This window comes from Lissotriton vulgaris, chromosome 5, assembly GCF_964263255.1.
Source record: "Lissotriton vulgaris chromosome 5, aLisVul1.2, whole genome shotgun sequence".
Classification (NCBI taxonomy): domain Eukaryota; kingdom Metazoa; phylum Chordata; class Amphibia; order Caudata; family Salamandridae; genus Lissotriton; species Lissotriton vulgaris.
The window spans coordinates 1,078,780,447-1,079,068,804 of record NC_141693.1 but is presented as its reverse complement, the minus strand read 5'-3'; positions in this window follow the sequence as shown (position 1 = coordinate 1,079,068,804).

The following is a 288,358-nucleotide window of genomic DNA, read 5'->3' as shown; positions in this document are numbered from 1 at the left end:
GCTCGCATTTCAGGAACTGGGCTCGTTGGGGGACCCTGAGGGGCGCTATGTGCTACTGTGGGGGCGGCTGGGGCAGATCACTGTGCTGTTTGTTAATTGCTATGCTCCCAATGTTGATACGCCAACCTTTTTTGTTACATTGTGGGGTCATGTGCTTGCTGTTGATGCCACTTACATTGTGTGGGGGGGGGGATTTCAATTTTGCATTTCATGCTCATTTGGACAGGTCGGACGGAAGTCCTCAGTATAATGTGCACGCTAGGGAAGTACTGCGGGGGATTGTAGAGGAGGCTGGTTTGATCGACAGCTGGAGGTACTCTCACCCTACCACTAAGGAGGGCACTCATTACACTACACATGTGCGCTCATGGGCGAGGCTGGACTATGTGTTTCTATCTAGAGGATTGGTGGCTGGCCTGCGGGAGGCCGTGCATCTTGCTTGTACGTATTCTGATCACTGCCCGGTGAAGGTTGTTTTATTTGTCCCCGGTCTGCACAGGCCGCGCCCGCCTTGGCGCCTTTTTCCGACTGCCTTGCTTGACCCTGTGTTCAGGGAGGAGCTTGGCGAGGAGGTGGAGGCTTTTTTCCCCAGAAACAAGGGTTCTGTCGACAGTGTCGAGGTTATATGGGAGGCGTTCAAGGTTACGATCCGGGGAGTCACTATTTCTAAAAGTTGTGGAGTGCTTAAACTGATTGTTCGGACCCTAGAGGGCTTGGAGGGTGACTTGCATGACTTAGAACGCAGAATGCAGGCTGACTCGGATCCCGATCTTTCGAGCCAGTTCCGTACCAAGCTCTCCGAGTACGAAGAAGAAGCCGCCAGGGAGGCTAAAAATAGAGGAAAGTATTGGACAGCGAGGAGGTACTGTGAGGGGGAGCGGCCCGGTAAGGTCCTGGCTGCCCTTACTAGACGCCCAAGGCATGGGTCAGATGTGCTGGAATTGGTTCTTCCGGATGGTACTCGCTGTCGGGACACTGCGGAGATTCAGCGTGCCTTTATTGACCATTACGCACACCTTTACACGATGCAACATACTGACGAGACACGATATGGCGGTTTTCTTGATGAGTTGGCACTTTGTTGGTTGTCGGATGATCATCGGGCGTTCTTGGGTAGGCCCCTGGAGGTGGAGGAGGTCAGGAATGCCATCATGTCTTTGAATAATGGGAAGGCCACCGGTCTGGATGGCCTTCCTGCTGAATTCTACAAGTGTTATGTAGACATTATGGCCCCCGTCTTACGCGAGGTTTTTGAGGAGTCACTGGAGGAGGGGCGACTGCCGTGCTCCATGCGGGAGGTCGCTATTACGTCGCTGCTCAAGCCGGGAAAAGATCCATTGGATGTGGGTTCCTATAGGCCCCTCTCATTGCTCAACTGCGATGTCAAAATACTTGCCAAGGTCCTGGCGGTGAGACTCGCTGAGCTCATGCCTGTTATTGTTCTGCCCGATCAGTCGGGGTTTGTGCCTGGTCGCGCTACCTCCCACAATCTCCGCACCTTGTTTTCCCTTATTTCAACCATCGTTCCGGATATCCCGGTTGCCGCCATCTTCCTTGATGCCACTAAGGCGTTCGATTCCGTTGAGTGGGGCTATCTTATTGATGTACTTTGTCGGATGGGCTTTCCCCGGATCTTTATTTCGTGGGTTAAGCTGTTATATACTGATCCGATGGCGAGGGTGGTGGTGAATGGGGTGCTGTCCCCCCCGTTCCCTCTCACAAGGGGGACTCGTCAGGGGTGCCCCCTCTCGCCCCTTCTATTTGCCATTGCCATTGAATCGTCAGCTACACCAGCAAAGCGCCTTTAAATGTCTTCAGCGTCAGGTCGGGATCTCTCTGTACGCTGACGATGTCACGCTTTATGTGAAAGATCCTGAGAACAACCTTAATGCGCTCTTGCAAGAGCTGGTTGCTTTTGGAGGTGTTTCCGGGGTCCATATCAACTGGCGGAAATCCCAACTCTTCCCCCTTACTGCGGCTGTGACTAGGTTTCCTCTTGATTACCCTTTGGAATGGTGCGATTCGGAGCTGCGGTATCTCTGCATTATTGTGTCATTGGATAGAGAAGAAACAATCAGGCTTAATTATGGTGTGGCTATCACTAAATTGGTGGACGACGTCACCAGATGGATGTCCCTGCCTCTCTCCATGGCCGGTCGGGCGTCACTTATCAAGATGGTAGTTTTGCCCCGTTTTTTGTACCTCTTTCAAAACCTCCCATACTATCTTGGTGCTTATTTTTTTCGCAACGCAGGCTTCGCTCTGAGCTCATACGATTGTTCTGGGGGGGCAAACAGCCGCGGGTGGCTTGGTCTACCCTTACACTGCCCTATTCTGATGGGGGATTCGACGTCCCTGAATTTGAGCTTTATTATCTTAGCGCTCAAACGCATTACGCCTATCACTGGATGCGCCCCACGCCGTTTATGCCCCAAATAGCGGCTGAACATTGGGTTGCCCATCCGCTCCCATTGGAGGGATTAGTATTAGGCAATGTGTCAGATGTGGACACGCCTCGGACGACGGTGACATGCATGGTGGATGCTTGGAAACGGGTAGCACGACTGCTGGGCGTCTCCTTTCTTTACTCGCCGGCCTTGCCTCTGTCCTATCATCCTGAGTTGTCTCTGTTGTTGGAAACGGGGTTTCAACGAATGTGTAGGCGGCTCGGTATTCTCACGTGGGGTGACGTGTTTCACGAAGGTGCCTTCTGTACCCAGGCTCATTTCTTTGGAGTTACTGCCTGCTCTCCTTTGGAGCTGTTTTATTATGTTCGTCTGCGGCAGGGCATGCGCGCATTGTTGCCGGATTTCCCTTCGGAGCCGGAGGTCACCCTCCCCCTTCATGTGCTTTTGGTTTCAGATGGGCGTCACCTGGTGTTGAAATTATACAGTGCTATTCGCCGGCAGCGCTCTGTCCCGTCCAATCGGGTGCGTGAGCAGTGGGGTGCTGAGCTGGGAGCCCCTATTACTGACGAGCAATGGAAGTATTGCTGCGAACTCACGGACAAAGTTTCTTCCAGCTGTCGCTTGAAAATCATTCATTATAAATTTGTCCAGAGGTACTATTACACCCCGGCGAGGAAACTTCGGTTTCATTTAGCGGAGGATGACAGATGCGCTAGGTGTAGAGCGGAAGGTGCTGACTTTCTGCATCTGGCTTGGAATTGTGCGGGGGTACTCGAATATTGGTCTCAGGTCCATGTGGCCCTGCAGGTTATGGCGGAAGATGGGGTACCGTTTGATCCCGTAGTGATGGTGCTGGGTTATTCTAAGGACGTACCTGCCTCTCATCGCAGATTTGTTGACGTGGCCCTACTTCTGGCTAAGCGTAGGGTTGCTTGCTGCTGGGGTCGTGGCAGGGTGCAGCGCTTCCAGGATTGGTTGAATGACCTCATATACTGTCAGGACCAACAAAATGTATATTCTGAATTAATGCCTGTGAGCTGCAAACCCAGGGACTTCTGGAGCCCGCTTCAGGTGTACCTCCTAACTAGAGCTGTGCAGGACTCTGATTCTGAACACGAGGACCGAGTAGGGGTTGGCTGACGGCAACACGGTGTGCTGGTACTTCATTTTACATCTGCTGGTCCTTGGGTATTGGGGGGAGGGCTGCATTGCATCCTCTTTCTGCGAACCTAGGGGGGATATGCCTCTTTGTGTGTCATTCGGATTGTGGCAATAGAGATCGTGCCCCAGTCAGGCCTCGGCCCTTATTTCTGTTCTTCCTTTGTTTCTTTTTTCGCCAACAGAACATGCCCACACTGTATCGTCTCATCACTCTGACTGTGCGACCTGGATCATCATTCCCCTATATACTATGTGAATGTAAATGTTGCTATCTGCGCTATTTGCTTTGTCACTCTGTACACGGGACTTTTATTGAATATGTCGTACCACTGTGATGGCCATTTATGACTGTATGTATCGTGTATGCACTTCCTTTTTCCTTGCTTATCTCTAAATAAAGGTTTAAAAAAAAAAAAACTATGTTGCCATGCTCTAACAACTGTGTAACCTTTATAATGATGTAACCAGCAACTATGGTCTGATACACATGTAAAGCGCTCTGATACCTCCGGGTCTAGCCAGGGCTATATACCATCTTTTTAAATAAATAAATAAATAAATAAATTGTCAATAACATTTTAGTTCAGTTCCTTAATTAGTTCTCTGTTAAGAGTGGTTGGATTGCAATGGTTGAAGGACTAACATATAGATTCATCAAAGCAACATTCTGCGAATTCCAAATTGCGATTTTTACCAAATCGCAATTTAGAAATCGCAGAATGGCATTCATGAAGAAATGCGCGAAAAAATGCGATTCGCACTCGATCACAATTGCCAATTGTGACTTGGCTCCAATCGCATAATAATCGCAGATTTGGCCAATTTGTTGATTGAAATTGCGATTTCGCTATTACTGAAATTGCTATTTGCGATCTCGCTAACTGCGAGATCACAAAAACAGGAAGTCGCATTTCGAGCCCAATGATGACATCACAACCAGGAAGTAGGCTGTTCCCTCCCTCATTCAGACCACTGAGCCTGAAAGTGGAAGCAGGACTGGGAAGAGCTCCACAACAGTGAACTTGCAGCACCACAGCAGGACATCCACAACCTCCAAAATGTCACAGGAGGCAGCAGGGAGCAGTGCCCCAGGAAGGAAGAGGAAGATTAAGTTCTCCGAGCAAGAATTTCAGTATCTAATTGAGGGGGTCTGCAAGGACCATGCACGCCTGTTTGGCAAGGACTCCAGGAGGGCGCCAGAGGATGACAAGCGCTGCATCTGGCTGCGGATCCGAGCAAAGGTAAATTCTGTCAGGGTGACCCAGAGGTCTTTAGAGGAATTGAAAAAGAGGTGGTACGACCTCAGAGGGCGTGCCAAAGAGAGAGTTGTGGAGAGGCTGGGTGAGCGACTTGCCACCGGTGGAGGAGACCCCACTGCCACACCCAACACCCCACTAGAAGACCTCATGGAGGACACTCTGACTCCTGAAGCCTGCGTGGGGGTCATCCAGCTGGACTTGTCCCGACCCACCCAACAATCCCAAGGTAAGTGCCATGCGACTGCGAGCCCGTCCCCTAACAATACCCATGACCCCTGAGCTAGCAATTTGTCAACCCCAGTAATGCAGGCCATGCACACCTGAAATGCCTTATTGCATTGTGGGAGTTGCAGTGTAATAAACAATCCGAGATAGCCCAACACAGGCAGACCTGTCAATTCAAAGTAATTCCAAAAGCCAGTCATGGAAAGCAGGCCTGCATGCATGTAGCAACATCTCATGTGCAAGCTACATATCATTAATCATGCACCCATTTACATCACAGGTGCAGCAGAGGAGCCCAGCACCAACAGCGAGGCCCTACATATAGATGAGTACCCGGAGGACACCGAGGGTGAGGGCCAACCTGAACCAGGACCATCTCATCCTCCTGCAGCAGTGCCACCACCACCCCCCCCATATGGGCAGGGCCACTCCTGCAGCCACAGGTGCCCAGCAACCACCCCAACCGACACCCACGGCAGTGGTACAGGCCACACCACCAGCAGCCAGGAGGCAGACGAGGCGCACAGCCGCAGTCAGGTGGCAGTCCCACGGACTGACTCGCCAGCTGCGTGACACCGCCACACGCGCGGGCAGGGCTGTCCTTGCACGGGATCCTGACCTGGCCATTGAACACCGCATGCTTGTGGTACATCTTACGCAGGCGCGTCACCTGGCTGCCATACATCTGCAGCTCACCAATACAACGCAGCATATTGGACAGCTGACCGCAGCTGTGCTAGAGAACAACCAGATCCTGGTCCCCCAGCAGAACATCAGCCGCCGGCGCCACTGTCAGTTACTGACCCGCCTGACCGCCTACACCAGGTCTAATCATATTTTTGGCAATGCAACATCTCAACTTGCCCGCCGGTCATTCGCAATGCAGGTGCAAATGGTCCAGTGTTGCCAGGACGTTGCCAGGTCACTGGATCAGGTGACAGCAGCAGTGCTCAGAATGCAGCCAACTGGCCAGGGTGAACCAGGGGGTGGTAATGATGCCAGCGATGGCACGTCAAGCCACAGCAGCATGTCCTTGCCGCCGGCACCTGAACGCCGCTGCAGCAGCAGGCCCACTGCAGCATCAAGGGCCAACACTGCAATTGAGAACAGCGAGAGGCGACTAGGTGCCTCTGGACAGAGGCGCCACTGACACTTTTCACTCTGCCTGCAGGGCCATACAGTATCTGCAAGCAAGCCCTCTACCCCTGCATGGGGACGTATGACGCAATACTGTTCCCATGTGCACTCATGGACAAAAAAGCCACATTATTGTGATTGAAAAATAAGAATTTATGGTTTAACGTGAATACGACTCAGTTCAATATTACATTTGTTATGCATGAGTGCAGTGTTGTGTGAGGGGAATGTGCGCACTAGAAACAGTTAATAGTGATGTGATTGCGGCGCCTGTGTCCTTCTGCAGGATTCTCCCCGCGTGCGTGACGCACATGCGCAGGTGGGTGGTTGTCCTCTTCTGACTCACTGCCAGAGATCTCGACAGGTATCCTGCGCTTGGTAGCAATGTTGTGGAGTATTGCACACACGGCCACGATGCGGCAGCGGACCTCAGGCTCGTATTAGATGGCCCCACCAGTCTTGTGAAGTATGCAGAATCTGCTCTTCAAAAGGTCAAATGTCCTCTCAATGCAATTTCTTTTGCTTATGTGTGCAGCATTGTATCGCCGTTGCTGTGGTGTTGTAGGGTTGAGGTATGGGGTGAGGAGGTACTCACGGAGATCATAGGCGCTGTCACCTAAATGAAAGGAGCAGAGGGTGAGTGCCTGTTCTGTTATGTTATGTTATGTTATTTTGTGTCTTTTATAGCGCTCGGCTACTCAAAAGTGTGTCTCGGCGCTTTATTGACAACCTGAAAAAGACAAACACAACACACAGAATAAAAGAAACAGGGTCAGCAGAATACGGAGATCTAGGAAGCAAAAAGTTTTCAGGCCCTTTCTGAAAGTCAACAGATTTGAGGTGCTACGTAATGCCAGTGGCAGGGAGTTCCAAAGCTGTGGGGCCCGGAGCATAAAGGAACGACCTCCCATACGTGCCTTCCTCACACGAGGAACGATGGCGAGGAACAGCGACTCTGACCTCAAGGAACGGGAAGGACGATAGGAGACGAGCCTCTTCTGAAGGTATTTAGCACCTGTGGCATAAAAGGCCTTGTGTGCAAGAGTTGAGGCTTTGAAAACTATCCGCTGTCGGATAGGCAGCCAATGAAGCGACTGCAGCAAGCTAGAGACTCTGACTCGCCTATGCAGGCCAAAAATGGCACGCGCTGCCGCGTTCTGGACCACCTGCATCCGTTGCAGGAGGTATTCCGGCAGGCCAAGATATAGGACGTTGGAGTAGTCCAGTCTTGAACCGATCAAGACCTGTACCGTAGTCCTCCTGTGGTCCTCAGAAAGCAAAGGGAAAAACTTCCGAAGCATACGGAGAAGACCAAAGCAGGTGCCAGTGAGGGCAAGGATCTGAGATCTTAAGGTCAGGCCATTGTCAATTTTGATCCCCAAATTCTTAGCTGACTGAGACGACCGCCCCGGAGGAGACATGTCAGCAGGCCACCATACCTGCCAGTCCAGATCGGATTGACAACCGAAGAAGAGCACCTCCGATTTATCTGAGTTGCACTTGAGGCTGTTCAGTTGGAGCCAATTAAAAACAGCCCCAAGGCACTCACGGATACTCTCTCCATCAAAATCCTCACCTTTCCGACAGGTAAAGAGCAGCTGGGTGTCATCTGCGTAGGATACGATCTGGGCCCCGAAGGACTCAGCCAGAGCCGCCAGAGGGGTCATAAAGATGTTAAAAAGAGTCGGGCTCAGTACCAAGCCCTGCGGGACTCCGACTCCCAATGGCGGCATCTCAGCAGAGCAAGAGGAGGCCCAGACCGTTTGTCGGCGGCCGGCCAGAAAAGATGTAAACCAGCTGAGCACCGTCCCCCTCAGACCGATCTCAAGAAGTCTGATGAGCAGATCCTCATGGGGGACGGTGTCGAAGGCCGCCGACAAGTCGAGCATGATCAGCATGGCTCTGCCACCCGAGTCCAGCATCTCCTTGATGGCCTCAGACACCTCCAGTAGCGCTGTCTCAGTGCTGAGATTAGGACGAAAGCCCGATTGAGTGGAATGAAGCAGATCGTATGATTCCAGAAAATTAGAAAGCACATTATGCACGTGCTTCTCCAGGGTCTTAGCCAATGCAGGGAGGAGAGAAATAGGTCTATAATTGGCCAAGACCTCTGGGTCCAGACCAGGCTTCGTAATAAGGGGAATGACCATAGCCTGTTTCCAAGCCGAAGGGACCACACCCTGGCAAAAAGAAAGATTCAAGAGGGGATTGACCAACGGATTTACCACTACCGCCATCTTCTCCAAAAATTTGGCCGGACATGGGTCAAGGGGCGATCCAGATTTAAGATTGGCCAAAAGTGTCAGTGACGAAGCAATTGAAATAGGCGGAAAGTCTGACAGGACTGGCCCTAGGGGAACCAAAGGCCCTGGACCAACCTCCAAAAAAGGGGAGGCAATGGCCGGCCGTGGTGGAAATGAGTCCTGAATAAGCTTAATCTTTGTGGTGAAAAAGCATGCAAGATCCGATGCCCACGTCTCGGTGGGGGCAGTCTGAGTCACATTCGACCGTGGGGCAACAAATTCCCTAACGATCGTGAAGATCTCTTTGCATGAATTCGAGGCATCCTCAATCCTCCTAGCAAAGTTGCTCTTCTTCTCACGGAGAATGTCTCGGTGAAAGGCTTTGACCATGGTTCTATATTCGAGTCTGGCAACTGGATCGTACTGGGCTCGCCAGGTCCTTTCCGCCACCTTGCACTGCCTGCGAGAGGCAAGCAGCGCTCCTGTAAACCAAGGAGCAGAGACCCATTTAGGCAATGAACGGGGGGCCCTCAAAGGGGCCAGATCATTCAGCCTGTCCACAAACCAGGCCTGCAAGGACTCCAAATCCCTATCCAAAACCCCCGTAAGAGGGCAAGGATGTTCGCACAGTGCCTGTGACAACATTTCTGGAGTCACCCGATGATATGTTCTGCGCAGCTACATGATCACAGTGTACTATATGGGGGCATGTGTACTTACCTAGTAGGTGTCTTTCGCCAAAGTCTCCCCTGGCCAGTCGTGTGTGAATGCTGCTGTGCCGGAATATGAAGGAGTCATGTGTGCTCCCAGGGTATTGTGCCACTATGTCTGTGATGTAAGTCTTAGCGTTGCACACCATCTGGATATTGAGGGAGTGGTAGGACTTGCGGTTGAGGTACATGTATTTCGTTTGTGCTGGTGGGCAGATGTAGATGTGGGTACAGTCAATGCATCTGATTACATGTGGGAAATGCGCAATGTTGTAGAAATGTAGCTTGGTCTCATTCAAGTCCTGTTGGGTGGTGGGGAATGAGATGTAGTGGTGTAGCCGGGTCAGCATAGCCTCCAGGAAACTCCTTAGGCAGTGGGACATGGTGCTCTGGGATATCCCCCCTCCAACAGCGACTATCCCCTGGAAGCTTCCGGAGGCCAGTATGTGCAGGCTGTACAAGACCTGGACATGGGTGGGCACGCATTGGTCCTCCTTGTTGGGTGCTGCATCAGGGGGTCTAGGTCCCAGATCAGCTTTATGATCATCGGCCCATTCAGGCGGTGCTGCAGCCTGGAGCCTACGCCGCCTGACCACCATGTAGAGTCCTGGCATTGTGTGAGTTCTCATGCTACTACTGTGTTTCCTTAAGTGTGTTTGTTCAGCACTGCACCTGTGGCTCGTTATTTATTTATTTATTTATTTATTTTTTCCTTCATGGTTACCACCTGCTTTTGGTTCTCCTTAAATTGCGCTTCGCAAATAGCGATTTTCAGCTTTTTCGCTAATTGCGAGTTTTCATGAATGGCGTTTGAGAATATTTAGCGAAATCGCAATATAAATCGTAGAATCCATGGATTCTCGCTATTTCCAATTCGCTATGGGGGTTCCTCCTAGATTCTGCGATTTATTTTGCGATTTCGCAATTTTATTTTTGCGAATTCGCACATTCTGTGTTTTTGGCATGATGAATTGCTTTTTAGGTAATTGCGATCACAATAGCTAATTCGCAGCTATTGCGATCACAATTTTGCTTCATGAATCTGGCTGTAAGTCACATATAAACAATATACACAAACATCACTACATAAGAGGGAGGGGTTGCCCCTGGGAACTTTGTACCAATTGGTTTGGGAGTGTCAAGGAGTCACCCTTCACACACTGAATAGTGAATCCTACAAAAGTGGCACTTCACCACCAGTTCATCAGGACACTTTTGTGACCTCTGTAGGAACAGAATAGGACAGGACCTGCTGTCTGTGATTGGTGTGGATAACTGAGAGGTTTGACCTGCTCCCTCTTGTATCCAGGACTGAGAAGTGGTCTTTAAGTAGCAGTTGGCTGACCTCCTGAATGGCTACAGGACACAACATTTAAAAATAATTAATTTTCCTGGACTTACCACAGGCCAGTAACACCTAGATCTAGACTGAACTCTGTTGGTGACCTCTGCTGGAGTCAGTTCCAGCTCCTAAGTGCTGTCTTTAAGGTCCTGAAAGCCTCAAATTGACTAAGAGGAGCTGCTCCATAAAATCTGAAAAGTTGTGACTTAGAAAATGTCTGGACTTCCACGCCCTCCAGAGCATCATTTGAAAATCATGGCAAAGCCGTTTGGCTCAGAGAGGACTTTGCAATTTACAGCTTACAGGCTTCCCACAGATGAGGAATTTGAGCCCCAAAAAGTTGAATAAGAGCCTGATTTAGAATTTGCCAGGCAGTTTCCCCCTCTGAATTGTGCCTGATATCTCATCTGCTTTATTACAAATACCATAAGATATGATAAACCTGTAATAAAATGGGTGGGAGATCTGCCATGTTTGTAATTGAGTAACCCATCCGTGAAACTCTGAATCATGTGCAAAGTCTGAAAGTAGAAATCGTGGCTGAACAAAGTTACAAAACTAACTGATGGACAAGAGGTCTTTGGCGGGTACGAAATATGAATTTTCCTGATCAAAGCTTTTCCCTCATAAAGCAAGGACTTCCTCAGGGCATTGTCTTGTGGCTTACCTACTCTGTGAGGACTTCCCTTGCTATCCCTAGTCACCTTGCTCTACACAAGGAGTTTTATTTCCATTTCAGAGACTGAGGGGCCAATTACGATACGGTTGGAGCCTTTGGGGCTGCATTGTAATGGGCCACTCGATTTCCTTTCTGACCACCTCATTATGTTGGAGGCGGTTAAAAAGGAAATCGGCCAGTCATTCTGGCTGACTTACAAGAGGCTCAGAGAGCCTGACCATCAGTCAGAAGCCAGCAAGTAATCTCAAAGGCAGGATTTTCAGCTCTTGAGATTACGATCACAGTTTCGAACATGGGTTCCATGCCAGTCTGTCAGACATAGAAACCATGTTGGAAAGTATGTTTGGGGCCCTTAGCAGGGCCCCCTTTTAGTGCACGTCCTCCTGTTGGAGGCTGTGGGGGCACCATCCCTGCACCTTGTGGCAGCCACCTTGAGGTGCCTGCCACTAGGTGCAGGGATGAACTGCACCTCCCTTTCCTCAATGGGAGCTTGTGTCACGAGCTTCCATTGAGGAAAGGGACTATGCAACAGAACTGTGTTTGGTCGCTTTGAAATCAGTCAGTCGGTCCCATGACTGAGTCGGTGTTGCCAACATCATAATAAGCACCTTAGTCATAAGGTATACTAAATAAATATACAAATAAGTACTCCCGCCTAACACAACACTACAATAAAAGAATTATTTACCTCGCACAAAAATAGAATTTACTAATAGAACTACAACAAATATATAATTAATTAAAATATTACTTCGGAAAATACTACAATTTACTATTCCCGTGCAATTAGCACAACAATAAATATTATAATTAACAACAAAATAATAATATTCCCACTCCAGTCAGTGCAACAGTAGGTAAGGTGTTGGATGCAGAGTGGTAAAATGTACTATTCCCTCTCCAGTCAGTACAACTTTAGGGAAAGTGTTGGATTGCGGATGGGAAAAATTTTATATTCCCACTCCAGTCAGTGTAATTGTAGGGAAAGTGTTCAATTGCCGACTGTGAAAATTTAGTATTCCCACTCCAGTCAGTGCAACATTAGGGAAAGTGGGTGTATTGCAGAGGGGAAACATTTACTATTCCCACTCCAGTCAGTGCAACTGTAGGGAAAGTGTTGGATTGCAGAGTGAAAAAGTGCTATATTCCCACTCCAGCCAGTGCAACAGTAGGGAAGGTGTTGGATTGCCGAGGGGTAAAATGTACAATTCCCACTCCAGTCAGTGCAACTGTATGAAAAGTGTGTGGATTGCAGAGGTGAAAATTTATTATTCCCACTCCAGTCAGTGCAACTGTATGGAAAGTGTTGAATTGCGGAGGGATAGCATTTACTATTCTCGCTCCAGAAAGTTCAACAGTAAGGAAAGTGTTAGATTGCTGAGGGGAAAAACTTAATATTCCCACTCCAGTCAGTGCAACTGTAGGTAAAACGTTGGATTGCGGAGGGGAAAAATATAATATTCCCACTCCAGTCAGTGCAACTATAGGGAAACTGTTGAATTGCGGAGGGGTAACATTTACTCTTCCCACTCCAGCCAGTGCAACAGTAGGGAGAGTGTTGGATTGAGGAGGGGACAAATGTAACATTACCACTCTAGTCAGTACAACTGTAGGAAAAGTGTTGGATTGTGGCGGAGTAAAATGTACACTCCCACTCCAGTCAGTGCAACAATAAAAACAAGTAAGATATCTTAAACAAAATAAAAATAATAAATAAATCAAATGTATGTTGTATACAAAATATGAATATATTTATTAATAACAATTTTAAATTAATTTACTACCCACCTCCTACCCCAACAGAACCCACAACCCACATCTACATTTACTTGCACAATTTTCATAATTAATTATCAATTAAACAAATATTACTTATAAAAATCTGAACCTAAATTCATTAAAAATCAATTACCTTCCCACCCTTTACCAGTATAAACTCCACATCCCAAACAAAAAAATGTATAACACAATTAAATTAAGTAATTTACAATTTATTTCACAAGTAATTAACAAAGAAAATAGTTTATTTCCCACCGTTTACACCTATAAACTCTACAATTCAAACCTAAAAAACATGTCATTAAATAATTAACAAAAGTAATGCTCAATTAATAAATTAATATAATTTAATAGTTAATTATTAAAAAATAATTACTTCCCACCCTTTACCCCATAGCCCCATAACCTGCACCAATTGTTTTTTGAATTACAGTATTGACATTTAATTAACAATCAATTAAATAATATAAATTTACAACTCATTTTTAATTTATTAAAGATACATTACTTTCCACTCTTTACCCCTATAAACTCCAAAACCAGTAGAAAACATTTACATAAAAAAACATTAACACAATTAAGAAATTTAAATATCAATTAAATAAATATCAATACAAAATAATAATTACGTTATTATTAACAAATTCCTTCCTATTCTATACCCCTATAAACCCACAATCCCCTACAGAACTAAACATTTCATAACTTCTAAAATTGTAACTGATAAAGTAAGAAACATAAACAATAATTAATCAAAAAAATATTTCATATACATTTAAAATATATAGTAAAAAACATACCAATAATTAAAAAATGATATTGTAAACAACTATATTTTTACAAACAATATTAATGACTACTATATTTTTAAAATTGATATTACTTACCTTCAAATCAATATTCTTGACAACGGTTTTGTTGTATTCCATGATATTTTTCATTGATATTATGGTAGTTTGAAGCTTTTTTCCTTGATAGTCTATCTCATTATCGCTAAACACTTTACACACTGTTCAATAAAGTAAGCATGTCTGCTCTAGTCATAGCTTTTAGGGTTTGTGCCAAGCTTTATTTTATTCAATCTGTGTGTTCGCTTTACCATTAAAATCAGTACCAACACACCAATTTGCCACTCACCATCAATATTAACACAGCCAATGCCAGAACAGCAATACCAATACTGCTAGGAATCCTGCTACACCACAACCAACAACACTATTACCAACACCGCTAACAACATCAATAGAACCAGCAGTACCATGCCATAAACACCACGACCTTGCATTGGCAAAGAAAATACATCTAGCTTTAATGTGAAATTCTGTAATAAGAAGTTATAGTACTTCACATTTATTATACCATTGTTTACATTTTTTATTTCAAATAGTTTGATAGTCTTGACGTGACTGGGTGAATACTTCAAACTTAAATCCAACATTGCAATGTGTAGCAACATTCCTATATATTGAGCTCCTTGGGGTTCTACTCAGTGATAACAGCACCAAATAAAAAAAATCATTATATACACCTTTACTTGAAAGACTCCTATGCTCCATTTGTACAAAGCTAGAAACACTACCAGGACCTATCCAGACCTGGATGTCCAGCACTTACTTGAAACGCATATCCACCAAAACAGATTTCTTCTTAATTTCATATAACAACAAAAAGCAGTTAGTTCAAACCTGACTGCATGACATGAACCTTGATGGCTTCAAATCACAACATGACAGCTTGATACCAGCTCTATCAACTAGTGAATGAGAAATTGCTTCTCCTAGAAAAACTGAAAGATAGTAGCAGTGCCAGCTCCATGGCCTCCCAAACTCCACACTGACCCCGCTTAAGGTAATCAAACATACCATAGCATATCTCATCCATGGACTGATAAAAGTATGACCATATCTTCACCACAGTCTTAATTCAACTCCAGTGGATTCCATTGTGAGCCCACACAATCTTCAAAGTCAGCTGTATGATTTACAAAGGCATTATGAACAGCACCCCTTCCATCACAGCTTATAGGTTTACCATCTCCGGTGACTCTCTGCACACCCCTAGCCATGGATAACTATGAGGAAGGGTTAAAAAAAAAGCCAGCAGCACTATTTCATCTATGCAGCCAGGATCTTGAACAACATCCCTGAATCCAGAAGGATTGTCCCAACCCAGGTCTATTTTAGGGAAGAGTTCAATGTACACCTCTTTTACGACCATTGTATCACAAAGCAGTGAGAGCTCATTTCTGCTGCCACAACCCAGCTAACTCTTTAATCATTTCTTCACTGTATCCTCTACTGTAGCTAAGTTCAGGTCATATAAATACCACACACATAATACATTGCAATAAAGCATAATTTCTTGCATGTCCATGTTTGCATGAATTGTCTTATTAAATTCAGACCAGTTGGCTTTGCCTATTCTTGTTTATTTTGTATGTGTCTTTACAAGAAGGGGCCATCAACATGAAATTTTATCTTATCCCAAAACGAATAGTACACCCAAAACTGGTGAATCCCCCTAGTAGAACGTGTCATGCACAGAAGAGGGTCTCGGCTTCAGCAACCCACAGAATGTAAATTAAGTATCTAGTCTATTTGGGGGCCGATTCCGATTCGATAAAATCTCCTAAGAATAGCTGTACGGAGCACATTTCCCGTACGAATCGTACACCTTAAACGTCCCCGTATGTATGATGAAGTACGATCCGAATGCAAAGCAGATCTCCGTACAAATCATACGAAAGACCGTACGACTTAAAAATCCGTACAAATCGCATTCGGAACACCCAGTACGCGACGTCCGTACGGATTGAAGCAGCTTTTTCCGACCCAGCAAGTACGATTCGTCACGTCAACACTCCGTATGACTCTTTTTCTATGGGAGCTCAAAACATCCGTAAAAGCAGATTTCCACTCAAACCACGTACGAAACAGATCCCCCGGGTACGCGGGTACACCCCATGATTTCAGGGGTATGGTGCGTAGGGGAATGGTGCTTAGGGGTGCTGTGCGTAGGGGTACGGCGCATAGGGGTACTTTGCATAGGTGGACGGTGTATAGGTGTACAGTGCGTAGGGGTACGGCGCATAGGTGTACGGTGCGTACCCCTATGATTGCAGGGGTATGGTGTGTATGTGATTGTGTGGCTCTCCGTACGAATTGCTCATACAATGTTTTCCGTACAAATCGCATTCTCGTTCCCCGGTCCGGATCGTACTTGTTGGGTCGTACAGCATGTTTATGATTCGTACGGTTTACCAAGAGGGTCCGTATCATACGGATTTTCCCTTGCTTTTCGAACGGTTCGCAAAGATTTGGACGTATTTTTTCCTACGGATCGACCTACGCGATTCGGACGGATTTGTATGATTTGTACGGAAAGGGCTGCGAATTCGAATCGTCGTACGGATTAGTTTCCCGAATCAGAATCGGCCCCTTCAAGTTGATGTCTTTTGTGCAGACTTTCAGCTTCTGCTTTAAACTTTCATTGGAAGTTAATTTATAGAATCTATCATTCTTATTGATCAGGCATCGTGGTAGGTCATCATTTTCTTAGTTGGTGTCCCAGGCTAAAAAACATTCTGAATTGGATGGCATTGAAAAGCATACATCACAAAAGTCCACCAAAATGTAGATTCATGGAAGCTTTGTTGCGCAAATGATGCTCTCAACCTTTTCCTCTTGGCCGGATAATGACTGCTGTTCCTCAAAAGCAGCCTTAACTTAAAACTGTAGTACTTTTATATTTCCTTCAGGAAGGCCATTGAGATTGTAGCTATCAATTTCTCACCCAGATGTATGATTTTAACCAGGATAGGAAATATCATCAAATCTTTCATATTTTAGCACTCCTCTTACCTCTCTTTCTTCCTAGATTTTTTATGAGTGGTTAGATATTTACGTGAGTGTAAGCAGAGGACAATTTAATGTTACCCCTCTGTAACCAGCTGCTCAGTCTGCCACAAAATATGAGTCGTCTCTAGTTCCTTCCTAGCTAAGTTAGCAAGATTAGATAATTATTCGCAGAGATGGATTTTCTGTGTTTTGGATCACTCCTCTTATAGGATGGTGCAGTCGATAGCATACACTTTAGGCTTTCTAAACATGCCTAATTCTGCAAGTCAAAACACATTAAACTTGCAATAAGTATAGCCTTCCTCAGGATAGATCTTGTTCAAGCCTTCATAATGTTTTTTCTCCCAATAATATTCATGTCAAGTTCGATCTCCAATTTTTTCCTCCACATATTTGGGAATTTAATGGTACATGTGGTTTTCATAGGGGCTAAAAAGAAACAAAAAGGCGGCAAATGTTAGTGGAATATGGGAAAAAAGTGCTGCGAAGGGGCACCGACAAAGGTTTTTTTGTGCCGAAATTGCATAACCCTATTCCAAATCTACTGGTAACCCTGATCAAAGGTTTCTGACATGCACAAACCCATAGACTTGTTGGGCAGAGTTTCATAAGTGGCCCAGTGCCATTTTCAACATGATATTTCCCCTAACTATGAATCTTGTAATGTTGGGCTCATGAATGAACTAAGCCCATCTCATAACTTACCTCATAAATACCTGGTGTAATTGCCTCTATTTATGACAGTAGCCATCAAAGTCATCAAATTAGTGTGAAAGGTGCTAAATAATGTTTCTTTTCACATGTGGTGGGAGTGAACCACTTATCTCAGAAGCACACATACAATTTTGATGTTCTCTTCCAGGAACACTGGTCCTACCCAATAGATTTGGAGCACACTTGTTATATTCAGATCCACCACCTAATGGCCTCTCTCTCTCACCACTCAACTTCATTACCTCCCGTTCCCACCAGTCCTCATCCCATACCTAACAAAGTGTAGATGACCACAACCTCCCACTGGGAGTACATAAGCTGTACCAACCCAGCATTCCGCCTGTTCTTTTTTTCTGTCTTCCGACAGAATGGGACGTGGATTTTGCTGGTTCTTACTTGTTTACAGTCTTCTTTGGATGTCTTCTTCCGGCTGATGGGCTGTCCTCGATGTCCTGCTGTGCGGTCTCCTGGCCTGCCTGGAGCCGCATTAGTTGGTGACCAGCCCTTTGCAGCTAGCTCACTGTTCCTCCAAGTCAGTTCCACATTGGAGGGCACATCTTCCAGTGGCTTGACCAGTCTGGAAGATCCACTGCTGCTTCGGAGTGTCACTGGGCCGGTCATGGTGGGCACCCTGGGCGTCTTGGATGGCTGATGGGGTCCTGTTTGAGTCCTTTTCCTCCCTGGAAGCCCATTGCAGATCTCCGTTGTGGTGCAGGGGCAGGCTTGGTCTATTGATTGGCTGCCTGACTGCCTGGGAGTTCCGGATATGCAAACTTTAGCCTTCTGCCCGGTGCTGGTTTGGTGGAGGGCACCTGGGATTGCTGGTGAGGGCAGTCCGTATGTGATACTATTTACCTGTCCCAGGGGTGAGTATCGGCTAGCAGTTTCTTTTCCGGTCCTGATTCTGCCTGCAACCATATCACCCTTTCTTCCTGTGTTCTGGTCTGCTCTCTGGTGGGGCCTTGTTGTTGCCTTAACTGGGTGGCCGCCTGGAGGTGCCTGTTGTTGTTGGTTAACTATCCTGCACCCTTACCTCCCTGTTTGTACCTAGTCTAGTCTCCTCTGACACTGAGTGGGGTCGGACCTTGTTGTTTCCTGGAGGGGTGTCCGCTTGGGTGTTTCCTGCTGATGTTGGCTGTTATCCTTTTGTGTCCCCAGCACCCTGTTGATTGGGTGGTGTATGGGTCTCTGTTGTCTCTTTTTCTTACAGGAGCTGTTTCCTGGTGGCTTTCTGCCTGGTGCTGCACTGGTTGTCAGTTTCTGGGCTGGCTGATGAAGGGCAGGCGGAGTGTTGTGCTATCTGCCTGCTTCGGGAGTAAGTACCGCATAGTGATTTGTCTTCAGTTCCAGCTCTTAGGCCCTGTCCTTTGGGGTCCCCGGCCTCCCAGTTTCTGGGGAATATATTTTCTACCAGTTGCCCAGTGCTGCATTCCTCCCTGGAGTTCCGTAACTTTTCTTGCATCCGGAGTCTGGTACTTGGTCTTGCCAGGGGGCGGGTGTTGGTGCTGTGCCCTCTCTCTGGCCTGACATGGCCCTTGGTGCTGGGTTTGGCTGGTACACTGTGCTTCTGCTGCCTCTCGCTAGTCTCCCGCGGCTCTCCCAGGTCATTTGGTAGGCTTCATAACTGCACTGCTGGTGCCCCTGGTGTGCCTTGATATTGGTATTTGTCTATTGCCTGGCACTGGGTTGTGGTTCGTGCCTGGGCTGGCAGGTGGGGGTTTGGTGCCATGTTGCGGTTTCCTTTTCCCCTCTTGAGTTCCCTTTCTGGGGCTTGGGCTGCTTTTGGACGTCCTCTGTTTCTCTGCTGCCAGTTCCTTTGCCGCCAGTTGGGGCTGGGTGTGGCGGGTCTTCATTTACTTCGGCGGCTCCTTTGTTTCTCCACTGTTGCTTCTGCCTCACTTTTGGGAGTATTGGTGGGCAGACGGTATGGTCTGGTGTTTGCCTGCCCTCCGGTGTGTGCTGTTTTGCAGCTTTCCAGTCCACTCCTGCTTTGTGGCCCTGTCATTCCCTGTCTCTGGCTGTGCATTTTCTCTACCCTGGCCTTGCCTCTGCCCTGGGGCCATGACTTCGCAGTTGTTTTTTTGTTTAGGATTTCCCTGTTGTGCCACATTGGCACCCGCCCACTTTGTGGGGTACCTGCGGGTTGGTTTGGTCCGGTTGCTTTCCACTTGGGGCTTGTTGTTTGGTGTGACCTCAGGTCTCCTGGCCTATGGTGGGGCCTTAGCTTTACCCTTGCTGGTCTTGGCTTGCTGTCCCTGTGTTTGGCCTCTTGTTTGTCTTTGTGGAGGGTTGGTAGTGCCTTTCCTACTGGGTTGAGGCCAGCTCTGGCCTTAGGGGCCTTGGTCCTTTGGTGGTCACCTTTGGGTGCCTGCTTGTTTCCTTGTCTGCTTTTTCTTTCTCTGGTTGCTTTGTGCTTTGCTTGGGTGTGAATATTTTGCCCCCTTGGAGGTTGGCGGTCTGGTGCTTGGTGTGCCGGGCTGTGAGCCTCGCTGTTTTCTAACCTGTTTTGCCCTTCTGCCGATCCTCTTGGGGCTCATCTTCGGATTTGGTATCATTCTTTGTTGTTCAGGACGATTGGTCGGCTGTTGGTTTGGTTGGGGGTTCCCACTTGCCTGTTCTGGGTTCTTGTTTGGTGCCTGGTTGCTTCGTCTTCCCCGCTCGGTGTTTCCCCATGTGGTTGGCCCCTGGGTTTTTGATTGGGGCGTCACCCTTGATGGGGGTTGTTTGTGGCGTCTTCTTCCCGGTTGTCCCTGTGTGTTCTTTGGGTTTCCCTGGCCTCGTCGGCCTTCTGGGTTTTGCCTCTCCCCGATCTTGGTGTTGTGCCCTGGTCTGATTCTGGGTCTACTGGGGTCTGTCCCGTGCTTTCGTTGGGCGGGGTGCTGGGTTTGTGTTCAAGTGTCTCCTACTTTCAGGGTGGTTGCATTCGTCCTGGCCTGTTGTGCACCGGGTCCTTCTCTGGGTATGGGGGCCTTACTGCTGCTGTCCAGTATCTGTGCTGGTGTTGGCTGCAGGACATTCCTGCCCCGTGGCCTAGGCCACCTTTGGGAGTTTCTGTGGCAGGTTCCTCTGGGCTCTCTGTTGTTGGTGCTGTCGGGTTGGGGGGGCTTGCTCATGGTCACCCCTCCCTCCCTGGTTTGCACGGTTTGGACCTGCCCTTGGTTGGTCCTCTGGGTCAATGCCTTGGTTCTTTCATCAGGCACCATCCTCTTCTGTCTCTGCTGATCTACTGGGGGCTTCCCCTGGTATGTTGAGGTTTGTCCTGTGGTTGGTTGTGTCGTTCGTTTGTCTCCTGCTTTGGGTGGGACCTGTTTGGCCTCCCCTCAGCTTTTTGTTGAGGTTGTATTGGGTTCATTTGGAAGTGTAAGGTGTTCTTCCCTTATCTGAAGGGGGTTGCTCTCTGTCATTTCTGCAGCAGGGTTCCGGTCGCCAGGTGGTGTTCCTGCACGTGGCAGCCTTCTCACTGGTTGGGTGCCCTTCCTGGCTTTTTTGTGCCTTGTGGGCTCTTCCACTTCTTCTGGGCCCCATTCTGCTGGTTGTTCTGGGGGGACTGGTTGTTTCAGCCCCTCTGGTGGTTCCCTTGGGGATTGGCTCTAGGTGCTTGGCCTCCTTTCTGGCCTTGCCTGGGGGTCTTGTGTCTCTCTCGGTGCGGCCCTGGCTCCATGCTGTGTAGCGTTGCTCTATTTCTTTATTTATTTATTTATTTATTTGCATACTTATAACGCGCTGGGAATCGACTCCCTGAGGAGTATCTCCGCGCCTTTGGTAACATCTGAGAACAAGCAGGCTCTATCTGAAGTTTAGCAAATGCCTAACCAAAACTAATAATTAAACAGAAAAGTTTTTAATTTTTTCCTAAAAGGAAAATGTTCCTTACAGACTCTGATGTCGTAAGGGAGATCGTTCCAGAGCTTAGGGCCTGCTACAGACAGAGCCCTTCCTCCTTGTCTGGTCTTCCAGAACCTAGGGACACATAACAACTCTTGATTTCCAGATCTCAGAGCTCTCGAGGGGATGTAAGGAACACATTTTTTAGTTAGATAATCCGGACCTTTACCGGTGAGGCATTTATGGATGATGCAGCACGTTTTAAACAACACCCTCTGTTTCACTGTGAGCCAATGCAGTTGATTTAGTAGCGGTTTTGAGGGTATGCGTGCTGGGGCATTCAGAACTAAACGTGCCGCCGTGTTCTGCACGACTTGGAGTCTGGTAATGATCCCCTCATTGGCGGCTAACAGCAAACCATTACAATAATCCAGTCTGCTCAACACAAGCGACTGAACTAGGGTTTTCCTGGTGGTATCAGGTAACAGGGGGAATACCCTTCGGAGAAGACCAATAACATGGAAGCAGGAGCCTACCACTTGATTAGTGTGATGTTTAAGGGCGTGCTCATGATCCAGTTTGACTCCTAGGTCTTTCACTACCCCTTTGGGCACAGGGACTGGGCCTAGGTCTTGAGGTCACCAGTCAGGAGTCCATAGTCGTTTGGCTTCTCCAAAAAGCATCACCTCAGTCTTTGAGACGTTACACTGAAGGAAGTTTGCTGCCATCCAGTAGGCCACCTCTTTCATCCCCCGGGCAAAGGAGTTACGCAATTCAGGAGTCATGGTTTTAAAAGGGAAGAGGAGTTGAGTATCGTCTGCATACGATACAGGGATGAACCCGTGGGATCTCATGATGTTAGCTAGGGGCGCCACGTAGATGTTAAAAAGCGTTGGGCTCAAGCAGGAGCCCTGTGGCACCCCCTTTGAGATCTCCACCTCCTCTGACTGGTAAGGACCCAGTATGACTCGCTGAGTGCGCTTGGTGAAAAAACTCCTTAACCAGGCCAGCGCCTTGCCTCCCAGACCGATGTCAATTAGTCTGGAGGTCATGATATCATGTGACACAGTGTCAAACGCCGCTGACAGATCTAAAAGCACCAGGATAACGGAATAACCCCTATCCTGTAGCATATGCAGATCGTCAGCGACGGACAGCAAGGCGGTCTCAGTGCTGTGCCTGGGCCTGAACCCCGATTGGGAAGGATCAAGTCCCCCCGCACTTTCTATGTATTTAGATAAGTGCCGGTTTACAAACTTCTCAGTGAGCTTCCCTAGAAAAGGGAGGAGGGAGATGGGTCTCAAGTTTGTCAGGTCGGTCCAGGGAATGGAATTATTCTTCCGTAGAGGTCTGACCAAAGCATGCTTCCAGCCTTGGGGAACTTCCCCTGTGCTCAGCGAGAGATTGAGTACCTGCTGAATTCCAGCACCCAGCTCGTCGCTAAGAAGAGACATAACCCGTGCTGGAATAATATCTGAAGGGCACCCACTCTTTGTTTGACTCTGGATCTTCTTCTGTGGTGGCCTCATCGCCTTACTTCTTGTGGGGTCAGTCTGTGGTAAATAAAATTACCGGGACTATTTTTCTATACATTAAGTGACAATAAGAATAGCTCAATAAAATGAGAGGCAGAGTCCGTGGTATCTGAGTCATACGGGCTTTATTTAAGTGGCTCGAGACACTGGACATCGGGTTCCATCACCACTAAGGTTCAGGAAGGGATATTCAACATTTTATTAACGTCACACATTATATATAGTAAAACTGTATAATGGAAATGAATACAGTAGGCGTAACAAGTGAAAAAGAGAGAAGATAAGAACACATGTGCGTAAAGAAGGCGTGTACAGGGGCGTACACGGAGGTGTGTGCTGGAAGCGTCACAGAAGTGTCATAGGTGGGTGGATGCATAGAGAAATTCTGCAGGGTCAGCAGAAACCTTTACCCTGGATGCGTGCGCAACTGAGCATGACGTGTAACTGGGGAGAGCTGGGGGGCTTGACTTTAGCACTAGTAGAGGAGTCTGGTGTCTGGGGTGTCAGAACGACCTGCACCTATAGCATATCTGGTATTTTATGTTTGGAGGATGTGTTGTCTGAAGTAAAAGGTCTCTCGAGCAGAGGCCGTTCAATACTGAATGCTAGTGCGTGCATATGGTTCTTCATGCAATGCGCGGGGGCCAGGGGCCTACCATGGTAACGGGTGCAGTAAATTACGTGCAAGGAGACAGGAAGGCTGGGCCCTTTGCTCTGCAGGCTGGAATATGTTTACCTATTTCACTGAACTGGAATGTGTTTTTCGGAGGCTGAGCAGATAACTGTAGGCAAAATACCGTCTTGGCAGGCAGGCCAGGCCGAGCCGGGCACCGCTCGTCTGAGCAGGAAGTAAGGTAGAGGTCAGGGATGCATACCTAAACTGCAGCTTTCAGAGACAGAAGAGACTCGGAGCCTCAATTAAGGGCCTGGCTCGACTGAGCCAGAAAAACGTGTGCTTCGCGTTATTTTAAACGTGTAACATGGAAATGCATTGGAAAAGCAGGCCTTGGTGCAGAATTACCGTTACATTCAGGGAAGGCCTAATAACTGACATGTCAATGTTAGACGGAAATGCAAATGCGTCTTAGTGGCAGGCACGGAAAGGAAATTACATGACATACATGGGGCACGGGTGCATGGTTAGGGTGCGAGTGGGGGGTCACACTGACTACCTAAAAATTTCTATTTCCTCATTCCCTCCTTGTCCCCCCTATTGTGCCCTTCAGGATATATCTATTTTCATGAGACCATCTATCTGTTCATATAACATCATTTGCTCATCTTTCTTCATTCGGGAACGGGAACGTGGACTTGGACGGGGAATACAAGACGTGGCGCACAAGCCGCAAATCGCTGGCCCACATTGCAGACAGAGACAACAACTGAATACTATGAGCAGTATTATTCCTAGGAATGACAGTACTTTCCATCCCCAGGCGGATATCACACTCCAGAGCCAACCGGACCATGCCCAGGAGCCAGGATTCTGGTGCATCTGGAGAGCAATCTTATGGAGTCTTGTTATTGCTTTGTACACTGATGGTGCGTTATTAGGAATAAACACACAACAACTGGATCCGATCACTCTACAAGCCCCGCCCCTATCGACCAGGATGACGTCAAGGACAAGGCGGTTTTGAAGAACAACAAGTCTCATAGCAGACTGTTCTTCCGTTAAGTTACCTAAGGCAAAGGTAGTAAGTCCGAATTAGTCTCGGACTGGACGTTCAGAATCATGAGGTTAAGGGTAAAATTTCCTAATCCATACACTTCATTTTCTAGATCAGTCCCTGTCCTTTGGGGAAAGCCGTCCTTGTCTGGGAAACATGCTTTATTCATAACTGTATTCAGATTTCCCCATATCCAATTGCCTTGGGAAACTTTGGACTTACTGTCTAAGGAGGACATTAAAGTAAACCATGCACCGCACGAACCATTATGGGTAAACGGATAGGGAAAGAGGGGCAGAGCTCCCTTGCATCTCTGATAAGGAGGGAGTCGGCCGCATACCCAGCAATTCGTGGCATTGCTGGTCTGATGAGAATGGTGTAACATACGGATAAAAGTGTTGTTGCGCAGTGCTAGACGATAGGACAATTCGTGTGGTGGCAGGTCACTGAAAGTATGCTCTATGGTGTCATTGAAAGAAGAATGTACATGTGAGCCAAAAGGAGGAAAGAAAACATGTAATGTCCAGCTTATACATATGATCTTAATACTCAGAAAAAACATAAAAAGCAATGAAATGATGCATCTACTACGTAGATTTTTACAGTATTTCATTTTCTTGACTTTCTGTCTATCTCTCTCACTATTTGGGTCTATCTCATACATGTCAGAAACCTGTCTAACCGCTTCACCCGAGGGGGACTTAAACAATTAAACGCTGTCTGACTTACTAGACCTCAACTTCGTTTTATACTCCTGTTGCGGAGTTTTCTCTAACAAGGGGAGTTTAGAGTCTGTATCAGAAACGGGGCAGTCCTTGGGAAAAGTCTCTGGACATAGTCCATGAAAACGCTTGATGTGGCTGGAATGGATCCAGCCTTTCCTTCCCTCGACTTTAACTGCGGTCCTCGTGGTCATCAACACCAGTTTCGGTTCCTTCTACCTGGGCTCCAGAGGGCTTGAACGGTCAAAATGTCTTATATGTACTAGATCTCCCGGAACGATTTCATGCGGTTTCACTTGGGTGTTTTCCGGGAAGGCAGCCGCGACCTGTGAACGACAAGAGAGTAGTGCAGACATCAAGGAAGCCAGGTAATCTGTCAGCATATTACTGTCAACATCTGTGATCTTACGCGGCATAGGCGTCCCCCACATATTCGGTGGTCTGCCAAAGACCACTTCGTACGGGGATAGCCCTGTTCTGGAATGAGCTACCATACGCATGTAAAAGAGGGCAACCGGCAAGGCTACCATCCAATCTACACCTTTTTCTGCACAGACTTTCGCTAACCGTGTTTTCAGGGTCTGATTATGTCTCTCAACGAGACCAGCTGCTTCGGGGTGTCGTACACAGTGAAATTTCCAATGGTATCCTAACAGGAGTGATACCTGTTTCATGAGTTCGGACGAGAATGGCTGTCCATTATCTGAGTACACGACACGGGCAAGCCGTATCGCGGGAAAAATTCACAGACCAACTGCCTGGCAGTGGTTACAGCAGTGTAATCTGGGACTGGGTACGCTTCTGTCCATCTGGAAAGGGCACATACAACTACGAGGACATATTCGGCATCTGTCCATCTGGATATAATCCATCTACAGGACTTCAAAAGGATGGTCAGGAGGATGGAATCCACCTTGTTCCACGGGAATGCCTTTGCCTGGATTGAACTGACAACAGATCATACAGGTACGTACTTTCTGTTTTGCTGCTGCACGTAATTGCTTGTTGAACCAAATATTCTGAATGCTATCTAGCATGGCTTTTTCTCCTAAGTGTGCTGGACTATGTGCTGTATTAATGATAACTTGAACCATGGAGTCGGGGAGAAACCATGTGGCTTTTCCCTTCGTCATCCATCCCTGATCTGTCTGGACTCCTCCTTGTTCAGTCCATTTCTTGATTTCGTCTGGAGTGGCATGTGTCTGTATGTCGAGTACATCTTGTGTGGGATCCCTGACTGTCATGCAATGCGTCAGTGAAGTTACTTCAGTCTTTGTCATGTCAGTCGATATGTCTGTTTGAGTCTGAGCTGTAAGCTTGGCTGTTCGATCTGCCAGGTCGTTACCCTGGGAAATAGTGTCAGTAACTTTAGTATGTGCTTTGCACTTCATGATGGCTATGGCTGCAGGCAAATGTATTGCTTCTAACAGAGCTTGAATGAGGGGACCATGCTGGATCTTGGCTCCGTGGGAGGTCAAAAAACCTCTCTCTTGCCAGAGAACGCCGAAGTCGTGTACGACTCCGAATGCGTACTGTGAATCTGTGTATATGTTTACTTTCAGGTTCTTGGCTCGTATACAGGCTTGGGTCAGAGCAATGAGCTCTGCTGCTTGAGCAGACAGTGTGTCAATACCATGTGTTTCTATGATTTCAGTCTCAGTGGTCACTGCATATGCGGCCACTAACTCTCCTGTGCTTGTTCTCATACATGAACCATCCACATAAAGCGTCAGGTCCGGGTCGGATAATGCAATGTCTGTCAAGTCTTGTCTTGGTTTCGTAATTGTGTTAATGACTTCCGCACAGTCATGTGGTGTAGGGTTTGTTGTGCTCGAAGGTAAAAGTGTAGCAGGGTTTAATGTGTTCCAACGTCTGATCTCTATGTGTGGCTGAAACAGTGTCAATTCATATCCTGTCAGTCTTGCTATGGTCAAGTGCTGAGTCTGTGACCTATTTAGGAGAACTTCCACAGAGTGTGGAACTTGTACTGTCAGGGGATGTCCTAATACTATGGAGTCACTTTGTCTGATTGCTAGAACTGTTGCTGCAACTGATTTTAGGCACGCAGGAAGAGCCTAGGCTACTGGATCCAAAGTACTAGAAAAATAAGCACAAGGCTTGTGTTTTCCTGCTTGATCTTGTGTCAGAACAGATAATGCTGTACCATCGCGTTCAGTGACAAAAAGTGTAAAAGGTTTGCTGTAACATGGTGTCGCTAAAACAGGTGCTTGACATAGGGCTTTCTTCAATTCATCAAAAGCAAGTGTATGTTCCTGAGTCCAAGGGAGGACAGTCGAAGTCGCTGCCTCCTGTGTTGTCAACTGTATGAGTGGCTTTGCTAGATATGCGTACTGAGGAATCCATTGTCTGCAGTAAGAAGTGAGGCCAATGAAGGCCCGTACTTCCTTTTGTGTCTTGGGCTGTGGAAGATGTGCAATTAACTGGATACGGTCAGGTGTCAAGTGCTGAGTCTGTGTCCTATTTAGGAGAACTTCCACAGAGTGTGGAACTTGTACTGTCAGGGGATGTCCTAATACTATGGAGTCACTTTGTCTGATTGCTAGAGCTGTTGCTGCAACTGATTTTAGGTATGCAGGCAGAGCCTGGGCTACTGGATCCAATGTACTAGAAAAATAAGCACAAGGCTTGTGTTTTCCTGCTTGATCTTGTGTCAGAACAGATAATGCTGTACCATTGCGTTCAGTGACAAAAAGTGTAAAAGGTTTGTTGTAACATGGTGTCGCTAAAACAGGTGCTTGACATAGGGCTTTCTTCAATTCATCAAAAGCAAGTGTATGTTCCTGAGTCCAAGGGAGGACAGTCGAAGTCGCTGCCTCCTGTGTTGTCAACTGTATGAGTAGCTTTGCTAGATATGCGTACTGAGGAATCCATTGTCTGCAGTAAGAAGTGAGGCCAATGAAGGCCCGTACTTCCTTTTGTGTCTTGGGCTGTGGAAGATGTGCAATTAACTGGATACGGTCAGGTGTCAACTGTCTACCCCTCTTGGACAGCAAGTGTCCAAGGTATACCACTTGCTGGGCACAGAATTGTAACTTTGAAGGGGACACCTTGTGCCCCTTTTCTGCCAGAAAATATAGGACTGTCAGTGATGCATGTTCACAATCTCGTTCTGTTCGTGCGGTGATCAGCAGATCATCAACATACTGGAGTAGGGCAGTGTCAGTAGGCATGTGAATACTGTCATGTTGTCGTTTTAAAGCTTGGCTGTAGATACTAGGGCTTTCTGTGAATCCTTGAGGAGCACGTGCAAATTTGAAGCTTCGGCCATTTAAACAGAATCCGAAAAGATATTGGCTTTCCGGGTGAATGGGGACACTAAAGAAGGCGTTCTTGAGATCGATTACAGTGAAGAACGCAGCTTCTGAGTCAATAGCAGTCAATAGTGACGAGATGTCTGGGACCACAGGGTACTGCGGTATTATGCATTTGTTTAATTCTCGGAGATCAATCACCAATCTGTAGACCGGTGGTGCATTCGGGTCAGTTCTTTTAAGAATCGGAATGACAGGGGAATTACACACATTGGAGTCAGTTTCTACAACCACTCCTTGTGCAATGAGCTCGTCAACAATTTTCAGTAAGGCCTCTACAGCATCAGGTGGTAACTTGTATTGTCGGATTCGGGGTAGTACAACTCCTTGTTTGAGAGTGACACGGTATGGTGTAATGTGCATACAACCTACATCAGTTGGGCCTTGCGCCCATAAATGCTGTGGAACATTTTGAAGTCTGGGACCAAAATCTCTCAAAACATAATGGCCTTTAAAATCACGTGAAAACAATCTCACTCCTTCCGGAGAACAACAAATCACTGCTCCTAGTGCTTTCAATGTTTTAATACCAAGCAAGTTTTCAGGGCATGATTTCGTAAGCAACAAGTCTGTAGTTCGAGATAACGGACCAACTTCTAGGGGAACTGGTTTTGACACTTCATTAACAATAGGCTTTCCTGAAAATCCCAGGGAAACATTCTGTGAGCCTGAGAGGGGTGCCCCTGGAACCTCATCATGACTGATGGTAGTTCTGCTCGCCCCTGTGTCAATCAAAAATTTTCTGTCTTTCCCTAATACCTGACTATGTACATAGGGACCCTCTTGATCTACAGGAACCTCGATAAGGGGCAAGCCAACCTCCCTCTCTAGGCTGTTTCATGAGTACTGCTGATAATCTGGGTAGTCTGACTGTGCATACTGGTATATTTGTTGCGTGACATGCTGTGTGGCAGCTATGGGTTGGGGCTGGGGTACTGCTACTGTCTGTTGTGGATTCTGTGGAGGTTGCGTGTTCTGCGGAATATTTTGTGGAACATGTTCTTGTCTAGGTGGACGCGGTCTTTCTTTCGTTTTGCCAGTAGCTATATTGTATTTCAGGACAGTACATTCGTTTATATAGTGACCTGGCTGTTTACAGTAGTTGCAGTTCCCTTTAACAGGAGCTGCAGAATGACTGGTCGGTGTCGTACCCCTCTTCTGACCATCAGCTGGGACAGACTGAGCAACTAGTACTTTCATTTTCGTGTCTTTCATGCGTCTCTGTTCGTGTTCGTGTTCTTCTCGAATTCGGTTTTGATGGTACTGTAACATTTGCAACATTTGGGAAGGGGTATTAGCTTGCCAGGTACTCTCTACCTTTAGTACTCTATTTTTAACCTGTGGTAAGGAATTCTCTACTAACTTGGTCAGAAAAAGATGTGGGTACGATTCACTACTTGTTTTCAGGCCGCTATTAATAATGAAACATTTCTCGAATCTGGAATAAAAATCACTAGTGTCTTCATCTTGTTTCTGTTTGCAGGCTGAGATTGCATCCCAGTCTTCCTTTTTAGTTGTAAATAACCTCGGCAAGACCTGTACTAATAATTCTGGTAATGCTTTAGCTTTTTCCCCAAGACCAGTACCAGGGACTCGCGTATTTTCTTCGTGTTCTAATTCTGCCCAATCAATCTTTTTCTCACCCAACTCCCATTCTTTTTCTTTAAGTTTTTCGGAAATCCCTGCAGGCAACAGAACTTTCAACATTTTATTGATATCGGGATACGTATACTCCCCCATGCGGAGCATGCCTTTTAATTCACGGTGAAACCCTGCTGGATCTTTATCGTGACAGGGTACTAATTTTTTCATTTCCAATAATTCCATTTTCGTTAAGGGTGTGTATACGAATACTCGTTCAAGTTCACCATCCGTCTTCCGGACTGGATGAACTTCTCGTAAGGGGTTCTGTCTGTCTATGTAAAATGTTTTCCGTACTGGAGGTGGAACGGGAACAAAATGTGGAGTCAGGAAAGTCCTGTATTTGTGTCGCTGTTCTAGAATGATATTAATTAAATGGGTACCTACGCCTCTCCATCTACCTAGGAGTAACTCTTCCAATATATTATATAGGGGACCTGGATCAGAATGCTGACTTTCATACAATGTAATGAGATGTTGAATCATGTACATACCAGCTAATCGCTGTTCGTCTGGGGAAAGATTAAAAAATGTTTGCGCTACTGAATCATCTTTATATACACTAGTATTGCCAGCCCATTGTACTGCAGACGGGCTAGTTCCTGTTCATGCATGGAGCTAAGTTCACTGTAACCTATTTGTTGTTTCAGTATTTTATCAGTGGCTTGGAATAGATGCTCAAGAGAACATTGTTCTGGTATGGGAGAAAGAAAACTTTTCTTGCATTCTAGACGTATGGGTTTGTCAAAGGGTCTCGCCCTACCCACGTACGCTATTCTATTTGGGGTTTCAGTTTCTATATCATCGTCTTCTGAGACTTCATCTTCCGCTTTATCGGCTTCTCTCGCTGCTCTTTCTCTCTCGTGTATGTCTACAATTACCTTACGAATCTTTCTGTACATGGCTTCTATACAAGCCTGTCTACTATGTTTACCTTCAGCTATGTTATCACTCCATTTTGTCAGGACATTCATCTCTTCTTTATTATAACCGGGCTGGTCTTGTTCCCTTATCAAACAATTTATCAGAAACTGTAAGATCATATTTTGGGTCTCCACCTTCCGGTGTGCCATGGCCTCGTGAATACTTTCTGGTCTCTCCCCCGTTCTAATAAAGTGATATATGTTGTCTAAATGTTCCCGCATATCTGGTAAAATAGCCAAGTAGTTCGTAACACGTCGTAGACGTATTGAATATAGAATCATATGGTCTTCGCCTGGGACTAGATCATATCTGCAATCAGTAAGGTACTGTTTAAGGGCTGCGTATGTAGTTACTTTTGGTGTGTGTTGTAATGCTGCTTCTCTTAGTGTTGTTTGTTTTACTTGAGGCGGGGTGATAGGGATACCTCCTACTGCTCCCCCTGAAGTGTGATCGTCAACTATTACTGGTTGTGCTGTCGCTGGTGGTAGTGTAGCTGGTAAAGTAGGTGTGGTAGAAGTAGGTGTAGGCAATGTAGGTTGGCCCTGGGTTGCTGGTGCATTAAAGGGATTACCAGGACCAGTGGCAGGAGGGACAGTAACAGTGGGGGAAGACGTGGAGGATACATGGTGCTGAGGAGGATTATTAACAGGTGGTACATTTCCATTTACATACTCCGGAGTAGTGTCATCTAAATAGGAAGAAAGGAAAATGTCAGCTGCGGTCTGTTTATGACGGAGTTTAGTTGGGACCAGTGGTGGCGGTAAATTACTGGGTACTTCCGAGGTGGCCTTAGGTAGGCCCTCGGCGAGAAGGGGGTACATGCCTTTCATAAGGGCATTTCTTTGTCGGTCAAATTGCTCTGCTCTAACTCGTTCACCTTCTTCTAGTAGTTCTTTTTCTTGGGCTTTTTCTGATGATTTTCTACTTTTCTCTGCTTTCCTAAGTTCTTTCTCTGTTCTTCTATGCGCTTCTTTACGCCACAATTCTATGGCATCTTTCTGGGATTAAAAAGAAAACACACAGAAGAGCAGACAAGGTCAGGGAACAGTGTGTAACTGCAATGGCGGCCGTGAGGCACGGGTGATGAGTGCATGAGACAATGGTTTGTAAAATTTGAGACTATTAGTCACAAAAAGGCTAATGTGATTCTCATCAGACCACCCATGTGGTGGATTTTACGTCATCTGGGAATCACTGATCTTCCCATCCCAAGAACGACCATATAGTGTCGATATGGGAAGAGTTGACAAGGACATAGTCTCTGTTGTGACATCCTGAAGTAATGTGAATGAAAGAAGTGCAGTGCTCAAAGAATATATAAAGAGTAAAATTGACTACCAGGACTCAGAAAAATGTACTACTAGAAGTCAAAGTGTCAAAGATTAAAACCACGCCGAGTAGTAAGTCTACTCAATGGCGCTATTGCAGTACGGTCGACATGTTTCAGCTTTGAGAGCATTTAGCCCAGCTTTCTTCAGGACCTTTAACCAAAAATAGCTACTGCAACTACATATGATATGTTATGAGTGAAGGATTAATCAAAATATACTAATGTAAAGTTACATAGATACCAGGACCATATATACTTAGACGTCCACTGGAGGAAAAGAAGAGTATCTTCTTCCTATAGACAGAAAAAACATTATGTCAGACAACACGAAGTCTCAAGCACACACTCACCGCACACACACATAGACCATGCAGACACACCTACAGTAATGGTTTACATTCTGCATTACAAAAAAACATATTAGGTTTCTGGGATTGTCTGGCTTTCTTTTTCCACAATGCTTCTTCTACTCTCATGATGCAGTCAGCATCCCATGTCCCTGAGACAGGCCATCTATATTTCTCTTCCAGATCTTTGGTATAGTCAACCCATGAGTCTAAGTACAGTATGGCATCTAAGCCATGTTTATGGTACATAAAATGTCCGGGAGTGTCCATAGGCGGGACGGGAACTGCTTCTTCGAGTATCCCTTTCCTGGTTCCTATCTGACGTAATTTCGAAAACAGCGGCATATTTGAACTTTACTTGAGCGTTAACACAATGAACACAGTAATGAATAGCAAACAATCATTCATACCACAACATTAAACACATTAAAACATTTTAGACTGATACTACCTGATACATAGAAAAACATAAATTCTGAAAATCTCGAGAAACAATACTAGAATACTAGATTACTGGAATACTGGATTACTAGATGCACTTCTAAAACAGTACAGACATACCGTTCCCATAAAGAGACACGTCATACCGTATCCACCTAAGTGAACACGTCTTGACCGGGTCTGTGTACCCAGACCCGTCTTGACCGGGCACTAATTAATGAACCCGTCTAGATGCGCCCCAGCAACGATACTCACCGGGAAGCAGAACTGAAGGCCTCGGAAACTCGATACTGGACTGGACTGCTACGGCGTCTGGCTGCTACTACGCATGCGCTTCGGAACAGGTGGGCCTCCAGATACCTCGGACCTTGCTCTCTCGGCTTGGGCTCTGGTCGGGACTCTCCACATTCCTCACCGCCTCGTCTGGATGCCGGACCGCAGTCTCCGTCTCCTCCGTGGGCCTGAGGGAGATAGCAGGAAAACCCGCAGGTGTGCACAGGAGTCCGTCACGGCTGTAGAAGGGGTCAGGGGCCTGCGTTACATCGCCGGCGCATGGGGAAGGGGAGGGGTTCCTATTCGGGCGCCAGATTATGTGGTAAATAAAATTACCGGGACTATTTTTCTATACATTAAGTGACAATAAAGTCTGTGGTATCTGAGTCATACGGGCTTTATTTAAGTGGCTCGAGACACTGGACATCGGGTTCCATCACCACTAAGGTTCAGAAAGGGATATTCAACATTTTATTAACGCCACACATTATATATAGTAAAACTGTATAATGGAAATGAATACAGTAGGCGTAACAAGTGAAAAAGAGAGAAGATAAGAACACATGTGCGTAAAGAAGGCGTGTACAGGGGCGTACACGGAGGTGTGTGCTGGAAGCGTCACAGAAGTGTCATAGGTGGGTGGATGCATAGAGAAATTCTGCAGGGTCAGCAGAAACCTTTACCCTGGATGCATGCGCAACTGAGCATGACGTGTAACTGGGGAGAGCTGGGGGGCTTGACTTTAGCACTAGTAGAGGAGTCTGGTGTCTGGGGTGTCAGAACGACCTGCACCTATAGCATATCAGGTATCTTATGTTTGGAGGATGTGTTGTCTGAAGTAAAAGGTCTCTCGAGCAGAGGCCGTTCAATACTGAATGCTTGTGCGTGCATATGGTTCTTCATGCAATGCGCGGGTGCCAGGGGCCTACCATGGTAATGGGTGCAGTAAATTACGTGCAAGGAGACAGGAAGGCTGGGCCCTTTGCTCTGCAGGCTGGAATATGTTTACCTATTTCACTGAACTGGAATCTGTTTTTCGGAGGCTGAGCAGATAACTGTAGGCAAAATACCGTCTTGGCAGGCAGGCCAAGCCGAGCCGGGCACCGCTCGGCTGAGCAGGAAGTAAGGTAGAGGTCAGGGATGCGTACCTAAACTGCAGCTTTCAGAGACAGAAGAGACTCGGAGCCTCAATTAAGGGCCTGGCTCGACTGAGCCAGAAAAACGTGTGCTTCGCGTTATTTTAAACGTGTAACATGGAAATGCATTGGAAAAGCAGGCCTTGGTGCAGAATTAACGTTACATTCAGGGAAGGCCTAATAACTGACATGTCAATGTTAGACGGAAATGCAAATGCGTCTTAGTGGCAGGCACAGAAAGGAAATTACATGACATACATGGGGCACGGGTGCATGGTTAGGGTGCGAGTGGGGGGTCACACTGACTACCTATAAATTTTAATTTCCTCAAGTCTCTGGACCTTTCTTGTTGGGTCTTCCTCGTCTGTAATTGGTTCGGAGGTTCCTGGTGTCGGTTTTCTCCCCTTTGACTGGTGGCTCCTTGGCTTGGCTCCTTGTTTTAGCTCTTCCTGGTTGTCCCCTGCTTGTTTTGGGGTTTCTGCCCTGTTGTCCGTTCAGGGGCATTACAGGTTGTGTGCTCTTGCCTGTGTTTTTTCTTGTGGTTCTCCCATTTGCTTCTTTTGGGGTGCTGCTTTCAGTGTGGTGTCCCTGGTGTTGGTGGGAGTTCAGAATGCCGGGTTGTTTGCTTTGGTATTCTCCACTTTGTTAGGATTGGGTCGAGGACTTCAAGGAACAGGAGGTAATGCCTTATTACTTACCGGTAATCTTCATTAGTCCTGGTCCCGTTGTCCTCATCCCATTCCTTACGCCCCTCCCTACCGGCCTTCCGGTTGTTGGCTTGGTAGTTCAAGCGGAATGCTGGGTTGGTACAGCTTATGTACTCCCAGTGGGAGAGGTTGGAGTTAGGTGTCCCAGCATTTACCTGTTCTCTTTTTATGATGTGGAGATGGTCAACTTTGTTAGGAATGGGACCAGGACAAGGGGACCAGGAGTAATGAAGATTACTCGTAAGCAATAGGTCATTTGACGCACGCTGACTTAGTCAGTCTTGGCATAACAGATGTCCCCCATATGGCACACACCTCCTCCCAACACCCCTTCCTGCCCCTGGCTACACTCTTTCACACCTTTCCTCTTTTTTTTCCTACTGGTTAAGAAATGTCCCTGTTTTGAACCAACAAACTCTTCCCGCTGTTTTCATTTGACAGTACTTCTCCTAATATTTACAACCCTTCTTGTTTTCTGATTATTCTAACTATTGGGATAATATATAATTCCCCATTATTTAAGCTATGTTTTTTTCTGTGTATATATTACTATGTTTTATGACGTTTCTATGATATGTTACCCGATATATGCCCTATAATGACTCTTGGTCATTCTCTCGCCTGTATGTCTTGCCACATATCACCAATATCAGATACTGTTCCAGTCACACATGTATTATGTTGGGCATATATTCACTGCTATTCTCTAAAAATTAAGAAAATCTTTGGAACAACAAAAAAGAGTTAAATATTTTTTATTTATTAGTCTTTATTATTAATTTTGTAAAAATTAATTATTAATTGGTTATCAAGATTTATTAATTAATACTGTGATAATTGTGTTAATTTTGTTATTTTTTTAGGAACAGGTTGTGGGTTTATAGGGGAATATGGTGGGAAGTAATTTTATTTGAATAAAGTATTTATTAGTTTTCATTTATTACTATTTATTTCATATTTCCATTTTATAGTGCTGTTTGTGGTAATCATTTATTATTAATTAATTATTAATTGTTTGTTAATTATAATTAATTAATTGGTAAATATTAACCCTGGGCAGTGAACTATGCTCCGCTCGCAAAGTTTGCGAAGTAGCGGCAAATACGAGCTTCGCAGTGAACGCGAAGTTGTCGACTACTTCGCAATCTACAGCGTAGGGTAGTTGTTTTCTTTCCTCGCGCGCTCAATAGTGTTCTCGCGAGCGCGCTAACGACTTACTGTGGTTCTGCGTTCGCCTTCTCGATTTTCTCTCCCGATCGCGTGCGCCATGACGTTTGGAATCTGGCCGTACAATTCCGTGAGACTGTGCGAACGCTATCACATTATTTGGACGCACGATGACATCATTAGGACGCGCAATCTTTCTTCCGGTGCAATGTTGGTAAGATCGCGTTTCCGAACATGCAGAAACTACAATCTAGCACAGAATATCTCTAGAGCATGATAAAACCTTCTCGAAAATGATAATTTTGCTCAGGAAAACCCCCAGATTATGATTTGGCTGTAGTCTTTTTTGCAAGGAGTCCTCTTTTTTTCCACTCTTTTTTTCAAGAGAAATGAAGTGCCCCTGAGTCTCCAACTTCCTGTTCCTGTCCACCAGGCTCCTCCCAGTGCTTTGTCCATGTGCTGCTCACTTTCATTTGGATTTGGCGCTGGAAGGATCACTTTTTGTGTATGTCTGCTGCATCATATCATTTGATTGGATTTATTGAGGACTTTTGGATTTGAAATTTTCTTTTACAAGTAAGTTGGAGAAGTGGTGTACATGTTTGTTTGATCTGGGCTTTTTTTATGCTACAGTTTCCTGGGCTTTTCAATCCTTGTTTAAAATTATTGTTGAGGGAGGCCTGTACTTTCATGAGGGTCCAAGTTGTATTTCTTTGAAATTTCATCCAGTAGGCCTAGAGGTACCCATGTGTCCAACCATGTTTCTGTGGTTTCTGTTGAATTTCAAGTTTTTAAACATCATGGATGGCATTGGATTCAATTGCAAACTGTGTGTTTTTGGAGTGGAATTTCAGTTTTTTTTTGTGTGTGTTAATTAAATATTGACTTTTCAGCCAATAGGTAACCCTACGAGTTCATATAGTTAGTGTAGGCCTGCTTGAGTTCATTGTATGTACTTTCTTTGGGTGGCCTGGCCATGTGGTGGCGGCCATTTAGTGGGACCAACCACTGTGCTTTTGCCATAGGCCTCCAAGCTTGTGGCCTACTCTGCCAGTAGGACCAGAGGTACTACTCGAGTTATCATGGGTGCATGAAAGTTAATCTACTGTTTTTGTGGTGTTTGTTTAATTTGTAACTTCATGTATGGTATGGATGGCTTTGGATTGATTTGCAAAATGTGGTTTTTGGTGTGGAATATCAGGTTTTGGGTGTGTGTTAAATAATATGGCTTTTTCTGCCAGTAGGTAACCCTAGGAATTCAGCTCACATAGTTTTGGTAAATTTGCACAGTGCGACAACACAACCTTACAGTTTTTGTATTCTTCGCGTGCTCAATCTGCGTGCTCGGGCACACGATAACGACATTTTGTACAGTTCGCGCTGCCGAACATGCCGAATTTGCAATCTTGCGAGCAATATGTCTCGAGTTTAATGAAACCTTCTTGAAAATTATGATTTTGTTCATTTTGCTAAAGAAACTCCTCAGGTTGTCATTTGGTTGTAGTTTTTGGAGCATGGAGTCATTTTTCTGTTCATTTTGTTTTTAAAGAGGAAGTTAGTTCCCCAGAGACCTCAACTTCCTGTTCCTGTCCTTTGTATGTACTTTGTTGTTTGAGGGTGGGCTAACCATGTGGGTGGCGTCCATTTTGTGAAGCCAGGCATTGTCCTTTTTCCATAGGCATATATTGTCTGTCTTCTCTACTTCTGTCCGAACCACCAGGGTTTGAGGACGAGCTCCGCTTCCCTGACAACTAGGCTTTCAAATTGTTACTTTCTCCCTTCCTTTATTTGTGTGTATATCTGTCTTTCTGGTTCAAATCAAACCACAACAAATCCATCACCACTGTCTCTTATTTTTATTTACCTATTGGAGTTGCACGTCTGTGCATTTAACTGTCCACTCCACTCCTCAGAGTCCTGCTCCATCTTTCTGACTTGCCTAAATACATTTCCATCTTGCCAGACATTGGATGGAGATGGAGAATAGTACAATAATGTAGCCTCCAACTGTCCCTCCAGAACAAGTGAAACGTACGTGACTATAGTCATCTTCTGCTTTGTTTCCAATCTGAAACTCATCACTGTCTTAAGGCTACCACCTTTGTCTGCTAGCATACACAACTCTTCACAGTCAGAACTTGAGCAGGCATCCAAAACTAAAGTAAACTCGTCATCACTTTCAGAAGGCGCAGCATCTCTGATCTGACAGCCAAAGAGAAGAGCAAGACAGGTATATGAAATTAATGATGCCATGCATTGCACTGGATGCTTGCTTACTCTGAGCAAATGTGCATGAAGTAAAACTATACTAGTAGTTTAAATATTAACAAAGTACTTGTGACTCAAGTGATAGTCAATGTTTCAATGTTGTTTAATAATATTAACCAATTGTACTCCTACCACTGCAGGTGCAGTCTGGACTTACTTAATCGTAGTCACTCACTACAGACTGAGTTGCTGTGGGTCTGTTGGACAAAACGTACACGTACCACACCTGATGATGATTGATGATAATGACCATCATACGATCTTTGCTCGCTGTCAGTCAGTTGGATCTGAGATGATTGATGGAATACATTTCAGGAAGTGGAATATAAGGTAAACACAACCAATCAACAAGAACCACAGCAGACCTAGGCTACATGTCTGTGCAGTGGTGGAGTTGAATAGTGGTATGATGACTGACAGTGGCGCATTGATTTAGTCACTTGATTTGGAAAATGCTAGGTTGCTGTATGTATATGCCTTTTGTCTGGCTCTGTCAAAAATTAAGGTAAATGGAGTTTGGTTCACGTACTCACGGCCCGGTGACGTGGGCCTGTTCTGTGCTGGCTCCTATCTTGTTGTTCTTCTAGAATATTGCTGTGTAACTAGTAGAGTAAACACAATGTATCCAAGCCGCCTCAGTTTGAAAGTCTTCTCGCTCATGAGTCTTGTCTTTTTGCACTACACCGTAATTGATTTTAATTTTTTCATTCATTTATTTTTTAATACTCCTTTTGTTCTTCCATCAATACTTACAGGCCGGTCTTTTACCCAGTGCTATTATACTTGGAGCAACAACTCACACTTACCTTACCAATCCTCATCAGCCAGCCAGTGGCACCCAAGAATGGTGTTCAGAGTGTCCATGGAAGGGAACACCAAGATGAATGACGAGATACAACTACACATTTGGACCTGGATAATACAGTAACTTTAGTATCATTTTCGTATTTTTAATAATTTGATTCCTTTTTATTCTTCATTCATTTTACGACTGTGTGACTTTGCTTGGTAATTCCCTACAACTATTTTTTAATTTTCTTTGCTAGCTTTCAGCCCGGTACAGCAGGTAATTAGGGTTTCTCTGATGGCATACAGGCAAGGCAAATGTCATATTTAAAAATACTTCCTTGTACTGTCGAATTGTGTAGTAGTAGTTAATTACTACTCATTATTAACCATCAAGTTATCTTCATCATGCATGCATTTCCTTGTTCTACCTTTAGTTTATAGATTTATCGGATAGCGGGTAATCAATCATCGTCTTCACTGTTTTGCTTTTGTTGTCTCCATGTGTACTGTTTTTCTTTGTCAAATCTTTCCCTAAACCCCCCTTCTCATCCATTCATCAAACCCTAAGCCTCTTCTCCCGGGCTGTGTGGTTTTATATTGAGGTGTGATGTGACTCCATTAAATCTACACCAACAATTGATCACACGCTTGCTGGGGCAGATGTGGTGAAAGCAACACAAATTAAATGTCAACGAGGCAGGGCGAGGATCTTCTTCTGCTTGACCACCCATGCTCAGTGTATGTACAAGCCAATTAATTTTCCAAAGGGACCCACCGAATACATCTTAATTAATTGCCGGCATTGATTGGATTTACAGCATTAAAGTTTCCAAATTAGGATTGTGTTTAAGTGACTCCTTCAACACAACTACAGTTTATTTATTTATTTATTTTTTAAATTTATTGAGCGCGAACGAATACCCGCAGGTGTCTCGGCGCTAGATTATTCACCTAATTTTCCCAAGATGAAAAGGGCTCCTGAAGGTTAATTGTCGATATTACTGATTAAAAAGCCAGGTCTTCAATCTTTTGCGAAACTGCAAAAGTGAGGGGCTTGTCCTAATGTGCTGCGGCAAGGTATTCCATAATTTGGGTGCCGCGACTAAAAAGCGGCGATCACCCCATGAAACTGTTTTAGACCATGGAACCACTAGTTGGTTAAGAGTAGCAGATCGAAGCTGTCTGGCAGGTTTATAGGGTATCAGCTGGTCCTTAAAATAATGTGGTCCTTGGTCATGAAGTGTCTTGTATACTATGCTAAGTGATTTAAATTTGATCCGATCCCGGATCGTCAACCAATGATGTTTCTTGATTGTGTCTGATATGGCCGAAAACTTGGGTGTTCTAGAAAGCAGACGTACTGCTGCATTCTGTGTTGTCTGAAGCTTATTGGTTACCCTGACCTGGGCATTTAGGAATAGGCCATTGCAATAGTCAAGGGACGATAAAACTAAAGAGCTAACCAATGTTTTAGCAGCTACATCCGGCAAAAATGGGATGATTTTTCTGATCAATCTTAGTTTGTGATGGGCTGTTGCCGCTACTCTGTTCCCATGTGCCACAAAGTTATGATCCACATCAAAAATTACTCCCAGGTTCCTGACCTTGAGGGCCGGGCTAGGAGGGACTCCAAAGGCTGATGGCCACCAGGTTGCTGACCAGTCTGGTAAAAGGGGTCCAAAGATGAGCACCTCAGTTTTTTTGGAGTTGAGTTTAAGGCAGTTGGATGCCATCCACTCTCCGATTGCTAGGATTCCGCGTTGGAAGCGATCTGCCACCTTGTGTCCAACGCCTTTAATGGCCAGAACCAATTGTGTGTCATCAGCGTAGGAGGTTAGGCTCATCCCATATGCTTTGATGACATTAGCAAGGTCCGACACATAGATATTAAATAGTGTCGGACTTAGGGATGAGCCTTGAGAAACCCCACAGGGTAGTGACAGCTTGGCAGATTGGTATGGCCCCAGGGTGACAGCCTGTGTTCTATCGGCCAGGAAGGATGCAAGCAGATCTTTCGCTGTATGGTGAATGCCCATCTTTCCGACACGGTCGACCAAGAACTTATGGTCGACCATGTCGAAGGCCGCCAATAAGTCAAGCAGTACAAGTACTGCTGTCCCTCCCTGGTCTCGAATTGCCCTGATGTCGTCTGCGGCTTTGATTAAGGTGGTTTCAGTATCATGATATATTCGGAAACCGAATTGTGAATCATCTAGTAGAAGATGTTTCTCTACATGCTCGGCTAGTCGTTGATTCATTGCTTTTTCAATCACTTTGGCTAAGAACGGGAGGCTTGCAATAGGCCTATAATTCTTTAATTCGGCCTTATCCAGACTTGCTTTCTTCAACAGGGGTTTCACCAGCGTGAAACTTCTTATGTTCTTGTACTTTGCTCTCCCCGACACCATTGTTTTCTTTTAGTTAAGCAGTTGCAATATTGTTTGTTTATCAGTCTTCTTATGTACTGTACTATTCCCCCAGTCTCTCTCAGGCAAATGACTGTCTCTTTTGTTTTGTTTGCAAATGCTAGTCCAAGTGTCTACTACTACCACCACAACCACGGCATCTTCTCCATTGTCTTGGGAAACCATGCAGCCATTGCTGTGCCGAACTTAATCATCAATCACAGGTAAGATAAGTTTGCTGGGAGGTATAATGGAGTAGGAGGAGCGACTAGTAGTACTAGTAGGACAAATATAACTCAGCGATGGGTACCGCATCTATCTGTTTGCATGTTATAAAATTGTCAGATTATTTAAATCAAACACTGGCTGCTGCCCTGCATCTGCAAGTAAACCTTGGGACCTACATTAATTCATGAAACAGTAACCCCACCATAAAACATTAACATCTTATGTGTAAGTATAAATAAATAACATTTATTTTCATAAAAAATAGCCTATCCCATACCTCAACCACCCCTCTCCCTAACCTCAACCAATGTCCAAGTCCAACGAATGTCCAAGAGAAACCCCAACACCAAATTCCCACCCACAAACAGAATTTTTAAAAAAGGGGCAAATCAACAAGGTCCATCTATAATCGACGGGCTTCAAGGTGTTTTTCCACCAGGATTTTAATTGGTCCTCCAGATGTGCCAACCGGAGGAGAAGTTGCTGGCGAAATGCACAGCACCTACATTTGCATCCATGTGGGGGGGGGCGGCAGATGTTGACAAATGGCGGCGGTTGGGCGGCTGCCTGACCGCTGCGCCGTACTCCAGCAGGCGGGGCCTGGCTGGGGCCCGGGGCATTGGAAGAGGCAGCAGCTGCTGCTGCCGCCTCCTCCTCCTCCACCTCTTCCTGAGCCACCAGCCGGCTGTTTTCCTCCATGATGGTCTGCCGTTTCCGTTGCCGGGCCCTGGCTGCCAACTTCTTCTGTGATGGTTTTAGGGAAGGAGGATCTATAAAGAAAGAAACAGAATTGTAACCGAAACTCTTAGCAAAACATTAACACAAAGCTAATTCAACACATAGTGGCACAGTAGCACTTGCAAGTGCAGTACATAACATTTGTGGTAACTTTAAGTATCTATCGTCCTGCTTCCTTGGCCTCTTAACATTTGTTGGAGTTTTTTTCCGGCATTATACTTGCCTAGTACTATGGATAGACTCCAGTACCAAAAGGACACCAGTCTTTTTCGTATCTCTAGTTTACATAAATTAGATACCCTTGTTGTAGGCTGTAGCCGGCAAGTCAGCTAAGCTTGCGTGCAACACCAACATACGAGGATACGCAGATACCTGTTACTTTTAACTAAGCTGAAGGTGGGGAAGCTCATATATTTTTCAATTACGGGTGGCACTGGCCATACTCTCTCTGTTACATGAAGGGCAATTGCTCAATTTCACTTTCACAGTGCCCTTGCGTCTGGCGACTACAAAAAGGCAGATTCATAATACTATAGTATACTTATGATCCAATGATCATTACTTATATGGAACAACATAACAGTCCAGTAGCGGTCAGAAGTGGGAGTGCTGGCGGGCGGTGACGTGGACAGGGGCAGGGTGGCTGGGAGCAAACTATGGATTGTGGACAATTACTGGTAAGTAAACATATAAATAAAAATCGGGAAAAAAATAACATCGGTAGGAAGTGGCCCTTGGATTCAGAGGAAGGCGCTTGATAATATATATGATGTGCTTGCAAACTACTGAGTCATCAACTGTATTCTGAAATGAAATCCTACTTTTATATAATATATGATGACCCTCTGCTTTGCTACTCTGGCAATGTTTCTTTTACATTATCTTCAAAGTAAGACTCTGCATCCAGTGACAGTCTCCACCTATGATGAATACAATCCATCCAGGGGGCATCCATCCATTAAAAGTAAATGTATATCATTCTTTATTAGGTATCGCTTAACAAAGCTTAGCTGGTTTCACTTTCGCCAACATCCACCCATGCGTCGACTCCTTCCTTCTTTCCTTGCCTTGGCTTTGGGTTTGACACAAACACCACTGATGATTCTTGCTATCCACTATCCACCCATATTGTGTTGCCCACCCAGGCAGGCATCTTCTTTCACCTTCCAACCATCCTTCAACAACCCATGCATCTGATTCCTATCAGCCACCTGCATGCTGCTTCCAAAGTATTCTTCTCCGCTAGTCGTATTACATCTCTTTCGTCCTTCCTCCTTCCACCCTTGTTCTTTCCCTTTTTGTTCAAAACATCCATCAAGGCCATATGATCTGACTTTTAGTCTTCTCCATAACTTTCACAGCTGAGTTGAAGTCTCAAATCACGCTGGTAATACTATTGCTAATGCATTGGTAATGCTAAGTAAAGGGTGTCTTCTTCAACCATTGTATATTGTTCAGTACAACTTAAAGTTCATTTTTACTCAATAAGTCTCACAGTACAGTGAGGGAAGTGTTCCCCTTCCAGCTAGTAATGTCAATAAGTAATGAACATAACTTACCACCGCCCACCGCTGCTGTTTCCTCCCCCACTGGTGCTCCTGCAGGTGCTGCATCTCCTGCCCCCTCCTGAATGGCAGCATTGGCATCACCGCTGGCCCAGTCGGCACTGGTGTTTGGTACTGGTAGTGTACCTATAAAAACAAGTACACCTTTTTATATGCCTGTACACCTCCCCCTATTTTACTAGTTTTTTCACCAGGAAGGAAGATTGAAAAAACAGTTAAAGTACAACATAAATCAATCACTAGTCCAAATTGCGTACTACAGTAGAGTCAGTAGACAGACATTAGTAGTATTAATGTATTATATGGTCCCTAGTGTCATCTAATCTCTACTCCTACTCCAGACTTTAGAAAGTTAGCCTGAGCCATGTAATCATTTTACATTCATGTCTACTGTTTTGTGCATGTTGTTACCCCGCAGCTTGTTGCGCAGTAAGACGCCTTTGAGGTCAGATGAGTGTTGCATACAAGTGAAGAGGTTGAAAAACAATGCACTTTTTATCGAGTTTGGTTAGTTCATATTGCTTAGCCATAATGTTTCACTTTTTTGGCATGACTGCAAAAAGCTTGCATAATTGTATTTCATACTGTCTAACGCGCCCCATTTTTCTCATAATAGGCAGATGAGAAAATTGCCTTCTACGAACCAGAGATTTGCAGAGCTTACGAAAGATGCATGTAATTAGTATACGTTCAATGGTGAGGGGTCTCCCACAATTCCCACAGTTTTCTATCATGCACTAGTTGTACAAAAGTTTAGTTTTAATCTTCCTTATTTTGCATGGTGGCGCTGGATTTATTTCATGGAACAACTTACAAAGCTTGTTATTATAAAAAAAAATAAAGCTTTTGAACTTGCACATAGACTCTATGGTATATTTGGAGTGTCTGTGGTGTTGTGGACTTACACGAGTGAGTGCGCGATAGGGTGTTATGTTTTGGGTTGTGTTATAAAATCATTGGGTATCTTCGTGTGGGGGGTCGGGACAAATGACTAATGACCGAGACACTATAGCTAGTCGGTCAGTGAATTGTGGGTTCTGAGTTCTGTGACTGAGGTGTAGTAAGGTCCAAACTCCCATCACCAACATCCTATTTTCTTGTGCATAGTTCTGTCTGTGGCTGTGCAGAATACCACAACAGTAGTAGTAGCATGTACTACCACCCTAACAAAAAATACTAGACAAAATCTGGTTGCGCATTTTATTGGTGGGAATTGGCAAAGCCTAGAGATTAAAGAGGACAACGCAAAGGACAGGAGTGGACCCAGTGGCTACAGCTATTATAGCACAGCTTTATTCAAAAGAATACATTAACTAAAGAGTGGCCAACAGGGCAAGCTTATCTACAGACAGTCTATTAGTAGTAGTACGGAGAGTCACAGCAGAGGCAGTTTGAAGGTTCTGAAAGGCAGGGATACCCAAAAGTTGGAAAACAGATAATGAAGATCAAAGAAGTTTCTGCTAAAAATTGATTGATTAATTAATAGTTTGGAAAAAATAAGGTGCGTTAAAAGTTAGGGAAATATAATTGTTAATAATGTAGGCACTGTGGGACTTACTGGGGCCAGCAGCAGGATCCTCGGTAGAGAAGAGCTCCTCTGGTGGTGGTTGTTGTCCCACCGACTCGGACCCCGTCTAGTTGCCCCTGGGTGCTGATCATGTAAGAAAAAATTAAGAAAGAGAGAAACATTGAGTGCTTTGAAACACAAAAATCATTAAAAAAAACGCTCAAACAGGAAACAACAATTGCAATAAAATTGACCTATCTAAATGACTACTGGCTTGCAGGAATCACCGACCGTTTACTTATATGAACACTAATCAAATGTTCCATAATCATTCTGATTGCAGAATACTAACTAACAAAGCCAGTACCACCTGATCTACACCACCTATTCCAGACGGGCCAATTGTTCAGTAAGTCGGCATTTCCATTTTATTTTTGCCAGCAAATTTGCATAGATGCGATGGAGGACACATGCATAAATTTGTGCAGACACCAAATTGTTGGTTGGTTGCGTCATATGATGTTATCTACTGACTCAGTGACAATGCTATTGCTAAGCCTACCACTCACTAAACAAACTACAAAAAGGTTCTACGGAGGACTGGGGTCAGAAGCAGCATTCAATGACAGAGGAGGCGTCACGCAGACCGTAAAAAAAATATGAACTAATACTAAGTAAACCTATTATCTATCAACCACTTTTTCACTGAAGGACAATGGAAGGACTAGACTCTAGCAATAACTAACTTCAGTTCTCTAAAGGAAACTCTAACATCAATAATCAGCCCAAGCTAGCGCAAAGTTACAAACAAGTAAGAGAAGTGCCGAGCAGCACCTGTGTCATACAATCACAGAAGATTTTGGAACAGAATTGATCTACAATGTAACTAAGCGCACCAGTAATCGTGTTATTCATCCAAGAATTATACACAATACTTATGCTATAATATATTACTAGCCACTCACCAAGCCCCACGACCTCGATACCTAGCAGGTCCAACAGGTCCTGCTCCCGGTCCAGGATGTCAGACCACCGGTGGGCCAGCTGCTGGTGGGTGCGCCGGATCCCAGAGCAGTGAAACACTGCCCGGCCACCTTCGCCCACCGACAGTGATGCTCCTGGGTAAGGTACCCAGAGCCTGGACTTCCGCCTGCTGCTAAGGTCAAGGGGAGGTGGCGCTTGACGAAGAAAACCAGAGTGGCCACATCTGCCTCCCCGAAAAGTTTTCTGGCCTGCACCCCTGCAGGGCGCATTCTGCTGCAAGACAGCCGTCTCTTGGGTGCAGGCGCCTTGCCCTTGGAGCTGGTACTGCTGCCCTTGGCCATGGTTCTGGGGTGGAGGCAAAAAAGAAAAGAAGGAAAAAAGAAAGTTAGGGGGAAGAAGTAGGAGTTTGAATAAAGAAGTAAAATAAAAGAGTAGAAAAGTAACAAAAAACACAAGGAAAGTAGAAATAAATAACTAAATATAAACTTAGGGACAGAGAGACAAATAAATAAAAGTGAGAAAAACAGTGAAAATGAGTAAATATTGCAAAGATTAAAGCTGGATAGAAAACTAGGCCCAGAACCATAGCATAGAGTGAAAAACAAGATGGCCACGCTCGTCGCAACCACGTTGGTAAGTTTACGTGATATTTCTCACTAACACGCACTTGTCATCGAGAACAAGTAGATAGCGTTCCTGAACATGACGTGCACAACGCGAACACGTTGTACGTGACACGGAACAGGAAATAAGGCAACGCGGGCGGGCGGAACAGTTGAAAAAACAGGATGGCTGCGCCCATAGCCCACCCCATGGGTAAGTTCATGAGCTACGATCCCCCGAGCACGCATACAGCGCCCCAAACACCCACAACACGCTCCCGAGCAAGAAAAACGCCTCGCGAACGGGTCCGACAAGCTACTACGGAGGCTTGCAAAGCTTACGTAGCGCAACTACCCGTACTCGCCCACCCCTAAAATTGCGTCTACTATAAAGGAGTTGTTTGTGCATTTATAGGGAAATATGGTGTGTTGTAATTTATTTAAAAATCAATGATAATTAATTTTTTGATTATAATATATTTATATTGAATATATTTATTTGTTTGTAATAAAATATTTAAGCTTTTGTAACTTAATGTTTGTAGTTAATTGTACTTTTTAACATTACAATATTTTTCAAGCTTTTGTAATTTTTTATATTATTATGTTTTTCATGTTTTTGTTATTAACAATTTTTGTATTGTAGTTGGTATTTTGTTTCTTTTTTATTCTTAGTTACATTTTTGGGCAATATTCATTCTAACCATCTGCTAGCCAACACTTTCCCTACTGTTGCACACTCTGGAGTGGGAATACTATTTTTTTCTCCTCCGCTATCCAACACTTTCCCTACTGTAGATCTCTCTGAAGTGGGAGTAGGAATGTTTTCACCTATTCTATCCAATACTTTCTCTACTGTTGCACTCACTTGAGTGGGAATTGTAATTTGTACCCCTACGCTATCCAACACTTTCCCTACTATTCTCTACTATTGTAATTTATACCCTTAAGCTATTCAACACTTTCCCTACTGTTGCACTCTTTGGAGTGGGAATAGTAATTTTTACCCTTACCTATCCAACACTTTCCCTACTGTTGCAATCACTGGAGTGGGAATAGTAATTTTTTTACCCTTCGCCATCTAAAACGTTCTCTATTGTTGCACTCACTGGAGTGGGAATAGTAATTTTTACCCCTACGCTATCCAACACTTTCCCTGAGTTTGCAATCTATGGAGTAGGAAAAGTCATTTTTACACCTATGCTATCCCACACTTTCCCTACTGTTGCACTCTATCGAGTGGGAATAGTAAGGTTCTGCTATCGAACACTTTCTCTCCTGTTGCACACACTGGAGAGGGAATAGTAATTTTTACCCCTACGCTATCTAACATTTTCCCTGCTATTGCACTCACTGGAGTGGGAATAATAATTTTGACATCTGCACTATCCAGCACTTTCCCTACTGTTGCAGTAATTGCAAAGGGAATAGTCAATTTTTACCATTATGCAATTCAATAATTTACCTACTGTTGCACGCAACTGAGTGCAAAATGTAAGTTTAAAAATGGATAAATATTTTAGTAGTTTATTTTATATTATTTTATATTATAATGTGATTATGATTTTTAATGTTGTAGGTGTATGTGTATATATATTTGTATGGTTAATGTTTATATATTGATAATATTAGAAAATAATTACATTTATTAGTTATTTAATTATTAATTATTTTAAAGTAAGTATACAATTATATATTACATTTTATATCTGTACATGCGGACGTGCGCTACCTTGAGGCTTGTCTCTCAGTATTTTCCCCACTTCCAGGTTTGAGGGTGGAGTCTGGGTTAGCGGGCTTGTGCATTTAAGCACATGATCTTCACGAAGCGCAGCGGACGTGCGCTACCCTGAGGCTGGTCGCGCTAGCTGCTTTGTGTTGTGCTCTGCTTTTAACCGTAAACATTGTGCTCTGCTTTTAACTGTAAACGAATTTCGGTTTGCACTGTTTTATATCGAGCACCAACATATTTGTACATTTTCCTTTGCCTCATCTGTTGTTCCCTCTCGCTTCCCCCTACCCCGGTTCACCGCAGGCTTCGCCTGATTGCTGTGGAGGGTAGTGTGGGCGCTCTCTCAATCTTCTCTCTACTTCCGGGTTTGAGGGTGGAGTCTGGGTTAGCGGGCTAGTGCATTCAAGCACATGATCTTCATGAAGCTCAGCGGACGTGCGCAGCGGGCGCGCAGCGGGCGCGCCGGTGGCGCGCCGAAGTTGCGCCTAAGGCAAGCCCGTCTGCGCACGTCCGCGCCAGTACCGCGCTTAGTGCCAGCCACGCTGCCGGTTTCTTGTCCGTTCCTCAGTGCCACTGGTCCAGGCTGCAATTGTTGAACATGAACACCAGAGCTTGCACTCCTCTAGAACGTTGTAACTTGGCGGAACCTGATGTTCCTTTCTTTAAATGTAAGGGCTGTGCATTTACTTTGTCAGTACCAAAAAAACGCACCACTGCACAGGGTAATCCCCCTATTTTGCTTAATCACACAGGGACTATCACAGCAGGATTGCTCAGCTGTAAGCATGGGCGGAAAATCCGTTACGCTCGCGGATTTTGCGGATTTTCGGTAAATTCGCAATCCGCGAGATTCGCGAATTTCCCGCAAAATCCGCAAATTCGCACGCAGCTGATTTTTTTTCTTTGCGGTGTAAGTTCGCAATTGCGAACATGTAGGTGCGGCGGGCAGCAACAATCTCGCACTCGCGAAATTACAAAAATTGCAATTCCGCACAAGAAATCTACTAGCAAGCAGCATAGACCTTCTGAAAATGATTATTTTTGTCAGAATAACTCCTCAGGTTGACATTTGCCTGCACTTTTTTAGATTTGAGGCCTTTTGTTTTTCTTTGGATAACTTTTGGATTAGAAATCAACTTTCTCATATAAGTTTGGTGGGGCATTAAAGTTGCTGTAATGCTGCTCTGCAGAAAAACGAGTTTTGCAAAAGTGAAAGCAGGTTCAAAAGTTCAAACTCATCATTAGTAACCGTTCCCTGTAGTGCTTCCTGACAAGGGCCCCTCCAAAGTTCAGTTGCTAGTTGCAACAATTGTTCAGTTGCTAGTTTCAACAATTGTATGACCCTGCTCTGACCCTCACAGCAGGCTCATAGAATAGCTACAAGTAGGCCACAAAGGTCCTGGAAAAAAAATTGCACTGCAACAGAAAGCAAATTACAAATAAGGATGCAGGTGCCAGACTGGAATTTTAAAACAGTGACACATTAATAAATCAACCCCAAATTAATTCATGTCAGTTGAAGCAGGCAGGTGTGCTTGCTTTTTCTCCCCATAATCTACAGTGATGATGAACCAGAGGGTGGCATAAGGCATTGATGTACCAGAGGGTGGCATGGGTAAAACAGAGGGTGGCAGGGGTGAAACAGAGGGTGCTGGGAACCTATGATGATGAACCAGACGTAGAAACAACATAATCGTGACCGTTGCGAGCCGAGATGCAAGTTCGCGATTGCAAACTGTTACAAAACCCTCGCGAACTGTCAGAAATCCTTGCGAACTGGCAGAAATCCTTGCGAACACAAAAAAAAATCCGCAAATTCGCGAGAATTCGCGGATTTTGCCGATTGCGAGTTTGCAAATTCGCAAAATTCACGAACGCCAGATTCGCAAAATTCGCCCATGCTTACTCAGCTGTCGTTCCCTTCCTTGCCACTCAAGTGATATTTGGCTATTGCTCTCTACTAATGCATGGGACCTGTTGTTCCTCACAGAGACTTGAATTAAGGAGTCCTCCTGACATCAATCTGGCCATTCCCCCTGGCTATCGCCTAGTGGGCATAAACCGTGAGGGCTCAAAAATGGGTGGAGGAATTGCTGTTATTTTATGATCTCATTTTAACATCACCTCCAGGAAAATCGCTAATATATCCTATTGAAGCGATGTACTTTTCTATTTTGGATGCCTCTTCAGCCATTGCTTCAGGCATCTTGGTTTATAATCCCCCTGGGGTTGTGACATCTCCTCTTGCCGCTCTCTTGGCTACGATAGCGGACCTATCATTAAAGCATCCTTACTTTATAGTATTAGGTGATTTTAATCTTCACGCAGATTTGAGCACATGTTCACAAGCCAGCAATTTTTTAGACTCTATGCTGGGCCTTAATCTTACCCAGCGGGTACAGGGACCCACACATTCTGCTGGCCATACTGTTGATCTCGTCTTTTCAAACTTTCCCGGTCTTACTACACTACCTTCTTTACCCCTTACCTGGTCAGATCATTATTTAATTCCCTTTGAGTTGGTCATACCACGACCTCCTATGGTCTCATCTAAAATCAGAGACCTTGGGAGAAAATGGCAAAAGATTACTTGTGAGGCACTTGAGCTTATCTTTTCTACCCGGATAGGGCCGCCCACTAACGATTTAAACACTGACGTATCCAAATTTAATTCTTGTCATTCCTCAGCGATTGATGTTATTGCCCCTATGTTACCTCTTACTTCCCTAAGATCTAAGCCCTCGGCCCCATGGTTCTCACCGGAACTGCGGGAGGAAAGAAGTAGGTGTAAGAAATTGGAACGCATTTGGCGACGGTCATATGACCTGGCCGCTAAAACTACTTATAGAACTGCCCTCAAGCATTTCCATAAACTCAAACGCACTATCATGAAGGACCATTTTGTAGAGAAAATCAAGGCTGCTGAGAATTCATCCAAGACCCTATTTAACATAATTAAAGAATTCTCTAACCCTCCTGCTGGCTCCCCTGCTGCTTAATCCACTTCTTGAGATTTGGAATCTCTCGCTTCGTTCTGGCCTACTCCCCTCTCTTTGGAAACAGGCTTTGTTGATTCCTATCCTGAAAAAGACTGATGCTGACCCTTCTCTCTTCAGTAACTATCGGTTTATCTCAGTTCTCTCTAAGCCTGCAAAAATCTTGGAGAAAGTGGTGCAGGAGCAACTCACGGAACACCTGGAATCGAATCAACTTCTTCATGATTCCCAGTCGGGCTTTAGGCCTGGCTTTAGTACTGAGTCTGCACTCTTGGAGGTGTCGGAGGCTATTCGGGAGTGCGTGGATGCGGGCGAGGAGGCCATGTTGGTCCTCCTCGACCTATCCGCGGCCTTCGATACTGTCTCACACGACATCCTGCTGGACCACCTTCGTGATATTGGCATTGGGGGGACACCTTTGGCGTGGGTGAGATCCTTTCTAAGAGACAGATCCCAGCTGATATTCCTTCGGCCTTATGCTTCTGCTGAGAAACCTTTGCTATGTGGCGTTCCACAGGGCTCTGCACTCAGCCCCCTGTTTTTCAATGTTTACCTTGCTCCCCTGGCGGAAGTGGTTGAATCCGGCGGGGTCAGAGTGATCTCTTATGCTGACGACACTCAGCTTGTGTTTTCATTTAGAGATCACTCTGAAGGCAATTTGTCCAATTTTCGACAATGCCTGGTTTACATCTCCTCCTGGATGACTACCAACAATCTGAAACTTAATGCGGATAAGACGGAGGTCTTATTTTTTAATAAAAAAACTCCTCCCCTGGCCAAATTGTGGTGGTCTGCTGAATTAGACCCTGCCCCAGTTCCAGTCTCATCCGCACGGAATTTGGGTTGTCAGTTCGATAATGTCTTGTCCTGTAGGACCCAAATTAATAAAGTTTCAGCAGCATGTTTTGATAAATTACACATGATTAAAAAAATCTTTCCTTTTCTTCCGCTTGACTCACGAAGGACTGTGGTTCATTCAAAACCAGCAACACCCGTAGGTTTAAAGTTCTCGCTAGGAGAAATAAAATCAGCTATTCAAGGGCTGTCAAAAAGTAAAGCGCCGGGCCCCGACGGCATTCCCCCCGACCTTTATTTGAGTAACATTGACTTATGGGCACCCGTTCTCACCAGGGTTTTAAACGAGGCAGTAGTGGCAGGACTGCCTCGCTCTTGGTCCTCCGCAACCATTGTCCCAATCTATAAGAAGGGCAGCCGGGACGACCCCCAATGTTATCGTCCTATTTCCCTGATAGATGTTACGGCCAAAGTTCTAGGACGTGTAATTTTAAACCATTTACAAGTCTGGGCAGAGGACAACCATATTTTAACTGACGTACAGTACGGATTCAGAGAAGGGAGATCCACAACAGATCAATATTTAAACCTATATCTCCTTACAGCCAAATACACTATTGCAGCTAAGGGGACTATCCATATGGGGTTTATGGATCTCTCAGCGGCCTTTGATCGCGTTAACAGACAGAAACTATGGGCCCTGATGATCTCTTTGGGGGTGGATTACGAGCTAGTAGATACCCTGAAGGCATTACACTGGGAGACCACAGCTACAGTTCGCTACAATAAAGAAGGGATGAAGACTGAACCATTTCCCTGCACAAGTGGTGTGCGGCAGGGCTGTATCTTAGCACCCTTCCTATTCTCTTTGTATGTAAACAACCTGGATAAAGAACTTATGAAGCTGGGAGTGGATTGCCCTAAGATTGGCCAGCGTCCGGTACCCGTCCTCCTGTATGCGGACGATGCGGTGCTGCTAGCCCGCACCCAACTCGGGCTAAAAAAGCTAATTGATGGGTTTGTAAATTTCATAAACTCATTGGACCTCTCAGCAAATTTGGATAAGTCTTTTGTTATGACCACAGGCTTGAACCCAAAAAATACTTTCTTGTACAGTATAGGTAGACATAAGCCGGGAAGAGTTAAGTCATTCTCCTACCTAGGCGTTCTCTTCTATGAGAAATTGGAATTCAAGAATCTGGCGGACAAACACGCATCCAAATTGGTGGCCTTCAACGGGTGCTATAATGGCATTTGGAAGGAGGCTAGGTAGGTGGTCCCCGGAACAGATATTAAATCTATACAGAGCAGTATCCTGTGCTAAGGTGTCATATGGAGCAGAAGTGTGGGGCTGCAAAACTAACCATGTACAGCAGATACAAGCTGAGGAAAATAAATTCTTTAAAAACCTACTAAAGGTTCCTCAGTGCACCCCCGCACATATAACTCACTTGGAACTGGGCGAGCCCTATATTGAGGACAAAATCACGATCCGACCCATCATGGCCTGGATCAAGATATGGACAAACTCAGAGGCTTGCCTTAGTAGACAGATTATTATGGATTGCCTGAGCCGGGATAAAGGGGACCAGATTCCATGGCTTAAATATGTAAAGGACACCTTGGAATGTATCGGCTGTAAAGACCTGTTCTCTGACCCAGAGCTGATGACCACACAGAATAAAGTACTGGCCAAAAACTCATTCAGTGCATGGGCATCAACAAGGAGTGCCCTCGTTGAAAACAAAAAACCCTCGGTGGTGGCACATGGCTCAGTGGTATCTAGAAATTTTAAAATGGAACCATACCTAGCGGTAATGCACAATGCGCAGGAAAGATTTTATATGATCAAGTTCCGTTTGAATCTACTTCACCATCTATTGGCAGTTCCTGCAGGTTTCACACTCACGGTAGAGTTGAAGGGTACCTGCGGCTGCGACACTAGGTCTCCGCAGGATACCCTTCACTTTGTTTTATTATGCCCTTTCTACTCAGAGCCAAGAAGGAAGTTTTTAGTTAGGATTTTGAAAAATCAAAAACTGAAGCATGCCAAAGCAGCCCTCCTTTTTTTGCAAAAAGCCCCAGATCCATATACCCTGTTAAGTGTCATAAGTTTTATCAAAGTTGCCATAAGACTGAGGAACACCAGAGAAATAACTGTACATTCTGATCCAAATCCAGTCTGAGACCCCCAATGAATGATGTACTGTCCTTATATATGAACTTTTTATCTGAAAATTCTCTTAAAATATCCTTTTAATTGTTTTTAAACACTGTATGTATGTATTTTTCATGCTCTTTAATGGTATCTTTTTAAGTACCGAATAAAGATAATTTGAATTTGAATTTGAATTTGACTGTGGTTCATGCATTAATCACGTCCCATTTGGATTATGCGAACAGTCTGTATGTAGGAGCCCCAGCCTACCTGATTAAACGGTTACAGACCGTACAGAACGCCGCGGCCAGGCTGATCTGTAACATCCTGTATCGCCATTCCATCCCCCGTATTTGGCCAAACTACACTGGCTGCCGGTGTCCTATCGTGTACAATTCAAAGCATTGGTCATTGCGTTCAGGGCACTTAACGGTCTAGGCCCTGCTTATCTGAGACATAGGCTGAAACCTGTTCAGTCGGTTCGTATCCTCAGATCAAATCATCTCTTCCTCCTACACGCCCCCCGTTTTCATTGTTCCAGAACGGGAGGTCGTGCATTTGCTGTGGTCACTGCAAAACTCTGGAACCATCTCCCTTTGGACCTTAGGTTCATTACATCAGAATCACTATTCTGGAGCAGACTTAAGACCTGTTTGTTCACGAATGTCTAGACTCCGCTGTACCCCTTTTGGATGATTGCTGTCCGCAGCGCCGGGACACCCCCGTTGGGGGTAGCCGTGCGCTTTATAAATTTTAAAAATAATAAATAAATACATTTAAATTTAATGTGTTTATGACATTTTTTTAATGTATATTATATTTAAGTAATGAATTTGTAGTTATTTTTATAATATAATTGTTTTAACTTTTTTCATATATATATATAAAAAAAATATTTTGGACATCAATATTTTTTACATCTATATATTTTTTCTATATTTTTGTTATCTACATTTTAAATATAGCCTGTCGATATTTTGAAAATCAATATTTTGACATCAATATTTTTTCTTCGATATTTTTGACTTCGATATTGTGTCAGTGTTTCAGTGAAGACACTACAAATGGGCTCCTCACCAAAGTATAAAAGTAGCCAATATTCATCTGAGTAAAACCAGACCAAAAGGACAAAAATCCAACATACACAAGTGAAGTAATGTGGAGTGGTATTGATGCACCAAAGATTAGGCCACGAGGCTTCAGCTCCGTAGTGTTGATGCAGAAGAGCTGGCATGATTTAGGCCAGGCTGTGGCGCAATTCAGTGATGTGCATCACACTATTTATGAGCGGGGCCCTCGCCTCCTGTTACGGCAGCGGACTCGATGACAATGGCGTAGTCAAATTCAAATTCAAAAAGACTTTATTTAATTGCTTTTTGAGACAATCATAAAAGTACACAAAAAGAATTCATTCATTAAATACAATAACATTTCACATAGTGTACATAGTTAAATGTGAAAGTTTTATCATACAAGAAATCATACTAGTCTCCATAATTACTATGTAATAGATTTTCTGTGGCTAGGTGCTTTTTTTTTAAAACATACCTATCCTCCAGACTCGATGTACTTCATCCAGGAGCTGCAGCACAAGTAGTGCAGGGTGACATTGTCTCAGCCCCAGCTTCTTTAGGATTGGGACAATCCAAGCTTTCCTTAGGTTACTATAAAATCTGCAGAATAGAAGGAGGTGGATTGTCAATTGTTCTGAACAATTATATCACATAGACACAGTCGTAATACTCAGGACCAATCATTCATACCAGGAAAGTTCACAAGCCTTCGGAAAATACTACACCGAAATCTAGTTAGTAAAAACCTGTCATAGCCACCAGGTACAAACTATAAATAAGACTGAATGCTGGACAGTAGGCTTTAAACTCTCTATTGCCAGTCTTATTTAGTCCAGAAGCAAGGGGACCTCTCTTTTTTAATTCCTTTCTACTAATCGATTGCATAGTTATCGGGTTAGTATAATATTCTAAATGACGAGATCGTACATAAAGTTTCTAATGAACTTCAGCCATGGAATCAATAAAGCTCTTCAAGTTTTAGACTATCTGCTAAAATATCCTGATTTCACTTTGTCTCAGGGTTTGTCTAGATCCTATGCCATAGGAGAATGGGATCCATTTTTATTAAATCTGAGATATATGGCATACCTAGCTCCGAGTGGCAGACATACGCATATAGGCAACTGGGAACAGATAAAATGTATCTAAAAAAGAAATTCTCCACTGTTTGCAGTGGGTGTGTATCAGCAAAGCCCCACACACACACTCCAGACATGGCTGCAGAGATGCATTTCGCTTCATAAATCTATATGAACTCCAATGGCGGTCTTCTCCCAAGTTTCCTCGCAAAGTTAGCAAGGGCCATTGTTGATCTAGCAAATGCTATTTTTTTCCCCATAATAGCTCGTGTTCATGAATCACTACGGTCAAAGAGTATTCCCAAGTATGTAAAACCTTTAGTGTGCTCTATTTTCTGTCCTTCCAAAAACATATCCCTGCACTTTTGACTCCCCAATCCACACCTCATTACGTATGTTTTTGAAGTGTTCACCTTAAGATCCAAGTGGATCATAAACTTGGTAAAACTGTCTACAACCTATTGTAAACCTAATTGGGTGCGGGACATTGAAACCCCATCATTTGCGTAGAGAAGTGCAGGAATGGGGCGTGCAGCTATTTGTGGGAAGTCTTGGATATCCTTAAGCAGTGCCTCACATAAACCATTAATGTAAAGGTTAAAAAGAAGGGGACCAGAAAACATCCTTGCCTGACCCCCCCCTCCTGATGGGAAAAGAAGCAGAGCAATCTCTACCGAAGCCAAAACGCACTTTCACCTTGGCGTCTAAGGAAGTGGATCATTTGTATGTCCATCCCTATCTGCGCAAGGGTGGCCCACAGCTCTTCATGTCTCACAGAGTCAAAAGCGTCAGTAAGGTCAAAAACAGCTAAAAACAATCTGCCTTTCTTTACCCGCGTGTACTTCCCAACTAAAATAGCTTCATTTAAACTCTGCTCCACTTTCCCCAATCCCTTGCGGAAGCCATATTGTATATCAGACAGAACATTATTTTCCTAACAATGGTGGAGTCAATAAGTTGATGTAGTCAGCAACTGAGGCTGTGTCGTAAGTCTGGGTGGTGCATTGTGGTCTTCCTGAGCAGTGCCCTATGCTCCGGTGAAGGTAACGGCGCCGATGGCTGTGTCAGGGTTGCTTTACTTGGGTTGCAGCACACCTCTTGACTCCAAAGGCCCAGGAAATTGATTTGGCACCTACCTGCAAAAGAAACTAAGGGGGTGATTACGATGGTGAAACAATCACCACTGGCTTGCCTGTGGTGGCGACCGTCACGCCACTGTAACATGATTTACCCACCGACAGATTACAATGGTGGTGGGTATTGCGGCAGATGGAAAGACCGTCTGCTGCTTTTCTGCCTGTCGGCAATCATTACAGTTGATTTACTTAGGGGGTCCATTGCGGGCCGGGGGGGGGTGCACTTGGGGAATACCCAAGGTACCTCCCTGCATGTCCATGCACCAGGTGGCAGGCACTGCACGGTGCCTGCCATGTTGGGCATGGAAATGCACAACATGGCATTTTATCATTGCGGCGGGTGCTGCAGCCAGCAGCACCCACCGCAATGTTATGATGCCAGATTCGACCGCCGCGGTAATGGTCGCATCATGATCAGGGGTGCGGGATCGCTGCATGCCATGCGGGCAATCCCATTCCCGATTGAATGGCAGGCGGACCAAGGTCCACCCGCCATCTTAATAGGCCCATAAGTGCTGCATAAATATGATGTATTCCTGCCCTTTCCCAGTGACACAGTGCAGCACAGCAAGGCGACTCACTGCACTGCACCATATTGCCATAAATATGGCCCTTAGAGTTTACTCATATTTCTGTAAGAAAAAGTTACAGATTTTGCAAGGATTGATAAAAGTCATACCACTGATTGTCCCCCATTTAAAAAAAAAATTGTTCTTGAATGGCAGCCTATAACTCAGAACAGAAACGGCCAAAAATGCCCTTTCCATTTGTGTAGGAAATTGTTTGGAATGTTCATTACTTTTTGAAATGTGGGTAGTGGCACCATTTGAGTACTTGGTCAACCTTGTGTAATGTCGATCTTTACAAGACATTGTGACTAGGACAAGACTCAAGGGGAGGGGAACATGGCGACCAGTGAGGAGCCGGTCGTGGAGACTCCAGGAGTCAGGAGTTTAAGGCTCTCCAACATGTGTTAAACAAGCAGAGAAGTGTTCCTGATAGTTGTGGTATGTGGCGTTAGGACTTGAGAATAGAATTAAAAAATACACGCAAACGGGGAAAACTTACTACAGGGTTTAAGTGCACCTCTGGATTTTGTTTTCTTCCATTTTTTTCAGCAGCAGTGGCAGGTCTTGCAGGTTTTGCAGGGGCATCTGCTGAGGGTCTAGCTAAGTATTAGAGGTGCATGCACAGGGAGACAAAAGAGATATGCCCTGAGAAGTGCTGTCTCAAACCAGTACAAGAACTCTGTGAATATAGAACCGCAAACATTCAAAAGCTATTGGGATACTGCCCAAAAGCAGGAATCTCAAAGCAGAAAAAAATACAAAACTGCACAACCCTATCAGCTCGTAACAGTGGTGGAGGAGTGGGGCAAACCCAAAAAACTCCTCATCCAAGCCAACACAAAGGTAAACTTACCCCCTCCTACTAAGGAGCATCTTTAAGGTCATTCCCAGGACCCTAATAATAAAACCTATAGATAGCACTATTTCTAACAATGCCCCCAAACACTTGAATATCCGGAGGATATCCTAGGTCCTGACAGATTTCAGGTACTTGCAGGTGACTCAAAGACAACAGAAGAAGAGGGTATAAGGGAAACCTCAACGGCGGATAAAGAAAATAAGGATACGGTTATAAACCCTATGACGAACCTGGGGGAAATGGGGTCCTTGAGAGATAAGCAAATAGGTGAAAACGATCAAGGACCGGTGCTGGATCAGAGAAGAGAACCTCCAGGCCAGGCAGCCTCCCAGTCTGTCTCAGACTCTATGCAATTGCTGACAATTAAAATTGAAAATAGATTCAAAGTGTCGGAAAAAAAACAAACTGAGAATAAGTTGACATTCTAAAACATGGAGAAGAAGATTGATTCATTAGTGGCTAGAATGGCAGCTTTGGAATCACTGTAATGGCATTAGTCACTCAAACAGAAGAAAACACAAAAATTATAATCCGGACAAAAGAAAAAGAAATGGGTTTTCAAGAGAACTTGACTCACTTGAGAGCGCTCAAAGGAGAAACGACATTTGCTTGCTTAAAATCCTCAAGGGGGCCAAAGGAAACAACCTCAAGGAGTTTATAGTCAAAATGATCAGAGAAGCTACTCAAATTGACAGTACAGAGCAATCCCTTATGGTTGATATCCAGAGGGTTCACAGGGATCCTTTTAGGTTAAACCTGAATAAAACAAGACCCAAAAAAATTCTATTCCATTTCCTAATGTAAAAACTAAAGGGGGAGATTTGTATAAAGCTCCTAAGATGAGCTCATTAACAGCAGAAGGAATAATTGTTTTTTTTTTTGTTTTTTTGGTGTAAGATTTTTATTGACAGTTATCATCAAAATAACAATAGTACATTTATGCAGTAATCGTGTCGTATGGCAATGCAGTAATTCGTACTTTCACACAGCTATTCAGCCGACAACCCTCCGGTCCGGCAGCGAATGTTGAAGATGATACGGTATGCTATCAGGATAAAGTATTCGGAGCCATGAAATCTTACGTTTTCAAGTCCATTTTTTCATTTTTGTAAAAGAAAAAACCAAACCAAACTCAATGGCTTATCTGTATTGTATAGTCACAAAGCGGTAAGAAAAAAATGCTGTCAATGAAGTATGCCGATCCCAACCACTCAGGTGATTACCCCTCCCCCCCAATCATCATGCTAAATCGAGATCCCCATCAGCAAAGTTACATTTCCGATCCCTCCCCAAAGCACACTTTCAATTTAATCAATCATTTCTTCCTCATCGTCCGAATCTTCGTCATCATCCTCCGGCAGCGGTTCACACAGGTCCCCTCTGTATCTATTCCACGCCTCCCACACCTTGTTCCATTTCTTTGGGTTCGCTCTCATTTTATATACAGTTCTTTCAGTTAGCATCAATTTGTCCATAGTTCTGCACCAAAACACCAAGGTAGGTACCTCCGCCACCCCCCATCTTTGCGCCACATCGCGCTTGGCCACCATTGTACCAATTGTAACCCACTGCTGTTGTCTAAGATTAAGGTCAGTACCCTCCCATACATTCAAGAGACAGAGGCGTGGCTCCGGCGTAAGGGAGGTATCAAGGGCCTGGGATATTGTGCGCATGACCTGTTGCCAATATCTAACAATAAATGGGCAGTCCCACAGCATATGTAATAACGTGCCATCTTCCCCGCACCCCCTGAGACAGTGAGGGGTTTCAGCCCTATGTATTTTATGTAGGGTGGTCCTTGTGTAATATACTCTGTGCAGTATTTTTAACTGTATAAGCCGGAACCTGGCCGACACCCTTGCCTCCCTTGGAGATGCCATAGCAGCATTCCAATCCGTCTCATCCATAGCTCCTAACTCAGTCTAGAAGGAATAATTTTTGATATATGCTCTGATTTTTCATCAATTACAGCAACCAAGCAATGGCAGCTGGGGAAGCTTCTTGACCCTTTGAGGAAACAAGGCGCCACTGCGCAACTAAAATTCCCATCTACATTAAAAGTAATGTATAATAATAAAATGCAAGTCTTTAGACGTGTGGAAGTTGTGGAATATTTCCTGCAATCCATTTTAGAGGGAGGGATAGACTTGAGGAAGAAAAAGGAAAACATCTCCTTTTTCTTTAATTCTGCTGGCTAAGACAATAAATAGTGATTGGCAGGAGCACAACACATAAAACAGTTTAACATGAACTACATACTCTTCTTACTCTAGGAGGGAGGCCCCATAGGCCGATGTAGGGCCATTACGGAAAGAAGGGGTTCATGATGGGGTAAGGGGGTTTGGGTGGGTGGGGAGCACTGGGTGGGGAGCAGTGGGGAAAAATTTAAAAAATTTGTCCGATTCATTTTGGTATGACCTGTAAAACCTCTGGGTTGAAGCAACTAATAAATGATTCAGATCTACAGTTGAGGGTTCTGTCATGGAACATAAATGGGTTAAGAACGAAGTGTAGGAAGGGAAAGATTCTTTAATACCTAAAAGATGCCCCAGAACAGGTTCTTATACTACAGGAGGCACATCTAACAGACATAGAAATTAAAGACCTACTTAAGTCTTCAAGTTGGGTCCAGAATAAAGGGCCTGATGTAGGTAAAATAGAAATACCCAATTCTAAATACCAGATTTTACAGAATCGGTATTAAGAAATCGGTATTCCCGATATAGATAACAAATCGGAAAAAAACACTGAATCGGTAATAATTGGTAACATTTACTGATTCCTTAATACCGATCGGTATTACCGATTCTTAAATACCGAGTCGGTAAATACTGAATCGGTAATTCGAAAAACACCAATTGAAGATTCAGCCAATCCTGTGCATCCACACCACCTCCCAACCAGGAAGTGACCACACCCATGCAGCTGCACTGAATCAAAATCTGCTGGAGAGGCAGGGAGTGCAGAGGAGAGCACAGGAGCAACTGAAAGAATTTTTCCTGATACAAACTGTAGAATGGCCAACAAGGAGAGTGAAAACGATGGTGCCGAAAGGAAAAGAAAAATCGAATTTAGTGGAAGGGAGCTGGTGGTCCTAATTGGGGAGGTGGCAAGAGAACAGACAAAGCTGTTTGGGAAATAGACGTACTCAAGAAAAGGTGGTATGACGTCAGGAGCCTGCAAAGAAGAAGGTGGCCGAAAGGAAAAAACAAGCCAGTCTGACAGGTGGAGGAAGAAATAGAGCATCTGCACTGACTGCATTGGATCTGCTGGTGAAGTCCACCATTGAGCCTGAGAGTGTCAGCGGGATCGGGGATGCAGGCAGCTCAGCCAGAGCTGGCAACAAACAAGGTAAGATGCATGCACACCAAGCTGCACCCCCCACTCCCTGACCCCATTTCCCAATGAAGCAGTGTGAATCCCACTCCAGTACATGTTTTAGTAAACTCCAGCAATGCATTATGGGAGATGTAGTCAGTGTAACACCTATCATAACAGTCATCCCACTGAACACAAATGCATGTGACACACATCAGTGATAAGCAAGCAGAGGACAGTCAGATAGACTGACAGACATGACATTTTTTTCTCTCGAACTGCTGCCAGACAAGTGAGCTAATGTACAATTTGTCTCCACAGGCGAGACATCGCGCAGGTTTGCACATGTCAAGGCAGGAAAGGCACTCCGGAGGGGGAGAACGGAGGAGGCCATTTCAACTGCAGGTCACACCATACCACCACCACTGGCATCAACACCACCACCGGCATCAACAACACCACCACCTGAAACAACACCACTACCTGCATCACCAGCAGTGCCACTACCAGCATCACCAAGACCCAGGAGGCATGCAACTGCCAGACTCCAAGAGTTGGAGTTGTCCTTGGAAGACTGCAGAGGTGGAGAACAGTCAATGGTGCCAGTAGATGGCAATAATGCAGGATCACAGTCCCCCACAGAGCGATGACACACAGGTGCCAGACGCCGCAGGGCTAGGGAACCCAGTCCACCTTTGAAGGGCAAGGAGCATGGTGTGTTTGCAGGTCTGGAGGTGAACATGTTAAAGGTCCAGCACCTGCAAGGGAAAGCAATCCAATCAGTTCAGCGGCAGATGAGACACAGTCAAGTCAAGTCAAAGATTTATTGCATAATTAATTAAAATGATTACAAATTCACATGATAAAATAACAAAGCAAATTGCTAACATTTCTTAAATTGCTACTTCTCAAGATTAAAATGACCTTAAAAGTGATACAAATTAAAAAGCAATAGGAGGAGCTTCCTCTGACATTAATCAGTCTATCTCCGGGTCTCTTTTTCTTTTCCCAGTATGGGACCCTGGAGTTAAGGTTTCCCGGATAGGCTTTCGTCACAATGTTCCCCCTGCTCACATTCTCTAAAGCGTTTACTAGCCTCCGCCATAAATTTAACTCCCCGGCAAATCAAAATTGAGGAGGAACCTCCCAACCAGCTTGTAACTGCATGTCTGCATGAGCGAATGTTCATCTCTTTAAAAATGGATTTCAAATGTTGTCGTCTCTGTCCTATCAGTGCCGGACATACCCAAAAAAGATGGGCTAAAGTTTCATATTTATACCCACAGAGTCGACATTGCCCCGACTGATAGGCATGTTTCCAAGAGGGTAATAAGTCTTTTGAGACATGCATGCCCATCCTATAGTTTGTGAAAGCTTTTTTTAAATGGCCATTGAAGTGGGATGTAAGATATGCCTGAGGTTTTAGTATTGTGAAAGAGTTGATAATGGTCCAGCCATGACGACGATTTGCGAGGGAATATTTTTCCTCGAAAAAGGATTTATTTTTCACTGCCCCGTTGGCTAGTCTGCTTAGGGTTGATTTGTCTGTCCCAGCTTTCCAGGCTAGTTCCAGGTTCAGCTTTTCTACGCACAGTTTCAGGTACTTCCCCCATGTATTTCCAGAATCGGTCTCCGCCCGTTGTTTGATTTCTTCCCAGCTCAGCCAGTCCATTGTTTCTGGGTCTGCAGATCGAAGTTTGTTACAGATTTTTACGAAGCCGTTCATGCTCCGGAAATACTGATTTTGCAGTCCAAATTCCAGCCTGACTTGAGAAACTGAGGCAGATTTTGGGAGATTGAAAACCGCTTTATAGATTTTAATCTGTAGGTCGTTCAGAAAATCGGCCTCCCTACCACACCAAGTAACTAGGCCATAGGATAAGCTGGGCAAAATTTGAGCTGTCATGACTTTTAATAGGTGCTTGTGGTTTGGGCAGTCCATATTTCCTTTTAAAGATCGGTAGGCAAAGATCAAAGATTGGGATTTTGCTTGAATTGCTGCTTTGTGCTCCTTATGATTTCCACCTTTTGGTATTATTATTCCAAGGTATTTGTATGAATTTTGTTCTTCCCCTATGTCCCCCTTCGCCGTCCATTTGTACTTAAGTTTTTGCGGATCTACTAGGCGTACCACTTTTGTTTTGTCTTTATTTAATTCCAGCCGTTCCCGATCCAAGTAAGATAACAATTTATTAATGGCTCTTTGTACGCCGATAGGTGTTTTACTCAACAGAACTATATCATCTGCATATTGCAAAAAATATATTGGATTGTTAGCCAATAATGGAGGGTGATTTTAAGCCGATTCCAACGCACTTGAGAGGTCAGAGAGAAAAAGGTTAAACAGGGTGGGGGCTAGTACACATCCTTGCTTTAAACCTTGATGCGTAGGAATGCTCATGGTTGTACTGCCCCCATTGCCCAGTTTCACTCTTGCCCAGGTGTTCCGGTATAAGGCTATTATCGCTTGCAAGAGTTGATTTGGCAGGCCCCAGCATTTTAATTTATCCCACAAGTGCTCTCTGTTCACCCTGTCAAAAGCAGACTTGATGTCAAAAAAGCAGGCATACAGCCGGGTTCACTTGGCTACCGCGTTGTCCATTAGGAGTGACAGGCAAGTTAAGTTTGTTATTGTCCCCATTCCTTGCCTGAAGCCAGTTTGATATTTGGGAATTTTCTTGATTACTCCTATCCAGGCCTGTAGCTCAAGTAGTAAGCAGGAGGCGTAGAGCTTAGCCTCCACATCAATTAAAGATATCAGTCTATAATTTGTTGGATTACGATGATCTCCGTGCTTGAATATCGGGTGAATAATATTTCCTTTCCAAGATGTGGGAACGTCTGCTTGTTTGTATATGTAGTTAAATAAACGAGTTAAAGTCTCTAGCCACATATCTGGATCCTGCTTAAAAATAGCATTTGGCAGCCCATTTGGGCGTGCAGCTCCTTCTGACTTCAATTTTGATATAATCGACTTTAATTCTTTTTTGTTGATTAAAATCGGCCAGCTCAATTTCCTCTTTGCAGATTTCCTTGGACTCCGGTCTTTCCTTATAATTAGTTCCATTTTGTTTATCCTCGACTTCCTGTATGGCCCATAAACTTTTCTTGGAGACTTGCTCTGTTTCTTTGTATAAAGATGCACATGACGGATCCAAGTGTCCGCTCCGACTCCTGCTTCCTGATGGAGATTAGTTCTTTGATTTAGATCATTTATGATTCCCCAGAAGTCACGACTATTAGGATGTTTTCCCGCAATTAGGAGTTTGTTCCAAATGTTTTCTTTGTACTCGGCCTTTGCGACCCTCACGGCCTTTCTATAGATGCTCCTGGCTTCCCTTAGTTTAGATTTGTTTGTCGATGTCCCCGATATATTATTTTTTTGACTGGCCAGTACTCGTACCTCCTTTGCAACCTTTCTTTTTTTAGCTCTTAAGTCCATATTAAACCAGGGCTCCTTCTTACACTTTGCATTACTCTGGTTCCCCGTCCTTGCTGGAAACTTTTGCAGTAGATCCCGTATCATATTCTCCCAGTTTGAAACTCAATCTTCCTCATTTTGTATCCCTAGTTTGTCCAGCTGGGCTTTCACGGAGGCCTCAATTCTGCCCAACCCTTCACCACGCCATTTTAGTTTTTTTTAGATTAAACTTAAAAGCATGGTGTAGAAGGGAGGTCATTATTGGCGCATTGGTGGGTGCGATGTTCAAACTTGTTGTTTGGGGAAAGTGATCACTTTCCACTCGAGGTACTATTTTGAATTGATCAATGTCGGGAAGTAGTTCATCGCTTACAATAGTGTAGTCAATTGTGAAGTTAACCCTGCCACTCAAATAAGTGACGCCTGCAGGCATGTCCCCCTTTATGTTGCCGTTCAGGATTGACAGACCAGCTTCTTTTAGACTGGCCGCTAGAATTTTTCCACGGCTAGTTACTGACCTCTTCGCCATCTCCGTATTTTTACCGGTAAGGACACTGTTGAAATCCCCTGAAATAAACAGCTGACAATGTGAATAGGATCTTTGCATTGCTTTAATTAATGCCAGTAAACTTGCATGTTTCTCCTTTTGTGACTTTCTGTCTGGGTGGATATAGACATTAAATATTATGAGTTGCCACAGTTGAGTCCCGGATGGTGAAGAATCTGAAATTCTAGTCACTTGAACCCAATTTAAACCCACATCCAGCTCTTCTGATAACCAATTATATCTTTGGGCTATGTAAGTCGATAAACCACCACGAGGATGTCCAAAAGCTGAGAGGCGTTCCGCAAAAATATGGAGTTCTTTAAAACCAGGGATTGAAGTTGGTATTAGTTTCCATGACTCCTGGATTAAAATTATGTCTTGTTGTTGAAAAAAGCCCAGCGTTACATGATCCTGCGCCATTTCTTGGAAGCCGTGCACGTTCCATGAGCAGACTGAAATGCTTCTCTGCTTTTTTGCGTTCTGAGGGGGCCTCTTATTATACATTCCCGGGTTTGAGTCAGGGTTAGGAAGATTTGTCACTCAGGGCCATAGGTATCCAAGACCAGTCCGTTTTGTCCGAGATGTAATGACCGGGTGCTTGCGGGATGTCTGACGAGGGTGACCTAGAAAATACTGGTGAGGTGGCCCGGGCACCTCTCAGACAGGTGATTGGGCGTCCTGTATTTTCCTTTCCCTTTTTTTTAATGCAGGTACTGTTTTGCAAGGGGTAGGGATACCTTGGGCGCGTATGTTTTATGATAGAAATGCCCCATAGTTCAAACTGAGATCTTGCCGAGTATATCTTTTCCGTTAAGTCTTTTGAGGCCCAGGTAGTAACGGTTTCCTCAATGTCCGAGTTCTTTTTGTTTAGTTGAAATTCAACAGCATGCAGTTCCTGTGAATTTATCTCGTTTAGAGAAGATGTTTCTTTGAATAATTTTAACAGGTTGCCTCGATTGAGGATATCCTGTGGCCCCTTAGTTGGATATTACGGGATAAAGGTTAATTTGAACTCAAACTGATCTAACCGTTGGGCGAGCTTCTTTGCTCTTTGATCCATGTTGAAAAATGACTGGTTATTAGCTTGAATGTTCGTGCCCATCTTGTCAGTCGTTTGTTGTCCATGTGCTTCAGGTGCTCCATCCGCTGAGTTTATTGTTTTGTGTATCGGTCCTGCATTTATTGGCTTTATTATATCCGTATGTGCCGTCCTTTGTCGAAGCGAGCATTTGCGTTCCTTTTCGAGAACTGTAACTTGCAAGGGGGTTATTGCGATTTTGAGACCTGGACCTGCTGATTCCCCGGATGCTTCGTATGGATTTCTTTCGACTGTTGGACTTGTAGCCTGCACTTTTCTGACTGTCGTGACCTGATGAGGGCTCCTCTTAGGTGTACATTTCTTATCCTTACTTTTATTTGTCGGAACTGGTGCAAGATCAAATTGATTGCCACCACCAAATCCCGCCGGTTGTAAGGGTTTTTTAATTTCTCTGTGAGAGTTAAGACATGTGTTTGGAGCTGAGCCCGTCTTTCCTATTGACTGGATGGGAAGATTTTTAATTCCTTGGATGGTGCCACCATTCCTTGGTGAATTTAATGTGATTGATTTGTCAACTGAATTGGTATAACTCTTCTCTCCCTCCAATAAGTCAATCAGAGATTTTGATTTGTTAACCTGGAGACTTTTAGTTTTGAATATGGGAAAGAGGTTACCCAGGTCTGTGTTCGGTTGCCTTTTATACTTAAGCCTGGCCTTTCTTGCTTTTTTCCTTTGCCTATTTGTGGGCTTGTCCTCAATAAAGGATTTTTGGGAGGGCATGGTGTCATCAATGACTAAGACTGTGTTCCCTGAACCCGCTTTCTTTGATGATCGGTCTTGATCTGTTGTTTTTATGGCGCCTTTTACGTGCTTACTCATGACCGTTAATGAGTTGTCCTGGTTAAGATTATTTCCTTTCTCTTGGGTATTGCTGCGGGATTGTTTTACCTCTCCTAGGATATCCATCAGGATGGCCGGCATGCTTGCTAATTTATCAAGTATTGTTCCACATCCACAACTGCATTGTTGTTTACATAGGATGGTGGTAGCCTCTGATTTTCCCCCATTTGTTAGCTGCGAGGTCAGGGAATCCAGTTTTGCGTTTATCCCCGAAATGTAACCTGCCACTAATGAAATAAGGTCAATCTGAACCTCCATTTTATTTGATTGATAATTTAGCACCCTTATGGCTTGGTCTAGAGTGCTCAACAAGGCCATGATGTGGATGCCTGGTCTTTTTCGAACTTGCTTGGGTCCTTAGGTTCTGCATCCAAAGTGCATCCCGATGAAATTGAGAATGGAGGTGCCTGATTGTTGTGGAATTGGTTTGGTGACGTGATGATGCGGTTATCAACAGAGGGTTGTCCATGGTCATTTTTCCCTACATAGCAACGGGGGGTTGACACCATCACCTAGGCTTGTATGGCAATCCTCGAACCCCTGTTCTGATCGTGGGGCTCTCCCTTGAGAGTCAATGTACTTTGTTATTCTCTCAGTAAGTTCCTCGAGTTGGGAATCGTTTGATAAAACAAAGGGTTTTAACCATGGATCCCCTTCTTGACCAGATGAGTTGAAAAAGTTTCCATGACCAGTGATTCTCTCCTGGCAGCCTTTGAGTGTCTTTGTATGGTCATTAGCTTCAACCAACTCCTTGATTGTGGAACATTTGCTCTGAATCAGACGAATGTCCTTTGGAGGGGAGCCATCAATGGAGGCCTTGTTAACTCCGCCTCCCATGTTCTCGTTTATCACTATCGAGGTGGTGGAGTGATGCACTTGGGCAGTTACTAGTTCCTGTTTACCCTTAGCTGGTTGAGCCACACATGCTGTAGGCGACAAAGACCCAGTAGGGTCATTTCTTCCCGTTCTGTGGACTTTTGGCCCGTGGGGAATTGGCGTTCTGAGGCGCAATACGGCTTGGGAGCTTGCAGGCCTCAGCTGTTGGTGCATAAATCTCTGCCATTGGATCCTTTAAGTAAAACAATTTTAAAAGCCCGGTTTTCCATCTGCAGGGTAATATTTGTTCTGGAGTTGGTGCTGAAACCAACCTGTCCCTTGAGTTTTGCCGGATCCCTATTTCCAATTGTGGTGTTACATCCACAATTTGCTTCCTTGATTTTTTCCTTGCTTTTTTATTTTCCACAGGTTGGCGCATTTTCCCTGATCTCATTTTCCCAAAAGACAGCACTTTGCGTTCTTTTTTGTCCTGCTCTGGGGTCTGGCTGGGTGCGTAATGACGGGTATTCCTTGTGGCTCGATTGATGAAATAGAGTCCTGCCCCTTTCAGTGTCCGTGAGCAGGCCTTTCAATGTCTGGAGCTTGTGTTACTACTTGCTGCCAACTTGGTTGAATGTGCGGGTGTGGGAGCCGGATTGAACCACTTCCTCCCTTGTTTGCTGGCTCAAAAAAAGGGGGCAAGAACCCCGGCAACTGCTACTTTTGTTGGATTTTTATGGGGTTTTTGCCTCTTTTAATGTTGTTTTGGCGTTCCCATGGCGGGAAGTCAGTCCGGGGCCCGGATACAGACTGTGGAGTGGTGAAACCCGTGGTTTGCTTGGAGCACTTCAACCACAAGTGTCCCGACACGCCCAGGTGGTACTGATCACAATTTCCAACTTCTGGGGGTCACACTTAGCATAACATGCTCTGAAGCTGGCTGGCTGTCGAGGGCTGTCATGGAATGTGGGGTGGACGTTTAAGTGTAGTGCTGTGCTGTGGGATAGGCAGAAGGAGCTAGAGAAGGCTAGTGTGGGCTGATGTAGCGCCGGAGGTTGCTGGAACAATCACCTAACCTCCACCCTCTCACAACCATCTGCCAATCGACTCACCCTGTCACTTGCTGCTCCGGACTCCAACTGCTACCTTCACCCGCGATATCTGGCTGCCGCGCCGTTTCTCACTAAAGGCTGGGTCTGTGGCACGTCCAGCAGCCGGGGGGGGGCCTGAGGCTCTCCACAAAAGCCCGACGCGATCCGAGCCCGGTGCAGGAGCGGGTGCGGGTGAGGTTGTTGGACACTCGCGGCTCTCTCGGTTTTCTCGCGGCACAGCTCCGTGGTGCTCCGTGGTGCTGCTCCGTGCTGCACTTCCAATTACCGGGTACCGGGGGCCGGAGGCACAGGTCCGGGGACCTGAGGCTCCCCCCGTGAACCCACCGCGAGCCCACCGCAAGCTTGGCCCGGTGCAGGTCACTCGCGGGTCACTTGCTCACTCGTTCACTTGCGGCTTGCGGCTCTCATGCGGCTCGCGACTCTGCTCTGCTTGCTCTGCTGCACAACTCTGTGCTCGATTCAGATGAGACACATGACAGCAAACATGCAGAACATAGAGAAGGGCTCAATTAACACAACACTGGCTGAGGGCTTGAGGGACATGGCTGTGGGCATGAGTGACATGTCCCAGTCAGTGAGGCTGCTGTGCAGCAAGCTTGGTAAGGACAGGATAGCACGGCACAGGGAGATGCAGAAAATGGAGCATCATACCAAGGAGGGGGACCGCCTCTCCACTGCCACTTCTCTGCTCTGCAGGTGCTTTGTGGTCAGGTTGGAAGGAATGGCACACTGCAGCTGTGATGTGTCAAGGATGCTTGTGCTTGTGACAGTGGCCATTGCACTTGAAGTGCTCCTAAATAATCAGGCTGCCAATACTGGTGCAGGTGATTTGGGGGACAGTGAGGAGACAACAAGTCGCAGCAGTGGTGCTGGCACTGCATTGATTGTCTGCAAAGGTAATGCAGCAATGTTGTGCGTGGCCGCAAGAGGTAATGCAAGCCACACTTAGTCTAACTGGGTGACTTAACCCATGACATCTTTGTAGGGTGTTTACAAATAGGACTGCCATGCTGAGCCCTTCATGTGGTGGCGTAGTGCCAATATATTAAACTACGTCATTCAAATACAACAACTGGCTGTGTCTCCTTACTTACTCAAAAATAGTTGCATGTGATCTCAGCCAGTCTTTGTCTCCCATTTGGTGTTTGTGCAACTATTGCTGCGTTGGGCTCTGGCTGTGCAAATGTATCATCATCGTCCTTAGAGTCAGTTAATTCAACTGCTGTACCTTTCTTAGTGACAAGGTTTTGTAGCATAGCACAAGTTGCAATGATCTTGCAGCAGATGATGGGTAGGTACTGATGTGCACCTTCGCTTTTGAGGAGGCAGCGGAACCTGCTTTTCAATAGTCCAAACGTGCGCTCCACAATGTTGCGTGTTGATTTGTGCGCCACATTGTATCGTCTCTCACTTGGGGTTGATGGGTTTAGGTAAGGAGTGAGGATGAATGACCGCACAGCATATGCGCTATCACCTAGGTGGGGAAGACAATGCAATTAATAACACATTCATCTGCAGTAGACATCAGGGTGTGTCACAGTGATTTACCTGGCAGGTATCCTTCTCCAAATTCTCCCACAGACAGGCGTGTCTAGATCCCACTGTTCTGGAAAAAGTCGTGGGTGCTCCCTGGAATTTGGCCACGATGTCGGTGATTAAGTTGGCTGCATCACAGATTACCTGCACATTAATGGAGTGGGTGGATTTTCTGTTTCGGTAGATTGAAATGCGTGTCCCATCAATGCACCCTATAACAAGCGGGAACTGTGCTTTTTAGTAAAAGTGTGTCTTGGTTGTCTGCAGTTCCGCCTGTGTGGTAGTGATGCATTCTCTGCATCATGGCATTTAGGAACTTGTTAAAGAAACAGGACAGGCAACTCTGTGACAAAGCACCTACCACAGCTATCACCCCCTCTGTAACTGCCAGATGCAAGTAGGTGTAGGCTACAGAGCACCTGCACATGTGATGGTTTAGCGTGCGCCCTTGGTGTTGGATGCTCCAGGAGTGGGTGCAGGTCCCTTATCAGGTCCTTGATGGTTTTGAGGTGGAGCCTGTACCTTTCATGGATCTCTGCCTCAATCAGTTGGAAGAGTGTGATGCGCTGTCTGTAAACGCGCTCCTCCTGTCTCCAGATCCTCACTCCTGCTGCCTGTAGCCGTAGCCACCATGCAATAACATTGAGGGCTGCCATAGTGATCACACTGTTGCATTTTGGGGGTGTTTAAATACAGTGCACCGATTACAACCTGCTTTGAGTCAGTGGTAATTACCGACTCTTAAATACCGAATTTGTGGAAATTCAGTATTACAGAATTTTTCCACATTTCTTTTCTCATTTTTACTGTTTCTTATTTACCGATTCGGAATTTGGGGGTTCAGCAACTCCGAATCGGTAAATTACGAATCAGTATTTACTGATTCCTTATTACTGATTCCTTTCCTACATTGGGGATTGCTAAATACCGGTCGGTAATGCTAATATCTACCGATTTTCGGTATTACCTACCGGTATTTAGCTATCTACATCTGGCCCATAGTTTGCAACACACAACAGATAATAACATCAGGTGTAGCAATATTAATTAAAAGAAATCATTCTATTATTGTAGAAAGTAGTAATGTAGATAAAATGGGAAGATGGGCCATAGTCAAGATTAAGGGCCTAATTACGCTGCCGGACAGAAAAGCTGTCTGTCCGCCATGGTGTCGGAAAAAATCCTCCCACATGACCTGCGGCATGTCCGTCGGTCAAATCACAATGCAATGTATGCCAAATCAGACCGCTGCAGCTGGAAGACACAAAATACCATCCGCCCCGGACGGGCAAGCTGCAAATACGACGGCGGTGGTTGGGGAAAGCTGCCCAACGGCCTGGAAAGTCCGCTCCTGCCGCAATATGAATGCACAGAAAATTACAATGAGAAAGCAGGCATTCCAAACCGATCACTGCATCCGACCGCCGTGCACGCACATAGGCCAAATTAATGCCAGATGCAACCAACTCCACAAGAATGCCCCAAATGTGCCTGTACTCCCTGCTGCCCTCAATCACAACACACACACTGTTAAAGATTAGACTGCAAAACGTCAACATTATCGGCGCCATCTTGCCCCTTTTCCAAGCCCAGTCGTGCGCGTAAGCGGCAGCCATTTTGAATGCCATGGCCTCCCTGCCCCTCGCTGATAGCCAGCGCGTCTCTCTCTCTCTCTTAACCTCACAAGCATTCCCCCGCACACTGACAACCCCCGCTCTCTCATGTCTTGGGTCATAAACCCCTCTCCAGCGCAGTTTCACCACTGAATCTCATCCTGTTCCCAGCGCGACACCTCCCCTCATTCCTTTCATGGCCTCAAACCCTTTTGATGCAAACCCCCTTTTCCTGTATCCCCGTTTGTCTTCCCTGTTCCCAGACCGCCACCTGGCTCTGCGGATACTGTTTATTACCCCGTACAGTAGGAAGCCTCCCCTCCCCATCAAAAGACCCCCGAACCGATCAAAGCCCCCACCCCATGAGATCCGATCAACCCCATGCATTCCGTGAATCGGCGGAATGCCCTGCTGTGTGACAACTATCACCTGTTGTGACCGGGGTGGGGAATCCGACTGTAAATGTATGTGGGAACGGGTCTGAAGGGGAGATTCCGAGGATGTTCTTTCTAGTACTAAAGTATTGCGAGAATGTGTTATGTGTAATAAAGGTCGTAAACTCCAGTATAAGAGGCCAGGCCTCAGAGATGTGGTTAGAGCACCTCGTGACGATACTTGCTGTCTGAATTGATGTGTTCTCCTCCGGAGAGAATAAAATCCTCGTTTCCCGCCTTCCAGTCTCCAGCGCCTGCTTCTTCATTGATTAATATTGGTGGGTCATAGAGGCGATACCGCCGGGCAACATAAAGGGGTCTTTGGTTACCGGTTGTCTTTGGAAACCCTTTTAACAATTGGCGTCCCAAACGTGGGGCCCATCAGCGACTCGTGGATCCAGTGGGAGAGGTCCCGACGACAGAGTGAACGACTGCAACGATCGGAAGGTACCCTGTCCGATAGACCCTCGTCTGACAGCCGATCATCCGAACTTCACTGGTTCCGAACAGACCTCTCTCGAGTGATCTGCGGTCCTGACTGGGAACCATCAGGAGTGCCACGAGAAGTACGGAGAGAAGAGGACGATCGGGCGCTGGATTCGGAAGACGAGAAACTGTCCATGCGGTCCGGGTAAGGTCGTGTAAACACGACGAATTGCGAAAGTGATAGATAATTGAAAGTAATTGATAATTGTTGTGAAAATACTAGTATTACTCTTTGTTAATTTATTGGAGATTCTCTGTCTACAAACGGAGAAACAACAGGCTCTCCCTTTATAAACAGCGAAGGATAGGTACGCACCCGTCGGACCTATTTTTCTCCCCCACTGAACAATTGCCCCTTCGCCCCATTGATTAACTGTTATAGATTGTTTTCTGGAGATTCTCTGTCTGAAAACAGGGAAGATTAGGTCCCCTCTTTACAGATAGTGAAAGGGTAGGTGACGCGAACCTTTGCGAGCCTACTTATTCTCCCCATTGACCATATTGATTTTTTATTTTTGACCTAACGTTGATTGATTGCTCAGAATTGGTTCATGAGGTATTCACTACGTGCAAACAACGTAGAATAGAAATATTCTGTCTAGTCTTTGCGCGCAGTGATAAGATAGGTAGTGCTGACTATTATCCCATTGCGATCCGTCATGCCTGTCTTCTCCCCACTGGTTAGTAGCCTGTTTAACCCGGACCGCTTATTAGAGATGAACCATCCGGCTCCGCTGGAAGGCACCCCTAATAAGGACATGTTCACAAAGCATGGATTAGTCGCTATAGCCTATAGCCAGCTGTGGCATAAATATACGAAAAGGGATCGAGAAAGTCAGTGGCCACTGATAGGATCCTTCGAAGACGATAGAATAATCGCACTAGAAACAGCCCTTGGTAAGAACAAGACGACGTCCACTATGCTTGACAGCTTCGGCATGTGGCGAAAGGAAGCCGAACAACGCAAAAAGAGAACCGAGAGTAGGTTGGGAAAAGAGCTGCGGAAAGCAGCCCACCTAGCGGCCCAGAAACTAGAGAAAGAGATAAAAGAAAGAGAGGATACCAAACAGAAGCTAGAAATAGAAACATCAAGCCAGTGCCTGGTTAGAACTCCCTCCACGCTCTACCCTGATTTACACTCAAAACAGCGAACCAACGATGATCTGCTGCTAGGTCCTCCGATCATCCACATGCCCCCTCCATACGCCCCTTCCCAACCCTTAGCCCAACGCCCACTATCCCCAGGTACCACCGAGAGTAGCACCACGGCTTCAGCCCCCATGGCCTCCGTGCCGGCTGAACTCCTTGTATTAGATACTACGCAAACGACAACGCTGAGCGACCCGGAAGCCCGAAGGGGTGGTCCTGCTAGAGCATATAGACTAAACAAACATGAACGAGCAGGGGTCTGAGGTAATATAAATTTTATGGTCATGTTGTGTTCCCTAGCGAGTACCCCACCGACTCCATGTACGAGTTAAAAGTGCATGTAACTTCCCTCCTGTACCAGCTATGAAGACGCAAATACATTTGCGTCCAACGTTAACTTGTCCTCTTTCAGACCCACCATGAATGGGTTTGATGGTCCGTTCCTAAGTATGCTATGCCAACGTCTTTTTGAAGTGTACTCCTACGTTTTTCAGCCTGGCTGAAAGTAGGCCCTGAATCTCTGCCACCGAGCCTCTTTTCTGGCTTCTGACTGCGAGGGCCTCTGCCCCAGCAGCCCCCGTACCCGTGAACTCTGACTTACTTCTAGCGCGGCCCTCCGTGCTCAGCTCAGCCTGCTGCCTGCCAAGATTGACTATAACCTTCGAGTTATCTGTTTTCCTCCCCGAAGATACATTCCAGCCTGCTAGCTTCAGTAAACATCCTTCCTCAGCTACAGGGCTAAAGGGCCGACCTGTCTTTATGCAAGTAATTCATAGCCTCTGTTGCCATGCTTCCATGGAAGGCCCCATGCCCCCACGCTTCTCATACAGACACTCAGGCGCTTATACACGCACTCACAGCAAGTATAGAATAGCTTCTGCTCTAGAGACCTTTCTGCCCAGATAGCTTAGTTCCTAAACATCAGATATCAGATATGATAGAAGTACAAGTTGATCTGACATGCCAGACTTCTGTCTCTTTCCGTCAGTGTAAATGTCAAGTCCCCTGCACCCCGTCTATCACACGTCATGCAGCTGCGCGCGCATCCAAGCTTCCGATTTCTGCTGACATTGCAACATTCTGTTAGCACCACCCCTTGGTGCCACCCACTTGCGTCACCTATCAGTGACGTTTCTAGCACACACGCCTAGTTACGCCTAGTTTACGCCTCTTGATGATGTACTAGCACCACGTGTATACTGTTATCTTGTCTTCTCTCAGCTGTTACGCCTCTTACATTGAACATAATGATGTAAATCAAGTATATAAGCTATGTATTGTCAATAAACGACGGCGCGCTCATCTATCCCTTCTGACATCCTGTGTGGTGGTCAGAACATGATATCCTGATTCCTTTATGAGGAATAAAACCCTTAGAAACTCTTACACCACGGACTCTGTTTTCCTTCTTTCCGATTGAGTTATTATTGATTAAGTACTTACCTGCATAGAAATTAAGAGAGTAAATTAATTATTTACATCAGGTCGACAAGATAGCAAAGATACTGATAGAGAGGAGGGAGGATGAAGAGTCCGTCATGGATGTGTTTAATTCTTATACTGGGAGTCACAGACGACACTTCACTGTACAGCTGTGTTACCATGTCTTAAATGCATACGAGGACCGATATCAAGAAAAGGGTCCACAGAGCCTAACGACTCTGTACCGGAAGGTTGATATCGGGGATGAGAGTGAGAGTGATGTGACGGACCTCCTTACGCGTACGCTTGAGGTTTTCCGCCACCTCACTGAACAAAAGCCAAAAATCGAATCCACTACCTCCGTAGCAACCAACCCGCAAACTGAACGACCTAACACTATGATGCCGATACGAGAGGCTGCCCCTTACTGGGTTCCTCCATGAGGTGAAGGGACTCACGATGATGCAAACCACAAAGATGCAAAGGGAAGGGTAGTGTACAATTGGGTCTACCAACCATGGGACCGGCAAGAGATTCTGACCTTCCGGAAATCTCTGCCAGACCTACGTAAAAACCCCACTGCCTTCTATACTGAGTTGGGTACGGCCCTAGGATCGACGATTATGACTCTAGCTGACATCGACTTGTTTTTCGGGTTATGTCTACCAGCTGATGTGTGGAAGCAAATCCGGAAAGTCGACCACTCTGAGCTGTTTGGACATAACTGGTCACAACTTGATGGCATAGACAGACAACGAGAACCCGGACAAAAGCCTTTAAAAGCCATTTTAGACCTCCCGGATAAAATCGTGCAGAAATTAAAAACCCTGATCCCAGAAAAGAAAGTGGACTGGTCGATAGTAACGGCTTGTCGCCAGAAACCTCAGGAGGATGTATCGGAATACTTCTCCCGGTTTGAAACGGTGTTCTCCGATTACAGCGGCCAGGACCTGACCACTGCAACCGGACACCATCTGTTTGTCCAGAATTACGTTAAGGGCTTATCACCGGAGGTCTCGCAGAAACTGCAGGCCAGTGAAAGTAGTTGGGCAGCCTCCAAACCTACGGCTATCCTCCAGATGGCCCAATATTATGAACATCAGAAAAACGAAAACGATAGAACAACAGAGAGGAAGAAGAAAGAATTAAAGGAGAGGGTGATGATAGCACAACTGCAAGGGGTGACTCTGGGACGAGACCAATACCGGGGAAACCATCAGATGAACGTCCCTAAAACGGCGCCTCCCAAAGACCGTGCTTCAACTCCCCACATTGGACGTACAGACATTAGAGAGGACCAGTGTGCCTTCTGTAAAGGATCGGGCCACTGGAAATCTCAGTGCCCGGTTCTTTTGGAACTCACCAGAAACAGAGATCCTAGAGATTCAGCAAACGAACCAAGAAATAGGGGACCACAGCGAGGGCCCCCAAACAACGCAACTAATGATAGATCCAGTAGACCAAACACATTTGATCGACCCCGACAGAACCAATGCCAGCAATCTGACTACGATGACGTTCATGACTTTGCATAGGACTGCCTAGGGCAAGGGAGGGATCCAGTCGAGCTCCATGTTGACCAGCAAGGCCCTTATGTCACTGCTAAGGTCTTGGGTACAAAGTCACCATTCCTGGTAGACACTGGCGCAACACGTAGTGCATTATCTAAACGACTGATTCCAAGGGCACCCTTGTCTGGCTTACTAATAACATCGACAGGTTTCGATGGGACGCCCTCCACTAACCCTTTGTCCGCCCCAATCCTCTTTGACTTAGAAAACAACACCACTGACACCACGTTTTTACTCTCCTCCAATAGCCCTGACGCAATTATGGGACTCGACTTATTGAAACACTTCCGAGCAACGATTAGATGTTCTCAAGATGGAGTCCGAGTTTTCCTTTACGACAATCCTGTTCTGCTTAGACATTGCCCCCCCAGACACATGTTTTCCATCACCGACGCTGACACTTCCCTACTTGACACTCTGCCTCCGTATCTGTGGGCCAAAACGGATTCGGATGTAGGGCGCATGATGATTGACCCAATACACATCACTGTTCGACCAGATGCAACACTCCCAAAACTTCCACAATATCGAATATCGCCCGAGGGCGAGAAGGCATTGGTAGAAATCATCCAATCACTGATAGACGCAGGAGTGGTAGAGGAAGTAGTTAGCAACGTTTGCAACAGCCCAATCTTGCCCATCATTAAGAAGCAGGGAGAAGGGGATGAGAAAGCATACCGCTTCATCATTGACCTTCGGGAGATCAACAAAGTGGTGGTACCCCAGTACCCTGTGGTCTCGGACATTACCACCATCCTGACTTTGATTCCCTCCACTGCCACAACCTTCACTGTCATTGACCTCAAAAACGCATTCTTTTCTATCCCCATCCACCCAGACAGCCGATATCTCTTCGGTTTCACCCTAAAAGCCCGCTCATATAGGTTCTGCCGAGCACCCCAGGGCTACACAGAAAGCCCTAGCATCTACAGCCAGGCCCTCAAGAGACAACTGGATCAAGTCCAGTTACCCGATGGAGTGGTATTAGTACAATATGTCGATGACATCCTCTTGGCAGCCGACACCACTCCACTAGCTGTCACAGCCACCATTCAACTCCTGCATTTCCTTGCAGAAAATGGCCACAAGGTCTCCAAGAAGAAGTTGCAATTCTGCCAACCCCAGGTCACTTACCTAGGCCACCTTTTGTCCAAAGACGGAAGGAAACTGACTCCTGACCGGATCCAAACCATTCTCGACACCCCCGTCCCTAAGACCCAGAAACAGGTCCGCTCCCTACTAGGCCTCACCTCCTTCTGCCGACAGTGGTTGCCCAACTTTAGCCTTGTAGTAAAACCACTGCTTTCATTGTTAGCAAAGGACATCCCTCTCCCACTCCCTTGGACCCCTGAGTGTCAGGCTTCTTTCGTGCAACTACGAGATGCCCTCTGCTCGGCCCCTGTGTTGGGTACCCCCGATTACACAAAGCCCTTCTCCCTTTACACCCATGAGAGGGAGGGGTGCGCTTTATCTGTCCTGACCCAGTCCATCGGCCCAAAGCAACGACCATGCGCTTACTTCTCAGCCACTCTTGACCCCGTAGCCAGAGCCCTGCCTGCTTGCCTTCGAGCCGTAGCTGCTGCTGCGATCTCTATCCGACAGAGTGAGGGGATCGTGCTCTCGAATTCCCTCACAGTACTGGTACCCCATGCAGTTGACACCCTCCTAAACCAAACCAAAACGCAACACCTGACGAGTGCACGACTGACAGGATACGAACTGACTCTGCTCGCACCCCACATCACACTGAAGAGATGCACCACACTGAACCCAGCAACCCTGCTGCCCTTACCAGAAAACGATCCCAATGTGCACCCTGTACACGACTGTGTGACCCTCACCGACGAACAGACCAGAAGTAGGGTTGACCTCAGAGACACGGCTTTCCCCGACCCCGACGGAGAGCTGTGGGTGGACGGTTCTTGCATCAAGCTCCCCGATGGCACCACTTCAGCTGCCTATGCAGTCACCACGGCTCGAACTGTAGTCGAGACAGCCCGCATAACGCAACGATCTGCCCAGGCAGCGGAACTGATTGCCCTGACACGAGCCTGTATTCTAGCAACAGGAACCACAGCAAACATTTACACCGATAGCCAGTATGCCTTCGGGGTGGTTCACCATTTTGGGCTCCTTTGGAGGGAGAGGGGATTCTTGACCTCACACGGCACCCCCATTTTACACGGGGACCTAGTCTCCGCCTTGATCGAAGCCGTCCTTCTCCCCAAAAGGCTTGCAGTCATCAAATGCCAGGCACACAAAAAGGTGACAGACATTATTGGACAGGGAAATGCACTAGCCGACCTCACTGCCCGAGCGACAGCTGAGAATAGGACGACAACACGCATGTACGTGACCAGGTCACAAGCAGAAAAATGGACTGACGCTAGGGACACTATCAGAGACATTCAAATGGCTAGCACACAACACGAACTGACTGAATGGACACGGGTGGGACTGAAAGATGACGAAGGCTGCTGGCGGACAAAAGACACAAACAAATGGTTGTTACCTGACTCATACCTGATTCCCATATTGACTATGGCACATTCCCCCGCCCACATAGGATCAGCCCCCATGATTGAACTTGTCTCCAGAGTCTGGCACAATGATAAGATCACAGAGTCCGCCAAACGCCTGGTCCAACAATGTCTGATATGCCTGCAACACAATCCCGGGAAAGGAACTGTAGTACCCCGGGGAGGGTTCGGGGTCCCGAATCACCCATTTGAAGTCCTGCAGATGGACTACATCCAACTAGACAGATGTCAAGGCCTGAAATATGTACTTGTGGTAGTATGCGCATTTAGCAAATGGGTGGAAGCATATCCAACCCGTGACAACACTGCTATGGCCACAGCAAAAGTACTGTTAAAGGAGTTTTTCCCCCGTTACGGCCTTTGTCGAATTTTGTGGAGCGACAATGGCCCCCACTTCGTAGCTGAAGTTATCCAACTCATTTTGAAGGGGTTGGGTGTAAAACAAAAGTTCCACGCAGTCTTCCACCCCCAATCTGCTGGGCTAGTGGAACGACATAACGCCACACTGAAACTAAAATTGGCCAAAATAGTAGCTACCACAGGACTGAAATGGCCAGACGCACTCCCCTTGGCGCTGCTTTCAATGCGTTCCACCCCCACCAAACACCACTTGACACCATACGAGGTTGTTTTCGGCCGGCCTATGAATGTCTGGTCTGCACCAAAACCAACTTCCATTCATGACGTCCCGGACGTCCTAATGTCTGATTACTTATGTCAGTTGACTAAAACGCTGTCTGTTATCCATCAACAGGTGCTGCATGCCATCCCTGACACTTCCAGGGGTCCCGGACACACCATTCAGCCTGGGGATTTTGTCCTGATCCGGAACTTCCAGCGTGCCAAGAGTCTGGAACCCCGGTGGACGGGCCCCTGGCAAGTCCTCATCACCACCCGAACAGCACTACGGGTGGAGGGAAAACGCAACTGGCTGCATGCACACCACTGTAAGAAGATCTCCTCGACCCTGACCTCGACTGAAAACATCGACAGCCAAGAAGAGCTCCTGAACAAGGACCGACCGTCACTAACCTGCTATCCTGATACCGACACACTTGAACTTTCAAAATTCTCTGATCCCACAGTGCCATCAAAAGAAGGGTATTTCCTGCGTCGAAAGGAGGGAGTCTCGGCTAAGTAGACCACGGACTGAGTTAAATCTCAGAACGGTGACCTAAACACTACCAAGGGTTACCCGGAGAGAAGCAAAGCAAAGTCTGTGGTTCTGCCCGCTACCGAGCCCCTTGAAGATGATGGAAGCGCCAGATAAGAAGATGATGGAAGCGCCAAATAAGAAGATGATGAAGGAAACAGGAAATACCCACCGCAGAAACCCAAAAGCAGACAAACTCCATAGCCCAAAGACTATTGCGCTCTTCATCACAATCCTCCTCTGCTTTCTCCTCATGACCACACTCTGGATTGTGGAAGAAAATGCACCTGCTCACGAAACATTCCTGACCACTGTCCAGCCTACCACCATGAAGGAACATTATCTGATCTCGCTCTCTCCCCAACTCAGAGAGAGGCGAAAAGAATTTTGGAATAACTCCTTCGTACAACTACTTCACCAGCACAACCTTGCCACCAATGCCACCAACTGTTGGATCTGTGGGTTGCTACCCCACGCCACTGGACACTCGATACCATTCATCCCTTCACCTTTCTCAGTTCACGGTTCCTGTCTTGCCTGGCTGATGCTTCTGCAAGAAAGCTTTAAGGACAATGCCACCTCCAGCAAAACGGTAACGCATTTCTACCACGGGGTCTGGCGGAACAGAACAAAGACACACTTCTGCCCGCAGACCAACAACAACACAATCCACTTGGACATCCCTGCTAAAGAACAAGTTGAAATGCAAGTGTTCAATAATCCAACCAGAACCACCTTCTCCTACCTGCGAAAACGAACGGCTGCCACTCTGACTGTGGCCCTGTCAGTCATCAACGTCACTGGCCACATGTGCATGGAAGGGCTTGGGACTCAGCTGGTAGGCCACAGTGCCTGCCGGTTTTCCAGAACTCTGGACTCCATCGACCCGCCTTCCTTTGTGGCATCTCCAAACACGTATTTCGTCTGCGGCACGAAGGCTTACACCTGGCTCCCCAAAGGCTGGGGGGGCACTTGTTTCATTTCCTTCATCCTTCCTCCGACTTATGTGGCACCAGCAAATCATCACAGACAAAAGCGAGCCAAGGACATCGAACAAGCCGATTCAACAGGAGCGCAATTCATCGATGCTATGAAAGGACTAGTCCCCCTCTGGGGCCCGATGGCAAACAGCCGTGCCATCCGACATCTGACTCAAGCAGTTGAGACAACAATGAACATCACGGCTGGTATCCTTGCTAACAACACCGCTGAACTTCAAGCGGTCCGCTTGGTGGCCCTCCAAAACCGCCTTGTCCTGGATGTGGTTCTTGCGGACCGTGGTGGAGCATGCCGCATCATTGGGTCCAGCTGCTGTACATACATACCGGACAACTCACCCTCAGTGTACAAAGCCATCGAACATCTTCACAGACTCTCTTCAGAAGTACACCAGGAACAAGAAGAATGGTCGCTTGGTGGTTGGTTCTGGAACACCGTTAAGAACTGGGGTTGGAGACTGTTCACCATTATCCTGATTCCTGTAGTTGTGATGTGCGGTCTATGCTTAGGAATTCAATGTCTGCCACCTCTGTGTTCATTATGTGCAAATTGTATTTGCCCTAAGACTGTGGACTTTGAAAACGAACGTATGAGAGCAATATATGATGCCGAGGTTAGGAATTTGATGAAGATTGACATTGAGTAAGCAAGTTGGCTAAGATATGTTGAAAAGGGAGGACTGTTAAAGATTAGACTGCAAAACGTCAACATTATCGGCGCCATCTTGCCCCTTTTCCAAGCCCAGTCGTGCGCGTAAGCGGCAGCCATTTTGAATGCCATGGCCTCCCTGCCCCTCGCTGATAGCCAGCGCGTCTCTCTCTCTCTCTTAACCTCACAAGCATTCCCCCGCACACTGACAACCCCCGCTCTCTCATGTCTTGGGTCATAAACCCCTCTCCAGCGCAGTTTCACCACTGAATCTCATCCTGTTCCCAGCGCGACACCTCCCCTCATTCCTTTCATGGCCTCAAACCCTTTTGATGCAAACCCCCTTTTCCTGTATCCCCGTTTGTCTTCCCTGTTCCCAGACCGCCACCTGGCTCTGCGGATACTGTTCATTACCCCGTACAGTAGGAAGCCTCCCCTCCCCATCAAAAGACCCCCGAACCGATCAAAGCCCCCACCCCATGAGATCCGATCAACCCCATGCATTCCGTGAATCGGCGGAATGCCCTGCTGTGTGACAACTATCACCTGTTGTGACCGGGGTGGGGAATCCGACTGTAAATGTATGTGGGAACGGGCCTGAAGGGGAGATTCCGAGGATGTTCTTTCTAGTACTAAAGTATTGCGAGAATGTGTTATGTGTAATAAAGGTCGTAAACTCCAGTATAAGAGGCCAGGCCTCAGAGATGTGGTTAGAGCACCTCGTGACGATACTTGCTGTCTGAATTGATGTGTTCTCCTCCGGAGAGAATAAAATCCTCGTTTCCCGCCTTCCAGTCTCCAGCGCCTGCTTCTTCATTGATTAATATTGGTGGGTCATAGAGGCGATACCGCCGGGCAACATAAAGGGGTCTTTGGTTACCGGTTGTCTTTGGAAACCCTTTTAACAACACCACAATGATACAACCCAACTTGTTCCTGGTAAGGAAAGACATGCGCAACAAGGAAAAGAGACATCTGGAGGTTACCAAAAATGTAGACACACCCACATACCACAGTACAAAACCAACCCGACCTGGGACCACCATCATTTGCACACCACAAGCCAAAATGGAGCGACAGGACATCATTAACTGACAGAGCACAACATCACACCCATCTGTCTCCACACAACAATAATCTCACTCACACACCTCACATATCTCCACCACCACCTTCCACCCTGCACCCCTCACCCATTTGCACCATGCCCCCCAAGAAAATGCCCAAATCCACAGACTCAGATTGGAAAGTGATGGTAGGCGAGACAAACAGAGGAGAACTACATTTATTTGGGAACCTGGTCAAACACAACCCTCTTCCGTGCAACAATCAGATGTGGGCAAGGATTCAGAGCAAAGTCAATGCCGTATGGACCACCCTATGTACTGTGCAGGACATCAGGGGGAGGTGGCTCGACCTCAAGGGCCGGACCAAGGTCCGGGCCCAGAGGAACCACGCGGCAGCTCAGAAAACTGGTGGTGGCCCTCCCATTACACCACTAACCTTCATTGAGTGGTAGGAGAAGGTGCCTGCAAAAACGCATCCAGAGAGTCTCACAGGAATCGAGGGGGGACCTGAGGCTGGTAAGTACTAACAAAACTAGCACAAATCGTTTTAGTCGCACTATTTTACTTCTTTCATAGCGCTATGTTGTGTCTTTGTGGGGTCATTTGCATTTTGTCTTACTCGGTCAGTCACCCACTTCTTTTTTTTAGGAAATATGCCCTGTAAGTACCTTAGTATATGTCTGTCACATGATAGGTGTCCGCAGTGCTTTTTCTCTGCACGGTCCTGGAGTACTGTCTGAACATTCTGTCCGTGTTAGGAGAACATTGTTCCTTGCCATTTTTTTCTGGTCAGTCCATAGCACCGCGACCCAACAAAGTCTCAAAGCTACAAGAGGATACGTATCCCCTTTGGGTGATATGGGAATGCGGGCTAGATGCCCCACACTTGGAGAGTGATCCATCAACTGATGGGAGAGAAAGAGAAAATTTGATGTAAATTTCACCATATACAGGCTGAGTAATGGGGTCTGCTGACAAAGCCCATAGACCAGGGACATCTCATACAACTCCTTCCTGCAAGGGGATATGGTTCTGGTTCTACGTCCAGAGTGGTCATTGATGCAACATCTTGCTTAATGTTAAATGGATATGTCACTGTTTTTACTGGTTAGGTACTCATGCATTCTCAACCTGTTGTGGCATGTATGTTGCATGCTTTGACACTGTAGTAAAGACTTCACATTTAAAAACGTTTCATGTCTTCAACTTATCTACTTGTGTACAGGTGCTTGGATGCCTATGAGTGAGCAGGAGAGCTAGTAAGGCAGTCTAGCAATTGTGTTCTGTGCATTGAGGTGCTTTGGGGTGCACAGTCCCTGCATGCCCAGGTTCGCTGATCCTGCGCATAGCCCAGTATGTGTGCAAAATCTCAGGAACAATTATCAAAGTCTGTGACACAACGGCAAGGCCCACAGACACATTCATGGTCACTCATTGATAACTCACACTCAACGGAAGTAGTTGACAACAAGCTGTTGATGCTGATTAAGGCCTTCTTCCTCACCACTTTCATCGTCACTGGGCATGTGTGGGTTGGGAGCTGTTCCGCAAGATGTAGCAGTCATGTGCTGAGCCCGGATCGTTTGCACACATGTGTGAGTTGATCTGCTCCACCTGAGATAGCACTTGCAAGTTGAGGAAGCAGTAGTGTTTGCGGTTCCTATAGATGGGTTCACTTGCCTGTCGTGGAACGAGGACAATGTGGGTACCATCAATGTCCCCCATCCACATATTGGATGCCTCCTAGGCAGGCCCTGCTTCAGGTATTTTCTTTTGGGTGGGCCAACGATGCATTTGGGTGGGCCACTGATGCCCGATTTGTCACTTATGTCTTTCGGCAGTCCTGCTTCGGGCCCTCCTTTATCTCTCCTAAGTTTTAAAAGAGCCAGTGAAACACATTCTTTTCTTCCAAAATCTCTTTCTAGATGTTATCACTCTCAGAAAGTGTTTTTTCATATGCTATCCTGCTGATGGGAGTGTGAGGTTTGCTGAGGTGGGAGTATCAGGCAATTGACACTTCTCAGGCTCTCACTCATTCCCTCCTCTTCTGATTACCTCACTGCCACCCTACTCTTCCAGTACTCCTCGCCTTTCCATAGCCACTCTCTCATGTGCATTTAATTTTTGAATTGCGCCAGTGATATCAGTGTTGGGTGTGACGGTACTTTAAATCATGCACACAGTGTACACAGACAATCAATAATGCAAGTATGTAAGTAAATCACTCTACAGGGTCATGAAAGCCAATGAGGATTACAAGGTGTCGGATGACATGTCATCCATACTAGTGTTCAGGATATTTTAAGGGCGTTTGGTCTGGAGAAGCACTAACTCAGGTTTTGATGCACAGCCTAGTGGTTAGCAGTTGGCTTTTCTGATAAAGGTGTATATCTGCACAAACAAACTCTTTATGGCAACATTTGAATGATGAAAGACTAGGGAAGTTATGACTATGTTCCAACCCAGAAATAAAGCTAAGTCCTGACTATTAATTCAGGTTATCCTGTAGTTCTTTGATGACAGTTCCTAGGTCACTGTCCTGTGATAGCTTTGTGACTTCTGTACTGCTACTTACACAGTTTTCTCTGTAAAAAAGTCACTAACCCACTGTGCTATCCACATCAAATTCAGTTTATCAGAATTTTAGAACTACCAACAGACAAAGGATTGGCAGGATCATTATTCACCAGTTATCTATAAATTTTCTTGTTGGCTTACATCCATGGCTGAGACTTGATTAAGAGACAAGTTGTTTAAATGAAGTATACAGGAAATATGTGTCTTGCTGGGCCTTCCCTGATGATTTTAGGAAGACAAAATAGCCACACATGCTCTCGCCTGCTCGGTTCCTACTCACTGCCTGATCTGATAAGCAGCTGCAGTGGACAGGTAAGATGCATCTGGAAGAAACGTTCCTTCTCCCTGTGGAACTGAAAAGGAGCTATCCATGCAGCAGAACGGTTAAGGTAACCCTTCGCCATGCCCATATTTTAGAGCAGCTGAGTAGGTGGGGACACAGCCAAACTTTCTAAGAGGAGATGTATGATTGGGAGTGCCTGTGGGAGGGGGCTCTGGCCCAAATCCACAACTCCAAAAACAGGAAGAAAATCAACGTTCGGAGGAACGTTTTACATGAATTTGGCCATTTACTACTGGTCTTCGTGCCATCACTGCCAGGGCCATGGATCATGTTTGGGTGGGCCTGGCCCACCAGGCCCGCCTGCTAGGACCGCACATGCTCCCAGGTCATGTACTCCCCCTTCACAACTGCCAATGTATCCCTCCTTGGGAAGCGGACATGTTTGTCCTTGTAAAACATCAATGCTGACAGGCCCTCACGCACCACCAGGCTGAACATGAGCTGTGACATTCCACGGATGCTGGCCACAGTGTACTATAAAGACCCAGTAGCAGAGAACTGTAATGCAGCCATAACCTCCGCTGTTGCAGTCAATGCAGCCGGATGTATTCTTTTGGGCTTCACATGGGGCTCCAACTGGGCACATGGGCTCCGTAGTGTGCGGGGATCCAAACTGAATTTCTGATCGATTTCGATGTCCTCCATCATTGCCAGGTCGGGGACAGGTCGAAGGATGAGTGGTCTCCTCTTACGTATGTCAGGGTACACAAGCATGAGCTGAGTTATAGATTAGCCCCTTCCATGCTGGTGACGAACCCCAGCCGTCATGCACTACGGTGCTCGTGTGCTGATGACGGCTGGGGTTCGTCACGGCCCGCCCGTGTTCGTCCGGCGGCCGCACACGGGGAAAATCGCGGCCGCACGGAAGGGGTTAGATAGGAGAACAGCTTACCATTCACAAGTGACCTGCATTCAGACATTGTTTTTTCTATGCTCACTTGCTTACTGACACTACAACATCCAAAGAAGTTGATGTGTATGGCATGGCATGTGTATGGCATACAGTACACAGCTACATCAGGGATGAGCTGCCATGTGGTTTAGATGGTCTAGCACTTGTGTTTCCCAGTTTCAGTGCTGAGTTGCATGTAGCTGCTGTCAATGCACGACCACAAACTTTAGTCCCCCTATTCACAAAAACATTGCAGAATGAAGGCCGAGAGTGTCATATGGACATTGCAACATGGACACAGGGCACAGACACATGTGGACCTCATGGGGTCAGTTCTGCATAAGTGTGTGACAATGCATTGTTCACTGAATGAGAGGCAAATGCACATTGATTGTGTATTCATGTCCACATGGCTGCCAATGTCCGATGATGTGGGTCAGAGCTTTCTTTGTTTGTTCCACATGTGCACTCCTATGACATGGGTGAGGACATTTACAGGCAATGGCTGCTGGGCAGACTGCACACCACACCAGTACATGTGTTGGAAGTGCTAGGGATTACAAGTTTATCTGATTTGCAGACAATGGACACCTTTTATTCTCTGCCTACATCACTGGCCCTTCAGAAGATGACCCCTGGCCAAGAGACACCAGTCAGATGTCAAGGGATATACAAGCGATGTTCACAATTTGGATCTTTCATTGCATAACATTGGTACAGTGCAAGAGACCTTTGTCCTTTTAGTCTCCTTCACCCATTTCGGTACATGTTGGCCAGAATGCAGGGCAATGTATGTAATTTACCAGCCACTCCCAGACGGCTGGCTTACCCCCAGACCACAGCCACCTAGCACAGGTGTCACTTGACCTGTGACCCTGCCAACAAATGGGGCAGGACACATGTGCACTGGGCCAGTTCTCCCATACAAGTACTGTGTCTGAGTGTGTGGTCACTTGATATGCATGGGGGACTCGTGGCTCAAAACATTACACATGGGGTGCACCAATTACTTCAGGCGAATGATCTGTGATGTGTGACCGCACCTGGAGTGGGAAAATGAACGTTTTCCACCACTGCCACCAGCACGGATAGCCTTCCGTCCGGCATCATAATGGGCCCTTAAGTGTTGTTCTCCCAAATGTACAGTGGCAGGATATTATGGGCCAAACATAGATGACCCAGGCCCTTTTAGAGGCCTGCTCACAGAACGATTAAATTTCCCAGACCCTATAATTCTTGTCGGAGACTTCAATGTCGTTTTAGATTTGGTTATGGATCGCTCGCTAAAAAGCAGAGCAACTTTGAATTGCAAGATGAGATCAACAATAAAGGCTTTCTATGAGACAGCTAGATGGGTAGATATATGGAGAGTGAAAATAGGAAATAGAAAAGGATATACTTCTAATAACAAGAAGTATGGACATAAATGCAGACTACACTTCTTTCTAGTCAATCATGATCTGAAAAGATGGGTCAAAGATACAAATCATCTGGTGGGACATCTTTCAGATAACTTGGCAATAACTCTAGTATTAGAACTACCAGTCAGAGCAACACATAGGAGATGGACTCTAGATCATGACATTCTTTTAGAAGAAGAAGTGATTAAGAAGCTGAGTGCAGAAACACAAGAGTTCTTTGCAATGAGGACCTCTGTCTTGTCTGAATTCAGATAAGACGGAGGTCCTCATCCTCGGCTCAGCCCCCTCAGCCTGGGACGACTCCTGGTGGCCAACATCGCTAGGAACAGCCCCAGAACCCACCAACAAAGCACAAACCTAGGGGTCATCCTCGACTCCGCCCTCACCATGACCAAGCAGGTCAACGTGTCTCCGCTGTCTGCTTCAACACCCTCTGAATGCTCCTCAGGATCTTCAAATGGATTCCCTCAGACACAATAAGAACCGTCACCCAGGCTCTCGTCACTAGCAGACTGGACTACGGGAACGCCCCCTACGCAGGAACCTCAACCAAGCTCCTGAGACGGCTGCAACGCATCCAGAACGCCTCGGCACGACTGATCCTCAACGTCCCCCAAAGCAGCCACATCACATCCCACCTGAGAGGCCTGCACTGGCTCCCTGTCAGCAAGAGGATCACCTTCAAACTCCTCATCCACGCACACAAAGCCCTACACAATGCCGGACCAGCATACCTCAACGAACGACTCAGCTTCTACACCCCCGCCCGCAGCCTCCGCTCTGCCAACCTCGCCCTCGCCACAGTTCCACGCATCTGGAAAACCACCGCCAGCGGCAGATCCTTCTCCTATCTCGCCACCAAGACTTGGAACACTCTCCCTACCGGCCTACGACAGACCCAGGACCTGCTGGCCTTCAGAGGACTTCTGAAGACCTGGCTTTTCGATCAGTAGCAGCCCCCCCCAGCGCCATGAGACCCTCACACGTGTGTAGCGAGCTTTACAAATGTAATGATTGATTGATTGATTGAATTTAGACAGTGCCCCAATAGGAATTGTCTGGGAGGCCTATAAAGCATTTTTGAGAGGATGCATAATGTCTCTTCAGATATCGAGACAAAAGAAATATATAGCTGAAGTGGGGGAAACCGAGCCTAACATCCAGCAGCATCAACAACAGCCATCACCCCAGTGGAGTAGTTTGCTGACAGAAGGCACTCTAGCAACGTTGCAATCTCTCAAATTGGAACTTGCTGGGGTGATAGAACAAAGATTAATGAAAAAATGGCAAGCTAGTAAGTTAGTTCACTTCGAATATGGGGAAGGCTGCCGAAAGCCTTTATCCTGGAAAACCAAACAGGACTTAGCTAGAGGTTTCATAAAAGAACTAAGATGTGAATCCTCTGGGAACATGCTCTGGAGCTCTGCAGAGATTGAGGAGGTTTTCCAAAATCACTTCAAAAATGTTTATCAGGAAGATTTGACTGTTCTGGATGAAAATATTAAGGTTTGGTTTGGCCAAAATGTGCCAAACAAAATCAATGTGGAAGAATCTAAAAATCTGAATAGTCCAATTATAAGAAGTGAGGTGAAGAAGGCTATAACAGCAGGGAAATCTGGGAAAGCAGCAGGACCTGATGGGCTACCTGTGGAGCTGTATAAATGTCTGATGGAGGTGCTTATCCCTATAATGGAGAAACTTTTCTCTCAAATTTTTGAAGAGGGCATAAACATGCCGTCATCATGGAATGAAGCCACAGTCGCTTTGATCCTCAACCTGCTTAATATTGACTATAAAATCTTCATTAAGATTTTAACAGAGAGATTAAGTGGAGCAGTAGGAGGTCGGTTAGATGAGGCTTTGTTTGTGGGAGATGAATTCAGGACCTTACTTATAATCTGATGGGGCAATAGACTTGGCTACATTGTATAAAGCAAGCCTGGCCAAAATACCTTAGACACAAAAAAAGCGTTTGATAGGGTTAACTGGCCCTATTTACCTGATTAGTTTTAGTAGATCACGAGGGAACGACACTCATAAATGGTTCACTTCTGACCTAAAGAAACTAAAACTTGAAATCAGCCAAAAAGAAAGAAAGTGGATAGCAAACTATTTACCACTTGATAGGGTAATTTACTGTTCTGCCAGAAAGGCGTACCAAAAGGTTCTGCTCCAACCCAAAACTGAATATTTCTCAGCAAAAATCCTGAATTCAGTGAACAGATCTAAAGAAATATTCTTGTGAATGACTTGTGCAATGACGACAGGACAGCCCCCCCCACAGTCCCCACACAGAAACTCTGCGATTCATTGAACCAATTTTTCAGTGAAAAAATCGCAAAAATAAAACAAAATATAACTAGCTCTCCTACCCCCTACCCCTGTAGATGATATTTTTTACAACCCTTTGATACTATACACTTTTCCTATTATTGATCAAAAAATGTTTGTTGAACTCCTCACACGAGTCAAATCGGGGTCGCCCGACGACATATGTCCGTCTCACATTTTTAAAGAAATAGGACGCACCATTCCCCAGAGCATCCTTCCCTTGCTTAATGAATCTCTTACTCAGGGTAAGGTCCCTAGGAGTTTTAAACATGCACTATTGATCCCGTTGACTAAACAAACGGGCATTGATCCACTGGACCTTACAAACTATCTCCCTTCTACGCAACCTATCGAAAATTTTGGAGGCCCATGTCACCAACTGTCTCTCCAATTTTATTGAAACTACTGAATACCTAGAATTAAATCAAGCAGGGTTTCGTCCCTGCCACTCGACAGAGACAGTCATACTTGCAGTCCAGAATACCTTAAAAACCAATGCTGATAACAACTTGCATCAGGCTCTGGTGCTCCTTGATTTGTAGGCGGCGTTCGACACAGTTGACTATTCCATCTTGGTCGACCGTGTCGAACAGGCCGGCCTCAGGGGCCCTGCCTTGAGCTGGCTGCAGTCCTTCATATCTGAACGCTCTCAATCTGTGAGGTTAGGTATGTTCACAGCCCCCAAAATCAGTACCTCTTGTGGAGTTCCTCAGGGCTCTTTCCTGTCCCCTTTATTATTTAATCTGTATCTGCGCCCCTTGTTGTATTCTTTGAAAAATCATAATGTCACGATATACAACTACGCAGATGATTTACAACTTATTTTTTCCCTGAGCTCTCCTGATGCAGTTGTAGAATTCCAAGCCATTATGACCCACATCCAAAGCTGGATGACTTTGAACCATCTTAAGCTGAACCCGGGCAAGACAGAACTTGTCTTGGCCGGGAAAAGTGAAATCAGCTGGGGCCCCCATTTCTGGCCCTTAGACTTGGAAAATCCCCCCAGCAAATCTCACTCCGTCAAGAGTCTGGGGGTAACCATCAGCGAGGATCTCTCACTGAAAAGCCAGATAGGAACGGTTGTCTCTTCTGGATTCTTCCAGTTGAAAAAGATAAGGAAAATCGCCCATCTTTTAACCCACTCGGCTCTGATTCAGGCAGTCATCGCCTTGGTCTTATCCCGTCTTGATTTTTCGAACAGTCTTTATCTGGGTCTTTCAGTTGGTCAGCTTAAAAGACTGCAGTATCTGCAGAATCGGGCAGCCAGGCTTATTTATAAGCAACCTAAGTGGCAGTCCATCACGCCAGGCTTAGAAGAACTACACTGGCTGCCTGTGGCGCAGAGAGCCGCATTCAAGGCCAGACGTATTATTTTTAAAGCTTTTCAAAATAAGGGTCCGAAATTTATAAGGCAGCTGATATGTAAATATATCCCTTCACGCAGCCTTCAGTCAGCCCATAAAGATTTACTTTTGGTACCCCAGTATAAGAAAAAACGTCAGGGAGGCAGCAGCTTTCACTACCTTGCAGCCCCCCTTTGGAACTCCTTGCCACAATCCTGGCGACAAACTGAACACCTTCTTTCTTTTAGACATGCTTTGAAGACCTGGCTTTTTAAACAGGCATACTCTAAATAGATGACTGCCGAAAATGCCTTGCTGTGTTATGTCTTCAAACCCACTGTTCAATAGCGCCATGAAACCCATGGGCGTACGTGCGCTGAATAAATAAACAATTAACATAACATAACATAACATTTACAAAAAAAACTGAGGCTGTGTAACCTGGGGCAAAACTTCTGTCGGATAGTGGTTTGATATACCAAACCCCAAACCCGAAATTTGAGTGAATGGTAATATGTCCGCCCCCTTTAAAATCCAGAGGAGAACCAGGCAGGGGTTCCCACTATCACCTCTATTGTTTATTTTGTACATGCTGGAATATCTCCCTTTAAGTACAGGAACTGGGAAAAAAGGTGTCCTTATACGCCGATGATCTGATGGGATGTAGGTCATATTTAATTACGGCAATTCCAATCTTGCATAACCTGGCTTCACAGTTTTGTTATGTCTCTGGTTATGAGGTGAACGCATCTAAGACGGAGTGCATGGCGTGGAACCTGGACACGCAGCAATCTACAATGGAAAAGAAGATAAGATATCTGGGCATAATGATCTCACAAAACATTGAGAAAATTCCAGAAACAAACTTTTACAAAGTTAGTAAGGAGATAAGTAAATCACTAACAAGCTGGGCACACTTACCATTGACAATAACTGGCAGAGTAAATCTTATCAAAATGATGGTCCTTCTGAATCTCATTTTCTTATTTCAAAACATCCCTCTAGTTTTCAAAGAAGAGTGGTTGGAGATTCTCCATTCAAAAATAGGTACCTTTAAGTGGGCATCTAAAGGTACACAAATTTTCTGGAATAAACTCCGCAGGTAAAAAAACAAGTGAGGGCTGTGTTTGCCGAATTTAGTCTTCTATGCATGGGTTTTCGTTATGAAGGCAGGGATACTAATGCTCTTGAATGAACCCGAACGTTCAGATATTGGGAAAATGTTAATAGTGAATCTTCTAGATCTGAAGTTAGGGTATCAAGGTTTTATATAGAAATTCGGAGATCCTAAAATGTTTTAAAAGGTACACCTCAAATTTTGTATAGGCTAGCTTCCACATGGTACAACATCAGGAAGGTATTAAAAATCAGCTACTATAGTGCAATGGCTCCTATATGGGATTCTCTTGGCTCCCGAGAATGGACCAAGGACTCATTAGCAATGCCATTAAAAATAGCTGGAGTACTAAACTGGGATCAACTTGTTCAAGACGGCTCTCTGATTTCCTTGACAGACTTATGGAACATCACGGGTAATGAGTTGTCCAAATTTAAGTATTTGCAAATGAAAAGTTTGTATCAAGCAGTCAGAACAACTGTTGGTATACCCAATAAATTGGAATCCGCCTTAAGGAGGAAAGCCGGGGGAAAAAGGAGGTGACAAACTTATACTGGCTCCTGATCGATCTTGCAAAGAGCTGTCAAGGAAATATCATTGGCCATATCTTGACCTAGGCCTTCTGTTAGCAGTAGAAAAATGAAAGCTTTCTAAAAGTGTCATTTTGAAAATATTAATATATTATCTGGCCATGAACTTAGAATTTAAATTACTATTAAGATGAATGTGAGATCCAGTTTTCTTTTTTTTATAATTTTTATTTTCACCATTGCACAGTTAGCACATTTCATTGCACATTCTCCAATAGTACATTTAAATTCTTATAACATATTACATATCAAAACGTTTCCATCATAAACAAAATTCATCAAAGCATCCTACTTATTTCAATAAATTGATATCATCTCGAATTTCTGCAGCAGATGCCACACATTCATCCAAGGCTCTCCTAACTTAATCCCTCAATCCCAGGCCCTCTCTCCATCTTATAATGGGGTCCCATATCCTTAACCCCAATCTCCTCCCTTTTCTACCTTTCTGGGCATATATATTTTTTTCCAGATTATAAGTTGATAAAAGGTTAGACAGCCAGACTTGCATTACTGGTGGTTTTTTATCAAGCCAGGCCCTGGCTATGCAGAGCCTATAAACTGCCATTGCGACAAAAATAAACTCCCTCTGATTAATATTGGTATCTGTGGCTATCCCTAACAATATTTCTGGAGGTTTTAAGGTAATCTGGATATTCAGGGAGGCATCAAGAAACTTCTCTATCTCTTTTATCACTGTTTGTAATTGCGGACATACAGCAAATACATGTATTAGGTCTGCATCAGGGGAGCTACATCTTGGACATGTGATACCTACGCTACCCCCCCATTTTGCTATCTTTGCTGGGGTGAAGTATAGCGAGTAGAGGGTTTTATACTGCTGTGATTGCAGCGGCGCTGTGCAGAGCAGAGTAGAGTATGCCCTAGGTCCAGTGACTCTTTAAACCAACTAACCTCACCTTCCAGCTTGTCTGCCCACTTTTCACTATACTTGTCCATATCATCTGGTTTTTCTGCTAACAGGTTCGCGTAAAAACTCCGAATAGAACAGTCCCCCCCTAACCTTATTTTCTCCAGTATTTCTACCTTACCAAACCCACACTCCCACCCTGCTTATTCCCCAGAAAACTTCTTAACTGCAAAATTTAAAAAAATCCCTCCTGTCTAATCCAAATCTGCTCATTAAATCTGTAAATTGAAACACCCCCTCCGTACTCCTCACATGCCCAATCTGTACTATCCCCTTCTCCATCCAGCCCGCCATTGTGATATCCCCAAAAATCTGCATTGGGAGGGAGACATTTTTAAACAACCTAGAATACCAATTATATCGGCCCAGGCCAATTTTCTTCATCACAGCATTCCAAATCTTAATTGCGGCTTGGACTGTCTTGAATCTGGTTCTTTTGTAATATGCGAAGTCAATACATTTAAGAAAAGAATTCTCCACCTCCGGTCCCAACACTATAGAGTATATCCTAGACGAATCATTTGTTGTTCTAGCGTCCAAACCGCCCCCACCTATCAGCCCCCGCATATATTGCAGTGCAGATGCCCAGTAATATAATCTGAAATCAGGCGCCCCCCAACCTCCTCTCTCTCTAGGCAAAGACATAAAACGATATGCCCTATGGGTGCTTTCCTGTGCTGCTTCTTACACCCTACCTCACCTTTTTTATGTTTTTAACCCTCTTTTTACCCCCTAATCCCCCTAATCCCACCCCGCCCCCTTCTGTCTCCCACCCCCCTCCCCCCCTTTACTGGCAAATAGGTCCATAAGACCTATCAATCAATCAATCAAAGACATTTATAGAGCGCACTACCTACCCGTAGGGTCTCGAGGCGCTTGGGGGAGGGGGGTGCCGCTACTGCTCGAACAGCCAGGTCTTGAGCTTCTTCCTGAAGGAGAGGTGGTCTTGGGTCAGGCGCAGGTCGGCCGGGAGGGAGTTCCAGGTCTTGGCGGCCAGGTAGGAGAAGGACCTTCCTCCTGTAGTGGCTCTGCGGATGCGTGGGACGGCGGCGAGGGCGTGGCTGGCGGATCGGAGGTGGCGTTTGGGAGCGTAGAAGTTGATACGGTTGTTGAGGTAGCTCGGGCCTTGGTCATGGAGAGCTTTGTGTGCGTGGGTAAGGAGGCGGAAGGTGATTCTCTTGTTGACCGGGAGCCAGTGCAGGTCTCTTAGGTGTCCAGAGATGTGGCTGTGTCGTGGGATGTCGAGGATGAGTCTGGCTGAGGCGTTCTGGATGCGCTGGAGTCTCTTCTGGATCTTGGCGGTGGTTCCGGCGTAGAGTGCGTTGCCGTAGTCCAGTCGGCTGGTGACGAGGGCCTGGGTGACGGTCTTCCTGGTCTCTGTGGGGATCCACCAGAAGATCTTCCGAAGCATGCGCAGGATGTTGAAGCACGACGAGGAGACGGCGTTGACTTGCCTGGTCATGGAGAGGGAGGAGTCCAGGATGAAGCCCAGGTTGCGTGCGTGGTCCGTCGGTTTGGGTGCGGTGCAGCACTTTTTCCTGCTAAGCTAGGATTGCTGGCCCCATTGTTTATTTCTTTTTCCCTTTTATTGCTCATCTCAGCTTCCAGTTGAATTAGCGCCTCCATCATGTCTGCGCTTCCAGCTGACCCGGGTCTATATGGCCCCCCGATCGTGTCTGGTATTAAGTTATTACTAGACCCCTTGGCCTCCTTCAGCCCGCTGTTGTTGAGGCATGTAGTCTGCATTACCTTAGGTGCTGTGACTCCTGCGTTACCTCCATCTCCGGTGCCGCTGCAGCTACTGGCGAGTGTTGCTGCCAAGTCTCGGGGTTGCCTAGCGACCGCTGCCTCCACGGCGGGAGCGTCTGCCGTTGCGTCCTCGAGGACGTTTCTGTTTACGATTTGCTCCGTGTCCGGCTGGGAGCTTCTTCTGGATGTAAACGCCTCCATCAAGGTAGGCTGCCTTAGTGCCGCTTCTTTTCCTTTACTTGAGCCTTGCCTTGCAACTGTTGTAGTATCTTCGGTGGGGTGATCCGGGTCCTGCCCGGGCGGGGGTCGATCCATCCTTTCTGCTGTCGCTGTATCTGATTTTAAACGTGCCTCAGCCTTCTCCGCTTTCTCCGCTTTCTCCATTTTCTTCCCCTTTTGAGCCGTGGGTATTATTTTCCATATAGCGCCAGGCCCCCGCTGTTGTTATCCCGGGGGTACATCATTGCTGCTTCTTTTTGCGTTTGCAGGGACGCCTCTACCACCCGTTCCTTGCTGGTTTGTTGGCGTATCCTGTTGCGCTTTTGTCTTCTCCTTGTCCGCTTTAGTTAAGCGTGCCGGCATCCTCGCCAGTTGTGCTCGAATCTCAGCTTTCCACTTAGTTAATTTTAGCAATAACCGGCTGATTTTAACTTTAGTTGCTGGGTATGTTGAACGGACCCTGGTTAGTCCTGCCTGCAACCAGGTAGTCAGATCCATAAGGGGGGTATATTGTCCTTATTCCACAGCCATCAGGGTATCACGGGGCGAGAGGTCTGGAGCGACTTCTCACCACAACCTCACGGCGGCCATCTTGCCCCTCCGAGAGATCCAGTTTTCTACATGTTGCTCCCAAACTTAAAACAAAGCACTATAGTCCGGATTCACAAATGTAAGCTTACACTTAGGACTGCCTATCTTTTTATATTTGTTGTCTCCGCCACAATTGCAGAGACTGGCACATTTAATTTTCTAATATATCCCTAGTATATAGTACTACCTGTACAGAGGGCCTGTATATTAAATGCTACTAGTGGGCTGCAGCACTCATTGTGCATCTCACTAAAATACCACTGTGAAACATGTCTGCATGCCTGGCCCTGCAGCCTCTGTGTGCAATTTTAAAGATGCCATTTAGACCTAGCAAAACAACTTTTTTGCCTAGTCTAAAACATCCTTTTTAATGCTGGTACGTCACTCCTAAGGTAGGAGCTAAATGCCCATAGGGCAGAGTGCATGGCAATTAAAAAGTAGGGCATGTATATTTCATTTTTTACATTCCTTGACAGTAAAAATCCTCCAAAGTTTTTTTTTTTTTTTACTGTAACAAGGCTGGTTCGCCTTTAGGAAAATACTGGGTTACACTAAAAAAGCTTATAGATCCTGATTCACAAAGGTAAACTTATACTTTTGTGTGTTTCCAATTCAAAAATGTATTTTATGAGTAGTATGTTTAGAAATGCGCAGTCTCTGCACTTGTGGCGGAGACAACAAATATAAAAAGATAGGCAGTCCTAAGTGTAAGCTTACATTTGTGAATCTGGATTATAGTGCTTAGTTTTAAGTTTGGGAGCAACATCTAGAAAAATGGATCTCTCATTCATCTTAATAGTAATTTAAATTCTAAGTTCATTATATTAATATTTTCAAAATGACACTTTTAGAAAGCTTTCGTTTTTCTACCTGAGTAAAACGGGTCCTGGGTATAAATGTGTCATCACCAGATTCCTCCTTAGAACCCTCCTGGACCTTTGAAGATCAGAAGAAGCACTGCCCTAATGTCTGATACCTGAATGAAGGCTGGAACTGCTTGCCTTGAACATAGGATTTAAGTAGTGACTCCAAGGCTCCTTTGGCTGCCATTCTTTTTGAGTTACAGGGACATAACAAACTTCCAGACCTTTCCCTGCAACAGCACTGCTGACCAGTACCAAATGGACCTGCCATGGACCCTGTAGCGGGTCTCTGTTGGAGTGAGTCCTAACCCCAAATGGTGCCCCTGAGGTTCTGGGCTCTTGGCTGGTGTTAATGTGTACTCCTCATATCCTCAAACTGCAGGACGTGGGACTTAGGAACTTTTGCAAAATCTCTGCTGAAGAACTGTCAGAGATTGGCACCTCAGTTGAAGCCACAGCCATCGACATTGAATTACCAGTTGGTGTTAGCGTGATGTTTCGCCCATCCGAAGAAGAAGTATCTAAGCCAAACGTAGAGGACTTCATTGGGATTGACGCTGAGTGGCAATCCATAAAGGTGTTCCTGGGCCTAGACTTTAAACTTTGCCAAAGTGAAGTTTTCCGCCTTCATTGACGAATGCACAAGGACTCTACACTTCAGCAACCTGCTGTTGTTAAGCCCACTTTGGATACAGCTTGCAGCTTGCCCTGAAGATGGTTCATCGACAACCACTTTTTCTCCATAAAAGGATGGCCAGGGTGGCGGTCACATCTTAATTGCACAGGAGATAACGCCGCAGCACTTGCGGACGTTCCCTCCTACTCAGGGCTCGCGGACGGACGCAAGTCCGTCCGCGATCGTAATGGGCACCTAAGTGTCTAAAGACAGTTTGAACTAATTGGGAATCACAATAAATCATGGACCTTCCAGATAAGTGCTTTCCATTTGTTATAATTTCTAATAATTTGTTAGAAAAGATGAAACTCAGCTCAAGAATTGACCTTGAAAACTCCTGTGGGGTTTCTGAACAACTCAGTAAAAGGCTCTAGAGAGATCAAGGAGGACTAAGTAAAAAGAGTTACTCTCATCTTGTATGTGGAGCATATACTTAAGTATTTTGTCTATGTCTGTTTCAATGTGATGACCACAGTAGAAACTGGCTTAGTGGCTTGCTAGGGAATTGGTAAGTAAAGAGGTCCAAGTTTGGATATATATTTTTCTAACTTTTCCTTACCAATTGCCGTTTTATTAAGGTCTTAAATTGGAGAGAAGATTTGGATAAAGATAGGAATTTGCCAGAACAGGTAAATTTGACTTTATATACCATATTAGGAATTGTGAGGGTTGCAATTATCAGTATGCACCAAGCTAATCTGAACAAGTTTGAATTACCCTGGATGAAGTTTACTTTGATGAAGCAACGTAGTAATCAGTAGGTTTGAAATACTTTATAATTTTGGATAGGATCTTTTTCTTTATTTGGGCAAACTTGACCCAGGCAATAGTGGTTGTGGGAGGGAGCTTTGCAGTTGGATACAAGTTGGTATTGACATTTCTCTGATTGTTCTGATCTGTGAAGAAAAGTTATTTGCAATTGGTAGCATGCATCAAAACCTATATACGAATTCTACTAAAACTGCTTCATGGTCTACAAAATGTGCAGAATGGTGTAGACAGGCCTCTTTTAAATGCAGAACAAATGACTATTTCACTGATCACGTATACAGACTTCCTGAGTAAAAAATGAGTTATTTTTAAAAATCTTTGTAAAGCACACTGAGTTGACCTACTTCTGAAGGTCAATGTCTGGAATTACCATTAAGCAGACCTTAAAATCAGCCAGGAAAATGTACGTCTTACTCCCTAAAATCAGGTCAAAACCTGGGAATCTAGGATATTCAGACACCAGGAATAGTCTTTTTGGAACATGCTTCCTAAAGCTCAGCAGATTAGTTCTGACATATAGGTCTATTTAATAGACCTACATACCTGACCCAATTTGCTGAGTGTTGGACCTTGCATCCTTGCCATAGTTTCCCCCTAAAGTTTTGCCTTTAGACCTCTTGTTTTGCCAACTTCAATTTGCTGGCCCTATGACTCTGCACATTACCACTGCTAACCGGTTCTAATGTGCCCTCTCCTTAGAACATGATAAGATTGGCTTGTAACCCAATTCTCATATTTAATTTTCTTGTGAATCCCTAGTATGGTGGTACTACCTGTGCCCAGGGCCTCTAAATTACATTCTAGTAATGGGTGTGCACCACAGATTGAGCCACCCACTTCAGTTGCACTTTAAACATGTATCAGGCCTGCCCTTGCAGTCTGTGAGAGCAGTTTTAACTGCCATTTCGACCTGGCACAATACACCTTTTATTAAAGCACACAGAGGATCAAAGGGAAAAGCCCCAAAGAGAGAGCTTACTACTCCCTATCTGAATTTCAACTCACTGAAAGTACATTCTCGAAACTTATTTGAAAGACATCATTTAGTCGCGAAAGGGGAAAACCATAGATGGGAGGTCTCCGAAGAATGATGTGAATACAATAAGAGAGCCAAGAGGTTGTGTGTCCTGTTTATGGTGGGGAGAGACCTTACTTATGAAGAGAGTGCACTCTGCCCCTTTACTCATCATATTTTCATCCCCCTCTCTATAAAACACCTGAGCTCCTCTTCTAGTCCAAAGGAGTTGTAGCCCACACCAGGAACCTTGCGGCCCTGGGGTGAGGAGGGAACCTTATAATGAAGCTTGTTTCCCTTTCGTGAGTGAAAGTTCTTATCCTAAGAAAGGTCTCTCCCTACCATAAACAGGACACACTATCTCTGGGCCCTCTCATTGTATTTACCTTATACTTAGGAGTCCTCCCTTCTATGGTTTCCCCTTTTAGGATTAACTTATTTTTTTTAAACAATTGAGAACGTTCTTTCAGTGAGTTCAAAATAAACATTTTATCCAGACTCAACCCTTTTTTTATACATATAAGTCACCCCTCGGCGATGCACTGGACAGAGCAGAGGGCAAGTTGCAGTGTATTTAAAAAGTTGGACATGTGTTTTTGAGTTGTATATGGCCTGAAAGTTTTTCACCACAGCAAGGCCTACTGCTCCCATAGTTTAGCATTGGTGTTACTTTACTGCAAAAAATCAGTAATTTCCAAATGGGAACAATTACTCAGATCGAGTTTGGTGTCTTTGGAATTATAATGAATAGGTTGTTCGAATTTATATCTTCCATAAGTCTGTGTCATTAACTTGCTGTAAAACATTGAAATATGTCCACAAAGATTGTTTTGCAATTTTCTCTCGACTTTGTCTTTGCATCCTGGAGAACGCTAGTCAGCCATAAGAAATCTAGCAGTGTGCAGGAATAAGTCTGCAATGTTTCTTTGAGTAAGTCACGCTCACTTAGAGTAGAATGTTTGTGAATCGGGCCTAAGTGTTTGGACAAAAAATTGAGTTGTAAATATCCAGAGATGGAAATTTCAAAAGAAAATATCATGATGCAAACATTTTGTGATGTAAAAATATATTGATGTCAAGGATACAATTTGTTTTAGGTAAGAAATATAGTTTTGAAGCATATCATTGCTTTTAATAAAATGTTCAGTAATATAGTTGGAAAGCATTGTAATTTTAAGTAATTGTTAATAGTAATTTATAGTGTTGTAGTGGATTCTTGATTATTAAATGTTGAATAATTTGTATTAATTATGTTATTGATATTAATTTTATAAATTGCGTAATACTGAATTATGTTTAAACAGGGTCGATAGTTTGGTAGGACTCACCCACGTGATGGGAAGGAACAGCACCATCTCACTTTTTTCTAATGCACTGCTATTCAGTTCACCACCAGACACGCTATTCCTTTCACATCAGCATCAACACTGGGTTTTTCCTGTGCATGGTGTATTTACCTACCAGCACAGGTTTTTTACCCCTGATTGTGATTTATATATACATAAGAGATCCCAGATGATGAAGGGCGGTCTCGATGGTGGACTGATGGGAACTCGTTCTAGTTAAAACTACTCCCTTTTTCTTGTATATTTAGGTACATTGTTCATGTTGGACTCTCTGTTAATTTTAGGTTGGTGTTTATATATATATATATACACACATGAACATTCCCAAAGAAGAAGGCACATACTTGAAAGCTGCAGGAATATGGCACCTTTATTAATTTAGGTCTCCCTCGACCTCGGGCTTAAAAGATGCGTTTCGGCTTCACAGAAGCCTTTGTCAATCAAATTCGCACCCCAACCATGTGGAAACTTATAGCCCACCCCTTGCCAGTATGCAATAGAGGTAAACAAAATACTGATGCTTAAACACATTACACCAATATGGAACTATTGAAAAATTTTAAAAATTGTTATGAAACACATGGGAAGTGTTGCTAATACCATTAGAACCAAATCCGATATTTGCCAACCATGCATAATACAAGAAAATAAAAGATGAAATCTACAATTTACGGTATCTATATAACCGGCAATGTAATGCCACTTTCCCATTTTGTGTACATATAAACGTTCATTATTAAACAACATTCATGTCACCTGCATGAACGGTTACATTGGAAGGATGTACAGTGGGGCGCCTATTGCTTAAACATATGTGCCAAAATATAAAAGTAAAATTATAAAATATTTGCTGCAAATTATCACTCCATTCTTATAGCAAATTTCCCCCTAATTAGGCAACTTAAATTGAAATTTGAGTGGCCGGGTCAAAGAAAGCTTTACAATTAGTCTCTTTTACTTGAAGCACCATACTGCTTGATGCCGGAAGTTGTTTCACATTCAATCCGTTTCTTGTGCTGCATACAGCAATCCTGTTTCATGCCCGTGATATCCTCAGCACGTCCTAGTCGACGTCCCTTGGGAGAGAGTGGGTCGTAGTGTTTGTAAGTAACGCCACACGGCCAGAATAAACACGTAATTGTGATTTTTCAACACCAGTGAAAGCCAGCAGGAGCACGCCCAAACCCCAACAAAACTACAACTCCCATAAGGCAACTGAGTGGACCGGTGAATATCAGAAGTCCTTGGGCAGTGACCCCCTAACTGAGTCAATGTTCTTAGTCCATCTCCTCAGGGCTCAAATCAGAATAAAAACAAAGTTAATGTATAAATAGAGCCATTAAAGGGAGAGTTTCAAAATCATGTTCGTTGATCAGCATTATATATAGCACTTCCATCAACCACAAACCCAGGATCGAAGGAGACCAATACACAAAAACTGAATATGTAAAACAGCTCTCAACGCTTCCGCATTGGCGTCTGCAGTGGCCAGTCACCAGAGGGCACCAGACTATCAGGCAAGGCATTTCTAGTTGGGCAAACGCACACCCCGCGCTGGCAGTCACGGAAACCGCCCCGCTGCACGATTCTAGTCTCCCAACTGCTGTCATCCTTAGTCCTCTTCCTGGCATCCACTCTGGGTGCCCCACCTGTATTCTCCTCCAAACAAACACTGTCAGAAGGAAGAGTCACAACCAACTGGTTTTACTCGAACAGAGCTTGAACCGCCTGCGCTGAATTCAATGAACAAACAACCCTGCTCCCAAATAAGAAGGCGCGTACTCGAAAGCGGCAGGAATGTGGCACCTTTATTATTCTAGGTCTCCCTCGACCCCTGGCTTAAGGAGATGCGTGTCAGCTTCGCAGAAGCCTTTGTCAATAAAATTGGCACCCCAACCTATATGTATTGGGCCACTAATCGCTCAAACATAAGTGCCCAAATATAAGACTAAAATCATAAAATAATTGCTGCAAATTATCACCCCATTCTTATAGCAAAGTTTCCCCTAATTAAGCAAATTAAATTGAAACTTGAGCCGGCCAGGTCAAAGAATGCTTTACAAGCAATTAGTCTCTTTTACTTGAAGCACCATACTTCTAGATGCCGGAAGTTCTTTCACATTCAATCCGTTTCTTGTGCTGCAAAAATAAATCCTGTTTCATGCCTGTGATATCCTTAGCACCTCCAAGTTGATGTCCCTTGGGAGACAGTGGGTCATAATGTTTGTAAATAACTCCAGGGCTTTAAGTGGGATAAAAAAAACTGGGGGGTCTCTCGAAGGGGCGTGGCCACTAATTAGGGGCGTGGCTTTTAAACACTTGCGCTAAAAATCTGTGTTTAGAATAGTGTGCCGCCCAACTTGTGTTTTGCTGTTTCTGTCATTGCATCCAGATATGTGATACAACAAGTAACAGCATACCTACAACAAGTAAGGACTATTGGCTTTGTCAATGGTTATTAGTTGCATAAGATTAATAAGCTGCAACTATATCTTGTTACATATAATATTGAAAAAGCTTCCAATTAAAGCCCTGGTGACCCTACCACAATGTTGCTGCTCTTGCGTTTCAGAAAGAGAAGGGAAATCCAGGGAGAAAATGACTCTCTCTAAAGGATTTCCCTTCCCCCACAAAGCTCACCTGGCATGACGTCATGCCATAACTTCTCCATTTGTGAGAAGTGAACAGTGTGGGCAGGGCACATCCATTTGCTTGTTGTCTTGAAACGGGTCTCTATCTGGCTGTTCTGCACACTTTTTTCCGGACTGCAGTGACAGTTAACTGCTGTCTCTGCAGTCTTGAAAAAAACGGACTGCCTGTGCCAGGGCTCAAAACAGAGCCCGATATAGACCCGTTTCGAGGCCTCCTTTAAAAAACTCCCGGTGCTCAGACCCCTTGAGACCCGGCCCACTTAAAGCCCTGAATAACTCCACATGGCCAGAATAAGCACATAATTGTGATTGTTCAACACCAGTGAAAGCCAGCAGGAGCACACTGAAACCCCCACGAAACTACAACTCCCATGCTAATTAATAATGATTTGACCGTGATCAAGGCAAAAGCTGAAACGCGTTGTTGTGTCATTAAAACTTACTTGAAGCACACTGGAGTGTCTGGGTAGTTCCTGCTGATTGGGAGGAAGATTTGCTGTACGATAGGGTTATCCGGTAACCCAAATCCAGACCACCCGTTTTGACAGCCTCATGACTAACCGGAACTGGTGTTTGGGATATATATATACAGCGGCGGTGCGTCCATTGGGGCGTTCGGGCGTTGCCCTACCAACCAATGCGCACCGCCATCAGAAACTTCACCGGTCGCACCAGATAACGGGTTGTTGTGAGCATGCATGCTCACGCTGCTCAGCAGTGCTACTGGCGCCGGCGCACACGTTTGCTTTCAGGCTGGTCATTTTTCTGACCAGCCCAAACATGCGCAGTAGCCTCCCCCTTGGGAGACCGAGGGTTGCCTCATGCCGCAGCCCCCAGGTCTCCGAATGGGGCAGGGAGTTACGGAATAGTCCAGCATGAACGGCCAAGCCAGTTCATACATAAAGACAATTTTTGTAACATCTCAGAATTTCAACGTTTTCTCTACTGTTGCTTAGACTTAAGTGGAAGTAGTAAATTTTACTCCTGAGGAGTTTAATACTTTTCCGATTATTGTGCTGTTTGGAGTTGGAACCCTATCGTAGTCAAACAATTTCCATAGTGTTGCTTAAAGTGGCTTGGGAGGAGCATATCTAATATCTAATATGCCAAGATTCAAATAGGACTCTATAGGAAAAGCATTTTTTGGTTTTCTTATATCTTTAGCACTTTGATGAGTCTTCACAACACTTTCCAAAAATATAAATCATCTCAGCTCTTTCCTGGAAAGTTTTGAGATAATCTGTCAAACAGGGCACAGAAAAAGGGGCCCCAAAATGCCTTTTTCCATTTATTTATTTTTTCATAGGAACTTTAAACACAGCTCCAACTTAAACCACTGAATGGATTTACCCCAAATTTGGCGGAAAACTAGTTTTTGTTCCAGGAAATGTGTTTTTCATTATTTGGTATAGATCCAGTCAGTAGTTTTTGAATAAATAAAGTGCAAATAAATTGCATATTTCACTATGTGGCGTGTCTAAAGGGCAGGTTATGGTTACCCTGACGGGGGAGGGGTCCCAGACAACCAACCCCTGTGGTTATAATAAAAATGGGTATTTTTTGTGTTCCATGGATCTGTGAATCCACTGCGAGATCCAACGCAGCTCCTGTGGGTGTCACTCTCGATCCACGCTCTCAAAGGTGATACCCAGGAGTGTCTGGGTAATTCCTGCTGATTGGGAGTAAGATTTGCTGTACGATAGGGTTATCCGGTAACCCAAATCCAGACCGCCCGTTTTGACAGCCTCATGACTAACCGGAACTGGTGTTTGGGATATATATATACAGCGGCGGTGCGTCCATTGGGGCGTTCGGGCGTTGCCCTACCAACGAATGCGCACCGCCATCAGAAACTTCACTGGCCGCACCAGATAACGGGTTGTTGTGAGCGTGCGTGCTCACGCTGCTCAGCAGTGCTACTGGCGCTGGCCAGCACGTTTGCTTTCGGGCTGGTCATTTTTCTGACCAGCCCAAACATGCGCAGTAGCCTCCCCCTTGGGAGACCGAGGGATGCCTCATGCCGCAGCCCCCGGTCTCCGAATGGGGCAGGGAGTTACGGAATAGTCCAGCATGAATGGCCAAGCCAGTTCATACATAAAGGCAATTTTTGTAACATCTCAGAATTTCAACGTTTTCTCTACTGTTGCTTAGACTTGAGTGGAAGTAGTAAATTTTACTCCTGAGGAGTTTAATACTTTTCCGATTATTGTGCTGTTTGGAGTGGGAACCCTATGGTAGTCAAACAATTTCCATACTGTTGCTTAAAGTGGCGTGGGAGGAGCATATCTAATATCTAATATGCCAAGATTCAAATAGGACTCTATAGGAAAAGCATTTTTTGGTTTTCTTATATCTTTAGCACGTTTGATGAGTCTTCACAACACTTTCCAAAAATATAAATCATCTCAGCTCTTTCCTGGAAAGTTTTGAGATAATCTGTTAAACAGGGCACAGAAAAAGGGGCCCCAAAATGCCTTTTTCCATTTATTTATTTTTCCATAGGAACTTTAAACACAGCTCCAACTGAAACCACTGAATGGATTTACCCCAAATTTGGTGGAAAACTAGTTTTTGTTCCAGGAAATGTGTTATTCATTATTTGGTATAGATCCAGTAAGTAGTTTTTGAATAAATAAAGTGCAAATAAATTGCATATTTCACTATGTGGCGTGTCTAAAGGGCAGGTTATGGTTACCCTGATGGGGAGGGGTCCCAGACAACCAACCCCTGTGGTTATATTAAAAATGGGTATTTTTTGTGTTCCATGGATCTGTGAATCCACTGCGAGATCCAACGCAGCTCCCCTGGGTGTCACTCTCGATCCATGCTCTCAAAGGTGACACCCAGGGGCGTTGTGCTGGGTGTCACAGTGGACCCACGTATCCATGGAACCCTCCTGAAAAATCAATGAAAAAGGGGGTTGAGCGCAACCATTGTGCAGGGCCAAAGGCCATTTGTTGTGGGAGCTGACCACAAGGAGTTGGCTGAAGGACTGCCTGTAGGTCAGGCCATGCAGCTAACCCCATTATGAACACGTCGAAGGCCCTGCACACAGGGGAGTTGCTATCTTGTGGGGCTGAATACATGCCCTGGCTGCAGGCCAATCCCTGAGGCCAACCCCATGCCTCACATGGCCAAGGGCCATGCACAGCGTGGGGTTGGATTTCCGTTAGATAATGAAATATAACTTTACTGTTAAGAAAACCTAGAAACTCACTGAAAAAAACAATGGTTAAAGTGGCATTATAGTTAGAAATTATAATTATATCGTACATTACATTTAAAAAAACCTTCAAAATGTACTAAAAAAAAATCAAAGGTTAATGGGACCTTATAGTGATTTTAAAAAAAAGTCAGTTTAAGCATGCCATTTTAAACAAATTAATCCACTGAAATTCACCAGTTATACTTATCTCAAGCAACTTTATTTCCAGCCCTAAAGTAACTGTAACTCACGCCCTCGCCATGCACTGCTAATTAACCCACATATTACATCACTCATGACACGATCTATGACATCACTGATAAAATGTTTTTGGATGATATTAGTGCTAATTAGTATTTTATTTCTGATACTTTCGAACATAGAATTATAAGGAAAAGGACAGGATATTTTGGTAAATTATATTTTGAGACAATATTTGTCACAAACAAAATTGTTTACCTTGATATTGTGTCAATGATCCTCGAGCCCATTAGGACCAACTGAATGTTAGCTCTAAATAATGAGATAATGAGATAAATAACACTACTTTGTCACACAATGTAAAACAGCCTTATTTAAAAACGGTCACAACTCCCTTGGATGTAACTGTATCTTAACAAAGCAACCTATAAAAATAAATAATCATTGAGTTTCAGTCCTTGTTTCAGGATTTCTGTTTCACAAAATCTACATGTGCACTGTCTCCACCAGGAGGCTTATTTTCTAAGGTGCTCTAACATTTTCCAACATAACTAAGATTGATCAAGAATAAACCAGGCCTAATTATTATTTTCAGAGTCAATAAATCTTATTCTCCAAATCTCAGAGCAGTTATAAATGAAATGGGAAATGTTTTTACTACTCAAGAATTAAAGGTCCGAATTATACAGGACAAAAAGTCAATTTTCATTGACCTTTGCATGCCAAGGGACAATACACCTTAATCCAATAATACTTAATTTTAAGAGGGCTAGAATATAAATATGTTTTATTGCTCTTTAAATGAAGACAATTACTAACCTGTAACATATTGATTGACACACAAAATATATGTACAATTAGAGGTCAGTTTTTAAAAGCGGTGGTAAAAGGCTAGTGGTAAGTGCAGCTTCAGTGCTAATTTGATTCCACATTGTTTCCATTATTGTACTGCAGTGTAAAATGAACTACAAATATATATATAAAATCAGCTGACTAAATAATCGTGAATCCTTGCTTTGTGAGGGAATCGTAAATACTTTAAGGACCGTGCCTGGGTGGTCCAATTATGGTGACGCACCTGCTGTTCAGGTAGTGCGGCGGCTGTACTTAAGCGTGGAGGAAAGATATATATATATATATATATATATATATATATATATATATATATATTCACTGAAAAACCAATAGGTTTCAGGCCTGATATAGTTAGGAATTAGCATTTAAAAAACCTTTGAAATTCACTAAAGAAACCATAGGTTTTAGGGGTGTTATAGTTAGCTGGACATTTCACTCATACAAAACCATTCGAATTCCCCTGATATAGTTAGTTGTACTAACTATATCTAGCGAGCCTGCAATCCACTGCTGATGATGTCACATATTACAACATTCATGACATGGTCAGTGACATCACTGATGACATCTCAAATGACATCACTGATGACATCATCCATGTGTCAATCAGATACACCTCATCATACACTAGTATAACCTTTCATCAATCACTGTAAAATACAGAGCACCCTATTTGAGTCCATTGACACACCAATACAAGTTTCTAAAAACCCAGTCAGTGATTCCTAGATTTATACACACATCTAATCACTTACCTATAGATCCCCAATGTGAGGCCAGGCCCAGGGGGATGGGATCTCTGGGCCCAAAAGTGGCCCAGGAAAGGGAGCCATGCAGACCCCCTCCTGTAATAAAATGTTTAAATATTTTTCATAAAGAGGCAAAGCCCTGGGGGATTTGGCCATTGGGGCAAAAAATGGCACCAGGAGGGGGGCCGCAACCCCCACACTTTTGAAAGAAAAGTTAAAAAATATATATATATATGTGTCCATGCCCTGGGGGATTGTGTCCCCGGGGCCGAAATCTACCTCAGGAGGGGAGCCGCACAAGCCCCTTCAAGTTTTTTAACAAAAATATTATAAAATGACTGAGGCCCTGGAGAATTAATTCCAGTTAAGTGTTCAATTGTGAGTCATAACAGGTACATTTGTAGTAAAAATAAAGGCACACAAACTTAGAGAAACTGCAACAATCACAAGGCCTGACCTATAGATGGAGGGACTGAGGTACACTAGCTGACATAACACCTAGCAATTGCTCACCATGAACACAGGAAAGTGCTAACATTATCAGTGCAAATTCATGTCAAAACATCACCATCTATATTACTTCAAAACACTCACAGGATAGGAACAGTAACAGGACAGGATGCCACTAGGGAAGTTTAGTTCACTTCCTCTACTACAATCTAACAGGAACTGTGCAATGTCTTTGCTAATCATTTGGAGGACAGAATTGAGATTATCTACAGGAACCTCATAAACTGCCCCTTCCTACTGAATCTTTGCTCATCACTCTTTCTACTAACAACCCTTCCACCACACTGTAGCATTTTGAATCCATCACACCAGAATTGGTTTTAGACACAATAAGCCATGTTAAGTCAGGTTCCTCCTTTGATTCATCTCCCCCACACATAATGGTGGCACTTGGAAATCATTTGCTCCATGCTATCACAGCAGGCTTTAACCTTTCTTTTATTAATGCCATTCTATCTCAGTCATGAAAGAAAGCCCAGGTAATGCCCATCTTGAAGAAACCAAATGTGGATCCTCTAAAGCCTGCAAATTATGGGCCCATGTCTCTTCCTTTCCGTAGTAACATACCGGAAAGCCTAGTTAGACAACAACTCACCCACAATCTATAATCCAATACCTTTCACAATCTTGATATAGAGCTTAACATAACACTGAAACAGCACTGATGGGGGTTCTTGATACCATAAGATTTTCCCTTGATGAGGGCTGTCATAATTGGGCAGAGGAGTTACTCAGGGCTCTTCACTGATCCTTGCCCTTATCAACATCTATGTGACACCACTGGCTCAAGTAGTAAGGTCCTGTGGTTTTGGTGTCATCTCATATGCAGATGACACACAACAAATCATCTCCATGAGCACAAACCCAGTTTCAGGAGACTTGCGACATTGTGCCTCGCAACCATGCACACTGACCCATGCCACTGGGACCTTGACCTAGGGTCCCCTTTATCTAAGCCCCCATTCCGTCCTGTAACCTGTTCCATCCCACTCACCTTAATCATCAACATTTGATTGATAACTAGCACTATTCGGACATAAAATTGAAAATCCTTTAATTTCTATAACCACTCTAATCTATCTATTTTTTGGAGCTGCCCAAGTGAAGTAATCGCTTTCACGAAGGTCCACGCATTATGTCTCATAGGCAAACTCCCATAGTTCCCATTCGAGCTTGAGTTCCAAGCCTCCTTCTGAGTCTGCCACAATGATTGGCTAGGGCACTGGCTTGCTTTCCAAGCCTCGTTTTCAGTGCAGCCCACTAATTGGCTGACAAATGTCACGCGTCATCCGGCCCCCACCGGCACTCCACATTAGCGCTCTCGGCGCTCCGGCTCATATCCACGAGGTCCGGTTGCAGGAGAAGCTAGGTGCTGAGCGGGTGCCAGGCGTTGCAGGCGTAAGATTTCTTCGCATCTCATTCACTCAGAGCTGAGTAACCTATGTTTTCGTTACCTTCCTGGCGCGAAATTTTACCAGGCATTCCTTTATCTAATGTCCCCCTACAGGGTGCGCCATTGTTGCCTCCACCCCCTCCCAAGACCTATGGGTGTGGATCTTTTAAACTACAAGTGAGATCAACATGCCTTTTTCATATGTTTAGCGTGTGATTTAGAGACTAGCACCTTTGGCCGTACATTCATGGTTCATTGATCGCTATTCACGTATGTTGCATAACTAGCCACTCTGTCACGTGGCCCCATTACCTTATGCCATAGTGCATGCTCACACGCCTATACAGCGTTTCTTGCACTAACATATAACCTATGGCACTTGGACCACTTCCAGACCAGTATACAGCACTATGTTGCAGAGACTGACCCTGCAGGAAACATTCTTATTCCAAGAGCATAATGTTTATGTTTGTCTTATATGTTTGTACGTCCTTTTGTCGTTCCAGACTACACAGGTTCCTCATAACTGAGGTAATTCCCACAACTTGTGGTTTGTTTTCTTGCACTTATTATTTTCACACCATTATTTCTATTTTAACTTTAACGTCCTCTGGTTAGGGTGGGCCTTAGCGCGCCCATACCGCCGAGGTACACCAACACGGTCCTGAAGAATGCCCAGTAAATCATACACTTAGACGGGCAGAAACATGTAGACCCCACTATAAGTGGAAACTTCCATCATAATTCATGGTAGCTTTCCCACACATATCCTTTAACCATGTCGATCTGACCAATGAATACACATTTTGTTTGGTACAGTTTTAGACATTTTTAAATCACTTTTTCACATCACTGTCACAACAACCAGCTCCGCAGTAACCTGGCGTTGTAGCACACCAGGGAGGCATTCGGCTTCTCCTGGTGGGCCCGATGATGAAGCATGTCACCAACCAGGTTGGTGAGTGAGGGCTTCCAATAAATCCCTAAAAGATTTCCAGTGTGTTCTTAAAAGAGTTTTTCTTACAGTCTTTGACTCAGTGTTCATACACAGATCTTTTTGCGTAGGCCACCTGAATTAGGCACCCCCCTCCACCCAAAAAGTTGGTCAAAATCCTAAGCATTTTAAATGACGAAAGCCTCTCAATGAGAGAACAGGCGAAATGTACATGAGTTACCAGTTTTGGAACAATATGCATGTTGAGAAGAGCATTTAAATGGCTGCAGCACCAGACTGGCTACCGGGCTTCCATTAATAAACAATGCAGCACAAATGTTTTAAAAAGTAAGCTTTAAAGCTATTTGTTTTGCATTGTTCTTTTGGAAGCACCTGCAGCTCCCCAGCAACAAAATTGTCCCCTCTGCAATGCACCTGGGAACCACCCTGCCACCCCAGCAAAAAATGCCTGGTAGCCAGTCCGGCCCTGAATGGCTGCCTCTCCACACAAGACTCTCATGCCAGTGCTTGTGGTTAGCTGGGGCGGACAAGGCCAGCTCACTGATGGATCAAGGTCAATAGGAGTGTAGGACAGGAGTATGAACTGGCACCCACACTTTTCTCCCTTTTTATCAATAGTGTTACAGTCTTTATCCTAGACCCGGCTGATGCCTCTATGTTGGGGGAGTAGGGGGGAATTGTGATGCTTTTGTTTGCCAATGAAACATTGTTAGTATCTAAAACACCATGAGGGCTCCAGTTGCTCCTAAATCATTTTAAGGACTTCTGCGAAATGTGAGGCTTAGAGGTCAACACATCAAAGACAAAGCTTTTAATGATTAATCCTTACAACTCTTATAGAGGGAATCTATCCCTGGGAGAAGTTGCACTGGCATGGGTTAGTACTTTCGACTACCCGGACATTACACTTTCAGAAGTTATGTCTTGGTAGTCCCACATGTCTAAATTGACCCTGAGGCACAGGCAAATAGCTGGGGTCTTGACTAAAGAATATAGCACCTCATTTAGTAAACCTGTGGCAGATGTCCTCCAGATTTATGAGCCAAAAGCAGTAAGCTCAGCCCTTTATTCAGCTGAACTGTGGGGCTTGAAAAGGCTAGATGATCTCTCCAAGTCTGAGAACAAATTTTTGAAGTGCTTGGTCTCGCTACCCCAGAGTTCCCCTCTCCATCTGTTAAGGCTATATCTGGGCAAGGTCTCCTTTGCAGATACGGCTAAGCTACGTCTGTTACTGTTGTGCAGTGTATTAGGTCCACCCTAAGTTGCTTTCATATTCATATATAGAATGCCCTCAGGGAAGTTAGTGGACTACACTTATAACAAGATAGGCTGGATACAAAATGTGAAATGCCTAATGGCGGCAATTGGGTTTGAGGGACAAAGACAGAGACCCGTCATTGCTTCCTAGTAGAGATCACATAAAAATTCACTATTGGGACTGGGTAGCACAGCTCCTCCTTTGAATTCCCCTACTAGTACTTGGCAACACCTCCCTGCTATTTCCCAGTGTTGCCCTAGGTCACCTTAGTGATTGAGTCAACTGGCCATGTATTTTTCTGTCTGCCTCGTGTAGTCATTCCCAAGAGCTAAGTGGCTTAGAACAATATGGAAATAGCTGGGTACTTGTATAAATGGTGAAGGTCTCCGCATTCTCAGATCAAACCCAAGATCAGCGATTGTTGTTAAGTTGCAAAGTTCCTGGGTCACACGTGGGCAATTAGGAGAACATTGAGGAATCTGTGAGGAGGTCCCTCGTTTTAATTGCTTTAGTCTATGAGCTCCCCTTAACTTAATACGATTTTAATTTTGTAGTTCACCTGAGAGCTTTGGCAGCACAGTGGTCTATGCTGTTCTCTTAGGAGCAGGCAGAGGTTTGTCTTGTTTTGGCCTCCCTTGTGCACTCAGTGGCTATTGTGCTGTAGATTATTATTTGACTGGGGTATTATAACATAATTCATGTCTATTTGTAAAGTTTTAATTGTATTTTTATGAGGTGCTTTACATCTTGCACGTTTATGGTTGGACATCCAAAATAAAGTGTTGAAAGCTTTTGGTTAGCTGCCTGGATTATGGAAATGCCTTAATGGCAGAAGCTCATGACTCACTCCTGTCTAGACTACAAGTGGTCAAGAACAAGATAGCTCATCTTGTTCTCAAGATTCCAGCTTGCACCTCTTCTGAACCTGCTCTGAGAACACTGCACAGGTTTCCCAATTAGAAGCGAGCGATCTTCAAGCTTCTGTGCCTCGTTCATTGATCCCTTTCTAGTTAAGGGCCGGCATGTCTACAAAACAAATGTTCAATCTATAAACCAATCAGTTATCTGAGATCCAAGGATCAACTCTTGCTCTGCCAATGATGTATCCATACAGTCAGACATGGTGGTCAGTCCTTCTTATACATGGGCCCTTTCCATTGGAACAGGCATCTGTTTCCTATTCGAGTCTGCTCTGATTTTGTCTGTTTCAAAAAGCTAATTAAAACTTTCCTTTCCTCTCTTTTCTGGAACTGCAATTTTGTCTGTTTTAATAGCTACTTACCTCCTCTCTCTTTTGAATCATATCTCCTCCTGACCTTTCTTTTCTCGAACTGTGCTTAAGTGCCAAGATACACCTGTGGGGGTGATTTGATATGCTATATTACATTCTGATAACATAAAATAACCTTTATACACAAGAGTTGAGTGGAGACTGAGGAAACATAATGCACATAAAATGAGTGATCTCTTAAAAGAACAAAGAAATCTGATGTTCACTCTACAAATACAGTGACAATAACTGTAATTTGATTGGTGTCTATATGTAGTACTCAAACGCTTTAATTGTCTTTTTGTGTCATTGTGTAGATGTATTTTGAACAAAGTATTATAACTCCCACAATGCTGCATAATGGTCATATTTGGCGTCTGTATATAAGTTATAAGGGAGAAGGGACTCACAAACTGTGAAGAAGACTTGGTGTCGAAACGCGTCCGAATGTGGATGCTTGATTAATACATTTTGATAATTTAAGAGGATCATTGACAGAATATCAACATCTAAAATATCCCCTACCATAATATCAAGTGTTAAATATCGATATCGAAAATATTGACATCCTATATTCCTAACGGTAAGTATAAAAATATTGAGGGAAAAAATATTAGTGTAAAAAATATAGCTGTATATTTGGTTCACTCCGATCGGGCGCTAGATCCACGAACAACCACAAAGGGGCAGAGGCAGGGGAGGCAGATGAACGGGGCAAAGGAGACAAACAAGAAGAGGCCAGAGGGGGCAACACAGATCAGAGGGAGGACACATGGTCAAAGAATCGTCTAAGACAACCACGGAAATGAATGGAATAGATGAAACTTTGCCAGAATTAAACATCATCAATCTCTCGAAAAGACAATTAACACAAACGGAAACTACCATTCTTACCAGAGGCCTGGATTTTTGCCCGACCTCACACATAAATACCACGGAGGTAAGAATCCACATATACATATATAGCAGAAAACTGAAATTGTCCAAAATCCACGCAGTAAAAACAAAAAGAGCAACAAAACCCATGAGCATGAATGAAACTGATCAACTACAGGTGGAAGACTTCAGTGGACTCAGTGCCCTAGTGACAATGGAAGTAACGATCTTGTCACAAGAGGAAGAAGCACTAGCAACATTAGAAGAGACACCACTAAATCAGAGAGCCAGTGAGTGTGGCCTAAGAATTAAATCCAGATTCAACCCACAACTTCCTCCTGGAAAAAAAATTGATCTCTTTCAAGAACAGGTAGTGGAAGATCTCTACAAGTTAAAACCAAACAAGAATAAACAAAACTTGACGAAACTACAAGCAGAAACACTGAAAAAATTAGAGGAGGACAAAACGATAGAAATCAAGCCTGCAGATAAAGGCGGAAACATTGTCATTATGGAAAAAACAGACTATGTTGCTGAGGCCCAACGCCAATTAAAGGATAAAGATTGCTACATTGAACTGGAGAAAGATCCCACAAAGGAATTACAACACACACTGCAAACAAAGCTAAAAAATTGGCATGCACAAGGCCTAATAGATGACCAAGAACTCAAATATCTATACAACAAAAACCCCATGTTACCAACCTTCTATCACCTGCCGAAGATGCACAAAGATAAACATAAAGCACCCGGCAGGCCGATAGTTTCTGCTAAATATTCACTAATGGAGCACTTGTCGAACTACATTGACCAGTTTTTTGCCCCACTAGTAAAAAAGTTACCATCTTACTTAAAGGACACGACAGACCTACTAAAAAAACTTGAAACTGTCTCATGGTTGCCAAATTATAAACTGATCACAATGGACGTAGTGTCATTGTACACTAACATAGAACATCATGTAGGGACTCAAGCCTGCAAATTCTATCTTGCCAAATGGAACATCAGATACAGAGATCATAATGAGATGTTAAATGAAATGATCTCCTTATGCTTGAACCAAAACATCTTCCTGTTCAACAAAAAAGTCTACAAACAAATAAAAGGCTGTGCCATAGGCTTCTCTCTTTCGCCAAACTATGCCAACCTGACCATGGGATGGTTTGAGCAACATCTGGCATGGCACACTACCAATTATCGATGGCATGACAAAGTAATTTCATGGCTGTGATTCATCGATGACTTGCTAATAATTTGGGATGGCACTACGAAGGAATTCTCAATGTACTTTGAAAAATTAAACAACACCACCACAAACTTAAAATTTACATGGGAAATATGTTCAGAGAGGGTAACATTTTTGGACACTGAAATCTACATCGCAAATGGTACCATACAAACCACCTTACACCGGAAACAAACGGCTACAAATGCCATTCTTCATGGAGACAGTTTCCATAATAAAAAACTCAAATGGAGCATTCCATATGGAGAATTACTAAGTTTCAGGCGTAACTGTTCGGACAATGATGAATTCCAACGACATAGCAGAAACGCAATCAAGAGATTCCGAGCAGGGGTTACTCAACTAAAGTGGTGGAACAAAGTTTGAGCAGAGTACTCTTGATCACAAGAAAATTCTACACAAAGTAAAAGAACCATAAGGAGACATAGATGTAATCCGATTAATAACGACCCACAGTGCCGAAAACAACAAACTATCCAAAATTATACAGAAGCACTGGCCAATCCTGAAAACAGATCCAACATTGGCGCAAATCATAGGTGAACACCCGAATATCACATACAGAAGGGCAAGAAACCTGGGAGACCAATTAGTAAACAGCCATTACAAGGAGACACCAAAGAATGATTGGCTACAACGAAAAGGTTTCTTCCCGTGTAGACATTGCAAAGTGTGTAAAATTGCCAAAACAACAAAGGAAATAGAAATCAGAAGAGGAACAAAGTGGACAATACATCAGCTCTTAACCTGCAAAAGTTCATACGTGGTGTATTTAATAGAGTGTCCATGCCACAAAAAATACATAGGCAGTACAACCTTTGAGGCAAAAAAGAGCATTCTGGAGCACACAAGGGCAACGACCAACAAAGATCGCTCCAATGCTGTGGCGAAACACATGGAACAATTCCATGAAAGCAACTGGGAATCACTCAAATTTTGCGCCATAGAAAAGATACCACTTACGGAAAGGGGTGGTGACCGCCAGAAAAAGCCTAAGACGAAAAGAGTCAAAACATATCATCAATTTCAGGACTCTCGAACCTAGAGGCCTGAATCTCACGGAAGAACTTTATGTACACCTCTAACAAAGATGTCATAACAACATACAATTGGTACCCTGACATTCTGTAAGACATTTGCCCACTAGGGGGCAATGAACGCATTACAGTAAAAACTGCGAACTGCACTGGATGACGCCATACAACGAAATGACTTATCTCACCAGAGAGACAAATTGTGAATTGAACTCACCAAAGAGCTAAAATATTATCTGCAAATCAACAAAAATGCTCTCTCCTTTCTTTGAAATTTAGAAGGACACATACCACGAGCGTCCGGGTGAAGTTGATGTAGTGGAGGTTACATTAACCAGCATGCACCTAATTGTAACACAGGAAGTCACATGTGTTACAGTGTTAAAAGAAAGACTTAGTAACTGCCTCAACATCCCGTGAACAAGCTTTGTAAGAAGCGAAACGCGTTGGGTTTAGGTTGAGAAATAAACTGCTGTAATCTTTAACAAGACAAGAGAGTGCGTTTTCATTTCCCTGGGGGGAACCTTCAGCATATACAAACGACTGGCCCAGTTGTAGAAAAACACGCAACACGCCAAAAATAGAGCGCCGACACCGCAAATGGGTCGCAACTGCTATATATATATTTTTTTTTTCTTCACTGTCGCTGATTGAACTACATAACCCAGAGTACTGTAGGGTGGGAATTGATGCAATGATCATGTGATACTGACTGTGTGGGGTAGACACATGAATGTCTCCGGGAAAATAAGGAAAACAACAGCAGACTGATTGAACTACATAACCCAGAACTCTAAAGGGTTGTTGCATTGACCTTGTGACACTAGCCACGCCCACTTGGGCGGTAACTTTTGTGTTTCAGGAAATGTGGTTTGTTTATATAACTGTGATAATGCACTTTTCAAACTGACCGTGACCAAGACAGCGGAGGCTGTCGAAACGCGTTGGTTTTTGTCTTGGTTTTGACACCCTATGGATTGAAATAAACAACTTTGAAATCAACCTCCTTGTGATTCATATTGGGTAAATTGCAACTCCAGGATTTCCTTCTGTGGAAGGAATCGTTGTTTGGATAAAGTAGCGGTTGGGCTCAACCGCAGGAGTAACGCGGCCACAACCAGCAGCGCCTACCGGGAAAGAAAGAGAGCCATATGGATTGATATATATATATATATATATATATATATATATATACATACATATATATATATAATAAAATAATAAATAGTAAAATGTATTGAAAAATACATTCGATTTATTATACATTTTAACAAATATAACAAATAAACGTAATTAAAGTTAACACACAATATAATAATTAATATAATAATTAATATGTTATGTGTTTCTGTATATGTACTTTAAAACAATGAATAAACTATTCATTTAAACATATTTTATAATTGTCTGTGTGTTTCTGTAAAGTTTAAATATGTTTTACATATTGAAGAAGGAGTGGATGTATAAGTGTCTGGATGAAGGATTTAGAAGGTGAGTGACTGACTGTATGAGTGAGTGATTAAATGTGTCTTACTGAATGCATGGGTTAGTGACTAAACTGTCTGAATGTGTGCATCATTATGTCTGTTGTTGTGTAAGCTGCTGCATGTGTTGATCAGTAGTTATATGAGTGGCTATATGGGTTATTGATTGGTTGCCCAAGTATTTGTATGTGAGGCTGAGTGTGTGTGTGGGTGCCTGGGAGGTGTGTGACTCTGTGCATAGATGTGTGAGCAGTTGATTCACGGTGTGTTGGTGAGTGAATGGATGTCTCAGTGCTACATGTCCAAGTAAGTACATATGTAAAACATAGTGCTTGGGAGAGTTGGCATATGTAAATGACTATACATGGGAGCATGTGATTGCGTAAGTGGCTGTATGGATCAATGTGTACTTGTATCAGTGAATGTAAAAGACAATAAGTATGTGTTAGTATATGTTTGAATAAATAAGGTTTAGTGTGTATAACCGTGTAGATGTGGAAATGGGAGTGTGATTGATTCTTTGCATAACTGACTAGGTGTGTGAGTAACTCCGAGTATCAGTGTGTGAGTGTCTGTATAGGCATATGAGTGGATATGATAGTGTTCTATTGATGAGTAACTGTATGTATGAGTGATTGTTTGGGTGAATGAGTGGATGTGTGTGTAGACCTCGAAATCTGTGAGTGCGTATGTAGTTACTGGTATTGGTGTGTCAATAATTTCAGGAATGGTAGTTTGTATTTAACACTGGGTGTATCAAAGGTTAGATTAGAGTGTGAGGAGGTGCATCGTATTATCACATGGATGATGTCTTCAGTGATGTCATCAGGGATGTCATTTGAGATGTCATCAGTGATGTCATCAGTGATGTCACTGACCATGCCATGAATGATGTAATATGTGATATCATCAGCAGTGGATTGCGGGTGCGCAAGTTATAGTGAGTCCAACTAAGTATAACGTGGGAATTTCAGTGGTTTTGTGTGAGTAAAATGTTCAGCTAACTATAACTGGTGTGAAACCTATGGTTTTTTCTGTGAATTTCAAAGTTTTTTTAAATGCTAATTCCTAAGTATAAAGATTGTGAAACCTATGGGTTTTTTTCTGTGAATTTCAATGGTTTTTTAAAAGCTAATTCCTAACTATACCATGTGTGAGGGAAGGAGTGAGGATGTGAAAGGACAGACGGAGTAAGAGAAGGAGTGAGTGAAGCGGAGTAAGGTGAGTGAGAGAAAGGCAAAGAATGAGGGAGCGAAGAAAGGGAACAGAGGGGAACAGGACTGAAGCAGAGGTACTAAGAGAAGGTGACTGGGGGATGAAAGTAAGGGGAAGGGGAATAAAGGATAGAGAATGAAGGGTAGTGAGGGAACCGGAGTAAGGGAACAGCACTCTAAACACTCTAAATTATTTTTTTCACTCTAATTTATTACACTGTTTTTCCCCATGGTACGCTCAGGGTACACATACCCGTAAGCGCCCATGTGCGCGCACCCAGAGCTTACTCCGCACATTTAAAAAAAAAAACGAAAACTTTTTTTGCTCTTCGGAGTCAACCTAGGCCCCCCTGATAAAACATAAGGGGGGCAGGGTGTCTCTACCCTGCCCCCTATCAACGTTTTCCAATTTTATTTTTCACCTATTGTGTCTCTGTTCTTCAGAGTCACAAGATGGCGGACTATGCAGACCATTTACAATGTTTACAGACACCCAGGAGCCAATTAGCTTTTGAAATTTAGAACCAATTAAAATGTTTCTTTGGTTTTGAATTTGTGTGTGATGAAGTTTCATTGGTTTTCTACATGAATATACATGAAAAATGAGAGGGAAACACAGCCATTTTGTGATAGTACTCTTTGAGGTACATTTGTTAGGAATTTTTGGTGTTCTATTTCTGGTGTGAAATTTACACAGTACTAACTCTTCCACTGCTTTCTAATAGGTGAGTTACTAATTTGTAAGGGGAATTTATTACTTGATAAAGCTAGTTTAATATTATCTATTACTAAAAACGATCAATTAAAGTGATTTTTTTTCTGCAATTTACAGCAAGAAATTTGTAAAGAATATGGATCTGAATGAGGACACCGTTGATAATAATTTAGAAATTTCTGCGACTTTTGTTGAGGCGAGTTTTATTGAGGTCTTGAATGATCCTGTTGATAACACTCCATGAAGAAGAACTTTTTTTGACAGGAGATGGTGGATTTTAATGATGAGATTTTGGATGCCGAATTAATCGAATGTTTGGACTATATTGAGTTCCAGGACTCATGTATGAAGACTTTTGATGAGGAATTTCCTGATCAGTTAATGTTAGAAGTTCTTTTAAATTATGAAAATTCTGAAGAATAAATTTATATTTAGAAATTATAAATTGTTTGAGACTTTTTTATTATTCTATTTGTAATTTATGAGATAGTAGCGAAATGATTGTGGTATAAAGTGAGACTTATAGTATAGAGTGCAACATTTACTTCCCTTCTCCCAAAACGAGTGAAATGTAATACTTCAAACCTTGAAAAAGGAGCAGGGTAGAGTGCCCCTTACGCCCTAGACCTTCTCAGGAGGTCCCAAAGGATCTGTTTCTGCTTTCCTGAGAGACTATGGTTTGATTTGAATATACCACAATAACTTGCATTACAACATGCAAGATATCTACAGAGGAAACTATATACATTTCTCATATGAGGAAAACAGAGTTTTGCTCTTCAATTTTAGACTCTGCATCAGTACCTACTTATAGGTACTGAAATCACCCACATAATACAACAGCTCTTTTTAGAGCTACCCTACCTCTAAGCAATCCAAATTATTATTAAAAAATATTTTCTTTCACTGTTTTTCCCCGTGGTGCACTCAGGGTGCGCGTACCAGAGAGCGTACCAGGAAACGCACCCAGCGCTTACCCCGCGAAAATTTCAGGGGGTGTCTACTCTGCCCCCTTTAAATTATTTCCCCCTTTCTTTTTTACCTATTGTGTCTCGATTCTACCGATACACAAGATGGCGGACTCTCCGGACTGTTTAGAATGTTGACAGACACCGGACCGCCAATCAGCTTTCCGCTCTCGCACTCCCATAGCGCGCCGGGTGCGCTCCCCGGTACGCGTGCCTGTAAGCGCTCGAAGCACGCATATAGATATATATGTGTTTTTGAAGTTAATTTAAAAAAAAACCACTGGAGCAATTTTCCGCAAATATAGCAAAGGCACATCTGCGTACCAGTCCCTACAATTTTGCAAAGTCTGGCGTAATTCCGTTCAGCGGTTCGGTCTGTAGACTTGTCAGACCGTCCTATGGAAATTAACATGGGGAAAACACGTTTTGGGACCCCCCTTTTTTCTCAGCCCCCACTTCACGAATCCCCCCGAAACTTCCTAGGAAGGAGCGCAGCAGAGCTGGCCTAAATTTTGAAAAATTACACGCAAATTCCTCAACCGGCGCCAGATTTATTCCCAATACAATGTTGCAGATTTCCTATGGTAGCCAATCCTAACTATAACTACCTACTGGCGACCGATATTTATATATATCACAGCAATTCTGTTTCCACGAAAGAAGGTGAGTCGCACTCCTGAGGTGATTTCGAGAATCTTTTATTTCGCTGCAGGTTCCTAGCCGTTATATGTCCCAATGCATTTCAGTCTAATCCTAGACCTTTCTCAAGGGAGCTAGTGGCATCGTCAAAGGGAGGGGAGGTTAAATGTCGTTGGCCTCAGATTTTGCATGTTTTAACCCCTCGGTGGGCGTCACTCTAGAGACTAAATGATGTAATTGCCCCCTATATATATGTTAAATACATACCTACAAATAAATATTATATTAAATAAACTAAAAATTATTTTAAAATAAATACATATTTTTAATTCTACATTATTTAGAAACAAAAACATTAATTATTACATGTATTTAGATGTTTTATGTCCTATTTCCTACCCTATAACGCCACTCAATTCACAACCCACATATAAATGAACAAAATGTGCTTCCATATTTAACATAATTAATTATCAATTAAAGAAATTTAGGTTAACATCTACCTGCACCCAAAAGGCAAAAAAAGTGGGGCTAAACACCTGGTGACAGAATTGACTAAATTAATAACAGAAGCGGAAAACTCAAACCTTTTTGTCTCAGGAGACTTTAATATGTTCCTTTCGAAGTCATCCGGTAAGAATCCGCCAATGGAAGACCATCTGCTGACCAGGGGAATTCATACACTGGAAGTGTGTCCATGGGGCAGTTTGACAAATCTATCAAAAAGATTAATGGAAGACTTATGAAACCTGGGCCTGATTTTGATAAACGGCCGATCGCCGGGGGACAGACCCCAAGCGCCAACTTTTCACAACGCTTCCGCCAGCTCGGCGATCGATTACACCTTCCTATCTTTTTCAATGTTCACATTAGTTCAAGCCTTTAAAATAGGCACACTCGACTGCAGCGACCATCTCCCGCAAGAACTGACACTGAGGGCACAAGGGTCAGCTCTAACATTTCCCACCAATGGCCCAAAGCTATTGACCACAACAAAATGCAAAAGAATCAAGTGCAATATCAATGACCCGGAGCGACTAGCGTAAGAAGCTAAGCTGTGCTGGGAAAGTGTTTGACTGTTGGTAACATTACTGCCTGGGAGTCCTTCTTAAAAACCTTCGGCCTTTTGAATGCCAAGTCCAACTTCTCTCAAGAAAATGATGTTTGGACAGGCCAAAAAACATCCGCCTGGACCAGTAGCGACTTAAAAATACAACCTCAGACTCTTCTATCCTCCAGTTTAAGGGCAATAAAAACGGCCATAAACAGAACACTCCACAAGCTGTGGAAAGCTAGGAGTGATACCAACCTGGTGACCAAACTGAGATCATTAAAGTGTCAAAAGAACAAAATCCTGTGGCGAATCAAGCAGGAGTCTACTGAACAAACTTGGGCCAAACTGCTGTATGATTAAAAAAATAACAGCGCAAGATTCTGGAAAACTATCAAAAAAATAGAGAATCCGAACGCCCACGGCGTGAACTCCTATATCACTGAGGACACGTGGGTAGATTTTCTGTTTAAACACTTCAACGACGAAGGCCAATGCAAAAATCAACAAAGCCCTAAATTTTGCCAAGCGAACCTGATGGCGCCAAAGCCTCTAGTCGAAGAGTCCAACTTCCCAGGCTCAACTGCCCAGTTGAAGGGTCGAATCGCGAAAGGTCGGAAGGAGGGAGCACCAGGCCCAATTGGAATTCCTCCCATCCTCTCTAAGCAAGATCCAACTTACTGGGCTGAACAATTGCTGCCCTTTTTGTGGAAACCTGGAGGACCAAACAACTCCCATCCTCCTGGAGGGGTTCAATAATGGCCCCAATCTACAAAAAGGGCAACAAGAACGAGGCAAAAAATTATAGGCTCATAGCCCTTATAGATATAGACGCTAAATACTTCTTGGGGCCTCTCTTGGAAAAACTAACAGCATGGGCGTCACGCAAAAAATTGATCCCCATCAATCAGACCGGATTTCAAAAAAATCTAGGGACTACGACAAACATCTTAGCCCTTTCCCTGCTGACAGATGCCACAATCAAACAGAAAAAAACAATATATGTGTGTTACATCGATTTTTCAGCTGCATTTGACAGCATTGACAGAGGAAAACTATGGGCAAAACTCTCAAGGTGGGGAGTGGACCCCAAATTGCTGAAACTACTGATGTTACTACATACAGATACCTGGATCCAAGTAAAACTGGGGGCCGGCAACCGTCTGTCAAAAGAAATACCAACTACAAAAGGCTTGAAATAGGGGTGCGTTCTGGCACCGACCCTGTTCAACCTTTTTATGTCCGACCTCTCCAAAGATCTGGATATCTGCAACCACCATGCCCCAAAGTTAGGGGGTTTTACGCTGTCCAACCTGCTATACGCAGATGACTTGAAACTAATCAGTCAAACACCAGTAGGCCTGCAACACCTCATCAACACCACAAGCAAATTTGCCGGGAAGAACGGATTACGTGTAAACACAGAAAAATCGAAGGTGATGGCGCTAAATCAAAAATCAAAAAAGCAAGTATTCCAATGGTCTCTTCAGGACAACAAAATGAAAATAGTTCAAGAATACAAGTATTTGGGCATAATTTTTGATTCAAACTGCTCCTTCAAGCGACAAGAAACAGCAATAAGGAACTGAGGGATTTCACTGGCCATTGCAATAAAACGCATCACAAACAAAATAATGGGCCCAAATGTAACCCACTTGCTAGACATATTTAATGCGAAATTGCTACCGTCGATAACATATGGCAGTGTATGTATGAGAGGGAAGGATGAGATCATCTTAAACAATGTGGTCAGCAAAACATTGCGAATACTATTCACGCTCCCTCCATACACCTCCCCAGCACAGCTAAGCCTCGAGTTTGGCCTACAGAAGCAGCAAATTGCACGCAAAGGCGAAAACTTAAAATGCTGGTACGAAGTAAAGAACGCTGAAACAGACTCCTTGAATGCTCATCTCTGGAAAGAGATGGAAACAAACAAGGACTCCCCCGCAATGGTGTACCTCCAAGCAGCCATTAACTCCCTTGTGCTAAAAGATCTCTGGGTCACGAGTTATACACACAATTGCTTTAAGCGCCTTGTCAACAAATCTGTGAAAACAATCTTGTTGGAAGAGGACAAAGCAGCACTAGCCAAGAGGTCCCATGGGTGGTTTGTGATCCATGGCTATACCAGCTCTTCACCACAGCCATATCTCAGCACTGGCTTTTCAAGGAAGGCGAAGGAAGACGTTTTACGAGGAGGGGGGCAATACCATCCAAAGTACATCTCCCCCCTTGGATGAGACTTGACTGCAATCCTAAGTGTAAGCTCTGTGATAACGCAAAGGAGGACCTCCTGCACCTGCTGTGTAGCTGTAAAGCTCTAGATAGTGCCCAAAAAAATCTACTAACACAGCTCTGGAATCAAAGACGTGTGCGCACTTGCAGACAAGCTCTGCTGATGAGCTTCAAGGGAGAAGACATTCAACTAGCCTGCAGGCTAGTGTGCTTCATGAAAATAGTCAACACTGCCCTTAACCTAGAGGCCAGCAACTAAACTTGAATTATTGTGATTTGTTTTTGTATTCTAAGACCATTTTCTTTTGATAACTAAAGACATGACTGATCGCGAAGGTCCTTTTTTACTAAACGCACAGTACTGTACCAGCTGCACGGCTTCTTTTTTTAAACTTTTCTAAATGTGTTTTTTAATTGCTTTGCAAAATTGTTACATTTATACACCAGCATCCTTCCTGCTTTTATTGAGTAATTGCAAAGATTTTAATTAATCACGCAATAAAGATTATTATTATTATTATTATCAATTAAAGAAATGTTAATTAAAAAAACAGATTAAAATACATACAAAATAATTACCTTCCCACACTTAACCTCTATAATCCCCACAACCCATAACTAAAATTAAACTGTAAAAAGAGTGAATTGCACAATTAAAATGTGTTTACAATTAAAAACACCAATAGTGTTTAACAAATAATTATAAAGTAAGTAAAATTAATTTACTCCCCACTCTTTACCCCTATAAAACCAAAACAAAAAATAAACAATCACCTTGAATATTTATCAATCAATTAATTAACATTAATTATCAACTAATTAATAAGTAATCAAACATAAATGACTTCCCATACTTTACCCCTATAAACTCTACAACCCACACCTAAAATTAATTACACAATTTCCATATTTAATTTGTAATTAAATATTATTAATGAGCAACTAATTATTAATTACTTAAACATAAATTACTTCCCACCCTTTACCCTTATAAATCCCACAACCTGCACCTAAAATTAATTAGGCAATTTCCATATTTAATTTTCAATTAAGTAATTAATGTTTATTAAGATATAAAGTCCCGATTACGATAAAGCTTCCTGAACGAATCACAATCCATGAGTCTGAACGACCAATTTCAATATGTAAGTATAGGGATGGACTTGGTTTGGTTGTCCTCCTATTGAACTCAATGAGAGCCTGTGTACTGAACGCATACACAGGCTCTCATTGCAAAAAGGTGTGGGTGGTGAAAGCGTGCACCCTGAGGCGGGCACCAAATGGTGCCTACCACACTGTGCATGCATGGAAAGAAGGAACTCATGGGTACCACCTGCGAACGAATTGGAGGACCCCGGTTGAAGGGGGCTAATACACGCCCCCGAAGTCTGATTCCTGCAGCTGTTTTGTCTAGTTAAAACCGAATTGGTACAACTGTCAGTATCGAGCATCGTACTCTCTTGTACGGAAGCCGGCCCCATGAAGCTGAACGAATTAGCTTCGAAAGAGTCTGACAATCTGATTCAGGTTCAGAAACAATTCAGTTGGCGCGGAGGGGTTCCTCGCATCATACTTGGTCATTCAGAATGGCAGACGATTCGGTCGGAAACATACGATCAAAATCGGACTTGCTTTTTCCGAAACCCTTTTGGAGCCCTTCCGAACGACATTGTAATCGACCTCTAAATATTAATTAATTTAAAAATAAATTACTTCCCACCCTTTATCCCTATAAACGCTACAACCCACACCTAAAATTAATTACACAAATTCAAATTTTAATTTTCAATTAATTAATATTAATTAACAACTAATTATTAATTAATTGGAAAGAAATTACTTCCTACCATTTATCCCTATAAACCCTACAACCTGCTCCCAAAAAAGTTACACAATTACCATAATTATTTACCAATTAATAAAAAATTATTAATTAACAACCAATTCATCATTATTAATAATTTACTTCCCACAATTAACACTATAATCTCTCTAATACATAATAATAAACTAAAAAATAATAATAATTAATATTATAGTTAAATGACTTCCCACCCTGATCCCCTATAAACTCACAACCCGCTACTGAACAAAAAAATGCTAAATTTAATAAAAAATCTAAGTGAGAACTATTATAAATGTAACACATAAGCAATACATGCAATCATGCAATATACTAAAATACATAACACTAATTCCAAAATTTATATTTTAAATAACTATATTTTTATAAACAGCATTTCTTACCTTAAAATCAATATTCTTGACCACAGAATTCTAGTTGCAGATATTTCAGTGTCATGATGTTTACAACTCGATATTTTTGCAAGTCAACATTTCTAACTCAATATTTTGTCTAAATACCAATTCAAGACCCCCGGAGTGCAGCATTCTTCTTTTGGCTACAATATGTATGACCTACTGGCGGTCGCTAGCAGGTAGTTACAGTTAGGACATAGTTTCCATAGGAACACATTGTTTTGACTTGCCTATATCTTTGTTGCTGGTCGGCGAATCTTCACGAAATGTTTCCCCAAAATGTGTGGCAGTGGTTCTTAGCGCGTAAGGAATTTTTTTTGCTGATTGGTCAAGTAGGGGACAAGAAATAGGGGGGGGGTTAAAAAATAGCATTTCCCATGTTGATTTCCGTAGAGATTTTAGACACGACTACAGCCCGAGTGGCTGGACTGAATTACACCAAATTTGGCAGAAAGGTAGCTCTTGGTTCAGAAAGCGGTCTTTTTGTTATTTTGAGAAAATTCATTCAGTAGTTTGTGAGATATTAAAGGAAAAATAAAGTTGTATTTCTAAAAGTTGGTGTTCAGATATGCTCTGATTGGCCAATTTAAAGGAGACTAGTCAATCCTGATTGGTTGGTGATAACCTGAACAATATGTTATGGCAACCATTACAAGACTCAGGGACTTGGTCCTTGTGTCCCAAAATGAATTGAAATAAAATTGTAAGTAATCAGGGCACCCTTAAAGGGACTCTTTATCGGAGATCTTTTGTTCCTTGCCTAACCTATTTTAAACCACCTTACACACATCTACATCTGACTAGGCACTCTCACCCTCACTGCACCCTTATGGCAAGGAACAAAAATGCCCTTTTAAGGGTGCCCGTTGATCATTGCAGCGTCGGCCCAACGAGGAGGAGGCTCATATGATGAATCATGACACCTAGCTTGCTGGGTGTGTGAGAGCCCTAGTTCCGAGAGGAGGAAACCTCCTCCTCCTTTATTTTTAAACGCCTGTTTTATACACTCTAGCCCTCTAGCCCTAAGGTGCAAGCAGGATCTCATGTCCTTTAGGAAGGACCTAAAAACCTATCTTTTTCCGAAGGCAGTGTAACTGACATCGGTAGGAATGCTCTGTGGTCAAAGAGCCAGGATACCCTTGGGTGACAGCTGCGCTATACAAGTATGCCTACATACATACATACATACATACATACATACATACATACACTCAACCAGACATACTTGTCTTGGTTGTGTTCGGTGAACAATATTTCACCCAGGAACTGCGTACTTTTTCTTTGTTTCATTGCAGTTAGGGCAGGTACGGTTGATGACAACTGATGCAATGTATCCCACAGCGTTCCAAAGCCTCTTGCATAGACATGATATAAGGGGCACATTATGTGGTGAACCTTCACTCCAGCAATGTATAATGCAGCCAAACCGAGCTCAATACTGCTCCAGCTTTTATGAATAACAGCTGTTGCGCTGCACAATAAATAACACATAGAGATGCACTCCCTAGCTCGTAGTTAGACTAAGGAGAGCTTAATAACCTTTCATGTGCTGAAGGAAACATCAACTATAAATGTTGCATTGAGATGGACCCCCTATGTACATTGTTCATACATCTAATGCTGGACTATACAGTCTATTTACAAACAACAATTTGCTGTACATTCATTTAGTATACATAATTATATTGCACTATGTAGTCCTTAAATTCATACAATGATCATCCTCTAATATCGCAATAATTCATAGAAATCCCAAGTGGGTGAATCACATTATGGTAAAAAAAAGCAATATGTGATCTGCTGTATCAATGGGGTAATCTTTCACAAGGGTCCCAGTAAGCACAGATGAGCTGAGAGAACAGATTAAGCAGTGTCTATCTGCAAGACTCAATTTCTCAATTAGCCCCAGTGGGCATGCATTCCATCTTCTCTCAGTGAACTACCTACTCTATCCAGAAAATAGCTTCACCTACACAGAAAAATAAAAATAAGAGGGGCGATTAGGTAAATCAAAAAATGGACTTAAGGCCAAAGACAGACTCGGAACATTGAGGTAGGTTAAGTGTGTGTGAATTTTAAAACAAAAACTTTAAAAATTACAGAGTTACAGCACAGGAGACTTCTAAAGAAATCACTATATGTTAGATCCTAAAACAGCTAAGAACATAGCCTAAACTTAAAATCATGACCAGCAGCAGTGTTACTCAAGGTATGTCTACAGTCTATACGTAAAGCATTAAACAATGAGGAAAGTGGGTCTATTCCCCTTAGTGCCACAACAGTTCCTCTTCGGAATTGAGACCCCCGGAATCTTGGTGTCTAAGTGTAGAATATACTGAGAAGAAGTTCCCTTGAATGAATATCTCATTCAAGGGAACTTCTTCTCAGTATTGGTTGTTTAACCCTACTTCCCTTGAATTTTTTAAGGGGTACCTCTCACTTTGTTTCATGAGTGTAGAATATACCTAGACTCAAGTTGCCTCAATTTGCGTATCCTTTCACCTCCCCTACTCATACTGATAACTCTGTCAATCACAAATAATCGCAGTAAATTACAGTTGCTTTTGTGCAATTCTTCAAAGTGTCTTGCCACGGGAGATAGTTTGTCCTTTTTCTGAATGGCCCTCATGTGTTCGAGAATATGTTTTGTTGCTTGAAACATAGTGCTGCCTCCCTATTTTTTGAACATTCTTCACATTCGAGCTGAATTTGCATGCTTTGCATGACATGCAAGTGACGAATCCTTGAACACCAGAGGAACTGGTATTATCCCCAGGCACCTCATTGTTACACAACTTGTCTCTCAAAGAATCAGCCTTTTCATAGGTGAAATTGGGAGCAAGACCTATGTCATCCTCTAAGGTAGGTTCAGTTCTTAACACATTCCAATGCTTGTTGAGGCACTTACAAACCTGCCAAGAACCTGAATGATAAGTAGTGACGAATCTGATAGTTTGGTCATTTTCCTCAGCTTTTTCTTTCGATGTCAATAATTCAGTCTGAGTAAATTTGCTTGCCTTAATAAATGCATTCCTAATCACCTGCAGGTTGTATCCCATCTCCAGAAATAGTTCTGTCATACAGGCCCCTTCTAGATTGAAATCCCTTTCTGTACTGAGGAACTCATTAAAGGGTATGCTGCAAATTAGAGTCTTGGGATGCCCACTATCTGCATGAAGCGGAGTGTTACTGTTAGTGGTTTTACGAAAAAGTTTAGAGACAAGTTTGCGATCTACTATTTCTATGTTCAAATCCAAAAATTCAATGCTCTCGACACTCATCTTGCCCTCAAAAGTCAAGTTCACCTCATTCTCATTTAGAATGGAGATTAAATCATTAGCTTGTTCCTGAGACACTCCTCAGATGATAAACAAATCATCAATGTATTGCAGCCATAATTTCACATGGCTGCGATATAGTTATTGTGTCCCGGACACCTGCTGCTCCCAGCTGCCCATAAAAAGGTTGGCAAAGTTGAGAGCAAAACAGGTGCCCACAGCAGTACCCTGCTTTTTTCTGTATAAAGTTTCATTGAAAATAAAAAAGTTGTTCTCCAGACAGAGCTTCATCATCTGTAACACCATCTCAGTATGTTTTAAATACGAGATGGAGCGGGAGCTGAGATACTGTCGGCAGGCTTGAATGCCGTCTGAATGCTTGATTGAAGTTTAAAGGCTACAGACATCTAGGGTAATCAGAATGAATCCTTCCTTCCAATCAAAATCTTTGATTTTAGTCAAAAAATCTCTATTGTCCTTGAGGTATGATGGTAACATCTCTACATCAGGACGTAAGAAATAATCAATGTATTTGGACGTTCTTTCCAACAGGGAGCCCATTGAAGACACAATGGGTCTCCCCAGAGGTTTGGCAGGATCTTTATGTCATTTTAGTAAAAGATAAAGAATTGCAATTTTGGGATTATGGTTTAGAAGAAATTAATATTCATCCCATTCTAGAATGCCAACTGAATGCCATTCCTTTAACATAGTGTAGTAAACAGAATTTGAATCTTCCACAACATTCTTAGTGACTTGTTCATAACAGTCCTGACATCCAAAGCGCCTTAACCCTTCCTGTATGTAATCCACCATATTAAGCACAACAACGTTCCCTCCTTTATCCGATTTGACGGATAACAATGTTAGCATCTGATTGTAGGGATTTCACTGCCAATCGTTGTTGCTTGGTTAAATTGTCATGAACCCATCTTTTCTTTTTAGACAAATCCTTTAGGTCATTGATGACCAGAGTCTCAAAGATATCAATGGCACACAGAGGTATAGTAGGGTTAAACACAGATTTGGGCTTAAAATTGTTCGAGCTGCTTAGATTCACTGGAAAACCCAACGACTGAGCATCAATGGAACCCGGGTTCTCAATATCCCACTCTAATTCCTTGAGTGCAATAAGGGTGCCACCTCATTTATAGTTTCAGGCACTAGAATGGGCATATTATTTTCTTTAGGCATAGTGGTATTCTTCACTTTCAATTCATGCCATTTGCGTAACCGAAGTTTCCTTGTAAAATAAAACAAATCAATTTGTTCCCGGGGATAGGGGAGAGTGGTAGTTGGGCAAAACGAGAGACCATATAGTAAAACATCATGCTCAACACTGATAAGAATATGTAACGAAAGATTTACCACATTTCTGCTGTTCATTTTTCTCATTTTTTGGCCCCTTGTTTCTACTCCCACTGGGGCTGCTGCCGCTCTTCCACCATCAGCCCCTCCTGGTTTGTTTGTGGATGATGTTCCTTTTCCTTTGGCTTTGCCTCTGCCTCTGCCTCGTCCTGCAAAGCCCCTTCCTCTCCCTCTTCCTCCCATCCTCAGAGACGTCACTCTCACTGACATCTCTGTTGGTACCCCAGTTGGTATCCACTTGGTAGTTGAGTTTATCACATAAAAATGTATGTTATTTCTTTGCAACAATTTCCTCCTCATGTTTGTCAATTTTCTTCTTAATCTCATCCATCTGGCGGGTGAACCCTACCGCTGTTTCCTCTTTTTGAATCTCATCTCTGAGTTCCGCGATGGATTTCAACAGCACAGCCCCCTCCTTCCAGGGGAATTTAATTAAATGTAAATGTAAATGTAAATGTCAAGGTATTTGTAGAGCGCACTGTCACCAAGCGGTTTCCTGGCGCTATTACTCATACCGCTGTGGAACCCCTCCTGGCTTTCCCTGTGAAGTGTCCCCTCCTGGGCCTCCCCCAGGGTGAAGCCAGGCATCCACAGCGCTGTTGGGGCCGGTGTGGAGGTTAAGCAAGCTATTGCCCAGAGTTGCAGCGTGGGACCCATGATTAGAATAGGCACCGAGGCGAGAAATCAGGTCCGAGGAATTATGAGCCCAAGACCCGCCGAGGCGGGAATTGAACCCTGGTCCCGGACCAGAACTCTGCATCAGGGTCTGCCGCTCTAACCATTGAGCCACACTCCTCCAATTAGTATGGATAACATGCGGTTGGAGCAGTCATTCAAGTTTTCCGCCCATTCCTCCACTAATTCAGGATCAAGATCTTCGTAGGAAGGAGCAATGAGGATGCATAATCCTCTACGGACTCTCTTTTCTTTTTGGTATTTCTCCAATGAAATAGCCTCCCACCACTTTGATATTTCCTTCCTCATATGTTTTTTCGGCTTCCGATACTTCTGGTGCAAAGAGGTGGGGGCAACTAGATGTTCTTTAGCTTGTAATTGTTCGCCTTTTTTAACAAACATAGTCTTTGCTCTGAGTCTCCTGCGTGACTCTGTATCTGAATCCATGTTCTTGGATTACCACAATGATACTTATTTTAATGGACACTTGTCAATAAGTCCCTTAATCCTTAAATTCAACTGTTGCAAATTGTGTGTGATTAGTCTTTCAGCTGAACATTACTTTCATGTTGCACTCTGGAAGCCCCGCTCTCCTCAATGTCTTGTACTGACAGACGAAAGCCGGGAAATGTTGTAATACACTTGCAGGCTAAAAAATACTGTTATAAATACCGATCACCAACCAGCCGATTTTGAAAAATTATGGGGCACCGAACATCTTTAGCAGAGTTAACTCACACAGCAAGCATTGAAGAAATATTCCAATCATCCGCGACTTCGGTCTGCTTAACTTCTAAGCGCCCGCAAGTAATACAGTCTGCTCGATGATGGTCACCACCTTTCAAAACTCACGGTTCGTTCTGGGGTTTTTTACCCTCAGTATCCCGGTCCACCGAATACAAAACCAGAAACTGTTCACTTCCTCAGAAGCGTCGGGACACTTCAACACTGGTGCACTGTAGTGTCAGAGGTCACCCTGCAACTTCATACTATTGCTCACCCAGTGCACAAAATGCGCGAGGGCACTCCATCCAGAGAAAAGACGTTAATCCAAAATCATGATGAAATAAGTATTTTATTAATAATAGCATATATATATTCACTGAAAAAAAACAATGTACTAACTTTGGTGTTGTTTAACAGATCTTCACAAAACTTTCCCAAAAATCTCCATGTATTTTCCATAGACCAGCAGAACCACAAAAACTGCTGAATGTACTTACGCCACATTTGTCATGAAGTTATAGCCCTTATTATGACTTTGGTGGACCTCCAGAGGTGCCGCCACTGCATCATCTGCTGAATGACCGCCAAAGTTGTTGTGCGCCACCACACTGGATTAGGAGTTTAATCCTGGTTGGGCGGTCTCCAGGCGGTGTGCTGTTAGGCTCTTAGTAGAGCTTAGCATTGAGCCCACCACTGTGAGAGCAACTGCAGCACGTTCCTGCACAGTGTGGCATGAATTGCAGTGCAATTACAGAGGGGCAACATGTCCTGGATTCCTGGCAGACGCAGCAGTCCCGTGGCGGTCCAAAAGCTACACTCATAATACAGTAGGTAGGCCCGCCGTGTGGTGGTGGTTGGACCACTGCAAGAAATACAGCGGTCCTATGGACGACCATACCCGTAATAAGGCCTTACGTATTGATCCAGAAAGAATGCTTTTTTTGATATGGTGTAAGTTCATTCAATAGTTTTTGCTAAATTAAGAATACCAAATCTTTTTAAATCTGAACAGGTAAATTTGAGAGATTCTCTTGAGGGTTCCTCGAACCCAATTTTAAAAAATAAAGCATTCTTATTGGTGTAGGGGGCTTTTTTTTCTTGGACCTCCTTCCTCCCATATGAGTGCACTCCTGCAGGAGCAGGCACTCTAATTGGCTGGCTGCAACATGAAGAAAAATATTGTGGCAGACATTACAGGACTCGAGGACATAGTCCCTTTTCCTTAGATTGTGTTATTAAAAATATATAAATGGGTAGGGCAGGGATACCCTACCTCCCTAGGCATTGTGCGACGCAGGGACAAAATACAGTCTCCCAGCATTCCACTGGGACCCCAGTCAACCCAAAACATTTTGGTTGCCATTTTTATTTTAGAAATGGCTGCTAGATTGGCCCAAGTTAAAGCCAGCTTTGTTTTATTAGATAAAATGGGGAGGGGACATACGAGGTGCCCGCTCCATATGGCGATATCAACCCTGGGGGACCCATATCCGGGTTTCATTGCAAATATTAAAGGGGACGGGGCATGGGTATCCCCTCACTAGGCTGATATCAGCCCCAGGGCTGCATCCCCCAGTGCCTGCTACAATTGTAGAAGAGCAGGGGACATGAGGATACCCTCATCAAGCTGCTTTCAGGCTTGGGGACCACACCTGCTGGGGTCCTTATGAAGCTGTGTCATGGGGACTCCAAGCCCTTGGACACTGTTAGCTTCCTTCCCACTAGAGCGCGGAAAGGTGACTTGACTGATCTGACTGGTGGGAGGAGAAAATATCTCGCTATGTAGGATCAGAGATTTTTTTTTCTCTGCCCAGTCTCTGGCAGGTAGTGAAAGGGGGCTTACTTCCCCAGCAGGAGCAGCTTTTTTTCCAGGGGAGCAAACAAGAGAAGTCAGCTCACCTAGCACCAAGATGCTGGGTGCTGGGGTAACTGGTAGGTCTGCAGGGCCATGGGTCTCCCCTCTGTGCCTACATGGCAGAGTTAATACAAAAAGGCTTCGGGTCCAACCAGACAGGCCAGCCTGGACCTCAATTAATTGTAAAACAGAAAACAATGGCCAGCCTGGGTATTTTGATTGTGAATTAAGACTCACACAGTCCGAAAAGTACTGCCTGACCGCGCCATTTACTTAGCAACACATTTATTTAAATTCTTAAAACAGGTTTAAAGCTCATATAAGCATGACATCAAAAGAAAGCCCGCAGTGCAGGTAATTCGCCCCTGATTGATACTTATGGAAACACAGAGAGGTATCCCTACATTGTGACACTTTTATTTTGACACCTTCCTTTTATAATTTTTTCACAGTAAAGACTGTACCCAGTCCCCGTCCTGAGGAGAACCTATTATTGTTTCAAGTTCGAAACGCGTTGACTCCCAGCCTGTGACAACAAAGAAGAGTGCAGCCAGGGATTAACTGATCCCACTTGTGTGGGCCCTTTCGTGCAACCAGATTGAACATTTAGTCACAGGTTTCGTGTGACAGGCAGGCAATTGTTCTCCATCTCTGATTCCGCCTGTCCCCTGGTATCTTAGTTTAAGGACTGGTCTCTTTTTTCATTTATGCTGTATATATATGTCTTTTGAATGGAATTAATTTAGGCTGTATGTATCACATTCTAAAATGTATTTGGTGTCATGTGACTGTTCTGAATATTCAGTATTCATGTTTGTATATAGTGTATTGATTGTGCACACAACTGTCTGTTTTTGTTTGTGATCCGATTGCTTTTGACAGTGGCTTTCTTTTGATGTCATGCTTATATGAGCTTTAAACCTGTTTTAAGAATTTAAATAAATGTGTTGCTAAGTAAATGGCGCGGTCACGCAGTACTTTTCGGGCTGTGTGAGTCTTAATTCACAATCAAAATACCCAGGCTGGCCATTGTTTTCTATTTTACAATTACATGGCAGAGTTGGCAGGGCTCCATGCACTGCCTATAAGTGTGGCCATGCACTGCTAAATATCTCACATATTACATCACTTATGACATGTTCTACGACGTTATTGATAACATCCTTGCAACATCTAAATAACATCAACGATGACAACATTGTGCCTGCTAGGGCACAAGTTATAGTTACTTTAATACATTAGTTATGGTTACAAGGAATCACTATAACTAATGAATTTCACTTTTTGTTTTTAGTTGAAAATGTTATGTTGTACTGAAATTTGTACCTACATATAACATTACACTAACCTTTGTTTTGTAAGTGAATATAAATAGGACTAGAGTAATACTGAACAATATGAAATCACTGAAAAAGGTCAACAGGAGCATTGCTAGACACAAACAGAAACAGTTTATTGAAAAGCTTGTTGAAGCGCAATTTGCTTTGAAAAAGAAGTTGTTCATTCTCATTATGAATAGAATCAAAAATTTAGATAGGCCGGTGAGTTCCAAAAAAATGCTAGCAAAAGTAGTATACAAACAAGACAATCTTTTGTGCCATGATTTTTTCAAACAAATTTTATTTGGTTAACCCGGATACAAATTGGTGCTAAGTCCTACAAATACCTGTATGAAATCCACTAGGACAGGAAGACTAATATTACAAAACCTTAGCAATACCTGCGAACATGCAGGGAAATACAAACAAAACAATATGCAGAGAATTCCAGACACGCGTTTCTATGTCTAAGATATGGTCACAGAATGACAAACAATTGCGTTGCGTGGAGTGAATATATTCAGAGGAAAATATGTGATAATTAGTTTCAGGGGTCTGAAGATGGTAAAGGGAGAGAGCTCGATCCCACAATACTCTGCCCAGCGGGTCCAGATCTTACGGTGCTTCTGAGGGCAATCCTGTGCAGAAAAACACTGCAATCTCCACATCCATACATTTATCTAGCTCTTCCTTCCACTTGCCTAAAGTCGGGGTGAAGTCCCTTTCCATACCTGTGTGATCGTAAGTCCCAAAAGAGTAAATACTGTTTATATTTATTACCCCCTATCCCACCTGTACTATGCAAGTGGAAGAGTCGAGGGTCATATGGGATTTCTCATGATAATACCTCACTGAGGTAAGAGGATACCCTGTGCCAGAAGGGTTGCAATGCAGAGCAGCCCTATACTGTATGGAGAAATGTCCCTTCTTCTCTGTTGCATCGTAAGCATGCAGGGGATTGGATGGCGCCCATCTTCCAGAGCCTGTTTCGAGTATAGCATGCGCAGTGTATGTACTTGAATTGAATGAGACTGTACCCTGTGGAAATTGCTGCGCCCGAGGGTAGCAATGGCCTCTGTCCAGTCGTCGTTGGTCAGGTCGGGAATGTCCTCTTGCCACACCTGTCTGGTCTTTTCTAGGGTAGTCTGGGTGTGAGTGGTCAGTGTTTCATAGATTTGCCTGATTTTGTGTAGGCCTAAATCTCCCATTACAAGGCGCCCTTCAAAAGGATGGAATTCTGTAGAGACTCCACAGTCTGGATCAGAGGGGTCAGAGCATGGCAGAGTTGGAGGTATTTATAGAACTGAGTCTTAAGCAGTTGAAAATCGACTTGGAGTTGCTGGAAGGATTTCAATGTAGTACCCCACATCACATCGCCCAGGGTAGAGATCCTGACCAAGTCCCACCCATGGAAACCCCGCAAGGCTGCCACCAGACGGAGGTATGTACCGTGCCACAGGGGAGTCGTTTGAGTTAGTGTCCCATGCCACCCAATCTGCTTTACCTTGTCCCACCAGAGGTGTATGACAACTTTACTTGCCAATTGTAACGGCTCCAAGGAGTCGGGACTATAGAGGAGCTGGAGAAGGAGAGTCCGTCCCATTAAAGCTTGTTCGAGTGCAAAAGCTGGGTTGGTGAGGGAGTTGTACCACCATTCATTTATTATTAGGACATGGGAGGCGACATAGTACGCATAGACGACTGCAATTCATCCACAATATGTGGATATGTGGACTGTGTGCATGTGCGAAGTGCTACTCTAATCACACCGCCGTTCCAGAGAAATTTATTAAGTATGGCATTTACTTGCACGAACCAGGAGCACGTAAACTTGTAAAGGAAATGGTGCAGTCTATAGAGAATTCTGGGTAAGGAGACCATCTTGAAGATGGCAGATATACCATATAATGATAGTGGAAGGAAAGACCATACTGTTGTTTCTTTTGTGAAGCTCGCGAGCAGTGAGCTGATTTTGGTGGCCCACAAGATCTTATAGCTTGGTGATATGAAGATGCCCAAATATTTAAAACCATCTGCTGCATAGGACAGCGATGTCGCCCAGGTGCCCTGTCCCTGATTGCTGCATCCAGGGAAGAGCACAGATTTGGTAGGGTTGGTATGTAGGCCGGTAGTTTCTCTAAACACTGTAAGAATTTGTAGGATCTGTGGTCCAGAGAACCACCGATCCGTCATAAAGAGTATGATTGGGACCATTCAAAACCACGGAGTACCAGGTCTCCACAAACCCAGGCAGCCAAGGGTTTCACCGCTAGAGCAAATAGTGGCGGGGATAAGGGACAGCCTTGCCTTTTACCTCTGCAGATGGATAATGGATCAGAATGATGCCCTGCTATACGAACAGAAGCAGTTAAGCTAGTTTAAAGTAACTGGACATATGCTAGAAATCGAGGACCAAAGTTTACCGCCTCGAGTAACTGGAAAAGATAGAACCAAATGAGTGAGTCAAATGCTTTATCTATGCCCACTAACAACAGGGCTGCTGGGCCCCCAATGTGGGGGCCATCTCTATGGTGTTATGTACTCTCTGTATAATATGGCGGGTGGCCCTATGGGGCATAAAGACCAATTTCTCAGGGTGAATTAGGTGTGTCACACACGTCCAAAGATGACCAGCTAGGACCTTACCTTGTAACTTGGGCTTGAAGTTAATGAGAAAAATGGGGTGATACGATGATGGGTCCTCCGGGGGGGTGACCCGGTTTGAGGAACAAGACTATCTTCGCATGTCTCCAATCCCAAAGTAGTATACCCTGTTTGTGTGCATCTTGTATGGCAGCCAGTATGTGTGGGCCCAGTATATTCATATTTGGTCGTAAGAACTCCATATGGAACACTTTGGGTCCAGGGTCCTGGATGGATAGTGTTCTTTGGCCCCGGTCAGCTGATCAACCGTGATAGAGGCATCTAAATTTTCCCGCACGTGGTCGGCCAGTCTACATGGTGGGATGTCTGTAAGAAATTCCGCTATTTGGGCCTCAGAAAGCTGCTCATGACAGTCATATAATGAGAAGTGCTGTGCGAACTCCGGAGCCACCTGGTCTGGCGAAGAGCATAGGCCTCCTCCCGCATCACGTATGGTTGGGACCACTGCTGGGGATTTGTCGGCTTGGCATAACTTGTGGAGCATTTTACTCGACTTATCACCCCACTGGTATATCGTGTGTTGTAATGACAGCCATATCTCCTTGGCTTCCACCGGTAGATATTGTCGTATTTCTGATTACATGTGTAGCAAATTGTGCCGAAAGATGGTCTGGGGGCTAAGTTGAGTTGTGTCACCAGAGACGCCTGACGCCCCTCAAGGTCTACTATGTACTCTTGCTGCACGCGTTTCTACTTGGTCTAATAGCTGATTTCAGCGCCATGAATAGTGGGCTTCAGAGCCTTCCAGAGGATACATTTAGGACCGAAAGCGATGTTCGTGTTGAGATATTCCACTATTGCCATATGCAGCATGTCCTGATAGACTGGGTTTCTGAGGTGCAATGGGAGCATCCTCCAACTAAAGGGGGGTCTACGGGAGTCGGTGTGTAATTTTAAAGATATCGAAGAGTGATCTGAGAGCCATCTAGGAAGATGTGTGACCTGTGAAACCCAATGTAGAAATAGATGAGGCGTAAAGAAGTGATCGAGGTGGGATTGGGAGACGTACAACGCCATCAAAAATGTGAAACCGAGTTCAATGGGCCGGTATGCCTGCCATAAATCGGTCCAGCCTAGGGTGAATGCCAGGATATTCAGTTTAGAGGGACCCACTGGTGAAGGACAGTCTGTGCTACACTGCCTGTCAGCGGCACCCATGGTGTCCTGACAGTCACTGCCCGGTACGGTGAAGCCCCCCGACAGATCCCCCAATGTCTGGAGACCCTGTCAACAAATGTGGCTCCTAATGGAGGGGAGAATAAATACTGCATAGGGTGATATGTTCCCTGTGGATTGTGCCCATGATCAGGACAAACATGCCCACAGTATCTACCCAGGTGCATGAGTGTTGGAAGGGGACTCTGCAGTGAATTAGGATGGCTGTGCCTTGTGACCCTCTGGTGAATCGTTTGTGATATACCTGGTGGAACCTGAATCTGGCAAATCAGGGGGTTTTGGTACCCAGCTGGTGAGTCTCCTGGAGGAGTAGAATGTCGACCCCAAAGCATTTGGCTTGACGTAGGATCACACCTTTTTAAATCTTATTGAGAAGTCACCTGACTTTCCACAAAATCACTGTGAGGTCCCCATAGTGGGGACTGTCAGACTCTGCCGTCGTCCCGTGTCTCTGTAGACATAGGAAGGATACTTTCTGAGTCTAAAAAGAAAGTCTACATATCCAACAACTTTATAACTTGATTCTCCAAAATACCCTCCTCCCCCTACCTGACACTACCCAACCCACCCACAAAACATTAACTGCGGGGGATAAACGTCTGGGGCGCAGCCACTTAATGGCTGAGCGTCCACGCCCGTTCAGAGGAAATTTACCACATATATAGTCTCAGTGAGAAGAGGCTTAGCTAGCAGATTTTGTCTCCATGGCACAACTTAAAGGCTCAGGTGATATTATCTTTACTTTAGGACCACCTGTCGGAGCCAGATCTGTGGCGCTCTTAAGTTTTGGTCCCGCGAGACCTGTTGCGCTGTGAGCTCTGGGAAGAGTCTGATTCCCTTGGCAGAGGTGCATGTGCTCAGAGATGTGAGTGTTCATCAGTCCATGCAAAGTAATCCTCCGGTGAGTCGAAGAAGAATGACTTAGAGTAAAAGATGACTCGCATCTTGGCAGAATACAGGAGCATATACTGCAGGTTAAGTTTTTGTAACCTATGCTTTGCACCCACAAAGGACTGGCATTGCTGTTGCACCATGCACATGTCATCTGAAAATATAATTACAGGCTTCGAGTTGTATTGGAACTTTTTTTTATGAGTCTTGGCAAACTGCAGGATAGCATCTTGGTCAGCATAGTTCAGAAGTTTTGCAAACAATGGTCTGGGGTTCGCGCCTGGGGTATTTTTTTGCCAGCGCCCGATGTGCCTACTCGCTGACAAAACATGTAGATAGCAGTTCCACTGGCATAAGGTCCACGAGCCACCAAGTGACAAAGCGGGTCATGGACGATCCTTTACACCCCTCCGGCAAGCCCACGAAGCACAGGTTATTGCACCTCGCAAGACCTTCAGCATATTCCAAACTGGAGGCTAGTTCTCGGGAAACCACTGTCAGTTTATTGCCCTTTTCCTGGAGGGTAGACACAGCATCTTCCACCGTTGACACCCGAGCCTCTGGTTTGGTGGTGCGGTTCAAAGCTTGTTTAAGGTCCTGGCACAGGAACGAGTCCTCTGACTCCACCGCACCTATTTTGGCAACTAGTCGGTCGCTGCTAGGAGGTCAGCATTGTCGGGTACTGCACCCCCTCCATCACCACCGGTGGCCCCCTGGGTGGGGTTAGTAAACCAGTCCAGAGTGCCTTGTTTGGGGCCAGAGCCGCTGGGTTTCTCTCTGCCCATAGCAACTGCTCAGGTAAGCTGACGCTGGGGCCACTCATACGGTGAGATGCCTGCCCGTGCCTGTACTGACGCCAGGACGTATGGTTCCAGCCCGAGGGGTGGTGCTGGGCTCGTTGTAGTGGAGCACCAATGGCGGGTCCTCACGGAATCAAGCGGTCCCTGGGCCACAAGCCGCACCGAGCCTAGCCCGGCCAGTTCTGCAGTACACAACCACCTGCCAAGTAGGCCTTGTAAGGGGACCAGACTCTCCGGACCACCCACCAACAGCACTCCCCACCAGCCCTCTTGCTTCTGTTATTCGGTGGTGTGGTGGAGCCCAATGTTGAATACTAAAGGGGGAGGGGGGCCCCCATCCATCAAGAGATATCATGTTGGGGGGTCCACCCTGCTTTACCCCTCTCGTGGGCATGCATTCGATGGAGGAGAATAGTATACAAGGGATCTTGTCCATATGTGGAGGTAGGGGGCTGGGGACCCACATGGCAGGCTGTGCGCCTTTTGTAATCGCATGTGTCTTCAGTTGCTGTACAAGTTTCTAGGTCAATCGACTGTGGTCAATTTGAGAAGGCAGATTGTGCCAAAGCTGAGAATATCTATGAGCACTATAATGTTCATACAGTACACTGCAGAGTTTTTCATAGGTAAAGATTTAAAGTTATTTAAAATGTGACAGGCAAATGGTGAGATAATTAGTGAAGAAAGGGTTTGGAAAACCCATTGCTTTCCACTTTTGTTTCCTACAGGAGAAGAAGGTAATTAAGATGATTGTCAAGTACAGATCCTTCATGCTGGTATAGGTCAAGCCAGGCTATATCCTGAAAATTCATGCTTGCGACTAAAACTGAATATCTTTTCTACTTCTAATTGAAAGGTAACTTGCAGTTGGGTGCTATGCTGTTCACATGTTCTCAAAACCGGAACAGAATTTTGTAATAGTGCAAGAGAATTTCTCGAAAAAGTATGCAGTTAAGATGAAACTCTTGAGTGCCACCTTAATTAATATGGTGGCTTGTCAACAAGGAACATATGGGTGCAGGTCCCATTGCTATGCTGTTTTTAAAGTGCATGCTATATACTGTATTGTGCTCCTGTTTTTTTTTAACCTCTCATTTGTACAGAATATGCTCTATTCATGACTTCATGTTGTTCATGAGTTTCTCACACAAGGAAACTCAAATATTCCTGATATCAATTTGAAGACACCAGAATAATTTTAATACACAGATCCAGAAAATGTCCATAGGTTCTTCAATTACAGGTTTCAAGCCATACTTTCATTCAACAGCAACCAGAAAATCCTCTATTTAGTGACGTCCTTGACTATTTTTGGAGGAAGAAGGAGCAGTTGTCCGACACTGACATAAGGTACTGTGGGAAAAGGTTGTGCTAAAATTGGAAGAAGACAGTGACAAATCTGTTTAGTAATTTAGTAATTTGTTAAACAATATTTAACTGATGAGATTCCAAATGAGTCTCAGAATGAAAGCCGAATCTTAGGAGAAAGGGTCTCTTGAGGTGGCCAATGTAGGGTTAGCTTTATCTTCGAGTGTCCAGATTTGCTGGCGTGGCTATGGCCAGAGCGATTTGATTTTTCACGGATCCCTCTGTGCTCCCCAGGGTGTCTGTACTCCAGTTGATAGATTGGGGGAAAAAGGGGTCAGAGAGTTTCATTCGTGGTCGGGGAGGTCGCACGTGGTGGCCATTTTGGAGTCAGGGATACTCTTCATGTGACTGGACTTGCTTACGTGATTCTTCCAAAGACTACTAATTTTTGTAAGGATCCCCTTTATGTTCCCTGGGGTGTCTGCGTTCTGGTAATGGGATAGGGGGCACTAGATCTTCATTTCGCCGGGCTTGCTTACGAGGCGCTAATATTAGTAGTTCACTTTATACACAGATCCCCTTTGAGCTCCCCGGGGTATCCGTGGCCCGTTAGTCAGTTTGGGGGCATTTGAAGTTGACACACTTCATTTGGTAAGGAGGAGGTCGCGAGTGGCGGCCATATTGAAGTCAGGCTAGCTTATCAAGTGATCAGGGTTGCTTGCGGGACGCTAGTAGGGGCGATACATGTTTTACTCGGATTCCCCTTTGATTCCCAGTGGTGCCCATGCTCCATTAGCCAAATTGGGGCCATTTGAGGTCAGCCTGGTTCAATTGGTGAAGAGGAGGTCACGCCTGACGGACCTTTTGGGGTCAGGCTAGCTCATCCTGTGATCAAGCATGTTATCGGTCCGCTAATGAGAGCGGTTTATTATTCTGAGGTTCCTCTTTTGGCTTCCAGGGGTGTCAGAGCTTTGCTAGCCAGATTGGGAGCAGTAGGAGTTAGCGGGCATCGAGTTGACGTTGTAGAGGTCGTGCGTGGCGGCCATGTTGGGGTCAGGCGTCCTATCTCCAGTGCTGATCCAGTGCAGAGACCGACGTGAATCCTTCCTAAAATTGCATTCTCTGATTGACTGATTCCAGAGATCTTCGCTGCTTGTACGCTGCTCTACCTTATCAACTTCTATTCACCACTAACCCGCTCTTTCGTCATTTCACAGCCCTTCAGCACGCATCATCATCCATCCAATACCCATAAAACAAAAAACAATACACATTGAAACAACCGCACTCCCTTCCCTCGAAGGAAAAAAAACCCTGTATGAAGCACAGAGCAGGATACATGATGGAGAAGTGTTGCAAATAGGATATCCACCCCCCAACATATAAACAACCCAACAATGGAAAAAGGAAATGAACAGAAATTTCCCACCCCCAAAAAAACTCTTCCACCCCCTCCCTGCCTCCCTGCATGGCAGGCAAGAAACCACCCACCCCCAAAAATTGCAGGGTGCCTTTCGCCCACCCTAGAAAACTCATAGGAGCGTGTAGCAACCCCACTCCCCATATCAGCAGGTCATAGCAAACTTGTGCCCCCAGCGCTTGTCCCCAGTGAGGAGGTAAAGCTGTTAAATAGTACCAGTCAATGAATACCCCCATCCCCTCATTTCAAACACATAGTTACATCTCCGTTGTCTTCTGCATCTGCAGCAGGCGAGTCCCGGCAACCAGCAGATGGCAGGCACAGCACCCAGGGTACAATAACAACAAGAAGTTCACCAAGGGGGATCGCTGTCAAGAAAGTTCCAGGGTCTCACTGCTCCTCCGTTCGACTCTGGCTAGGTAAGGCATTTGCAACAGCGCTATCAGGCTTTGTGACTCTTTGACGTTCTTTCAACCTTGGCTGTCGTCCAATCCCTTGGCGGTCCCTGTTGTTCGGCTTCTCAACTGCGCTCCATCCCTCAAGCCAGTCCCATGCGTCCTCAGGGCTAGAAAAGAAAAAGGTTTTCCCCTCTACTTTTACATGCAGCTTAGCGAGGAACAGCATTGCATACTTTATCTCTAGCTCGCCCACAGCACGTTTCTGCACCCGCAAGGTAAAGTCAGGAAAGAAGGTAATCGAACTATTGTCAATTGTGACTGGCGGGAGTATGACATCTCGATCTCTGAACACCCATGCCAGGAGAGGATGGGGTGGAGCACCGTTCAGTGGTCTGCCACCCGGCACCCTGTGCACCCTTTCAATTGAAAAATAGTTGGATAGTCCTGTAGTGTAGTTCCTATATTCCCAATAGGCTCTGAGCATTGGAATAATGTAAACAGCAGTGTAGACATAGGACTGAGGTCGACTAGGTCTCTACTGACTATATTAGACTTAATTAGTTTCGCCAGCTAGCTCAGAGGTCACTAGAAACTTTCTCGAATGTTCAGGAAAGAGTTAACTCTCCGGATTTAGACAAGAAGGGATTAGCTTCTGACAGCCATACAAACATGACAACTTTGCTCTCTCAGAATAGAGTGTATCTCTAGAGTCGTGTGAAAACAATAGGCAGCTATTTCACTCAGTCAATCGTGCATAGTTAGTTTCACCAGAGTGCTGAGAAAGAGAGAGACGGGCGTTTTTCAATAAAAGGTGTTATTTTATTGAGCAGTCTTTTTTCTCATGAAAGAGAAATGAATTGCCACAATTGCAATACTTATTATGAAGTAAAGTGCGTGCAGTAAAAGTAGTATTATGAAATAATACTTTCAAAGCATAGATATGGTTTCTTAGCCATATGATACTTTAAAATAGATAAAATATATACATACATAAAACCATTGACTAATGTACTCAACTGGTGCTTCTAACTACGCCTACCCCGATGTACCTGACCTAAGCCTAATACGTGGGAAGGAGTAAGTAAGTAGTTGTTTAAGTTAAGTTGGTTAAGATTGTTTTTGCCAAGGATCTGAATCAAGAATTCTCCTAAGGGTTTAGTCAGCGCCGTACCTTGGTAATAGAATGTGGGAGGTCTGGTATCTCTTTCTTCAGGACTCGATCTCCCAGCAACCCGCAAGGGTGACTCAGGAACACCGGAGCTGGATTTTCTCGGCGTGAGAAAAAGTAGCTTCCCCAGCGCGTCAAAGGGGAGGGGCGGCTTCCGTAGGCTCTCGCATCAGCTGGGCTCTCAGGCAAATAAATAGCGGCTCTGCTCCAAACCACTGTGTGTTTGCTTAAGGCAACTGTTTGTATTTTATACCTGAAAGGTGCCGGGTTTTGATGTAAGGTTGGACATAAGACGTCACTAAGAACTAAGAGTTCTTTCTGGACTCCAGGAGTTCTTGTTCAAATCAAAACAAAAGTAGGGGGGAATTTCCCGGGCTGCTGGAGGCTTGGTTTGGGAGTAGCCTTGCTGTGCTTTGGACTGCATGGGCTATTACTGAATATGGATATAATTCTTATGCCTTTATAAGGATATTATTAATTATAACCGCATAAGGGCATGAATAGGGAATATAGAATTAGGGTCCTAGATAGAAATACAACACCCACTCCACGGATTAAAGTCCATCATTACTAAGAGAGTAAGCAATAGTAAACATATCACAATGCATGTGTGTTTTCCAACCCACCCCAAAATCCATATTTCGCATTTGAAATGGTATATGGTAAATGCAAGAAAATGAGTATTGGTACTGTACGCTTTTCAAGCAGTGTCATCATTCAGTTAAATGCATATATATATCAGCTGAATGATTTGCGAAAATTACACATGAAATGGCTCTGAATACAGAAAAGAAGGTCAAGACCATTCCATCACATATTTATACAAAATGCTGTATATGTGCTAGAGGCTGAGGTAAAATATTGTCTCTAGTATCCTAAAAATAGAAGCTCTGTTCTCTAAGAATAGTTCTACTTTAAGCAGAGTACCACGTGCCAAAAAAAAAAGGTAAATATTTTGGAAAATGGATAAAAATAATTTCGCTTTCAGAGGAAAAAATAGTTCCAAATGTTTTCAGTAGTTTTGTTTATCAAAACTGAAGGCCGAAATTAGAGTTCAGGGAACGCTGTGTGATCATTGTTTTTTAAGAGTTATTCTTGTTGACTGGAGAGAACATCATATCAGACAGACTCGCAAAAACGTGGTCTACAACATCAGGTGAAAGTTCGACCAAGTTCGAAAATGCTGCAACTGTGCAGTTTGGAGCATGATTGCTATCATCGATGTTTGGATCAGCAATGCTCACAGAAGGTTGTACCTGTTTGGTGCTGCTTTCCTCTCGTACCTCACCGCCACCTACTCGTAGTGGTGAAGTCTCAACGAATGCCGTCATCAGAATAGGTAGCCGCTGGGGACAACACGATGCATGAGCTGTTACAGGACCTAGCAAAGTATCGATATCCTTTGGTACTGCTGATGGTAGTGTAAGACAGACGTCCAACACACATTCTTCTCCACATAGCAGACATCGAAGCACAGGTAAGATGCAATCCTGCCAGATTGGTCTGAATGAAAGAAACCAGGTTGTACTTAAATCTCTTAGCCGGGCTAATCCGTGGACCTTAGTGATACGGTCTCGGTATCGTATTGCTAGGATCGTTTCCTCCATCATTGCTAGAGTCTTGTCTGTGGATTGGCTTGCCATATCGGAGCAGAAGGAACAAAAATAAAATTCCTGCCATGAGTCCCAAGATTAAGGGTAGGCCGCCGAAGACAGAATGGACAAAATTCGGGATGATGCTCAGAACTGTTTCAAAGGGTGCTAACAGTCCCGAAAAAACTGTCTTAAATACATGTGCGATGCCACTGGTATCAGACATGTTTAAGATTTGGCTTAACATTTCTACGAAATGCATGGGCAATTTGTCGATAAAAGAGAATGTATCTCTGCCGATGTCCTTGCCACTTGCAGATCATACGTTTCTTTGGATGACGTTAGAGGCACAGTTGTCTGTAAAAGAATAGACTTCATTCTGCTTAAAGTATCAATTTGAATAGAAGAGATATTCAAAGAAGGCCACAAAACAGCCCTCATGTCTGGATTGCTGTGTGGATACAATACTTGCATACAGCAAACGACCCTGGATGTTACGGTCACAAGATAAGCTTTCCCTGGCACCATTCCACAACAGCTATGGTCACTTATTAAAACGTAACTCCTGTTTACTAAGTTGTCTAAAAAATGGCTCTCTCTGTTTTGCAGGCTTGCCATGCAGATGACATGAAAGGTTATTTGAAGACCCTTCACGGGCTCCATGCAAGTTAATACCTTGACACGGAAGTGTACCGCTTAGTGATTTTTTACATTTGTTACCAATAAGGAATACATCCTTTTTCCCTTCACTATAACATCTGGGTGTATAGGGTAAACCCCAGGTTGATTTGATGTATTCTTTACCCAACCTTTCATACTGGCCTGCAGGTATATACTCTTGGCAGTATTTAAAATTGAAAGTTGTCATCATAATTTAAATTGTTCTGTGTATTATCCATTCAATGACAGGTCTCTCTGACATTGTCAATGGTAATCTCTCAAGTTTTTCAATGCTCAGAATCGTATAATCTGCTCCTTTTTGTGCCAAACTGATTTGTTTATCAGTAAGGTTAAAGATACCGAATAATGACGTTGTGTGGATTAAACGCCATAAACGTAGCCTGAACGCAGATTTTGCAACGTCCAACCAAGCTGTACAATAGAACGTAATTGAGACTGACCATGTTATAACATTAGTAAGTCCTGCTCTATTTTATCAATAGCAGATGATACAATGTTGTCCAATGAATATATTCTGGAGGACAGAGTCATTAACCCATTGTCCACCACAGAAAGTGATTTTTCCAAATTTATACGATCAATTTCTCGTATTTCTTCTGCTGTTTCAATTTGCATTACTTTCCAAGCTTCGTTGTACGCAGCGTATATACCGGCCGCTATGAAACGTTTTTGACGCTGTTTGCGTGGTCCCAGTATGAAATCACGCAAGTGTGCACTGTCTTTAAGTAAAGTCAAGTGTTGCTTAATTTCAGCCAGTGTGGATTTCTGTAGCCACTCAAGGCATAGTTTCCCTACACTGTATGTTGTAACTATCCCTGGATGTTGTCTCTGGGAGTATCTTGGGTCTGGCCTGGTCATTTTGAACCCCTGTGTTTGGTCAGGAATCTATCTTGACAGTTATTTGTGTCTGTTGGCCAGATCAACCACTTTTTCCAATCAGGATGTGTTCTGTTTTGGTGAAAAATATGGGATATGCCTATCTCCACATCTGTAGTGCTATCACTATCAGTTATGGGTTTCGGAATAGACAGTGAATTTAAGTCTTTTATCATAGCTAAGCCAAGGCAAGTAGTTTGTTGAATTGTGTCATTCAAAAATATCATTTGTTCTGGGATCATGCAGGCCCTAAATAATGCTTCTAGGCCTAGTACTTGCCAATCTTTGGTACCCCAGATCGTTTTTGTTTTTTTAATGTTGTTTTTCCAAACTTTCAAACCAAATGTAGACATTTTGTCATAACATTTTTCAGAATAAATCAATTTAGTATTTGTCAACATTGTTGTAATTCCTGTCCTAGTTAACATTTTAAAATAAAACGTTTCTGGATCATTTTGTTAAACCCTGAGAAGTACTGGAATTTCTCATAAAATGTTTTTGAGCTGCCTTTTGGCGGTGTTGGACAGTGTTCCCATTGGTTATAAGATAAAACATTTCTAGGCTGTGCAGTTTTATGCAAGTAATCATGTTCAGTAAATTTGGATGACATTACTAAATCTGACATCATATTATTTATGTTTGAAAGTCCCAATCATCAGAGAAAGTACTTGGTGTCACAAAGTCACTTAATGAAACCTTGAACTGGTGTGGATATTTCACGAGTTCAACCGGGCCAAAAATGTCAGACTAAGTTCTGTCCCATGCTACCCCACTGGGTATTGGATTGGCTGAGATGTTTACTGATGATAGTTCTCTTTTCTCGATGTGGGGGGATGTGTGAGGCTTTAGGACCAAGTTGATGTTCTGACTTGCTGTGTCCATTGTACTATATTTTCCATCAATGAATTTTTCCAAACATAGAACCACGATGAGCCAAAGCATGAGAATATGTACACCTAACACAATCCAAAATTCAATCCATGGTGAAATCAGATATGTTTCTTTTAGTTGGGGAGAAAGTTCAATTACTTTGTCTTTGAAAGTTTTTGTTGCAGGCGTTTCTTCATGCTCACTTGGATCTTCTGAAAAGTCGTCGAAGTTGATGAAGAAGCCAGATGCAGTTCTGTCAATTGTTGGAATCATTTCCGGATTTTCATTTGCTTTTGCATTTTTCTTTATTTCATTAGAATAGTCAGAGGGTACATCATTGTAGATTGGTGTTTCTTGACGAACTGTTGCAATTTGGGTTTCAAGAGGCACAAGTTCCATGGCATTATTGCATAGTCCTTTTTTATTCACTGCAGGTTTATCAAATGTGATTAGTCTCTCAGTATGAGCCTCTTGGATTGTAGCAAATTACTGTATTCTTCTATTTCTTGGGAGTCCACTGGGCCTACTACTTATTATAGGCCACATGATTGTGGTTTTACCAGGTCGATGGATACAACTCGGTTCTCCTTTTTACCAGCAAGGGGCGGTAGTACAACTGATCTCGTTCCGCTGATAGCTAAATCAGGCACAGCTTTTCTGTAAGAAGGCCCAAATTCCTTCTTCACCGCGATCTTCTCTCTGACCAGATGCCCAATCTTTGGAATCTAGACAGGTCTTGCTGGGACAGGTGGTTTTTCTTCAGTGGTTGTCAGCTGTTGTTTCAACTTTATGTTACTCAGGCTTTTTCTTGTTTCATTTAAATCCTGTAAAACAGCCAAACGGTCTTTGATATCAAAGGATTTTTCTTCTACCACTGAAGTGTGACAATCAAGATGCTGAATGTGCATTCTAGTACCGAACAATAGTTCGTATGAAGTGAGACCTTTTAGAGAATTTCTTGGCAGATTAATAAGACTACGTTGGACACTTGTTAAATGTTTGACCCACCCATCACCCGCACCTAATACCCTCGCCGTTATAGATTGCTTTATGTCCCGTTTTTTTCATTCCACTACCGCATTTCCCTCAAGATGGAAGGCAGAAGAGTACCGCAATGCAATGCCCATGCTGTTCATGGCCTCTTTGTAAGCTTGAGAGCTAAATGCAGGACCCTGATCAGAATATAGCATGCCAATTGCGTATATGCCGATAAAGACTCAGAAATCTTTTTATAACAGTTCTGGCGTCAGCCGAGTGCTGTTGGTCTATATTTTTACGTTAATTTTGTCTTAATAATTATTGGGATGCGTTTCTCTGGTTGGATTTCTGCATTATAGATAGCCTGAAGTTTTCTAACAAAGATGTCGGGCAATAGTCTGGTCCGGTTCACAGCTGTGATCTCTGTTGCAGTCTGGACAATCCATTGCAAATTTGTAAACGTGCACACTCATTCCCGGCCACCAGTACTATGATTGTAATTCTATTAAAGATTTCAAGATCTGTTGCTGCCTCGGACCCAGTCCCATGTGTGCGCTTTCATTCAAGAAAACTCTCTGGTTCGTGTTTGGAATTACTCTATCCCCCACTCCATGGATGTGAGCAAAAGGAACGGAGTTTGCATCAATTATGTATATATTACTGAGTGGATAGTTGAGAGGTATTGCTGCATAATATCCTTTTAATGAGGCTTTTACTGCCAGCATGGTTTCCCCATCTATGTGTTTTTCTGATTGCTTTTCAGTGGCTACGAAAGTCGGTTGAACCGCTTCCGCTGTGGCTGTGTTAGCCAATGAATTCCCTGCAACATGAACGCCATCACGTTGATAACTCAGTGCGTCTATCAAGTGAGTCTTTTGTAGTTCTTTCTTTAAAAGAACTACTTGTTCCCAAAGCATTTTATGCTTTATTGTGGCACCTATGTCATCTTTGTAACCATTTTTACTCCATGTCTGCATGTCACTGTTGTAAGACTTGACTCAGAAATGCGAATCGCACACTGTTAGTGTCGGGAATTCACGATCGGTATTTTCAAGCGCCATCTTTAAAGATCTTATTTCAGCTCGCTGAGCTGAACAGTTTCTGAGTGATTCAGTTTTGGTAATCATCGGTTTGAATTTACCAGAGCGCCAGCGACCTTTAACAATCGCGCACGCTGCATTGTAGGATATTTCCTCTACATCGTAGTGTTGTGCAAATCTGTCCATGTAGATTACACATGTGTACTGTTCGAGAGGCAGAATTTTGATTGGCAGAGGATATTCTTGTTCGTATTCTAGATCATCTCGTTTTTTCAGTTTCGGGTCAAAATAGTATTTCACGTCTTCTGTAGCAAAAGAATTTTCCCATTGTATCCATTTTGGATCTAATGCCACTGTATTCAGATTGCGTGGACTTGTTAATGCCTCAAGGGCTGATTCTGTAGTATAAACAGTTATTCTCTTGCCTTGGGCCAGGGCTCTTTCTTTTGCTACAGTAGATTGAACCACTGTCAGAATTTTTTCTGTAGAACTGAATTTCATTTCAGCTTTAGTGTACAAATGTGATTTGTAAGCTATAGGTTCCGTTTCTCCCTCATTAGAGGTTAGGTATGTGAATCTGCGTCTTCCTGGGATGACTCCGATTACAAGATTGCGTGTGTTTTCATGTGTTTGCAATTTTGTTTTAGTTAACATGTCTGTTTGTAGTGATCTTAAAATTTCTGTGTGTTTTCTGAGTCCAATTTATTAGTTTGAAATCAGGTCTTATTAATTCATAAAGAGGTTTAACTTTCTCTGCATAATTTAGAATGTATGTCCTTCCAAAATTCAGGAAACCTAGTATTGATTGCAAATTCTTCAGCGTTTTTTTGGTACTTGGAGTACAGCACATTTCTCTAAGAAATTGTCGGCTAGGCTCTTGCCTTCACTTGATAATTCATATCCTAAAAACAGGACAGTTATATGGGCAATTCGTGACTTTTTAAAGTTGAATTCATAACTCTCTGAAGCGAACCCAAGTATTATGGTGTTCACTCTTTTTAAGTGAGTCTCCAGGTCGTCATCTGTCAGATAGATGTCATCGACATAGGATAATGCCTCATCGTCGTATATTTGTAGTAACTCTGTTACCCTTGCTGAGAATATTCCTGGGCTATTCTTGAATCCCTGTGGGAGTCGACAGAAGTGTTTTTGTGACCCCATTATTGAGAAAGCGGTCAAATACCTGCTTTCAGGTGCAATGTTTTGACAAAAGAATCCATTAGAGATATCTAATGTTGTTTTATATTTTTTGCGCACAATGGTATTCATCAGTGCTGCACTGTGTGAGTTTTGTTCTGCAAATGTTTTACAACTGGAGTTAAGGTGTCTGTAGTCCAAAACTAGACGATATGAATCGTCTGGCTTGGAGACAGGAAACAAAGGATTGTTCATTTATGAGGTGCATGTTTCAATAACCCCTTGATATTCAAGTTGATCTAAAATCTCCTTGACTTGCTTTTTATCTTCTTGTTTAACTGGATACTGCCTTTGTGCAGTGGGCTGATTTTTTAACTGGATCTTGTGGTGAGGTTAATCCTCATCCCATCCTACATGATTTTTATATAATGCAGGAGCTTGGGCTACTGCCCATTTTCTTCTTTTTTATGAATTGGTATATGATTGGAGAAGGCAGGCATAATTATTTTTTCGCCATGAGGGGACTCCCTGACAAAGTCTGGTGGCCAGTCTTTTTCAGCTAACAGGATGTCATAGCCTTTCGAAAGGTTATCCCAAAAGAGACCCCTTACTTTCCTCTTCTTGTCCCCCTCTATACGTAATGTTATTTCGTATATTATATGGGGTTTGCTAACCCTGGAATCTGCAGTTTTCACCTGAATGTATTCACTTGTGTCCACTGTCTCCAGATGATTCATCAGGATCTTGCGAGATATGGTCACTTCTGCTGCGCTGTCTAGCATTGTCTGGGCCCACTCTCCATTTTTCAGTTGTGTCCTCAGAATCCTCAGCATGTTTAATCTTAATACTTTCTACCTTCTTTCTTGGATATTGTGTTTTATTACTTTGATGAGCAGGTTCTTTCTCTTTGGACTTGACGTGCTCTTCTCTGTGTTCTGACCGACCTCTTCTTTCCGATTTCTGTGAGGAAGATTGAAAAAGATTGAGTGAGAGGGATCGAGAGGGACGTGTATCAATATCTTGATAGGTTTTCTCAATTTATCCCTATCTCTAAGGTTATATCTTTTTTCAGAGAGCGCCCTGTGGAGAGACTTGTTTCTGGAGATTTTTATCTCCGTTGAGGAGACCTTCCTCTGGACTGGAATCATTTTTCCCTGGGAGTGGACTGTTTATTACCATCCAAACTCCTTTTTGGAGTATTCAGATTATTTTTAATAAAGGTTTTTTCAGGATTTTCGGTTAGTTGGGGTTTCCACCCAAACTATCCCTTCCTAGTTCTTCATCGGATTTTTCTATGATTCTGGCAAGTTCAAATTGTTGGTCTGCTATATCTGTCTCCTTCAATTTCTGGCGGATCGCCATATTGTCCCTTGTCAATTGAACTAATTCTCTATATGCCTTTGTTAATTCTTTTAGTTCTTCGCTTTATATTGTTTCAATGTCTGGGTGTGTTGCGTATCTGGCTAGAACCGGCCACGTTGTTCCTGGTCTACCTAGTAGACCGTGCCTGGTGATGTGATTTTGATGTTTTAGGGCGCCATTAAACCAGAGCAGATGCACTTGGTAATTTAGTGGGATTTCAACGTTCTCGAAAGGAGTGTATATATCCGGAGGTTCCTCTATTTTGTAATAGTGGAATTATTTTGTTGTAGCGTGTGCTGCGGGAAAATGTATCCATGAATAGAATACCTCTGTCTGCCAATATTCATGGGCCTCTACCACGAATATGACTGTACCACCACATGATGTCAGTCCATTTTCTATAAGTTTAAGAGTTATAGTTCTCCTTACGTTGACCGGTAAGAGTATAGCATTCGGGTCATTGTCTTGGATGGCTGTGTCATCCTCTATGAGTTGAGCTGCTATTCTATCTCTCTCGGCTTCATCATCACTTTCCACCATTTTTACTGACAGAAAGCTCTTTATTGCAGATCAAGTTTCAACGGAAACAAAGATTAGGTGCACAATATTTTGGAACACTGTATCCTTCAACGTTGACTAAACCAAAAACTAATACATAGGAATCTCTTCCTACTAAGTTTTGGCGGATATTAACCTTTCACCCACTCCAGACGTCTTTTGGAGTTTTTACGGAAAAAGGGTTCTTTGTGAAAAAGCACGACTGAGTTACTCTATTGTCTTGCGTTAGATTATCGCCTTACCAAACGTTGGGCGCCATGTAGTGTAGTTCCTATATTCCCAATAGGCTCTGCGCATTGGAATAATATAAACAGCAGTGTAGACATAGGACTGAGGTCGACTAAGTCTCTACTAACTATATTAGACTTAATTAGTTTCGCCAGCTAGCTCAGAGGTCACTAGAAACTTTCTTGAATGTTCAGGAAAGAGTTAACTCTCCGGATTTAGACAAGAAGGGATTAGCTTCTGACAACCATACAAACATGACAACTTTGCTCCCTCAGAATAGAGTGTATCTCTAGAGTCGTATGAAAACAATAGGCATCTATTTCACTCAGTCAATCGTGCATACTTAGTTTCACCAGAGTGCAGAGAAATAGAGATACAGGCGTTTTTCAATAAAAGGTGTAATTTTATTGAGCAGTCTTCTTTCTCAGGCAAGAGAAATGAATTGCCACAATTGCAATACTTATTATGAAGTAAAGTGCGTACAGCAAAAGTAGTATTATGAAATAATACTGTAAAAGCATAGATATGGTTTCTTAGCCATATGATACTTTAAAAAAGATAAAATATATACATACATAAAACCATTGACTAACGTACTCAACTGGTGCTTCTAACTACGCCTACCCCCGATGTACCTGACCTAAGCCTAATACGTGGGAAGGAGTAAGTTATGTTATGTTATGTTAATATAATTTATACCACGCGCAGCTGCCCCAGAAAAAGGGCATCCCGGCGCTAAGACAGCCAATAAGCCGGCTACCAGGTGGAGTGGAGGGTAGCAGTGGCAGGTACAGAGCATAGATTAGGGCAGATATTAGATCCTAGGTGGAAAAAGGTGCGTCTTAAGCACCCTTCTGAACAAAAGGAGGTTGTCAATAGCCCGGATGTGGACTGGTAAAGAGTTCCAGAGCTTCGCTGCTAAGTAGCGGAAGGAGCGCCCTCCGGCTCTGCAGCGTTTAAAGCGTGGGACCGTGACCAGACCTTGACCTTTGACCTCAAGGAGCGTAGAGGGGCATAGGGGGTCAGCAGATTCTCCAGAATTTTGGGAGTGGACTGTTTAAGAATTTTAAAGGATAGACATAATGTCTTGAACTGTATCCTTTGGGCCATTGGGAGCCAGTGGAGCTTCAGTATGGTTTCCATCACTGAACAAAACCTAGGTAGGCCAACCAAGGCTCTGGCAGCAGCATTCTGTATGCGCTGCATCCATGTGATTTCCGCCTGGTTTGCCCCCAATAAGAGGTAGCTGGCGTAATCCAGCCGAGACCCAATGGAAGCCTGGATTATGAGTTGCCTGGTAGGTGCATCGAAGAATTTAAGAAAAGGTCTGATTGCACGTAAAATGCCAAAGCACGTAGCTGCCACTTTTTTGGTGTGGCTGGAGAAGCTGAGGGTAGGATCTAGCCAGACTCCTAGATTTTTTACCTCTGTCACCGGGATGGGAGTCTTACCCAGAACTGTAGACCACCATTGATCGCCCCACAGCTCGTCATTCTTACCGACAATTAGGACCTCCGTTTTACTAGCATTCAACTGGAGGCAGTTAGCTGTCATCCAGCCAGCCACTGCGGCCAGCCCCTCCCTGAACCTGGAGGCCTCAGAGACTGAGTCCCTGGAGAGTGCCACCGCCAGCTGCAAGTCGTCTGCATAGGATACCATAACCATGCCCCACTGCTTAGCGACGGCAGCTAGTAGCTGCACGTACAGATTGAATAGAGTGGGGCTCAGTGAAGACCCCTGAGGTACTCCCTGCTCAATATGATGGAATTGGGATTGAAACGGAAGTGTGGCTACCCGAAATGATCGACCAGTAAGAAATGATCTAAACCACTCTAGGGCCAGGCCGGTGATTCCTGCCTCTTCCAAGCGACGAAGCAGAACCGTGTGCGAAACCGTGTCAAACACGGCACTAAGATCAAGGAGAACCAGTGTCGCCATTTGACCGGAGTCGAGCACGGCACGCAGATGTTCTGTTATCGCAAGGAGGGCAGTCTCTGTACTATGGCCTGCCCGAAACCCATTCTGGGAAATATCCAGGATGTTATTAGTCTGGAGATATTTGGTAAGTATGTTATTAGCATGGGCTTTAGCCACCTTAGCTGCCCAGGGGAGAAGGGAGATTGGGCGGTAGTTCTCGGGCTTACTTGGATCTAGCGTGGGTTTCTTAAGAATCGGGGTGATGGAGGCTTGCTTCCATCTAATGGGCACAATACCTGAGGGAAATGAGGCATTGATAAGCTGCCGCAAAGGAGGCAAGCACAGCATGCCAGAGTCTCTAAACTGTGCCGGCCTAAGCGGATCAGCAGGGGAGCCGGATTTTACCTGAGCCACTAGTTTATCAAATTTGGTTTCTGACACCTCGGGGAGAATGGTAAGCTCGGGGTTGGTAAGCGGGCTGGGCATCGGCCATACATTTGAGAGACCAGTGTTCGGGAATGAACGGTAGATGTTACGGACCTTTTCTAAGAAGAAGGTGGCGAGGTCTTCGCAATGTGACTCTCAAGAGACCTCAGACACTGGGACTCTTTGGCGATTAGATCTTTAAGAATTTTTAAAACCAGCTTGGTCGGATTGGATCTGCGTTTGATCTCACTGGAGTAATAGGCTGCACGGGCCCTGCAGATGGCTCTGTGGTAAGTTTTTACTGTAGCTAGGTATAATGATTTCTTCTCAGAGTCATAATTTTTTCGCCAGTCTCTTTCCGCCTTTTTACAGGATTTTTTGAGAACCAACAAGGCGTCGTCGTACCAAGGACTAGGTTCTAGGGTGCAGCATTTGCTCAGTGTGACTGGAATCAAGGCGTCAAGGGCCCTAGTGATCCAGTCACAGAAGAAGTCATAGCCAGACTCTACTTCGCGGAATGGGCTAAGAGGGTATTCCGTGAGGAGACGATGGAAGTCTGCCAATTTCAGCGTACTCCAGGGGCGTTTAAAGATGATTCTGTCAGTATTAGAGAATGGAGGGTCCGAGACTGGAAGGGATAGCTTCACCAGAAAATGATCAGACCATGCCACTGGGGTAGGCAGCTGAACGCTTGCCGTTGTTAAGTTAGAAATATATAGGATCTAAAATATGCCCACCCACATGAGTAGGATTAGAAACCAACTGATGGAGCTGGAATGCTGCAAGGTCGGTGAGCAAGCTGCCAATGGTGGGAGTCTGGACTAAATCAAAATGCAAATTAAGGTCACCAAAAATATTAAAATTAGCCACTCCCAAAGCGGGAGAGCTAATGGTCTCTGGAAGGGCTTTCCGAAATGATGCATCATTCCCAGGGGGCCTGTAAATCAGGAGGCCTGAGAGTGTGAAATGATGATTGATCGAGATGCGAAAGTGCGCGCTTTCACAGCCTTCTATCACTATATTCTTCCACGTATACGGATAGCAGGATTTAACAACTGCCGCAATCCCGCCACCCCTGGTGTTACGATTACTCGTGTAGATGGAGTATTCTGGTGGGAGAGCTAAGATGAGCTCAGCCGTCGCCTCATCATGAAGCCAGGTTTCTGTCATGAGAATGATGTCAGGTTTTCCTCTGAAATGAGGTCATGAACCTCGGCATGATGTTTGACAAGCGATCTGACGTTAAGTTGTAAGATCTTGTACAGCTGAAGGCTCGAGAAGAGCATTGATAGGGGAGGGTTGGCCAAGTGAAAAGTCCCCACACGGGCATTTGAAGAGGCGGCACAGCGGATGGAGGGGGGGCAGTTACACTGATGGACTTGCTGGAGCACATTCAGTAGGGCATCTCTAGTATAGATATGTCCATACAGGTTGGTAGGAGCAGCGTCCCTGGCGAGTGGCGATGGACTGGCGCAGACGGGCGTACCTTTGGCGCACTTTGGGCACGCCGTCGGCGTGCCGGCAGTTCCCCGCTGCGCCCGTCCTCTGCGCCTCGTGGCAAGCTCCATTTTAAGTAGCCCCGTCTGCTCAGCCAACTAGAGCGCCAACCTAGTTTCCGGTGATACCTGAAGTGTGTTTCCTGCCCGGAGCTGCCCCTGATCACAATCCGTCAGATCTGACTCTCTCCACGCAGTAATCTGCACAAAGAGCTTCTAGGTAGCGTTAGGATAAAATAAGAGTGCGAGTGCAAGTAAAACTGCTAAAATGGATTCAAATAATGTAATAATTGACCAAAAGCTTTAAAAATCATTCAGTCCTGAGTACCTGGCACTCGGAGCGCCCACCGCGCCCCTGCCAAACTCCAGTTTAAGTAGCCCCATCTGCTCGGCCAACTAGATCGCCAACCTAGTTTCCGGTGAAACCGGAAGTGTGTTTCCTGCCCGGAGCTGCCCCTGATCACAATCCGTCAGATCTGACTCACTCCACGGAACGAGCAAGCCCGCGGTGGAACGAAGAAGAGATCTTGGAAGGCGGCGTGGGGTAAGTGTCTTAGAGAAATAATTGGATAAGTGATGGAGGAATGAGTGCAAGTAATCTACACAAAGAGCTTCTAGGTGGCGTTAGGATAAAATAAGAGTGCAAGTAACACTGCACGGAGTGCTTCTAAAATGGATTCAAATAATGTAATAATTACCCAAAAGCTTTTAAAATCATTCAGTCCCGAGTACCTGACACTCGGAGCGTCCGTAAGTAAGTAGTAGTTTAAGTTAAGTTGGTTAAGATTGTTTTTGCCAAGGATCTGAATCAAGAATTCTCTTAAGGGTTTAGTCAGCTCCGTACCTTGGTAATATAATGTGGGAGGTCTGGTATCTCTTTCTTTAGGACTCGATCTCCCAGCAACCCGCAAGGGTGACTCGGGAACACCGGAGCTGGATTTTCTCGGCGTGAGAAAAAGTAGCTTCTCCAGCGCGTCAAAATGGAGCGGCGGCTTCCATAGGCTCTCGCATCAGCTGGGCTCTCGGGCAAGTAGATAGCAACTCTGCTCCAAACCACCGTGTGTTTGCTTAAGGCAACTGTTGATATTTTATACCTGAAAGGTGCCGGGTTTTGACGTAAGGTTGGACATAAGAGGTCACTAAGAACTAACTGTTCTTTCTGGACTCCAGGAGTTCTTGTTCAAATCAAAACAAAAGCAGGGGGGAATTTCCCGGGCTGCTGGAGGCTTGGTTTGTTTAAAGAACACGTTGTGCTTTCTAGGAGTCGATGGGAGTAGCCGTGCTGTGCTTCTGACTGCATGGGCTATTACTGAATATGGATATGATTCTTATGCCTTTATAAGGATATTATTAATTATAACCGCATAAGGGCATGAATCGGTAATATCGAATTAGGGTCCTAGATAGAAATACAACAGTCCCTTAGGCTAGAGGTCTTGTAGCACAAGAGACTCAACATAGAGATCAGCTGCCTACCCCACCACCATTTCAAGTACGCGCATAATGAGCACATTGTTGCTGCGCATACGGCCCTCGTAGTCATCGAACTGGTGCGTTAGCAGTTCCTGGTTGGCCTACAGTTCTGCCTCCTGCCGCTTAAGCAGATCAGAGTAGGTCACTAGAACTTTGGTAGTTGATTCCACCTCAGAGAGACTCTCGCTCGTCTTACGCATGTCCGCCCTAATGAGGGAGACCTCTGTTATGACAGTGTCAATGCAGCCCTCCAGGGATGTACGCACCATGGTGATTGCCACCAGAATATCCTGCAACGTTGGTTTTGGTGGGCCCTTTGCCTCTCTGGAAGAGAAGAGGTTTGTGCATCTTCCTTCACCTGCTGGCAGGCATATTTTTCCAGCTTTGCCTGGAGCGTGTTGCGTTCATCTTGGCTGCTCATCATGTCCTCTTTTTTTGCTGCAATTGGAGCTGAGCTGGAAGGAGGGATCCAATCGGCTACTCACCGCCGCCTACGTATGGAACCAACTTCCAACGGGCCTGTCAGGCTTTGCCAGCCGGAAATCACCAGGGGCAGCAGCAGTCAAAGTGTGCCATTCAGAGAGGAGGTGCGGGCCACTGCGCAACCCCAGTGTCACAAGAGGTCTAGATAGGTGTCCTAAGTGTACACACAGTGCTGGTAGTAATATCACCCCTTGGCGGTGACGTCTATTCTGCAGCGCCGGGGCTACCACCGGAGGGCAAGTCCCTAAAATATGTCCCAGCAACTAAGCAATGCAGCCAGGCAGTAAGTATGAGGCGCTGACAGTCATCCAGGAAGGCTGTGGAACAACAATGAGTGTGAAGTGCACCAAGCGCGGCAGTCACAGGGATCTTCATAGCAATGCACCAGGCTTCATACATGGTAGATGATAAGGGGTCAGCAGTCTGAATTTACCTGTACCACGGGCATTAGGACACCTAACACAGGATGTGGAGAAGCCAGAAGTTATAGTTTCTGCACAGGCGACTGCCTCAGCTTCCTTCACCGTCACCACAGGGAGTCCGTAGGCTGTAAGCAACACTCAGCTGTGTGGCAGTTAATACATGGGCCAGTGCCAGTTAAAAGAAGTTTAGGCAGCCGGTAGCCCTCGGAGCTCCTCCTGCTATGTCCCTTCAGGCTGATGACGTCGCACCCAGGCCGGTTGCCGGTAAACACTCCTGCGCGCCGCCTGCCTGGCACCCAGATTGCCGGGAGCATCGTTGCGGCTCATCCGGTGGGGCCAGGACCAGATTCAGGTGAAGTTGAGCACCCCCCAGGAAGCGCAGAGGGGCGCTGCACCATAGCCGCAGAGCAGCAGAGTTCGAGTCCTCCAGGCCACACCTCGGTCCTACACTGCACGGATCGAAACCAGCCCCAGATTGGCGGCCTCACCGATCGGATCCAGTCCAATGAAGGCTGATCGTTCCTCCTTCTCCCCTGGAACCAACGACGGCCATTTAAGGTAATTGTGGCCGGGGCAACACAGGAATGATCAGATAGTTGAGGAATGTCGGGAGAGAGCTCCGCTAGTGAGTGGCCTTTTATCCCGGCAGTTGGCCGTGCCCCAATATCCCCAATATTGATATCCAGTTAAAAATCACAGTCTGCGCATTCCTGAGTGATTCCCTGTCTACCTTTCTTAAGGCAATGCCATTTTTTCACTTGAGCTTTCTCATATTCTTGAAAAGATCGATCCAAGTCTCAGTATAATTGAATTGGACTGTCGGACAGAATGATATTTATTACATATATTGAGTGAAAAATATTATTAAACTAATATTTTTTTATTTATATTATAATTTAATATTTCTGGATGTTATAATATAAATATATATATATATATATAAATACGTTGCCAAATTAGGAACAGACTAATTAACATGAAAGAAAAACATACTAAAAAAACAAAAAATGTAAATATATAAAATAGAAAATGTTTTTTATCAAATTAAATGCATTCATTATTTATTACAATGTTTAATACATATCTTAAATCACTACAAAAACTATAATAATTAAAATACAAAACTATATTTTAAAAACAATATTAGCTAATAAATGCAATGCTATTTACATATAAAAAGCATAGACCAATTAGCACATCAATAATGCACAAAATAATTATAAAACATGAATTAACTAATTTTAAATGTATTATTACTTAAATAACCCTTTATATCCACAAGTACACACAACATATCTACAATTAATTATTCAAATGATATTATTTACACATTACATGAATACATATGTATTAAAATAATAATAATAGTTAACTATTACTAAAATATTTATAATAATTAAACAGTTATGATTAATAATTAACTATAACAAATTAATTATCTTCCCACCATTTACTCCTACAAATGCCACTACTCATGATTAACCTCATCCGTGCGGTGCAGATTTACCGCCGGTGCTGGGCCCTAATGAAAACGGGCGTGGTCATGACAGAACGGTTCCGTCATGAGCACAGCTCCACCGATGCTCATGATGGAACCATTCTGTCATGAGCATCGAAGGGGTTAATATATAACGTAAAGATTATCTTAATTACATAGTTGACATAATTGTTCATCATTTCAATAATTATTGCAAGTTAACATTATTATTAATTGCCACACACTGTTTACCCTTCTAAAAACAATAACACACACCAAAGAAAACAAAATGATTGTCTTGCATAATTTCCTTAATTAATTATCAAATACATTATTAATTTCCATTAATAATAATTATTAATCAATTATAATTAATTTGTTTCACACCCTAAACCCTTACAAAACACACAACCCACACTTGAAACATAATTTAAAAAAATGAATTATACAATTAACATAAAGAATGATCAATTACCATAATTAAAATTAATTACAATTATTTATTGATTTATTAAAATAAATGTAGTTTCCACCCTATACCCCTAAAAAACACACAACCCACAACTTATTTTTTTTCAATAACGATCCAATTAACATACATAATTTTCAATTACATAATCAACATTATTTAAACATGAATTAAATAATTACAATTAGTTTACTTACCACCCTGTACCCCATAAACCACACAATGCGCTACAGTGCTAAACATAAAAAAGAATGTGTAAAATAAATGTTAAAACTACACTACTAACAATTACAAATCTATATTGAAAAACATTAACAGTAATTAAACAAACATTTTATAACATGTACAATTAAAATACATACTAAAATACATAAAAATCATTTTAAAACGATATTCTTAGCAGTTATATTTTTGTAAAGTTTATAAAATGAATTGATATTGTTAACATTGAAATTACTAACCTTACAATCGATATTCTTGACAACGATATTCTTGCACACGATACTTCTGTGTGACGATATTTCAGACTCGATTTTTCTGTCTGGCGCTATTTTAATTTCAATATTTTGTCTGAACACCTAGAAAATGTTATCAGGCAGTTGACTCCAGACCTTGATGTGTTTGTGCCCTCAGAGTGTAGAAATACCAGAAATGCAAAGGTTTGCAGAGGCAGTCTGACCTACACTATGTAACCGTCAGCTAATTTGCATGAGGAAGACTCACTGAATTGTTCCATGTTCACGTTCTCTGCCAGCCTGGGGCTCACTTTGCTCTCTCATGTGGCAAATTCATTTTTTCCTCTCTCTGTATCCCGGTCCACTTTCTATTTTACTTTGTTGCATGTTTTCCTGCCTTACATCATGCTTCTTCTCCCTCACACTCGCTCTCGCATATACCTTGCACATTTGTTCCCTCTCTCATCTACCTTGGGAAACATCATTTACCACGAAGGCATTACCACTACTCACGTTTACCACGTGACACTTACCACGCAGGGTGCCTTCCACGCAGGGTACCTTCCACGACGTCTTTACCACGGGCTGGGGGGAGACGTGGTATTCCTTGAAGTCGATCTGCGTGGGCATGAGGGGGCAGAGGGGGGGGGGGGCTCGGAGGGGGGCTGGGGGGGGTCTCCCCCCCCAAAAATAACAAGCAGGTTACTTTAACAAAAAAACGAACATACATTTAAAAGAAAGAGGAAAGAGCCTCCCCCAAAGACGTGCCGTGTACGTCAAAAAAGCAGTCCTTTTTTTATTTTGGTATACGTGTTTTGACGCTTGTTTCAAAGGAGGATGGAAGTAAGGGCTCGTGGAGAAAGACGTGCAGGTAAGACGTTTCTACTCGTAGTAAAATGCTACGTTGTAAATACCAGCGTGGTAAAGCCACTTGCGAGGTAAAATTCGCGTGGTAAAGCCATGCGTGGTAACTGAAATCGTGGTATAATCATATATTCATCTACCTTGAGTCTACCTTATTTCTCTCACCAGTCTTTTGGCTTCGTCCACATAATCTTCTTTTCTGCATCTTTAGGGGTGTGCGTAATAACACTGAAATACATGAAATTCAAATCCACGAAAAGAGCTTTATATATTAGTGTGAAATGTGTCCTCATGTCAAGTTTGAAGCGAAGATGCATTTTGTGTAAAAAAAAGAGTGCAAAAAAGACAAGTGCCCCAAACAACAGCCACTTGCATTCAAGTTGTTTATGTTGTTCCTGTGATATAATTTTGCCATGAACGGTAATGAAATTATGAACACGGAGTAATAGTTACAATTCTGTAATTCCCCCATTTTGTATCAAACGACACAGAAAACTAAGGATGAAACCAAGGTGGCAATCCACGGACCACCAGACTGATGGTCTGCCAGCCGCACTAGGACTGTGCCACTTGGACAGCTAGGGGACCACTGCTGCCACGTGGGATCCACGATCCCTGGCAGTGGTGCTGCGGTCTGAGGCTCCTAATATGCTGGTGGTGCTGCTGTAGCACCACCAAGCATATTAGAAGTTTTCTTACCACCATGCGACCGCCATGAAAAGTGTGGTGGTGAGGAAACAAAGGGGGCCCTACAGGGCACCCTGTAGCCTCTGTGCCATGGGGTGCATGCAGGGGGTCACATGCTGTGCCTCATCTGTGTGCAGGCCCCCCCAGTACCTGCAGGGCATGAACTTGACATCCATGCCCTGCAGGAACTGCCTTTGATGCTCCCATTGTGAGGCACCACAGTGGGGCCACCAAAGAACCGCCCACCCAAGTAAAAATAAGTCATTCTCTGGCGGGTGGGCTTTAATGCCTCTGGTGGTGTCGGAGTGGAGCGGGAGTGTGGCAGCCCAAATCCAAGACTGCCAAAGTCATAATAATAATGGCACAAAATAGCCTGTATTTAATTGTATTTAATTCAGCAAAGGCATGCAACCAGGCAAAGCAGGGTTATATGTTAACCTGGATTTTTAGTTTGATAATAATGCTGTCACTTTGTTTCTGATTCCCGCGCAACAGAAATTTTAGCACGAAGACATGTGCTCTGACAGTTCTTTATCATAGCTACAGATCTGCAGAAATTAAAGCGAGAAAGCTGTCATCTTGAAGATAGAAAAGAAAACATTCAGCTGCGCTTTGCAGACGTTTTGCATTCCAAGTGTTTTTTTTTTCGAAAAACTTATTGAATAGGAAATTGGATGTGAAATGATGCTGTGCAGAGGGTATAATATGAAGTATCTCAAATAAGAAGAAGGGAAAGAAAGATACCAAATAGCAGGAACATTTATTTTTTGTCTTTCCACCGATTGAGGCGTATCTGTCCACTTTCATTGCTACAAGTGTGATATTACTTACAGTTCAATTTTCAACAGACTAAAAACTGTTTCCCATCTATTCTAGTGCAGGTGTGGAATACAAAAAGACATGTCCCTCGAGTAATTTTCAGATGCATTATGCAGATATGCAAAATGCACTGGGTGGAGGTAAATTTCCTTTACACAAGGGAATTTGTCCCTGCATAAGATTTTCACTGGGAGTCAAGGTGCAGATGTTAGGGCATATCTCTTTTTCAGGCAGGTTCTTTGGCATAGAGAGAATTTCCCTTTACCATGCAACATTAGATCAGAACCCAAATCTAATTTGGTAGGTATCCAACAAGCCAACTACCTTGAAAGAGAAGAAACGTGATCACTATCATTCAAATCTGAGACGTTGGCACCTTTCCGAAAGCATATTCTCAAATATGTCTTGAGTACACATATAGGAATCCTACTCTTAAGCTCCCCGTTAGGGGCTAATCAAGCATGTGGGTTCGACCATGTTCTTAGTAGTCTACAATGTCTTTTGACCAACCAGGATTCAGATTACTGTCCTGGAAGGAGAATAAGTACCTGAATTTGAAGTGGGTGTTAATAGGACTGCTGCAAAAATTGGTTGCTTTCCACCCAATGTTCTCAAGCACAGCACTGCCTCTTTAAGAGGTAGAGGGATGTTGGTTTTCCGAGTGGAGGAGCCCCCACAAACAATATCATCCGGAGAGTCCTACATTGGAAGGTTGTCCAAATTTGGGACATACCGCCCAACTCTGTTCTCCAGACAAATATTAAATGTATTCCCATGACCCGGGGAAAAAACTTTCAGTGTATAAGGGGCATTATTTTTTCCATTTAGAACAGACACACATTTTGAATGTCTGTCCTTGGAAAATTAAAATGGTGCTAACAAGCATGGGCTCTTACTCTTTTTTCACTGAATTGACTTTTGTCATGAGGCGAGTGCTGCTTTGGGAAAAAAAGAATCCCAACTTGAACAAATTCAAAGTAATGTGGACTGCCAATTGTCTTCACTGTTCAGCCATTTGGCTGGCATCGTGCCAAACTTCAAATGAATAAAACAAGAGAGAAGCAGAATGCTTGAATTCATCAGGTTCACTGGCAATTACTCTGTTGCACATTCTATTTCATCATTGTTTTCCCCATCATGCCAACTCAGACATCAGTCAACCATATGCAAATCAGCTTTGGTTCTGACCCAATGGGCACACCTGAGATAGAACACTCAGAGAAGGTACCCTTTGAAAGGAAATAGAAGCAACCCCATACCAGACGTCGTGATGGAGATACAGCTTGAGTCCTACGACAAAGTGAGTCCAGAAAAACACATGTGGACATACCTACGTATGTGGCCGAACAATTGTAAGTGGCTGAGACTTGTGCATGCATTCCACTCATCGCTTTTGTGTTTTCCTCAGTACTGTTGTAAATAAAACAGCGATAGTATTAAGCATTCGCTGAAGACATGCTATCATGTCTTTGTTCTAGTTTTCCCGCCGTACTTGAAATACGGCCAGACTCCATCATGTTTTCTGGCGCCCATCTTGTATACCATACATTGCCATGTGCTTGCCACGAGGCAAGTCCTACCTCACTGATTGTCACCCCTGAAGTCTGCCCAGCAACAGGCTATAAATAGTTCCTTGTGTGTCCAGCACCTGTCCAGTAGGAGTCACATCTGTTTCTGATTAGCGTAGATTGGAATGTGCATTCGGCGGGTCTCAAGAACAGTTAACTCCACCCATGTATCGATCATGTTCGAGAAATGTCCATATATGGTTGTAAATCATGCTTTGAGCTGTAACCGCCCACTTATGAGCCCCTTCTTTGTGTATAAAAGGGGACCGCATGTCTGAGTTCTATGTGCTACCTTGTACAATACTGTAGAGTGTTGTGCAGGCTATAGTACCACCTTTAAAGGTTTATTAAACTATGTCTTTGTATTTCCAGTTTCCGTGCCAATTTCTTTTGCAGTCTGAAGCCTCCGTGCACAGAAGGGCGAACCCTTTTGCTCTCACAGGTCTTGCTGAGGCCTGTACTCATCAATTGGTGCCCTTCACGTGGGGCTCATCGGAGACTCGGATGCTCGAAGGACTGGTTATGATGAAGGATTGGAATCTTGCCGGGGACGTGATCTCTGCCAGCGGCGCCTTTAGTCCTGGCATCCCAAGGTATTCTTCCTTCCCTTCCGATCTGACCATCTGGGTGGCGCCGGTCATCGACTGAGACCTCTTCTGTCGGTTTGCCGCATAGTGGCCCTTTGGGCGAATTTGGAACTTGGCAGTTGGAATATGGACGCTCTTCATTGGTAAGAATCGTTGTACGGTACTTGCTGCGAGCCTTTGGTAGTCTTGATTGGCAAAGCAGTTTTAGAATACGCTTGCCCCAACTAATTTGTTTGTTTGTTTGAGGTAACTAGTCATATTGTTTGGTTTGGTGATATTCATATATGTGTTGCAACACATATAAGCAGGCAATGTGGAGATATTTCTCCTGATCTTTGGATTTGAGTGGCGCAACGTTTTAAGCGCTATTTTAATTATAATATTGCATAGTTTGCACTATTTTTTTCGACATGCCTGTTTTTATCGCACTTCGTAAGTGGTGCTGCTGTTTTGGAAATGACCGGTTAATACTAGAAGAATCACAGCCGGCTCCCCCGGAAGGGACGCCGAATAGGGACATGTATGTGAAATTTGGTCTTTCCCCCATAATGTACAGCACGTTATGGCGGAAATATACCAAAAAGGATCCTGAGTTATGATGGCCTATGTATGGATCATTTGATTTGCGGAAAATTGAGTATGTGGAGCAGTGTATGTGTAAGCGGCAAGTGAGACAAGATATGTTTGAGTGTATATGTATGTGGGTGAAAGAGGTGCGAGAGCGTGAGAAGCGTGAGCAGGCACTGATTGAGAAAGAGCAGCAAAAGAGTGAGCCTGAGAGAGCGCACAAGGTGAAAAAGCGCGAAGCAAAGGAATTAGAAGAGAAACAGGAGAAAGAACGTTGGTTGCAAATATCTGGCCAGTATCCTGTTCGACAGCCTCTTTATCCTGTCCTTAATAAATCGGATGATGATTTTTTGTTATTAGATTGCTCTCCGCCCCCGTACGCTGGCCCGTCTGCCCCGAAAGGAGGAGATCAGGATTTTGGACCATCTGGGCAGAAAGTGGATATGCGGTCTATGTTGTCGACCGAGCGTATGGCTGACCTCCGTAAGATTGCTTACCGGGTTAACAAAGATGCTGTCTCCCTGACAGATTTATTGGAAGAGCTTGAAGCATGGGAGGATAGGGAGAAACTATACTTTACTGAATTTGTTTCTAATGAAGTAGTAACAGCTTTTCGGAAATTTTCTGATGTTCTTGAACCAGATGATGTGATAGCTGATTCTAAAGAAATGCGTAAAGATCTTTTTCTTCCTTCTCAGGTGCCTGATGCGATCCGACGGATATTTGCGTTACGGGATGAGATGTTTCGGCTACGGGATGAAGCGCGGAAAAGGAAAGCTGGCGAGGAGCAAACGAATCCGAGTGGCGACGGGAAGCAGTCATCCATCTTTTATTCAGATAAGATCGATGCAGTGCATGTTAAACCAATGCGGGAGGCGGCACCTTTGTACGTTTCTCCTAAAGGAGCGGGTACTAGTTCGGATAGAGGGTCAGCTGATGCTCAAGGGTATTTCATTTATAACTGGGTTTATACTACTTGTAATAGAGCAGATGTTATGGCATTAAAAGCTGCATTACCTGATCCAAGAAAGAATCCCGTCGCCTTTTATGAGGAAGTTGAGGGGGCTCTGAATTCTTGTACTATGACCTTGGCCGATATTGACTTATTTTTCGGGCTTATATTACCCCCAGATATGTGGAGGTCTATACGAAAGGTAGATGACCTTCAAACATTTAAAGTTAGATGGGCGGATCTTGAGGATGAGGATAGAGAGAGGAAACCTGCGCAGAAACTGCCCCAGTCAATTTTAGATCTTCCCTGTGCTATCTTGACTAAATTAAAAACGTGTATCCCCCCTAAAAAGATTGATTGGACTATGTTAGCGTCATGTAAACAGAAGATAGATTAATCAGTTTCAGATTTCTTAACACGATTTGAGGAAACTTTCCATGATTTTAGCGGCCAGTCACTTACGGACGACACGGGTCGACATCTTTTTGTTGATAAATGTGTTTCGAATTTATTACCGGACGTAGCAGCTCGATTAAAAGTGAGCGAAAGCTCTTGGACGACCTCGACGCCAGCATCCCTCCTGACGATGGCTCAGTATTATGAGCGTCAGGAATTAGAAGCGAAGGGTAGTGAGGAAAAGAAATCTAAAGATTTGAAAACAAAGGTCGTGTTAGCACAGGTGTATGGGCCACCTCGTAGAGGTAATGAAGGGGGCGGTCAGAATTTCCCTGGTTCTTTTTCGGGGCGTACTGATTTGGCCCGGGATCAATGTGCATATTGCAGGCAGAAAGGCCATTGGGTGAATGAGTGTCCATTGTTGCGCGCACACCGGCAAGAGCGTGGGCAGGGATTCACGAGGGGTAGAGGAGGTTCTTCAGGCCCTTGGGGCAACACGAATGATCGAGCTAGGTTTGAATCTAATATGCGACCACGAGATGGGTCTAATGTTTTTGATCGATGAAACCAATACCAAATGTCTGATTATGTGCCTCCTGAACAGCACGATTCACAGTATGCATAGGATTGCGTAGGATGGGGTAAGGAATCAGTTGAAGTGCAAGTAGAACAGAGGGGTCCTTATGTTACAGCACATGTTTTGGGTTCTACTGATCGGTTCCTGGTTGATACAGGAGCTACTCATAGCGCTTTGTCTAAAAAATTGGTTCCGAGGGCTCCCCTGTCTGGCTTAACCATTACGTCAATAGGGTTCGATGGAACGCCTACTGCCAGCCCACTATCACAACCTCTTACACTTTATGTAGATCAGTTTGCTGCACCATGTCCATTTTTGCTTTCCCCGAACACGCCTGATAACATTGTGGGCCTGGATATGCTCAAGCATTTTCGGGCTACGATACGATGCTCCCCTGAGGGAGTACGTGTTAATTTGAATGACAACTATCCGATAATGGAGAGGGTGTGTACGATTAAGGTAGATGCTGCACTGGCCTCCTTGCCTCGTACTTTGTGGGCCACTTCGGATACTGATGTGGGACAGATGATTATTCCTCTGGTGCACATTAGTGTAAAGGAGGGAGCTGTTTTACCACGCCTACCTCAGTATCGAATCTCACAGGAGGGGGAAGAGGCGCTTATACAGATAGGGCAGGATCTGATTAAAGTAGGGGTTGTTGAAGAAGTTCCATACAATGTGTGCAACAGTCCTATACTACCGATTTTGAAGAAAGACACTAACACTAGGATTTATCGATTTATTATCGATCTGAGGAAGGTTAACAAGATAGTGATACCTCAATACCCAGTGGTTCCTGATATTACGACACTTCTTACTCTGGTCCCGCCAACTGCAACAACGTTCTCAGTTATAGACTTGAAAAATGCTTTCTTTTCGATCCCTATTCATCCTGGCAGCCAATATCTTTTCGGATTCACTTTGAATAATAGATCGTACAGATTTTGTAGAGTTCCCCAAGGCTATACTGAGAGACCCAGCATTTATAGTCAAGCATTAAAAGACAATTGGATTCTTTTGTTTTACCCGAAGGTGTGGCGCTTATACAATATGTTGATGACATCTTGTTGGCAGCCGACTCCCCTGCACAATGTGAGGAGTGTACGTTGTCTTTGCTTACCTTTTTGGCATCGCACAATCACAAAGTATTGAAAAAGAAACTGCAATATTGTAGGCCAAAGGTAACCTATTTAGGTCACCTGTTGCCTAATGAGGGGCGTGCACTTACACCAGATCGTATTCAAGCCATTTTAGACACACCAGCACCCTCCACGCAGAAAGATGTTCAAGCTTTTCTGGGTCTCACCTCCTTTTGTAGACAATGGATATTAGGGTTTTCATACATAGTTAAGCCACTGTTAGCCCTTTTGACAAAAGATACTCCAGTTTCCCTTCCCTGGACCGATGAATGTGAGAATGCTTTTCAACAATTACGTCAGGCCCTTTGTTCAGCACCAGTGCTAGGCACCCCTGATTACACGAAGCCCTTTACATTGTATGTGCATGAGAGAGATGGATGCGTGTTATCAGTGTTAGTGCAGATGCACGGCGATAAGCAGCGTCCTTGTGCATACTTCTCTGCAATGCTTTATCCTGTTGCACGAGCGTTGCCTGGTTGTCTTCGCTCAGTTGCAGCAACAGCTGTATCAATATGCCAGAGTGAAGGGATTGTGTTATCTCATAAGTTGTTAGTGTTGGCCCCCCATGCTGTTCATGCCATTTTGAATCAGACAAAGACGCAGCACTTAACTAGTGCTCGTCTGACAGGATATGAGCTAACGCTGTTGGCTCCTCATATTGCTTTGAAGAGATGTGCAACACTGAATCCAGCCACGTTGTTGCCCTTCCCAGCGACTCAGCCTGAGGTGCAGGAGACACATGACTGTGTCTTTGTGACTGAGGAACAGACAAAGGGTCGTATTGGCTTGCAGGATAGGCCCTTTACAGATGTGGATGGAGAGCTGTGGGTGGATGGGTCTTGCTTGAAGTTACCAGACGGGACTACCTCCGCAGCATATGCAATCACTACGCTACGCACAATAGTGGAGACAGCACGCATACCGCAGAAATCAGCTCAAGCAGCAGAACTGATAGCGTTGACACGAGCATGTGAGCTTAGTGCAGGATTATGTGTGAATGTCTATACGGACAGCCGCTATGCTTTCGGATTAGCGCACGATTTTGGCCTGCTCTGGAAGGACAGGGGCTTTTTGACATCACATGGAGTGCAGATAATGTATGGAGAATTAGTACAAAATCTCTTGATTGCACTGACCTATACAAAAAAGATAGCTATAGTGATATGTAGCGCACACAAGAAAATGACAGATAAAGTGGGACAAGGAAACGCTTTTGTGGATCGAGTTGCACGTGACACTGTGATGCAGCCCAGCTCCACTCTAATGTATGTTGTGAAGTCACAAGCTGAGCGGTGGCATGATGCTAGGGAAAAGGTGTTAGAGATGCAAAAGACTGCTACGGAGAAAGAACGAGAGCAATGGTCCAAAGATGGAGAATTGGACGATGAAGGCTGCTGGAGGAATAAGCAGATGGATAGGTGGAAGTTACCTACAGCCTTCATACAACCTATGGATCAGATGGCACATGGGCTAGCACATGTTGGAGCTTCGGCAATTGTGAAATTGCTTACGTAAGTTTGGGAGCATCCAGAAATTGCTAGCACGGCTAAGAGAGTAGTACAGACCTGCATGATTTGTAGAAATAGAATCCAGGAAAAAGGACACGAACTCCAGTGGGAGGATTTGCAACACCCACTGCACCTTTTGGAGTATTGCAAATGGATTATATTCAGCTGGAACGCTGCAATAATCTGAAGTATGTGCTGGTTGTGGTATGTGCATTCAGCAAATGGATTGAAGCATACCCTACTAAGGACAATTCTGCAATGACTACTGCTAAGGTGCTGTTGAAGGAATTTTTTCCCCGTTTCGGTGTTTGTAGATTGTTGTGGAGTGATAACGGGCCCCATTTTGTGGCAGACGTTATTAAGTATGTCCTGAAGGGATTAGGCATTGTGCAAAAGTTTCATGCCGTGTTCCACCCGCAATCAGCAGGTTTGGTGGAAAAGTACAATGGCACGCTGAAGTTAAAAATAGCGAAAATACAGGCTTCTACTTCTCTGACTTGGCCAGATGCTTTGCCTTTGGCATTATTGTCTATCAGATCAGTACCCCATTCTCGGACGGGCCTAACGCCCTATGAGATTGTATTTGGGCGCCCCATGAACATATGGGGGGGTGCCCAAACTAAGCTCAGTATACGATGTACCTTGTGTTTTAATGAATGACTATTTGGCACAATTAACTGACAGCTTAGTTTCCATTCATCAACAGGTTCGAGAAGCACTCCCGGACCGGTCCACAGGAGAAGGTCGTAGCCTCCGTCCTGGTGACTTCGTCCTGGTGAAGTCCTTCGAGAGGTCGAGCAGTCTGGAGCCGAGATGGTGCGGTCCTGAACAGGTCCTTCTCGCGACAAGAACGGCAGTGCGGGTGACCAATCGAAGAAAGTGGATCTATTCCATCCATTGCCGGAAAGTGCAACCTGACCCGGTGGAGCCTGCTGTATTGACCAACCATCGAGATATCCTGACTACGGAAAGAGGCCGTGCTGTGGTACCAAACGAATCTGAGGAGTTCTTCCCGGACCAGATGATCCCTGGATCAAGAAGATATAATCTGCGACCAAGAAAATAATCTGCAATTGTTTGAGAAGTTGTCAGAACGGTCCCTAGGTCAGTGAAACGGAGAGCCGATGAGGCAAGGGGGGGGGATCAGCCATGCATTAGTGTAGTGACACCTGTCTTGGCCCACTGGTGAAGAAAACAATGGCTACCTAGGGGTAAGAGTTCTGACAACACTTTAGTTTCAGGAAGATACTGTGTACATTTGTTCGACTGGATAAAAAGAAAATTTTTGGTTCGGTAGGGTTCATTATCATCATAGCAGTTATCGCTACAGTCACGTGGTTTGTGGAGGATAAAGCTCCTCGTCGTGAGCTATATGCAGTTTCCACTCCAGTCCCTGATGAGCACTTTTTCTATACACTCCCATATCAAGAGTTGAAACATCGACAGTCATATCTGAATAACACTTTCATCCAGATGTTGTATCATACCCACGTTGCTACAAATGCTACAGATTGTTGGATATGTGGGATGATGCCCGCTCATCAAAAGAAAGGGGGAACACTGTTCATACCTCTTTCTTTCTCTCATATTGGCTCTTGTAGAGCAAGGTACACTTTGCTTTTTGCTACGAGAAAGCCTACAGTAGGAAGATTGCTTTTTAGGCTGAATAAAGAATGTCATCAAGATAAAGAAGGCTATCCACAAGCCAACGGAACTATATGGGAGTGGGAAGAGTATCGGCCGGACAATGAATCAACACCTTATATTTTCACGAACACTAGTGACACTGTTGGACAAGAGAAGTTTGTGATCTCAGTGGCCCAAGCACAAGCAGACTTATGTGTACAGAGTGTAGGCCATATTCCTGTAGGTGTTAGTGATTGTATTGTTATATTGAACATTGATGGCCTCAATAATAGTACTTTCCTCGCCTCTCATAATACCTATTTTGTTTGTGGGAGCAAAGGCTATTATCGATTACCATCCGGATGGTCTGGAGTATGTTATGTATCGTTTTTATTACCACCTGTATTCCTGGCACCTGCATCATATCAGATAGATTTGAAACTATTGAATATTGTGACTGTAAATGGATTCAAACAAACTTTATCTGTAGATGACGTTGACCAGACTGATACTAGTCTGCAGCAATATATAGATTTAAACCTAGGATTATTTTTCTTTGTGGGAGCTGCTCTGATTAGCAGAAAGATACGGCGATTAACAAGAGTAGTTGAAGCTGTTACCAATCAAACTGCTGCAGCCCTTGGGAATCTTACTGAAGAGTTGCAAATTACTAGGATTGTTGCATTACAGAACCGAATGGTTCTAGATGTCATGTTAGCGGATAGAGGCTGAGCATGGAGGATTATCGGAAGAAGCTGTTGCGTCTTTATCCCTGACCATACTCCTTCTGTATATAAAGTCATTAACAAATTATATAGAATTGCAGCTGATATACATGTTGAAAATGGATCTTGGACCTTCTCTGGGTGGTTTTGGACCTTGATTTCTACATGGGGTTGGAAGGTTCTTACTGGGCTATGTATAATTGTTGCCATATTATTCATGTGTTGTGTATGTATTCTATGTAGTCCAATGATATGCTCTCTATGTGTTTCTTTTTGTGTGCCTAATAAACAATCTGTTGCAGAAGCTACCCATAAGAAAACTATAACCAGAGAGATAGCTGACATGATGAGCATCGACATAAACGATGAGTATTTAGATTATCCAAGGAAACCGAATGTCTTCAGCAAATGCTGAAAGGGTTGTCTGTTGTAAATAAAACAGCGATAGTATTAAGCATTCGCTGAAGACATGCTATCATGTCTTTGTTCTAGTTTTCCCGCCCGTACTTGAAATACGGCCAGACTCCATTTTGTTTTCTGGCGTCCATCTTGCATACCATACATTGCCATGTGCTCGCCACGAGGCAAGTCCTACCTCACTGATTGTCACCCCTGAAGTCTGCCCAGCAACAGGCTATAAATAGTTCCTTGTGCGTCTAGCGCCTGTCCAGTAGGAGTCACATCTGTTTCTGATTAGCGTAGATTGGAATGTGCATTCGGCGGGTCTCAAGAACAGTTAACTCCACCCATGTATCGATCATGTTCGAGAAATGTCCATATATGGTTGTAAATCATGCTTTGAGCTGTAACCGCCCACTTATGAGCCCCTTCTTTGTGTATAAAAGGGGACCGCATGTCTGAGTTCTGTGTGCTACCTTGTACAATACTGTAGAGTGTTGTGTAGGCTGTAGTACCACCTTTAAAGGTTTATGAAACTATGTCTTTGTATTTCCAGTTTCCGTGCCAATTTATTTTGCAGTTTGAAGACTCTGTGCACAGAAGGGCGAACCCTTTTGCTCTCACAGGCCTTGCTGAGGGCTGTACTCATCAGTACGACTTGAATTTCATATCTGCATTATTACTGTGATAGGGGTACTGTGGCTTTTTGCTCTGGTGACCTTGCGAGAAAAAGAGAGCTAGCTCAACAGGTCCAGCACTCTACAACAGCACGAGTTTTTTACCCGAGAACAGCAATGAGCAACTGAACGGTAACCGGTCAACCTTTAGAAAGAGTCAGCAGCTGTGCTGCACCTTAAATGGCCCATTCTAGTAACTTTTGATACCTTTGTGCCGGATTTGTCTTAAAAACAATTCTTCAAGTTATGCAACAAGAGGGGCATTATATGGTAAATGTGGTTAGTGCATAATTATGCAACTGCAAATTTGCATAATGCCAGTGACCCTCGTTATCACTAAAGAGACAAATGTATTCACTGCATGATGCAAGGGTGGTAAGTGCGTAATTATGCAGCACCACAATTGCATAATTCCAGAGGCTGTCGAAATCAAATCTAGAGCTCCGTATATTTCCCACACAGTGCAAGTGTCACTGAGAGCAGGGGTGATGAACAATAACTGTGCACACTGGCTAATATTTAAAGTCCTCTTTTGTACACTGCACCATTGCTTTGCAGCTAGGTTATGTGCTGTATATACTGTACAAGCACGAATACATGCATTCTAATTGTAACATGAAAAGATTGCCCCCATTTGAAAAATGTTTGGGCCCAAATCAGCAATCTAACTAGCATAACTGGATGGACAATATTCTGCTTGCGGGCGTGCAAGTGCTGATTGTCGCTATGTATGACCAAATTCAATAAGAGCATCTGCATGTAAGGGTAAAAAAGGTTGCCAGGGCGAGCACTTCCCAGTCTGTTAAAGCTTGGCCCTTAATAAATATATAGGCTGGAGACAATGGCTCCTCTATTATATATTGGCCCCACATGAGCCACTTGTTGAGCGTGACATCAGCAGGGCCACTCTCCTCTACACTGAGCAGAATTCCATGGCAGGCCTTAATGTTTCCATTCAGAGAAACGTAAAACTGGCTTAGAGGTTTGTGTGCTCCGTTCATAGGTACCATTTGCACAGAAGATGCAGATTCATGGGGCAGAAGAGGTGTCAGGGGCACAGTTCCCATATCGCTATCTTCTACTACGCGACAGAAATGGAGAGGGGCCGACTACTCCTGCTTGCATTAGTGCACATGGCTCACCTGTTTTGCACTGTTTGCATGAAGTTGTGTATGCAACAGTTGCAGCCTGCATTAACACTGGTGTGCTGTGGTGAAAAATGTAGACAAGGTAAACATGTCTTGCCGGTCTCGTCAATGTCAATGTGCCTATCAATTTGCGGATATCGGATCTAATTCACACAGACATTTTCAGTCCTAGACATACCATTATGACCAAAGTGGCGGTACTTATGGAATCTAGGCGTTCACAACAATTGAAATAGCAATCGTAAATCCATTTAGCTCCAGTATCCTAATTTAGTGTAATTATGCAAGCGTAAATCCTACCAAAGCTGGGGACTGGAGAGGATAATGGAAAGGGGAGACCACTCGGTCCCCCCGAACGTATGGTTGGGTGCCCCGATCCCCCGGGAAGCCATAGTGGGCAGGGGCGTGACCCGGCTGGTATGCCCGAAGCGGCGTAGCCGGAGCACGCCCCTCCCGCCCAAAAGAGGTTGTCCTAGACACCCGCCCGGAAGTCCGGGCACGGATGGGCGTGCTTGAGGCGCGTTCCCGCCCTCCCGCAGCTAGATAAATAGTGCGGGAATCCAATGAAGCTTCCTCTTGTTCCTGTGCTCTGAAGGCTGCACCACTCGTTGCTCGTGAGCCCTCAAGGGAACAAGCTGCACTTTTTGAGAACTTGTAATCCTTGTCTTTCTCTTTCAGTTACCAAGGCGTGTTGGGAGATCGAGTCACCTTTGAAAGTCAAGTCGGACGGATTGATCGAAGACATGCCTGGCAAGAAATCCGGAAAGAGCTCCGAGATGGAAAGGATGCTGCGCACGTTGGTGAACCAAGTGGCGGTGATGGACCGGAAGTTGGGTAAAGTAGACCGGCTTGATCGTGGCCTAGCGGACATCAGGAAACAGGTGGAGGCCCAGAACGCCCCCTCGGGCCGGCCTAAAAAGGTCATAGGACCGGCATTGCCGAACGTCACCCCAGGGGATAAGGGTAAGAAAAGCAAGGGGAGGGCATGTCCCAGCGAGGCCCCAGTCCCAGTAGTAACTCCACCGATTCCTGTCGTGCCGGCGTCTAGCCCGATACCAGGACCGGATAGGGGATTGCCAATTCCCGTGGCTATCACGCCACTGGGGGATGACCAGATGCCCCCAGAATTAGCACTTCAGTTAGCAGCGGTATTACCTTGGCTAAAGAAGGGAGCAGGGGGATCAGTGGCCGCGGGAGACCCGGCCGAGGAAGCCAGATTAATTATTGAGCAGTTGCGGCAGGCAAGGGATGCCGGGACAGCGAATGTACCTTCTATTCCCCCGCAGATGGCGAAGGTGGTCACAACTGACGATCGGGAGAAGACAACGGACACTGCCGGGAGTTCGGTTGAAGCCGGTAAGAGAGCGTTGCCATTGGTGGGGGAGGGCCCGGTACCCTCAAGGCGGGAAAGTTTATCTCAGCATATTCCCATGGCTACGAAAGAGATGGTGTGGGGAAACAAATACATTAACATGTTTTCACTTTTGACTGACCATCGTGAGTTAGAATATGCAAAGACCCAGAAAGATCTCTGGCACACCTGTGTATGGCGGGCCAAGATGGCGGAATTCAGGGTCGAGGAGACCATAGTGAACTGGGTCAGGGCTTTTTCTATCCTTGCGGCAATTATCGGAGAACGTAAACCAGAAGTGTTGACTGACCTGGCATGTTATCAGAACAGGATCATGGATTTACATGCAATATATGGGGGAAATGAATGGAAGGGGTATGATGTTGCCTTTAGAAAAGCAAAGGAGTTTAACCAGGCCTTGACATGGGATTGTTTGGATACAGTGCCATGGCACGCTCAGTTCTTGCCAGGGCCGGCGGGTCCTTCGGTGCCAAGCACGAGTGGCTCTGGGGAATGCCATCAGAGGCCGTCACAGCCCTTTCGGGTGAACGCCGGGGGGGAATCCCAGCCCAGGTCTAGCGGGAATGGAGGCAAGCGAGGGGTTTGTTGGGGATTCAACAAAGGAACTTGTAACAGGCCTCATGGAACGTTTAGGTTCCGGTACGTGTGCTCGGGCTGTGGGAATTCCTCACACCCGGAAACCAGTTGGCGATCTAAAACCAATGGCGCGGGAGGAAAGGGGGGATCCAAGCAGGATTGATGCGGTTCCTCGAAAGCAAACATCTTCGCCCGTAGATATCTTGGCTTTGACCCCTTGGCTGAACCGATACCTTGATCATGCGTCCGCCGGGACTCTGAGGGATGGCTTTTCATATGGCTTCAGGATCCCGACGGGCAATTTTCGGGGGAGCCCTTCCTGTAAAAACCAGCTGTCTATTCAACACAACCCAGCGGTGGCCGCCAAAAAGATAGCAAAAGAAGTTAGCTTGAGGCGAGTGGCAGGGCCATTTGGCGGCCCACCATTAGCGGATTTTGTGTGTTCACCCTTAGGAGTGGTTCCGAAGAAGGACCCGGGGGAGTATAGACTCATCCACAATCTGTCGGCCCCGAGGGGGGCCTCAGTACATGAAGCTATTGACCCCGAGGTATGCTCAGTGATGTATGCATCATTTGATGACGCAGTCGTAATGTTGAATCGCCTGGGCCCGGTGCATTGTGGCTAAATCAGACATTGAATCTGCATTCAGGTTACTCCCAGTACACCCGCAAGACCAGCGGCTGCTGGGATTCACGTTCCAGGGGAAATTCTACATGGATAAATGCATGCCCATGGGTTGATCGATTTCATGTGCTTATTTTGAAATGTTTAGCTCCTTTTTGGAATGGGTTTTCACAGAGGCCACGGGCCATAGACAGGTGATGCACTATTTGGATGATTTCCTCTTTCTGGGCCCAGCGGGCACTCAGGACTGTGCGCAGGCATTGCAGGACTTCTGCGTGCTCATGCGGGGTTTTGGGGTCCCGTTGGCACCAGGTAAGACGGTCGGGCCGTCTACCTCCCTCGAGTTTCTGGGTATAGAACTAGACTCAGAGGAGGGATGTTTCCGCTTGCCGGATGAGAAGGTGGCCAAGTTTAGGGCCTCCCTGGTACAATGTCTCCGAACAGAGAAGGTGACCCTTCACCAGTTACAACAGACAGTGGGTCAGCTTAACTTTGCATTGAGGGTGATGACAATGGCTCGCCCTTTCTCGCGTTCCATAGCACAGGCTATGGTGGGCCTCAAGGAGGGACACCACCGCACTAGACTTTCGGCAGAGGTTCGCCAGGACATGCTCATTTGGCTGGCATTTCTGGAGGACTTCAACGGTCGAGTGGTGTGGAACAAACCCCCAGCCTCGTCGAAGGAGCTCGGCTTATGGACCGACTCGGCTGGGAGCGTGGGGTTTGGTGCAATTTTCGGTAACCGGTGGTCGGCACAAACATGGCCGGCGTGGTGGCACTCAAGCGGCCTAACAGGTAACATTGGTTTCTTGGAGTTATTCCCCATCTGGGTGGCTCTGATGGCATGGCCAGAGGACTTTAGGGACCGCTCAGTGGTATTCTGGTCAGATAACATGACAGTGGTCGAGTGCATTAATTACCAGGCAGCACGCTGCAAATGGAAGGAAATTGTATTGCGATGCATGAGATTAAACGTACAGTTCAGGGCAAAACATGTGCCGGGTGTACTGAATAATGCAGCTGATGCACTCTCTCGTTCAAAAATGCAGGCTTTCAGGGGTTATCTACCCACAGCAGAGCTAGTGGCGGCACCTTTCCCCGAAGCACTATGGCAGATCGGTGCCGTGGACTACAAGACCTTGTGGCAGCCAGTCTAGCGCCAAGGACGAGGAAAGCTTATGAAGGGGCGTTCCGTTCATACTGCGCCTTTCTGGGGCCAGTAGGGGAGCATAGATGGGGGCGGGAGGAGTCCTTGCTCCAATTTTTGGTGGCACTTCATAGAGAAGGCCGTCAGCGGCAACCGCCAACAGGTATAGGGCCGCCATATCATTTATGGCGCAGCTGTTATTGTTATTGTTATTGTTATTTTTGATTTGTAGCGCGCTCAATCACCTACAGGCCTCTAAGCGCTCGGGAATCGATGGTAAACAACAACTTTGACAGTACAGAGGGCATCCACTAGCCTACGTGGCTACTCCACGGGGTAAGGGACCCGACGGATTCCTTCATTGTCAAGAAGGCTCTCCACGGCTGGCGGCGCATGGAGGGTCGCAGACAGGATAACAGGCACCCGATTGGGTTGGATAAATTGACCACCTTACTGGCAAAACTGGATGAGACATGCTCTTCACCCAGCGAGGTAACACTGTTCCGAGACGCTTTCGCATTGGCGTTCTATGGGGCCCTGCGGGTGAGTGAACTAGTGGCAGGAAATAAGAAAGATGTGGAAGGAGGTCTACGCAGGGATCACGTCCAAGTGAGGGGCGATTCTCTGCTGATCTCGATAACCAGGTCGAAAACAGACCAGGAGGCCCTGGGGAATAGTGTGGTGTTGCAGCGCGCACGGGGGAACCCCGGTTTTCCAGTGGGGCATGTGGAGGCCTACCTGAAACAGAGGTTGACAACATGGTGGGGGGCCCTGCTTAGACACATGGATGGCACCCCATTGACGAGATTTCAATTTCAGAGGGTGCTGGCAATTACGATTGCAGCGGCGGGCTTGAACCCGGGTGATTTTGGGACCCACTCATTTAGAATAGGGGCCGCTACGGAAGCTACGGATCGGGGTCTGCAGGGGGAAGAGGTGAAACAATTAGGTCGTTGGTCCTCGAACTGTTTCAAGAGGTATGTGCGACTGCACATGTTGTAAAAAGCTGATGAACTGCACTCACGCTTCTTGTCTTTTGTTTGGATTACAGTTTCGCAAGCCTGTCACGCGGGGCGGAAATTGGGATCGGCCCAGCATCAGCTGACCAGCGGGAAGGGATCACCGATTGGAGATCAAGTGGTCTGGGTCGTGGGCCACTCATACGTGAGGCGTGCCGGGGACATATTCAAAGCAGGTGACGCGATCCAAGCATCTGAGGAATATGGGTTCAGAGTGACCTTCCATGGGAAGGGTGGCCTCTGTATTGACCAATTGCAAAAATTTGTGGAGGAACTCTTAGGGCGGCACAGGTCACCGCCATCTATAGTCATAGTGCACGTGGGGGGCAATGACTTGGTGAGACTGGGAAGACAGGTGTTAGTTGAGCACATATTGTCTGCAGTTAGCTGGTTGGCCAAGAGGATCCCTGGGTGTATGATTGCCTGGTCCCACATGATTCCCAGGAGAATATGGCGGGGGGTTTGTCTATGTCAGCGTTGAACCACTAGGTAAAGAGGGTCAACAACAAGATTGAGAAACTGTTTCGCTCCGCTCATCTCCAATGCATTTCCCATGGGTGTATAAGGGGGGATCACTGTTATTTGAATGATGGGGTGCATCTGTCCAGGGCTGGGAATGAATTACTCATAGAAGACTTCGTAGCTTGGCTAGTGGGTTTGAGGAGGCGTGACCTATAGGAGGTGTGGGGGGGCCAGATAGTCGGTCAACTATCTGGCCTGTGGCGGTAAGGTCATGATCGGTGAGCAGTGATTTCAAGGTCCCTAGGGGGGGCACCACCCATCATGGATGGGAGCGCCCAGGGGGGGGCGGCCATTGGCCCCTCCCACAGGGGGCGGCACCCACTACAGATGGGTAGCCCAGGGGGAGACGGCCATAGGCCCCTCCCAGGGGGAGACAGCTATATGCCCCTCCATGAATTTCCCGGGGGCCGGATATCCGCTCCGGCGGAAGAGAGTGTTGGGAAGGGGGTGAGTCAACGCTGTCCTTCTTACGAATACCTCGCACGGGAACTCGGACGACCTTAAGATGGCGTCGAGTGAAAGGGGGCCCCCACGACAAGGGACGTTACAGTTGGCTGCAAGGGTAAAGTCCTCTGTGCATGCGCTACTCACACCGTGAGGGCGGGAAGTTGGTGATAGGGATCTGACACCGGTTAAGACCTTGCCGTTGGCCCTTAATGCTAGGTTGTACAAATTCAAAAATGTAATGCATTTATTAGGATGCTAGACTCGGCTAGGAAACCTTTGTATTAGAGATTTGTTAAGGTTAGCCTGAAAAACCTGTCTTCATCAAAATGTAATTGAAGTTGAATTTGTACATGATTATGAAACGTTTTTAATTTAAAGTTTTAAATTTTGTTTCATATTTTAATAAATACGGCCGGGGGGGTCGTGAGGCCCCTCTGCCTTCCAAAAGTTTAAATCTGTGTCTGTCTCCTCCCATGGGGAATGGTGTTGGGAGGGGTGGCGGGCATCCCGGCCCATATGGAAAGGGGAGACCACTCGGTCCCCCCGAACGTATGGTTGGGTGCCCCGATCCCCCGGGAATCCATAGTGGGGCGTGACCCGGCTGGTATGCCTGAAGCGGCGAAGCCGGAGCAGGCCCCTCCCGCCCAAAAGAGGTTGTCCTAGACACCCGCCCGGAAGTCCGGGCACGGATGGGTGTGCTTGTGGCGGGTCCCCGCCCTCCCGCAGCTAGATAAATAGTGCGGGAATCTAATGAAGCTTCCTCTTGTTCCTGTGCTCTGAAGGCTGCACCACTCATCGCTCGTGACCCCTCAAGGGAACAAGCTGCACTTTTTGACCCACCCACCAGCCCCTTGTTGCATATTTTGTGAAATAAAGAAATATTCTCGGTGATTATTTTATGTAATAAAAAGTATGTCAGTCATTTCTTGCATCATGAGTGTATGACGAGGTATGCATATAGTTGAATACTTGCTTGTAGGCCTTTTTTCCTTTGTAGAGACTGAGAGGATTGGATGCAATAAAGATTGTGTTTTGCTTTAGGACTTTTTTCCCTTAGTAGCAATGTTGAAGTCGGTGAATTATCAAACTGTTGCAGATTTAGGCATAGTTTTCTTTCCTTAGTAGGTAAAACAATTGTCGTATTTATTTTTGGTCGGGCGGTAAGGTCATGATCGGTGAGCAGTGATTTCAAGGTCCCTAGGGGGGCGCCACCCATTATGGATGGGATCGCCAGGGGGGAGGCGGCCATTGGCCCCTCCCATGGGGGGCGGCGCCCACTACGGATGGGTCGCCCAGGGGGAGACGGCCATAGGCCCCTCTTAGGGGGAGACGGCTATATGCCCCTCCCACGAATTTCCCGGGGGCCGGATATCCGCTCCGGCGGAAGAGAGTGTGGAGAAGGGGGGGAGTCCACGCTGTCCTTCTTACGGATACCTCGCATGGGAACTCGGACGACCTTAAGATGGCGTCGAGTGAAAGGGGGCCCCCACGACAAGGGAAGTTACAGTTGGCTGCGAGGGTAAAGTCCTCTGCGCATGCGCTACTCACAGCGTGAGGGCGGGAAGTTGGTGATAGGGATCTGACACCGGTTAAGACCTTGCTGTTGGCCCTTAATGCTAGGTTGTACAAATTCAAAAATGAAATGCATTTATCAGGATGCTAGACTCGGCTAGGAAACCTTTGTATTAGAGATTTGTTAAGGTTAGCCTGAAAAACCTGTCTTCATCAAAATGTAATTGAAGTTGAATTTGTACATGATTATGAAACTGTTAGACCTAGGGTATCCTAGACTACATAGGGTAGCCTGGCACAGTAGGGGGAACAGCTAAACTCCAAGGCGTTGGTTAAGTGCTTACAGGACCCACTCACAGTAACCCAATGACTGACCACTAAAAATAAAAGACGCTACACCAGTTTAGAAAAATACCAGTACCTTTTATAAAAATTCTCTTTGTTCTTTTCTTAGGCAAAAGCAGTACACATTTAGTTCAGCATAGATTTCATAGATATCTCACAAACTTCAATACTTTTCTCAATTCAGTGCAGGTTAATCAAAGGTACATTACATTTGAGGTAAATTACTATCAGTTTCACAGAATGCCTTCTCAATTAGCTATTACAGAAGAGAAAATTCACTATATAGGTTCAATGCGCTACTTTACATAAACCTGGCATGTACATTACCCCTCTGCTCTCAGCTTCCAGAACAGCTCAACAGGTTTCTACCCCCAGCAGCGTTCCTCACAGTACTTGCAACCAGCTAGATGGCTAAAAGGAGACTAGGTAAATTAATAAGGCTTCCTTCTGTCTATTCTATGGCAACACCACTCTTGAAGTAGAACTAACTCCAGGTGATTAACTGCCTGCAGGGGTTTTAAAAGTGAGCTCTGAACACTACTGGCACTCTCTGGCCCAGCTTCCAATATACTTGCACAAGGCACATGAACCTAGAGGTTCGTTTCCCTTCTCACTCCCTCCCTTAGTATACTTATATTTATATTCAGAGGGTTGGTAGTCAAGTTTTTCCGATGTTTACTCTTGAGGGTTCGGCACTTTACAGTTGCGTCCGTTATTGCCGTTTCAGGGATTTACTGTCAGCCGGCACAGCCGCCTCCCGCTTCCCCACGTTTCCCTGCTTACTTTATTCGCTGAGAGACACCCGGCTGGAGTCGCTCGTTCTGGCACTTGTCTCCGGCGCCGTAGGTGTGGCTCTGTGGGAGTCGGCGACGGGGGGGGGGGGAAAGGAAAGGCTTCCTCCAGTCCGCGTTGCTCCTCCGGCGCGTCTGTGGCGGCGCTCCTACCTCCTTCCGCGTTCCCTCAGGCCAAGGCTCCGCCTCTTCAGAACAGCCTACTCCGCCGCGCCTCCTCTGACGCCGCCGGGTCCTTCCTGGATGCAGACTCCGCCTCAGGCGCACCTCCTCTGATGCCGCCGGGTCCTTACTTTCGCAACACGGGTCAGCTGGGCTCTTCACTCGCGTCTGGGTCAGGCTTGGTGTCGGCGCTACACACAGGTAGGAGCCTCAGCCGATTTCACCGCCTTTCTCCATAGGGTGAAAGCCGGTCTCGAGTGTGGTGAATGTGACTGTCCTCACTTCTCAGCCAGACAACACAGCTCCGGATCGACGTCCACCTGCTCTGCCCACAGCCTTCAGGGCAGGTGTTCAGGACACACAAGGGTCGCTTTTATAGCAGTTTGCGAGGGTCTCCTCACAACACAACCCGGTGATTTAAAATCTGGTCACAATGTCTCTGGTCACGATTTAACACGCCGTGACAGTGGGGTTTGGTCAGCCTGAAAGGGGGCACTTCCCAATAGCGCGACAGCCGGCCCCACAGGTCGATCTTGTCACCACTGGTGCACAATCCTCCTCCTCAAGTCGCCTCTCTCCTCACTGGTCACTCCTGAGACTGCACAAAATGGCTGCTGGTCACTGGCCTTTTATAGAGTGGCCGGAGACCTCTGGAAGCCACTAGATGACTGGAACCTTCCTCATGTTAGCCTATGGGTCTGTCCTCCTGGGATGTCCGTTATGGCAGTTGGTGGACACCATTTTAGGTTCAAGAGTGTCCCTAGATTTTCCAGGAGCTTAACTTGGCCTCACAGAGTATGAAGGGAAAATGGCGTCATAGTCAAGGAACACCTAGCCCCCTGACAGCACTGAAAAATCCTGGTGGACATAAAAATAAAAATAGAAACACTGGGAGGCTAAGGGGGACAAAAATAAATAATGATGGTTAGAACACCCCCAGATGCAGACAGGTCTAACATGCGTCCCCCCCAGCTGAAAGTGGGGAGAGCTACCCAATCCCTTGGGAGTTCTCATCACTAAGGCGGAAATACCTAGATAGACCGTCTGCGTTGGCATGGTCCATTCCAGGCCGATGTTCCACCCGAAAGTCCATTCCCTGTAGGGAGATGGACCACCTTAACAACTTGGGATTCTCCCCCTTCATTTGCATCAGCCAACGAAGGGGCCGGTGGTCAGTCTGAACCAGGAAGTGCGAGCCAAACAAGTATGGCCGCAGCTTCTTCAGAGCCCAAACCACCGCAAAGGCTTCTCGCTCAATGGTACTCCACCTCCGTTCCCTGGGGAGTAGTCTCCTAGACAGGAAAACTATGGGTTGATCCAAGCCCTCATCATTTAGTTGCGATAACACTGCCCCAATGCCATGTTCTGACGCATCTGTTTGGACAATTAATTCTCTAGCAAAATCAGGGGCCTTAAGTATTGGAGCAGTACACAATGCTTGCTTCAAGATCATGAAGTCTCGCTGACAAGCCTCCGTCCAGACTACCCGTCGGGGTTGTTTCTTAGAGGTAAGTTCAGTGAGGGGTGCCACAATGGTGCCATACCCCTTCACGAAGCGACGGTAGTATCCAGTGAGGCCCAGGAAGGCTCGGACCTCAGTTTGAGTCTTGGGGGGCTCCCAGGCTATGATAGCCTCAATCTTTGCCTGGAGGGGCTGCACCGACCCTCTGCCCACCAAGTGGCCTAGTTACACCACCGACCCCTGCTCGATCTGACACTTGCTGGCCTTGATTGTCAAGCCAGCCTGTTGCAGGGCATGAAGAACAGCTTGCAAATGTTGCAAATGGTCCTCCCAGCTGCTACTGAAGACAGCAATGTCATCCAGGTAAGCAGCAGAAAAAGCTTCCATACCAGAAAGGACCTTGTTCACCAGCCGCTGAAAAGTGGCAGGGGCGTTCTTGAACCCGAAGGGCATCACACAGAACTGGTAGTGTCCCTGAGGTGTAGAGAAGGCTGACCTTTCCTTCGCCCCCTCAGTAAGGGAAATCTGCCAGTACCCTGAAGTTAGGTCAAAGGTACTCAAGTATTGGGCAGCTCCCAGCCGGTCGATAAGTTCATCTGCCCTTGGGATGGGATGAGCATCTGTCTTGGTTACTGAATTTAGTCCTCGGTAGTCCACACAGAATCTCAATTCAGGTGTGGTGCCCGGCGGGGCAGCTTTCGGTACCAAAACCACCGGACTAGACCAAGGGCTACTAGAAGGTTCAATCACTCCTAGCTCCAGCATCTTAGCGACTTCACTTTTGATGCTGGCCTTCACCTTATCCGACAGCCGGTAGATCTTAGACTTCACAGGTGGGCTGTCTCCTGTGTCCACGTCATGGGTACACAGGTGGGTCCTACCCGGGACAAGGGAGAACAGAGAAGAAAATTGCTCCAGGATCTGGCGGCAATCTCTCTGCTGGTCAGGAGTCAGGGATGGTGAGAGAATCACTCCCTCCACCGACCCATCCTTTTCTTGGGACGAGAGAAGATCAGGGAGAGGTTCGCTTTCCTCTTCCTCTGCTCCATCGGTCACCATCATTAAGACAACCTCGGGCCTCTCATGGTGTGGCTTGAGGCGATTGGCATGCAGCACCCGGTGGGGCTGTCTCGGGGTCTTAAGATCCACCAAGTAAGTGGCTTTACCCTTTTTCTCCAATACCTCAAAGGGGCCTGTCCAACGATCCTGGAGGGCATTTAGCTCTCCAGGTTCCATCACCCACACTTTTTGTCCAGGCTCCAGTTCCACTGGGTGAGCATTGTGGTCATACCACTCCTTCATAACTGCTTGGCTGGCTTCCAAGTTGTCAGAAGCTTGCTTCCACAACTTGGCCATTTGGCTCCGGAAGGCCAGCATGTAGCTCACCACGTCCTGGGGAAGCTTCCTGGGAGTCATTTCCCATCCATCCTTCACCAGGCTGAGAGGACCCCGTACAGGGTGCCCGTACAAAAGTTCGAAGGGGCTGAAGCCCACTCCCTTCTGTGGCACTTCCCTGTAGGAAAACAAGAGACAGGGTAGGAGGACGTCCCATTTCCTCCGCAGGCTCTCAGGCAGACTTCTTATCATACCTTTCAAGGTTTTATTGAACCTTTCCACAAGACCATTGGTTTGTGGGTGGTAAGGGGTGGTAAACCGATAGGTAACACCGCACTCCTTCCACATAGCCCGCATATATGCTGAAAGGAAGTTAGTCCCCCTGTCGGACACAACCTCCTTGGGGAAACCCACTCGGGTGAAGATCCCCATCAGGGCCCTTGCCACTGCGGGTGCAGTGATGGTCCTCAGAGGTATTGCCTCTGGGTACCGTGTGGCATGATCTACTAAAACCAGGATGAACCGGTGACCAGCTGAAGTTGGTGGATCCAATGGCCCTACAATGCCGATGCCCACCCTTTCAAAGGGGGTGCTAACGACAGGTAGTGGTTCCAGGGGAGCTTTTAGCTTCACCCCTGTTTTCCCACTGGCTTGGCAAGACACACACGTCCGACAATATGTATCAGACGCCACTCTCATTCGAGGCCAGTAAAAGTGGGGAACAAGCCGGGCAAAGGTCTTGTCCTGTCCTAGGTGTCCTGCCAATGGTATCTCATGAGCCAGTTCCAAAAGAAAGGCTCTAAAGCATTGAGGGACCACCAAGGCCCTGGATGAACCATGTCCGGGTGCCTTGGGCTCACTGTAGAGGAGTCCATCCTCCCAGTAAATCTGGTAGCTCCCTACAATGTTCCCTGCTGCCTGGGCTTTGGCCTGTTGCCGCAGCCCCTCAAGAGTAGGACACTCCTTCTGAGCTTTGCAGAACTCTTCCCTGGAAGGACCTCCCTCCACATGCCATTCAGTAGGGATGGGTAGGTTCTCCAAGGAAGCAACATTCTCCCCTGTGGTCTCCAGATCCACCTCTGCAGGTGGCCCGTCTGTCCCACGAGGTGGAGATGCCGAGGCAGGGTCCTCCGGCCTCCTGTCCTTCTCTTCTCTGGCAGCTGGCTGGGCCATTGTTCCAGGCTCCAGCGTATGTGAACTCCCCCTCCGGGTAGTCGCGGACCTTGTGCTGACACAGGCCCAGTCAGGGGGTCCCAACATCTCAGAATGAGTCTGGTACTCCACCCCCCTCCAAGCATTGTGCTCCATATCATTTCCTAACAGGCAGTCAACAGGCACGGCAGGGCTTACAGCAACTCGAAGTGGGCCTGCAACCCCTCCCCACTCAAAGGGAACGTCAGCCACAGGATAGTGGCCCAATCTGCCGTCAGCCATCACGGCGGGATGGAGTACATCTGGGATGACCTGCTCTGGAGACACCAGTTGACTCCTCACCATAGTCATACTGGCTCCTGTGTCTCTCAGAGCCTCCCCTCTATGGCCGTTGATGGTGACCCACTGCTCATACTTGGTAGTATTAGAGGGCAGTTGGGTCTTTGGTACCATCTCTTTATCACCCAGGGACACTAAAGTGACACCCGCCCGCTCCCCTCCGTTACCCAAAGGCATCTCCTCCCCGAGCACTACACTAGTTATTCCCGGGGCTTTTCCTCCAGTGGGAGGGGGTGGTCTTTTTGGGCATCTCACGTCTCCTTTATAGTGTCCCACACCACCACACTCGAAACAATGAACAACCCTTGGCTGCTGGATTTGGCCAGGATTAGGGTTGCGAGGGGGGTTACCCTTAGGGATGAATCCTCTGCCCCTTCCTTGTGAAGTATTTTGTGGACCTTTTGAGAACTCCCTCCTATTATCTCTGCCCTCTTTCTTCTGGGGGGCGCCCTGTCCAGACTTCTGGGAATCCCCTCCAGTCCCCTTTGATGACACCCGGGTACTAGCCCAGATGTCCGCCTCCTCAGCAAGCTTCCTGGGGCTGGTCAGCTTGCTGTCCACCAGATGCTGTCGCAGCTCGGGAAAACATTTCTCGAGTAGGTGTTCCTTGAGTATGAGGTCATATAAACCTTCATAGTCCCCTACCTCGCTGCCTTTCACCCAACCCTCCAAGGCCTTCCTGGCGTAATCCAAAAAGTCCACCCAATTCTGCTTGCCTAGTTTGTGGCTACCCCGGAACTTCTGCCTATACTTCCCAGGGGTTAGCCCAAACTTCCTTATCAGCGCCACCTTCATAGCAGGGTAGTGGGTTTGCTCACGCTGCTCCAGGGCCAACAAGGTATCCCTGCCAGCAGGTGGCATGTATTTATACAACCCACCCCCCCAGTGGGCTTCCAAGATCCCATGGGCCCTCAATGGACCTCATAGGCGGCTAGCCATTTTGCAATATCATCACTTGGTGCGTAGCTAGCCATGACATCTTTGGGTAAATAGGGTCTGGGTTCTCTGGGGTTCACCTTGGTTTCGCTGCCACCATTATCGGAATTGGTAGACCTTAGGTTTAGAGCTTGTAGGTCCATTTCTTTAATGTTTCGCTCATGGGCTAACCTCTTGTCCTCCCTTTCCATATCCATCCTGGCTAGTTCCAAACTCATTCTTCTCTCCTCCCTCCTATCTTCTAGCTCAGCGTCGGTCAAACCCCTCTCTGAGACGCTGCTGCCCACCCTGGAAGGTGTCCTGGGACCTGTCAGTAGATTCCCCCCTCCCGCTTGGTACAGCGTTGCAGTCTCAAGGACAGTGTCCCTGTCACTCCCCTCTGGGTCTGGTTCCTCCCCGGAATGAGCCTCCACCCATGCCCGTATGCTTGTCAGCAGCTCGCCTTTCCTGGCACCTTTCTTAAAGAATACCCCCTGCTGCTGACACCATTCCTTAAGTTGGGTCACGGTATAGTTTTCCAGCTCTTCCAAATTTAACTCCATTTTCACTAGAGAATAAACTTTCCACACAGGAGAAAACCAAAAAGTGACCTGGGGTCAACCTCCACCCCCCACCAGAAATAAATTTAGAAAAAACAAAATTCAGATTAGGAGGGCCGCAGGGAAAAAACTCCAGGTGTAGGCCCGTGGTAAGCACTGTGTTACTATTAAGTGAGTGTAAGCACAAATCCGTAATCCCACCGCTGAAACACCAATTATGTTAGACCTAGGGTATCCTAGACTACATAGGGTAGCCTGGCACAGTAGGGGGAACAGCTAAACTCCAAGGCGTTGGTTAAGTGCTTACAGGACCCACTCACAGTAACCCAATGACTGACCACTAAAAATAAAAGACGCTACACCAGTTTAGAAAAATACCAGTACCTTTTATAAAAATTCTCTTTGTTCTTTTCTTAGGCAAAAGCAGTACACATTTAGTTCAGCATAGATTTCATAGATATCTCACAAACTTCAATACTTTTCTCAATTCAGTGCAGGTTAATCAAAGGTACATTACATTTGAGGTAAATTACTATCAGTTTCACAGAATGCCTTCTCAATTAGCTATTACAGAAGGGAAAATTCACTATATAGGTTCAATGCGCTACTTTACATAAACCTGGCATGTACATTACCCCTCTGCTCTCAGCTTCCAGAACAGCTCAACAGGTTTCTACCCCCAGCAGCGTTCCTCACAGTACTTGCAACCAGCTAGATGGCTAAAAGGAGACAAGGTAAATTAATAAGGCTTCCTTCTGTCTATTCTATGGCTACACCACTCTTGAAGTAGAACTGACTCCAGGTGATTAACTGCCTGCAGGGGTTTTAAAAGTGAGCTCTGAACACTACTAGCACTCTCCGGCCCAGCTTCCAATATACTTGCACAAGGCACATGAACCTAGAGGTTCGTTTCCCTTCTCACTCCCTCCCTTAGTATACTTATATTTATATTCAGAGGGTTGGTAGTCAAGTTTTTCCGATGTTTACTCTTGAGGGTTCGGCACTTTACAGTTGCGTCCGTTATTGCCGCTTCAGGGATTTACTGTCAGCCGGCACAGCCGCCTCCCGCTTCCCCACGTTTCCCTGCTTACTTTATTCGCTGAGAGACACCCGGCTGGAGTCGCTCGTTCTGGCACTTGTCTCCAGCGCCGTAGGTGTGGCTCTGTGGGAGTCGGCGACGGGGGGGAAAAAGGAAAGGCTTCCTCCAGTCCGCGTTGCTCCTCCAGCGCGTCTGTGGCGGCGCTCCTACCTCCTTCCGCGTTCCCTCAGGCCAAGGCTCCGCCTCTTCAGAACAGCCTACTCCGCCTCAGGCGCGCCTCCTCTGATGCCGCCGGGTCCTTCCTGGATTCAGACTCCGCCTCATGTGCACCTCCTCTGACGCCGCCGGGTCCTTCCTTTCGCAACACGGGTCAGCTGGGCTCTTCACTCGCGTCTGGATCAGGCTTGGTGTCGGCGCTACACACAGGTAGGAGCCTCAGCCGATTTCACCGCCTTTCTCCACAGGGTGAGAGCCGGTCTCGAGTGTGGTGAATGTGACTGTCCTCACTCCTCAGCCAGACAACACAGCTCCGGATCGACGTCCACCTGCTCTGCCCACAGCCTTCAGGGCAGGTGTTCAGGACACACAAGGGTCGCTTTTATAGCAGTTTGCGAGGGTCTCCTCACAACACGACCCGGTGATTTAAAATCTGGTCACAATGTCTCTGGTCACGATTTAACACGTCGTGACAGTGGGGTTTGGTCAGCCTGAAAGGGGGCACTTCCCAATAGCGCGACAGCCGGCCCCACAGGTCAATCTTGTCACCACTGGTGCACAATCCTCCTCCTCAAGTCGCCTCTCTCCTCACTGGTCACTCCTGAGACTGCACAAAATGGCTGCTGGTCACTGGCCTTTTATAGAGTGGCCAGAGACCTCTGGAAGCCACTAGATGTTTCTGGAACCTTCCTCATGTTAGCCTATGGGTCTGTCCTCCTGGGATGTCCGTTATGGCAGTTGGTGGACACCATTTTAGGTTCAAGAGTGTCCCTAGATTTTCCAGGAGCTTAACTAGGCCTCACAGAGTATGAAGGGAAAATGGCGTCATAGTCAAGGAACACCTAGCCCCCTGACAGCACTGAAAAATCCTGGTGGACATAAAAATAAAAATAGAAACACTGGGAGGCTAAGGGGGACAAAAATAAATAATGATGGTTAGAACACCCCCAGATGCAGACAGGTCTAACAGAAACGTTTTTAATTTAAAGTTTTAAATTTTGTTTCATATTTTAATAAATACGGCCGGGGGGGTCGTGAGGCCCCCCGCCTTCCAAAAGTTTAAATCTGTGTCTGTCTCCTCCCATGGGGAATGGTGTTGGGAGGGGTGGCGGGCATCCCGGAACATATGTGTGGTTTGCCGTGGACGTTTGTGTGTGCCCACAAATACATACATCGGTGAGTGGCTATTCATAAACTCGTCTATAATCCCGCCCAATTTGGAAATGGTCAACATAAATATGTGTCTCGAGGTTGGGAATGGAACATCTTAATACTTCATAAGCATGTAAGGGAAGGGGTTTCTACAACTGTCATATGTTTACCCTGTGGAGTAAAATTAAAAAAATACATGGGAAAAGTGCACTACTGCATTGAAATGTTGACTTTTCAAAATGCAGAATTTTTAAATTCTTCGTAGTGGAAAGGTCAATGGCAAATAAAGAGTAAAAACGATTTGGGAGTCACATTACTTTTTCTAGAGTACACTAGCAACTTGCGACAAGGGGAGCATCCCCGGCATACTAAGGTACGCAGCAAGTTTTGTGAACAGCCTAATGCCATACATGTACACCATCCATATAGTATTTATACACTGGGGTGCGGATTTTCTCTATTCGCTTTAACTTGGCCCCTTTATTTTGCATAAGCTATGTTTTTTTCCAATCTACAGTGCCTAAATAAAAAAACAACGATAGATAGATTTCTGTGCTTCTGTGCTTCAGTTTAGCTAGTCTTATTTTATAGAACTATTTAGAGTTTATATAATGCAAATTCAGATCAGAGCAATAGATCGCTCTACTTAGTGGCATCAAGGTACAGGATCTGGTAGGTCAGACGATTCTACTTGCTGGGGACAGAGGTGACCATTATCAGCTGATACGCTCCAAGGCTGGAACGTGGGCATGCCTTCACAGATATGTTAGGGTTGTTTGCTAAAAGAAATGCAAATTCTTCATTACATGCATTTTCTACAGCAGAAAACGTCTCTATTACTCTTCCTCTAGAATGTGAAATGTAACTTAAAACAATGCGTGATCAATACCTTGAGGGCAAAAGGGTCAAATCCTTGCACTGCATGTTAATCACTGATGGTTTGCAGGATACAATATGCAGGCTGACTGTGTTAATGTCTTGTGGTACGTTATTAATGCAGGGTTTCCTCCAGGGGATTTTGGATTTGTGTTTTAATGTGGAACATCAATCACTCTTGCCAGCAAATTATATCTATATTTTAAGCACAGAACACTGCTTTAATGTCATTCCCCACTCTGCTCAATCATTATCACAGTAGTCAGGATACCATGAATTTTACTCAAAACTAAACGTGATACACTATGTTGTTCTTTGAGGCTATATGTTTAGTTATAGTTTTATGATCATTATCTACAACAAGATCAAGTTACTTACCTTTGGTAAAGCTCTTTCTGGAGGATGGATACTCATTCAACCTGCAGATTCCTGACCGCCCTACCGCCTCCCATTTCTGTGGAATGGGGTTATTTTTCTTATAAAAAAAAGGTCCCAAGTTCAGAGTGCTGCACACTGACTCGATTGATTGTTGTTGGGCTCTGTGTCCATGGGCTCAGACGATGTCCAGAAAGAAACTGACATCAGTGCGCCGGGCTGGCGACTGTATTCAGCTCCAGTTTGGCTAAATATGCATATCTATATATATAGCAAGAGTCTTCAACATACCCCTTTAAAAATAAGAAAAATCCTAAATTCCATTGTTTGTGATAACCCAGGTGCCTGTTATAGTGGTAACTGTAAATATTGTATGGCCCTACCAGGCCTCTTAGAACACTAAATAAGCAAAATAGCTACTCCAGATGACTCGACCCATTGGAAAAAGTGCCTGGTCGCAATAGAGGAAGTGCTCGAAAGAGATACTAAGAAATAGATATCAGAATCATTTTAACAATTTTACCTCGACCCAGGATGCCTAGCCATGCAATGGATTCTGAAAGGAGAGGCTCGCAGTTCAGGTCAACCACTTCATCTACCTTAGTGGAGACATGCCAAGCATACTCTCGATTATGGGTTCAGTGACTAAGATTACAATGTTACTGCATTGAAAACATATCCTGAGACTTTACCAACATGTAAGGCTACAGACTCAATGGTCATGACATCCTAAAAAAGGATCTGACTATCCTGAATACATAGGCGGCAATGTTCCTCTCTTTGTCATATAAAGATAACTAGAAGAATATCGGCTGCACACTTCAAGTGTTTAGAAAAAGATGTTATTATTATTATTATTATTATTATTAAAATTAGTATTAATAATATATATTGTGTGTCCCATACAAAGTTGACCCTCCCCAACTACTTCCCTGAATACCCTCCCTCCCTACCTCCTCGTGTCCACTACCCTTGGTCCCTCTCGGCTTTGTTAGCAGCCAGTCTGGTCCACCCAGGGATCACTGACAAAATATCGACCTCCAAAATATCGACCTACAGTAATATCGAGTCTAAAATATCGAAGGCAAGAATATCGACATCCTATCTACAACATGGTAAGTACAAAAATATCGAAAAAATAATATAGATGTTAAAAATATCGATGTTAAAAATATCGTTTTTTTTTCTTTTAAAATATAAATGTAAAATAAAGTAAATAACACTAATAAATATAATATACATAGTTAAAAGTATCTAATAATGTTTAAAATTAATAAATAATACATATATAATAATAATACATTAATCAAATATATACAGTAAATTTATAATATATATGTTCCGAACAATATGTTGTAATAATTATTTTACTAACTTATAAATTATTAAAATATATTCTAATTTACAAATACATTTACAAACATAAAACAATAACATAAATAAAATGTACAAAACATAAAAAATTAAATATACTTTTAATATTTTTACAATTAATTATATAAAATGTTGGATAGCATAGGGGTAAAAATTACTATTCCCACTCCAGAGAGTGCAACAGTAGGGAAAAGCTTTGGATAGCGTAGAGGTAAAAATTACTATTCCCACTACAGAGAGTGCAACAGTAGGGAAAGTGTTGGATAGCGTAGGAGTATAAATTACTATTCCCACTCCACAGAGTGCAACAGTAGGGAAAGCGTTGGATAGCGTAGGAGTAAAAATTACTATTCCCACTCCAGAGAGTGCAACAGTAGGGAAAGCGTTGGATAGCGTAGGGGTAAAAATTACTATTCCCACTCCAGAGAGTGCAACAGTAGGGAAAGCGTTGGATAGCGTAGGAGTAAAACTTACTATTCGCACTCCAGAGAGTGCATCAGTAGGGAAAGCGTTGGATAGCGTAGGAGTAAAAATTACTATTCCCACTCCAGAGAGTGCAACAGTAGGGAAAGCATTGTATAGCGTAGGGGTAAAAATTACTATTCCCACTCCAGAGAGTGCAACAGTAGGGAAAGCATTGGATAGCATAGGGGTAAAAATTACTATTCCCACTCCAGAGAGTGCAACTATAGGGAAAGCGTTAGATAGCTTAGGGGTAAAAATTACTATTCCCACTCCAGAGAGTGCAACAGTATGGAAAGCGTTGGATAGCGTAGGAGTAAAAATTACTATTCCCACTCCAGAGAGTGCATCAGTAGGGAAAGCGTTGGATAGCGTAGGAGTAATAATTACTATTCCCACTCCAGAGAGTGCAACAGTAGGGAAAGCGTTGGATAGCGTAGGGGTAAAAATTACTATTCCCACTCCAGAGAGTGCAACAATAGGGAAAGCGTTAGATAGCTTAGGGGTAAAAATTACTATTCCCACTCCAGAGAGTGCAACAGTATGGAAAGCGTTGGATAGCGTAGGAGTAAAAATTACTATTCCCACTCCAGAGAGTGCATCAGTAGGGAAAGCGTTGGATAGCGTAGGAGTAAAAATTACTATTCCCACTCCAGAGAGTGCAACAGTAGGGAAAGCGTTGGATAGCGTCGGGGTAAAAATAACTTTTCCCACTCCAGAGAGTGCAACAGTAGGGAAAGCTTTGGATTAGCGTAGAGGTAAAAATTACAATTCCCACTCCAGAGAGTGCAACAGTAGGGAAAGCGTTGGATAGTGTAGGGGTAAAAATTAATATTCCCACTCCAGATAGTGCAACAGTAGGGAAAGTGTTGGATAGCATAGGGGTAACAATTACTATTCCCACTCCAGAGAGTGCAACAGTAGAGAAAGTGTTGGATAGCGTAGGGGTAAAAATTACTATTCCCACTCCAGAGAGTACAACAGTAGGGAAAGTGTTGGATAGCGCAGGGGTAACAATTACTATTCCAACTCCAGAGAATGCAACAGTAGGGAAAATGTTGGATAGCGTAGGGGTTAAAATAACATACTTATAAATAAAAGCTTTTTATTTAAAATATGATATAAACTATTAAAAAAATGTAAACCATATACAATACCTATACATAATTATATAAAACATGATTAGCTATATATATATTATACCAAAAATAAATATTAAACAATACCATGTTATATTTAATTACCAATTAATAATTAATTAACAATTATATTATTTACAAAACAATCATTTAAAAATTATTACTTAATTACATTTAAATTACTTCCCACCATATTCCCCTATAAACCCACTACCCACAACAGAACACATTTATCTATTTATGAATTAATTAAAATTATTTACCAATCAATTAAAATTATTTACCAATTAATTAAAATTAATTTATAATTCCTACTAATTAATAATTAATTATACATAATTAAATAACTTCCCACCCTATTCCCCTATAAACCCACAACCTGCTACAGAACATATATATCAAATAATCAATTAATTTTAATTAAATAATCATTAATTACATTTATTTACCAATTATTTAAAATTATTTAATAACTACTAATTAATTTTTAATTTAACATAATTAAATTACTACCCACCCTATTCCCCTATAAACCCACAACCCGCTATAGAACATATTTATCAATTAATCAATTAATTAAAATGATTTACCAATTAATTAAATGTAATTACCAATTATTTATAATTAATTCATATTAACTACTAATTATTAATTAATTTAACCTATTTACATGTGTGTATGCAGGGTCTGGTGGCTCAGTGGACGAAGGTGTCCGCTGCAGGGACCAGTGATCAACCTCATGGTACCAGTTTTTTTTGTTGCTCTAGCCCCGCCCCCGCCCCCACCGGTGCTGCCCTTGGACACAAACCACACTGTAAATTTGACCCCCGAGAGAAGGTTTGTGAGTACCCATGCTCTAGAATATTAAAAACTCTCAGAATATTCAGCAGAAAGCAATAATGCATGCATTGCCATACCCCTTGTAATGTTTCAGTCTCCCAACATATGCGTTAGCTGCATTGGCTTCTTGTACTCCAACGCACCAAATACAAGACACACTTCTATGTATACAAAGTAATGCACCAGGCTGGCCCCTTATACGTACATTCTTTGATTCCTCCCTATTCCCCTAAGCGGAAATTACGCTTAATCAAAGTTATTCTGGCCACCATTCCCAAAATTAGATTGGCAAGGCAGGGACGTCACTCCTTTGCTATTTTGGGAAAAGAATGATGGAATGCTTTGCCTTATAAGATGTGCCTGTGCAACTGTTTTGCGTTGTGTCTAAATATGCGTAAGGCGTGGCTTTTTGCAAACTAGCTCGACTATCTTTGGTTCTTTATCCACTAGCGCTAGGAAACCCCATTTCAGTAGCTGTGTGCTTTAGACATTAGTTTGATTAATTGATTGATTGAGAGTAGTATTTTAACCAGTGAACTCACTTGTTAAGATCATGTACAGAGTGCTGCTTGAGTTTGTACAATCAGTAACTCTGCATGAGAGCGTCAATTTTTGCAAAGTATTCACACTTCTAGATATACACATTTTTATTTCTTTAAATATCTCCAAAACTACTGAATGGATTTACACCAAATAGCAAAAAGAGCACTTTCTAGACCAAGCTTTCTGTAAAATTTGATGGAATTCTTTTCAGTGGTTCTGGCTATAGTCGTGTCTAAAATGAATATGTGAATTAAAATAGGAAAACACTTTTTTTACCTCCCCTGTTCCTCTGTCCCCTCTTGATGGATCACCCTGAAACATCCAACCATAGCCAACATCTGGAAGACCCTTTTTTTTCAAAGTTCGTAAAGGTTCGTCAAATTGCGCTAAAGTTATAGGCAAGTCAAATAACGCTTTTTCTAAGTAAACTAGGTCCTAATTATAACTGCCTGCTGGTGACTGCCATAGATATGGAGTTGGAAATAGTAAATCTATACTTTCCTGTATGCACTTAACTTTTGATAACTATGACTATTTACAGGCCACGAAAATGCCTATATGTAACTAATAGATTGATTTCTGGCCTGAGCTATCAATCCTTTGTTTTGAGATGACAAAGTCAGATATTAATGGTATCACGGCTGCCTATGGGTAAGCATGATTGGTACACTCCTGTGTGCCGATGTGCTAAATCCCTCCTAATTGAAAGTGTTAAGGGCAAAATACAATCCCAGATACAAGAAGCTAGGAAAAGGTACAAACGTATACTGGCAATAGCTAAAAAGGAGTGGGATGAGGACTTCTGGTGCACTTTGAAAGAGGCTAGTGCAAGGAAAGATTCAAGGTGTTTCTGGGATATCATTAGAACAAGAAACAGACCAGATAGTGACCTCATAACTTGCAATATTACTAGCCAAGAGTGGGTTAACCACTTCTCCAAGCTATACACTTGCCAATCTGATCATAATACCCTAGATACATCCAAGAAAGATCAGGTACGGGAAGTGGTTCTAATTACGATACAAAAGGACTGGGAAGCAGACCCAATAGATCTAGACTTCTCTATAAAAGAGGTTGAATATGCCATCAGTACCATCATGTCCCAAAAGGCACAGGGGCCCGATGGCATCCCTGGGGATTTGTTGCGATCTGACATCACAACATGGGGGAAATTCATCCACAGTCTACTGATTGCCATCTGTAGGGGCGCCCCTGTCCCTACATCCTGGAAAGGGGCGGAGGTCATCCCAATTTTTAAAAAAGGCGCCAGGGATGACCCGTCCAATTACAGGCCTATTAGTCTGCTAGATATAAGCCAAAAGGTAGTCGGTAAGGTATTATTGACCAGAATACTGGATTGGATCAATGAAAATAATGTTCTCTCCGACTTCCAGGCAGGGTTTAGAACAGGCACTGGCACAATAGAACAAGCCTTTAGACTGATGCTAGTGTACTGGAAGGTGGTGGTCATAGGCAAAGGCAGTCTTTATCTCACATTCATCGATTTAAAGACTGCCTTTGACCTTGTACCTAGGGAGACCCTCTGGAGAGTCCTTAGTGACATGGGGATACCAAATTATATTTTATCACTACTTGTAAGGCTCCATGACAACAGCTTTGCCCAGATTAGATGGGGCTCAGGGGGAGAAAAAACTACCAGCATTCCAGTAGAGAGAGGAGTTCGCCAGGGATGTGTTCTGGCTCCCACTATTTTCTCTTTGTACATCAACGGAGTGGTTGAGCACCTGCTTAACCCTTTCGATGCTGATGACGAGCTGAGCTCGTCATCACCCACGGGTGTCGTGTGCTGATGACGAGCTCAGCTCGTCATAGTGCCACTAAAATGGCATTTTCCAGCACAGGGGGGGGAAAACGCCCAGCAGCCATGTGGTTAAAGATCCTTCAGATGAACCATCCCTGGCGGGGGCGCGTATCCCTACTCTTCTCTTTGCTGATGATACGCTCCTCCTGTCTAAATCCCCAATGGGTCTCCAAAAACTCCTCAACAACTTCCAGACCTTTTGTGTTGAGCGGGGCCTGGTAATCAATACCGACAAAACAAAATACCTTGTAATGAATCCCCCCAAAAAACCTGTACGCCCTCCTAAGCTGAATGGCGTACCTCTGGGGAGGGTAGACGTATTTGATTACTTAGGAATCCGCCTGTCACACAACATGCAGTGGGCCCCTCACTTAGACAAAATGTTGTTAGCCCACAAGAGGGTAACTGGGGCCCTTCTGAAGGAACAACGCTCTTGTGCCATAAGACCCATAGCTCCTGTCATTGACATATACGTAGCAAAGGGAGTTAGCTCTGCTCTGTATGGGGCAGAATTATGGGGTTCATGCAAAATCAATGAACTGGCAAGCTCTGAAAGGAAGTTCTGTAGAGCAATCATGTTACTCCCACAAGGCACTCCCACAACTCCACTAATGCTTGACCTAGGTTGTCGACCTATTGAAGACCTAGCAAGGTTCAGACCTCTACTTCTATGGGCCCGGTTGTGGCGAGTCCCGGAGCTCGCGACCTATGCGAAAGGGCTTTCTGAAATAATGTCTCTGCCAGGATGGCATAAAATTAAATGGCTAAAAGACATGAAATCCCGTTTGTGCGACCTGGGCATAAGCGAAGCCTGGACTAATAAATCATCTCCGCCAAAGGCAGTACTTAAGAACTTGTATTGGAGTTGGATTCTCAATAAAAGGAGCACTGATCCTACATTGGGCAGATTGACAGAGGACTTTTTGAGCTTTAAGGACTTACCAATTCGGGAACTCTATTTAGACATTATTGAGAAACCATTTGATAGGTCCTTATACTTTAAATTTAGAACTGGAACATTACCCCTGCATTCCTTTACATGTCGGTGGAAACAGCCAACTCTGACCACAGATCTCTGCCCTGCGTGCTCACACAAACAGGAGTCAGTGGCACACTTTATGTTTGAGTGTCAAGAATATACCAAACCAAGAAGAAAATGGCTTAAGAATGTGTGTCGTATGTTGGGGACTAGGTACCATGTTGAGGCACTCCGTATTTTAATGTCAGACTCACGTTCACTCTATGTTTGTACTCCATCAAAATTTCTATTGTGGGCCTGGCGCATCAGGAGCAAAAGGCTAAAAGAAAAAGTGTAATCTTCTTTTTAACCCAAACTTTTATGAAATGCTTCTTTTAATGGAAAAGCAAGGTTTTTAAATCCTAATGTAAAAAATTTGTTGTACTTTTCTCTAATGAACTTGTGTATATCTTTTATTATGAAGCTTTTATGATAATTTTTATCGAAATAAAGCCTTTTTGACTTGACTTGGCTTGATATTAAATGGACTTGTTTAATGACCAAGCTCAAAGAGACTACAATGGACTACAGCGTGAAGTGTTGTATTTTTTCTGTTTAGTGTGACAGAAAGCTGTGTTGACTTGAAAACACTGATTCCTCTTTAGGTTGATGCCTACATCCTTTACAAAAATAGAAGTATTCTTTGATTAAGAACCAAATATTAAAACGTTCATTAAAGAATTATCCTTCTCTTTTTAATAAATATATGGCCTGTAGGAGCTTGTTTCAATTAATTTTGTAATTTTGGTATCATAGTCATGTTTTATTTTTCCTTTGCCATCATTTTTAACCACCAAGTGAATATAACATAGTAACAATGAAGAGAGCATAAAGGTTGTAAGGTGCAATATCACATGTGGTGGTATATCTCTGCAGTTATGCTTCACAAAGTAAAAAGCAAACATAGAGAAATTGAGCGAGATTAGAAGGGACAGAAGCAGAAGGGTTAGCAGAGAAAGTGAAACTACCACTTTTCCCCATTTTTAATATTAGTTGGGGTGTTCTGTTGAATGTGGTGCTTTTTTAACCAGAGCTGGTGCTATAATCAGATCTCACCCTACTTAAATAAGCCACTTTTCAACAAAAAGACTGGTATCTTTTAAGTTTCCCACTATTAACAATTGTGTTGCTTACCTCCCCCATGACACCAGAAACGTAATGGTCCAGTGTATTCCATTAGTTCATGTGTGCTGCCAATGATTGAGATTTCCCACCCACTGCACCTGATTTCTGTTCAGTCTGTAATACAAGCAGATACTTTAGGCCAAAATAATTCAACTGTGGAACAAGTTGGCAAATGTATGGCGATTTCTGATGATTTCCAGCTGAATATTTGTCAGGAATACACTCTAAATCCTAAAAAGGTATCTTTCCTTTTTTTTAGCTTCAAAATATATTCTGTAATGCCTGAAAATGAGTAGTATGTCAAAAGCAATACCTTATTGCAATACCCACAATTAGTGGTCAGGCTGTGCAGCACGGTGATGGCCACAATTTGTCCATCTGTGTTTTTATCTCAGGAAAGTTCTTGAGAAAGACTTAGCCCAGAAAATGCTACACACAAGCATTATGGGCCTGGATATAATATTTTAGACCATAACCTGAAGAAACATAAAGATTGGAATGCATACCTATGAATATCAAACTAAAACAGCTTAATGATTGTTCTGGTATTGAGCATACATTAAGGACTAACAATCAATAGTGTCATACGTCGTGTTTTAACAAGCACAACAGTCTAAACCAGCAACGGGCTAAGAAAAGAAAACATATTGATGCAAATCTATATGGTAGCCCAGTTAAAACGCGTTTGGCAATTCCTATTCCAAATAAAAGTCCTAGAAGAAAAGAATGTTTCTTTTGCAACAAATCAGAAACATCTATAATGCATAAACTAAAACCGATACTGTGGATGCTAATGGTCTTCAGTGTGCTGAGTTAGTTTCAAGATACAGCACGTGGGGGATATGCACATGCAGGAAGCTGAAGACTATCATAAATGTTTAGTTGGACTCTATACCAGAGCATGCAGTGTACAAAAGAATAAAATTGAAACACCTAGTGAGACCTCAGTAGAAGGACTATCTCTAGCCAAGCTTGTATCTTATCTGAAAGATTCGCGAGTGGGCGATCTTAAAAGAATTTTCAAACTCTATGAGTTGGTAAGTCCTAACATAAGAAGAGAAAAGCAGCTCAATTCCACTGCATGTAAAGTTAACTCAACAAGACTAAAAGAGAGAATCCTCAGAAATACAAGAGGTTTGAATGCATACAATGAAGGAAGCGATGTCCTGTTAGCTTTCGAAGATGACATCGGATCTGCGTTAGTATGTGCCTGTGGCAAGTCAGATTCTGATGCCATAACTATTGCTAATGCAGCAAACGTTGTTAGAAGGGGCATGATGCAGAAATCTGAAAACTTCAATGGAACAGTTGGGGATGATTGTAGAAACCGATCAGTTCCGGAATCACTTGTTGCTCTAGTTAAAATGAAATTTGACGGATCCAACACATGAGATCAGTATTTCTGTGAAACAGCCACTACCAATATAGTGGTGTCGGTTTCAGAATATTGATGTTTAACAGTGTAAAGAATTCAAGAAGTATGGGCCATATGTATCAAGCCCAAATGCGTTCGCAAACGCCGAAATTCGCAGAATTTCTGCGTTTGCAAATGCATTTTCGCAAAATGGTATGTATCACACAAATCTGCATGCAAAATAAGGAATTGCAAAATTTGCAGTTCCTTATTTTGCGATTGCATTTAAGGAATCGCAAAATTTGCAATTCCTTAAATGTAATGTAAGAAGCAGAAAATAAGTGCAATTTTGCCTTAAGGAATCACAAATTACCACCAACTTCAGGTTGGAGGTAATTTGCGATTTCTTTGAAAAATTCACATTTTTGCATTTTTCAAAGTGCCATGTGACACATATACATGCCCTTAGGGCATGTATGTCTGCCACATGTGCACCCATGCATATTTCAGGGGTGCAACAGGGTGTCCTTTGGACACCCCTGCACCCTTGAAATTATTCTCAATTTGCGATTCTCAAATTGTGAATCGCAAATTGAGAATACCTTCCCATTCATTCCTATGGGCCTCCTTAATTGCGATTCGCAATTTGCTAATCGCAATTAAGGCATTTTAAGGAATCGCAAAAACAATGCGATTCTGTACATACATACCTTTTTGCGATTCTCAAATAGCGATTTCTTAAAAATTGCTGTGTGAGAATCGCAAATAAGGTTGATGATGCATATGGCCCATACTCTTCTTCAGATCCTAGACATAACAATAACAAAGAAACTCATCTGTTCATATAAATTTCTCTTTCTATCCACAGTCAAACAAAAAACTGAGAATATAAATGGCTTCAAAGAGTGATGCAAAATGCAGAGAGTGGACATATTTCTTCTGATGAAAGCATACCTGGGGCAGCATATCATGCATCATTGTTAATACATATAAATAGACCACTGCAAACTACTGCATTGTTGCTGATATTTAAAGAATGTAGGGGCTTCTTATTGAAATGACATTCTTTAAAGTACCTGGAGACTGGCCTTTGAACAGTAGATGGTCCAGTATTTTAGTTTGAGTTGACATCACTACAAAAGTCTGGGAAAGTCATTCTTTGGCCCTGATCACACCCATGTTATTCTTGGTAGAGGTGATAACTGACTCTGACTGTGCCCTAGGCTCTACTTACCAGACCCAGGGATAGTGCTCTGCTTTAAAGGTAGATGGTGGTTAGGTAATATTGCAATTGGCAATGACAGACCCCTGTAATTCCCTAGTACATCCCTGACATTTAAGGACTTACAATGATTGTTATGATAAATCCAACAACTTGCCACTGTTAGAGTTATAATAATTATCACAGAATATAAGTTATTAAACTTTCTTTTCTGTAAGCCAAAAACCAGCCTCTCAAGTGCCCTCTCCTGATTGGTTAGCCTCGGCTAGACTGAGCCAGGCTGTCTTATGAGGTGTGAAGTAACCTGCTAGAGAGACAGTGGATTTCCTGTGGGAGTACAACTGCAGCTGCATAAACTACAGGCAAGAAGAGGAGGGATGGAGTGGCTAAACTGGTCTGGAAGAATGACACTTTGGAACATCACATGCTCACCCCTACATCCTGATACCAGAGCCACAAAGGAGCCCCAGTTTATTTATTTATTTTGAAAGTTTTATATAGCACGGACAAGATCTTCGCAGATATCAGAGCGCTTTACATAGAGGGGTACATGATAGAGCATAGAAAGACAGATAAATCAATAGATCAAACAGTACAAATAGGTGGCTTCAAAGCCAATCATGTGAGTAATAAGACAACTCATACAAATAAGCAAAGGGGTCAAACATCAGATACAGATCGGTGCAGAGTATAAACAGAGTTCGAGACAATAGTTCAAGTGTATTTAGCCATGAGGATAGCTTTTACTTCTTTTTTAAAGAGTGTAGTGGAAGAGATAAGCCTGGTTTTGGGAGGGAGTGAGGTCCAGATCCTAGGCGCCATTCCTGAGAAGAAGCGCTTATATGTTTTTTCCTTCCGGAATCTTCGAGGTTTCAGCAGAAGATTGTTTGTGCCTCTAGTGTTTCTAGCTCCGCCAGAGATTGTCAGTTTCTGAGCGAGGTAGCCGGGTGAGTTTAGGTGTACCGCTTTGTGTGTCATGCAGGCGATTTTCAGATGTATTCTGGCTTCAAAAGGCAGCCAATTCAGGGATTTCAAGTCAGGGGTAATATGGGAGTGCTTTTTCGAACCAGTGATGAGTCTCGCTGCAGCGTTTAGAGAAGCTCTTAGTGGTGCGGTTGTAGTTAGGTGGAGTCCGCAGAGGGCGGTGCTGCCATATTCAATTCGAGGGATGACTAGTGCTTGTACTGCGGTTTGGAAGTCTTTGGCTGGGAGGAAGGGTTTAAGTTTCCTCAGAGTATTGATCTGAAAGTTTGCTCCCTTTGTTGCCTTGCTGATATGTTGCTGCATGTTGAGATTGGTGTCGAGTGTTATGCCTAGACATTTTGCTGAGTCCACGATGGTGGGTTGGACATTGGGTGCAGTTAGGTGTTTAAGCCATATTTGAGTGGTGGAGATCCTCGCTGGAGGTGAGATCAGAAGGAACTCTGTTTTCAGGGCATTGAGTTTGAGATGATTATCGGCAAGCCAGGATTGGGTGCATCTGATCGTTGAGTTTAGGAGCAAGATGTCATTGGGGGATTGTAATTTGAGATAAAGTTGGGTGTCATCGGCGTACATGTGAAAGTGTACATTGGATGCTTGTAGCAATGTGGTGAGAGGTTCCATGACTAGGTTGAACAGAGTTGGGGATAGAGAGGATCCTTGGGGGACGCCTAGCGTTACAGGTTTTGGCGAGGACATCAGGTTGTTGCTCTTGAATTTCTGCGACCTGTTGTGAAGAAAGGAAGTGAACCACTTGAGAACAGTTCCAGATAAACCCATTCTTGTGTTTAGTAGTTCTAGTAAATTCTCATGTTTAACTGTGTCGAATGCTGACGAGAGATCAAGAAGGATGAGGAGGCACGTGTCGTTTTGGTCTAGCATTTGAAGTGCGTCGTCAATTATGTGAGTCATAGCGGTTTCTGTACTGTGACCTGCTCGGAAGCCTGACTGGTAAGGGTTGAGGAGATCAAATTGTTCAATGTGTTTAGTCAATTGTAGTTGAGCGCATTTTTCCAGCAGTTTGGCGAGAGTGGGAATATTGGTAATGGGACGGTAATTGTTGAGATCAGAGGGGTTGGCTGTAGGTTTCTTTAGTAGAGGTGTGACTTGACCAACTTTGAGGGAGTCAGGTATGCTTCCTTGTTGGAGAGAGCTGTTGATAATTTTAGTCCAGAGAGGGAGAAGCAAGGAAGGGGGTCCGTGAGGTGATTGGATGGTTTCAGGGTGCTGAGCAGTTTGCCAATTTCTTCTTCCGAGTATGTGCCAAAGGTTGACCATGTAGCATTGTTTTTTGGTTCAGTGGGTGCTAGGCATTGGGGTTTGGAGTAGAGGCTTGCATCAATGAGGAGATCGCTTTTTATGTTGTCAGTTTTTTGGATAAAGAAAGCAGCGAAGTCTTCACAGGAGGGTGCTTCACGCACAGTGTTGAGTGGTTGGGGTTGATCCTTGGATTGTGATCTGATTAGCTCAAACAGTTTTCTCGGGCGGTTTTGTTGCTTGGTAGAGCTGGAGGCTGAAGAAGTCTGATTTTGAGCGTTTTATTTTCCTGAAGTAGGTGTTTCTCTTTTTCTTCAGATCTTTTAGGTGCATTGCAGAGGGAGCTGATCTCCAGATACGCTCTGCCATTCACATGTCTCGTCTATCCTCATTGAGACTCCCGTCGTACCAAGGATTGGAGATTTTAGTAGAGACTCTTTTTAGCTGCATAGGTGCAGCCTCATTAATTATTGAGGTCATAGCTTTGAGATAGTGGTCAGTCAGGGTTTGAACGTCCGTATCGCCTGTCGGTGGGAGTAAGAGATTGCAGCTGTTAGGGGGCAAAGAGCCTGGGATTAGTTTTTTCATGTCTCTTTTCCAGACTTTGGGCTTGGAGAATTGAGCCTGGTTAACTTTAACTTTTTCATTGATGAAGAATGTGACAATATGATGATCTGACCAGTCACAGGGTTGGATGGGCTCGAGTTGGATAGAGTCCTCTTTGGAGATGATCAGGTCGAGGATAGAACCTTTCTCGTGGGTTGGGCTGTTGCATATTTGGGTGAGGTTAAGGTCATTGAGGACATTTTTAAGACTATTTACCACCGCGTCATTGCGATCGTTCCAATGGAGGTTGAAGTCACCAAGGTATATTTGGGTGAGCTGCCGTCCGGAGTTGGTTGAGATCATATCCATGATTTGTTGGGAGAAGGTGAAGTTGTCCCTGGGTGGGTGGTAAATGCTGTGAAGAGAGCATATCGGTTTGCCCTCACTAATAATGTCGAGGCAGATGTATTCCCAGGATGTTGGGGATGGTAGGGAGGTGGAATTGACTTTCAGAACAGAAAGGTTTTTCCTGTAGATGCATGCGATTCCACCACCAATTTTGCCTGATCTGTCGAGCCTGATAATGTGGTAGTTGGGAGGAACCAGAATGTCCATTATAGGTGTCGAAGATTCAGTTAGCCAGGTTTCAGTCAGGATGATTAGGTCAAGGTCCAGTGATAAGAGGAGATCAGCAATGGCGGCGGAATGTTTTGAGGCCGATCTGCAGTTGAGGAGAGTGCATTTGAGACGGGGTGTGTTGAGGGTGGTAGGTGGTTCTAGAGAGAGAGGGACTTTTCTAAGGTTATTGGGTATGGAGCATCTGCTGTTTTGTGTGGGGGTCTAAGGGGATTTGAGTGTAACGTGGGAATGGTGAGGTGTGGGGTGGTTGTGTGATTTTGGGGGGCTGGGTCATAGGAGCGGAGAAGGGTGAGTGTGTCGAGGTCAGAAGTAGGGTTGTGGGTGCGACGAGGGCAGTAGTTGTGATTGCGAGCTGGGATTGAGGTCCGGTTGGGGGAGAGTTGAGTGAGAGAGTTAATCGGAAGGGCGGAGGACAAGTTGGGCATGGAGGTGTGGTTGTGTGAGGGATTGCAGGGGCGACGAGGGGGACGAGGGCAGTTGCTGCGGCTATGAGCAGGGATTGACACCCAGTGCAGGGCGTGTTGAGTGTGGGAGTCAGCCGGAGGGGTGGGGGACAATTTGGGAGGGGAGGTGGAGGTGGGTGAGGGGTGTATGGGGTGTGTGGAGAGTAGTTCTGTATGTCTTCTTTGATCTGGGTGAGAGTGGCCATGATGTTGTCCATGTTGGGGTAGGTGGTGGAGGTGGGGGGGCAGTCAGAGGTGAATGACTGACCAGGGAATTCGCGTGCAGGTGGGAGAGTGGGCTGGTGATAGAGCAGGACTGCGTTGTGTTAGTGTACGTGATGGTGTTAGGGAGGAGAGAGGTGTTCGAGCAGGGCTGCCAGTAATTAGATTGGGGAATAGGCTGTAAGGGGAGTGTGAGGGAATTGGGTTCTGATCAGCGTATTTGTAAATAATGTTATAGCAAATTATATGAGAGTAAAATCTATAATAATCTAGAGTTAGTTGCTATTCCTCCAGAACTGATACATTTAAATACCTATGATTCTCATTCAATGTGTGCACCCGTTTCAGGCTATTGTTCGTATGGGGCTAAAACAGGTAAATTGCCTCCTTCAGATTTACCAAGAGGTTTAACAGGAAGAGTTGTATATTTACCTCTAGAAAGAAAGCTTGGAAGCTCGTTGTCTTCCGCAGTTGTTCACACCAGGAAAAGGAGGACGATATAAAGATTCCTGCATCAGAATATTGTACAACAAGATTGTATGCAGAAGATCCAAGATTTCAACAATGTATCCCGTATATATTTCATCTTTTGTTTGAAAGCGACTTGTCTGGACTTTCATATGCAGTCAATCACATATTGAAAACAGGAGTACATCTGCAAACTGTTTCTGCAAAGGATTTCATGGATAAAGTGCACCAGAGAGATGATCATTTAGTATCTCAGCTGAAAATTCTGATGGCATGTCAGCATGAGCGTGGGACTAATGAATATTGGTACCGTCGTCATGGAGAACTTAAATGTATGCTAAGGAACTTAGGAACTCCTACATCATTCCTTACCCTAAGCTGTGCTGAGTACGCTTGGGATGATTTACTTGAATTTCTTCGAGAGGCAAATTCCAATATAAAAAATATTGAATACAAGACACGAGGAAATTTGTGCTCTTTGGATCCTGTTAATGTATGCAGGTATTTTAATCATAGATTTAAAGCTATGATGTCTTTTATCTGCAAAAAAAATCCTTCTCTTGGAGAAGTTGTGGATTTCTTTTGGAGAAAGGAGTATCAGAGGTGCTCCTCATATACATATGCTATTATGGATCAAGGATGCCCCTAATTTGGAACAGATTCAGATGATACTGTTTTGCCTTTTATTGAAGAATATGCTACATGTGCTATAGAAGTTAGTATTTATGTCAATAAATAAAGTGGTGTTTGTATAAGTGTGTAGTTGAGTAAATGTAAGTATGATCAATTGTTTGCATAAGTGAGTAGGATAACTGCATAAGAGAATAGGATGTGTGCTGGTGTGTAATGTCGATGTAGGTGTATAAGTATATTTAATAGTTGTATTTTGATCTTTGTTAGCATGTATGAGTGAATCTACAGGTACGTTTTTAGATGTGTGTGTAGATGTAGGAATCACTGAGTACGTTTTTAGAGACTTGTATTGGTGTATCAATGGTTTGAAATATGGTATTCCATATTTTATAATTAGTGTTGACAGGTTATACTAGTGTATGATGAGGTGTATCAGATTGTCACTTGGATGGTGTCATCAGTGATATCACTATCAAAGGAGAGAGAGAAGACTAGGTAGCTAGTCCGTATCCCCAGGGTTTATATGTGAAATCAATAAGGAGTAGCCTATTAGTGAATTTGCATTTACTTAAGACTGTAAGACAGGGTAAAAACTCTTTTGTTTGTTCATGAAGTCCTCACCCCCCAACCTGGTTCGTGGCAAGCTTCATCTTCGGGCCCACCCAGTGACACCAAGTGTGTCCCGGGTGTGCTTCGACACCTCAATACAGCGGAACAGCCATGTTTCTGAGTGTGAAATGTAGTGACGTGAAAGTGAAAGTTTAAAACCTATACAGGGATCCCAGTACCCGAGGGTAAATTATATTTTAATAACTGGGTAACTGTTAGCATTAAAAAAGGCTGATGGATGTTATAGGAGTCTTAATTTGGGTCTCCTACAACCAGGTGTGGTCTACATGTTTCAGCCAGGTCTTTATGATTAAAACTGGCTTTTCTCGGGACCAAAGTGTGTAGGTGCAGAATACTTAATTTTAAGTGATGGTGTAATTTTGAAAATGTGTAGCACTCGCTAAGGTGCTTTACATGTGGGAGGGGGGTTCCCTCTTAGAGCATTAGTTGGCTTGTTGCCAAATTATCCCCATAGAGTAGTCTGGCAGATGAGTGGACCTGCAAAGTTTGAATCCTGTGAATCTGGCAAGAGAAGAATGCAAAAGACTGCAACAAAGTGGACCACCAGCACAACAAGTTGCAAGGTATTTACTTTAATTAAGAAACTTTTTCCTGTTCCAGCTTGTCCACTCACATACATTTGGATAGGTTGAAATTATGTTCATGTGCATTCTTTCTTTTCATGAAAAAATCCATGGTCAATCTGTTGTCTCACTTGCTGATATATTTCTTTGTGATCTACATTGAGTTGTTCTTCCAAGTTTGCTAAGTCTGTTACATCTTCTTGAGCTTGATGCATTGCTGTTTCCACCTCACTCATGGCAATCGATGCTTCCTTTTCAACAATTGGTTGTCCTAGTGGATCTTGACTCAGCGCAGCAGAACTTTGACTTTCTTGATAACTGTCTAGCAATTTCAGCTGCAATAGTAGCTTCTTGATCAATTTCATCATTCAACAATTTCACATAATGTGCAAAAGCACTGTATTTTACGCTATCTTATCAAGCATTGAAGGAATCTTCATAGCTCTGGAGTAATTCCAGTTCTGCACACCACGGTTTGAACAGTTGCAAAAGGGCTAAATAGTCAAATTCCCTTTTATCAGCAGTGTCACAACTCAGGTTCCTGTGATTAATCAAATTTCCTTTTGTTTGTTTCACTAGACATCCTTCAATGACTCCATATTTTCCATCATTGATGTTCTCTGTAATATATTTTTAAAAGTGTAGTTTTGCAGCACTTCTTACAGACACATGTTCTCAAGATGATGACTTCTGTTTGGGTAATATGTGTCCAACATATTTGTTTTTTTAATATTAGTACTTTCTGGATCTTTTTCTGCTAAATATTCAATTTCTTGAACAGTTTTCAGTACCCGATTTCGCTTTGCTGCAGGACCTAAACTCACCTAAATTCTTCTTCTAGATTTGCAGTAAAGACTTGCAGATGATAAGCGATCTGAGCATTCATATGCTCCAATTTCCCGATGCGATAACAATTTCAACCTGAAACTGTATAATTTCTTACATAGAGTCTTCTTGTGAGAAATATCTTCCCACATTTCTTTAAATTCCGTCTTTTCTGATTTTGTAATACAGGACGTTACATATCGAGCAACAGCAATGGAATTGTCTGCAACACACTGAATATCCATGTTAGCATTCCACATGGACAGAATAACTGGATTGTAGTCATTTATGTATTTTGACTCTTCGTTTCTTCTTAAGTTGTGGGTATTTTTTGGAGACATTCTTGCAATGGTATGTCGGAAAGATGACATACAACTGTTCACTCTTCCTTTGGATATCAAAGGACGTAGAAATGCAAAACGACATTTGGTGTGAAACTTGTCCATAGACTTGTACTTTTGTAGACGGTATTTTCCATATCGGTGGCTTTGGAACCTTAAGACTTGTTGTCTTAAGTTCTTTTATTCAGTGCTTTTGGGTACAGCACATGTGGCATATTGTTGAATAAATGACAAAACAGTATCATCCGCATCCATTCCAAAATTGGGGGCGTCCTTGATCCATAACAGCATATGTATATGAGGAGCACCTCTTACTTCAGATATAGGAATCTGCACAGGATGTTCATCATATCGTCCTCCTTTTCAAGTTGGGAACAACTGCGGAAAACAAACAGCTTCCAAGCTCTCTTTCCATACACTCATGGGGCTTCCTTTTGCTTTTTTCATTTGGAACAACTCAATAGTGTTCCCCATTAGTATACGTTCATAGGAAATTGCGTAAATTATCAATAGATTCTTGTTGTACACTACAAATACTACTGCAATCCCAGGTAAACACAGGGGCTTTAAGACGTCTGCCAAGAACTTCATCAGCTATCACTTCTTCTGCATTTCTGGGGATCATTTTTTCTTTGTTAATTGGACAACCATTTCTAACCTCATAAGCTCGACCACTAGTGTCAACTGCATGCAAAAAATCTGTGGTCTGAAAAAACCTCTCTTCATTAAAGAAAGGTTCAGAACTTGAACTGTGTTTCCATTCGCTTAAAAATGAATGAATGAATGAGTTCTGTTAATTCTTCTTTTCCTCTTACTTTTGGCCTTCATTAAATTGAATGAAGTGGATGCACACTGTAATGTTTATAGATTTCTTCACATTTTTGCATGTCCACTTTTTCAATTTGTCCACTTGACGTTTCAGTATCTTCTGTTAAAAGTATTTCTTCTTCTCCTACATAAACATTCTTATGGTATGTATTGTTTTTAATAAAATACAAAGTTGCTTTTTGTACTTTCCTAACATCCAATAACCTTCCAGATTTTCTTATTCTTAGTCAGCACACCATTAACAAGAAAAACTAGTGGTTCACTTTCTACACTCTCTACACCAATAGTTTCGATATTTTTCTTTAAATCTAACGGTAAATACACAACTCTTCCTTTTAATCCTCTTTGTAAATCTGAAGGAGTCAATTTGTCTGTTTTAGGCTCCATTCGAACAATATCCTGAAACGGGTGCACACATTGAACGAGAATAGACTCATAGATGATTAATGCTATTCATTCTGGAAGAATAGCAACTAACTCTAAATTATTATGCAAAGCTCTAATGGGCATTTTATTCGCATTTAATTTGTTATAACAATATTTACAAATACGCTGATCAGAACCCAAATAAAAACAATTCTCTACCAACAAATAAGTTGCAAATTCCTTCCACTTATCATTATTTTATTTTTCACTTTTTAAATACAGGTCAACACTCCTAGTCTGATTTTTATAGTGAGTTCACTGACAACAAATACAAGAACAATGTGGCCTTTCACCTGAAATCACCTCAAACTTTGTAATTTCACCTTTAAAGTTTTTTGTACAACTATTTTCAACATTTTCTCCAACATTTTCTTCTACTAATGTCTGAGTTTCTTCACTCTCTTGTTCAGGACCAAAGTAACAAAACTCATTGTCATCACAAATCGTCTTTACATCTGAAACTGACCCACGCAAAAGAGCAGTGTTCAACTCGTTTAACTTTAGTGCTGGACTTTTGCATTAATACAATCTTCTAACTGACTTATGCATTTGAGTATGATGTAGTGCCAACATCCTGAAATGGGAAAAAATACTTTCACAAACTTTCCTAGAAAGACAAGCCAGAGAGTGACCTTGCAAACCAGTATTTTTTCTCACTCTGCAAAAGTCTAGGCCTTGAAACATCTTAATCTTTTGTTTAACACTTTTATTAGTATACGTTCATAGGAAATTGCGTAAATTATCAATAGATTCTTGTTGTACACTACAAATACTACTGCAATCCCAGGTAAACACAGGGGCTTTAAGACGTCTGCCAAGAACTTCATCAGCTATCACTTCTTCTGCATTTCTGGGAATCATTTTTTCTTTGTTAATTGGACAACCATTTCTAACCTCATAAGCTCAACCACTAGTGTCAACTGCATGCAAAAAATCAGCCGTCTGAAAAAACCTCTCTTCATTAAAGAAAGGTTCAGAACTTAAACTGTGTTTCCATTCCCTTAAAAATGAATGAATGAATGAGTTCTGTTAATTGTTCTTTTCCTCTTACTTTTGGCCTTCATTAAATTGATTGGTTTATCTAGTGATCAAATTCTGTTTAATACAAAAATGAATAGTTTGCTTTTTACTTCAAGAGCCTTTTCAACAATAGATTCAATACACTTCTTTTTATAAAATAGTGCTCTCATTTTATATTTCTTTGTATCTTTCAGTAAATTAAGAACTACTCTATTATAAAATATTTTAATTATAACATGCAGCTCCCCATGTGGAAAAGCAACATGGTTTGGATTTTGAAAGAGAGATCAGGTTTCTCTGCTCTCTCTTTCAAAATCCAAACCAAGCTTTGCTATAGGAGGACGGGAGCCACAAGACTCTCACCCTCTCATAGCAAACAGCAGTGTCCTGGGGTGGGCACCCCAGGACACTGCAGGAGCTGGCCCTGGGGGCTGGTGGTTCCCAGGTCCTTCAAAGGCTCCAGGAGGGGGGGCCATGCAGCCCCCCTCCCACAATACAGAAAGCCCCATGGGTGGTGGTCCCCGGGCCTTGGGAGGGGGGTTGTTGAGGCCCCCTACCACTAATTTTGCAGTTGGGGGCCTTGGAGCCCTCCAAACATTAATTTGATAGCCCAGGGGGTTGGCGGTCCTCGGGGATGGGGGCCCCTCTGGGCCCCCCATACATTTTTAAAATTTGCCCCTGGGATTTGCCCCCCAGGGCTAATCATAAAAGAATACCCGTTATATTTATTTTATTTTTTTACGGCAGGATCCGCGCACCCTGTGCGCACCTACGGGTTTAATTTTTTTTTTTTAAATGTTTGTCTTTGGAGGTCAGGTCTGGAGGATCAGCCTATTTCTACCCTGCCTCCTTTATACATTTTTCACACTTGTTCCACTGACTTCTTCAACCTCGCTTCTTCTGAGGCACAAAATGGCTGCCAATACTTACTGGTTTCGAATGTTGACAACATCTTGACAGCCAATTAGCATTCAGCACGTGATTGGAAGGGTGCGCTTTTGGTGGGATCATCGTGAGCTCATGGTGCACGGATCCACTGCGGCCATGGATACATAAATGCTTTTACCTGTCGTTTTCTCAGGAACTACAGAACAGATTGACACCATTTGAGCAAAAGGCACAAGTCTGAACTGAGGACTACCTCTTTGCCAAATTTGGTGTAAATACGTTCAGCAGTTCGGGCTGTAGCTACGTCAAAATGTCCTATGGAAAATTGCATGGGGGAAACACGTTTTGGGACCTCCCTTTTTTCTTGGAAACTTTCAGGATAGAAGCGGACCAGAGCTAATAATTAGTTTGGAAAATTTCAACTGGCACCAAAGTTATTTCAAATAGAATGTTGCGGATTTCCAATGGAAAATACATATATATTAATATATATATATATATATATATATATATATATATATATATATATATATATATATATATATATATATATATATATATATATATATATATATATATATATATATATATATATATATATATATATATATATATATATATATATTCACTGAAAAAACCATAGGTTTGATGCCAGTTATAGTTAGCTGGAAATTTTACTGACATAAAACCATTGAAATTCCCACGTTATAGTTAGTTGGACCCACTATAACTTGCGCGCCTGCAATGCACTGCTGATGACGTCACATATTACATCACTCATGACATGGTCAGTGACATCACTCATGACATCACTGATGACACCATCCTTGTGACAAAGTGACAGACCTCCTTTCAGTGTAATGTAATCCTTGAAACATATATTCAAAAATAGAAACTAATTTTTTTTTTAAATGGAGATACCCATACCAGTTACAACCACCAATTCAGTAATTCAACCATCTATATACACATCCACTCATTCACCAACAGTTCTATATAGTCACTCATACATATACTCACTCATCATATGTAGTGATATACCTATACATCCTGTTACACACCGACAGTCATCCAAAAGTTACTCAAACACATACTCACACATGCAAATAAACTATTGAACATCTATTTATTTGAATATACAGCTATACACACACTACCACCTACTTCTAAGGAAACTTACACATACTTACTCTCTTAAACAATCACTTATAGAAACACATACTTTTTTATGTATATTCACATTTATTTATTTTTTATATTTTTTTGCCCTGGAGCGCTCCCGGTGCGCGTACCGGAGAGCGCACCAGTAAGCGCAGTATTCTGGCGCGCCCCGGTGCGCGTACTGTTAGCGTACCAAAAAAAAAAAAAATAATAATGAAGGAGTGAGCATGAGGAAAGGGGACAGAGAGTGGTGTTAAGAGAAAGAGAGCTAGAGGGAGGAACACAGAGGGACTGTGTAATAGATAGTAAGACAGAGAAAAGGTGTAAGAGGAAGTAACTGAGAAATGGAAAATGAATAAGGGAGTGATAGAAGAGAAGAAAGAGGAAGGAGAGTAAAGCAGAGGTACTGGGAGAATGTGAGTGGGTGAGGAAAGTAAAGGGAAGGAGAGTAAAGGATTGGGAAGGAGGGGTAGTGACGGAACCAGAGAAAAGGAACAGCAGTAAGGGAGGGTAAGAAAAGAGCAGTGAGTGTAAGTAAATAGGGTTGAAAGAGGGTGGACAAAAGTAAATAAGGGTAAGACATGGGGAGTGACGGAGAGAAAGGACAGAGAGAGTAAAGGAAGGAGTGACAGAAAGGGACTGAGTGAAGCAGAAAGGAAAGGTAAGTGAGGGAGTGTGGTTGACCAGGGGGACTGAAAGAAGTTGAATGTGGTAGGAAAGTAAGGAAAAGAGAAGTAAACAAGGAAGATAAGAATACGTGAGGGAAGCAGAGTAAGGAAACAGGGATGAGGTAAGGTGAGAGAAAAGTAGTGAGGTTAAAGCAAAGGGTGATGACAAACTACATTTTTTTAGTCACACTTACCATATAATTAATGTAACCTTAATTACATGTTTTTACTACACTTTGTATCTGTGAAAGAGAGAAGAAGAAATAAGTTATAATTAGTCAAATATATATTTTAAAATAGAAGAGACAGGTCAAGAGGTAAAAAATCATAAAAGTGTACTAAGAAATAAAGCAAGAGTGAAGGATACAGAAAGGGAAATAAAGTAATGCAGAAGGACAACAAGAGGGGAAAAGAAATAGAAGGAGAGCAAATTACTAAGAGTAAGGCAGATAAATTCAGTGACAGAGAGGAAGAGAAGAAGAGAGAAATGAACTGAAGGTAAGTAAGATACTAAAAGAATGTGAGTTAGCAAAACTAAATCAGGAAAGAGGAGTAAGTAAAAGGGGAATGAGTGAGAGGGAAAGGAGTCTGATTGAGGATCCACTTACAAGAAAGAGGAATGGAAGATGACTGAGAGTGAGTGAAGGCGAGGCACAGAATGAAGGGATGAAGGGAGTGAGGATAATATAGAAGGATTGAGGGAAAAGGAGTGAGGAAGTAAGTACACAGAGGAACTAAGGGAAGGACTGAGTAAAGTGGAGTACAATGAGTGAGGAAAGGAAAATGAGTAAGGGAGCATAAGAAGGAAAGAGAGGGGAAGAGGATTAAAGCAGTGGTACTGAGAGAATGTGATTCGGTCATGAAAGTAAAGAGAAGGACACTGAAAGATAGGAAATGCGGGGTAGTAATGGAACCGGAGTAAAAGAACTGGGGTGAAGAATGATGAGAGAGGAGCAGTGAAGTTATTGAAAGAGAAATGATAGAAGGTAGATAAACACAAGTGAGCATAACACAAGGAGAGTGAGGGACTGAGGACATAGAGGTAGTGAACGAAAAAAGAGGACAAAAGAAAGAAGCAAAGAAAGATAAGTGAGGGAGAATGGGTGAGTTATAGTGACAGAGTGCGACAAAAGAGGTGAGTGAGTAAAGAGGAATTAGTAAAAGAGCAAAGGAGGAAAAGACGGAAAAGGGAAGTAAAGTAGAGAGACTGAAAGCTGAAAAGTGGTGCAAGGGAGAGAGGGGATGCAGACAGTTGAAATGGGATTGAGGGGTTGTGAAAGAAGTGGAGTAAAGGAACGGGGATGAAACAGAGTGAGAGAAAGGCAGTGTGAGTGAGTAAAGAGAGCTGAAAAAGGGTGGTAAAAGGAAAGTGAGTGTGAGACAATGGGAATACAATATAAATTACACAATACAAACTATAGAATAACTTGTACAACATGTTAGTTTATTTTTGCTGTTCTCATAATATATTGAATTTCACTAAAAACAGTGAGTTCAAACTATTCATCATATGACAGCAGGGAAAAAAACACAATCTAAAAGATTGTGTTTAAAAAAAAACATATAAACTTACAAATCATATATGTGCACTAATCTTTGATTCACATACTTTTCCTTGATGCCAAATAGTAGATCGTGAAGGTCCTTTTCGTTGGAAAATACTCTGCTGTTCTCTAAAACTTCCATTTCATCGACTTTCTATAATAAAAGCTCTAAGAACATCTGAAATATACCTCAATGTTTTCATTTCCTCCTTGTGTTCACTCATGACTCGTTGCTCATTCCTTCACCTTTTCTTATGGCCAAATAGTGTTAAATATATCAGCATGTTTTCAAATTACTCAAATTAAACTCTGAAATTACCGTTTACCCGATGTTCTGAAAGAAAAGCTCATACAACATTTTCACAATGTTTAAATATTCATATTCCCATCTCTGGATCACTCATGTTCAACATTTGCTATAATACTGATATCACTTACTATGAGATCCACTTAAAGTACCTATATGAGAACTGGATGTTTTATATTATGTTGATCACTTTTACTCACAATATAATTTTAAACAGTAGACTAACTTTTATTAACTGCTCCCGTCTTCATAGGCCAATTACCTTTACTTAAATTTTGGTTCCAAAAACACTAGGTAAGAATTTTTTAAGTCAAAAGGCAAACGTTGTTTGAAAGTCAAATGAGTATCATTACAGTAAGTCCAACCTTTTCGGCATTTTAAATAAGCTGTATAATGCCCTGATGTTGTTGAAGGACCGTCATGATAAATAATAGCTACAGTTGCAAAGGTTCTTCTTGAAATTGATAACTGAGAAGCCACAAAATTTTTAATAGAAGTTGTCAATTTAGTTCCATCAGGTCTACATCGTTGGAACATTAAAATGACATACTGACCATAAGTTTGTATAAATAATGTGGACAGCATTGGACACTTACATTGGGTACACACCATATTATGATCAGCTGCTTTCACTAGATTATTAAAAGACACTGATATGCAGTCTGGTAAAGTCAAATATATAAATCTTTCAGTGTCTATTCTAGTAGTACTTGATAAACTACAATTGTCGCAGTCATGCTGCCATTGATAAGAAAGGCTAAAAAGATTTTCTACATCTTCATCTTCCAAAACACCAAACATATACATTAAAAATTCCTGACAATCCTGCTGAATGTTCTGTGAAATTTTTTTTTGAGCAGAACATATGTCTAAAAGATTTCGAATTTCTGTAACAATTTCTATTTTTGCTCTATCACTGCTACATTTCTCAAACACAGAATTCAATAAACCGCAGAATCTTTGATCCCGATTTTCAACAATCTGTTCTTGTAAAGTTTGAAGAAAAAAAACATCATTAACCACTACATTAGCATAGCAGTTGACACCAGAACTGTTTTCAAACTGAAATCCAACAACATCTTCAACAGAATCCCTTTTCTTTCTGCTTACAATTACAGTTTCATCTACTTTTTGTCTTTTTGCTACTACCTCACTGCAATTATTCTCATTTCTTCTTTTTCGGCCTACCACACGTTTTTCAAACAGAGGATATTGAGGCAAATGTGGAGCATACTCTCTTCTTAACCTATTGTATTCTTTAACACAATCATATCTGCACAAATCTTTGTCTCATCACACTTAATCAAGTACAATCCTGATAAAGTTCTGACTCGTGATAATGCCACATATGCCATACCCTCTTTAAACACAGAACTTCCAATGTTCACCAAAACACTATCTACACTTAAACCTTGAGATTTATGAATTGTCACCGCATATGCCAACCAAACAGGAAACTGTTTTCGGCGAACATATAAGTCTTTTACAAGCAAAAATCTAGCAGAACAATGACTGATTTGTTGTTCTTGCTCAATGCCATCAAATTTAATTTTTAAAAATTCAATTCCATCTCTATTTCTATAATTCACGAAATCAACAACATGACCCATTGCTCCATTCACCAGACCTCTTTCAACATTTAAATTCCTTCTCAAAATGATACAACAATATAAAAACACATTCAGAGCCTTTTCAAAACCAGCAGTTTTAGATATACTCTTCTCTAATTTATCCATTTTTTATTTCAAATGTTCTGACAAAATAATTGTTGCTCCCATATGCTCTATTTTATCTATTGCTTCCAGTTTCACAATCTCTTAATTTTCTAACTTTAACATTTTGTTGTTGAAGATGGAACACTCTTGCAGAGTTGGCATCAAACATATCCCAGATTTGTTCTCAGTAATTTTCTTAAAAATATTCTCTGGAAGAATGTTTTCATTTGGATACAAATTAGAAATTAATCGTGCATGTAAAGCTTCTTTCCCATGCTCACTTACTTTTCTGATTCTTACATCTTGTAGAATATTTTTAAAATCTTCATCCTTTGCCTGTCGCATATTTTGAAGCAGTTCTGCATATTTGAAATGTAACCATATATTATCGTTTCCAATGCTTCCTAGGGACTTCCTGGTATCTTCATGCATGAGCATTTTAAACGCTGGTTGTCCTTTTACTGGAGTCAACTGCAGTAGATCCCCAAAAACAATAATGTGTTTCCCTCCAAATAACACATCATACTCTGTTCTAAGAATTTCTTGCATTCTCAAATGCACAAAAGCAAGCATTAGATTTGAGACCATGCTTACTTCATCAATGATAAGAAGTTTCATTTTCTTCAGGACTCTGGAAACTTCAGAACACGCATCTCCAGATAGCTTGTTGTAATGCAATTTATTATCATGCTCAACTGGTAGTATCAGTAAACGATGTAGAGTAATCCCTTTAATGTTATGTGCTGCCAGTACAGTTGGAGCGGTTACAACACAAGACAGCGGTGATTCAGTCCTTTTCTGCAGATAACTTTTTCCAGTTCCCGCTTCTCCACTTACGTACAGTCGGACAGGCTTAAATGATGTACATGAGCACTCTTTTTTCTCATGACTGAATCTATGTTCAATCTGTTCTGTGACTTTGTCATATATCTTTTTCTACTCAACGTTTAGTTGCTTCACCAAATCTTCTAAGTTAACTATATCCTCTTGAGCTTGTTCCATAGCTCTTTCTACCTCATCCATGGCAGTGGCAGCTTCATTTTGGATAATTGATCCTCCTAGTGGATCCTGACTCAATGAAGTAGAACTCTGACTGTCTTGAGAACTGTCTCTAGCAATTTCTTCAGCAATTGTGGCTTCTTGCTCTATTTCTTCGTTCAACATTTGCAGATAATTTGGTAAAACAGGACATTCTATGGTATCCTTGGTTGCATTAAAAGAATCTTCGTAACAGAGAAAATCTCCAAGTAGTTCCTCTTCTGTACACCATGGCTTAAAGAGTTGCAAAATAGCTAAATAGTAAAATTCCCTTTTGTCTGGAGATTCGCAACTCAATTTTCGATGATTAATCAAATGGCCTTTTCTCTGCTTCACTAGACTCCTTCATACCCAATGACAGCATATTTTCCATTATTGATATCTTCTGTGATGTTCCTCTTATAACTATAGTTTTGCAGAACTTCATACAAACAAGTGTTCTCAAGATGACTACTTCTATTTGGATAGTATGTATCCAACATGTTTGTCTTCAAAATATCTGTACTGTTTGGTTCTTTCTCCGCCAAATACTCAATTTCTTGTACAGATTTCAAAACTCGGTTTTGTGTTGCAGCAAGACCTAGACTCACCAAATGATTGTTCTAGACTTGGAATAGAGACTTGCTGATGATAACCGATCAGAACATTCATATGCTCCAATTTCTCGATGCGACAACATCTTCAGACTGAAACTGTATAATTTTTTTCTTATACTCTTTTCATGTGAAATGTCCTCCCACATTTCCTTCAGTTCTGTCTTTTCTTTTTTTGTGATGCTTGACGTCACATATCGAGCCACAGCAATAGAGTTGTCACCAACAAACTGAATATCCATGTTAGCATTCCACATGGACAAAATCACTGGGTTGTAGTCGTTAATGTACTTGGACTCTTCGTTTCTTTTTAAATTGTATGTATTTTTTGGTGATTTCCTCGTCACAGTATGTCACAGAGAAGACATAAAATTATTTACTCTTCCTTTAGAAATCACTGGTCGTGGAAACGCGAAACAACATTTTGTGTAGAACTTGTCCTTGTTTCTGAAATTTCGACGACAGTACTTTCCACAACAATGGGATTGAAAGCGTAAAACTTGTTGCCTTAAACTGTTTTCTTCAGTAGTTTTCGGAACAGCACATGTTGAATACTCTTCAATGAAACTCATCACTGTGTCATCCGAATCAGTTCCAAATTTGGGTGCATCTTTAATCCATAACAATATATGTATGTGAGGAGCACCTCTCGCTTGATACTCCTTCCTCCAAAAGAAATCCAAAACCTCTCCAAGTGGAGGATTTTTTTTGTTGGTAATAAAAAACATCATAGCTTCAAATCTATGATTGAAATATCTGCATACATTCACTGGATCCAAAGAACACAGTTCTCCAGGTGTTATGAATTCTATATTTTGTATGTTTCCATTTGCCTCTCGTAGAGATTGAAGTAAGTCGTCCCATGCATACTCAGCACAAATAAGAGTGAGGAACCATGTAGGAGTTCCTAAGTTTCTTAGCATACATTTCAATTCCCCATGACACGGAACCAATGCTCGTTTGTACCACGCTGACATGCCATGAGATTGATTAGCTGAGATTCCAAAATACTGTCTTGCAGATTGACTTTCTCCATAAAGTCCCTCGCCGAAACATTTTGCAGATGTGCTCCACTTTCCAGTATATGATTAACTGCATAAGAAAGCCCAGACAAGTCACTTTCATATAGTAGATGAAACAAATACGGAATGCATTGACGAAACCTTGGATCTTCAGCATATAATCTTAAAGTCTGGTATTCAGCTGCAGGAATTTGAACTGGTCGATCGTCATATCGTCCACCTCGACCTGTTGGAAATAACTTTGGAAAACAACAAGCTTCCAAACTTTCTTCCCATACACTAATGGGAATTCCTTTTGCTGCTTTCATTTGAAACAAGTCAATTGCATTCCCCATTATTTCTTTGGAATGCAAAGGATGAACAGTATAATGTTCATATATTTCTTCACTTCTAGACACATCAACTTTTTCAATTTGGCCGGCTGAACAATCACTATCTTCTTCTGCAGCTGTTTCCTCTGCTCCAACACATACATGCTTGCAGTACTCATTGTTTTTGACCAAATACAACGTTGCCTTTTTGACTTTCCTAACATACACTAAATCTTGCCAGATTTACTTACTCTTTGTCGGAACCCCATTAACTAGAATAACCAGTGGACCCTCTTCTACTCTTTCTACACCAATGGTATCAATATTTTTCTTGAAATCTGGAGGCAAATAAACAACTCTTCCCTTTAATCCTCTTTGTAAATCTGAAGGGGGCAATTTCCCTATCTTAGGCTCCATGCGAACAATAGCCTGAAAAGGATGGACACATTGAATCAAAATAGATTCATAAGTATTTAAATCCATCAATTCAGAAGGAATGTCTACCAACTCAAGATTATTATGAACAGCTCCAGCAGGCATTTTGTTTTCATTTAATTTTTAAAACAATAATTACAAATACGCTGATCAGAACTCAAATCAAAAGAATTCTCCACCAACAAATAAGATACAAAATCCTTCCATTCTCTATTATTTTCCATTTCACTTTTTGCATATAAATCAACTAACCTAGTCTGAATCTTATAATGAGTCCGTCGACAACACACACAAGTAAAATTAGGCCTTTCACTTGATTTCACCTTAAACTTGGTAATTTCCTCGTCAAACTTTTCTGTACTTGAAATATGTACATTGTCTTCCACATTACCTTCTATTACTATATCAATTTCTACTGTGTCCTCTTTGTCCCCAAAATAACAAAACTCAATTTCTTCACAAATGCTCTTCACATCTAATTCAGATCTATGCAAAAGAGCACTGTTAAACTGTTTAAGCTTAAGTGCTGGACTTTTTGCATAATACAACCTTCTCACTAATTTCCTCACTTTATTATGATGCACTGCTAACATACTAAAATGATGAAAAACACTCTGACATACCTTTCTAGAAAGGCAAGCCAGTGAATGCCCATGCAAACCTGTGTTTTGTCTCACTCTGCAAGGATCTAAGTCTTGCAACATCTTCATTTTCTGTTTTAGACTTTTCTTACTATATGTACGTAAGAAATTACAAAGCAAATCGATTGAATCCTGTCGCACACTACAAATACTACTACACTTCCATGTGTACACTGGACCCTTAGTACGTCTCCCTAAAACTTCATCAGCTAACACCTCTTCTGCATCTCTAGACACAAGTTTCTCTTTTTCCATCTGACAACCGTCTTTTACCTCATATGCTCGACCACTGGTGTCAACTGCATGCACCAAAAGATTCTCCTGGAAGTAACTCTCCTCATTAAAAAATGGCTCCGAACTTGAACTATGCATCCATTCTCCAGAAAAAACTTCACAAAAATTAGTCTGATTAATTATTCTTTTCCATCTACTGTTCGATTTGAAAACATCAATTGCCTTGTTAAGTATCCTAATTCTATTGATTACTAAAATAAATATTTTTTTCTTAACTTCAAAAGCCTGATCAACAATCTTCTCTACACTTTTCTTTTTCTTGTAAAAAGCAGCTCTCTGTTTACCTTCCTTTACATTTTTTAACAAATTTAAAACGACCCTATTGCGAAACATTCGTCTACGAATGTCCCTAAATTGGTTTTGCCTTCTATTGCTATACATACTGTTGTCTCCTGCTCCAGTAGTAACATTTTTGGGGGGCCTCTCCTTCCTTTTCAAATTTGCTCTCTCCTTCTGTATATTCACATTCCCATTAACATTTTTTTTGCTCTACATATGTTCAAAAAAAAAGACTTAGTTGTCTCACCAGGAGCTTTTTTTGTGTTTTTTGAAATACTTGTTGTAGGGGAGTGCTTTAATTCTGTTGCTGTTTTTGATTTTTTCCGTATGGCATCTTTCCTTCTCCTCTGCATTGAGGGCATATTTCCTTACTTTTGAATTGTTGATTTCAATCTGTGGTAAAGAAAATAATAACACAATATAGACCACTATTAGCAAACAACAAAGAAATGACAATAAGCAAACGATATAAACACTAGTTTACAACATATCTAAGTTTATAGCACAGCAACTATATAACTAGGAGTAAGACAGAGAAAAACAGCTAGACGGAGTAACACAAAGAGACAGAGAGAGAGTCAGACAAAGAAACAGGTAGAGTGAGTAAAACATAGAGAAGGAGTAAGACAGAGAGAGTGTATAATATGTTGTAAGACAGAGAAAGGATGTAATAGGGAGAGGGAGAAAGAAAGGGAGAAAAAGAGTAAGTCAGAAAAAGGGTGTAACAGGGTGTAAAACAGAGAAAGGGTGTAAAAGGATGTAAGACAGAGACAGGTTGTTAGAAGGGAAGAGGATGTAAAAGAGACTTAAACAGAGAGAGCTGTAAAAGGGAGAGAGAGAGAGTAAGTTTGAGAGAGGGTGTAAGAGGAAGTAAAAAAAGAGAGAGGATATAACAAGAAGTAGGTCAGACAGAGGATGTAACAGGAAGAAAGGAAGAGAATAAAAAAGTCAGAGAGAGGGTGTAAAACAGATAAAAGGTGTAATAGGGAGTAATGTTACAAAGAGAAATGTTGTAAGACGGAGTAAAGTGCGGAAGAAGATGTAAGAGAGAGTATGATATAGAAATTGCTGTAAAAAAGAGAGAGAGGGAATAAATCAGAGACAGGGTGTAACAGAAAGTAAGTCAAAGACAGAGTGTAAGAGAGTGTAACACCGAGTCAGGATGTAAAAAGGAATAAGTAAGAGAGAGGGTGTTAGAAGGGGACAGGTGGAAAAATAATAATAATGCTTGGTAAAGAAATGTTGATGCATAAAGGAATTGCATTTTGAAAATAAGTGACGTTTCAGTAGTGTAATAAAATGCTTGTACATATGACCTGTGCTCTGTTTTTTTTAATGTTATTTAAAAAAAGATTTCTGGCACATGAATTGGTTTTACATTATTGACAAAGATTAGATAGTATCTGCATGATTAAAAAAATATATTAGCACATTTCACAATCATTTCACCTGTGTTTCCTCAGATTAGTAAACAGATTGTGCAGATGAGGTGAGGCCTATCCAGGGGTGCAGAGGAGGTGAGGACTGTATCCATAGTGCAATTGACAGGACTCACCTCCTCTGACCCTTGGGCAAGCCTCACCTCCTCTGTGCCCCCTGGACAGGCCTCAATATATTGGGTATAATTGATGGTGACAGGGTGCAGATGAGGTGAGGCCCGACCAGGAGTGCAGATGAGGGTGCCTGTCCAGGGGAACAGAGGAGGTGAGGCCTGTGTCCAAGAGCGCAGTGGACAGGACTTTATAAAGCCTCTCCCCCACTGCACTCTTAGACACAGGCCTCACCTCCTCAGCACCTTTCACAGTCATAAAAGCCATTTGGGCTTTCCTCACCTTCTCCGCACCTTTCGCAATCATGTCAGGTGTATTTCCTTAGATTAGGAATCAGATTGTGTTTTTTTATTGTTGCTTTTTCTTAGTGTTAATTTAAAAACGATTAATGGGCAAATGAATGGCTTTAGCATTTTTCAGAAGGATTAGAAAGTGTCTGCATGATTAAATGAATATATTAGCAATTTTCCCAAACTTGTCAGCTGTGTTTCCTAAGATTAGGAAGCACATTAAGCTTTTTTATTCTTCCGTTGTGTCATATTTCTTGATAATATGTCACCTCATCTACACCCCTGGACAGGCCTCACCTCATCTGCACAATCTACTTCCTAATCTGACGAAACACAGGTGACATCATTGTGAAAGATTCAAATATATTTATTTAATCATGTAGAAACTATTTATTCCTTCTCAAAAATGTAAAAGCCATCCATTTTCCCCCAAATCGTTTTTTGCATCATATTTAAGAAACACAGCACAGGTCCTGTGTACAAGCATACAATTTCACTACTGAAACCTCACTATTTCACAAAAGACAATTCCTCTATCTTGCATATGTTGATATCAAGCATTTCCAAAAACCATGCCACAAACCAACAGGAAAGAACCTCAATCTGCTTTCTAATATGAGGTAACGCAGGTGACATCATTCTAAAAGTTTCAAATATATTTTTTTAATCTTGCAGACACTATGTATTCCTTCTCAAAAATGTAAAAGCCATTCATTTACTCCAAAATCATTTTTTAAATAACATTTTAGAAACACAGCGCAGGTCCTATGTACAAGCATTCAATTTCACTACTGAAACCTCACTTTTTCACAAAATACAATTCCTCTATCTTGCATATGTTCATATCAAGCATTATCAAAAAACATGACACAAACCAACAAGAAAGAAGCTCAATCGGCTTCCTAATCTGAGGTAACGCAGGTGACATCATTGTGAAAGCTTCAAATATATTTATTTAATGAGGCAAACACTATTTATTCCTTTTCAAAAATATAAAAGCCATTCATTTACCCCAAATCGTTTTTTAAATAACATTTTAGAAACACAGCACAGGTCCTATGTACAAGCATTCCAGGTCACTAGTGAAACTTCCCAGTTTTACATAATACAATTCCTCTATGCAGCAAAATCTTTTTACCAAGCATTATTAAAAATACATGAGACAAACCAACAAGAAAGAAGCTCAATCTGCTCCCTAATCTGAGGTTACGCAGGTGACATCATTGTGAAAGGTTCAAATATATTTATTTAATGAGGCAGGCACTATTTATTCCTTCTCAAAAATATAAAAGCCACTAATTTACCCCAAAATCGTTTTTTGAATAACATTTTAGTAAACACAGCACAGGTCCTACGTACAAGCATTTCATGTCACTACTGAAACTTCTCAATTTTACATAATACAATTCCTCTATGCAGCAAAATCTTTTTACCAAGCATTATTAAAAATACATGAGACAAACCAACAAGAAAGAAGCTCAATCTGCTCCCTAATCTGAGGTAACGCAGGTGACATCACTGTGAAAGGTTCAAATATATTTATTTAATGAGGCAAACACTATTTATTCCTTCTCAAAAATATAAAAGCCATTAATTTACCCCAAAATCGTTTTTTAAATAACATTTTAGAAACACAGCACAGGTCCTATGTACAAGCATTCCATGTCACTACTTAAACTTCTCAATTTTACATAATACAATTCCTCAATGCAGAAAATTCTTTTTCCAAGCATTATCAAAAAACATGACACAAATCAACAAGAAAGAAGCTCAATCTGCTTCCTAATCTGAGGTAATGCAGGTGACATCATTGTGAAAGGTTCAAATATATTTATTTAATGAGGCAGACACTATTTAATCTTTCTCAAAAATATGAAAGCCATTCATTTACCCCAAAATCATTTTTTAAATAACATTTTAGAAACACAGCACAGGTCCTATGTACAAGTATTCCAGGTCACTAGTGAAACTTCTCAATTGTACATAATACAATTCCTCTATGCAGCAAAATCTTTTTACCAAGCATTATCAAAAAACATGACACAAACCAACAAGAAAGAAGCTCAATCTGCTTCCTAATCTGAGGTAACGCAGGTGACATCATTGTGAAAGGTTCAAATATATTTATTTAATGAGGTAGACACTATTAATTCCTTCTCAAAAATATAAAAGCCATTCATTTACCCCTAAATCATTTTTTTAATAACATTTTAGAAACACAGCACAGGTCCTATGTACAAGCATTCAATTTCACTACTGAAACCTCACTATTTCACAAAAGACAATTCCTCTATGCAGCAAAATCTTTTTACCTAGCATTATCAAAAAACATGACACAAAGCAACATTAAAAAAACACAATCTGCTTCCAAATCTTCTCCATAGAGCATACAAGTCTCTATCTAAATTAAATGAATCTTTACTCACCTTTACAAATGCTTTGGGAGATTGAGTACAGTGTCAGACACACACACCAATGTTTCTTTAGCAGAGCAAAAGGTATGCACTCCAGACACTGCAACCATGACTGGCACAGAAAACCTCTAATTCTACACAAATATGCCTCATTTCAATCAAATAAAACTCTTCCCTCACTATTTTCAAACCAACACCCTTCCCCCCACAGCCCTTTCAACCTGCTACCATAGCAACTCCCTCCTCACTGAACTCTCCGGTTCCAAAGTTTATTCTACAATGTTGCAAATGAACTCAGCAAGGATGTTTGACCTCTTAATACACCAGCTTATCCGGTGCAATGTTTCTTTAAATGACTTTTTCTTAACCATTCAAATTGCTTCTTTCACAGAACACAACCATGCACCCTAACTTTCAGTTTTCAACTATCTGAATCCACCAATCAATGCTTGTGAAGAGCAGTGAAACTCCACAGTTATTTTTTTGTAAACTCCTACTGTTCCAACTGCCACTTCATTCTCACACTTCATCTGACTGCACCAGAACCTTCGCTCACCATGTATTCTGTCTGGATTATTGGCCATAGCTACATCCACTGGGCTCAAAGGTATTCAGCTATCAGAAATGTTCACAACCTTGATTTACCAAATGTGGACAACAAGTGGATTGGCCAGAGAGAATTGAGGTGTCACCAATTGATACCATTGGTGAAAACCTTTTTGCATCTGCCACACACTGACCTCTTAATTGTGCACTGTGGTGGAAATGACTTGGGCACTTTGACTGGGGTAGGTCTGGAAATGCTTTTAAAGGACACCTTTGGTCAATTGATGGCACTTTTTCCACAAACTGCCTTGGTATATTCCAATATATGTCAAAGACAGAAATGGAAGTGGTCCAACCAATTTTGTCCACAATTTGAGAAAGCACGGAAACATGTGAATAAATCTGTTTCTGCTTACATGAGAGACTATGGAATGGGTTCAATATAAAACAATAACTTGCGTTACAACATGCAAGATATCTACAGAGGAGATGGTGTGCACTTCTCAGATGAGGGGAATAAAATATTCCTCCTGAACTTAAAACTGTGCATTGGAACCTACTTGTAGGTACCTAAATCAGCCACAGAACCCAAAAGCTCTTTTCAGGGCTACCCTACCTCTGATCACTCAAAATGATTATCTTATTCTAACTTTTTTCACTATTTTTCACCAAAGTACGCTCCCCGGTACGCTCCCCGGTGTGCGTACCGGGCGCTCCCCCTGCGAAAAATGTAAAAAAAAAATTTGGGGGGGGCATATATGTACCTCCTAAACTTCCCTCAGAAAACCTAGAGGGTCACGGTGTGTCTACCGTGCCCCCTTTTACCCATTCACAACGTTGTTTGTCCTCCATCTTGTGTCTCAATTCTACCGAAACACAAAATGGCAGACTCCCGTAGCGCTCCCGGTGCGCGTACCGGAGCGCGTACCGGTAAGCTCTCCCAAAAAATGTGGGAATTTAATTTACATAAAAACCACTGGAGACACTTTCACCAAATATAGAATAGGCCCTACTACATACCTGCCCCTGCCATTTTCCCAAATTTGGTGGTATTCCATTGAGCCATTTAGGCTGTAGCCCTGTCTAAATATCCTGAGGTAAATTAAATGACAAAACACATATGACAGTGTTAGAATGTACAACCAATTAAAATGTTACTTACATTTTGTACTGAAATTTGATTGGTTATGCACATGAATATATGAAAAATGAGAGGGAAACACAGCCATTTTGACTCGTACTACCTGAGGGACATTCAAAAAGGATTTTCACTGAAAACTTCAACTCCTTTGACAAAGGTAAGTTGTTAATTTGGAAGGGGAACTATGTTGTGCACTTTAAGTTAATTTGGGAAACGTTTTCTGATAGTTATATACTGTCCCTCTGTAATAGTTATAGATTGAGATAGGCTTCTCTGTTATAGTTATGAATTTACTTAGGCTTCATCACATGCACTTTTAAATAGTTCTACTTCCTGCCTGAAACCATACACTGCCAAAAAATGACTTCACTGTTAAAAACTCAGAAGTACCTGTCTGAACATAAACCCAAAAGTACCCTAACTCTACTGATATAGTTATTTTTTATGCAATTTACAGAAAGAAAATGGAAGGAAAACAACAATCCAATGTTATTTCTTTCGAAGTAAAGGTTGAAAACAATCCAGAAGAAAAATAGATGACTTGGATTTCATGAATGACTCTTTGGACCAACAAATAATTGACTGTTTGGAACAAATAGAATCATGCAAGGATTATTATGAGGAAATTCCGGACAATATAATGTTGGAAGTTTTATTAAATTTTGAAAAATAATCAGAAGAATAAATTTATATTTAATAATCAAAAATTGTTTGAGACATTATTCATTTTTATATGTAATTCATGAAGTAGTACCAAAATGATTATAATATAAAGTGAGACTTATAGTATACTGTGCAACTTTTTTGTGTTACATAGTAAGTTTGCTCATAGTTACTTCCTTTCTCCCACTATATTATCTCCAATGTGTATTTTACATCTCTTTTTCATGATAAGGGAGCAGGATAGACTACCCATGATCCCCTAGGCCTTCTCAGGGAGTGCTTAAAGTATCTGTTTCTGCTTTCCTGACAGACTATGGTATGGATTCCATATACCACACTAACTTCTGTAACAACATGCAAGATATCTACAGAGGAGACGGTGTACATTAAATTTAAGACTCTGCATTGGTACCTACATGTAGGTACTTAAATAAAATTTTTAAAAAACAACAAAAAGAACAATTTTTTTAAAAAAGCTACGTTTTTTTTAAAAACTCTGTCATTCTTTTTCCCCATGGTACGCTCCCGGGTACGCTCCCCGTTGCACGTACCGGGCGTTTTCCCCCGCGCAAATCGAAAAAAAAAAAAAATGATGGCGCCGTGATCAAACCTAGGGGGTCAGGGGGGTCTACTCTGCCCCCTTTTCGTCATTTCCCCCTTTGTTTTTGCCACCTCTTGTGTCTCGAGCCTACCGAGACACAAGATGGCGGCCACTCCAGACTGTTTGGAATGTTGACAGACACCCGAGAGCCAATCAGCTTTCCGCGTGCGAACATGCGTAGCCCTCTGGTACGCGCCCCGGTGCGCGTACCGGGGCGCGCTTATAGATATATATATTTTTTTGAACCTAAATTACTCAAAATCCACTGGAGCATATATCTTGAGACATAGCAAAGGCACATTGGGCTACCAGTCCCTACAATTTTGCCAAGTTTGGTGGAAATCCATTCAGCCGTTCGGGCTAAAAGTGAGTTTGACCGCCCTATGGAAATTAACATGGGGAAAACACATTTTGGGACCCCCTTTTATCTCGGCCCCCGCTTGACAAATCCCCCCCAAATTTTCAGGGAAGGAGCGGAGCGCAGCGAGGCAAATTTGAGGAACATTTCAGGCAGATTCCTCAACCGGCGCTAAAGTTATTCCCAATAGAATGTTGCAAATTCCCTATACAAAATAATCCTAACTATAACTACCTACTGGCGACCGCCAGTAGGTAATATATATATATATATATATATATATATATATATATATATATATATATATATATATATATATATATATATATATATATATATATATTATATATCGGACCTCTTTGCAAGAAAAAGGATTGAGCCGCACACATCCCGGGTTGGTTAAAGTTTTTATTTCCAAAGTGGCTTTTTCATTTCCTAATGCATTTCGGTCGCATCCCGATCTTCATTAGAGAGAGCCACAGCAAACCGAGGCGAAAACAACCCACTCACACGACAATTGCCTTTGTAATTTTCAGTGTTCTGCCCCCTGGTGGGTGCCTCGTTAGACAAATTTGTTTGGCATGCTGGTACATGTAGTGCGCTGTCACCCCATAATATTAACCCTCCAGTGGGCGCTGCTTTGATGTTTGTGCTCCATTATACCACGCCGGAATCCCCAGATAAATGCACTTTCAACATTTCCAGGCGCCCAAACCAAGGTCCAGTCCTTGGTGGCATCAAACACCCTATGTGTTTCCACTTCTCCACCGATGGTCCATTTGCGGGTGATTACTGGCGCTCTTGATGGACGGTGCGTCGCTCCAGGCTGGACCAAGCCACTTAAAATCTATCAAACCTCTTTGCAGGAAAAAGGATTGAGCCGCCCACATCCTTGGTTGGTTAAAGCTTTTATTTCCAAAGTGGCATTTTCATTTCCTAATGCATTTCGGTCACATCCCGATCTTCATCAGGGAGAGCCACAGCAAACTGAGGCGAAAACAACCCACTCACAACACAATTGCCTTTGTAATTTTCAGTGTTTTGCCCCCTAGTGGGCGCCTCATTAGGCAAATTTGTTTGGCATGCTGGTTCATGTAGTGAGCTGTCACCTCATATTATTAACCCTCCAGTGAGCGCTGCTTTGATGTTTTTGCTCCATTATACCACGCCGGAATCCCCAGATAAATGCACTTTCAACATTTCCAGGCGCCAAAACCAAGGTCTAGTCCTTGGCGGCACCAAACACCCTACGTGTTTCCACTTCTCCACCGATGGTCCATTTGCGGGTGATTACTGGCGCTCTTGATGGACGGTGCGTCGCTCCGGGCTGGACCAAGCCACTTTAAATCTATCGAACCTCTTTGCAGGAAAAAGGATTGAGCCGCACACATCCCGGGTTGGTTAAAGCTTTTATTTCCAAAGTGGCATTTTCATTTCCTAATGCATTTCGGTCGCATCCCGACCTTCATCAGAGAGAGCCACAGCAAACCGAGGCAAAAATAACCCACTCACACGACAATTGCCTTTGTAATTTTCAGTGTTCTGCCCCCTGGTGGGCGCCTCGTTAGGCAAATTTCTTTGGCATGCTGGTTCATGTAGTGCGCTGTCACCTCATATTATTAACCCTCCAGTGGGAGCTGCTTTGATGTTTGTGCTGTATTATACCACGCCGGAATCCCCAGATAAATGCACTTTCAACATTTCCAGGCGCCCAAACCAAGTTCCAGTCCTTGGCGGCACCAAACACCGTACGTGTTTCCACTTCTCCTCCGATGGTCCATTTGCGGGTGATTACTGGCGCTCTTGATGGACATTGCGTCGCTCGGGGCTGGACCAAGCCACTTAAAATCTATCAAACCACTTTGCAGGAAAACGGATTGAGCCGCACACATCCCTGGTTGGTTAAAGCTTTGATTTCCAAAGTGGCATTTTCATTTCCTAATGCATTTCGGTCGCATCCCGATCTTCATTAGAGAGAGCCACAGCAAACCGAGGCGAAAACAACCCACTCACACAACAATTGTCTTTGTAATTTTCAGTGTTCTGCCCCCTGGTGGGCGCCTCGTTAGGCAAATTTGTTTGGCATGCTGGTTCATGTATTGGGCTGTCACCTCATATTATTAACCCTCCAGTGAGCGCTGCTTTGATGTTTGTGCTTTATTATACTACGCCGGAATCCCCAGATAAATGCACTTTCAACATTTCCAGGCGCCCAAACCAAGGTCCAGTCCTTGGCGGCACCAAACACCCTACTTGTTTCCACTTCTCCACCGATGGTCCATTTGCGGGTGATTACTGGCGCTCTTGATGGACGGTACAACACAAACGCACACTGACGAAGGGAAGCCCCGAAACGCGTTTGTATTGGAGCACTGAATAAATACAGAGCGTGAAGAGAATCCAAGAGTGCGGCTACTTTTTCCCGGCTGGGAGAGAGGGTTTTGGAGCGAGAATTTTAAAACACGGAGCACCACCATGTTTAGCAGGCACCCGCCAAATGAGTGATCCGTTAATCAAAGGTGCAGCGGAGCGAGAATATATATATAGACCGAGAATCCCAATTGCACAGATTAGAAACACGACATATCATAATGCTCGATACCAAAATGCCGAATGGTCTTAATGCAAGCAAGGATTGTTTTACTTATTTATAACAAAAAGCAAAACCAGCATTAGACAGGAACTATCAATTTTAAGTATGAGTACTGATGTGAATATATTGAATCGCTGTTCTCCACACCCGAATGTATTTATTGATGATTTTACTGTCACTTGTTTTATATTTTATCACCTCTAGCACTTATTCCCTTTTTGCGATTATTTATATGATATGACTTGCACAGCAGTATTTTGGACATTTATATTGATTTGCCCACTTGGGTATTATCAAATTTGTTTCCCAATCAGATGTAAGGAAATGTTTTAAGCATCCATGTAGTATATTCTAATGAATCTGGCTTTGTTGTGTATATTATTACACTTTTACAATTTTTGGATGACCTTTTGTTTTCAGCAATGAAATGGAGTATTTCTATTTTTAAACATATTTATATATTTATGTGTTTTATACTTATTCTGAATTGCTGTTACAATTGAACTTTGAATCATGTGCAAAGTCAGGAGTGCAAATTGCCATATATTTGGCATTGTTAAATTCCTATCTGCGATAAGTCCATACTATGTGACTATTGTGCAAGTATGTTTTCTATGTCTAGGAGGTAGTGGCACTTTGCACTTTAAAACGGGCAGCCTGTTCAAGGCCTCGAAACGCGTCATGGCAGATTGGTGTTAAGCACAATAAAATAACCACGCACCATTACTGGGTTTTGCCTCGTCATTTCTTGGCCAGATTTGCTGTTAGACGACAACTCACCTCATATATATATATATAAATATATATATATATATATATATATATATATATATATATATATATATATATATATATATATATATACATATACATATATATATATCTATATATATATATATATATATATCATGTGATCAAGACTGTGGAGACAGTCGAAACGCATCATGGCGGCATGCTGAGCAGAATTATGCACAAATAAAGCACCTTTGTTCTGGCACCGATTTTGGGTTCGACTCATCGTCATTTAATCCGGTTGATATGAGAGCTGGTTGATATGAGAGCTGGAGACGCTGCCTGCGTCTGACGAGACTTTGTTCATATATATATATATATATATATATATATATATATATATATATATATATATATATATATATTACCTACTGGCGGTAGCCAGTAGGTAGTTATAGTTAGGACCTAGTTTCCATAGGAAATCTGCAACATTCTATTTGAAATAACTTTGGCGCCGGTCGACGAATCTTCGTGAAATTCTCCAAGAAGATGGGGCGCACCGTTACGCTCCTATCCTGAAAGTTTCGGGGTGGTTTGCCAAGTGGGGGCTAAGAAAAAAGGGGTCCCCACAACATGTTTTCCCCATGCAATTTTCAATAGGGTCCTTTGAACATGGATACAGCCCGAACTGCTGAACGGAATTACACTAAATTTGGCAAAAAGGTAGAGTTTGGATCACAGATTACGCTTTTTGTTAAATGGTGTAAATCCGTTCAGTAGTTCCTGAGAAAATCCAAAGTAAAAGCAAAGATATATCTATAGACGAAGTACCGTACGCGTATCCTCCCGAGCACGAGTTTTATGCTAATTGGCTGTCAACACTCCAAACCAGGAAGGGTTGGCAGCCATCTTGTGCCTCGGTAGAACCGAGGCACAAGAAAACAGAAAAAGTAACGTGAAAAATGCATTTTCTTTAAATCGCGGGATACGAGTACCCTGCTGATAAACAAAAAAAACGAAGCGCGGCTCCCGCGCTTTTATGTAAATTAGCAGCCGGGGGGGCCAAATCCCGTTGGCTTTATATAAATAAAGTGTGGGGGGCAATCCTCAGGGCAAAGTTCATATTATAGCGGGGCACACTGCCCCCCGCAGCCCTGGGGACCGCCACCCCTCGGGGCTTCTTTTCAAAATTAATTTTACAAAAAACAACACACCCCGGGGACCGCCACATCCCCGGGGCTCCAATATTCAAAATAGGGGGGTCCGTGACGGACCCCCCAGCCCCGGGGACCACCACCCCTGGGGCTTTTAACTGTTGGGAGGGGGCCACGTGGCCCCCCTCCTGGAGCCTTGTGGTGGCCCTGGGGACCATACCCCCCGGGTAACCTGCTCTCTCTTTCAAAAACCAAAGCGGATTGCTTTTCTGCATGGGGAGCAGCATGTTAGCTGCTCCCCAAGCAGAAAAGCAATGCCGGCTCCTGCCCACCAGGAACCTCCAGTATCTGCCAGGGGGCTGCGTTGCAGAGAGGTGTAAAAAGGGGCGTGGCCTCATTACACCTCTCTGCAACACAGCCCCCTGGCGCACACTCAAGGTTCCTGGTGGGCTAGGTGACCCCCAGTATTCAAGGGGATTTAATTCCCCCTCTGAAAACGCGCCAGGGAGCTGCGTTGCAGAGAGGTGTAATGAGGCCACGCCCCTTTTTACACCTCTCTGCAACGCAGCCCCCTGGCGCATACTGGAGGTTCCTGGTGGGCTAGTTGGCCCCCAGGGCCCCCCAGTATTCAAGGGGATTCAGTTCCCCCTCTGGAAACAAGCCAGGGGGCTGCATTGCAGAGAGGTTTAATGAGGCCACGCCTCTTTTTACACCTCTCTGCAAGGCAGCCCGCTGGCGCATATTGGAGGTTCCAGGTGGGCTAGCTGGCCCCCAGGGACAACTAGTATGCAAGGGGACTTAATCCCCCTACTTAGAACGCGCTACTGGGCGCGTTTGCACAGTGGTGGAGGTAGGGGGCGTGGCTTGAGGTGATATGTGTGCAAACATGCCCTGTGGTGCGTTTTAAGTTGGGGAATTAATTCCTCTTCAATCCAGAGGTCCTCTAGGGGCCAACTAGCCTAACATGTACCTCTAGTAAGTGCCACAGAGCTGCGTTGCAGAGTGTTGTAAAAAGGGGGCATGGCCTCTGAACATCTCTCTGCAACGCAGCTCCCTGGCGCATACTGGAGGTACCTGGTGGGCTAGTTGGCCCACAGGGGACCTCAGGACTGAAGAAGAATTATTTCCCCAACTTAAAATGCACCACAGGGCCTATTTGCACGCATGTCACCTCAGGCCTCCACTTCCTTCACTATTGAGCAAAATATTCCTCTAAAATCAGTCGAACTACGAATTCCGATTTACTCACTTGTTATCACAAGAGACGTCAGTGCTGCATCTTTGAGCCCAGTACAGACCCTGGAAAGTAAATCTAAGTGTACTTACCAGTGACTTGTATTTCCTTCTATAGGAATCTATTGTGTAGTTTTCACCAGAAAAGTTTCTGTGTCTATTTTTGAAACGTACAAATATTCCTCTAAAATCAGCCGAACTACGAATTCCGATTTACTCACCTGTTATCAGGAGAGACCTCAGTGCTGCATCTTTCAGCCCACTACTAATCCTGAAAAGTAATTCTAACCATACTTAAAGTAACTTGAATTTCCTTCCATGGGCTAAAATTGACTGGGTTCCCTTGGAAATTCTTCTAAGTGTGGAGTTTTGGAACTTTAAATAAATCCTGTAAAATCAGCCGAACTATGAATTCCGATTTATTCACCTGTTATCAGGAGAGACCTCAATGCTGGATCTTTCAGCCCGCTACTGATTCTGAAAAGTAATTCTAACCATACTTACAGTAACTTGAATTTCCTTCCATAGGGTAACATTGACTGGTTTCACTTGGGAATTCTTCTAAGTGTGGAGTTTTGGAACTTTACAAAATTCCTCTAAAATCAGCCGAACTACAAATTCCAATTTACTCACCTGTTATCAGGAGAGACCTCAGTGTCGCATCTTTCAGCCCAATACTGATCCTGAAAAGTAATTTTAACCGTACTTACCAGTTACTTGAATTTCCTTCCATAGGATGTCATTGCCTGCTATATAAAATATATATAAATTTAAAAAAATAATAATAATGAAAAAAATATTAAAATTTCAATATTTTTAAAACATGTTTTTTTCAATTTTTAATAAAAAAAATGTAATGTCATTTAAAAAATAAAATATCTAAAAATAAACACTTTAAAACAATGTAGTAAATCAGTACAAAAAATATAACAATTAATACATTTAAAAATTATCATTTAAAAAACCTTAGAAATTCACTGAAAAAACCATAGGTTTCAGCCACGTTACAGTTAGGAATTAGCATTTAAAAAACCTTAGAAATTCACTGAAAAAACCATAGGTTTCACACATGTTATAGTTAGCTGGACATTTCACTCATACAAAACCATTGATATTCCCCTGTTATAGTTAGTTCAGCTAACTATAACTTGCGCGCCCGCAATTTACTGTTGATGATTTCACATATTACTTCACTCGTGATATGGTCAGTGACATCACTCATGACATCACTGATGACATCTCAAATGACATCACTGATGACATCACTGATGACAACATCCTTGTGAAAGAGTGGCAGACCTCCTCTCACCGTAACATAACCTGTGATACACACATTCAAAAATAGAAAGTAAAATTTTCAAAAAAATTGAGATACCAATACCAGTTACAAAAACCTATTCAGTAATTCCAACATCTACATACACATCTACTCATTCACCAACAGTTCTATATAGTCACTCATACATGTACTCACTCATCATATGTACTCATACACCTATACATCCTGTTACACACCGACACTCATCCATAGAGCTACTCACACACATACTTACACATGCAAATAAATGATCAAACAGCAGTTTACTTGCATATACAGTTATACACACACCACTACACTTACTTCTACAGAAACATACACATACTTACTCTCTTAAACAATCACTTATAAACACATAATTATTTATACAGGAACTCTTTCAATCTCTCACTCTCACATATACTCACGTATATACATCAATACTCACATATAATAGTTTAAAACATATGTAGTTACTCATAAAGATACTATTGAGACAGTCATTCACTCACTAACACACCCATACACAAACTCATCCACCCATACAGTCCTGTACACATGCTGTCTTCAAAACACATACAGTGAGTCACTTATTCATGCATCTATGTGCTCAGCTCAGTAATACCTTCACCAAACCATACATACACTCATACTGATACTAAAAAAAACTAATAACCCATATAGACATTCATGTAGCTACTCATCAACCCATGCAGCCACTTAGACACAAAGTGAGACACTGATACAGATATTTACATATTTAAACATTACTCGCTAATACATGTATTCACTAATATACACTTAATAAGTCAGTTATACAATCATTTTTGCAAAAAAAACCATCCATTTAGACACTTATTTACCCATTTATTCTTCCATCGACGCTTAGATATAGATATATAAAAAATATTTATTTGTCAGAAAGACACACATTCAATGGATGATGTCATCAGTGATGTCATGAGTGATGTCACTGACCATGTCATGAGTGATGTAATATGTGATGTCATCAGGAGTGCATTGCGGGCGCTCAAGTTATAGTTAGCTGAACTAACTATAACGGGGGAATTTCAATGGTTTTGTATGAGTGAAATGTCCAGCTACTATAACATGTGTGAAACCTATGGTTTTTACAGAGAATTCCTGAGGTTTTTAAAATGCTTATTCCTAACTATAACGTGGCCGAAACCTATTGTTTTTTTAGTGAATTTCTAAGGTTTTTTAAATGCTAATTCCTAACTATAACTTGCCGGAAACCAATGTTTTTTCAGTGAAAAAAATAAATATATATATATATATATATATATATATATATATATATATATATCTGGAAACCCTCAAACCACTTCCTGAATTCTCCCAATGGCAGTCAGGCGAGGAAAGAGACACAGACCTCCGAGGTTTTCAAGTGGGCAGTATTTTATTCAGTGACCCAAACACACAACGCGTTTCAAGCCCGTAAGCCCTTGATCACGATATATATATATATAGATATAAATATATTAGTGGAAGCATCAAACACAGTGTTAGAGAAAAAAGAGGTTTTTTGCAAGCAAGTTGAATCTAAAGCTCCTGTACCCAAAGATTGGCCTATGTATTTTCCTTAGATGAGACAAAAACAAGACAATTTGTGCCAAATTAGATGCAAATCAGAAGATTTAAAATGATTTTTGGATATTTGTCAGCTATCTTGTATTTCAAGTAGACTATATGACATCATAGACAAGATCCACTTGGGGACATGTTCTTATATGATTACTAGTGCAAAGACAAATGTCTTTGTCAACTTTCATCTTTCTATCACAAGGTGAACAATTTTTTGGGGAAAATAGGTTTAACTGCTGTACTATTGTCATCTTTTGGGACGTATAACAAGTGTGGTGTAGGGATGGCAAATATTCTGTTCTAATTTCAAATCACCCAACATTTGCTCATTTCATTCCACCCACGGAGTAGGATTGGAACATATCCACTGCTCCATGGCCAGATAAAAAAAGCCAAAAGCATATCTACATTTAGAAACACTGTGACAGGCAAGTAATGTGTTTAACCTAATACTAATAATATTAAAGTAAATATACTGCATAGATCTCTCACAGCACACTTCAAAGCAACCCACCAGTAAGCAAGTCTGTGTACCACGCATAAGTGCACATTCTTTCTGACGTTCTTTTAGGTGTCACTCACATCCTCACATGAAGCGATAAATGCATTGAAGAGCACTATGAGGGGCCAGTCAATGTAATTGACATCAGGTAATTACCATTAATGCAATCATATTATCTGGCATGTGAAGTTGATGTACAGCTCAAGAATTCCTTATTCCCCCCCCCCCCCCCCCGGAAGTCCTCCTCATAATTTGTAATCACACATGAGGTTGTTCCGACTCCAGACAGACTTGTTTCACCAAACTTTCCTTACCAAAACCCCTCCCTCCAATTCTACTTTCTGTGTTGTCACTGAGAAATGAGCTTTGCAGCTGGACTACAGGAATGTGTGGTGCCTCGTGTAGTGGTCCTGTTTCAGTGTTTACAGCCAGAACTGTGCTTCCCACTAAGGTGCAGTAGCTGGGGAAGGTCCCTTCTGATTTGGCTGTGCCGGGAGCTTGCAAGTTTTTACATAGACTGCTGTTCTGACGGTGCTCAAGTGAGTGCGCATGTGGAACAGTGAAGGCATGCACAGAGTGCCCAGTGCAGTTTTTAACTGCCTCCAATGGAGGGTGATTGGTTAATGAGTTGATTGTTTATGACTGGGCACCCTATATATTTTCATTTGCAGCCTGCAGTGTGACCTTTTTTCTAGAAGGGAGAATTTTCCTATCACTCTGGCTGCAGCTCTGTTGCCAGACAAAGAGGTGTTGACAGTCTCCAGGTCAGATCTCCAAATGATGATAGATGATGCAGTGGCAGCTGCAATGTTTCAGCCAGCTCCTAAGTAACGAAGAACTATGACTGAGGATGAGGAGGAGGAAGATTCTGCTTCCAAGGACAGATGTATTCAGGGTGCAAAAGAAACAATTGATGGACGGAATACTGGACAATGGAAACATTCACCCCCAGTCACAAATATCTGGGTTTAATCCATCATTCTTTTGCTCACTCTGCCACCCCAATTTGAACCCTGCCACATGCAAACTAGTCTTGGCCCTGTATTTAATGAGAACAGCCCAGCCCAAAATGTCAAACTAGGTCCTCCCTGGACTGAAAACAAGCATCCTGGGACCAGTTTCAGAGCATCATCCCTCAGAAGCCAGGCTAGCTTGAATCCAGTGTCTCAGTGAGTACGAGACCCGTGTCTGGGCATTTCCTTCCCACTTAGGGTGAAAAATGTAAAAGAAACAATTGATGGATGGAATGCTGAACAATGTAAACATTCACACCAAGTGTCACGGCTGCTGGCTCCTCGAGTACAGAATGATGCTCAAATGAGGTCCACCTCCTGACGTCCCTGCACTCTGACTGAGTATAACCATACAGAGCACAAAAGCAGTCAAGCGAGGGATAGGTAAGGGTAGGAGCAGCAGTGGAAGGGACACCTGCAACAAAAGAAAGCATACATTAACACATGCAATCAACTTCCTGCCCTCCTATACACTTCCCTTGTATTCAACACTATACCTGGTTTATTTTCAGTAGGAGAACCCTTGACCCTTCTGAGATACTTCTCTCCTATAACGCGGTTGATCTATGATTTAACCCCTTTACTGCTAAGGCATTATTCTTCTGCTCATATAATTTCCATTGAAATCAATGGAAAGTCCATGACGAGTTACCCTTGTCATTAGCGGCGAAGAGGTTAAGAACAAAAACCTGGTTAATTTTTGGGAAATCATACATACAGCCCAGTACATGTTTTAGTCCCCTCAATTCCACACATACCATGGGCACTCTCACAATCTCCTGGAGCGAATCAGACTCTTTGACATCTTGGTTCTCATTGATGCGTATTGGATTCCTTTAGGAGACTCCAAATAATGAACACAAGATGAAACAAAGTTCGGACTGGAACACCTGAAAGATTACCTTACCTGATAGCGAGGTGCCCTGTTGTCTGTGTAACTCAATAAGAAGAAAACGAAAACAGAAGTCTCCTTACCCAGCAAAGTACATGAATCAATATTGAGTCTTGTTGTTATTCCAAAATGTCACAACGAACTTCCAAGCGTTGGATTATCAAAGAATAAGAAGCTTAGGAGGGTGCAATCCTGCGTCTCCTAAAGTCTGAAAACCCCCAAGAAACACAAACTCTGTGAAAGCAGTCAGGAAGGGGCAAATCCAGCATCTCCCCTGCTTTCACTCCAGTAACTAAATAAGAACAACAGTTCTAGAAACAGAATCACTCAGCCGAGTGACAAAAAGGCAGAAAGAACAGCGTGAGCGCGGAGGGGGCAAATCCAGCGTCTCACACGCCACGCTCTCAAACCACCAAGCCAAAGTTAATAGCATGAACCTGCTTGACCCACGAGGACGAGAGTCTGCTCTGACGAACACTGTTTTCCGCAGCTGCGAAAAACACCAGAACAAACCGGGAGACAGGAGCAAAGTAATCACCCGATGACTCCGCTGCACCGGACCTGCAATCAGCAATCCCTCGTAGGCAAACTCCAAGACGAAAATCACGTGCGAGGACCTCAGAGTCTCGCAAACCTAAATGCCTTCCGTAGCCTCCCCTTATCACTCGGCATTATGGGAGATGTAGTCTTCCCTGCTTTCACTAGAAAGCACAATCCGTCAGACCCTGACACCAAGTCACAAAGATCTGAGTTTAATCCATCATTCTTTTGATCACTACACCACCTCAGTTTGGATCCAGTCATATGAAAATCAGCCTTGACCCTAACGCTCATGGGAGCAGTCCAGCTCAAACTTTCAAACGAGGTCCTCCCTGGACCAGAAACAAGCATCCTACCCCCATTGGAACAGGGTCAAGACTGATTTACATATGGCTGGGTTTGACCTGAAATGACATGGGGAGTAGGAAAACAATGGATTTAGGCCCAGATCTATGTACTGGGGTAAATGTTTGACATTGTTAAACAATCTGTCAATCACCTGTTTTTTTTGCATTTGTCATTCCAAGTGGGACTTGTATGCCCAGACGTGGGTCCCGCGCTCTCCATGCCACAGGAGTCAAGCTAGCCTGGCTGATGAGGGGTGAAACCCTAAACGGTATTAAGATGCTTGTTTTCCAGTTTAGCGAGAACCTTACCTGGCAGTTCCGGCTGCACTGTTCCCATGGAAACAGGGTCGACTGATTTGCATATGGATGGGTTTTCAATTAGAATGGTATGGGGAGCAAAAACACAATAGATTTAGGCCCATATCTTTCTACTGGGATGAATGTTTGACCTTGTTCAACATTCTAACCATCACATGCTCTTTTTGCAGATATATTCAAGGGGCACAATTTCAGGAGGAATTAAAGAACATCCGAGAGTTGTTGGGTTTTCAGTCCAATGTGCTTTTTCAAGAGAGGTTTTTGCCCAATACACTGCACCTCATTCGGATAACATAGCTATGCACGAAGTGATTGAGACTTTGATCTGAAAAGAATGGAAGGACATCAATAAGTTTTTTTTCCAAGTTTTCTTTTTAAATGCTATTGTCTAGAGGGGTATGAGGAGAAATACCCACAGGTTCTGAAAGTAATTACAATTCTGGCCAGTATGCCGACTGCTGCATCTCTGGCATCTGAAGAATCATCGTTGACAGATTCTGCGGATAAGAAAGGGGAGGGTTCTTTGAAGAGGACTAATGCAGCATCAAGTTTTCCCTTAGGGCTGCAACTTATGTAGCCTGTTCTTCACAAACACTCTTGAAAGACGTTCAGCTCCTTTTTGATTGTCTCCAGGAACAGAAGAATCCCATGGAGATCTTGGCCAACATGGCGATTTTGGTGCAATTCCTTCAGAATGTTTCATTTAATTTTCTTTTGACATCTTCAAAATCACCAGGGTCATCCATTGCAGCACAATGCCTTTTATGGTTAAAGCTGTGGAAGTTAGAACAAGTGCAAAAATCTCTCCTGTTGAACCTTTCCTTTGTGGAAGATAGACTATTTTCCCCCAAGCTAAAGGAACTGGTTAAAAAGGCAGCAGAGGGAAAAAGCTGTTTCAGGCTTTTAAACCTTTTGGGATTAAGCGTTCCTTTGTGACAAATAATCAAGTGATTTAAAATAAGCAGCCCTTTTGAGGCAGGGCTCGAGGTCCAGGCCTCATCAGCTTACTACAGCCACAACAAACTGAGGGCCTATAACAATCCCAAATAAAAGCAATACCAATTACTTACTTATGATGGGAAGAAGAAAAAGCTTTTTTTCTGATCACACGCGCAGAGTGGTGTCCAAGAGATGGGTGCTGTCAGTGGTGGAAAAGGGATTTCAGATAGAGTTCCTGTCCTGGGCACCAGATCCTTTCTTTCTACAAACATTGATGCCCATGGATTATGTGAAGAGCTGGACTTTCACTTTGGAATTCCACTAGCTTCTTCACGAGGGGGCAATATGGTCAATTCTCTAGGCAAAAAGGGGAACTGGATTTTATTCCTTAGTCTTTTGTATTTCAAAAGTAGACCGCAGTTTCCATCCGGTTCTGGATCTGACATTTCTCAGTGAATATGAGAAGAAATATACATTCAGGATACTGACCCTGCAGAGGATTATTCTTTTGATAAATCAAGGGGATTTTTTCATAACTCTGTTCTTACAGGATACTTACTTCCACAAAACAGTTCACAAACTCTCACAGAGGTTCCTTCGGTTTGCTGTGGGGGCTCATCATTTCCAGTTCAATTTGCTGCCTTTCAGCCTTTCCTCTTCACCTTGGATTTTCACAAAGGTACTAAAACTAGTGGTGGAACATTTTCATGTATTTGGAGTGAACAGCTTTCCCTACCTGAATGACTACCTGGATGGCTGGTTAATTGTGGCTTCCTCTCTTTCCATGGACCAGGAAGATGTAGTCTGAGTGTGCAATGCTCTCAAGTCCCTGAGGTTTCTGTTCAACAAAGACAAATCACAGCTGTGCCCCACCTACCAGAAAAAATAAATTGGAGCTTTCTTCTATATGGAAGAGACATAAGTCTTTCTGCCAGTGGATTGGAGGAATTTTCTGCAGTATCATTTCCAGTCCTTTCTTCATTCTCAGTTGGCACCAACATATCATATCACTGATTAAGGATTCAGGGTCTTATGTCGGCTTGCACAGCAGAAGTGCCTTGGGCATGTCTTTTTTTGAAACCACTGGTTCAACATGTTCCAAGTCATTGAGCTCTGGATCCCCTAGATTACAATTGTCTTATTTCAGTGTCTTTCACAGTTGCTCAGGGTTGGTGGCCTTCTCCTTTGAATCTCCTGAAAGGAGTTCAATTCCTGGAGCCATTACAGGTGGGGGGCACGGAAACTCCTTCTCTACCATTATTAGCCACCAAGATTCTATTTTGGCGGGAGGTTCACTTGATCTCCAACACGGCCATGAATATCCCAGTAGTGGCCAGCATAAAGGCAGGCAGTCACATCAGGAATATACCTTTGTCTGTGTAATTTCATCTCAGTGTTGGGCCTTTCACATTATATTATTACACCTAGGTGTTCCCTTTCTGGACCTTTTTGCGTCCCCCTGGAACAATTGTTCCCCAATATTGCAAAGAGAAGATATGTCCACAGCACAACCTCCCCATGTCCTATCAGTTCTGTGGCCTTAGGAATGCATGTATGCCTTCCTTCTGATCCCCTTCTCCCAAGGGTGTTGCATGTATGCCTTCCTTCTGATCCCCTTCTCCCAAGGGTGTTTCAGTGGGTTCAGAAGGGGGTGATTGTAATTCTGGTGCCCCTTTCTGGCACAGGAGACCATGGTTTTCATTGTTAGAACTCCTGGCAATAGAGCCTTCTCATTATTTTCCCTTCTCCCACAGTCCTCTCTGATTTCAGTATCTCATTCTCAAGCAGTTCTCCCACTTAAGATAGACGGCCTGGAAGTTGAGAGCTGGGGTTGCAACAGTTAGGATGTTCACAGGAGGTTGCTTGTGACATTCAGTCAGTTAAGAAGAATTCCACTATCAAACAATATTCTAAACACTGGTGGAACTTTTTTACTTGGTAGTCCAAGAAATCCTGTGGCCCGGTTTTGGTAATAAGTTTCATATTTTCTGCGGGATAGGTAAGATTTGGCTTCTACCACCTCAGTATCCCAATGATTGAACATTAGATCATGCAGGGAATCTAGGGGTGATCTTTCGGTAGCTATTAAACTACTGAGGAGTTTCCGGTTGCGGAAGCCAGTTGCTTTGTATCTATATCCTCCTGGCTCTTACCAGTAGTGTTGGAGGGACTTCAGAAAGTGCCATATGTGCGTTTTGAGCAGGCAGGCTTTGCATGGCTTTCACTGAAGGAGGCATTCATTCTTGCTATCACTTTAGCAAGATTAGGAGAATTGTCCTCCCTGGATATCACCCATCCTTGCCTGAAGTTTTTTCTTAAGGCTTGATCCCAGTTTTCGTCCAAAGGTTTAATCTCCTTCTTACCATTCTCAAGAGATCATCCTTCTAGTTTTTTAGTCTGCAGATGGCATTCCATCTTATTTAGAGGTACACAGGGCACTTTTGGTATGCTTAGATCGTACTAAGTCCGATTGGTCTTCTCAGTTCCTGTTTGTGTCACATGGGTCAACATGTAAAGGGAAAAAAGCTTCAGGTACAACTATTGGAAGATGGGTCAGGCAGGGTAAAATTCACACCTATTCTTCTACTGAGGTGTGTGATAAAGTAGAGTTCATCCAGGATAAGGTTAATATGTAGTATTTATTCACCCCCAACCAACAGTCAGCTAACAACTGACAAATATGGAACTTACATATTAGATGAACATTGGTGACAGATGGTTCCAAGCTCTAAGTTCTAGCATGGAACCAGACCACACACAGAGACAGGTCATCACACTTCTCCCTCTTAAACACTAAACAGGTTTACATGCCCAGCAATAAAAAAGGCAACAGAAACATATGAAGAAACAAAAGAGAAGGTTCCTATACATAATCACGCAAGTGAACAGGAGGCCTGCATACTCTCACACTCTTACGAGAAGAATCAGTATGCAAATCAGGACCCACAACATTGTCTTCACATTTCCCTTTTCCCCCAAAATGAGAAACACAACTATTGTTCCAGATACGACCATCCTCCGTCTTTACAGCATTTTTGAAAATGTTTACAATGGTTCTAGGAACAGAAAACTTTGACCAGTTTTGACAACCCACAGGAGCCCTGATCTTTACCACTTCCCCCACCTTGAATTTGGATTCTTTTGCAGAATTTCTCCTATCTACATACATCTTCCTTTGCCTCTGTAGTTTCAATTCCCTTTCTCTCCATGCACCCACATCATTATTTTTTACACCCTTGTCTGCAGCCATCCAGGCAGGACATAAACAAGTATTAGGTGCCCTACCCTTGAAGAGTTCAAACAGAGTCTTTCCTGTAATTGAGTGTGGAGAGAATCGGTATGCAGAAATTCTGTTCTGTAACTCCCTTCTCCAGTCCAAATTGTTAACCCTTGCCAACTGAATGCTTTCCTTCAAAGTCTTGTTAAGTGTCTCCAAAGCACCATTTGCCTCAGGATGATACAAAGAAATCCTCTTGTGAACTATGCCACACCTACTGAGATAATCCTCAACTTTCCCAGAACAAAATTGTGGCCCATTGTCAGAAAGAATAGAGTTCGGGAAACTCTCGCGCTTAAAGACAGACTCCAAGAAAGAAATACCAGACTCACTTGTAATCTCCCTTACCAAACTAACCTCCACCCATCTTGAATACAAGTCCAATAAAACCAACATAAACAGAGTTTGATGCTCACCATGTTATGGCCCCACAATATCAACTGCAATCTCATCCCAGGGGGACCTAGGCAACCTCCAGCAAACCATTGGGGAAAACCTAGTTTTCAAGACTTTATCACTTGCCTGACAAGAAGAGCAATCCCTAACTGTACGTTCCACCAACAAATCAATACCTGGCCACCAGAAGTCCATTCGTATGTGTTCTTTCGTCTTAGAAATGCCTAAGTGTCCTTCATGAGCCATGTCCACCTGAACACTTCTGAGATTAACAGATGGGACTAATCTAGTACCTCTCATAAGCAAACCATCCACCACTGCTAACTCATCAGCAACCAATGACCAAGGTTTCTTTAGAGAACGAGACATACCTCCTTCCAACAATTTAATGACCTCCTTTAATTCCTCATCCTTACTCAACTCTTCTTTCCAAGCATCTTCCTTCACCGCACCCAAAGTAACGTCACACACCTTTAATTCACACTCAAAATCGTCAACCAAAGCTTCATCAACATTTTCTACGACATTCACCAGCCTTGACAGACAATCAGCCGAGACATTAGTTTTTCCTGGAATATACTCAAACCTGAACACAAACTCCTGCAAAGAAATTACCCACCTCCTAATTCTCGCCGAGATTGAGTCCAACCCCTTCTTTTCAAACACCTCCTTTAGTGGCTTGTGATCAGATCTGATGGTAAAGGAGGAACCCCAAACAAACTTCCTGAATTTATTCACAGCCCAATATATTCCCAACGCCTCTTTCTCTATGACAGAGTAATTCTACTCCGCCCCCTTCAAACATCTCGAAGCACAAGCTATGAGAACCTCTTTGTCTTTCCTCACCTGTAACAACAGAGCACCCAGACCCTTACTGCTAGCATCTGTTACAATAAACGTTGGACCCCTGGAACAAACGCCTGCAAATTTGGTGCATTCCTCAGATCCATCTTTACCTGAGCAAACTCTCTACTACACTCCTCTGTCCAATTAAACACAGAGTTTTTACACATGATTTTCCTAAGATTAACAGCCTTATCTGTGAAATTTCTCACAAACTTATTTTAAAACTCCGCCATGCCCAAAAATGATGACACCTCTTCTTTTGAACATGGCTCCTTCAACTTTTCAATTGTATCCACAAGTTCCTTTTTTGGACATATGTCCTTCCTCGAAATATGGTGGCCCAAATAATCTAGCTCATTGACACCAAATTTACACTTACCCCGTCGTAAAGTTAATCCAACATCCATCATCTTCTTCAACACAAGATGAACCCTTTCATCATGTTCATGTTCATTCTTACCAGAAATGAGAACATCGTCCTGATAACATCTTACCCCCGGTATTCCTTTGAACAGATCTTCCATAATTCGCTGGAATACCGAGGCTGCCGAAACAAGCCCAAAAGGCATCCTTAAAAACTTGAATGCCCCCATTGGTGTTATAAAACTAGTAAGCTCCTGACACTCTTCCTTTAGCGGGACCTGGTGATACCCCGAAGCCATGTCCAAGGTGGTGAAGTAACATGCCCCATCTAATGTAGAAACCAACTCCTCTATGTTTGGCAAAGGGTACTTGTCAACTATTACCTCCTTATTTAATGCATGAAGGTCAACACACAGCCGAATCTCATTATTTGTCTTCCTCGCGACCACAATTGGTGCGAGCCATTCAGTTGCCTCTACTGGTTGTATAACCCCAGTTGACAACAACCTCTCAATCTCTGTTCCCACAGCATCTTTTACACAAATTGGAATGCGCCTTACATTAGCAGCAACAGGCACCGCACCCAACTTCAGTTTGATGTTGTGATTGTAACCCTTTATACATCCAAGTTTTTCACTGAACAATTCCTTAAAATCCTTTATAAACGTATTCTCTTCATCATCTACAGACTGTACTTGAATAACTGGGTGAGCATTTGGATCGAGACTCACACCCAACCTTGCTTGATGAGACCAACTCAACAAGTTGTCTCCCCTGTTTGCCACATAAATGTTTGCTTCCACAAACCTTCCCTTATATTCAATGCAGGCAAAAAGTAGCCCATTATTTATATGGGTTGTTCTTGATAACCTGTTGGTCTTATATCCGGTTTACAAAAAGTCTTTTTCTTTTCAAACACATTTTCAAACACCTCTTTTGAAATGAAAGTGACATGTGAGCATGAATCAAATTTCATCAACACACTTGCTTCCCCAACCAACACATAATCAGAAGGATGTTCTACAACATCATCATTAATCTGAAAACTAACCAACTTAGTCTCTGTCCTCGTATCTCTCCCAACCCTTGATCTGCAATTTCTACCAATATGACCCTTTCTTCCACACACATTACAATTGAACTTAAGGGCAGGACACTCTCTTGCATTCGCCATATGCCCATATTTCCCACATCTATAGCAATTTCCTTGAAAAGGCGTTGTGAATTTCTTACTTGTCTGTATTTTCGGATTACCTCCATCAACCTCCCCTTTCAATTTTTCTCCCTCGCACCCTTCTTTTTTTTCTTCTCATCATCTCTCTTCACAGCCTGACACACCACTTCTTGTGCTGAACAACTACTTGGGTTTTCATCCTTCTTCTCCTTGCTCAGTTCTCCAACGCATTTTAACATGTGTTCAACCCTTTTTGCAATACCTATCACTTCTTCAAGTGCAGGTTCACCCTTTAACCACAACTCCTCCCTTATTTTATCGCTCACACATCTCAAAACAAACTGATCCCTTATTCTTTCTTCCACCAAACCCCCAAACTTACAATTTGATGCCAGCTTTCTTAGTGCAGTAATGTACTCCTCAACACTCTCTTCCTTACCTTGCTCTCGTAACCCGAAATAGTACCTACTTTAGGAAGGTAATGCAAATCCAACTGCCTAACACATATTTCAAACTCATTCAACGCCCTTTGATCTGCTTGTGGAAAAAGTGGAAGAGTCTCCAAAACCTCCTGGCCTTCTCCACCCAAGCAATGCATTAATAAGGCATGCTTTCTTTCTCCACTCAAATTTGCACCACACACCCTTGCGTAGTTCTCAAATATTTTCTTCCATTTTTTCCACCTAATCAGTGGCTCACCTGGTTCCATCAGAAAGAAAGGAGGCGCAGTTACATTCTGCATTTTGCTACCCCTATTCCTCTTAACACACTTTAATCTTATTCCCCTTTATACCCTTAACCATCAATGTACTTCCTCTCTTCCCCCAAAAGGTGTGCCCAACACCGTTGACAGGCTCCAAGTTTTCCATGCAGTTTTCACAAGTTGAGCCTGATTCTCCTTTCAAGCACTTCTTGCCACCTCTTCCAGTTTGTGTGCTTTTGTCTGAGCTTTTCTCTGTTCAACAAGCTCCTCCTTCCGTTTTTTCACTCCTTCTAAGACAACTTTTTCCTTCTTTCTTGTGCCCAACAGGCCTTTCTGTCCTCCTTTTACCATTCAATTTTGAATTCCGACCATGCCACATGCCGAACTACCACTTTTCCTGTTGTCCTCTTTCTCGAATTAACAGAAAAAAAAACAAACAAAAAAAATTTCTCTCAAGATGGCCCCCACTAATTCATCACATACATTCGGTCTTCTTTCTTAAGTAGATAGAGCTTCTTTTTTTTTTTAAAACCAACTCAAAATGGCCACCACGTAACATTAGTACTTCTTTCTTTGGTTGTTCGAGCTTGTTTTTTTTTTTTATAAAACCGACTCAAAATGGCCGCCACGCAACAATTGTACCTCTTTCTTTGGTCAATCTCGCTTGTTTTTTCAAAACTTTCCCATTCAAAGATGTCAGCCAACTTTCTTCCAACAAATAGTCTTTTTTCTTTGGGAATTTACCCTCGAAAATCGACGTCACATTCAAACTCCGTTTTTTACATATTTTCCTTCTTAAACCATTGAAATTGTCTACCTTTGCCGATTTTCGACGCGTTTTCTTCTTTCTTTTCGTTTCTCACCGCGTTTCCTTCGCTGTGCCACACCTATTCCTGGAAGATATCGTTTGACCTTCCTTCTTCCACACAGCAGCCAAGTGAGTTTTCCTCTTTTCCTTTAGCTATACACCTGTTGTTGAGGCCGACTTGCACATGTAGATTCCTCCTCAAACGTCGCCAGTGTAATAAAGTAGAGTTCATCCAGGATAAGGTTAACATGTAGTATTTATTCAGCCCCAACCAACAGTCAGCTAACAACTGACAAATATGGAACTTACATATTAGATGAACATTGGTGACAGATGGTTCCAAGCTCTAAGTTCTAGCATGAAACCAGACCACACACAGAGACAGGTCATCACAAGGTGGATTCACCTGAGGGAGTTGTATCCAAATCTAAAAGAGCAGCAGCCCCTTCATGGGCTGAAACAGGTGGGCTTTCCCTTCAAGAAATCGGTAGGGCTGCTACATTGGCAAGTACAAATACACTTTTGTCTCATTACAAGTTGGATCTGCTGTCACATGATGATGACAATTTTGGTTAAATGGTTTTACAAACGGCAATTGATTAACTGTTGAAAATGTATTTATGATTCGGATGCATATAATTGCGTCATGTCTGATTTCTGCACTTGGGTATATCCTCATGTGTGATTACTATGACGAGGAAGATTTCCGTGGGGGTAACGAATTAGATAAGTGCCAGTGAGGACTTCCTAGGAGTATTGAAGATCACCAGTACGTAACTAATTCATTCCATGAATTCCTTCCTGCTTGGGACAAGTAACTATTTTTTGGCAGAGCATTTCAGCTACATTCTTCCTTTTTTTCAGTCCGGGGCAGGAGGATGCAAAGACATTAGAAACTACACCATTATTGCGGTTCCACTTAATTTTCAATCTAATTGAAAAAACACACGATTTAACCTGCCCCTGGGGCCTTATTTATGAGATCAAAAACATACGATAGAGAGTGGAACCTAGGGCATTTGTATAGACCTGCACAACGACTCAGCCCCAAAACCAAAACGTAAGTCAACACAAGGTGCCTGTGGGTCTTAAAGTAATCCTGTCTACGGCATGAAGTCAACATGTATTAAACTTTAAGGGAGGAAAAAAAGTAAAAAATGTCCTATGTGAATATGGCACAATAGGATATCTCTAGGGCATGAAGTATACCCATCAGTTATTGTGCGATACAACCCTTTGCATCATCTGGGTCTCCTCACACCAAGCGAATTCAATTGTAGCCACGTAGTGTAGAAGTGGTTACCAAAAAAAACAGAGATATAGGATAAATGTGGGAGTATCTGAACAGATATGTTAGGATAACTGATTTGCAGTGTGTATAAAAATAGTGTGAAAAAAGTGATGTGTATTAGATAGTGTGAATAAAACTGGAGTGATAGGAGGAAAAATATTTTTAATGATGTCATTCTGTCTTCCAATGTTAAAAACAGAACAGAGAATGTAGAAGGTTAAACAAATATCTGCTAGAAAGAACACAATTTACATAACATCAACAAACAGTGACAGAGGCTGGCAATTCCAAATGTGTCAATAAAAGTGCACATTGGCCCTCTGTGTATAGAAAACACATGTGCTCGCTTAACTATTGGGTACGAGGAATAGACCACCTCACCTGGCTACGGCTCAGGTAAGTTGGAGCATCGCTCTAGTAAAAACAAATAAGGAGGGAAATGAGGGATCGATGAATCACCTCTCAAAAACCTCATCTATGCACAAAACATCAACACATACATATGCACTTAATGCGCAAAAAGATTACTATGAGTCTTGGTAGACCTCCTAGTAGTGAGCACAATCTGGCATGCCTTGATTCCTTAAATGTTGCTCAGAGATCGTGTGAGCCATTGAAATTAAAAAGCACCCAGTGATTGTGCGTAGGTGGTTAATAAAGTTTTGTATTTAAGTATCTCGATCAGACTGTCCTTTGCTAGGAGACCGGACACTCGACATCAGCCCTTAAACTTGGTGAGCTAATAATACAGGCAAACTTGGGTTATATGGTGTTCCCAGATTCGAGTATGCAAAATATCTCCGCGGGCAGCCTTCAGCGACCCTTGCTGCCGGTGAGAGTAACAAACGAGTAAGCCAGTACATTAAATGAGTCGGAAGAGGGGCGTAAGTAAAGCCATTGCTACCTCCGAAACAAAACATGCATTTATCGATCACGTCTTAAAAGCACATGGGCAGCATCTTATCCTGTGGCAAAAAGTGCGCTCTCCCTCACTCACCTCTCCGTCTGTACTCCGGTCATCCCTCCTGGCCGATTCGGGGAGGTGAGGAGTGAAGAGCGGGCGCCATCTTTATTTCAGGATCTGGCGCTCCACCATGTCACGTGGGTGCATCAGATTGCGTGCCGGATCCAAAGCATGCTGGGAAATGTAGTACTTCCATTATTCACGTTACCGAGAACGCCAGGATTCACGTATATAGTTTGTGAGACACATCTAGGTACTAAGATACTTATATAAGAAGAGCGTCATACAGACTATGGGCCCAATGTAGGTAAATCCCATTTACCGATTTTGAAATACCGAATTTTACCAATTCGGTATTTCAAAATCGGTAAATGTGATGTAGGTCTCAACATCTGGAATCGTTACCGATTCCTTACAAATTCGGTAATTACCGTTTCGGTAAATACCGAATCGGTATTTGCTATTGAATCCTATGGGCCTTTGAAGCCCATAGGATTAAAGTCAAATACCGATTCGCTATTTACCGAATCGGTAAATACCGAATTTGGCAAGGGTGCAGGGGGTGTCACTTTGACACCCTCTAGCACCCCCAAAACGGGCATGTGTGCAATGTGGCACACAGACATGCCCTAAGGGCACGTCTGTCTGTCACATGGCACATGTGTACATGCACAGATGTGCATGTACACAGGAATCGGTATTTTACCATGGATTTGTATTCCATGGTAAAATACCGATTCAGTAAGCCATGTGCTGATGGAACATTGGCTACCTACATTGCATTTTCGGTAATTTTACCGAATCGTTATCATTACCGAATCGGTAAATATTACCGATTCGGTAAATTTACCGATTCGGTAATGATAACGATTCGGTAAAATTAACGAAAATGTGCCCCTACATCTCGATAGCCCTTTACCGATCGGAAACGGCCGAAAATCGGTATTTTTGGCCGATTCCGATCGGTAAAGGGCTACCTACATCGGGCCCCATGTCATCAAATATAAGATTTTGCTACACTCGGTTCAGCTCCCGAAACTGGGAGACTTTATTCTGGCTCTCCCCGAGGGGGAGGTCATCCTTGGGGGGGACTTCAATGCAATTCTGGATCCACAACTGAACAGATTTCCCACACCGATCCTCAAGGGAGGGGTTCTCCTCCTCCAACGGTTCCTAACAGCCATGGGATTGATTGATATTTGGAGACACACCCACCCCGGTGCGAAACAATACACGGTTCACTCTGCAGTACATGGCAGTCTATCTAGAATCGACCACTTCCTGACCCTGGGGGATGGTCTCCGACATATAGATACAATTGCAATCCAACCCCGATGGATCTCGGACCACTCCCCACTTACCCTAACACTTTCCTCTCAGGAACGATCGCGCAAACGCATTTACCCCATACACGCCACTTATCTCAAGATTCCCCAGGTTCGTAAGGCCCTTAAGAAAGTAACAACACAGTATTTTAATGAAAATGCCTATTCAGTGCGCTCCACCGAGATACTTTAGGAGGCTTACAAAATGGTCTTGAGAGGACAAGCCATTAACTCTATCACGGGACATAAAAGGGAGCAGTCTCAGGAATTAGTTAATCTGGAATTAGCTTTGCAAGACCTGACAACAGCACACAAACAACACCCCACTCCATCCACCCGACACGCGCTTGCTCTTCAACAACAGCTGTACAACGATCACTAGCGTAGCCAAGTAAAAGGGCGCCTAACCGACACTTACAATAGGATCTATGAGGTGGGAGAGAAGGCTGGGAGAATGCTGGCATGGCTTGACAAAAAGGAAGGGAATCCTAAGGGAATCCAATGTTTGAAGGATGAGCACGGGGCGTACATACGAACCCTAGACGTATTGCTGAACTGCTCGCGAACCATTTTGAACAGGTGTACACACCTGAACGTGTGATTACACCCGAGTTGGCCAGAGAAGTCCTAGCACCGGTCGAGATTCAAACACTATCCCCGGAAGTGTCGAGTGAGTTGGAAGCAGACATCACCGCTGATGAAATCCAACTGGCTATTCGTGCCTTGAACCCGGGAAAAGCAATGGGACCTAATGGCATACCTATTGAATGGTATCAAGCAGTGCCTGAGACCCTCAGTAAACATCTGCTGGGGATGTTTAGGGAATGTCTGGAACGGGGTGCACTTCCACCAGACCAAAGAGTGGCGACTATAGTGGCAATATCTAAGCCATTCAGAAAAGGGGGTGGTGATGAACAGAGTGTCTGAATTAAGCAGACCACTCTTACCCAGTCCAAAGATCAGGGCTTGATCCATCACCGTTATTTATCTCACTGCACCATCCCAGCTCAGAACCTGGCTATATGCAAATCAGTCTGTCCCTGGCCCAGTGCATCATGGGAACAGGGCAGACTAAACTACCAAGCCAATTCTTCACCAGAAAGGAGACAAGCTACCGGGGACCGGTTTCTGGCATTTCAGCCTTCTTCGGCCCGGCTTGCTTGAATCCTGATGGTGCAGTGAGAAAGGGACTCATGTCTGAGTATACCCTGCCACACCAATAGTGGCCAGAAACGATTCAGAAAAGGGGGTGGTGATGAACAGAGTGTCTGAATTAAGCAGACCACTCTTACCCAGTCCAAAGATCAGGGCTTGATCCATCACCGTTATTTATCTCACTGCACCATCCCAGCTCAGAACCTGGCTATATGCAAATCAGTCTGTCCCTGGCCCAGTGCATCATGGGAACAGGGCAGACTAAACTACCAAGCCAATTCTTCACCAGAAAGGAGACAAGCTACCGGGGACCGGTTTCTGGCATTTCAGCCTTCTTCGGCCCGGCTTGCTTGAACATAAGTGTCGGAACTTGATGGCAGACGATTCTCTGACCATAAAACCAGCAGACAAAGGCGGTGCCATTGTCTTACTGGATACTCCCGCCTATCGTGCTGAGTGCTTACAACAACTTGGGGACACTAAATCATACCTTCCACTGATTGAGGACCCCACAGAAAGACTTAGGAACACCATAGGTCATATGGTGGAGGAAGCACTTTCTGAAGGCTGGATTACATCACAAGAAGGAAATTATCTACAGACCACTCACCCGACGATGCCGTACTTCTATGTGCTTCCAAAAGTACATAAGAAGCAGCGACCCCCTCCTGGACGTCCCATAATATCAGGGATCGGTTCTATCTTAGAACCACTGTCTACCTTTGTGGATTTCTTTCTTCACTGTATGGTCAAGGAAATGCCAACATTCCTTCAGGGCTCTAAGGATGTCTTACGAATATTACCTGACATCGAATTTGACACCACTACAGATCTTTTGGTGTCATTCGATGTCGAATCTTTGTACACCTCAATTCCACAGGACGATACCCTAGATGTGATAGCCACTCTATTACATAAAAAAGATCTTGGCTCTATAACCCCAGTTCACTTCATAATGAAATGTGCAAGTCTGGCAATGAAACAAAATTTATTTCGCTTTGAAGACACCATTTTTCTACAAACGTCCGGGACCAGCATAGGAAGCGTTTTCGCCCCAAGCTTGGAAAACCTTTACGTACATCATTTCAAACATACGCATGTTTTAACATCAACGAATCCATACCCCAATGCTTTGCGGGTATGTGAACATTATATTGATGACATATTCGTGGTCTGGAAAGGAACCAGTGAAGATCTACTTGAGTTCCTACAATGGCTGAACCAGAGGAACGATTTATTACGTTTCACTGTGGAGTACAACAAACATCAGTTGTCATTTTTAGATCTTTTGATAACAGCTACTCCCACAGGGCTAAGGTTGGAGCTCTACAAAAAACCTATGGCACGAAATTGTCTCTTGTGTTTTGATTTGTCAACCTGGATCCCTCAGGAACAATCTGCCTTATGGGCAGTTCCTTCGGATACAGCGAAACTGTTCGACCAGAGACTCTTTTTATGAACATGCACATGTCTTGGAGAAGCAGCTAGCTACAAGAAAGTACCCCAAAATATTGATAAGGAAATCTCTGAAACGAGCCGCTAATAACCATCGTGAGGCGCTTTTAGAACCAGCAACTCCTAAAGAGAAATAAGAGAGGATGACTTTTGTAAACACGTTCAGCACTGAGTCAAATCAGATACAGAAGATTATTAGGAGACATTGGTCCATCTTGAATACTGGCACAGATACTCTACCACAGCCATTGTTTGCTTTTAAACGAGGCCCTAACCTAAAAGATAAGTTGGTTCATACGAGACCAAAAAGCAAAGTGCCTCGGGCGGTTGGTACCCTATGGGAATTACCGCAAGTCGAGGGTCATCATCCTTGTGGCTCATGTGCTGCATGCCCACAAACCCAGAAATCGGTGAGCATAGACATTGGGACGAACCGCCCTTGGCAACAGAATAGATTTACAAATTTCAATAGCGAGAAGTTAATCTATCTCATAACATGCCCTTGCCAACTAAGGTACGTTGGAATGACAACAAGGAAAAATAAACTTCGAGTCTCTGAACACAAGAGCACGATTTGTTGTAAAAAACAGGCCACACTTAACGAGTCATTTTCTTGAGGTAGGTCATGGCCCGACAGATTTTACATGGACTGTAGTGGAACATCCTCTTATCCCCAACCATGTAACTGATATTGCCAAGTATTTATTTCAGAAATAACAAAAGTGGGTGTACAGACACAATTCGGATAAGGAGGGTCTGAATGAAGACACCCCGTGACGACATTTTTTTGCTACTAGACCATAGTTTCATAGCCCCCGACTACTGGGTTTTTCTATAAAACTCACCTCCATCAGGTCATTAGCATGAGTACTTTTCTTATGTCAGCCAAATATAATCTGGGTGTGGACATCCTATCCAATACCATTTTGCACTCCATAAACATCTGTATGTGGAGAAGTGTGGCTCACTGGTTAGAGCAGGCAGACCCTGAAGCAGAGGTCAGACCCGGGACCAGGGTTCAATTCCCGACGCGGCAGGGTCTTGAGCTCAAATGTTCATGGACTCGATAATTCTCGCTTCGCTGCCTGACCTAATCATGGGTTCACACTCTGCAACTCTGGGCATTAAGCTTGCTTAATCTCCACAACGGCCCCCCCGCGGCGGGATGCTTGGCTTTCACCTTGGGGATGCCCTGTAGGAGCTATCTCACAGGGAAAAGACAGGACGCGTTCCCAAGGCAAGCGCGGAGATACCCCTTCGGGGGTCGATTCAGGCGCTATATAAGAAACATAATAATAATATTAATAATAATAGTAATTCCATTAACAAGTATACTGACTTATATCATCATTTTATATTTTCAACGAGTAATAGAAACAAAAAAAGTTTGTATCCACAGATAGCAATTTGTTGAATTACATTTTGTCAAGGTTGTTAAAAAATACATCAGCCCAGATTTAACATACTGCGAGCCATGAGGTTGAAATCTGAATAGTAAAGTTTTAGCCCTGTGGAATAATATGAACTATCTTCCTTGCAACACCTCACTTTTCATACAAATGCTCGTGCACTCCTATTTGGTGACTGGGCATGCTTAATAAGTATGTAGCAGTAGTTTCATCGTATGCTGCGAGTGTGCCCCATGCGTTTTTAGTGGCTATCAAAATCTTATATTTGATGACATAGTCTGTATGACGCTCTTCTTATATAAGTATCTTAGTACGTAGATGTGTCTCATAAAATATATACGGGAATCCAGGCGTTTTCCGTAACGTGTATAATGGAAGTACTACATTTCCCAGCATGCTTTGGATCCGGCACGCAATCTGACGCACCCATGTGACATGGTGACATGGTGGTGCGCCAGATCCCGCAATAAAGATGGCGCCCTCTCTTCACTCCTCACCTCCCCGAATCGGCTCGGAGGGACGACGGGAGTCCAGAGGGAGAGGTGAGTGAGGGAGAGCGCGCTTTTTGCTACAGGATAAGACGCTGCCTATTTGCTTTTAAGACGTGGTCGATTAATGCATGTTTTGTTTCAGAGGTAGCAATGGTTTTACTTACGCCCCTCTTCCGACTCATTTAATGTACTGACTTATTCCTTTGTTACTCTCAATGGCAGCAAGGGTTGTTGAAGGCTGCCCGCAGAGATATTTTGCATACTCGAATCTGGGGACACCATATAACCCAGGTTTGCCTGTATAATTAGCTCACCAAGTTTAAGGGCTGATGTTGAGTGTCCGGTCTCCTTGCAAAGGACAATCTGATTGAGATACTTGAATACAAAACTTTATTAACCACCTCCGCATAATCACTGGGTGCTTTTTAATTTCAATGGCTCACACGATCTCTGAGCAACATTTAAGGAATCAAGGCATGCCAGATTGTGCTCACTACTAAGAGGTCTACCAAGACTCATAGTAATCTTTTTGCGCATTAAGAACATATGTGTGTGTGGATGTTTTGTGCATAGATAAGGTTTTTGAGTGGTGATTCATCGATCCCTCATTTCCCTCCTTCTTTGTTTTTACTAGAGCGGTGCTCCAACTTACCTGAGCCGTAGCTAGGTGAGGTCAAGTCTATTCCTCGTACCCAATAGGTAAACAAGCACTTGTGATGTCTATACACTGAGGGCCAATGTGCACTTTTATTGACATATCCGGAATTGCCAGCCTCTGTCGCTGTTTGTAGATGTTATGTAAATTGTGACACCGATATTTTCTCTTTTTTCTTTTTTCCTGACTACTATGGCATGACTTCTTCGGCTTCTGGAAACTACTCCAGTGTTACAGAGGATATAACCTATGCACCTAGGGTTACCAGGTGACTTGGTTGTGAAACTTTCTTTGTTGCACTTTTTAATTTTCCTTTTGCAGTAGCGAGTAATTGGTCCTGAAGAAAGCAGCGGACAATTCTAGTCCCATGACTGCTGAAACATGTCGACCTCTAGTTCTTTCTAGCAGATATTTGTTCAACCTGCTATATTCTCTGCTCTGTTTTTAACATTGGAAGACAGAAGGACATCATTAAAATTATTTTCCCTCCTATCTCTCCAATTGTATTCACACTATCTAATACACATCACTTTTTTCACACTATTTTCATACGCCCTGCAAATCAGTTATCCTAACATATCTGTTCAGATACTCCCACATTTATCCTATATCACTGGTTTTTTGGTACCCACTTCTACACTAAGTGGCTACAATTGAATTCTCCTTGGTGTGAGTAGACCCAGATGATGCAAAGGGCGGTATCGGACGATAACTGGTATACTTCATGCCCTAGAGATATCCTATTGCACCATATTCACATAGGACATTTTTTCCTTTTTTTCCTCCCTTATAGTTTAATACACGTTGACTTCATGCCGTAGACAGGATTACTTTAAGAACCACAGGCACCTTGTGTTGCCTTATTTATGAGTCCATGAGTCACTTTTACGCCGCTGGTGCATCACTTTTTGTGACGCACCAGTGGCGTAAAAAATTTGCCTTGTTGCACCATATTTACAAAATGACGCATTTAGGTAGATGCAGCACTTTGTAAACCCCTGCGCCTCATTATACTAGCTCCAGGTATAATGCATGCAGGGGGCGTTCCAGGGCAAGAAAGGGTCATAGAAGTGATGCAGTAAAATCTATAAGATTCCACTGCGCCACTTCTAGGACGCAAATGCGTCAATATCTAACGTCTGCCTCACAGCAGGCGTAAGACTGACACAGGCCCAAGCCCCATGTGAAAGGACACATTGCTGGAGTTGCGTCACTTATGTGACACACTCCAGCAATGCGTCACTTTTGCGCCATACAGATACGTCAGAAATACTGACGTATCTGTAGCTCCTTGCGACATGATGGGTCATATTATAAATATGATGCATCAATCATGTCGCAAGGAGGGTGCACTGAGAAGTGACGCATCGCTGCTTTCACTCAGCGATGCGTCACTTCTCAAAAATGAGGCCCCAAGTTTGCTGCACCCTCATCAACAATAGAAGCAAAGAAGAATGAAGTAAATGTCTCTCTTTATTGGCAGTCTCTTTGCAGATTGTTCCCTTTCAATTTGTACGTTTTCTTTACCCGTTATTGCAACTACTTCCGAATCCATTGACCGATTGTCCACTTGTACCATTGAGTAAATTATTATGTGTAGTATAATTTGAGGAGTAAATAGAGCTAACGGAAGTACAATTTGGGTCTAGCATCTATTCATGAACTATTCATTAAAGAAATTGTAAAAAGCCTCCCTGTTTTTTTAATCAACCATGTCTTTAATAAATTGACATCTGGCTTATATCCGAGTCCCTCTGAGTTTATAATTTTGGAAAGTATAAGATCACCTAGATTACACTAAACTTCAGAAAAAATAATTACGTCTGAATGTCAAGCCATATTCGAGCAGTAGCTTGAGTATGTATTCTTTAGACTTAATTTTGTCACTTTTCGGCAATTCATTTCAATGCTGTTTTGTAACAGAAACATCCAGCAGTAAGTAAATATTCATAGAAATGCAAAAACATGTACAATCAACTCCTAGGCAAATAACAAAATGAAGATATCTTTAAATATTTATAACAATAATAACGTCAAAGGTGCTCTTTCATTTTTGTAGCACAAAGGTACATTATAATTTATTAACGATTAGTAAGGATTTATTCAGATCTAAATATACACCCAAAAAGAAACAGAATTATCGCATTGCTTCTGTTATAGGTGACCTCTCCCAATACCAAAAATTAACATGTAGGGAATCATTATTGAATTTTTATTTCTCATTTATATTTCTTTTTTGTAAGAAAAAACTGGGACCATTTTGCAGTTATTTTTAAGGGCTGAAAGGAGACGGAACTTTCCAACAAGAAAGAACCAAGAACAAAAAATAAAAATAATCTTTCTTGAAGACAGTAAAATAAGTCTCGCAGTTACAGAATCCCATTAAGTTGTGTTAAAGGTGATAGCACCATGTATCAATATTGCTTTTTGTAACCTTTTAATGTCAGGAACCAGAAGTAGAAAGAAAACACGTTTCAGAGAGAAAAAGAATGTTAGGACAGAGATTTCCCACCAAGCCAATTATAGGGCCAGATGTAGGTAAACTACATTTACCGATTCTAAAATACCACATTTTACTGATTCGGTATTTTAGAATCGGTAAATGCTATGTAGCAAATAAATCGGTAAACATTACCGAATCGGTAACATTCAATATTTACCGAATCGATAAATACTGATTCGGTAAAATGGGGGACACATTCAAGGGGGCCAGGGTGTCACTTTGACACCCTGTTGCACCCCTGAATCGTGCTTGTGTGCAGATGTGCACAGATTTGCATTTTCAAAGGTATTCCTTATTTACCACCAACTTATTTGAGTGCTCCCTACATCACAATGCCAGTTTTGGGGTCAGAACCTGCCGCATTTACGCTGTTCAGCGCTAGAGCCCACCTGTGCCCGTAGGTGCCTGTTGGTCCCCCCTGCTGCCGCCCAGGAAGATCTTGCGGCCGCTGAGCGGGGGGACTACAGGCCCCAGGCAACCTTGCATCATCACCCCGCCCACCTCCGCCCATCTCCACGCCCGGAAGGCGCTTAAAACATCGGCGCTCCATCGGTGGAGCGGGAGCCTCCAACAGTCACTTGCCTTACTTGCTTTGGACGACATTGCCAGTTTTGGGGTCAGAACCTGCCGCATAGCCCACCTGTGCTCGTAGGTGCCCGTTGGTCCCCCCCGCTGAAGCTAAGGAAGGTCTTGCGGCCGCCGAGCGGAGGGACTACAGCCCCCAGGCAACCTTGCATCATCACCCCGCCCGCCTCCGCCCATCTCCGCGCCCGGAAGGCGCTTAAAATATCGGCGCTCCTTCGTGGAGCGGGAGCCTCCAACAGTCACTTGCCTTACTTGCTTTGGACAACATTGACAGTTTTGGGGTCAGAACCTGCCGCATTTGCGCTGTTCAGCGCTAGAGCCCACCTCCGCCCATCTCCGCGCCCATAAGGCGCTTAAAACATTGGCGATCCTACCGCGTCGCGGGACACGCTCGGGACTAGCCGGACTAAGCCCGGACAAAGGGCGGACCATCTGTGGCCGTCTGGGGCTGGACGAGGCAGGGCAGGGCCAACTCCATAACATCTGATACCCCATACATGCTGGTGGCCTGATGTAAGCCGTGGGATTCACAATACAAAAGAGGACTGAGGACGTTTCACACAAGGTCTGGACTAAGTCTATTGTTACATTGCATATAGCTATTCTAAAATCACTGTTAGTACTATTGTGATCGCTGAATAGGTTATACATATCAGTGGTATGGGGAAACGGAAATCCATGGAAGGGGGGTTGGGGATAGTAACCCCCCCAAAACATAGAAAGGGAATGAAACCCAAAAAAGTGACCAGGTATGCTGCTGCAAATTGTGCAATTGATCGAATCAGTAATCTTGTGGAAGATTGTAGGGAGATTCTTGTGGCCAACCAAGGATACACTAATGTTGAGGATCCCAGAGAGAAGAGTAGAGCTCTACCAAGACCTATAACTGATGCTTTTGATTCCCCTGTAATCCCTGCCATGTTTAGGGCAAAAAGAAGAGTTATGGATGGAAGTAACAATGAAAGTAGCAGCTGGTCAGCTCCAATGGGTGAGGCTCATGTTGATGAGGGCCTCGATATGCTCCCTATCGCTCCTACTGAGAAATGCTTAAATCCCCCTGCCCCTTTGATACCCTGTGGTAATAGATTTGCAGTTTTGGCTGTTATACATGACGAGCCCCCTATCACACAAATGATGCAGGCAGAAGGGGCTGCAGGGTCATGTACCACCCCTGTGACACAATCTGCAGCCAGTTCGGCTACGGATTCTAATACTAATATTAACAGGGGAAAACTAGCATCTGAAGAAGTTAGTACTTTAACTAATCTAGTTACTCTTTTACGAGACGAAATAGAATCATTAAAGTCACTAATTATAAACTTAACGAATATGATTGGTAGCGTGCCAGAGGGGGAATTAAACATTCTTCCTAACATGATACCAACTACACGTAACTTCTTCCCAACAAAACCACGTATAGTTAACAAGGTACACCAAGTACAAGTAGGAGATAAGCGCAGAGATTTAGTCCAGGTACCTGCTACTGACACCAGGAAAAGTTGTCACTCAGCCCATAAAGCTTCAACTGATGGACTATTAACACCAAGATGCATAGTAATGGGCACCGATTTAGAACCAAGACAGAAACCCTGGTACCTCTAATATAGGAGGGAGAAATACTACACCTAGGGTTCCTGTGAGGATGATAGCATCAGATGACAACGCCTCCAGAAAGAGGGGGATACCTACGCCAATAATTGCCCAAATAAAATATACATGACTAATGTCCCTAAATTAGCTAGAGGTACAAGTGGCAACAGAGAGTTCGCAGATTCCCCAATTAATAAAGCAATTCACTGGGTGGGCCACGTTAGAGGCTGCCGTTCGGTGATTAGGGAAGATATCCTGGACCAATCAAGGCTAAGCTTCCCACACGATAAATATGACTCTATCGAGTTAACTCTGAAGTCAGCGTCTCTTGCAGAAAATCTTTTTGCATTGTAGTTTAGAACTAGCGCACCGGCACACTCAATAATTCAGCTAAGGAAGTCGTATTCTTCACCTCAGGAGTGTTCTCTTTACAGATTGAGTAGTGTGGGTGGGAGAAATGGCTCCGGGTTGGATAATAACGATTGACGCACATCAGACCTGAACCAAGGCATTAGTGGTAATATGGCGGCCATCCTCGGGGAGAGAGTGACAGGGGTAATACTGACTGGTAGTGAAACTATGGTTGTTGACTACTCTCCAAAATCTAATACGAAGATAAGTGAGGAAAGTAGGGATAATCCTCCAACGTATTTATATATAGGATCTAGTGGTGAGGTAGAGAGGGTGCCATGTAGTATCCCTGTCATTGCCACTTCCTCAACCACAATTGCCAGCAATAGGGTTGGTGTAGGTAAGCTAATCTCATGGAACATTGCTGGTTTGCGCTCTAGACAGCAGTCTCCAGATTGGTTAACATTCATTAACAAATTCGATGTGTGTATTTTGCAGGAGACTTGGCTGTGTGAACCTCATATTGCCCAGGGTTATTTAAATTACTTTGTCCTGGCAACTAAAGGACCCAAGGGGTGACCAATGGGTGGCTTCGTCATATGGGTCCGGCTGAGTTTATCACTCCATATCAAAGAGGTTGCCACCAAAAGTAAAGACATCCAGCTCATTAGAGCTGACTTGGGTCCCTTGGGATGGCTTGATATTTACAATGTTTATGTTAGGGGTAACAAGGGAGGGAGGTCAGAAGTTTTAGCGGCTTTGGATTCCCTCCTAGAAACTAACTCTGGAGATAATAACATTGCTATAGCTGGTGATCTAAATCGAACTTTCGAGCCATTCGTTACCTATGATGATTTTCCTGGAGACGAGGAGGATAGGCAATGGGGTGTTCCCAAATTGGATTTGAAACCTGTTATTCGCTGGTCTGAGGATGTTATATGTATAAATGCGATCTGCTATGAAAGGGGACTAAGGGCATTAAACGGGAGGACTGAGAGCGATAAGATAGGGGCAAATAGTTTTGACAATGGGCGTCATAGCAGCAGAATTGATTATGTCCTCTGTAGCATGAAATTGTGGAATTTAGTTGGTGACATGGAGGTCAAATGGCGAATTGAAAGTGACCATAATCCGCTGTGTGTAGTGCATAAATGGTGGAAATCTGAACAAGTAGAATCGAACCTGGATGTGGAATACACCCCTATAACTGTCCCGACAAATGATATGCGCAGGCTAAAATGGGTGCATGTCATGGCCAACCAACAGGTTCTGGATAGTATTGCTGAGGAGGCTGCTAAAGCCATACTGGCCATTGAGCAAATGAATATATCTGATCTAGGTTTGGATGATGTAACCAAAATCCATGACAGCCTCTTTTTCCTATAACTGTCCCGACAAATGATATGCGCAGGCTAAAATGGGTGCAGTCATGGCCAACCAACAGGTTCTGGATAGTATTGCTGAGGAGGCTGATAAAGCCATACTGGCCATTGAGCAAATGAATATATCTGATCTAGGTTCAGATGATGTAACCAAAATCCATGACAGCCTCTTTTCAAGCATTAGGGATCACTTTCTAAAACCAGATAAGAAGAATATTGGTGTAACCCCCAAGCCGGTTAAGTGGTACAATGCTGACTGTAGGAATGCTAGATTTGCCTTAGGCTCAGCTATCAAGGGGAGGCAACTGGAGACCATTCGTATTGTCAGAAAGGAGTATAGGAAATGCATAATAAATGCCAAGAAATTGTGGGACGAGCTCCATTGGCAAGATCTAAAGGAAGCCAGTGATAGAAAAGATTCCAGGCAATTCTGGAATATCGTCAAGTGGTGTAGTGGGGGTGTATCTGATCCTCCTAATAACAATGTATCACAGGAGGACTGGATGAATTATTTTAAACCTCAGTACACCCAAAATCAGCTTGATGACATGATGGATGGCTTCAGGCCTCTCCTTTATAAAAGAAATTCTTTCAGCATTAATGAAGTCACAATGGCTCTCAGCACAGTGGCTAGCGGTAGAGCACCGGGTCTAGATGGGGTACCGGCGGATGTCTTTATTCATGATAAAGAGAGCTGGGGCAAGTATATTGTTCTCCTCGCCAATGCAGTGGCTCAGGGTGCTGCTGTCCCGATATCATGGCAGGGCGCTGTGATTATCCCTGTATTTAAGAAAGGAGACAAATCACAGCCTGGAAATTACAGACCCATAAGCCTTATCGATACCATCCAAAAGGCGGTTGGGAGGATGGTAGTCAACAGGATAAATGATTGGGCTGAGGAGAATAACGCTCTGTCGCCCTTCCAGGCGGGGTTTCGAAAGTTTACCAGCACGGTAGATCAGGTCTTCCGCTTCACTCTACTGTAATGGAAGACCGTGTTACTGGGCAAGGGCAGCCTGTACGCGGCATTTGTCGATCTGCGGGCTGCCTTTGACCTATACCCTAGGTCTCAGTTGTGGCTAGTTCTGAAGAGCCTGGGCCCACCCGTAGAACTGCTAACAATGCTGATGAGGCTCCATGAAGCAAACTTTGCTAAGATGCAGTGGGGAGGGCAGGGTATGGTTACCTCAGACTTCCCAGTGCAGCGTGGTGTTCGCCAAGGGTGCGCGATGGCTCCCACTCTTTTTACTCTGTATATTAATGGTGTTGTTGCCCGTATGCTCTCTGTAAATGTGGATTCTCCCTCCTTGGCTGGCATTAAGACACCTATTTTAATGTCTGCAGATGATACTCTGATTTTATCAAAGACCCTGAGTGGCCTGCAGCATGCCCTATCCATTTTTGAAAAATTCTGTGGGGATCATGGCTTAGACGTTAATGTGGCCAAAACTAAGCTCATGATTTTTAATCCTCATTGCCGTTTTAAAAATAAACTTACCATGAATGGTCGCCCTCTAGAGGTGGTTAATGCCTTTGCGTACCTAGGGATTCATGTGGCAAAGGATCCTAGATGGGCCCAACACATAGACACTACGGTACCAAGGCATAGGCAAACAGCAGGAGTGCTTGGTATAGAACATAGAAAATCTTTAACTAAACCAATAAAGTCAGCACTTCAGGTCTATGAGGCTAAAGTCCTCAGCTCAGCGCTTTACGGCACAGAACTGTGGGGTTTGAGAAATTACAGCCACTTCAAATTTCAGAAAACAAGTTTTTTCCGATCTATTACTGGTCATCCCACAAGTAATCCCCTGCTGCCACTTAAGTACGATCTTGGCAGGAAGGCTATTGTAGATTCAGCTAGGCTTCGTCCAATCTTGCATTGGCGTAGGCTCTGGACTACTCCAGAACTTTCGCACTATGCGGTAGGATTCCTAGACATTATCAAGTCTGACGTTTTCCATAAAGTTAGTTGGTTGAATGTACTCAGAGAAACGCTGGGTGGTCTAGGTCTCCAAATGCTGTGGGAACATCCAGAGACAGCACTATTTCCATAAAAAAAGTCTTAAAAGATATTTATTGGGAGAAGGTGGCCTTTCGAAACTGGAGTGGTACCAGCTCCTCGACCATGGCTGGTGGATTTGTAGAAGCAAAGCCCAACCCCAGCTTAGAGCTTTATTGGGATGCTATAACTATACCAAGGGACAAGAAGCTTCTCTTCCAACTTGGAGCAGGTGCCCTACCCCTTAGATCTTTGACCGGTAGGTGGGGCGGTCCGTCTACCGGCAATTGTCCGGCATGTGGAGTACATAAGGAAACAACTGGCCATTTTCTATTTGCTTGCTCGGCCTATGTAATACCAAGACGCATCTGGTTAACTCCGCTGTGTAAGTCTTTAGGTACTACTAGTAGTACTGAAGCCTTAAGAATCATATGCACTAGCACTTTGCTTCCTACATCATTTGCTACTGCTAAATACTTAGGATAGGCATGGATTGTTAGACAGAAGCTCCTAGATCACTGAATCTGTCTTCTTTCTAAATTATCACTGATCTGGTAAGATAATGTATTAAATGAGTATCTGCATTTTATATGTAATTTGTATGATGCAATTATATTATGTTTTTAAATTACTTGCTTGTACATCAAATTTTACCTAGTCTTTATTTTACTGTATCATAATGGAATTTCTATGCTTTTATGAGTGAACCTCGAATAAAGCAACTTTGACTTGACTTAAAATACCGAATCAGTAAATTACTGAATTTGAAATTTAGGCCACCTACATCCCAAATGCTCAATAACGGTCGGTAACGGCCAAAATTGGGTAATTTTGGCCGGTACAGATCGGTATTGGACCACCTACATCTGTCCATAATTAGTTATTTGAATTGTAATCATGTAAAGATAGGTTGGTTTTAGATGTCAGGCTGTCAAGTTGATTTTGACTTTTAAAAGAGTAGGGATCCATTTTGGGACTCTATTGTATATGGCTCCTTTGGGGATGATGTACATGACTTTGAATTGTATCTAGTACGATAATGTGCCTGAAGTGCAAAAGGTGTGTGCTAAGCTCTTCTAGTGTTTGGTTGAGACAAACAGCTTGGTTTTGAGGTGTTTACCATTTGTGGATACGTTTGGTTGGTAGTCCATTAAAATATATTACACCAGTGCACCACTAGCACCAGTGTAAAGCAATGTGAAATGGCCAGCTAGGGCAGACTCTCTAAATAGGCTTAAGTGATTGAAAGCACATTTCACCACATTGCTAACTAAATAAATGAACGGCAAGTTGTAATCAAAAGTTACCCTACATTTTCTAAATTTTTCAGCATTTTGAGGCGGAGTACCCTTCGGAGTCAGCCAGTAAGGACCCTATAGGGAATTGCCTGGAGCAGTATCACTGGCAAGGATACTGCTATGGGCAACACTATGATTGTTGGGTGCCTCTGGCCTTAGAATTGTGGCCCAGAGATGCCAGGCCTGGATCTGCAAGTGGAGCTGTTCGGACTGCTGCCAGCTGCTGCACCCTGACCACTTCCAGAAAAAGCTCAACTCAGATGAAGTTCAACTGCACTGCCTTCCACTGTCCGTGCCCATCCCATAAAAACACCACCTAAAAAAAGTCACCCACAAATCTATTTCCTGCTACAAGAGGGTGGTGAATGTGGGCAGATTAAGCACAATATTTCCCCCTGGTAGGAGGAAAAACATGCAAAGCTGGACCCAATATTCCAGGCTCTTCACATGATTCCCCATATCCAGGGGAAACAACTTCCAATCCCCAGGCAGAGGTGCAGGGATATAGGACGTTTAACGTTTCTGATGTATTATGCGAATAGCAGTAGATGGTTTAACGATTAAGATAATGAGTGAAACTATTATAGTTAGGTCCGAGCTGATTACGTGTGGAAACCTCTTCTGGGGTGGCAGAAGGGGGGGGGGGCTGCTACTTGAAGGCGGACAGTATTTTGGACATGTGCTTCCAGTGCTAGAGTAATAGATGGGAGATTCTCTTTACTTTTAGTAGCAAAAGCAGGCCCGGAGATTGCTGGAACAAGTGTTTTTGTCACAGCACCAAATATAGTATATTCCAATAAGAAAGTAACTCAGTTTCTGATCTTCAGTCTGATTGAGAATATTGTTCTCAGTATCCCAACAACAGTGATGACATCTGTCTATCCTGCAAGCCATACTGTGCTGTGTTTGGAGCAATCTAGATTCACTTCCTGGCAATGTTCCTTCTTTTCAGCACTGCAAGATAGACTAACAAGTCCAATAGGGAGTCATATGAAGTGGACCTAGTGGGCTAATGACACCGTCTTTTTCTTGATTCCTGAGGATGACGGTTCTCTAATCTGGATTTATTAGTACCTTGCAGATTTATTTTGCTGAACTGGATTGATTGGTCTATTTTAAAGCTGAAAATTGGGAGGATAATAACCTCTGCTCTTTGCAAATGCTCTGCCTTTGAAAAATGATAACAATTTTTTATTCTAATTTGCAAATCCTCATTTATTATTAAGAGCACAGTAATATTGTCGCAATAGGCATAATTTGCATGTAGGTCAGATGTCAAGCATAGGCTGCAGTGTGACCTTACATCATCAAAATATTTCACTTTAAGCATTAGAGTTCTGGACTAATGGTGACGTTCTGGACAGCAGTATGCAACATTTAAAGTAAAACATGTTAAGTCAAAGTATACTCTGTTTTAAAGTTCTACTTCTCTCATAGATATGCCAGCTTGGAGCACGCAGGGTGATGGTTCATAATTTAAAAAACAATGAGAATCATGATAATTAGTGTTTTCTCAGTGGAAGGCTGCAATAGATCTTTTCAATTATACAAGGACTTCTTAGGTATTGCAGTCATATTTCTCCTTTGTTAGCTCATCATATCATCATCATCATCATCATCATCATCATCATCATCATCATCCCATGTGTTTGATTGTTTTTAGCTTTAATCAATAACAATGCCTACAATTCAGAATATACAAATACATACAAATCCCAATCTGGCTTCTGCAGCGATTACTGCACCAAAACTGCTCTGATGTCAGCCACAGACAACATTTGAACCCTCCTCAACTGAGGAGAAACAGCAGCTTTGATCCTCCTCAACCTTTCAACAGACTTCAACACTGTATCCCACCACACTTTGATCGAAAAACTCCACCACATCAACATTGACAAGGGACATGCTCAGGTGGATCACCTACTTGCTCACTGGAAGAACCCAGAGGATCCACCTCCCTCCTTTTACCTCTGAACCCAAGGAGGTCATCTGCAGTGTCCCCCAGGGCTCATCCCTCAGCCCCATGCTTTTCAATGCATATATGACCCAGCTGGCCAACATCATCAGATCCCACGGTCTCAACATCATTTCTTACTCAAACAACACCCAACTCATCCTCTCACTTACCAGCGAACCCACCACCACCAAAACCAACTTCCACAGATGCATGAAAAATGTCACTGATGTAATATTACCGGAAATCATCCCGAATATCATAACGAATCTCGGTAATGCATGCTTGCTCTAAGGCGGCCTAAGAGTTTGTGCTAGTGTGTGACTTGGGCAGTCTCCCTCGCCACAACGACGAGCGGTTTGATATGTGCCTAAATAGAGGATCTTGTGATCTGCTGTTTCTCTGTATTCTGCAAGGAGAGCCAGCCTCCGTACCCGCAAAAGAGTTGCATGGGCATGTTTAGATTTGTTGTCCAGCACTCCAGGTCGCCCTCCAGCTTAGCCTGTGTTGTGCATAACGATTTGAGCACACCCGCATGTTTGGAGATGCATACGCTGAATATGTAAGCTTTGAATCCCTCCCACAGCCCTGCCCAGGTGTCCACTGACCATGTGTTAATAGTGAAATATTTCTCTATTGCTTCTCCTATCTCGTGACAAAAAAGGTCATCAGGGAGGGTGCCACTGCCTCTCGTACCCCTCCAGCCAAGGGGCTGAGGAACCCAAAGACAAAGTTAGATTGGGGAATGGTCAGAGTATGTTCTAGGCAGTGTAATAAACATCTGATACCAAGAGGACACTTTGGGGGAGAGGAGCCAGAGATCACTCCTGGTCCATGTATTGTGCTGACCTGAATAATGTATGTAATTTGTGAGAGCTGGGGTGTGCTACGCCATATGTCCATCAATGAAAACTGGTCACATAGGTCTAACAGGGCGTGCCGAGCGTGTGTCTTCGTATCAGGAGAGGTTGCAGTACTGTCCAAGTCCGGGTTAAGTAGGACGTTGAGATCCCCACCCATGATAATCAAACTTGGTTCTAGTTTGGATAGTTCTGTGTGTTGTGTATGGAAAATCCTGGGGAATCAGTGTTCGGCGCATAAACACATACCAATGTGTTCTTATGGCCCATCATGGACCCTGTGACAATAGTATACCAGCCCTCCCTATCATTGACAGCCAGCTGACAGGCAAAGAGAATCCTCTTGTGTATGAGAATTGCGGTTCCTCTAGCATAATTACTCAAATGAGCAAAGTACCTGTGTGCCCCCCAGCTTGAAGCAAATTGCGCAGTGTCCAATTCCGGTAAGAGTGTTTCTTGTACAAAGGCAATGTCTATATTATGTCTAACCAGACAATGCACCACCTGCCGTCTTTTATGATTGGTATTTAAGCCACGGACTTTCCAGGACAACAAAGATAATTAGAGGGACCTTTAACCAAACTTGGATGTGCCATCTGTAAACTTTAAGGAATCTAACATGTTCGAGTTTAATAGTAAAGCAGTAGACCAAAACAAAGAGCAATGATAACAATAATCAATAATGAAAACGTTATAGCATTCCCACCCCCCCTCCCACCACTCAGCCCTACTTCAATAAAGGTAAGGCACACCCCAACCTGCAAACAAAAATCAAAGTACCAAATTTTTGTACAATGGAACAGCGCTGCGTCAACAAGGTACATCAGAATCAATAATGATAAACCCAAGGTTTCCACCAAGGGGGGTGGCAACCCCATGTCAGTCAACCAACTATGAAGTTTATCTTGGACTGCGACACACCATAATCCCAACTCAATCTAGGAACAATAAAGGATAACATTACATCAACGTCACCTAACACCGGTGCCAACGAAGAGTTCTAAGCTTGCATCAGAGCCAGTGTGAGGAGGGGATGGGCCACCTCTGTCTTCTTGCAGCTGTTCATTGTTATAGTTATAGTTGCAACAGAATTCCTGGACCTTGGTAGGATTATCAAAAAAGTGTGATCGCCTCCCCACCTCAACCCTCGGCCATGCAGGATACAGCATGGCATATTTGAGGCCTAGATTACGAAGCGTGGCTTTCACACTGCAAAACTTGTGCCTAGCTTCTTGCACCATTAAAGTGAAGTCTGGATAAAGTGCGATTTTATAACCCTGCCAAATGGTATCTCCACGCTCTCTCGCCAGTCGAAGGACATTATCACGATCCCAGAAGTTCATGAGACGGGCAATAAGAGGTCGGGGGCATGCCCGGGTTAGGTCGCGGTCCCAAAGTACAATGGGCCCGCTCCACCACAAACACAGGAGTGAAGGAGTCTCTCCCAAACAGATCTGACAGCAGTGTTTCTACAAAGGTGTCCAGTCGACCCGTGGCGGTGGAATTTGAAACCTCAAGGATACCGACATTATTGCACTGACTGCGTGCTTCAAGGTCCTCATTCTTTATGGCGACGTCTTTCAAGATGTGTTCCATTCTGTCCAGTCTTTTGGCCGATTGTGCAGTCCCATCTTCTATATCGGATATCCGCACCTCCGCCACATCTAGACACCTATCATGCGCCGGAATCTTGGTACCTATGGATTCGAGAGTTTTAGCGAGGGAGTCGAAACGGCCATCCAGTGCCTGAAACCAGCTCCCATCTCCTTGAGCTATTCTTTTGGAGGGGCCACAGAGGCCGCGCCACAATTTGGGCTGAGGCCATGCTCTGCCATGTCTGGACCTTCTTTCGAGGTTTGCTCCACAAGTTTTTCTGACAGGTGTGTTCTTTGTTTTGGGTCCTTGCAGCCCATGCCTCCAGCAAATGTATGGGATTCAGGCGGCTGGCCGAGGATGCCAGAGGAATACTGCAGGGAAAGCCACCCAAGGCCCGGCTAGGAGCACGCCATCCAGTTTCTGCAACCAAGCTGGGTCCACAAATCACTACAATTGTCAGAGCACCACCCGCAGCACACCAAGCTAAACAGTCACTGCGCTGGGCCCTCAATATGGAACTGTAATAAGTTAGTGCGCCCACAGCAAAGAAGGGACTGGAGAGCGATAAATAGTGCGTCAGCTTTAACACTGGTGTGAAGTGTGAGGGGGACCAGGATATGATAACTCAATGGCACTGTGGGTCCTGGACCAAATGTTCAATGGGACCAGGTGCTGCTCTTTGCAGGAAAATCTCACCACGTGGGTGGCTATTTGAGGCCATGTAGCTCAGCTGGCAAGGGTTTGGAAACGGACAGCAGCATAAACATAAAGCGGCGTCTTTGCAGGGATGAATATAGACAGCCGGGTTGCTGATTGCAGGGGGCTGCGTGGGAGGCATACCGAGCACCGGGGCCAACAGGCGGTCTCAGGCTCTTCCCAAACTTAGATGTTCAAGCCGCCGTTACTTTCTCTGCTGCCGCCTCCACAAGCACGAGTATGGGCCACAGGGATCGGGGGCAAGCGCGGCCTCGAATCGGCAATCAAGTTGGGCAGAACCAGTCCCCTCGTTGGCACCCAGCTGACTATCCGTACGCCAAAGGGGGGGGCAGAGACACACCCGACCAGCACCCAGGACACTCACCGACCATGCAGAGTCCCGATCCGCTCAAGCTGCCGTGCTGAGGTCCTCAACAGCCGCTGGCCCGGCCATCTTGTAGGCCGCCATTTTCTTTACTGTTGCAGCTCGGGCGCTGGACTTCACCACACACTCCCTCAGGGTCCGCGCCCTCCCGGGGACATCTGAGACTATGCAGCACTGCATCCTGCGGAACATTGACGCCGAGATCACCTGGTTTGCGTCTAAGGATGTGGGATTAAAAGCTATTGACAGTGGTCGGCTGGCAGAGCTTCAATGCCAGGTGGCCATTCCTGTCCACAGTTTGGCCATGCCCCTGCGAATAACCTATTATTCAAAAGCTTTTTCTAAACTATCTTTTTATTCTGGGTTGAATCATGTATGTGACATTCATAGAACTGACAATGCTTCGGCATAGATTTTAAGAAAAATATTGAAATGGATAACGTATGGTTACCCTTTACTATTTAATTTTTATTTAAATATTTTCAAAAATCAGATTTTCAATTTCTATTATTCTTTTCTATTTTCTTTTACTTCCTTTTCTTGTGTTCTTTTTTCACATTCTACTGATTTTGTTTTCATATAATACATTTTTCTAAAGATCTAATATGATATTGGTCTGCTAGTTTTTTTTATATATCTGTATTGCTTTTCTTCTATCCTTTTATTAATGTTGCTGTTGCTAACATTTACTGTCTATATTATATCTATTGTATGCCTTTATTTAATTATCAGTACGAATTAATAAAATCAAAAGAGAACATTATTTCTTCAGTGGGTGTAGTATTCTTCAAAGGTTACACAACTTCTCCCTCAGGACATAGAACTCTTCAAAGGCCTAACCCATATTTATAGTCCTCCTGTGTGGCTTTCACATAATACTCATACAGAGGACTTTTAGTAGGAATCCTAGCCCTTGGCAGATATAATGCTATAGAAGAATTTCATGAAACAGATAATATAATTCAGTGTCATCTGTGGTATTTGATTCCACTATTGACTGACAAACAACCGTATGAGTGGTATACGCCCTATGAATTCCAGTATAACCTGTATGCAACTCTGCAGGTTCTGCCCCCTTCGACATTGATGAAAATCCAGTAGTAAGAAACACCAGATAAAGAGGATAGCTTTGAAAGGCCTTGCGAATTATATCAGTGACTTTCAAAGACACATATTCTTTTGAGATGAGGGTCTGCAAAGATGTGCAATAGTAATACCACTATGCGGAGGTAAATTGCTATCACCAAGATATAATATCGCAATCAGAATTCTTTAAAGAGACGGAAATTCAAATGCAATGCATTGTATTGTAATGCAACATTTGCATAGTGCTTCATACTACTGATGAGACTGCAATACTCACCTACATTTTTGGCTTCTTGAGAACCATGTCAGAAGTGTGTAGTTGGCTTTTTGTAGGATATATATGTCCTATGTGGGATGTGTTAGCTAAGCTAAATGATATTCAGAGACATGCACTTCAGCTTGACATTTTGATGTGGGCATAAGCATAAGTCAAGTTCAAGTCAAGTTTAAATTTGTATAGCGCACTACTCACCCAGAGGGTCTCAAGGCGCTTGAGGGATGGGGAAGCTTTACTTATCAAATATCCAAGTTTTTAGTTGTTTTCTGAAGGAGAGGTGGTTCTGTGTGAGGCGGAGGTGGGTGGGGAGGGAATTCCAGGTCTTGGCCGCTAAGTAGGAGAAGGATCTTCCTCCCATGGTGGATCTTTGGATGCGTGGAATTGCGGCTAGGGCTTGATTGGATGATCGAAGTTGACGGGTGGGGGTGTAGAAGGATAGGCGCGTGTTGAGGTATTTGGGTCCTAGGTCGTAGACGGCTTTGTGTGCGTGGGTGAGGAGACGGAACATTATTCTCTTGTTGATGGGGAGCCAGTGGAGGTCTTTCAGGTGATCGGAAATGTGAGCTTGGCAGGGTAAGTCAAGGATGAGTCTGGCTGAGGCGTTTTGGATGCATTGGAGTTTTTTCTGTAGTTTGGCTGTGGTTCCGGCATAAAGGGTGTTTCCGTAGTCTAGTCGGCTTGTGACCAGTGCATGGGTGACCGTCTTTCATGTTTCGTGGGGATCCAATGGAAGATTTTGTTGAGCATACGTAGGATGTTGAACCATGAAGACAAGACGGCGTTGACTTGTCTGGTCATCGAGAGGGAGGAGTCCAGGATGAAGCCCAGGTTACGTGCGTGGTCCGTTGGTATTTGTGCGTTCCCCAGGGCCGGAGGCCACCATGAGTTGTCCTAGGCAGAGGGGGAAGATCCTAAGATGAGGACTTCCGTTTTGTCCGAGTTTAGTTTTAAACGGCTGTTCTTTCATCCCTTCATGTTGGTTGGTTTTGGCGGTGTTTGGGTCTTTGGTGAGGGATAGGATCAGCTGAGTGTCGTCTGCATAGGAGATAATGTTAAGGTTGTGTTGGCGTGCAATGGATGCGAGGGGACTCATGTATACGTTGAAGAGGGTGGGACTGAGTGAAGATCCTTGGGGTACGCCACAGATGACTTCGGTGGCCTCTGATCTAAAAGGGGGGAGGCGGACTCTCTGGGTTCTTCCGGCGAGGAACAAGATTATCCAGTCCAATGCTTTTCCTTGTATTCCGACGTTGCTTAGGCGTTGTATAAGAGTGTTATGACAGACTGTGTCGAAGGCTGCGGAGAGGTCGAGTAGGATGAGGGCAGCAGTTTCTCCGTTGTCCAGTAGAGTTCGAATGTCGTCTGTAGCTGCGATGAGGGCGGACTTGGTGCTGTGTTTGGCTCAGAAGCCGGACTGTGTAGGGTCGAGGGATTTGCTGGATTCGAGGAAGGCGGCGAGTTGACTGTTGACGGCTTTCTCAATGACTTTGGCAGGGAATGGGAGGAGTGAAATGGGGCGGTAGCTCTTAAGTTCAGTGGGGTCTGCTGTAGGTTTCTTCAAGAGGGCGCTGAGTTCGGCATGTTTCCAGCTTTCCGGGAAGGTGGCGGAGTTGAGGGAGAAGTTGATGACGTCTTGGAGATGGGGTGTGATAATGGAGTCTGCTTTGTTGAAAATGTGATGGGGACATGGGTCGGTTGGCGATCCTGAGTGATTGGTGTTCATGAGGCGGATGGTGTCTTCAGTGGTGATTGGGTTCCAGGCGCAAAGGTTGTTGGAGGGGGGTTTAAGTTCGGAGGTAGGTGGGGTGGGCTGGTCTCCAAAGCTGTTATGTATGTCAGCGATTTTGTTGTGGAAGAACGAGGCTAGAGAGTCGCAGAGGTCTTGGGATGGGGAGATGTCGTTGGTGCCGGCGGTGGGGTTGGTAAACTCTTTGACGATGTTGAATAGTTCCTTGCTATTGTGGACATTGTTGTCGAGTCGATCCTTGAATGCTGATTTCTTGGTGTATTGGATCAGTTGGTGGTGTTTGTGGGTGGCGTTCTTGAAGGTGGTCAGGTTGTCAGTGGTTGGGTTTTTTCGCCAGGCTTTCTCGAGGGTGCGATAGATCTTCTTGGATTTCTTAAGGTCGTCATTAAACCAGGGGGCTTTTTTGCTGCCATGCTTGATTTGATGGTTTTTCAAGGGTGCTAATTTGTCAGTGCTGTGTGTGATCCATTGTGTGAGGTTGGTGGCTGCTTGGTTTGGGTCCGACGATTTTGCAGGAGGGTTTTGGTGAAGCGATGTGAAGAGCTGGTCGGTGGTAATTTTATTCCAGTTTCTCCGGGGAATTGGCTGTGGGTGGTTGTGGGTCGTAGTCTTTTTGTAGTTGAAGTGAACGCAGCTGTGGTCCGTCCAATGGAGGGCTGTGGTGTGATTAAAGGAGATGTGCTTGCTGGAGGTGAAGATTGGGTGGAGCGTGTGCCCGGCAAAGTGGGTGGGGGTGTCAACAAGTTGTTTGAGTCCAAGATTGGCGAGGTTGTCCAAAAGGGTGGTGGTGTTGCTGTTGTTGTTCTTTTCCAGGTGGAAGTTGAGGTCTCCCAGTAGAATGTAGCCCTCGGAGGGGAGGGC